Source organism: Athene noctua, chromosome 1 (genome assembly GCF_965140245.1).
Source record: "Athene noctua chromosome 1, bAthNoc1.hap1.1, whole genome shotgun sequence".
NCBI lineage: Eukaryota > Metazoa > Chordata > Aves > Strigiformes > Strigidae > Athene > Athene noctua.
The window spans coordinates 27,184,999-27,455,235 of record NC_134037.1 but is presented as its reverse complement, the minus strand read 5'-3'; the positions used below and the strand labels follow the sequence as shown (position 1 = coordinate 27,455,235).

At 37.5% G+C, this 270,237-nt stretch overlaps 2 protein-coding genes across 8 annotated transcripts; one reads left to right on the top strand and one right to left on the bottom strand.

Annotated features, from left to right (window-relative positions):
• Positions 1-29,325: 29,325 nt before the first annotated feature.
• MCPH1 (microcephalin 1) lies at positions 29,326-161,744 on the bottom strand. The gene is given in 17 exon segments (XM_074895734.1): positions 29,326-29,381; positions 31,342-31,423; positions 31,425-31,604; positions 110,884-110,961; positions 118,058-118,214; positions 119,290-119,298; positions 121,280-121,308; positions 138,047-138,068; positions 138,070-138,157; positions 143,809-144,822; positions 146,847-146,939; positions 149,166-149,297; positions 149,549-149,669; positions 151,070-151,154; positions 157,036-157,154; positions 159,370-159,461; positions 161,642-161,744. Coding segments are annotated over 17 exon segments (2,376 nt in total). The 5' UTR covers positions 161,661-161,744.
• Positions 63,334-107,277, top strand: ANGPT2 (angiopoietin 2). Of its 7 annotated transcripts, none has more exons than XM_074895739.1 (10): positions 63,334-63,915; positions 85,843-85,998; positions 88,098-88,219; positions 89,755-89,973; positions 90,524-90,551; positions 92,299-92,400; positions 101,113-101,214; positions 101,709-101,875; positions 104,854-104,984; positions 106,379-107,277. In XM_074895739.1, the coding sequence occupies exons 1-10, from the start codon at positions 63,631-63,633 to the stop codon at positions 106,537-106,539; spliced, it is 1,473 nt and encodes a 490-aa protein (XP_074751840.1). In that variant the 5' UTR covers positions 63,334-63,630; the 3' UTR covers positions 106,540-107,277. The 7 variants fall into 7 exon arrangements, with proteins under 7 accessions (XP_074751840.1, XP_074751839.1, XP_074751837.1 ...); XM_074895738.1 differs by having other exon boundaries at positions 63,335-63,915; positions 89,755-89,991; positions 90,550-90,559; XM_074895736.1 differs by having other exon boundaries at positions 63,336-63,915; positions 89,755-89,987; positions 90,537-90,539; positions 92,273-92,400.
• Positions 161,745-270,237: the final 108,493 nt, after the last annotated feature.

Sequence of the window (270,237 nt, the reverse complement as noted above, 5' to 3'; positions counted from 1 at the left end):
GATTCTGGAAAAAAGCATCAGTCTGCTATGACTAAGGAGCTCAGCCTGTTTGGTGTCAACAAAATTATTTGGTGCGAACCTGATTATTTTAGCGTTAGGTCTTCTGCTGGTGGTTGTCACCTCTAAAGTGGCCAAACTCACCAACCTCTGGAAAAATACCAGATTTTCATCTTATAGTGAAAAATACCAGTGACTATACCTCTAGAGGGAACCACAAATGGTGTCATTAAGCACCAGCCTTGAATGTTAAGGGATTTTCTTGTACTGCTAGTCACAAAATGGTGTTTCACAATTCTGTCACCCACACACTGTAATTATCAGTTAGACTAAGCAAAGCCAGATAACATTAGATACAAATCAAACTGCCTCGAGGTTTAGAATTTAAACCTTTACAGATGGTTTTATCTTCAACAATATTCTGGGAGATGATTTACCTCTGTTTATATATGTTGAGAAACGAGGCACAGATATTAAGGCCAAAGGACTAGATCCAAATAAGGATTTAAGCACCTGAATTCCTGGAGTCCGGGACTCTGCGTGGGTGCTTAGGCTTTCTGTGCAGTGCATGTCATGCAGAGAGCTAAGTAGTGCAGAACAGGATCCACAAAAATCATCAGTCTGAGCAGGAAGTTGATTAAAATTAGCAGGCTCGGTGTGTATTTGTGTAAGGTCGGGTGAAAGGAAATGATGAGGATTGCATTGTGGCCTAAGTATGGTCTCTCAGGACCTCATCCTGGATTTCAGAAACACATCTGTCAACTTGAGATCCACAACCTACAGATCTTTCTCAAAGAGTTTGGTAATTTTAAAAATGTGGCCAGAGAAGACACCAACGTCACCTTCTACTTTAGGAACTGGATTAGACATGGTTTGTTGAGAATATAAAACTCCTATCTCCATCACCAAGGTGGGTGACCTGAAGGGTAAGAATAATGAGCATCTCTCATGTTGAAGATGCATTTATTTAGCAATTATTTAATGTAACATATAAAAATAATTAGATTAGATTACTGGTAGACTAGTTTAGATTACAGTTAGACTAGACAAGTAGACTAGTTTAGATTACAGGTCCTCTAGCTGTGTGCCTTTTCTCTAACAGTGGCTATAACCTTCTGCATCTCTCCACGTTTGCTCTAGGAGATGAAGGCTTCCTTTAATCCTGCAATCCTCTCCAAACTCAGGTGAGACCTGTAGTAGTTCCTGTTCATCCCTGACTCTGCCCTTGCAGGGCTTCTTCTTGTGCCTCTATCTCATGGGACTCCTTGGCTGTCCCTCACACAGAGCATGATAAGGCTGTACAACATCTAGCTGGTCCACCTCAGACTCTGCTCATTCCATTCCTCACCCTCATGTCCTGCCCAGGGACTGTGTCTCTTACCACTGGAAAATGGTGAGAACCACAGTGGGCCAGCTTATGTTCTGAGCTAATTCCATGGCCCACAAGAGGATTTTCCATCTTCTGTCCCTGGGTGGAAGTGGGCATGGTTGTGTTCGTGGTCTGATTTACAGAGTCTTCTGCATCATGCCCTTGCAGTGAAAGGGAAGCTGAAATTCAGCTGTACATTAATTGAGGCAGGTTTCAGTTCTTCTCTGCTTCCTATGAAATGTCTTCTTGAGGATATGGCTATACTTTTAATCTCTATGAGTCAATAAGAATCGCAGATACAGAAGTGAGGATAGGGCAAACTTTTCCCGTTCTCTCCCAGCCTTTCCAAGCCTCCCATTTGTGGTTCAGCGTCTAGAGCCAGGTATGACTTCTACACATAAAGCAGTAATCACCAACAGATTTATCCTACATGTACCTATCCATTCTTCCCTTTACCCATACTGGCTTTTAGCCTCCACAACATCCTTTGGCAAGCAGTAGAATCATCTCCTTTCGTTTTGAACCTGCCACATTGTAGTTTCATTTTTTGTATTGAAAGAGACAGAAAATCCCTTTCCACTCTCTTATTTGTGTCACTCATGTTTTTTATAGATCTCTATAATATCCCCTCTGGGCTGTCTGTTTTCCAGACTGAATTTTAGTCAGTTTTGCCTTGTATGAAAGCTGTTCTACAACGTCTGTCTTGAAAACATAGCCAGCATTACCTATGTCATTTGCTAACTTTTAAAGTTTCATTTTGCAAGTGATACTTCTTTTACCAAAAATAAATCCCAAAATTTCACGCGAGGCATTACATTCACTCTCACAGAATTTATCCATGAAAATATTTTTCAAATTCTCTGCTACAGATCTAGTATAATATGTCATTTAATAAACCAAGCTAGTAAAGGAGGAGAAACACACTTTGCCAATGGTTCTAAAACATTCTTGATGACCCTAGAGAAATGGTGATTCTCAAGACTCTTTACGGATCATGGAGGAAAGAGTGTTTTAATGAATGCAGACCCTTTGGATCAAGCTGGATCCCTATCACCTTTTATCTGCCTCTAGGTTTTCTCCTTCCCCTGTTTTCAGCCTTCACCCATCTCTGTCTCCCTTCCAAATGCATCCTTTGTTCTCAGTTCTGCTCTGTCTCTACATGTTTTTTTTCCAATCTCCTTCCCAAGCAAAAGGAACTAATTCTACTCCCATGACTCCTGTGTATCCCATTCACATTTCTCACACAATGTCAGACTCTTTTTTCCTTGTGAATCCTAGTTTGCTCTTAATTTCCCTTGAGGGCTCCTAATCCTGTTATCCACTCTTCTGTATGTTGAAGTCTTCTTGCTCGAGCAATTCATATTTTTACTTCCTGCCTATTTGGTCACAGTCCAGTCTTTCCTCAACAATTCTCAACCACAGCTTCACCCTCAACTAGCAGTTTTAGGTTTGCCTTTTCACCTCCTTTGGTCAAACTCTCATTCCCTTTGTATGTAACTTGGGTGGCCTCTTCCTCCATGGCACTTGGGTGCATGCAGGGAGAGCAATGAAAGAATGGCAGAAATAAGGTACCGTGGCCCTCCAGCTGGTCCTCAGGCAGCCTGAAGGGGACAAAGTATGCTGTCTGTCAGAAGGGACAGCATCTATACAGCCTGTTCAGTGAGAACAGGATTTGTGCATTTCAGTTGGTAAACTCTGCGTTCTATATTATGCACTTGCAAACAGATTTATCAAAGGTCTGTGACTTTGCCAAATTTGAGCTGATTTTCACAGTAGCAGCAGAGGACATGTTCATAACTTAAATGCTATTCACTACCTTATGAAATTTCAAATTCCTGTTCAAAGGTCAAAAGTAGTAGAAAAGAAAAAGGTTATGAGGATACTAACACCAGCAGAATAGCATATCTTCCATAAGAGAATGCAGTTTAGGAAATTTCAACCCCAAATTTTAAAATAGGCAAAGACAAGACAACAAAGAAAAGCCCTCTGACATTTGAAATTAAAATCTGCTAACAAAAACTGAACTGACTTTAATACCAGGTGATGCTACAGTTCTTGACTACAATTAGGTCTGTGTTCAAAGTGAAATCCAGCTGAAGGATGAGCTAATATTTACATACAGAAGCCTAAGAAATCTGGGGTCATAAAAGACTTGGGAAAAGAACTTATGTGGTGTGCTTAGGTATAGCTGGAGCTGCTCATGTTTAGCAGAACCAAGAAAGACAGTTGAACTGGCTATATGAGTTGTTAGGGAAGCATTAGTTGCCTCCTTCTGTGTAAAGTTTTAGTTATGTACTACCCACAACCACATACAAGGGCTTTATTCATAGTAGACCAGAATTTTTATATGGACAGTATAGCTTCAGTATAACAAGACTGTAGCACAGAAGTATTTTGCTGTAGGAATCTATACCATTGCTGCAGTTTGTATGGTTAGGTAAGTAAAGTCACCCAAGACTGACTGTATCTTGTCTGTGTACCATGTCCACACAAGAAACAGTTAGGCTTGCTACTAAAGCTTAGCAGCTTTAGGAACATTGGGTTCAAGTCCTGGCTCAGATACAGGCTTCCTATCTGCTGTTGTACAAGTTATTTTGGTTTCCCGTTTATAAAATGAAAGTAATACTTATCTCACAAGGTCATTGTAATGGCAGATTAATTAAGTTTAGAGGAAGGATACTCTTGTGATTAAGGGACGGCATGGAATCTAAGTTTCCCTCCTGACTGAGGACTTTCTATAGTACCTGGCATAAGTTACTTCATATCTCTGTGCCTCAGTCCCTCTGGTGTAAAATAAGGACAGTGTTTCCTCCCCACACCCTTTATTTGTTTAGATTGTGAGTAGAGCTGGTTGGAAAAATTCTGACATGTTTTTAATTGAGCATTTGCTGACTCATCAAAATCTAGTGTTTCAATGAGAACCCTACCCAGCTTCCTGACAGCTTGCTGACCTGGTTCCTTGGCTGAGATCTGGGAAGTGCTGGGAGCCGTGACTCTCAGGGCTTCCAAGCTCATTCTTCCTTGGTAGCTGGAGCTCTCAGTGTCCACAGCTGCGGGGCAGCCTGCTGCGTGGGGACTCCCATTGCTCATGGCTCTGGGGCATTCCACCTCCAGTTCCCTGGAGCTGCAGTTTCACGCCTTTTTTTCTAAATACGGGACTGTTGCCAACAGAAAGAAACCCTATTCTGAAATAACACAGTCTTCCGCAAAACAAAGTTACCCTTCTCTGTTCAGCTTTTCAGAGCAGGACTGTCTTTTGCTTTAATGCTGGTATGTTGCATAAAACAAGAAGTACAGCTCTCTGTTTAAGAAGCAATAAACTATGTAGAAGGAAGACTGACACAGCAGTTACAGTTAGTCCTTTCACTGCCTCCCACAATACTTTCATCAGAGCTTCCAGTCTCAGAACACTAGACACATTGCTCAAGCCATTCGCCTACAGATGGGACGTGGTGTAAGAACAGAGCTGGAAGGAGATGGCTGATCTTCACTCTACCTACTCCCTCTTCCTGTAGAGGGCAGGTGATACTCTGACCCAGTAAAGGGAAGGTGTTGTGCTTACCTGACATTGTAACACCAAAGAACAAGGGTAATATACATAATGCTTTAGTAATACATCCAGTGTCAGCAAAACTAATCTCTGTTCATCTCCAAAGGAATAACTGGAGACATACAGTAGTCAAAGATTTCACAGAAGATGCACACACAGAGAGTCCCAATTCTATGTATCTTTACCTGTAATTTGTGAATGAATAGATGTAACAGGATAGAGGATTGCCCCCTCTGGCTATAGGCCATCTTTATCTCTGTATCCTGCAGACCTACTCGAGAAAAGAAAAATAAAACAGTTTATATACAGATATATGCATGAAAACAACCATCCCAATGCTCAAAGGCACTGATGGTGAAATCACCAGGCCCAGAATGGCTGTTGGTGACATTGGTAATGACTTTCTGTCTTGAGACAAAAGCATGGAAATGCAAAACTGATGTATCTCAAGAGATTATCAGCTTCAGGTCCCTTGCATTAAGAAAAGCTCAAACATGCCTAGTTAGTGTTTTACATCTTCTATGAGGGTTATTACCAGTCTTCTTCTCTGAAGTCTCTTCAGTCTTCTTTATCCTGGAGCAAACAAATCTAATTTCTTCAGTCTTTTGTTTCTATGCCACAATTTCTAAATCTCATGTTATTTGCTTTTTTCTTGGCTCTTCCTGTTTTGCAAACTTTTTAAAGCCCAAGTTTGAAAACCTCCTCTAAACAGAACAGAACAGAACAGAACAGAACAGAATAATTATTTCCTGTTTTACAAATGCTTTTGCTTGGAGAGATAAGAACCAAGCTGCCAAAAGGGAGAATCAAAGTGATAAACCATGTGTGAACACCCAGGACCACCGATACTCTACCTGAGAAGACATTCTGAAAGGAAGACTATATAAAAAGAAAGAAGAGAAAGAACAGTGTTGTTCTCTCAAAGGTGGCTGCAGTATAATAAAGAAGAACAATCTCTCATATATACTGTGGACTGTAAAACTCAGGACATAATATACCATAGACCTACTCTTTGTGAGGTACACCTAGCTCCTCCTCTCAGACATAATAATTTTAAGTATCTGTTCAAAGTTCTGGAGAAGTTAGAAATATAGCTGGGAATCAACATCACAGACTTCAGAAGTTATGTTCTTACTCCACAGGGGCCTGCAGGGAGCGGCCACACTGGTACAACAGGGATTGCTAATATAATCCAGAGTAAATGCAAATAAGTTATCCAATTCTACTTTGGGCAATATAAAATTTATTAATTTCTCATTAACCTACTTGAAATGCCTGATGGAGGAATTTATTGACTTTTTAAATTACTGCTCATCTACCAGCAGTGCTTTCATGGTCTACTGAGGGTAGGCAGAATGTACTGCGTGCATGGAGAAAACAGATAACATTGATTCTGCAGCTTGCAAAGATTCAATTATATCAATACATGGTGCTATATTTAGGAAGGGTATTCTGGATGGTCTTTCAGTCTGACTTCACAGGACTTCAAAATCTATTTTTAATGGAAAAAAATATTAAAGAGACTAAATTTGCTGTAAAAGAGGATAAAATGCAAATTGCATCTGGCAGCAGTAGTTCATGCCAGACAGACTTGGTTTCTTTCTTCAGTAAGGTAACTGAAAAAATGCAATTGAGTTGTCAGCTTCTGTAGAGGACCTGATACAGTCCAAATGGAAAATTATTAATTAAGGTCGAGAACTTGAAGATTAGTGTTAGAACTGTAGGCAAGGTGAGGAACTGGCTAAAGAGAAAGATCTAGTGTGAAAGTGGAGTTCCTCAAAGACTGGTCATGAGCCTGATACTGTTATATGTTTTCTGTAATGACTTCGCCGCAAGAAGTAGGTCTGTGCTATTGTTATTTCTTAATGGCAGAAAACTGAGTAACTGGATCAGGACAGAGGAGGTAAGAACATCTGCCAGCAATGGCAATGGCCCATCAGACTAGTGCCTGGGGTGTGCTGGTTCACATGCAGACACAATTAAATTATTATCAAAGCAACGACCCTACTTAAAGAGAAGTAAAGTTACCATTCCTGTTTTTCTAAATTGTTTATCTTGTTTATTTTGACATGGCTGACAGTTAAGCTAGAGGCAGGGTTTCCAGAAACATGGCTGAGGGAAAGCTGCAGAAAATTAGCTCTACTTATGTTTTTATCTGTTATCTGCTTTGCCAGTTCTTTTCCTCAGTATTTCTTAACCATTGATTCTTACATTAATATATTAGGTTATAATTATATTGGTTAATATAGTGGAATTATTTTTGGCTACATGATTACATTTGTGAAAATTACCTCAACACTTCTTTTCATAATCCTGTGGTGATGTATTATTGCAATTTAACTTTGCACTTCAATTCTAGCAGAAGATGCTGGCACACTTATTTAACAGAAAGAGGTGCATATTTTCCTTTCTGAACTAACAATCAAGGTCACTGTAACCTTGCTAGGATAGTAGAGCATTTTCTATTTATCAGCAGGATGATAATGCAGTTCTTGTGTATCAAATAAACGTCTAAATTTATGTCCTTCCTGATGCAGCTCTGTAAAAAAACACTGAAGGTTAACAGGTTAGGTGAGAACTGAAGAAATGTAAGTGGGATTAAATGTAACTGTGCAAAATGCAAGTCGATGCACTGAATGATTAATACTAGGTATTTCTGTTAGATGATATTAGAAGTTTATGTCTTAGAAATGAGCTTCCCAACAGGTGCAGAGAGGCAACAAAGTCAAGTAGTTTTGAGATGGAGCTCAATAACCTTATAAATGGATTACATGACATGGTCCTGAGATAGCAGATGACTGCGATTTGATGACCCAGGTAGTCCTTTCCTAATCTGTGTTCCTTTTCTGGTGGTGGTGCTGCTGGCGGAAGAGCCAGTTGTCTCTGGTAGGATGGAGGGGTGCATATGAGAATCTGTGAGGTACATTAGCAAATACAGGTTTCACATGTTTTTCTAAAGGACGGGACTATTCAAAACTCCAAAGAAACAAAGCTTTCAGACATATGCAGAAGAAAAGGTTTCTAGACTCATAAGTTAAGTCTATGTTGTCCTTGTGACCCATGTCAATGAGTGGGTCTTGGTCCTCAGGCCAAACTGTCTGGGAAAGAAAATAAGGGATCTCTGGTGATGAGCACCTGCCTGGTGTGATGCTGGCTACAGGAAAGCTGAGTATGTAGTGGGGGAAGGATGTTCTACATCTGTGTAGAGTGGTGGTGTGCACACTAAAAGGTTTTTTCTAAATCAAGTTTTTGCAAAATCAGGCTGTCCTTAGGTATAAGGGATAGTCAAATCAAAGAGTATATTTCCAGAGATTCACAGGTTAATGAAAAATATTTGGCTGATAACCAAGGGATCAGAATATCTGAGTCACAAGGATGGGATTTGTACATGGTGCATATATAAGCTCTCAAAACCCCAGAAACTTAATCTCCCAATTACTTGGGGCAAAAACAGGAGAAAGAAGTCACAAATCATTTTTAGAACTAGAAAATCCTTAGATTATGTAGGCAGAACAGTAGGATTAAGATTTGCTTTCTGAAGTATAACTACCATTTATCCAGATTTATCCTAGGACATTTGCTAGTGGGCTATGGTAGCCAATTACAGTATCAACAAAAATATACATACGAGATTTCCTGTTTTATAATATTTTTTTTGTTGTAAAAAGTAAGAGAGAGTATTACATTAATAGATATTTGAAGCCAGGCATTTATTCCCATATAAATCCACCTTATTTTAGTCAAGCAAACATTTAAACAACTTGTGTATTTTTTTAAAGTAAGAATCAAAATATTCTGTCCCAAAACTGAGGAATACCATTATTCTCATTACTCTTATACATTACTTTTATAGACAGACCTTTTAGGAAAATACTTTGTTGAACATTCACAAATGTAAAACATTTAAATGAAGAAAAGAATGAATGGAATTCCTTTCACGCAATTATAGTACTATAATTAAAGACAGAATATATATTAATCATTTCCTTTAAAACCAAAAAGGAACTTTGAAATCCCAGAGGTCGTTAAATTGGCAAGTCATTAAAAACAAGACATTTCCCATGCAGCAGCACAAGTGTACTCCTTAGTTTCACAGAACCCAGTCCTGTAAAACTAAAGTTAGATTCGTAAGAAAAAAGCTGACTATAAAAGTGATGAATACAGTTAAATTTCCATCCTTCTCTTGTAATAAGCATATAGGTGTATGAGCAGATAATTTCCCAAATATTTCATTGGTCAGTACCAGCACAGCAGATAGGTACCGTTCGGTACAAGTTTGCTTTCAAAATATAAAGAAACAAATATTAGGAGATCATGTAATACCATATTTCTAGGTGAAGGGACCCATTTCCAGTAATATCTTGTGATTTCTGTCACTGCAAGGAATATTTCCATCATATTCCAGCCTGAGCAATTTACCAGAGTCCTGAAACCTTACCCAGAAACCCTCTTCTCACGGGAACTTGTTTAGGGAATCTCCAAAGTTCTAATTATTTCAGTGTAGAGAGCCTCTGTGGTTACAGTACCTATGAGAAAATTACAAAGGCTATTAATGTATTGTTGGCCAAATCCCAGGTACAGTCAGGAAGACATTTCTACTTTTCATGTGATTGCAGGAATTTATGTCAGTGATGGCATTTTCTTGGATGTGTTTGGCGTTGGTCACAGACAACAATGGTGAATTGAACTAGATGTTCACTGAGTTATTCTGGAGTTTTTCTTTACAGATAGTTCTACAGAGGCAATCATTGTAAGTAGGATGTAATTAGAAGTATTGTGACATATTTTGATTGTGTTCACACCGGGTGAGGAGTATCCCTTTTCCCTTGTTGGGCTGAAGCTCTGAGTGCCTGTCTCAGAAGGGAAGGAGCTACGGGAAATGATGACATTTGCTGTAGCTCAATTATTATTAGTTCTCCCCTGCCAGTGACACTGTGAGTTGGGTGGCAAGGATGTGGCGGGCAGAGTAAACCCATGGATAAAAAGCAGAGAGAGCAGCCTTTCCATGAGGTTTGCGGAGTCAGATAGATCATCATGTCAGCCACAGCGCTGACTGACAGGGCTCACCTCGCCTCCCTGCCCAGTCTACCCAGTCTAGCAGGTTTAAAGGACTTTGCAGCTCCAGGGCAGCACACATCCCTCCTCCACAGTCTTGTGCAGAGACTTTCTCACTGCCAGGATGAGGTGGGAGGACAAATGCACTCTGAAGCAATACAAACCTCCAAGAAATTGAATTAATTTTCTCCACCCAGATTTCAGCGGCAGGCTTGCCATTTAGGAAGAGGAATGCTTAGTAATCTCATTAATTGCACCCTGCAGAAACTCTCATTGTAGTCCTTCACAGTCTAGCACTGAGGCTTCTGATCATACTCATGGGCAATTTCTTGTGGGGCAATTTCACAGTATACCTTACCTGGGTATGGAGTGGGCCCACTCCCTGCAGCCCTGTGCTCACACACTGCTTCTCTGAGGTGGGATTTAGATGTCGTGTGACCACAAGTTGAACCTGATCAAGCAGATGCCTCCACAGAAAACTAATACATCGAAACAAGAAGCAAAGGGTAATCATTCTCCATATCAGCAAACTGATCCATCTCAATGTGCCCAAGCTGGATTGGGTTCCCTTCAGAGGAGGCGGTGAGACCACCCTTTTTGGCGACAGTCAGCAATCACCAATCTAATGTAATCGCTCCTCTGGCTAATTGTTTCCTTTGAAGAGACAAGAGGTTTAGGTTCGTTTCCACCTGCTGCAGATTTTCCAGGGAGGCTGGCGTTCATGTTCCCATTTTACTGCAATCACCAGCAAAAGCCCCATTGGTGCCAATGGGAGAGCTTTTGAGTTCTCAGCATTTCTTATAACATAGACGAATGAGGAAGAAGTGACTGACCTGCCTTCTCAGAGTGGGAAACAGGAGAGAGAGATGTGACAGAAACAGTTACAAATTAAATGCAGTTTTAAACATATACTGTGAAATTGCTGGGGTTTCACTGTGACTATAAGATGAGATCTTTTGACAGTGGCCATGCTGAAATTCATGAAGATTCTCCTTGTATTGAGGGAAATTTGTATTCTGTCAGTTTGCTATCACCCAGATACATTTTCCTTGCTCCATTTTGCCAATTTGAGTTTCCTTTTTGCATTCAGACAAAGATTTCTTTCTCTCTAAACGTTGCTTTTACTGCCTTAGGAACATTGCCAAGCTTGTGCCCTTTTTTATTCTTTGCAGCTAGGCTGGAGCTTTTAATTCATGATATTTAAATAACATTTCAGCTTGATCATTTAACTCTTTCCTCACTCAATTTATTTCCACATTCAGCTTCATAATAGAGCTTACCTAGAATAGTGTTAAGGCCCAAACCTTGAACCAAGCCCTGTCAGCATATTACTTCTGTTTGGAAAAAATGCATTTGGCTTTTGGGTTCTGTAAGAACTTGCTCTATGCCAAATGGGAGCAGCATTTCGAGTTGAATCCATTAGACTGAATTGCATTATACCCTACAGAGATAGGGACATGCAAAAGAAAAACACTGCCCAGAAGGGAGATGAATGAAATTGCCAGTTCAGAGGCCATGGCTCATACTATGACTATTTAAATGAATGCTTACTAGTAAAGGAGTTCCACTTGAAAAACAAGATTGGAAGGAAAAGAAACTGGGCCAAGGAGCACAAGTGCTTACAGAGTACTTTGTGACAGTAAAACAGATGCTATAACTTTTTTTTTTTTTTGACTTTGCAGAAGTTTCTGGAATTATCCCACGTAACTGTAAATGCAAGTACTGCTTGGTGCATTCTCAGTGCTTTTTCCAAGGAGGGAGGAGTGTTGTGTATCAAAGTTGTGGCTATTTCTCTAGCTTTGTTTGGGGTTTATGTTCCTATTGTCATAAAAGCAGAATCATTTTACTGGTCTGATGGTATGGGCATCTCAAGTCTGATACAAAAATACCCTGAATGAGAAAACATACTGGTTACTACCTGCTCTCCCTGATCAAGAGATCAGGCTTGTCTTTTATCATTAGCCATGGAGCCATTGCTTCTCTTTTCTCACAATAAGCTTAATACAGAGGTAATCTGTGATGAGTAGAGTGTTTTTAAGTGGACTACAGAGCACTCACTGATTGGATGATTTCTTTTTTGGTTGATCGGCTGTGCTACAAAGGTTTGTTATGTTCCCACATTCTGTCTGCAGTGAATTCAAGCAAAAAAACCACCCAGTCCCCTCCACAGTGTGCATCTACCAAAATCTTCAATAATGTTGTGAGAGGTGGGTGTGCAGAGAGTTCTCTGTTACCATGCACAGTCAGATCATCTCTGCTATGAGGAATTTTCCATTATCTCAACAACTTTTTTATCTGGACCAACTAAAACTGAGCCACTGAAAAAAGGAGGTACTTTTGAAGTAAGCCTTACTTCGTTCAGTGTGTGAGCATTTAAGTGGGTGCAGAGTTTGCATTCCATGTAACAAATCAGCGAACAGGCTGCAGTAGCAATACTTGTGGAAGATTTGACTCTTTTTAAGGAATCAGCATCTTGGTTTTGCTTACATCAGAGACAATTTGCATTCATTTTATATACAACTCTGCCACTGCATAGATACACATTAAAAACTATTTTGATTTAAAGCATCAAAAGAGAGTTTGAATTCCTGGAGGCATCTCAGCTTGATTTTATCTATGTTAAACTATTTCACTGTGCTTTTAGTATGAGCCATCCCACACTACTCCTTACTATGGAGGTTCTCCGAGTTGCTGGAGCCCTATGGGGTTAGGACTTTCTCTTCTCATGGTCCTTGTTTACAGAAGCCATTGCCATCTAATATTAGGAACTCAACATCCCTGCCAGTTCCTGGGCCCAATTTAAAAATGTTTGTTTTGAATCTGGTCTTTCATTACTGTTCATCTAGATTTTTGTATACACATAAGCTGTGCATAAAGTGGTCTCAACAAACTACTCTGTATTTTGAGAAGATATAATGGCATAGTGGGATTTCGTGTGTTCACACCGACGTTTTTCTGGGCCACTCAATAAATGGTCTGTGTCTCTGCACTGAGCTGTTCTACTGGTCTGCGCTTCCTAATTTTTTTTGTGTATGCCATTCCCTGTAGCTGCATCTTGCAAATACCCGTTCCTTAGAAGACACATAATCTGCTCTCCCTGAGCAAAGAATTTATCATCCTTTGTAGCGATAAATTCCAGTCTTTTCTGATCATCAACTTCAAATATCTTCACATCAAGGGTAAGACTGGAGGTTTCAGAGCTTTTTAAGTGAAAGGACTGTGGGGACTTAAGGCAAGATAAAAAGGGCAACATGGAGGAAATGACGGACAGAGTGGCAGAATGACGTAATTTGACATTGGGTCAGGCTTTTTTAATCTTTTTTTTTTTTTCTTTCCTTTTTTTTCTCCTGGGGAAACCTCCGCTCCGAGCTGCGGGCAGGCGGGCGGGGGGGCACCCGCCGCGCCCCGCGGGCCAGCAGGGGGCGCAGGCAGCCGCCCCCCCCCGGCGTGACGCCGCCCGGGCCGCAGGCGCCGCGGGAAGGGCTGGGCCGAGGCGGGAGGGGGCGGTCTCAGGGGCCCTGGGCCGCTCCGCCGTGCCGCGGGGATGGCCTCGGCCGTTCCGCGGGGTCGGGCTCTGCCGTTCCGCGGGGTCGGGCGGCTCGGCCGTTCCGCGGGGTCGGGCTCGGCCGTGCCGCGGGCCTCGGGCTCGGCCGTTCCGCGCTGATAGGCCTCGCCGGGGGGCGGCTGAAGTCACGCGTAAAAATAAGTCGAAAGGACGTGCCCTGCTTGAGTGTTTAAAATACCAAACGCGGAACACACACGTACTTCAAGTAAATCCAAATAAATCCTGCCATTGCTTGTGAGGCTCGGAGAACAACGAATTCCTTGCGAAAACAAACATCCCCCCAAAATACCCTGACAGGCTGAGTGAATAGAGACATACCGCAAATGGCTGGCTTGAGTGTCCTGGGGTGAATTATGACTATGAACTTGTTGCAAAGGACGCCTGACCCTTCCCTTACGCGAAATAATTTTGGGAGCTGCTGCTAGCAACTTTGTTAGCTCTGTTTTGCTAAAATCTCCTAATATACATATTTTCAGAACTGTGATCTAGCATTATTCCCAGGGGTTCTCCAAGAAAGGAAGTGGAGAATGTTCTTTTCAAAAGCATGAAGTGGGAAAATGTTTAGAACTATTTATAGCTGCACTTAGGCTGTGGAAATCCCAGACATTATAAACTATTTATAGCTATTCTTTGGGTTAAAAGGGTGAAGTCAGAAATCTTATTGAAAAAGTTGCATATGCTTTTTATCCATCGGTTACCTTAAATGAGACTTTTGAGCACAGGATGGGACTAGTTGAGATTGGTGAAAACTGGGAGAAATCAAAGACAAGGTAAAGACACTAAAATGCAAACACCATGTTGTGAAAACAGGAAGGGGCTCCTGTGTGGGTCCCTGTGGCGGTCAAGGCTGCCCCCGAGCACCTGCCAACTTCGCCTGGTGCCAGAGGGTGGTCGGGACCTGCACGCTTGCTCTTCAGCTGTAGCTGTTGACAGCAAGTCAGCGTCTCCCACTGCCAGAAGCTTATTGGTAGCGGCTGTTAGAGGAAACCCAACTGCTGCTATGTTAGAGCCACTATCTTTACCCGTTCAGTATATTAAATCTCTTTATGCTTTACATCCTTGAAAGTCTGTGGATAAGCCCTTTTTTCAGTGAGCTCCCCTAGGCATCAGCAGGAGCTGGGTATTGCCCGGTACATTATTTTGCATGTTCCTGGCTGTGCTTTGTGTCAGGGTCCCCTCTGAAGCTCCAGCAGCCAGGATTGCCCACATGCAGATGGTGATGGGCTGGGCTGCAGGGATGGTTCCTCGGGCGCGCTGGGGACCCCCATCCTCACAGCACCTTGATGACTGACTACATTTCAAAAATAAATAATCTCTAAAGCTTTTCATGCTTTTGTCAGAGTTGTCTGGAACAAACCTGAATTTGCCACAGTAATTAAAGGTCTCTGTAGGAATATCTCTTTACCAATCTACCGACAGTTGAACACAACCAGCAGATGCAAACTGACATCTAAGCATAAATGTCCTGTACAACCTGAGAAAGACATTGAAATGCAGCTCATTAGTACAAAAATATAATGTAAAATAACACTGTTAATGCAACTAAACATTTAAGGGGAAGCTTTTCCTGCTGTAACCTGCATAATATCAAATACGAAATCAGTGATACATGCTTTCCCACTGCTGTGCCTCACTGTTGAAGTTAGTGTGCAAAATCAACTCTCTTCCTTTAAAAATTCCCAAACCAAAACCTCATGAAGCATTGCTATTAATATTAAAAAACCTTTTCCTATCTTCCAACACTTTTTACTCTGCCTGACTAGAATATCTTTCAGTTAGTATGATTGATAAATGGATTCAAGTATCGAAAAAGGCATCTTTTAGTAACTTCAGAGAAACCCACTTTTTGTTCTTTGAATAGTGGATTTAAATGTCTCATTTCAAATGACAGTTGTCTATTATTTTTGCTCTAAGTCAAGCTTCTCCTTGGTCCTGCCTAATGCTGAAATTTGTGCAAGTGTCTTTAAACCTTGTATCATTTGCAGTTTGCCATGGTTTTAGGGTCAACAAAGAGCTGCTGCATGGTGATGCCACTAATCAGGTAGGCAATAACCTCTTACTTAAAATGGATTTTTGCTTGCTAGTGCCTTTGTTGGTCCTTCCAGCCTTTGGGACAAGCATGTTTGCATTGGGTGTCTAGATTGTCTTACCTTGTGCCTGCAGTCTCTGTGAATAGAAACATGAGGTGGATATGTGCATGTAGAAACTAGCTGCCTGTTCTTCTGTTATCTTCCCCTACTTCCCCCATTTTTGGCTATATTTCTGTAGTGAACAACAGTGGAGTGGGCAAAGAGGTTTCCTGTGGTAAAAACAGTACCCTTTGAAGTAAAAACAGTACCCTTTTCCCCCCACCTCCCCCTTCAGCTATAACAGGTTTCATGGATGACAGTGCAGAATAACTAGCCCAGGTCAGACCTCAGCCTTCGTTGTTGAAAGTAAGTCATCAGAGCTTGACTTGATGCACTCGTGCTTCTACTACCCTTTATAGTATGAAGTGCTGATGACCAAAGTTGGGGTGAAGTTGGTTTGACAAAGTCAAAGCCCAATTTAGGAGTGGCTTGAGTTTAGGATCTAATTTATCACAACTGGCATTTCGATAAATTCATAAATCATTTTATTAACACTACCATGGTTCTCTTAATGATTCAGCAACTTTCTGCAGCAAGAAAAAACAGACTTAAAAGGTTGCAGATGAACCTGTGTTTTACTAGGCAGACGTACCAGATGGCAACTTTTATTGGCAGTAATGTAGCCATTTACAGCCTTATTAGCAGCCATATGTATATTGCTCAAGTATTCTCTAAGACAAGGCTGTGTGTTTTAAAAGGGTATTTTCATGTTTATTTCTCCTATTGCAGTGTGCCTCCTTTTTTCCAAACCTCAACTTCATCAAGAGTTGAGCTCATTTTCTTTCCCTGAAGGACAGAAAAATGTTTTACAGCAACATACTTAAAAAAAAAAGATGGAAAATAAATAGCATCATTTGTCCATAAACCAGACCACCAGACTGTTTTGCAGGAGCAGTGGACTGACAGAGCCTGTGCTGATCCAGTTCAAATGTCGGTCTTTCCCCTTATTAAGGAGACTTCTGGCATTGGTCAAGGATGAAGCACCTCTAACCTTCTCTGGTGCAGCAGAAATAAAGTGTGGAGGAAAATCACCTCACTAGTTTCTTTTGGAATTTTCTAATTTGCAAAATTTCACTATCAGTTTTCAGGTATTGAGTTACTTGTATCATGGACAATAATAATGGGATAGAAAACACTTGAGAAGAGGCAGATATTAGTACTTTCCTTGTGCAGGTCATCCAAAAAAGCATAACTCTTCTAGTTAAGAAGAAACATTGCTTCTAGGTACCCATATTGATATTCTGCAGAAAGAGTTTATTACATCTGTAAATATAGCTGTATTCAGTAGCTCATTGTACAGATTATCTCAATAGCAAATCCACAGTGAAGCAGTGTTTTATGTCACTGACTACCAGTAATAGCAACACAGATGCAGAGGTGTTGAGTTTAAATGTCAGCCATGGCCTGATGCTCTTAGCATTTTCCCACATGCAATTTGCACCATCCAGTTTTCTTGAGAGACCCCTCCCCTGTATTTGTACTTTCCTTGTATAACTTGGGATCATAAATTTGTAACAATTTAAGTTGAAAGTCTGCAATTGGAAGGTGGCTTAAGAATATTCTGTCTTACTAGGGAGTAAAGTAGTAATTATCTTAATGAATTGCCAGTTTTAAAGAGTCCAGATACTAAGATAGATTTGGAAAAAAGATAAGGCCACTGAGTAAATTGTATTAGTTACAACTGAGTAGAGCACTTGTTCCTGGTTTGGAAAAAGCAAAGGTTTTCTTACCTCAGTAACTGAAAGTAATTCTCCCAAAAATACAGAAGCAAAGATTTATGAAGTTGAGATTGTGACTTCAGTTATTTATTGATAAATTCAAACATTTCTGCTGCCTAAAGATACCTAGAACACTATTCTTTGATTAATGGGAAATATGTAATAGTATTAATCAGTAGTGTCATGTCCCGCTTTTCTTAGTTTCTTGCAGGCCTGGTTTATCGTTTCTCACAATTAGCTACTATTAGCTAGTAAGAAAATGGCTCCAGGGGAAAAAAAATTACTTCAAGTACTGAATGATTCCTATCCATTACTAGGAATGTATAAGTAACTAAGTAGTAATGTAGACAGGAAAACTATTCTTTCCAAAGCTTTTCATTAGGGGTGTGATATCACGATCTGTAGCACTGAATCTGAACACTTGACAGTAAAGGCTCAGGTATAACGAATACACTTCCAGTGGACAGCAACAAATTTAAAAAAAAAACCCAGTAGTGATTTCTCAGTGAGGTGCTTCTTGGTTGTATTGCAGGACTGCACTGTGCACAGCCTGTGTGCTGTGGAATGGCTTACACAACGGGTAAGTTTGGGCAGCTCCTGTGAAAAGATGTTTCTCAAATCAGCCACCACAAGGAACAGCATTGCAGAAGGTGCCATGGCACGTCACTGCTGAGACAGGCTGCTGTTTGCATCTCAGCATGGTGAGAGCAGTATGCCATTTTCAGCTTTCCCTGGAACAGCTGTAGTCACAGCAGCAGCATAGATCCCTTTCTGACTACAGACATGGAGCTGACTGACAACTGCATTGGGAATCCTTGTAAGTGAGCAAGCTTTCCTGCTCACTGCATGCCACAAAGAACAGCTCATGGCACCTGTGCCTGGAGAGTTAGAGTAGGCAGAGCTGACTGCTAGTCGTTTCCTATGGCTGTATACCATTTCACAGACTATGGTCCATGAAGAGTGTCAGGTTTGTGCTGCTGATATGGGAAGGCATGGTCCTTCAGCAGTGTAGGAAGAACTTAAAAAAAGGGAAGGCACCTCTTACTAGGTGCAGTAATGATGGGACCACAAATGTGGATTGCCAAGATTATTTGAATGCTGACTTCCACCTCCAGGGTTGGAAGAATGATGGTTAGGTAGTATGGAATTCATAAGATTCAACCCATGCTATTTCAAGATGACAGTCACAAATGAAGCTATAGCAGACTTAGCTGTCATTAGCTTCCATGAACTGTGCCATAGCCACTGATGCAACACACATTTTATCTGCTGCCCTGACCAGATGTAATGATTCATCATCAGGAAGGATGTTGTCTCTGCAGTATTGCAAACCAGTATAGATCATCATACCCATCACTTCCAACTAGTTTTGCAAAGTGCATAATATCTTGTATAATTCCTGCCTGGCAGCAAAAAGGCCAGAAAACACCTGGAACTGGTCCCATCAAGATCAAGGGAGTCACCGTGCCATTCAGCACACTTGTCCAGCCTCCAACAATTCCTAGCTCAGGAAGTTCCTGAGACAGATTATTTTGATTTGAAAGTCACCAGTTGTTTTTAAATTCGTATAAAGTTTTAACATCCATTAAATTCCATAGCTTGGTTATATTTTGTGTGAAGAGAAACATCTCCCTCTCAGCCATCTCTTTTTCAGGGAGGAGAATCCCAGTCTATGCAATCACTCCTCATACAGAGTCCACTTTGTAGGTTTGACTTTGCTGCCCTTCTCTAAGCCTTTTCAACATGTACTGTATCTGTTAGGATACAGGGAGATCAGAACTGCATACCTGCATGCTTGGAAATGCAAAGGAAGATGCTGCTAGTCTGGCAGGAAGTAAAGAGCCTTTCTTGAATTCAGTGGGCAGACACCTTTTGGGTTACTTGTACCTTTAATTCTGTAATTTAGACATGAGAGATATTCAGAGATACACAGCTTTCTTCATTAATGATATAATCTCCTGGAAAACTTCAGCTGGATATTCAGAAAAGCTTTATTAGGAGTCTTCCAGCTTCTGCTGTCTTCATGCTCACCTAGACTTCTAACTTAGATGCTCTAAACTGCATGTCAGATAGCGAAATATGTGTAACCCTCGTAAAGGAATCTAGAGAACTGAAGACTTGGGTACAAAGCCCTTGTTAGCCTGGGCAGATTCAAGCTCGTATCTCCCATGGTATTTCTGTAGCTTTGTAGTTTGTGTGTGGCGCACCACTGCTGTTCTAAGTATAAAAATGGGAAGGCAGAAGAGGGGATCTGATTCTGTAGCTGTGGCTATGATAATGTTCAGGAGAGTACTGTTTAGAAACTACACATTTCAGTCTCTCATACAACACTTTTTAAATGTAATAGGCATGAAATACCACTACTAATAACAGAGGGGAGGAAAAAAAAAAAAGACGACAACAAGAAAGCACAGAAGGAGAAAAGGATGGATAAAGTCAGGGAAAAGTGAATCTCAAGTTGGATTCCATAACTCTATATTCTTTTATTTGCATCTTCATGCCCTCTAATAGCTTTTGTATGGGTCATCAAAATATGTTCAATATCCCTGCACTTGTGAAGGACAGTCTTCTCTTCGTCAGCTAGAATACTGAATGTAGCTGGGAATACAACAACAGTGTTGATTCCCAGACTAGTGAACTCTGCTTTTAGCGTCAGTTTTTTATTCAAGCCTGTGTTGCCTGGGCAATGTCAGGGAAAATATAAATTCTCTTCTGTAGGAGGAAATGCTCTGCCTCCAAACTTCTAAAATGCTTATCTTTGTGTACAGCTGAAATATGATGAAGCATGTGTCCAAAAAAGTGTATTCCCAAGTCAGCATTTCAAGTGGGTGTGAATTTCAAGTTATTCAGAAATATTCAGTCATCAGTGGGGTGGAGGAGGAGCACCAGATTTCTTTAAGTGTACATTAAAAGTGGTAGAGGGACCAGTTAGGCTCTTCACAGAGGTCAAGTATCTGCAAGCTTGTGGTACTGTTTCCAAGTTCTTGATTTCCATATGAATTGTCACATTAGGCTATAATCAGACCAGGTCCATATCTGTTAATTTCTTGAACTAAAACCTTTACCCTCCCCACAGCCGTTAAAAACAAAACCTCTGGGTTTGCTCAACATTTAATGAGTATAATGCAGAATTTTGGATGTTGCTTTAGTTTTACACATCTTGCACAGAATATTTAAAGTCATGCTATCTTCTATACTGCATATATATAATGCATCTTGGCTTATCTCCAGATCCCAGGGACTACACTTAGCAAAACTTCTCCTGATGGAACTTCTGGTTTGTGAGTGAATGAGCTGAAATGTTTCACTCCAGAGCAGAAAATCTGGAAAGTGCTTTTCCTTTACCTCTCCCCATACTTGTAGCCAAGTCAACAACTAAATATGATCTAAATTAAAAACAGCCTTTCCTGAGTTGAAAAAAAGCCTGAAAAGTAATTTATGGCTCAAGCATATCATGTGTGTTGCATATAGTTTGAGTCTACAGAGTCTTTCTGGGACAACATGTTACAGTATTTACTGTTTGTTGAAAACAGGCACAGGGTTGTGCAAAGTATCCTGTATCTTACCTTAATATGATGGGAATTTCTTCTGTTATGATTCTTATTCCATTTTCATGGCAAGGTAGAGTGTGATGGTCTCAGGCACTTGTCCACTCACAGACACATCCGTATGCTGGAGACCTTCCTCTGAGAACATGTGAAGGAAGCAGATGAACCAGAGGGCTGGAATAGATGGAACAGAGTAACATATTCTAAACACAACAGCAAATAGACAGTTCTTGGCTCATCAGAAACTCAGAGTTTAGCTTTCTATCTGCCTAGCCCTAATGAGGTGGTTGCACTGTACTACAAGTAGTAAAGAAGTGGAGAGCTTAGAAGTAGGACATGGGGAGGATGAAGGACTGCACAATGGATTTCTACAGTAACTTGTAAAAGGGAAGGCAGAAAAGAGAAGCATGAAAATAGTTATTAACTGATACATCCCATTCCCTCCTCCCAAGATTTAGTGCTTAAGGCTGGTATCATTTAATAAAACAGAAGTGAGAATGAAAAAGTAGGTACATGTCAGATCTGATACGGAAGGTGGGACCTACAGTGATGAGAGCTCAGAAGAGAGGGAAAGATTTTGTTTGATAAACTGGAAGAGTGGAACAAGTAGTGACTAAATTAGGGAAGATTCAAAGAACTGCACAGATCTTAGGAACAGGAGTTTGGTGGATGAGAGGAACTGATACTGCAAGTGTTGACTGAGGGAAAGATAACAGCAGTCAAGATGAAAACTATAATTCTGGGCTTGGCTGGCAGTTCTGGCAGAGAAGAAGGATATGTCTTGAAGTTTCTGTTAAAACAGACTTATGTTTTATGAACTTGATTGATACAAAACTAAGGAATCTGGGCACTATACAAGAAATAGTTATATCTGAAGAATATGAAGGAGGAAAATACGATGCCCAGTCACTGTATAACATAAAAGTTGTGCTGCTTCTTGATTTGAGTGGAAGGATTTGCTTGTTTCTGTTCCTCTGCAGACAGTACTTCACTGTCTAGTAGCAAGGTTTGCAGTATCCTTATCAAGGAAGTTTTTCCATCTTTGACAACGCTATTTCATCCTTCCTTACATCATGCTCCAGGATACATTCTTTTGATTTTTATGTGTAAATAACCTGCATTGTAATTTAGACATGAGATCATCTCTGTAACAGTTCTCAATTGTAGAGCTATCTCGTCCTGCAATTTTAAAAGTATATTTCTTTAATTATCCAAAGTTTACAAAAGCAGTGTCTTAAGAGAGACCTATGTACTGCAGAAAGTAAACACAGAAGTTTCCAAGTTTCAGCTTCAGCTGCTTTGCCAGTTGTTAAAAGATCATGTCACAGCAATACTATTGCAAAATGACCTCCCTAAAGAACTAGTTTTTTCTCTCTTAAAGCCCTAACGGTACAGTTCCATAAAATCTGTCACGAAGAAGGAAAAAGCAAACCCCAAGCAAATCCCAAGCCTGCCTGTACTGGTTGTACCAATCCTTTCACCACCTCACATGTAGCTGCACCTTTTTTTTTTTTTTTTTTTTTTTAATATCTAAGAACAACATGAAAAACATTGTGGGCATTGATAAATCCCCTTGGGAAATAAACACCCCAGGGTGGTTCTGTCTCTTAAGTGATAGTTCAAGTGCTTTCCAGACAACAGAAGTCAGGAGGGAAACAACACAAGCTGGCATAGAAGAAGTCGTACAAAGGTTCAGCTAGCATGACCTCGGGATTCCCAAGGGTGAGGAAGGTGTGGTCCTTTTGGCAGGGTGGGAGGGCTCTGACTCCAGCACTGTGCCACAAATCACCCTCTGAAGGATGCTGACTCCAGCAGTTCAAAGAAACTTGTGGTTCTACATTACACCTGGCTTCTACCTATCAACACCTCAGCCCTGCTCCTGGGTGCTTAGAGGGTTGTTTCACATCTGTATCAACAGAAGAAAAACTCTGCTTTGCCAGCTTCCAGCAAGAGCTTTTAGCAGACACCTGTGCTGATAACCTCAACGCCAGCTGTTATTTATTTACTACTGGCAGTTTTAAACCACTTTATTGTCAGCTGCTGCACATGCTGTAGTAAAGGTGATGCTCTTCCAGAGCCAACTATTATTTGGTCATATCGTGCAAAGAGCTCATTCTGAAACACAGCAATAAAAGGACATCAGAAATAAAACTCTGTTTAATGCAATAGGACTACAGCCATTTGATTTTCTGTTATTAGATTTGTCATTAAAGAAGTCAGACTGCTGGCACAAGCACAGAATTTTTCATGCTTTTCAGTTCTTGGTCTGACCAAATATTTATTTATTTATTTATTTTTCCCCAGGGCTGTGGTACTGCTTTTGAGGAAAAAAAAAAAATAGTGTAATCAGGTTTCTATACATTGTTTCTGGGATACCTCCATTTTATGCTCTAGAAGTGTTAGAAACACAGCTGCACACAGCCACAGTTCCTGCTCAGAAATACTAATTTAAACCACCTTTGCCTTACAGTCCCTAAGCTGATTATAGGTTTCACCAAAAATGCATGTGTGTGCTAGCAGCTTCCTAGCGCTGAATGTGCTGATAACACTTTACCACATAATGCAGTCATGCCTAAATTACATTCTATACAGATCAATTAAGATAACACAAGTTTATTGTAGTGGAACTATAAACACAAAATCAAGTGATGCAATAGTTTTTACTAGTTAGTTTTATTTAAAAAGTAACAATCTCCAAAATGTTGCCTATAGTTGAGTCAGGAAAACATCCAGAAACATAAAACAAGCTCAATAAATCTGTAGTTTAATAAGTCAATACCAGATGGCTCATATACTAGGATCACTGTGACTAGAGGCTTTTTACTCACTAGATATACACACCCCAAATGCAGTTGCAATCTAAAACTGATTGCAAAAGCAGAGAAAGGGGAAGAAAGAGATGCATAATCCACCCACTTTATGAGTTTCTGGCAGTCTTGATTTCAAACATATCCTTAGCTAATCCCATATTATTAGTCACTGTAACTGTGAAGAAATTGTTTTAGATCTTTTTTTTTTTTTTTTTTTTAATTACTGTTTGAAGAGGACACCAATTTTCTTGCCATTCTGACACAACTTAAGCAACACATTCTTCAAGGTCATGCTATGTTTGTCCTCAGTATTTTTGCGTTTGCCACTGTCAGTCCCCATTAAATTATACAAAGTGTGGTAAAACCTCTTGTTATGTCTGGAAGAGGAAGGAGGGGAGGGGTATTAGTGGTCTGTGCATTCAAGTGATATCACCTATACCACTGATACAAGTAAAATGAGTTAAAATAGGACCTGTGCTGGGAATTAAACTACTTTTAAGAAATAATTCAGCTCAGGAAGGAATAATACTTATTTTGGCTTTTCATTTTTTTTGCTTTAAACATTCCTAATCAAATTAAGCTAACTTAGATCTTTAATTGTGCTTATGTGGTAAAGACAGCCTTTAGCAGGGGTACAGGATCTCTCAGAGAAGGAGAGACAACAGCTAACCCAAGTCATTTTCACAAATGAACCGCAGAAATAGTCATGCAGGATAAAAACCATAAGGTTAAGACAAGCTCTCCTCCACAAAAAAGACTGAGAGAAAAAAAAAGGAAATTAAAAAAAAGTAGATTTCTGATAAGGTGCACGTAGTACCTACCATTTTGTAGAGGAGAAAGTGCACGGCTGTGCTCTATTACAGTAGAATGTCCATTAAGCACTGTACATTGCAAAGATCTTGGCACTGATCAACTTGAAACTCCCCATGAATCACTGATGCTTCGTGTTACTGGGTGTTTTGCCTTTACTTTTGCATGTTACAGTCCATAGAACCTTGGTATCAAATACGAGTGTTATTTTGGTTGGTGGATTTCTTCTGACGAATTATTTGACAAGCTTTCATCATTCTCCCTCCCATGTTGTTTTACTGAGGGGATGACCAGAGTTGGTGTCTTTTCCGATTGAGGTCTTGGATAGCAATGCACCCTCCTTCCAGTGCTGAGGTGGTTGAGAACACACACCAGGATATGTAGGTCAGAAGGTGTTTGTATGAAAGACTCCTGGCTATAAACATGAAATAGTATTTCTTTTTTACTACCTGTACAACATGCTAGTCTTTGGATTTAATTCTAACCTCTCCTTTATTCACTATTGTGCTGGTTTCAGCTGGGATAGATTTAATTTTCTTCGTAGTAGCTGGTACAGTGCTGTGTTTTGGATTTCGTATGAGGATAATGTTGATAACACACTGATGTTTTAGTTGTTGCTAAGTAGTGCTTATCCTAATTCAGTTTTCCATGCTCTCTCTGCCAGCAAGCAGGTGCACAAGAAGTTGGGAGGGAGCATGGCTGGAACAGCTGACACAAGCTAGAGAAAGGGATATGCCATACCATAGGACGTCATGCTCAGTATATAAACTGGGAGGAGTTGGCTGGGAAGGGCTGATCGCTGCCTGGGCACTGGCTGGACATGGGTCAGTGGGTGGTGAGCATCACTGTCCATCACTTGTCTTTCTTGGGTTTTATTTATCTCTTTTTATTATCACCCTTTTAACTACAATTATTACGATAATATTTTATTTAAATTATTAAACTGTTCATATCTCAACCCATGAGTTTTACTTTTTTTCCTGATCCTCCGCTCCATCCCACCAGCAGGGCGGGGAGGAGTGAGTGGCTGGGTGCTTAGTTGCCAACTGGAGCTAAACCACAACAGCATCGTACTATTACAAAGCAACAGTCAATATGGATGAACGGCACTCCCATTGCCCATAATGTGAGATCAAAATTAGGCATTTAATATCCTGATGGCTGACCGGGGAGGTCCCAACTGATTGGAAATTGGCCAATGTGACACCCATCTATAAGAAGGGTCAGAAGGATGATCCGGGAAATGACAGGCCTGTCAGCTTGACTTCGGTGCCCGGGAAGCTGATGGAGCAGCTCATCCTAAACACCATCATGCAACACATGTGGGACAACCAGATGCTCTGGCCCAGTCAGCATGGGTTTATGAAAGGCAGGTCCTGCCTGACAAACCTGATCTCCTATGACAGAGCGACCTGCTTATTGGATGAGGGAAAGGCTGTGGATGTTGACTTTAGTAAGGCTTTTGACACCGTTTCCCACAGCATTCTCCTGGCAAAAATGGCTGCTCGATGTTTGGACAATGGCACACTGCGCTGGGTAAAAAACTGTCTGGATGGCCGGGCCCAGAGAGTTGTGGTGAACGGAGTTAAATCCAGTTGGCAGCCGGTCACGAGTGGTGTCCCCCAGGGCTCGGTGTTGGGTCCACTCGTGTTTAACATCTTTATTGATGATCTAGAGGAGGGGATCGAGTGCACCCTCAGTCAGTTTGCAGATGACACCCAGTTGGGTGGGAGTGTTGATCTGCTCGAGGGCAGGGAGGCTCTGCAGAGAGACCTGGACAGGCTGGAGCCATGGGCTGAGGCCAACTGGAGGAGTTTCCATAAGGCCAAATGCCGGGGGCTGCCCTTGGGCCACAACAACCCCCAGCAGCGCTACAGGCTTGGGGAGGAGTGGCTGGAGAGCTGCCAGTCAGAGAGGGACCTGGGGCTGTTGACTGACAGCCGGCTGAACAGAAGCCAGCAGTGTGCCCAGGTGGCCAAGAAGGCCAATGGCATCCTGGCTTGTGTCAGCAATAGCGTGGCCAGCAGGGACAGGGAAGGGATCTGACCCTTGTACTCGGCACTGGTGAGGCCACACCTCGATTCCTGTGTTCAGTTTTGGGCCCCTCACTCCAAAAAGGACATTGAATGACTCGAGCGTGTCCAGAGAAGGGCAACACAGCTGGTGCAGGGTCTGGAGCACAGGTCGTACGAGGAGCGGCTGAGGGAACTGGGGGTGTTTAGTCTGGAGAAGAGGAGGCTGAGGGGAGACCTCATCGCCCTCTACAGCTCCCTGAAAGGAGGTTGCAGAGAGCTGGGTTTGAGCCTCTTTAGCCTAGTAGAAACAACAGGACAAGAAGGAATGGCCTCAAGTTGCACCAGGGAAAGTTTAGACTAGATATTAGGAAGTAATTCTTTACAGAATGGGTTGTTAGGCGTTGGAATGGGCTGCCCAGGGAGGTGGTGGAGTCCCCATCCCTGGAGGTGTTCAAGAGTGGGGTCGATTTAGAGCTTAAGGATATGCTGTAGGTGGGAACTGTGCTGGGAGAACGGTTGGACTAGATGATCTCCAGGGTCGTTTCCAGCCTAGATGATTCTGTGATTCTGTATTTACTTGTGTGCTACAAATTCTGCAAGAACAGCTAATAGATAGGGATTTCTATCAAACCATATAATTTAAAGTGAAATTATCTAAATTGACAGATTGTTTTATCTGAAACATTTTAATTTAAGAAAAAGTATATTAGACTTTTCATTGTCAAGTCTGTTACATGTGTGACTAATAAAGACCAACAAGTTGATACAAGAATTTACAATTTAAATAGCTGAGATTAATCGTACGAAGATTTATGAGAAAGCTGATTTGGAATGTTATATTATATAAATTAATAGTGACAGATTTTTATGGGTAGTACACTTAGGAAATGACTACAAAATGAACTCAGAGGTTGTAATATTCAAAGTTAAGCAATATAATTCAAACAAATTATTCTGTTATTTACTGGGAACCATATGTTCACATGTCACAACTTATTTAAGTATTTATTTTTTAGTCTATACTACTTGGCAACTAGTTTCTTAATAAAGGAGCTCGCAAGGTCAAAGGTGAAGAGTGATACCATGTTACCAGTGCTCTGCAGTAGATAGGTAACTAGTTTAAATTATAAACAGTGCAATTTGTAGACAGTGCTGATTACCAATTTTTGCATCAAACATACCAATTTTTTTACTGAACATACTTTTCCTACTTAAGATGCTGGTAAAAATGTGCCTGTCAGAAAAATAAGCAAGGAAAAGACCTCAGTAAATTTTATTTTCTAGTTTATATACTAAAACCAGTTTTATAGCACTTAGATACTTGAAAATGAGATCTTAAACCTTTTGAGTTACAGGTGCTCAGTATTTCTGAAAATAAAGTCAGTTTAATTTTTCATAAAACAATCATAACTTGGAGCTTTTCCATTAAGAAGTATGTTTAACATTTTACAGAGCAACTACACAAATGCAATTTGTACGTGAAACAGCCTGCCACCCAGATACTGCTGAACTTGTTTTGAAGAAAATATTTGTATAAGTTTACAGAAATTGTACATCACAATACCTTAAAAAGACCAAGAATTTAGAACAATGCAATAGAATGACAGCATTTATAAACCACTGTACCTGGATTGTTCCATAATATGAACTTGAAATCATTATTTTTAGTACAGGGTTCCCATTGCCTTACACTGACAGTAATCTGAGGGGAGCACCGAGTTTGGAAGGTGTGAGTTATGAGCTGCCATTAAGTAATTTGATAATACATTATTCTCTGTGATAATGATATATCATTTTGATGGACCTTGCAAATATTTAAAGGAGGTTGTACATTAATAGATAAACAAGTGTTACACAAAATACTTTTCATACAAACCTTATTTTGTACCTGTTAAAAACAAAACCACAGACTGAAGAGGAATTTAACGTTTAAGACATTTGCATGTATTTTCCAAGCATGCTTAAAGGATTTAATGATCTGTTCCATTTTCAACAAATTTCATCACTTGAATGGTGTGCTGTCTTAATTCATTTGAATCAGGATTAGTAACTGTTTATGATTTCAGCCTAGATGTGAGGTAGACACAGTTTGAAATTCAATTAAAGTTACTGAAAGAAAGCAATACCTTAACTATGCATCTAAGCTTAATTACTGAGTTTGAATTACTTTTGAAAACCCAATTTAGATGTGCAAGTTTACACCGGCAGGTGTGAGTTGAGCATGATGGGCAATCTTATCCTTTTACCAAGGAAATGTAATTAGCACTCATGTAGATGTGGCAGCATGGACCTTCCGCTGTCTGCAGAGGCACTCGGACTAGAGGAGCCTACGGGATCCGTGCATCTGCAGTGGTAGCATAGCTCCTGCTGACTACACCAGATCTAGCTCAGGCACACTCACCCACACTGAATGCACATCTTTTAATTGCACTGTAACATCATCAACTTCGCTTAGATATCAGAAAATATCTTTCCACTTCCTTCCAGTGAATAATGATTCATTCAACTTTTAGATCCAAAGGATTCAACAAATAAATAAAAGCAAGATTACTTCTATTAGGGCAGTACTTTATTATAAAAAACCCTAAAGATTTCACAAGGGCAACACTTAGACAAGTAATAAAAATGTAGAAAACATTTCCCTGCATTTATAAATATGTAACTTGCATTTTCTTAGAAATTTTATTCACAGCTTAGTTTTTTGTTGAATCCAAACTACACTTGTTTCCTTACAACCATATGGAAGCTCTTGAGTTAGCTCACAGCTGAAATATGTAGTTTTCCATGGGACATATTTTATGCTGACTGACTGAATCTAAAAGAAATAAAAAAGTAGGATTATTTAAGATAAAATGCAATAAAAAACATTATAAAGCAACAATGTACTTCAGAGAAATTTCTGGTGTAAAACAATTTGGTGGAGCTGAGAACCCAGAGAGAGAAAATTAATGCAGTAAAATGATAATATTGCAAGCACTTACCATTTACTTAAGTTTAAAAAGGTGTGGCATTTTCTACCTGTATGCTTTTTATTGTGGTCAGCCTTGAGTGAATTAACTGGCAGCTGGTACTAACTGCAGAAAGCAGATAGCCACAAACCAACTGGATAGCAACAGTGGTCAAAGATCAGACAAAACTTCAGACCTTGATTTATTTCATTAAGATGGCAATCTTAAGGTGACACTGTTCATACTACTATGTAAACAGTTTCTGAGAAGGGGCTGAGCTTCGAAGGCCTGTATCCTTCCTTTAAAATATCATACTTTTTTTCCCAAACTTTGATGATTCATCATTTAAAATCCATTAGCTGGAGCTTGCATAACTGTGCCTCGTGAGCAGGACATAACAATTAGAAAAAGCACCATCAGACTGAAAAAGAGAACTGAGAAATTTGTAACGGGCACAAAGAATTCAGAGTCCTTTTTCATTAGCAGCCAGATACGCAAATCCTTCAGCCCACTGATGGGGAGTGTGGCCTGTCCAGCTGCAGGTAGCTTATGAGATATTGGGTCTGGGGTGAGGCAGAACTCCATGGGACCCGTAAAAGAGTGGGACATGCCACATGAGTTGCATGCCTCTTCAGATCATTACCTTTGTCCATCTGGAATTTATGACTGGAGTACTACTATGTGAAACTTTTGTGTTTAATGTACTACATCATATTTTTAGTCTTGCATAAACCTCTGGTATCCTCACTCTTTTCGGCCACACTTGCTCCTTAAGTCTTCTTTAAAGCCAGAGAAAGACACAATAAACAATGCCTTGTTCTTATGCCTCTCTCTTAAATCATCACAATTTTATCTTATACTTTAAGAAAGTATCGAATAACATTTGCATTTAGATTAGTATTTTTCCCGTATGGCTCACTTTTCCTTTCTTTAGTGGTATTTTCTTTCAGGTTTTAAGTCATTATGATCTGATAGCATTAACAGTCAAGAGATTAGGACTTGCTTGGCTAGTTTCATATAACATCAATTCACATAGTACATTTATTGCTAGAGTCTGAGTGAGGCACTATTTAGAGAAGTTTGACGTACTCTGTGATGAAAATTGAACTTATTTTTTCTAGTATGCAGAAGGTCCCTTTTTGGAAAATACCCTTATCTTGTCTGAAAAAGAGTCAGACTGGAAGCTATAAATCCTACATAGATTATCAAAAGCTTTTCTTTGAAGGTGAGGATATTGCAATTTTACATCTGATTCTCTCCAAACAGATAATTGTTAGAGCTGTGGTGTCCATCACGGAAAAGCAATGGACTGACGTTAGAAACTTAACAGCAGATTTTAAAAAGAAACTTTTTGCAAGTGAAATAGAGACTGCAGAAAATTGTCTTTCAGATGTACAATATATAATTCAGGACAGATTATCAGATGGTTCTACCACATTTCAGTAGTTTTATGCCACTTTATACCAGTTAAAAATCTTTTTTACTAGATCTAAAATTGAAATACATGCCATTTTAAAAAGCAATTATCCTATAGGGTTTTCCTCATAATTTAGTTTGCCCTAAGTGAAACGATCATAGAAAAGAGAAATTTGAAAATATTGAGATGAAATTTGTTCTTGGTAAAATTACAGTGGTGAGTACTAGGACCATCATAAAGCAGTCTTAGTTGTAAGAGAAAGTCCTCACCGTGGAGACAACCTTCCTGAAAACTGTAGCAGTCTGTTTGATTTTCTTCCCTTCACAACCTCAGTTTAGTGAACTATTTACAGTCAATTTTGGAATAAATAGTCAACAATATTTTATATGAGTTGAAATTTAGTGTCTTACCTAATACTCATTTTTCTGATAAACACTTTATTTCCTGGTACTTCTTTCCTGGTGTTTTTTTTTTTTTTTTTTTTTTTTTTTTCCCCTGTACAGATTTTTGCCTGATGTAAAGCTTTACATATCTTCCCTCCTGACAACTGTATAAATTCAATTAGCTTTTTGCAGGGTGGATAACTGGTAGGAGATACAAACATGACAGGCTGATTTGAAAAGAGATTCTGTTGGTATTTTCTTGTTGATAGGTGACGCTGAACTCTGCAGATCTGTATTTGAGGAAACAAGGAAATTAACCAATGTGTTGCATTTCCATTCAGAGTAAAACTAATCCTTGTCTTCTTTAATTCAGAAAAAAAGAATTAGAGTAAATGAGTATGAATTCTACTTTTTCAGCCATAACAGAAACTCTTGGGTAAACTATACAATGATTTTGATGATCAATACAATTCCCAAACCAGAGTTGAGACTATTGTGTTATAGGTCAGATGGTTTACCTATAAAACTTCTTAAAGCACTTGACAGTATTATTTTTTACTGTAATCTGGCCATCACACAGAAGTATTAAAGGATACTGTAAATAATTACAGTCTTGCAGCACAAATACAAACCATGAAAGCCTTTACTTACATAGATAATGCTCATCAGTTTGTATTGGGAAGCTTTAAAAACATATCTAATTCAGGGTTTAAACTACTTTAGGACTTCTTCCCTTCTGTGTTTCACAGATACAAACTGCATTTTCTCTCAGATATATGAACTGACACAAATGTACTAGAACTCAGAGAAAACAGTTTCATGTAAACTGGAATTTTTCATACAGATGATCAACACGAGCACACTACATAGAGGAAAGGTCACTCTGTATGTATCTGGTTTATATGAGATGTCTGAACAGTGGAAGAAATTACTTGTTGAGTGGATTCATCCCTCCAGTCCTGGCACAAACCTGCTGTAAAACCTTAGGCACTTAAGAATTGAATGCAATGATATATGTGCTTGGCAAATGTGCAGCCAAAGTCTTCAGCTGGTTTACAGGGCTTTATAAAGCCAGGCAGTTCTTTGGCATGTTCACAAATCTCTAGATAAAAGTCAAAGTGAATTGCCTTAGCACTTTGGATCAATTAGCTAGATGAAGCACCTGCAAAGTGTGAAGCCCATGCTAGGGTGAGACTTCATAGCTCAGTGGTTCTGTGCCACTGTCCTCTGCTGCTCTTGGACAAGTCAATCCAAATCTGAATTTTGAGATCTTCTCCATCAATAAATACTTCAACTTTCTCTGATTGTTAATTTCTTGGCTGCTGTCCTGAGAATAAAATTAAGTTGATTCTTTGCGTTCTGAATTCAGCAAGTTATAAAGACAGTGACTACTATGGATAAAGCAGGTCAAAAGGACTCAAGCACAATCCAAGAAATACCCTTCATTTTCTATTCTTCTGTGAATTTAGGTTTACAAATGACATGGCACCTAATCCTGTCTCATGGAAGCCAAACAGCTGCTAAATAATTCTGTTGATCACAGTATCAAAGCAGAGTTATATCTCAGATTTTGGAGGAGCCAAACTCATTGAGTGTATCTGATGGCCCTACCTATACATAAGTTGGCACCCAATACTTTACACAAGTGCAGAAGATCTGGTTTTGGACTCGGTACAGTACTGCCTACCCCCATCTGAGCAGAATACTCTTCTATGAATATCTAGGTGCAGGGCATCTTGATGTGATGAAAACCAGAAAACTAATCATTGTACATTTTTAATATATGGTGTAAGATTTGGAATTTGCTAGGAGTACCACTTGCTGGTGTGTCTTGTGAGGTTTAGAGGCCACAATTGGTGCCCATTTAGGGACTATCTCAAGAACATAAACCACTTTGCAATCTCTGATGTAGAGAACAGTGCTGTAATTTTGGTATTACTAGGACTGCAATAATTAATTTTAATTAATTAAAAAACTGCACAGTTGTGAAACTATGAAAGTGCTTGTGGTAAGCAAGGTCATCAAATTAAAGAATGCACTATAGTACAAAATAACAACCTCTTCACATCAGTCTCAGAACAACCCCATGACAGATGCAATGCCATCTTAGCTGGTCTGACACAGAGCTCTCTGGAAATGTTTATTGGCACAAATCAGATGCAACTCATAGAATAAAGACAGTTACCAAGAGACTTTAAAGCTAGTTTATCTAAAAGAAATTTAACTAAAAAAGACAGAAGTTACACTGTTTTTGTCAACCGGGAACTCTAAAATTTTGAAGATGAACATTATTAGGTTGAGAAGCTTTTATCTTAAAAATGCAATAGGACTTGTGTTAGATAAAAGATACCAAATATAAATTGTTGCAATCTGCTATTTCACATATTTTAGGGAATATAATTTAAAAGAGCTAACTGTATTCCCAATTCCTCAAACATTTATCCTAAAAGGATTTATTAGCTGACACTGTAATGAAAACTCATTCGTATGATACAGCTTCCTATGGAAAGAATTAAATTAATATTAAATTGATATTACTTTAATAATGGATTAAATTAATATTGAAAGCAAATGTGTACACAGCTAATGATCAAATCAGGAAATCCACATTTTAAGGACCCAACAACACTCACCTCAGCCGATGTCCACAAATATCGTGCTTTATTCTATGCATTTAGTACATATTAAGAGAACCCAGGAAAGAGAAATGCTGACATTCTATAGATATTTTCTTAAACTACCTTTAAAATTTCAGCTATGTCCATTACCAGTGTGTTTGAGAGGAGGACAGGGTAAGAACACAGTATATCTTAGTGATAATTGTCTAAAGAAGGCTTCAGCATGGAACATCATCTTTATGCTTCCTTTGTCTGGATCATCACCTCCACCGCTTTCCCGACAGGCTGTGCTTGGATTTGCTCAAGCACACTGGGTCCACACACAGGTCTTAGAGACAGGGAAAAAATCGGAGCATTTATGTTCAGAGCTCAGAGAGTAGTCTGAAAGATTAACTTTGCTTTCTGGCCCACTAACCTGAAAGAAACACCACTAGCCAGTTGCTGAAAAGCTCGCTGACCACACAGGGTTTGGCGGTGGGATGAGAGGGCACAATCTAGCTCTTGCCCCTGAATTGACTCAGCTGCCTTTTGCAACATCAAAGCCTTTGTGGCACTCCAGGGGTGCTCACAGTCCTTTGAAATCATACACATTTCACGTAAGCTTTTGCAAATAAATAAATAATTCCTTAGCAGAGACCAAGCCTGGGAAAATATCAGACCCCAAAAGTGACTATTTCCACAAATTGTGTATGTATCAGTCAGTAGTTACGTTTACAATTGTGTCATTCCCTATTATAACAGACAGCATTAATTTTCCTTTCTAATTATATTTGTTAGCAGATGGACAGAGAACGAAACTGTTATAAAAGCATTTATTTACTCTTTTTGGTAAAATCCTCATTCTTTCACTAGCTGGATGAACAACAGGAAGACACCTCTTCTATGTATGCATTTCTCATTAATGTACCATTAATTTAGATGGTTGTTTGAACCTAAGTTTTGAAAGGAAAAAAAAATATCATTCTTATCAGAAGTAAACTTAAGGACAATGTATGATAAAGAAATAGAGCCTTTCTTCATTATTAAAAAAACCCACAAAAAAACATTTCACCAACTGTTGTCCCTCCTGTGACTGATTTTCAATCACCACAAGCCAAGAGAGCATATATTATAAAAAAGCCAAAACTTTGCAGCTTTGCCTAGAACTTTATGAAAGTAGCTCCAGCTGCGTAGGGTGTGGGAACAAGCACAAAACTGCATAAAAGTCCAAGGGTGTGATCTTTTCATGAGGCTCAGGAGATAGCCATCAAGTCCCACAGAGGTATTATCTCTGAGCGGATACCTGAATTTATGAAATGAATAATTCTGGATGTACTTGGGAAGTTTTCATCATTGCGACTGCCAGTGTCCTATATAGAGAACACAGTTTTCAGTGTATTTCCAGAAAGTAACACATGATGTGCTGTAATTATATCTTGGTTATTGTTACTTGAAAAAATAATAAACACGTGTTATTAAATGCAAACAGCAGAAGATAAAATTGAAGACATAAGTTTGAAGAGAGAAGGTTGTATATTTTATGATTTATATCTATCCTAAGGCCAAGTATTATCGCATTTGAAGTTGATGAGAAATTGCTCATTTTCACTAAAAAGAAAAGCATCTGACTGTTGAAATCTTCTGGATTACTTCACCACTCTGCAACTATTAAATGATAGAAAAACCATGATTGATAAAACAAAAGCCCAAACTTTATGGTTTGATAATGTACAAATTTAACAAAAAGAGACACATAAAATAGCATATTCATTTAACATAGTTGGGTGATGTTGCTGGGGAAATATTAAGCCTTAAGATTTCAACATTCATTTGATTTTAGTATGGATAAATACACTGGACAAGTAACATTTATATTTTCAATTACTGTAATTCTGTACAAAATCATGAAGAACGCACTCAAAACTACAATACTGTTAGGCAACATTACACTTGCATGGTCATATGCATTTTCAGACAGTCCGTCATTTAGTAAAAATGTAAAAGAAAAACACATATGTGGAACCCCATGTACATGTAAAGATCAAGGGCTCATACACATCCACACAAGTGGAGAATCAGTCTGCTTCTGATAAAGAGGAGTGTATTGCAGTGTGCAGACTTCTGAAAGTACAGTTATCCTGCAGTGAGGAATTTGCAGAATCTGCAGGACCCTACAGGGATCAAGGAAGTTTGTGTTAACAATGCAGTGTCCTGCAGGACAAAGAAGAAATGTTCTCTTTTTCATCTTTCTAAATATCAGGTTTAATAGGAGAATAGAAGCAACTAACCAAACAGCAAATCTATTTTTGTAGGAACAATGTGTGATATATATTTTCTACTTAAATTGAAAGCTCATAATTTTAGTTTGATTTCTTATAATTTATTTTAGCAGTTAGCTGATTTTTTTAACACATTGAGAATACTAAAAGCTTTAAAAATTACACTGAAATGCTGTACTAGATAAATAAATTGGTGCTCTCCAGTATAAAAGAGCATGTTAAGAGCTGGAAACAACTTCCTTCAGCAACCTGTTTCACAAAGAAATAGATCCTCAGCCTTGAGGAATTTTACCTAGGTTAATGGAAATCACATGGATGCAGGACCCCAACTGGTTCAAGCTATACTACCATACTATTATCTTAACAACACCCAGAACTTTATTCCACTCTTTGCCATGAAATGCATTTGTTATTGCTGGCAATGTTTTTCATTCTCAGAGAAAAACTCAACTTGCAACATTAATGTAAATTATTTACAAATATTGCATTCTAATTTCTGAATATTTATTGAAACACTTTCTCAATGGTTATCAATATCACTTGGCTAAAATAGAAGCTCCCTTTCTGTCAAATTAGGGAAGCATACTTTCTGAACGCTTGGTAAGGCCACATCAGGACCTCAGCACATGCACAGAAATGGAGATTATGTCCAGGCACACTTGGTCTATGTTTGTGCAGTAGAAGACGACTGGTGCACTGAGCCAGGAGTCAGAAATGGAGGGAGATAGAGCGGAAAATTTGGTCCAGAAAAAAGAAACTTTCAATGTCTGGTCTTGAAAAATAAAAAGGAAAGTAAAAGAAGGAGAAATGGCATATAGTCAAGACCGTATTATCTGGAAAATTCTCCAAAACAAGTTTATTTCCCTCCTCTGTATAGTCCTTCAAGTAAGTGTTTCCCAGCCAAGACAAGGGTGAAGGGAAGAATGCTTCAATCCAGACAATTTAGCTGATACTATTTCTTTCCACTGCGTGTTGGCAGACAACCTTGCTTCTCTCAAATCCCATAGACTGGTAAGAAAAGTTAATTTCACCAATTTATCCTCTGAAAGACTGAGTCCCAGTGGGAATACTGTATGAAAATGTTTGGCAAATAAATCTACTGTTTGGCAGATATTCAAAATTATACTGGAAGATGTTTGAACCATTTTTTCCGGCATAGCAAATTTTTGCAGGAAAAAAGATAACAAATTCACTTATTTTTAGTTTAATTTCCTTGTTTTCCAGAGGTAGGACTATTTTTAAATACCATGTAATATCAACATTATCAACTATAGATTAATAAAAAACAAATTAGGGGAAAACAATAAGTCTTTTCCCTTTTGAGGATAAGTATGACTTCTAATCAGGGAGCTGTATTTCCAACACACGTCACTTAAAAACACTTTGCTAAGATTGTAACATGTGGTAACTTTAATTATTTGTGCATAACTTCAAAAAGATTCTGAATTCAATATATTTGCATTTGGTTTCAACACAAACTATTTATTTTTGAAATTTAAAAAAAATCCTTTCATTACAGATTAGCTAACAAAGGAAGGATTTTTCAGGATTAGAAATTTAAACCTTGCTTCACAAATACCTCAGGAATTTGTCCATTCTTGGTTTTGTCTAATTTCAAGAGAATTAAACCAAAGTGATTACCAGGCAGTGATAAGACTGCAAATTGCAATTCCAAAGTTATGTCAAAATTCTACAAATAATTATCAATTATAACTGGGAGGTGTTTTCCTCACCTGAATATCCATAAAGCAGCACAGTGCCATGCATCACTCCAAAGTGGTATCTGAGCGTGGCACATACAACTCTGAGCCCTGCATCACTGGCATCCCGCAAGGGTTACATACACTACATGCAACAAGCCCCACAAGAATCCCAGTATAATTCAGACACAAATTCTCCACTTCCATACACAGTCTAGTTCAATATTTATCTTCTCTCGCAGTTAGAAGGCTTTTCTTAATAACATAACCCAAATTGCCTCTGCTGCATTTTCAGCCCGTTTCTTCTTGTCCTAATGCCAAGGGACATGGAGAACAATTTCTTCTCTTCCCATTTGCAACAACCTTTTAAATATTTGAAGGCAGTTATCATGTCTCCCCCTCAGTCTTCTCTAGACTAAACAAACACAGTTCTTTCAGTCTTTGCTCATGGATCATATTTTGTAGATCTCTGATCATTTTGTTATTCTCCCCTGGATTCTCTCCAGTGGATCCACATCTTTCCTGAAGTGCAGTGCCCAAAGATAGACACCATATTCCAGCTCAGGCCCCACAACTGCTCTGCACACTGCAAATAATTCATGTATCGTATGCATAGCATTCCTGTCCACACATCCTAGTACGCCTGCTTCTTTTATCAGAATATGACATAGGTGACATATATTGCTTCAGATCCTCTAAAATACTCAGTTGCTTTTTTGACAGAAATATTGCATTGTAAATCTGCAGGTGATTATTTCTGCCTCCTTTGCACTTGTCCTTACTGAACTCCATCATACTTATTTCTGACTATTCCTTGTACCTCTCAAGGTTATTTTAATTCCAATCTGTTGTGGTTTAGCTCTGGTAGGCAGCTAAGCACCACTCAGCTGCTTGCTCCCCACCTCAGTGGGATGGGGAGAAATTCAGAAGGGTGAAAGTGAGGAAACTCGTGGGTTGAGATGAAGACAGTTTAGTAATTAAAAAACTGATAGAGTCAATCTATAGTTCTACAACTTCAGGAGATGATTAATCAGATTTTCCAGCCTGGTATCTTAGCAAAATCGTAGACAACAAATGCAGTATATGGATGGGATAGTTGTACATTTTATGCCGATGATTCCTACGTGTGCTGTTATGGTAGTCTTATTACATGTATAACAAAGAGCTGATCTGAGCATATATGGATGCTCTGTGCAGCAGATCTAAGTGAGCCGTGTTGAATCCACCGTTTTGTATCTGTCATTATTGATAGGGCTCTCCATCTAACTCAGTTCTTAAATGCATGCAAGTTCATAAGTCTCAAAACCACAAAGGAAATAAAGTAAAATCAGAAACTCTTTTCCCTTAACTCTAACTCAGCTGACAGTTGAACAAATGAAGTTGAGCCAACGTACAAACCAAAAAATCTCAGCCTCCAAATGATTTACTTTAGACAACCAGCCATGACTTTAAAAGTTCTGTAACACATACATGGACATGTTTTTCCTCGCAGCTGACAAAGATCTATTCTTGCTGCATATATCCTCACCTTCAGCAAAAAAAGATAGTTACGTACTTACTGGTTTAGTTTAGTGCACTTTTGAAACTAATCTTTTGGTCAGTCCTATTGAGTATACTTTCGGTTCCCACCGCGGAGCAGCCATCAAGGGCACAGGCTGTACTCTGTTTGGATGAAATACAGTCAGAAGATGTGCTCAGTTCAGGGAAGTAGACTAGAATGAGCCCAGAGCCTTGAAGCGTGTGTTGTGCGCAAGGTGCTCCCGGCACTAGCTCATCCCTTTCCATTCATCGATATCACTGGCTTACAAATACAGGCACAAGAGAGCATGGAGTCACTTCTGGCAGATGTAATGGGGTAGTGATGTAGGTATGAGATGCTTCTTTCAAAGTGAATTATTACCTGCATCAAAATAAACTAAATTTAGCCTATTTCTTTAATAACAGTTGCAACTTGCCCTTTATGTTATCTCAGAGTTCATTCTCACATGACAACAGGAAGGAGGAACATTAGTTGCATCTTGGCATTTACCCCCTCGTACTGCAACCATTTACCCGTATTTTATATATAGTGGCCTCTAGGCTTACTGAACTCTCCCAACCCACATAAGGCCAATTGTCTGTTGTGGGTTTTTTTGTTAAACAGACTAGTACCTATTGCACAAGAGCAGTATGTAATCTATGAATAGGTCATTAATTTCAGCAGAGTAGCTTAAGGAATGAAGTATTAATGAAGTAAACAGCAATGTTTAATCATATGGGACTAAACACATCTGCATTACACAGACTGAAATAATACATTTCCAGCTAAGTATATTTCACTGATGAAAGGCCACGCTGAAACAAAAATTCCATGAGCTAATGAAGTGCTGCAGTTCACAGAAAACAACATGATATTCCCCATGGATAAATACTACACATAATGAAGATACAAGGCATGGAAGCCTAGTATTTGCATAAAATGCATTAAAAAGTATAAGCTTATTTCAACTACCTTAGACTTTTCAGATATTGAATCACTTTAGACAGTCCAACTTTCTTTTAAATCAACACAGGATATTGTGCAGCGAGCTTCAAGAATGACATTTGTTTTGCTGGCTTAGGGATATGGGGAATCCTTTCATTTGCCTTTAACAGTAAATGATAAATCCAGTGCTGTCAACAGATTTGCTATACCTGGCAAAGTGAGATGAAGAATAATGCTTTGATAAATAAAAGAGTTTTCTATTCCAGTAATAACAAAGTGAGTGATCTTGTTGAAAGGAAAAGCCTGGCAAATGTGAAGGGTTACATGGATGCTCCCAAAAGGCTCATTCCCCAAACAGTTTTATTAATCCACAATAAAAGTAATCTTAACATTAATAATAATTCCTAGTTTTATCTTTAAAATATGAATATGTGTGTCCTTTTGCTCTACCTCAACAGACTGAAATGATTTAAGTGAAGGCAGAGTACATTTTTCTCTCTGCTCTTTAGTTTTAGCTGAATGCCCAGCAATAACTCAGTGTGTGCCAAACATGAATATTTTTAAGCGTCATTTGAGTTTTAAAGGCTACAGTAAGTGATGGGAACACAATCGTCTTGGGAATCTACAAATAACTTTTAAAAAGCTCATAAATCTGGCTTTCATGGCTTGGTTTTCAACAGCTTTATGAAATATGTCAAAGCTTGAACACAGCAAGTTTGTTCTCCTTCAAATTTCTTAGGACTGACTTTTCTCAATCTTTTTTTGATATGCTGCAGCGAGACAAATAAAACTGACTTGGCTTTAAAAAACCAGGCATCAGCAAATTACTTTTTAAAAAAGTTGCTTTGTTCTTGTAATTATTTTTTTTTTGGTATCAACAGAGGAAAAACATACCCTCTAAGTAGGGCAGCATAAAGTATTCCCTCATCAACAAAAATGTAAAATGCTTCTGTTCAGCACTCAATATAACAGACCACACATTAATGAAAAAGTGACTTATAATTAAAAGCTGTTTTTTTTTTTCTTAAATTGTTTAAAAAAGATGCATAATAATGACAGAGAACAGCAGCAACCCAGAGACTTACATTCAGAAGTTACATTCAAACCTCTAATTACAGTGAAACGCATGCACTACAATGATAATTAGCAGGGGATTCTGTGTTTTTAAAATATCAACTAAAGGGTCAGTTGAAATTACATCAATGTTCAACGGAGAAAAGTCTTTAGAACTATCTGAGAGCTACTGAAATAAACACACTCAAAGAGATTACCTTGCATCACACAACTGGATGCCACTGCTGTGGAATGCTGCCAACTGCAAAACTACACCAGGTTCAGGTTGCTTTCAGAAACTCCTGATAAACTACTATCACAACCACCTCTGGTCTACAATTTCCCTGATTAGTACTCCTTGGCAGCAGTACTTCTTTATGTGTAATACCATCTCTTCTTCACTTAATCTATGTCACAAATTGGAAGGAAAGAACCCCTAGGAAGTATGGAAAGCAAAGACATTTAATCCTCCAGCACTAAGAGTAGCAAGTGAAGCTGCCAGCACACACAGCAAAAAAAAAAAAAAAAAACCAACCCAAAAAACCCAGGTGTTTAAATATTTGACCAGGTGCTTTTTATCAATCATGTTTTTAAATTACAGTTACTCAATAGAAGTTTCTTTGAGAGAACCTCTTTCATCATGGGTGTTAAACAAAAGACATGATTAACATTTTCTATTTGCAGGTTCTTCTCATGAACTCTTGTACTTTTTAGAATGGCAACAATATAAGATTACAGAAGAAAGAACTTTGATTATATTGTGACAGCAAGCTGGGATGCTCTTGTGTATATCTGAGGGAGAACAATTTATGTTGTGAATACAGAGTAATTTTGAAGCTATGAAAGTTGGTAGGGTAAAGGCAGAGTACATGACACTAAATTTATTTCTTTGCTTTTTTTTTTTTTTTAGGCAGAGCATTTTTCAAGTTAATGACAAGCATTTGAAAAGGGTTTATTTTAGTAAAGTGAAAAAATAATTCACAAACACAATGATAAATTGTGCAGGGTACCAAATGATGCCATTCTAAAGATAAATGATTCCAGTATCTACTTTGAGGAGTTGACGCTTATCAGCTTGTGAGCTAATACACCAAACACATTTGCAGCATATTACCTCACTGCTTTCTTCTCAAGCATCTACAGGAGACAAAGTAGACACTGTGTCAGTAACCTTATCAAATGCTGGAGGGAAACAAAAGTGGATCTCTGTTGTTGCTGCAAGTAAGAAGAAGACAATTTAAAACATCAGTCTTATTTAGAATATAATCTTACTCCTGATTAGGATTTCAAATGCATTTTGGATTTCAACATGTGATCATTTTTCCATTTTTCTATCACTTAATTCTAATTTTTTTTTTTTTTTTTTTTTTTTTTAGTGACAAAGATAACAGAGCAATATTCATTTCATTTATCTGATATTTGCATTTGGTCTTGCAGGAACTCTCTTAATGAAGATAAAAGTGTGACTCTAGAGGGGAAGCTATTAAAGTGCAAATCTAAAGTGACAGGAAGGTTCATTGAAAAAGGAATCACCAGTTCATAGAATAGTCCACTTCTGTTTACTACAAATGTAATGATGATCTAAAAAACTTTTTTTAAACAAAGAAATACTGTTATAAATTCCATCTGGAATTTGGTTTTGTTTTACATTTGAGCTTGACAGCTATGACATGGTTAAATACAGAGTACTAGGCAGACTCATTATGGTAGTGGACTTTCAGCGACTTCTCATGCTAGCTGGGCAAAGTTTGTAGGGTCAAACTGCTGATCCTGTTCTCCTTTCAGAGTTCCTTTCCTATATTCTTACTGCTCTTCATCTAAGAATGATGCAGGACAGAGAGGCTAGTACTTTTTAGTCTATCTGGATTTTATCTGAAGTGCTTTAGTGAGAGCAGAAAGCCTTCTCAAGAGGTTGTTGTTGCGTAAGAAAGCAGTTGCAATTTAAAAACCAAAGGATACTCAGCAAGTACTGTATATAAAATAGGAGCAACTAGGTAATTGAGCTTAGGTGCAGGATAAGTACTCTGAAGCACAGAAACAGTTGTGGTCTTCAAGCAAAATTACTAGCTATTTTCTAGTCAAACTACTGGATAGCTTAGCTAAAATATAAATGCTATGTAACTATTCTCTTACACACTAGTTTTCTAGTAAAAGTCTGTAAATAAACATTTACCATCTCTGGCTCTGTCCCAATCCAGAATTCACACTAAAATTAGTGTGAATAAGATGGGTGTATAAGAAATATAGCTTTAGTCTTATAGCCATACAAACTACCATGATGGAGCAGAAGGTACTGTTTATATGCATATGTACTATATAAAAGTATAAACACTACTCAGAGGATGGGGAAAAAGAATCTAATCTAGCTAGCCCTCCATAAGGGCAAAAGTTTAAAAATGTCCTGCACACTCACTGGATCCTGTGTCTATTTTTATTTAAAAATTATATTAACTTTAAAATTCAGGAGCTGACATAATATTTCTAATACTACCCATGGAATTTTTTCTTAAAATTACATTACTGAGTAAACTGCTAATGCATTTCTCCTTATGCTATGGACCAGTACTGGGAGAGTTACAAAGCTGTCATTGCTCAGAATGTTGATGAAGGAAAGGAGAACTCACTGCACAACACTGGAGTACTCCTGGGGTTAAACAGGGGAACAGTAATAATGGGATTTGGAGGGATTTCAGTAAAATCCTTCTCATTCAAAGAAGGCCAGTGCCATACAGACCTTGAAGGAAGGGAAAAACTTAGTCTTCTAACAGAGAAGATACACACATAAACTCCCAAGTGTCTTTTAAAGATTTCACAGCTAAACAAAACTGCATGGCATCATCATGCTCTTCTCTGCTGTATAACAAACCTCTTATTATAAAAACCCATGACAATTAAGTAAATAAAAAACATACTAAATTTTAAAAAGTGGTTTTATCAATTATCACCTTATCACAAAAGATTTCTTCTATAGTTTGCAGTAAAGCTGAAATCAGGTGTAAGATGACTGTAAGAAGGAAAAGTCAGAATATTTTGATTAAGCAAGCTATACATTATTTTATAAATGAAATAAATACATCAGGCATCTTATGCTTATTAAAAGCTGAATTTATTCACTCACACATTCTGGATGTGTCAACCTGATATACTCACAAAGTATGCACATCAGGGTGACAGCTAAAAAGCAACAGAGAGCGTTGCACATAATCTAAAACTAAATCTGTATGTAATTTCCTTCCCTTTGTTAATTGAAGATTAAAACTAAATCAAGGGGAAGCCTTCTATGAGACTACTTCCAACAACAGATGACTCAACTAGCACCTGAGAATTTGTTGTGCTTGTGTGTACTGAGGTTCTGAACTTCCTGTTTCAATAAAATACCAAACAAGTTGTGTTTCCTTTACAAATAAGCTATTACATCAAGCCCTGTTCCTATAATTTCAGTTTTTGTCCACATTCCAACATTTTCTTTGGCAAATGTAGAAACATTCTAATTAAAGAGAAGAGAAAAACAAGCATCATTCATCATGGTAAGAATGAATGCTCAAGAGGACATCCTTACTGGTTACTTCGTTCATTCAGTTTAATTTAGCTTTTGAATTACACTTGATTATGGCATGCAGTTCACTGAGATGAAACACAGGTAACAGGATTTTCACTAACAGTGTCTCATGAAAGCTATTAAAGGTAAAAATCAATTCTCCTAATGCCATGCAAACATAATACCATCTGTGTGAAGTGATTCAAAAACATTTTTAGAACACCAAAATACTTGAAATACACTATCCTGTGCAGGCACATTCACCTATTATTTTCACTTGTTAGATCATTTAATATATAATTTGAAATTTTTTTTTTTAACAGAAATGATCCTGTGTTTTCCTCAGCATGATCTATGAGATCAGAGTAATAAGAATCCTTTACAATGCCTGCTTTCCTTAATTTTCACAGTTTTTCTTAATGTTTAGATTCCAGATGAAAGAACTCTGTCTACTTCATTTACAGTTACCAAGAGAAAGACAACTTCCTGTGAAAAGTCAAAACACCAGACCTGCAAACACAGTATAACATAATTGACTGGTTAAGTACAATACTGCCTATATATTACAAAACATGTGGTTTCTTTCCTAAATTTATTTAACCACAGAATTGGAAGGGATGATTCACCAAGGCAGAAGTTCAAACTTAAAATGACATTACAACAGGAGTTATAATTAGTCAGACAAATGCAATTTTGGGTAAGTAAAGTATCTATTGCTAAAAGGTGTCCATGTGCATACTGTACTGTTGTGAAGAGCACTGCTTCTTTTGTTTATAAATCAAAGGTAAGTTCTCAGGCAAATGCAGTCAAAACTCCAGTTGGCTGCTCAGTGTTGTGTTCTACACAAATCCGGAATGCGGAATGCAGTAGAAGAAACATGCACTGTAAATGGTTCAAGCCAGTAGAGGATGCTGAAGACTTCTGATAACAGACTGATAACACCTCCACATCTGTAGCAAAGACAGCATGAAAATAGAAATAGTCCAGTTAATCCTTTAAAAATCCTGAATTTGAGAAATGATCTCATCAACCTCCAGAAAAAAACAGAAAGACATAGGAGAAAATAGTCTAATTGCATGTCGGATGAACCAATGTATCTCCTTCAGGCATCCCCTACGTAAGTAAGCAGCAACCTGCCCAGTCCACACAGCACAAAGAATATAACAGGCTAACACTGTGCTAGCGCTTCAGGAAGGCACATGTGTTTTATAAGCATGTTCTGAGCCACATCAAAAACTTAATGGGAGGGACAAACAGAACTTTCAATTATTTATGCTGTTTCTTTTTTATAGTTTTTCTTCTAAGCTACAATCAACTCAACTATATAATTTCACATGACAAAGTTTTGTGCAAAACACAATCAACATCGTTGTTGTTTACCTCCTTCATGTTAGACTAAACCCAGAATTTCAGTAATACTCAATAAAACCTGTAGAGTTTGACCTCACTTTGTGTTGAAACTGCAGCTCTTTCAGGCACTTAAAACTTGTCTTGATTCAGGCAGGAATCTCTGAGGCTAGGCAAAACTTTTGGTAGACCACTGAAGTTTTAGGACAAGTTTTTCAGCTTTAAAATGTTAGCGAGGGCCCTTTTGGGCTGATTCTTAAATGTTTATTTCCTTTGATCTTAGGAAGTTAGTATCCGAATTTTTACACTTTACCCCTGAATTGTCCAAAATGTACTAGTTTAAAAGACACTAATTAACAGTTACTGTTAAAACAGCCAACGAAATTCCACCGCTTTCAGACTACCCACAAAACTCCCCTCCCTTGGGCAAACATACTCCCATTAAACTTCTCTCTCTACAGTAGCTTTAAAAATAGTCATGCCATGCCACAAAGACTATTGAAGGTCAGCAGAATCAGTCTGCCTGGAATCAGCTCCCCAGGTAAAAGTCCCTTATGTCAAATATTGCCAGAGTCTTCCCCTTGAAATGAAGTTGATAAAGCCTCCAGGCCACAAATAAATCTGATAAAACGGAATATGGGTAAAGTGTGACCTTTTAGCCAGATCGGGAAGAAAAAGTAAGGAAATATTATTCTGTAGATCAAAAGGTCTGTGGGGCAGACACTATCTTTTGTTTTGGATTTGTACAGTGCATTAACATGCAAAGTCTGTTTTTATGTTCAGTGGAAAATAATGAAGAAATACTACCTTTATATTAGTAATATTATAGCTGGCAAAGTGAGGCCCTTTTTTGATTGCAGCCTCTGTGAAACAACTTTAGGCAAATATTAAATAACAGTGTTTTTAAAAATTATTAATTTAAATGATCTTTTAAATAGTTCTGATAAATAACTTCAATACACAAGACATAAATCATTGTAAGAAAAACATGACAATGGAACTTCTGGTCTTTGAAAAAGCCTCCAAGGTCTAGAACAGAATCTCATCAACACATAATAAATCACAAAATAGTAAGAACAAGAAGAGAAGTATGTCTATATATAAATACATATGCTCAAAAGCAAAATAAATCAAAAATACTGCAAAAATAAATCAACTGAAGTTGTAATTCGGTTCTGCAACTACCTTATGATTTTTTTTTTTCTTGTGGTTGGAGCAAAGGTATGGGAGTTAGGAATCAAAGGAGACTGTTACAACTTTTATATCAGTGAAACTAAGACTAGGAGGACAGAATTTGGCACAGGTTCATGGAATATTTTTTCACATTAGCTGTGAATTACTTCAGCCTCAATGCTGGAGGACAGAATGCAGCAGTTAAGACTGTACTTAGGCACACTTTTGAAAGAGTCTGAGAAGAGGAGCTGTATCAGCTAAAATGTACATTGTAATGCTCTCAGGAGATGAATAAGACTCTGTAACTGAGAAATACATTCAGAAAAATATCTTACCAGTTCTGTAGGACACAATCCTACACTACAGAGACCTTGTCATGGACTTTAGTGTGGTATGCTTTTGCAAGAACATAAGTAGAGTTGCAGTACAACATTTTGCTTATGACTAAATGAAGAACAAGTGCAAGGAATTTGTTAAAAATAAGGGAACTTTAGTTAAATGACCAAGATTCACTTTTGCTGGAACCCCTGCATGACATTGTGTTTTGAGGGAGTCAGATTTATAACTAATTTTATTGCCTGGATATAGTGTACTACAATTAGGATAAACAAAAGCCAACAAGAGCATCTCAACAGCTGTGACCACTAAAACCACTAGACATTTTCCTTTTTCTGCATAAAGATAGCTATAAACAGGACCTATAAAGTTCCACCATATTGTGTCTTCTTCAGCTATTCCATCTAGAACTACTGTTAAATAAATGTTAGTCTTGGTATTAAAAAAAAAATTAAATGTGTCTGTGTTATATTTTAATGATGAGAGCACATAATTCAACATGTTCTTCCTCTTATAAAAAACAATATTACTTGATATACACATTTTACGGTGCTACATAGAAGTAGTTCCTCACAGTTTCACCGCTTAAATAAATGCTATGCAGTTTGGACTGACAGCATTTTAACCATTACACTGCATATAAGCTTGATTTACTGTTATGCAATAAAATATACATAAACAATTTCCTTCTACCATAACAAGTGTGCAGATCAAGTGAGGCAAAGCAGAATTTCTCAAGCTTTAGCTATATAGCCCCTGTGGGGCTCCAATGCCTTAACCATCAAAAAATCATTCATATGCAGGAGTGAGGAGGTTTTCTAGCACATAGTGGTCTCATGAAACACTTACTCTTCCACTTTGTTCATATGAGGAAGATGGAACACTAATTCTTCTGTCACTAGCATCCATACATGCAATTTAACTTTAACTCATGAAATGCTGAACATGTACAGAGAAACCTTTTTTACTGAAGGATAAAAGTATTTAGATGGTAGTGACTGAAAAAACCCATGATTTTTTAGACATTAGGATAACACACATTACTTACTCTAGGAAAAAAAATAGAAAAGCTAAAAGCTGATTATTATTAGTATCAAGCACTCTTGCAAAGTGTACGTGACCATCTGCCAGCAAGCTTGTAATGAATCATACAGGCAAACACAATCATAGTGTAACATCACAAGAGGAGAAAAAAAAGACAAAAGCACGTGAACTTAACTGGGCTTTTGCTACCGTGGAAAAAAGACCAAAATAAAACTTTGATTGTGTTTTTCTATGATAACACAGCTTCCCCAAATGCTGATTTCTTAGAAGTGTGAGGTTACAGTTCAGACAATAATGTAAAAGTGCAATGTGCTACAATTGCAGCAAGCCAGAAAACTACCAAAACTTTATCAATAGAACAATATAACCCCCTATTTCTTCCTAGCAATGAATATTGGCTGCTAAGATGACTGGGCCTGGCCCTGTTCTTCTTAATATCTATACATGAATTTCAGCTTCCTTACTCCAGGTTTTGTTTGCTCTTCTGGTGCCTTGTTATCACAATATTTCCCATATAAGTTTATGGAAACACATCCTAGTGTTTCTTTGCACTTAAGGATCATCTCCTCTCAAGAAACTTGGAACAAAACCCCCAAGCCAACAAACAAAAGCTGCAGTTTTGGCTTATGAAATGAATTCTATGTTTATATGCAGAGAAAATTCTGGGCTGGAATCAGCCATCCTGTCAATAATTAGCACCTCCGTTTAGCAAAAAATTTACATTCACTAATTTTTCATTTCCATGTTAGTCCAAACCAGTTGAATGCAGAGAGGAAACTGGTGGCATACATTAAAATTACAGTCAAAGTAACTGCTGAAAAGTTTTTGTGACTGAAATGTATTAATAGCAAGGCACCAGGATCCTGTTAGTGAGATCCATGAGTCCATTGTGCTGTAAGCAAGGACTACAAAGGGGTAAAAAGGAATTATATTCAAGATACTGATTTTTATCCTGGAGAATTATCTATGTAGCTAAAACAGAGGTCTTTTTAGCAGCTAGTTGGGGTGTAACAAGCTATTTGTAAATCATTACAGGATACAACAATCATGTGGTCAAGTGCATAAATCAAGTACATCAGCCAGAGAAGCCTCACAGGTAGGCAGGCATCCTTCTCCGAAGAGGCTCCTGAGCAATAATCAAATGCATCCATAAAGTTCAACAGGTTTCATCTTGGCTGTTTTGTCTGAATATGCTATGTGTGTCAGAGTATGCGATGTGTGTCTTAAAAAACATCTTTTGGATAAAATTGGCCTTTTGACTCAGAATGCCTTTGTAAACTAACATTTAAAGGACACAGGCCACAAAAAACTACGCTATGTCTTCCTCCTTCCAGTCTGAGCCAATTTCCCTGGTATGGAAGCAGGATGTACTTCAAGTTCTCATGTCTTCACTGGTAATAAAGGATAAAATTAGTGCCAGGCTCAACAATCTGTCTTTATTAAATAAAAATAGTTATTTGCATTCTCATCCTGAATATATAAAAGTTCTTTTCTTTCTTGTCTGTAGCAATGTATCAAATGAATATAGGGATTATTTTGAATTTCACAGATGTAACAAACTAAGAGCACTAGAATATTAGACAGAGAAGCAGCATGACTTGCAGAAAGTGATGGCCTGGTAGCACCTTCTTTGACCTAGTATTCAAAGTGAGATGATGTCAGGTAGGTGGTTTCTGCCATCTCTAGTAACATAGGTAATATGGAAAACATGATAAATAAAGGAAATATTCTTGGGATTCCTTGTTAGAATGGGAGTTGAAATGCTTAGAAAAAACTCCGTATGCATTAGCCTGCACATTATAAAACTTCTACCTGCAGTCACCACAATAAGTTTTATTAAGTGAAACCTGTATTCAACTGTGGATTGTATTGTGCTCCTGTAGGCAGCACATCCGATTCCAATTTAATTTGAAGTTTTCAACAGTATCAAAGGTACCGAGAGGACTTGCTTCTCATTAGAGAAGCACATACATGCCAATAAAGAGGGGTTGAACAGTATTACATTTATAAAGAGATACAAGAGATAAAAGGTCTCAGAAGCAAAGTCAAATCTGTAGAATATTATCAGTTTTTACTTTCACATTTTGGAAATGTGAAAGAAGGGTCTTACAATGAGACTTTCAGTGGAGAAGTCCAGGACTGCTAAGTGAACTACTCAGAAATCAGGATTCTGACTTCCAAAATCATGCCAAAAATAAAATTATGTTTTTTATTTATTTGATGCCTTCTATTGCTATTTTGCAGAGTAACATTTTTACATATCTGTAACCATGAGGAAAATAATGATTTCCCCTGAATTTAAGCTATTATTTTTTTCTTAATCAAATTAGTTCACAAGCCAGGATGTAACAGACCAAAACGGCTGAGTAACAAAAGCCCTGGCAACACTGGTATGCCCCAAAACAAGGTTAAAATTTGTTTTTTACCCCAAAACTGTGATAAAATTTGTAACAGCTGCAGTTCAGCTTTCAAATATAACCTAAAGTACTCATGCACATAACACATTAAAAGGCTCTTATGCTTTTCCATGCTTATGGATCAGAGATACATTGTTACCCAAAGATGCAAAGGGAGACACACTAGGATTTTTGAAAGACTCAAAGCCTATATTGAGTATTACCTTTGCAAACCTGTCATTCACTTACGAACACTAAACATTTTAAAGTTTTAACCATAAAGCATTAAATAGACTAGAAAGTACAGAATACCTGACTATTCCAGCTCAGAGATGCTATTCGAAGTGCTCTATAACCGCAGAGATCAGAGCAGAATATAAACATTAAAAACACAATAAGGATTTAGTAATAATTTATTCCTCTTGTTCTGTTCTCTTGCCTGTATCTTTTCTTTCTGCTGGGCTTGGCAGATATCCCACATAACAGGGGATGCCCTGCATTACACAGTCAAGTCTTGTATCTCATATGAAAAGTATATGGGGCATGGTTTTCCACATATTTTCAAAGAAACCAGGCTGTTTTTCTAATGCTTAGTAGACTGGAAAAATGACACAGTGCATACATGGATAAAACCTGCATGTACAGCAGATGCCGTACCAACTCCAGTGTATTTGATGTCCATGTGCAGAGCTGTTACACAGTCCCAAACTGTCCGGAATTTCAACATTTAGTATTTAGGACTCACAACTCTACTTCTATAAAAGAATATTAACTAGGGAAAAAAAAAACAAGACCACAAGAAACCTCTTTCCCTTATTTCTAATTCTGAATACCTTCATTACTGTTTGTCTTCTGTTCATTAAAATTAATTAATTCCCCCAGCTGTAATAGCAGGCAATACTTACTAAACCATCTGCCACTTCATTTTTTGGAAACAGATGCTTATTCTGACATGGAAGAGCCAGCAAAGAGATTGATCTGATGAATGAGCATTTAATGAATTTATGAACATTGAAAATCCAATGAGAGGGAATCAAGTTTCAGGTACTGTAAAGCCTGATTCTCATTTGCACCAGCTATGAAAGCCAATATTTTAACTAGTGGTGACACCACTTGAAAATACTTCCAATTGTTTAACTAGTTCAGTGAATGTTTGGTGAGAAATCTGTATCTTTAAAAAAAAAATCCTCATTGTGTAAAGTTAATGCAAATAACGACTGGTTGAGGATTCACACATTCTTGTTTACTTTGAAAATACACTTGTATTTCAAATAAAGACAGTTCTTGGCCACTGTTCATGTCATTAACAGCTTTAAAAGCCTTGGGCCATCCTCTGTGAGCAGACACAGAGTATCTGCAAATTATAATAATGGAGAACAGACCCACATTTTGTTTACCTCAGCAGCTTCTGACCATTGTGTGCACTAGACACATCAGAAAAAGGTTCTGACTGATACTACGAAAGCCTTCTAGATGAGAGGCCCACAGTTTGCCCCAAAGGCATCACTTTTTTCTTCGTTCTCCAGGGTATCAGTTTATTGAAACTGCTATCTTAAAAGTACATGTTATTTTTATTTATTTGGTGTACTGCAGTCTAAAATTGTTGGCCAGCAGACTTACGTAAGAGGTAGGTGAGTGCAGATTTTCCTCCACCGTGTTGCAGAACCAGAGAGGTAAAATATATGAATACAAAGGAGCCTGGTTCACATAAGATAAATTTTCCAAAATAGGGGTTTTAAAAGTCAGAAGAAAATCTGTCTCAAGGTAATAAAAACTAAGAGCACTCTGATTTTGATGAAAACTTTGTGGCTTGTTATGTTAATGATGTCTGTGAAGTGCATTTTTTACATTACTCATTGTAAATATGTTTAAATAAGTATTATTTTTTAAAAATATCTGAAAACAAAAGTAGCAGTTATGCTATTGATAGTTGAGAGTAATTTGTCGTTAAACATCTCAACCAAGCAGATTCACATGTGGGCAATAATAGTCTATGAAGCATAGTCTCACCCTGATGCTTTTAGTAATAGGGCTAACTGTATTTCGCATGTCATTGGTAGAATTAATAATATAAAATGAAGTAGTTCCACTATTGCAATGAATTCTAAAAACATCATAATTCCAGTATTAAAACCACTGCTGCATTATGTTGAAATAATTATGTTTAGTATTTTGCAGGCATTAATATTAGCTTGTGGCTGACAGTTTTAATTTCATGGCTGTGAGAAAATGCAAGAATTATTTAAAATATATTAATTATATTTTTATCGTCTGAAGAGGGATATTTTTTCTATAAGCACTTTTCACATGGAAGTCTAACATAAACATTTTTCTTTCAGCAAAGTGATGAAGTTTAATGAGAGAAAGTAAGAGATGAAAAAGCTTATTAGGTCACTTAATTCTTACTGCTGCCAGTACAGGTTTTTCCTTTACATATTTCAATGTTTTGCCCATCTATACTAAATTATTCATGCAACAGGGACTCCACCACTTCTCATGAAAGGCTTTTCTGCAGCCTCATAGATCTTAGCCTCAGAAAATATTTCTTTATACTTGATATGAAATGAAAACAAAGTTTAGGCCATGACTCCTAACTGTTTTCCTGTCTGCTGTAGTTCTGCCTGGAATACTTGACATCTGGCTGAAAACTCAGTCCATTGCTAACCCATCCTTCCTTGCTGTGGGCTGCAATGGGGTTCCAGAACAGGCACTGATTAAACATTTCAGCTGATATTTACTAAAGGTATAGCGCTCTTAACCTTGAAAAATGTGCCTACAGCATAAAAGAATTGTCTTTCCAGTGTGAATAATCTATTTAGACTCAATTTCTCGGTGGACTGCTTTTTAATAAATTCATAGTCCAAGTGAATCCATTACTGAAAGAGATGAGAGTCAAAACAATAAAGTTTGGATATAACAGTCAGAAAATCATAAGAAAATAAAAAAATACTGATAATTTACTAACAACAGCACTTTAAATTGAGACAATGAAACACATCTGAAATCTGGAATAACCATCAATTCTTTCAGTAAGTCAAATGAGAACTTTTAGCAAAAGACAAGAAATCAGGTGGTTTTATTCCAGTTCTCTTCACCTCCTGCAGAAAAGTGGTTTTGAAAAGTCTCGTGGCCTTCCCATGCAGTTTACAGCAGCAAGGTTTTTATAAGAAGAATGAAGCCAACATTTGTACTGTTTAGTAAACTTCATGACATTCATTTCAACTAACATCAGACACTTTCATCTGAGCTTGTTACTCAAGAGTCCCCTTCTGATCAACAGAGAGAAATCTCTCTGACTCTACAAGGAAGCCTTGGTTGACTTGATCTTTGTATTTAATCAGAAGGCCACCATGACACCCTATGCAAGATACAATCTTCATTAATAGAAGAGGAAAATATTCTAAGCCAAGTTAGGAGATATTCTTAATTGTCGTGGGATCATCTAGCAAATGTTTTAACTTTAATGTATGCATTTTTGTTCTTAAAAATGATACTTGAGTGGGCAAACAGGCAAAGAAGGCAGAAATTAGTAGAATAACAACTGAAAATTAATTCGATGAATTAGAAGTTATTTATGTTCAATGAAAATGCTATTCACTGGACATTGCTTTTAAAAGCATCCCACAGGCTACAGCTGAAGCAGTAACAACTGATAATGTATCATTTAACACTAAAGGTAAAACCTTATTAGTTATTTAAAATAGAATTTGATCACAGGTTTCACTGAAGATATTGACTTAAAAATCAAGTGACAACATACAACTACAAGCAAGACCTTCTATAATAAAGTTTAAACTGAAGCTAGTAAGCCAGGAGTGAACTATTTGATAGGATTTGTAGATATAATTCAATTTGGCTGTGACTAGCCTGAATGGGGATTCATGACCAAACAATATGGACATCATCAACGACAGTCTCTGAATTTCCTATACATGTATTTCTAGTGGGACAAAATAAAGATTTTCAAAGATTTGAATTTTCTCTGTGTAGTGAAACTACTCAAGTAATAATTCAGATATAGGTAAAGCGAAAGACCACTAAGAGGGCTTTCTAATTGGATTGTGCTGGGAAGAAAACACACAAATTTGATGATAGGATACTCATAAGAGATTTGATCTTCTGTACACATTCCACAGGAGATGAAGTATTATCTTTTCAGCAAATTATTTATTTGGAGAGATAAAGAACAGGCTGTTACTCAGCCAGTGAGGTACTTATGTTAATATTTACACAGCAATAGGAGTTTCACTAGATGGTCATATGGAGGCAAGCTCAAAGGAGCCCTAATCTTAGTATCAGTATGCAGGTAATCTTCTTCCTATCCCATCACATGTTCTGATGCCTCACTAGCCAGGGAAAAAAATACTTTCCTTCCTTCCTTCCTTCCTTCCTTCCTTCCTTCCTTTGGTTGTACAGCAATAAGACCAATGATAAAAAGAATGCCCAGGTTTTGTGGCAGAATCAGCAAGACGGTGGGCACCGTTTTTGGGAGCTATTACTGAACTAGGTTTAGTAGTGTTGAAAAAAGCAAAGATTTATCTTTACGGAGTACAAAAATAGTTTGAAGTTCCTCTGTCCTCTTTAAATTACACATCCATAATACAGTTCAACAAATATGAATATATGAAAATACGCTGCAAATATTTTTCTTGCACTCTCCATAAAAAGGTTAGCATATGTACTGTATTTTTTTCTTGAGGGAAACAGATGTCAGGAACTAGGTACCTTACTGTTGCCATAAATGTCCTCTCTCTCTCTGAAAACTTTGTTTATTCCTCTCACACAGTTTCTCACTTCCTTTTCATTCTCTCTTTGACATCAGTTTATCTTTGAATTCAGATTCTTAACTTGAACATGCTCTTCGGAAGTATGACATGCTGTTATTATCAAATAAGTGTGCTATTACCAGATGAGAGAACCTTCCGATAACCTGAATGACTGCTTACAAGAGGAAGGGTTTAAATCACAGGGACTGGGGTAATTTGTAAGGCTAGATCACTGTCAACTGCTTAGACATTTTAAAAATACATTCCTTTAAACAAACAGCATATGGATTTTTCTTTAAGATGTCAGTAAGGCAGATTTCTCATTTTCCAAAAGCCTTCTGGATTCTTTCACAGTCTGCTGCCTTTTCACATCAACATAATACAACATTCACATAACACAACAAAAGTCAAAACCTTACATAAAGATTTTAGGTTTAAATTGTTCAAATGCACAAAACTGTAATTAAAAAGACATTTTTCAAAGGGCATATAGACAGTATATGAGCATATAGAGAAAGAGCATGTGTTAATTTTTCAGATATAATTCAATAATGAAGAGTAAATATGCATGCACTATGGAAACAATTTTTAAAAACGGGTTTTAAAGACCTTACTAGAGCTAGTTGCTGCACACTAGCAGGTAAGTTATTTCATTCAGTTTCAAACCAATGGTAACCTGCTTAAACAAGTGCTGTTTTGCCCAGTATGGGAGATAGATGGGGCACAGTGCTTAACAGTGTCAAAGATATTCAGCAGTCAAGTAAGATCTTTAACATTACTGGTAATTTCCATGTTAATTTTGAACTCATGCTACTTGAGTTTAAGATGTAATTAGACTTGTTACCGGCTTAAGTTTGCTGTCATCACGTAACTCTGAAGTGAATGAGCACAGACTTTGGGCACTATAGCCAAACAATGTAAAAATGTTAAGGAGGAAGGATGTATAGCAACTATTCTTCATAATCCTTGGACTCACTTCCTACTTCTGTATGCAGATGATTCATCTTTCAAAGATTTAAATAATATTCATTATTAAAAAATGCTCACAGTGAAAGAAACTACCATCTGTCCTACAAATAGGAACTTTATTAATGCACTGTGAGAATCTTAGATATCTGCATACATTATTTGTATAGATTACAGTTTTATACGTATTTGTGTATTCTAGTTTAGATATCCCTTGAAAATTTGGATTGATAAAGGAAATTACTATAAAAGTAATGAAACAGTAAAAACAAAGAACATTTTGCATTTAAGAAGGTTTTGGAATGTGGAAGTGATAACGACAGGAATTTAAAAAAACATTCATTCATGTTATCATTGTTGCTCAAGATGCGATACCACAAATGCCCAGTCTAAATTAACATGACCAATTCTATTTTAGGTATGTTGGCATGAAACATAGTAAGCATATACACATGTAAGTATGTATATATTTAAGTATATAATTTATTTTAATGTTAAAACAATCTCAGTCAAAAAGCTTTGAACAGATGTTATATAACAAAAGTGGGATATCAAAATAAGTCTATAAGTGGAAAATATGGTCACGTTGTCAGATTAACTGAGAAAAGACATGCCAAGTATAAACCAAGACAGTCAAAGAAAGCCAATCAAGTCAGTGTCTGCAAAGCAAGCAATGCAGGTGACATATTTGGTAGAAGAAGTACTGAATTTAGAGCTCTCAAAAATGAAAACCAATTAGAAGCAATTAAGTAGATAGTCTACTTGTGTTCAGCTCTGACACTTGGCTAACAATTCTTTTGAAAATAAAGTTGAATGTAATTTACTAAGAGAGGCAGAACTAATATAATAAACACCATAAGCAAGTCACATTTCAAATGTTATGGAGGAGCCACACAGAATGTGTTACAAAATTCAATGTGTTGATGATGAGGATTAGCACAGGAATTCTAGAGACATTAAGAAATGCATATCATCAAAAAAAGGAGAGAATAAAATGCCAAAGGAACAAAGGGATATAAACATAACTTGCAGATTACAGATTTAAATGCATTGAGGGATGGTGGCAGTATCAACTGTGATAGAGAAAAAGCGGCTAGCATGGAAGGATTTCCAAGGGGAGATACAAAGTCTGGGTTTGGCCTCATTATGCTTCCACAAATGGCATGACAACCAGGAAAAATACCGTGTACTGAAATGATGGATTGGATGTTACAAGGCAAGATGGGAACAAACAGAATGAGTCACCAAGACAGAGTGGTAACTGAAATTTTCAGTGGATCAGATTATTGACCTCTTGTCCCTTCAACAGAAGTATAAATGAGAATTACTGGGTAAATGCCCTCCCTTGAAAGGAAGGGCACTCAAAGGAGATGTGAGGGAACGTCAGAGACAGAACATAAAGACAACTATGAATTCACAAGATGTTCCACCAGATGTTCTGAGTGATTAGAAACCAGCAGCAGCTGAGAAAGTGAGTGGGATCCTGAGATTTTGTTAAAGAAGTCATGAGGGACTGGTGAAGAAGTTCCGACTGAGTAAAAAGAATAGGCAAATGGTGGGGAAAGGAGGAACAATTGGTAGGATATTACCACTAATTTTAGAAGTGCTAAAGAACTGAACTATGGGTCTTGATGAAAACATTTTTTTTTTGTCTTATCAGAAAACATAATTATCTGACATGCCTCTCTTCCAAAGAAAGTTTAAGAGCGCAAAACAGATTAAGATTTTCAGCAGACTAAAAATCTAGTAAGATCCAAGATCCTGCTCTTTGTTTTTTAAGTTACAAGTTCATGAGTCTTGTCCTTGTTGACATCTGTTCCTGAGAAACACACTAAAATACTTCCAGTGAAAGAAAATATTTTGAAGCCACCAAACAGAACTACCATGAACTAATATTAAAGTACCAGGAACCAAAGGTGAGGACGTAACATTGAGTGTCAAAATTTGAGGAATGTAAATACCACACATATATAAAATACTTCATTAATTTATTCCAAGTTTCAGATATTTTTTCACCTCAGATTTGATTGTGAAGTTCCATATTCTCACACTACAGCATTTCCATTTATATATGTGGATCAAATAACCCTATAAGAATGCAGCACCAAAACCTACTTGTTTACATTGTTCTGCCTTTATTTTGCACACATTTTGTAACATATTTTTCCCTTGCTAAAACAAGAAAACTGCTGAAATGAGAACTTGCTTATCTACTAAATCAACATCTTGAAAGTTTTAGGTGGCAAAGGCTTCAGATAGCGGAATAAAGCCAAGTCAACATCTTCTTACATTACCTCAAACACTTTTATGCTTCCTTTTCTATCAGAGATCTCACAAGATCTCTGCATTTGCCTGTCAAACAGAAGCTGTGCAGCTGTAAGTAAAATGATAATTGGAAAGATAATGTTAGTGGTATTCAGGCATCTCTCTCAAAGCAGCTTAGTCATATGCCATATGGAATAAAACCAGGATTGGCTGAGTAAGTGAATTTACTGTTTCCCAGGAAAGGAAATTGCCTGCAACACATCTGGCAAAATGTTCTAAATGTTTAGTTTTGACAAAGTATACATTTCAGCTCTTCTTACAAGGTGAGTTCTGTAGAGTGGGTATCTTCTTTCTAAAAAGGGAAAGATCTAATTTGTACTTTAAATATACCAAGCCACTATTTGCTATTTTATGTCAAATACTATATACACTCAGCTATAAAGCAAGGAGGAAATCACAGACTAAGCAGCTATATTTCAGTTTGCAGAATAAATGTACCACTCCATACTGACAGCAGAAATAAAAGATGAAGAGAACAATGAACTTGGAAAAAAAACACCTAGAGGAGGCAACTGGTCTGAATTACTCAATTTCATACTGGCATATATAAGATTCCAGGCCAAATTATTTACATACCTTCCTATTTTAACATGTCTAACAATGAGATGTTCCTTCTCATAATTGACAAGAGACAGAGCTTCTCTGTCATTCAGCTTTTCTAGAATAAGTCCTGTCCTGCGTCTGAGGCTCAGTAAAAAGACTGTATTCAGGCATCTTTCTTCCTCCTCCTCAGTTTTCAAGGACAAAAATGTATTTAACTTGCCTTACTTTTCACACCAGTTTTCTAAATTTAGCTGTTAATACTTTCTTTCCCCTTGAACTCCGGCTGGCTTTGACTCCCTGGGGAGGCAGAGAAGGCCACTTCCTCCTCCACAGCTGGGAAAGCTGCTCCCAAAGGGATAGAAAGGGTGAAGGATCACAATCAAATGCTCCAAAAGATGCACCAAATACGGCACTATCCTGTAGGATGTATGCTTATTTTGTTGGCAAGGTGAATGCTCACTTACTTTCTTGGGCAGTGGGAAAGAGCACTTCATTAAAGCAGTATGTGTCCATTGGACCCAGATGGGTAAACAGCCAAATCCTCCCTCAGTTACGTGTGTGTGTTGGGGGTTGTATTCCAGTTATTGCCCCTACATCCTGGAATTCGCAAGGAAAATTTGGGGAGAACATTACCATGGTGAACCTCAGGGTGTTACTCCAAGAGCTAGATGAGAAAAACAGAGTAGCTAACTGGTGGTGCCTGATGTGCTGCTAAGAGTCTTCCATTAGTAATTTGTTGTCACTTCTCAGAGTAATACCTGCACTTTGCATACCTTTTCCCCAAATGGCTGACAGCTGTCATAGCAACTGGACATTCATTCATTCATTCATTCATTCATTCATTCTTTCTTTCTTTCATTCTAAAAAACCACAAAACCCCACAAAAACCCAAATCCAGCCAAGTGAAAGGTGAACTAGTTTCTCTTTCCAGTATTCATACAACCACAGTTCTCCCTAGTGGAGGTCCAAGATACAGCAAGGCTTGTTAGGCAGCCTCCAAGTTCAGTTTTCTTCCTGGCCCCATTACAGCTCAAGGGCCTCCCAGGGTCATGCATCGGCCTTTCCTAAAGGAAAACAGATTCCAGTTCAAACCTTTAGAGACACTCCAGTCTCTCCTCAAAAACCCAGCAAAACCGAGCTGCCAGATTATGTTGGTGCTCTGACTCACCAGTGTGGCATACAGATGGCAAGCTTCATAGCAATTCAAAAACTATTGATTTAATCAAGCCTCTCATGGGGATCCTGTCTAATGAATTCTCAGCATCCCTTAAATCTTGTCTTTTATATATGTACAGTCCCTTAGGTACAAGTCTAATAATTAAAAAGAAAACTTATAAAAGACTATACTGCTCAGTCTCTACCTTCAATATCTAACTAAAGGATTAAAAAAATATAATCAGAAAAATTAAGATTATCCTCCAGTTCTTCCTCATTAGGAGACAGACACTTTCAGGGCCAGAGCAATCTTATTTTCAGCACTAGTCTATTGAGGGCCCCATAGTTTTGGGGCTAGGTGTGAGAAGAAAAGCAAGCATTGAATTTAAGACCAATTTAAGGACAAGTACAAGTCATAACAGCAAATTCTCATTTAACTTAGCAAATTAATAAAAAATACTCAAATAACAGAAAATACTGAATTTGAGTGTCTGGTTAGATACCTAGAAATGCTTCACACAGTCTAGTGTACAAATCTAATCCTACATGCTGGCTTCATTGCATAATAGGTTTCTCAATTACCTTGCAAAAGACTGTTGCTCACATGGAATTAAACAAAGACTTCAATACACTGAAAAGTGGGAATCAGTATACAAAAAGCTTTTGAAACTTAACACAAGTAGCTGTCACATTAATTTGCTTTGCTACAAAGTTGAAGGGATGGAGAACACATAATTTATATGCCAAACCCTCCAAATATAGACATTTTGTAGAAAATAATCTTGACTGTATCCCAAGTTCCAAACATATTCTTCTATTTCCTCTGGCTGGAAGGATGAACATCGGCAGATGAATACTGCACAGGAAAAAGTCTGACAAGAACATTTCTGGAAGTCTCCAGAATTCAATTCTAGAGATTTTCCTTTCCAGAGGTAACTACGCAGTATGTGAAGAAATCCCAACAGCTTCCAACAATGTAAGGCATGCATTTTAGCTGCTGCAACTATTTTTGACAACCCCTGAACACAACTTCCATGATTTAAAAAGTAAAAGCCATATTAATACACTATATGAAATACAGAAAGTTGTGTAAGAAAGTCTGTCCTAAGAGATCCCAAGGCGTGCTGCGATTCTCCTCCTATAAGGGAAACTTTGGTCTGTAATTCATGTTAGTTTGACTAGCATGCCATTCCCTTTGTTTATTTTAATTAAGAAAAATCTATAGCTGCCAGATCCAGACCTAGCAAAACTCTCAGGCAGTTTGTCTTCAGGAGTCAGTATCCTATCGTGCTGGCTTCAAGAAGATGTTTTCTAAAACAGAGAAGAAAAGTCTTCCAAAATTTCAGTGGAATCAACTCTTCCCCAGGGTTTGGTAAGTCGGTTAGTAATTTTCCGTTTTTTTCAAGATCCCTGATCATTGCAGCGAACATAAGAGTGGGAAGTAGGGGGAAGCTCCTTTTTACTCTTACACACATGTTTCAAAGACTTACTTTATTAGAGCTTCCCTCACCTTTTACGGGTATTTCCCACTTCCATGGGCACAGAACTGGACTATGGAGATCTGACAGGGTAACGGCTACCCAGCCATGCCACTTCCCGGCAATGCCTTACGGCCACTGTGGCTGGGGAGTTATTCCCTCTTCAGTCCCAGCTGACTTGTGATTTGTAACTCTTGTTAACGTTTGCACTTCCAAAGTTAGTCATTTAGTACAGACAAAAAAAGCCTTAAAAAAGCAGCTTGAAAACGCTTAACTCTTGAAAGACGTGCCTAAAATGAGCATTCATCTCAGAAATTCAGTGAAGTACAGTAGAGTCCGTGTTCAACTGAAAACTTTTAATTAACCCCCCTCTCTTGCTCTCTTTACAAGGACGTGCCCAAGCCTGCTTTTGTGTGCTTAGGACAGGGTCTTTCTCTGTAATTACACAACGCATTAAACACAAACGAAATTACATCTCTCTTCAGCACATTAAAAAAAAAAAAAAAAATAAATTCTTTAAGAAGAACAAACAAGCCCAGGAACTTATCTTTTTGGACAGTGTTTGAAAATGATTACAACCACAGATAATTTACAAGCATAGTTGGAGGCTATCGGAACTGACTGCTCTGTCTAGGAAATTCTTAATTAGCGCCGTGCCGCAGGGATTCCGCGGGGGTCCTGTTGCTGCCGGCTCCTCCCGGGGGTTTCCTCCGCGCAGCCCCGCGCAGTTCAGCCCCGCGCCCGGGCGAGCGGCCCCCCCCGGCCGGCCGGCCCTGGCGGAGCCGTGCGGGAGGAGGAGCAGCTCCGCTCCGCGTGTCCGCCCGCTCTTATCAGCTTCTGGTAGAAGGGCAGGGCAGGGGCTGAGGCGGGTACCGAGCCCGGCAGAGCCCGGCAGGGGCGCGGAGGAGGGAGCCGAGCGGGGCCGGGCCCCCCGCCTCAGGGGGCCGGGTTGTGCTCTCGGCGGCTGACAGCTCCGGGCACGGCGGCGGGGAAGCGGGCGGCGCGGTTCCAGCTCGCTGGCGGCCAGTAGAAAAGCCCGGCCCTCGGCTGACGGCACATGGCAGCGGGGCGCGCCGTCCCCGCGCAGGTTCACTAGGTCCGGGCTCCGGCCGGCGCTGAGGCACTCTCGGTGTGCTGGGCTGCCGCAGGATTTAAAATGCAGCTGACTGCCTGCTTCTTCTTGGGCTGCAGCGTTCTCTTAGCTGCGGGATACAACTCCTTCAGCAAGAGCATGGAGACGATAGGCAAGAAGCAGTACCAGGTCCAGCATGGGTCGTGCAGCTATACCTTCCTTCTGCCCGAGACGGACAACTGCCGATCCTCCACCTCTTACGTGTCCAACGCGGTGCAGAGGGACGCACCTTTAGATTACGATGATTCAGTTCAAAGACTGCAACTACTTGAAAACATCATGGAAAACAACACTCAGTGGCTAATGAAGGTAGGATAATATAATTTCTACTCTAAAAATCTTGCTTGCAACATCCTGTTATCTATCTCATTGTAGGTTTTTTTCCTCTCTTTCTACGTTCACAAAATGCATTATCTGAACTAAATTTCTGAATCACCTTTCAGGCAAAAAGTTGTTTTGAAGTCTGAGAACATAATTTTCCTGACTAGAAGGGAACAGAACTGCGCCGTTCTGCAGAGCTTGTGCTTCAGAGTTTGTCATTACATTTGAGTTGCTTGGACAAATAGTAATTACACACACAGGCAGGCTGTGAACATGTCTGAAATTTCTGACATGAAAGAACCAGCTACTAATTTATAATTAACTGGCAAGGGCTATTTTACCTCTGTTTTAAAAATACAAAATGTACCTTTATCTGAGGCATGAAAAAGAAGGTTTTCAAAACTTGCATGCAGAAACTAACATATTAAGCCCCGCTGATAAAGAACTGTAATTCTAAGCAAAGATTGCAACTGTGACTTGCAGTGAAATTAGCCCAGTGAAGTGATAGAATTTCAAGAAAGTTCATTAGCGGATATCCTTTGCATCCTGTAACATTTCCACTCAAATATACACTATTAGAGGAAAAAATATTCTGGAAAAGGTGTTGCAGATGCCACATAGCTTCCTACAATGCAACTCCATTGCAACTGAGGGAAAATGACATGTTTATTGCCGAAGTGGCAACATTTGTGAAATTACACTTGAAACATCAGAAAAAAATGTATACTGCATATATTCTTAAGATTACTGGAGAATAAACCTGATCAATATTCTACATTTTTATAGAAACTCATTTAATTCTAAATGCTATACAGTTCAATAGATTTTTATTTAATAAACCTTTATTTCACCGGTACCTGAATTGCATAGTAAATGTATGTGTTTATGTTTCATACTAAGATGTCCATCTTCTAAGCAATAAATATTTTGAGGACTTAACTGAATAGTTGACACAGTATCTCCAAAGAAGTGTTCCAGTCATGTCATAAGGGTTTTTTTCATAAAGAAAGAAATACTTGTAGCAAATGGAGAGAATTCACAATTCTCTACAATGAGTAGCCACTTCTTACAGGACTATAAAACACTTTAGCATTAGGGTTCACTTACCAGTTACAAAGTTACAGAACTCGCGTGATATAACCAAAGAAACCATTCGTGTGTCTAAGAAACGGAAGTCACACTTCAGAGCAGAAAGCACAGTGTTTTCATCTACCTGAAAATGAACCTTGAAGCTTAAATCCAAAATGCATACACTTGAAGGCTGAAGTGTGGGCCTCTAAATCTGTCTTCGTGGGTTTAGGATGCTTTATTTAGACACCCAAATAATGTCAGTTCAGTAGCTTTTGTTTTTTTAATCTCACAGGCAAACATACTTCCCTCCAAATACTTAACTTACCTTTCTACTTATTTACAATGCTCACTATTGTAATGTTAAGACCAGCATTAACAGATGTGCAATGCAGGATGAAAAACACACAAAGTAAAACAGTCTAATCTACCCAGCTGCTGAGCAATTTCCTAACATAAATAGTAAAATCACACACAAGGCTCCAGTGCTAAATGCCACTTAAGTAGGCAGAACACAGTATCATAAGTGGCATCAGGTAAACAGAAACCAGTAAGCAAATTCCAGCATCCTTATTTAGGAAAACTATGCTTTTTCCTGTCAGTCCCTGGGAAATCAGTTACAAGAGGAATAGGATAAGTATATCTAACCCATTCTTTGGGGGATCAAAAGGCAGATTCTGTTTTACAAGACAGAGCAGCGTTTCTTTTATTTGAGAAAAGATTTCCAAATAAGATGCTTCAGAATAGCCTGATTTTTTTTTTTCCTAGCTATTCCACAGCTAAACATCCTGTAAAATAACTGCTGTTTGTCCTTTTCACTATTTTAACACCTGCTCTTTATGTCATCTGTTTTGTTCACAAAGACTCCAAAAAAAGTAGCTTTTCCTCAGATTTGCTTTGCTAGAGACACCTGGTCTGCAAGTGAAGATGAAAAGCAAACAATAACCTAAAGTTGCTTACAGAGTTTATTTGCATTTTTTCTTAAGGTCACTAATGCATATTCCTAGGTTCATATTTCAATTTATCAAAATCTAATGCTCCATTAGTCAAGGCAGGGTGAAAAAAAGAGTTCGCTTAGTTTTTATACTGTACTGAAAGTAAGATTGATTTTAAAAGTAACCTGATGTTAACTTCTCATCAATTGCACAAAACACTGCTTTAGGTCTTGCTTTTTAAAAAACATTATTTCTGCCTACTTAAGAGGCAGCAGCTGTTTTGTTCTGAAGTTGTGTAAAAAAAACCCCAAACAAAACATTACAAATTTTTAGTGTGAATTAACCTTTAAACATTGTTCCTGAAGTATTGCACATCCCAAAACATTTTTACACTCCTCCCCCGCTCCTGCCTTTAATCCATCAACTAAAGGAAACATTCTGTTTCTGAATGAAGACTAGGCTGTATGAATGGACCAGCATGGGAAGTGTGCACTATAGCTGGTTAATGGACAAACACAATGGGAAGAAAATGAGTTACGTAGGTCCAGATTCTTTTCTGATCTGCTCCTGCATGGAGAGCAGAAGACTTTGTTCTACAGTTGCTACAAATTGCTGCTTTAAGAAAACACATTTTTTTTTGGTCTGAACTGTATTAATGCCTTTATGTCTCTACTCTGTGTACCATACATAAAACTGGAGAATGTCTTCTCAAAAGTTGGTGATGTTTAAGTGTTCAGATGACACATAAGAACAAACCACTGTTCCACCTAATCCAGTGTTTAGCAGTAAGCCAGTAAGCGATGCTGTAGAGCAAAGGCCGAAACCCTATATCAACTGTGCAGCAACATACCTGAAATTAACTTTCTTCTTCAACTTTTCCTACCTTGGGACCAATCTGTATATTGAAGTGTAAGATTTTTTTTTAATGCGTATGCAGGCAGGGAGAACAAACCTCTCAATAATAAGTTTTTCAATTAATTTGGGAGGATAGCAGGTTGGCATACAGTTGAGATACAAGATTGGAAATTTTAAATGTAGACATGTATGTTGGCTATTATACTTTGGAATTGTTTTATATAAAAACAACATCAGGTTTTCAGATATTCCTACAAGGCAGGCAATTCTCTTAAGGTCCACAATTAAATGAATCTCTATCCGAATTAATGGCAGCTTTACTATTTGGATCACAGCATTTCTACTCAAGGAACTGCATTTTTTCAGGTATTAAAACACTGAAATAACTGAATGCTGACTTCAATTTACTTCTTAGTACATAAACTAGATCCTATGACTCAGGAGATATGACTGTCCAAAGCAACAGTATAAAAGAAATGGGTCATATTTTCTCAGTCTTTCCTGTTATAAACAGCTGAAAACAATGTATGATCAAATTAATCATAGCATACAGAATATAGGTAATTTATTTGCAGTCTACCATCACAGCAAAAGACTACAGAATAAAAGTCTGTGCCAGAAGTCAACATTTAATCAAAGACCAGAACTTCACCCTGAACCATCCCAGCAGACTAGGAGGAGGATATTTTGCTGATAGAGATACAGTATCTTTGGATACTCTGAACTGAGATTCATTTTTCCTTGCCATGATATTCTGGAAGCTAAAAACCCTTTGTCACTTTGAAACATGTTTCTTCCCTAAGCACAACAAAATCAGATGTTTTAAGATGTACAGAAATGAATGGTTACCATTTTCACTGGTGATTACCAGTGAAAGGTTATAATTATAGGTCATACTTGTATTGAACTTCATATCTCAAATACAAAAAGATATTCTGACATGCCATCATCCGAAAACATCTGCACACAATGGGCAAGGACAAATATATTGTATGGTGTTGGATTTTGAAGTACGCAACAGATGATTCTGTCTCTGAATCAAGAGCTGCATTCCTTTCTTAAGTAATGCATCTGTTTTCACTTATTGTGAAAAGTGCTTGTTTCTGTCCATCAACTATGTATTTGCTAAGCAAGAGTGCTGGCAGGACCCAAAACAAAATACTTTTTTACTTTCAGATTAGTACACGTTACCGGATAAAGTTTTTATGCTACTTTAAATGATATGACTATGCAGTTTATTATTATATCTCTTGTAGGTAAATTTCTGTGAAAGGATTTTAAATGACACTTTTGCATGCGTTTAAAGACTATGTTGTTAAGACTATTTCTGCATCATTCCACAAATACCAAATTGGTGATACAGGTATGAAATTGGACAAAATCAGCAAAGAAGACTACAGATTTTCTTGTACAGATCTACAGGACATAATTGAAGTTGAGAGATTGCCATCTCCAAAATGTAAAAAATGTGATAAACAGAGGCTTGTTTTACTGAACCAGTCTCTTACTAGCATTCAACATACATTTTCTTGTGCTTTGTTTATTATTAATATGATCATAAACTTATCATCTTCAATCCAAACAGCAAATTGGAAGACTTTCTTCATTAAATTATTGACATCAAGTGCTTTATTTTTCTTCTTTATATTCTTTCTTCATGTGCACATATAGGAGATGAGCCTGGAGATGCTTAAATTGACAGTTTCCAGTCCTTTTTGTTTGTATACCTACTTAACATATAAAACTTAACCGCATAACCTTTAGAATATCTTAGAAACTTGCAGAGAGACTGAGGTTCAGAATGGTGCTTCTTTTACAATTATCTTGCTACTGCTCCTTTTTTGTTGTTAATTATGAACAAATTCAATAACATGCATCTCCCCATAATTTACCAAGGGAAATAATTGATATAATTTGCTTGTTTCCTAATCACAAGAAACAAGCTATCATGCATGTATTGCTTAGAACAGAATTTTGCCTGGAAGACACAGATGCCCATTTCTAACCTTCAAAATTAGACATCCAGTATCTTCAGGGACTGTATTATACTGTCCTTTTCATACCATAGTATTTATGTTTTTGAAAATATACCATATTATGCATTATTTGATTTACAATACTTCTTACAGTAAACTAAGGCAGCTTAGTAAACCAGTATTTATTTAACAACCTTTTACATTAATGCAAGAATCTCTTGTTGCATCTGTTGTTTCATGGGATTTTACATAGCTTTAGCTGAAAGCCAGGATGGAGGCAAAGACTGCCTTCCTCCACCATTATCATTACCGTAGAGCTAGACATACAAAATGCTGCCAACTGATTTAGAAGACATAGTGTCAGATCTTACATTAGGGTCTACAACAGAGATATGCCACCCTCAGATCCTTCTGTGGCGCTTAGCAAACCCAGAGTTTCATCAGATGACCCAGTCTATCTTAATTAGCTCCCTAGAGCAAGTTCAGTCTGTCTCTTCAGCCTGGAAGAAAAAGAAATAGAGGAATGGAAAACTTAAAAGAAATCCTCCTTGAAGAGGCAGATTTATCATCATTGCTGAAGAAGCTGCAAAAGCTAGCAGGCTGCACAGCCCTCATCCTGGCATACTACTTTGGCACTAAAATTTGTAAGCCTCAGAATCAAGAGAAAATAGGTAGAAAGTAGAAATGTGGACTAGGCTGTAAATATGATATGAATATATAGATAAACATTATGCTTCCTACTTGTTAAAACAGCTTAGGTACAAGAGTCAAATAAGGACTGATGGCTTTTCCATAGAGTTTGATGTCTTCCCATTCCCACATCCTGACAGGATCATGGAATCACAAAATGGTTTGGGTTGGAAGGGACCTTCAAAGATCATCTAGTTCCAACCCCCCTGCCATGGGCAGGGACACCTTCCACTAGACTAGGTTGCTCAAAGCCCCGTCCAACCTGGCCTTGAATATTTCTAGTGATGGGGCATCTGCAACTTCTCCGGGCAACCTTTTCCAGTGTTTTACCACCCTTATTGTAAAAAAAAAATTATTCCTGGAACAGATGATGCAAATTGTACTTCAGAGAAAAAAGGTTCTGGTATTTAGTTAGCAATGTTAGTGATAGGAGCCTTAAGGATACCCATACAGACTGCAGAAGGAGAAATGGGAGAAGGTAGTTCTTGAATAAAAAAATACTAGTATATGAAACCAGAATGTCACCCAGAAAATAGTCCAAATGAACCCTAGGAAACCTCTCACTGGTAATAACAGCTAAACCACTGAGAAAACAATTTGTCAGTGGACCATAAATATCAATATAACCTTCAAGAATAGGAGAGTTTCTATGGCATTGCATAAGAAGTTTCAGAAATAAGCACAGCCAATTTTATCTGCCATTTTATTCTCTGAATTTCTCAGAATAGAAATTACAGGTGGACAAATAATAGGAGCATCCAATAATTTCATAGGGCAAAGCATCAGGAAAAAAAAAAGTATGGCACAGTAATTTAATACTTAGAAATGCCTTAGAGATATGGCACATTCCACAGTGGAACAAATTAAACCAAATAACCTCATACACACACAAAAAGTTAAAAAGTGCTTTACAACTGGAAATACTGTGATCATTTCATTTCCTTTAACAGACATATCTCTAGGAAATGGGGCAGAGGAAAAAAGAATTGTATTTATTCTCTAGTGAGAATAAATGAAATACTGTTTGGTGAACCTGAAGCGTATTCCAACTAATTCCAACTAAACCAAGCTCAGAGGTAATGTTAGAGAATTCTTAAGGTTACAAAATCCAGATCCATGTTTTGTATAAAAAAAATCCCACACCTAAATAGTTCTGTGAGCACTTACTATGTCTGTCTTCAAGCTGCCTAGGAAAATACATTACTACTCCTTAAAGGCCTTTTTTTTTTTTTTTTTTTTTAAATGGTTGCTATATTCCAAATAATTACTGGAAATCCTACTAGTGTTTATCTGTTTGCGAAACAGGTTAACCCTAAAATTAAGATATTGTTTACAAAGCTCAGCAAACGTATCCTGCGATTTGTATGATTGGGAGATACCTGTCCTCATTCTAACTTCCAGCACATTATGGCTTAGTCTGGACAGAGAGAGATGCTACAGGAACTTTTCTGCTGTCTATATACTGCCCATATGAAGCTTTATCAGTTTATGTAATATCTTCCAGGAGCCTACTAAGGTCATAACAAGGTCTTACTGCTAAAAAGAAAAGGCTGCTAGAATATGCAACCTTTTCTCCATTAACTTCTCTCTCTGTTAGTAAAAGTATAGATGGAAATAAAGTGTTCTTCACAGAGTTACATTATTCACAGAAGCGGTAAGGAGTGAAACATTTCCCTCTCTAGATGAGCAAATACTTCAGAATTATTAGATGGCAGCAACTTTCTTTCCAATTCAGCTGTCTCTAGAGATTGCTGTTAAACCCGAGAAGCATATAGTGTCCTAACTTTGCTCAAGCTCACTTTAACACTGTCGGGAAACATCTTTTCAGTGTTGAATTTATATTCAGGTCTCAAGCATCATGACAGTGTTAAAAAAGGAAACTATATATAGAGTTCCTTTACCCTCTGGGGAACAAAATATCAACTTTCTATCACTGATTTTGGTCAAGGATTAAAATCAGCGTGTTGTGGTAACAACAGACTCTTTTAAGTAAGAGACTATTTTATTGAATAGCTAGTTACATCTTATTATTTAAGTTTCCAGAAGGGGAAAAAAAAAAAGCCTTGCTTGATACATTACAGCTCTCTCAATGTTAGCAACTGAAATTCTTTAAGAGGCATTCAATTTTTAGGCTCTGTAGTACCTTTTAATAATGTAATTATCAAGAAATTGAAAATAGCTGTGTGCATTTCAAAAGCCATGCTAAAGCATACATGAGGACCAGAGTAAACCAGTATAAAGTCAAAACGAGCTTATTAGAGCATTCATACAGCATAATCAATCACACAACTCATCATTTCAGCTACTTCAGAAGCTATGTTTTAGTATGCTTTTTGAATAAAGTGGTTGTCAAAACCACATAAAAACACACTAGGCAAACGTTTCATCTTTAATTATCACTTCACTTAATAGAACTTTTTGACAGGGAGAACAGCTAGAAGTTCTCATCTTTGGAGAAAGAAAAATTGTATCCATTTAAAATGGTAGGATCCTCTTCAAATATGTAGTATAAAAATGACTGAGCGGTGTATTAAGCCACATCCAAACAACAGCTCTGCAGACCTGTTCACTCTCCCGCTGCAAGCATTAAGAGTCATTCACCTTGTGTACTCACAATATCAGCTTCATAACTATGCTTGCTTTTTTGGTTCAGGCCCGCACCTCACGTGCATGATCATGGAAGGAAAAAGCCTCTTTTGTTCCATTTTGTCAGGGTGTGGGAATGGGGAGACACCCAGCTCAGTGGAAAGGACATTTCCTGGGCAATAGCCATAGCCTTTACCCCACCAGCAGCAATCCTACATAAGGTATGATGTCAGGGTACCGGAGCCTGCTGTTCATCATATAACCTGATGTATAGTCTTAACACTGAGGTATTCGAGTAAGCTGAGAGGTTTAATTTTGATAGCTGACATCTAAAAATAATTTCAGTTCTGTCTTTCTCCACAGAACTTGTAGACATCATACAAAGACACTTCATATACTTCCTGTAGGTCCTTTCCTTTGAACATTATGTCCTGCATAACAATTTTACTCCCCATTTTCCATTTTCAAGGTGTTAACATCTGGGAGATACTAGTTCAAACCCATAGTTTTGAAGTGAAATATAAACCAGCCCCTTAAGGAGAATGTGCCAATCAGTCAACAAGCAGTAGCCTCATTTTTCCATGGTATCAGCTGTCAACTGACAATCTCAGATGTTCAAAAAGTCAACATTCAAACATCAAAAAATCTGCAGATCAAGACTGAAATACATGTAGCAATGCAAAACACACTTGCAATACTTCCCTATCGCACTAACAAATATCCTGTCCATTCAAACAGTTCAATATTCTAGAAAATTCCCTAGTGGAGACTTAATGAAACAATTTCCATATTTTTGCTTTTCTTTTCAGAAAGTTTTTCTATAAACAGTAATTTAACTATTTAAAGGGAACACCAACTCCCAGTTTCTTAATAAAACTTTAAAAAAAAGGATAAAGTAGGCAAAAGACAGCTTAAGTGAATGAATAAAACCAGACAAATGCTTGTGTTTTTCTGCTGCTAAGGAATTGACTTAAATAAAACTAAGCTTCCTTGCGTGAGGTCTGAACTTTGACCATATTAACTATCGTTGTGTTTTCACTTATATTAAACTTCGATACCGATGCCAGATTTTCTGTCAGATATAATGATTGCCTATAAAGTAATAATAAATCAAAAAACCTTGTTGTAACTGCTACTGGAGCCTTACTGGAATGTTTTCTGAAAACCACTCTGACATGATGAAATAAAATTCAAATAACTAGAAGGTAAACCCCAAGACTAATAACCTAACCATTAGAAAGAGTATAAACTGCAACAAATATAAACAATCTGACCCTGTTGAAATCTTACCATGTACAAGCAAGGATTCTGACAACTACAGTTCATCAGCTACAGAAGAAAGTTTAAATATAGTCAATAATACCCAAATTTTTTCCCCTGATGCATAAGTTTATTTGACTTGGATCTAAAGAAAACTTATTCATGTCTTGAGTTCAGCTGCTTTGTTATGGTAAACTTTATTATTTTAAAAAGGCTCTGAGGATAGCATACAAAAACCTAGCTCTGCTCGAAGCAAGTAGAAAAATTTCCACTGACTTCTTAGTGAAACAGATTTCACTTGATGTAGCTAAAAATTTGACTCAAAAGTTGAATCCTTTTTTTTTAAAAACTATTTGAAGTTGATAATGCAGTAAACCAGTAAATCAGACATGTGCTTTAAAGCTTACTTCTTGTGGACTACCTCTAATGAGTAAGGATGCTATTGGAATAGAAAAAAAGAGTGATAATTTTAATCACAAGGAAATACACGTTTTCCTTTTCTTGTCCCTCTCAAGTCCATGTGGAAGGAACATTGCCCAAGACTGTCATCCAGTCAAGTCCTTTGCACTCACCATTTTCTTCAGTGAATTTCCTTCCAACTTTGCAATGTTTTTTAACCTTCAGGCCAACCAGACAATTCCTTTCCTCAGCTGGCTTTAAGATCAGTCTTCCAGCCTCCTTTTGCAGCCCATTGCCTTTATGAATTACTATCCTTGACACATCCATTTGAAAAATTCTGCTCACACATATTCAGTTCCTTTTTTATTTTTTATTTTTTCCCTTCTCTTTCCCTTCATTAAGACCGTTCAGCTTCCTGGCTGTCCAGACTGAACTCTGTTTTCTCTATGTCCCTTGTCATTCAGGATTCTCAATTCTGGATTCTTTTGTCCTCAAGTTTCTTTTTAACCCTCACCTACATGCACACTCTCCTGGGTATTAAGACAGATAGCTTCTTTTTCTGGCTAGCTGCATCAATGACATTGTACTTTGATGTACAGTGACATTGCACTCTTGCTAGATGTGGTTACTCATCTTGAGAACAGAGTCTCTGGAAAGTGCATTTAAAAGTGTCCCTCATCAGTGGCTCATCCCATCAGATCTTGACAGACAGACAGTTTCCTCCCATATACCCATCCTGTAGAGCATAGCTTTGGTTGTCGCCATTTTTGCTGAGAGTTCCCCCTCTTCTAGCATTGTTTGTTTTGAGAGGATCTGGCTCCAGTTTCTGGTCTTCATGGAAGGGCACCATCTGACAGCTGCCTGGCTTCAGGCTTTCAGAAGCACTGACTGGAACCCAGCTTGAGAGGTGATTTTCCATCACGGCCTGAGGGCTCAGTGGGGCACCAAAGACAAAGAGGAACTTTTGGAAGCAATGGATGGAAAGACTTTCTTCTTGGTTCCGTTCCAACAAACTAATCTGCCTGCTTTTAGATGGATAATCACAGTTATTGAGGCAAAAATGTATTTTTTATCAAGATTACGTAATTTAAAGTTTTTTTTTTTCCTGTTTCACACTACGTTTTGTTTTTGCCTTTACATGCTGATCTTATTTCCAAATATTTGTGCTTGTCCAACCTTAACACAGTAGTGTCCTGTTTTATCTTTTGAGTATGGAATTCCTCAGAAGCTTTTGCTTCAAAGACTCTTAGTTGTACTAATGAAACAGCAAAGGAAATAAGTAAGTGGCATTCGACAAGAACATATCAAGATGGTTAGTTTTTTAACTAGGCAGAGGTGACCAACTTAGTTTCTCCTACTTAAGGCAGCCCCTAATGCTTTCTGTAGTCACAGTCCATTGTGATTCTGGGGTCCTGCTTCCCCTAACCAGTGTTTCGGAAACCACAGGGAAGTTCTCTGACAGGTCTAGTCTGGCAAGTGAGGAATTTTCAGACTGGTGATGAAAATGTAGCAGCTTTTCAGACACACCACCTCTCCTGTCCATAGCATATTAGCAATGAAAAAAGTGGAGAGAAAGATGGCAGCATGACTTAAAGAACTACAGCACTTGAGAGGAAATTATTACCTTGGGGTTTTTTTGCAAACATACAGGAAAATCAGCATCCGAGTTCTTAGTAGGGAAATTCCATCCTTCAAAACTGAAATCAACTGCTGTGTGTACTGTCTCAAAGTCTTGAGCATTCAAAAATTGGCAGGCCTTCAGCTCAAATGACTGGTTCTCTCTTGGTAGCATCATCATTGAGGCTTCTTCTTCTTCAAGAAAAAAATCTTATAAACTATATTTAGAAGCCAGTATGTTGCAAAGTGTAAGAACTACTCAAAATGTTTTCAGTTTCCTTTATCTGTGAAGTTTAAAAAAAAATTCTAATGATTTTTCATGCTGAAAGATGCTCTGTGAACACAGCTTTGAAACACGAGACACCCAGTTTTATAGCTCACAAAAGGGACTAATTGTGTTCCACAGCTTCCTAACTAGTTTGATCCTTGAACTCCGAATCATTCTTCCTTCTGGTTGGAAGTGGAATGCAAGATGACTACTTCCCTAGAAAGTAACGCTGAGAATGAACTCTGAATGCCTAGCTCTTTTTCACTTGCCCAAAAACATATTTTGAAAAGAGGAATTTGCTTCATGTTTCCTAAAAAAATTGTACTATGATTTGCTCTACCACATCATGAGCTATTCTCTAAAATAGGCTGTCCTGTTTAAAGAGCAATTAATTTAAAAATTCATTTGATATTGTAAGTTGAGATAAAAAAAAGATAAATAGTTTTATATTATGAAAAAACTGTGATAGATACAAATTTGCTAAAAAATTTTTAAAGTTTATAAGGCTACATAGCCATGTCTTTCATGAAAAATGTAAGTACCTCCACTGGCATACCAGATAGTAAGTTTATTTAAGCAGCCTATTGCTTAGTGGAATGGAAAAAATACACAAATGGGAAAGGATTACCTTAGATCTGGCATAGCAAGCGTTTATTCAAAAGTGGGCTTTTTAGGGCAGAGTCTCATCTTTATACCAGTCTGGTAAAATCCTGATTCCCTGATGGTAGCATGCAAGTACAAAAATATGACAGAAAACATGTGGGCTTGTCTCCAAAAAGTCTGAATATTCAGTCTGTGAAATTATAGCCCAATGCTATAACCTAGTATTTAAAAATTAAATATTGATTGGCAGTATTTCTTATACTGTTCATAAATAAGGAAGCCTAATTTTGAATGTTGGTGGCTTGTTGCACATTACGAGGAAAATTTATATTCATTTCAGTGAATGGCAGAAGCATCATTGACTTCTTGTCTTTCTGGCTTCAGTGCTACTGAGCTTCGGCAAAATGCCATTCATGACTCACACTATTTATTTATTTATTCTTTATTTTTAGACTAATGGGAACTTCATGAATTCCTTCCCTGATTTCTAAGAGAAATACCACTTAGCTGTGATCCTAAAAAATGGTGATTCAGAATCTTAGATTACTGCCTTAATGAATATCCTTAACTCTTAATGAGAACGGTTAATCACCAAATAATTGATTTTGGTTCTGAAGGTATTGTTAAATTTTGATTTTAAATTAATTCCTTACCCATATAGAAATTCACACTATTAAAAGGTTTGTCAAGTTGACTGTTTAGTTTCTATTAACAACATTTTCTGAAATCTCAAGAATATTTTTCATTTGCAATTTTATTTACATCTCCTAAAAAGATGCATTATAAAAAGTATATGCAACACATGTAGTATAAAGCACCTATGTCGTTCTCCAAGTGACAAACCATATGAAAACACATGTGCATTTAGGAAAGCAGTAGTTTATACCACATGTTATAGAACAAGACCAGTGTCTGGAATGGTGGGAGCTCGACTCTAAGATAGCCTTTGGAATACTTTCAGCTCTCAAAGTCTCTTCCCTTTTCCTATGCACTCTTTTGCTTTTTCTAGGTCATCATTTTGATTGCAACTTTTGTAGTTAGTTCAAAACAAACAGTAGAAAGTATGATCATGCTGTAATACCTTTTAGTATTAGCTACAAAATACTTCCAATCAAGAACACAGAGTGAAAGCCATTATTCATAAATATTTGTGCAGACAATTAAGGCATTTAATGCCTTTATTTCATGTTATATTAATGAATTATTTGGTTTTTATTCGATTATTGCCAATGAAGGAGGGAATTTTTTTCATTCTGCTAGTAAGTGTAAATTATAAAAGTATAACATCTTCCTCTAAATGAGAAGTAACCAGATATGAGAATAAGTTGGTAGCTTTAATTTAGTGCACAAGTGGCATTAACTGAACCATCTCCTGTGTATAATTTATATTAAAGTCTGTATTCACTATTTTAAGAGTTAGCATTTAAACCTTTAGTATTGTATTGCACAACTTTAGCTTGTGATTTTCCAATAAATCACAGCTCACTTTCAGCTCGTATTCATTTATGATGTTACTTTCACCTTTTGTTTGCTGACAGGAAAATGAGATAAGAGAAAAATCTTAGCTGGAGGTCTGGTCATGCAGACATGCTCAGTGGGGCATGTAAGAATCTAATAGCATAGAGACATCTCAAGCATTCCCATATACATTCCCAAAAGATTTTTTTCCCCTCCCTTGAGAAACAACACATAGTCCATTGGGACTTCCTGCCCCAGGAAAACAAAAAAAAAAAAAAGAAAAAAAAAAAAAAGAAGGAAAAAAGGCAATTTAAAATGTGTCTTTTCCAGACATGATTGCTTTTTTCTTCTGCAGTGTACTAATTTATTCCAAAAGTTACAAGCTACTAAAATTGATAACTAACTTTCAGAAGAGATAGAGAAATATATTATTTTATTAAAAGTGGATTTAAAATAGCTTAAGGTCTGACTGATGGGGATTGATGCAATGTCCTAAAAAATGTGTTCCCTTAGGTCTTTCAAGATAAATGGATCTTGGAAGGGATAGTGATTCTTCCATTTTTGTTGTAACTTATAAGCAATAGCAACATAGATAGACTGTGAAAACAAGTATGAAAAGCTATTTTAAAGAGAACAAATCTGCCTGCAAAATTTAAATTTTTATAGTATTTTGTTTTCATAACACCAGTACATTGCAGTGATGTGGAAATACAAACACACATGGAGAGCCTGGCATTATGGTGCTCCATTCATTACATACATGCACATTAAGCAGCATGTGCGGCATATATATGTAGGTAAAATACTTCATACTGCCTACATGAACTGCTTTGAGAGGGTTTTCTTCTTTTTATGAAGACTGTATTACATTTGTAATACATTTACTGTTATCTGTGTTCAATAGGATCCATCATCCCAAGAATCCCTTCCTAGTGTGCAGACTTCAATTCTACTACAAATAAACAATTTACATATTCAGTATTTTAATTGAAAGTGAAGTGTGTTAAAGTACTTTGACAAAACTCTATTTTCTGTCTTTATATACAAAAATGTATCTGCGAATCAAAAATTTAAGGATTCTGTGGCATATATGGATGACCTTCTACAATGAGACAGTTGCTCACTGGCACAGAGTTTGAAAAAAATGTTTCAAATTATGGGCAAATTTCTAATTCAGATGGGTCATGAAGAAACCAGACATGGCCACAATCCAAAGAACACTGCTACTCTGAAACAAGGGCAAGGCAAGTAAGACCAAGCATTACTGGGTTAAAGATAACTCAAGACATCTGGAGTATGAGAAGTAGGAAGGTCTTGTCTGTACTCTGAAAAAGTATTTGGAAAAAGAACTGATGAGACTCATGAGTGGTTTTCTTATTTTGCCTTGTCACTAGAACTAGGCAAAATTGAGTATGGATGCTTAAGTTAATTTTCCATCTTGCTCACTTTCGTGTATAAACTAAACATTTTAGGGAACAAAATGTCAGGATGATGACCACAGGTATTGGAAGGGCTGATTAAGTTCCTCTGGTTTAAATTCACAAAGATAATTTTTGAATAAAGCACAGTACATTCTTAGTAGGGATGCAAGAACAATAACTTGAAAAGCTTTTGACAGGTTAATATATGTCACTGTACTGCCAATGCATATTTAACAAATGGCTAGCTGTAAATGTTGTATTTTATGTTGCTACGTTTTCTAGTGGATCTGCACCACTTCTGGAAATTCAGAACAAAAATTAGAGGAAAAACACTACAGACTGTCATTACCCCTGCAATTTTCTCTGTATCTACATTAGATGACTAAATATGCAATGTGTTCTAATACAGCCTGTTCAATACTCATGCAAATTCTTTTGCACTCTGTTGTAAATTAATTACTAAGCACAGTCAAGGTCTCAATAGAAATAGCTGTTTCTCATGGAAACCTTATGCATATTCTTTGGTTTTCCCTCTTGAAAATATGAAGAAAACTAGTTTTATTTAAATTATTCTGTATTTATCAGACCACCACTGACAAGAATATGAAAGATCTAAAACTTCAAATTAATGGCAGAATAGTCAGTTGTCACTGCAATCAAAGGAAGACCCTCATATGCACTGATATTCTTAGGAGAATATTAGTCAAGGTCTGTATTTAAAACTCCAGCATATAATTTTAAATCATATTAAAATAACTTTGCTACACTATCAACAGCCACAGTTTTCTTAGTAACAGTTTTGACATCTAGGAGAGATCCACAATCCATAAACTTGACAAGAAATTGTCCCTTGTCTTTCTTTCAGGCTAGTGGCTCCAGGCTTTGTCAAAAGTGCAACAAATGTGAGAGCTGGTGCAAAGAAAGGAGCAGAAACATGTGGCTGGGGCATGGAGGCATATGACCTCTCCATTTGACCAGCAATCAGCTGTTAGACAGGATGAACAACCCAAATGCCGCTGAGCTTCATACAGTATATCACACATAGCAGTTGTAGAGTTTATGGGGCTAACGGCATTTTTCATGCAATGAAGCTGCTGATCTAAATACAGGGCTATAGAGATAGGACTGCAGATAAACTTTGACCTGTTTGTTATTTCTCCTAGCAGGTACAATTTTAGAATGGATGCTTTATTGTAAGAATAAAGATTATCTTCAGGTTTCAGTAGACAAGTTGTGAGAAAGCCTAAAAACAATGCTTCTAGAATTTTCTCAAACTTATAGACGAATTCCCTGAAAGTGGTAAATTGCTTAGTCTAGTAATCCATATTTGATTCAAGGCAAAAAGGTCTTGATAGATTCTGATAATCTTAGGGGTGGATACAAAAGATCATGCAGCTCCAACCATCTACCTGCTTTTTCTAGGGGACACAGCCCTATGTAGAAACTCATGATTAACATCACCTCTCTCTGAAAAGAAATGTTACAGTTGGCAGAATCAGATTATAAACATTAGGAAAATCACCAAACTTTATTTAGAACAACTGCTCCTATAACTGACAAATTCTGTAAAATTAAACCAGCAGCCAATACTATTTGTACCATTTATATGGGGTAGCATTTGGCAAAGAAAGGATGTATGTATTCATATAGCTATAAATGCTGCCAGGAACATGACCGTTTAATTAGCATAGACCATTTGGCAGCAAAGAACAAAAGCAAGACCTCATTTATAACTTCAAATGAAAAAATGGTAAGATAAAGTGTCTACAAAATACACAAATAAATTATTGGTTCTTTGAAAAACTGTTCTGTAATACAGACAAATTATACAATAGCAATCAAGAAGGCTCTTAATTTAAATAAGTATTGGCAACCCTTCATACAGGATTAATGCCAATGGTTAGAAATAAAATTTATTTTAATGCATACTCTGCATGTTGTGTTTTCTTTCTTGCCAATTTAAAACTTGCTTAAAAAAAGACAATCTTGGCTATAAAAGCAATGTGTTGGAATGTGTTCCAATATGATTGAGCTGTCCTCATTTTTTTGGCAACTTAGATAAAGTATTTTCATCAAATTGTATGATTTTATATGATTTGAAGTAATAAAGCATGACAGTCCCAGATTGATGACTTTAGAGAATTTTGTCTCTCCAAAAATGTATCACCATAACTATATTACAAACCTTAATTGTGAAACTATTTTTTTCAATTTTCCCAGCTGTTTTTGCAATTTAAGCATACTTTAAGAGACATGCTTTTTCCCATCTGTGATTTCATTTTTATATTTACTTTCTTTGAGAATACATGCCAGCCAAAGTCTTACACAAAAAATAGAATATTTCATGAAAAAATCCCATGAAGAATCAGTGAAATGCTATCAACTAACTGTTCCTTCTTTCAAATATGAATGTATTTATATCTCTTTCTCTCTCACTTGCAATTTCCTTAAGATAGGAATCCTATTTTATAGCAAAATTTAAATCTTAAAGCAGATTTACTGAAAGAATATGCCCCTTAATTTTCAGCTCTTAGGTTTTGACAATTACTTTGTCCAAAATAAAGATCACGTAATCAAGGTTAACATATATCAACACAAATTTTATATGCCAGCTATTAATTGAATTAAAAAGAGATTAAAAATTATCTTCCCATAACTAGTCATGCGGCAAAGGAGAAATCTAACAAATAATCCCTGCTGCACCTTCCAAGTTTGTGCAAAGTATTGGAAAAGACGGACATGCTGTTCAAAACAAACTGCCAAGCTTCTGAACTCATGCATGGGGACTGAAGCATTTAATTCCTGTGCCCTTCCTTCTTGTAAATGACCCAAGCTATTCTCCCCTCTTCAGAAATTCTGAGTGGGTTTATAAAGGAAGGAGGTTCCTTGGCAGGACCTGATGAATGTGCCACAAAGAAATGTGCCACAAAGAACTGTAGTCTTGCAAAACGGCTGCTAATCCTCAGTGTTGTTGATGAAGCTTAGCCTTGGCTGCCTTAACTGGAGTCTGTATTGAAAAAGTTCTTCCACCTCCCTCTCATGGAAAGCCAAGGGCCTCGCTTTCTGAGAGTGTGCAATGGGAACGTGTTCTGCTTTCACTAAGGTCAGTGGGAGATGATGGGCATTTTGGCTGAAAATAATTATTTTATTCATCTTTGAAGAAAGATGGAACTGAGCACCTGATACTAAAAAAAAGAAAAAAAAATTATTAAAAGTCCTACTTTCTACAATTTTGCATTGTATGATGAAGAAAGAAGGGAATATAAGCAAAGAGGGATGACTATGTATATTGATTCAGGTCAGGAAAAGAGATTTTATGATGTGTACATGGAGAGAATGCACAAAAGTGAAAGAGGATTAGTAAACATGAAGGAAAGAAGAGAAGGGGTTTATGTAATCATATTTTGTAGGATTTTTAAGGGAAAAAACCCACAAGAAACTCCAAAGCTACTTTATAGGTCAATACCATTATGATGCTTCATGTTGTTCTTAATTAGAATAAATGAACCAGATCATGAAACTGGCTTTAAATCTCAAAAGCCTTTTGGTGTTCATTTTTCATGATTCCAAGTAAGCACAAATAACATATTCCCTAAGTTACCTATTTAATATTTTTAAGTTGAAAAATGAATGTGAAGACAAACTGTTAAAACTAGAGTCAAAAGAATACTTCAATGATTTAGAATACATCACATGAGTATTATTTGAAAGAGGTTAGATACTTGGAAATAGGCTTATAGTTACAGATATTCAAATAAGATAAATTATGAAAATGCAGACCTGTGTGTCCAAACAAAACTGTTTTCTAAGGTTGCAAGCACAGTGACAAGGGGTATAAAAATCTGGCAACCAGAACCACCAGATGCCTTAAATTGTAATCACAGGTTTTGCGTACTGTAATCAGAACAACCTTACAGCTGTGTGCTTTAACTGGGCAATTGCCTAAGCCTACTGTAAAATGTTTACCTTACCTTTAAGCTCAGAATTAACTCATTTTTTAGTAGTGTGTTTTGGAATAACTCAGTGATAACATTTTCAAAGAAGTCATGCAGTTCTGTAATCCTGTTTGCAGAGATGATTTTGCTCAGATTCTCATTCAGAACTCTCTCTCGTCAACAAGGAACTAACCTTTGAAGAATGAGGTTTAATATCTACTATTATTTTATAAAAGAGTCAAAACTCTTGATCAGTCTTTGTTCATTGATTTACTGCCTTCTGTCTTTTTTTCTGTGGGCCTTTTTTCTAAATTAAAGAAGATGCAATATTTTCAGTGCTTTCTCATATGGTAGCTCTTTGATACCTGAGGTTTCTTACTCCTTTTTTTAATCTTTATGTCCCTTTTTTTCCCAATGTCCTTTCTAACTGCAGATGTACTTTGAGTCTGCCAGGCAAGGTGATATCCTTGATCTTTATAAAGGCATTACAATACTCAACTATGGTACTGAGGCAAATAAAATGCATTCTGAAGATCTCCCTTAATTTTATTTTAACAGAGGTGCATTTGAGCAAAGGTCTTTTCCAAGTTTCTACAATGATGTCCAGTTCTCCAGCTTCATTTGCTAAAATTAATTTAGACTCCTAAATTGTTTATTCCCCAGATGCCTAGCCTTTTCAGAGGGACACATATTAGTTATTGTTCTTGGTCTTCGTGGAGCAGTATCTAACTTTAGTGAATAATTTCTTATTTTTATCTGTATAAAAGCCTTCAGAATTTTGCACATCTCCTTGGACTGTGGTGCACTAAATACCATCTTGCACTGCTTTTAAAATTAAATTATCACTATACTTCAACATCTCATAGCCTAATCATCAAGGACCAAAGATGACTTACCAATACTACACAACGAAAAGCCACCGATCAGCAGAAAAGAAGGTGACCTAAAAGATGTCACCAAAGTTTTAAAAAAATTCCAACATGTTTGGTCAAATTAGATCTGCCTCTGGGTGGGGATGCTTTTGAAAATGAGGAATATCCAGGAGCAAAAGGTAACACTTAAGAACTGATCCTATGAATAGGGAACAACTCTGCCATAGTGTGATGCCGACTGAAGATACTCATGTTAAATTACCATGCCAAAACCCAGTTGATTGTATGCTTACTTCTAGTATTCACAAAGGTTGTTACGCAGAGCTTCTAAAGGCTGTCTAAAGGCTAGTTTTAAATCCTTAGGGTACACCTGAGAAGTAAGTACACTTGTTCAGCAGTGTAGTAGATGTGGGTCAAAGCTTGTGCCAGATCTGAAATCTCTGTTGTGCACTGCTGTTCACCAACTAGATGGGGAGAATGGAGCGAACAAACAAATACTTCTTTCAAAGTCACAAAAAGAAATAATGCTTACTTCAAACTAAGAATATAGATTTGGTTTTAGAGGTTTTAACTTAATACACCCTGTTTTCTTCATTTGCCACTTTTAAAAAAAACCCTGTGAAGTCAGGAAAAAAAAATAATACAGTCCTTGCTCAAGTAATATTTAAGGGGAAACATTTCAAGCTGACAGATCTGCCAATTGATCTTTAGCTGGTCAGAAATGGAATGGCTGTATCTGAACAGTGGTTTGATAGACTGGTAAATAATAAGTGGCTTTTTCCTCACTGATATGGAAAGTAGCCATGCAATAATGTTCAAAGCTCCTCCTCACTACAAGCCATTATTCATATCAAGATTGCATTATCAAAATAGTATTTAAAAAAATCAAGATATCAACCTGTTTTACCATTTTCCTTAGATTAGGATTGGGTGATGTTTTATAACTTGTGCTTAATGATACTAGCTGTTTGTTATTAGCAAGTATCCTCTTTGTATGTACAGCATGAAGCTCAAAAATGGCTATGGTTCTCTTGCTAGAACAATGTTGGAGTGATACAGGAGTTTGAGTCTAGAAATTTCCCCAGTCAACAAAAAAGAAAGAAATCATGTGGCCTTGATTTTTAAGAGTTAATCATAAGTAACATGAAAGAAATATGAAGTATTTGTAAAGTTATTGAGAAAATTATATTAAAGAAGCATGGAGAAAAATCAGACTGCTTTTGGATATTGCAGACACATTGAAGGAAAGACTTCATGAAATGTTACTTGAATTTTCTCCTTGCTACTTATTTGCTCCTTGCTTTTCTTGAAAACAGTGTACTCTGTTATAAAATGACTACCAAAAAAGCCTTATTAGTTTAGACACAGAAATCACTTCAGAATCAAGTATTTAAAACAGTTTTTGCATTCCTAAATATTAAGCATTTGAAGTATTTATAAGTTTTCCTACTGTTCAATGTCTTTATTTGAAATTCCCTCTGATAAAAATGCACACATAACAGAGTTAAATGACATCTGACCTCTTCTCTGACTTCTAGTCATGTGATGAAAAATGCTTTTGAAAATATTTAAGTCTAGATACAGGAAGATGACTAAACTCCTAAGCTTTTGTCTTCTAAAATTTCCCATCGCTGCCAAAGCTGGTGAAGCTTCTCTGATGGTTACAATGGTGGGAGCACTAAGGCAGAAAAGCTTCCAAGTGCCCACAAGCATTCTCACCACTGCACCTTCTACCTACCTCCCACAAATCTCTGTTCCTGCCTTTAGAAAATGGGTGTCCACACATTCTTTGTCACATTTGCCCTTTCTTTCACAGAGCTTAACATCGAGAAACTTCATATAAATGCATAACAGACAAGGAACAAATTTGTTTAGCAAGGCAGCCAGCAGGCTTACTGTACTACCCACCCCCCACCCCCCCCCCCAACATTTAAAGAATGCAACTATCTTCTCTCTTTCCTTTCCCATGTAGCTTGAGAATTACATCCAAGACAGTATGAAGAAAGAAATGGTAGAGATCCAGCAAACTGCAGTGCAGAACCAGACTGCAGTAATGATTGAAATAGGCACAAACTTACTAAATCAAACAGCTGAACAGACCCGCAAATTAACAGATGTTGAAGCACAAGTAAGTAATGAATTTCAACCTAAAAATGCTTCTACTTCCCAAACACCTACAACTACACATTTAACAGTTTGGTGTTACACTATTCAGTTCAGCAATTAGAAGTCAATCATAATCAACAGCTCTAACTAGTTTAAGGAAATATTAGTAATTGGTAATAACATAGCTCCATGCAAACCCACTGTTGTCACCTGAAAGACTTCCATTACACCAGGATTTGAAGTATGTCTAGCAAGACAACTGTTACATTTATCCTTAAAGATAATATACTTAAAACTACTATACTATATCCAAGCATCAGTTGGGTACTAGTGTGCTTTTATACAACCCTTGCATACCTCTGTTGATTATTCACCTCTCACCACTAGATCTTAGCTAAAAGAGAGTTCCTTCAAACTGCATTTGTTCCATTTGCGAGGCTAATTGCTTTTTGACATTTAAATTTTATTTTCTATTTTTTAAAACTTCTTATCAAGACAAATGTATCTTTTTAATGAATATTTTCACAGATGCTGTAAGTGGGGTGACAGTTCATTTCTAGCACAATGCACTATATTATTGTTATTTAACAGAGGGATAAATAAAGGAATCAGAGATTAATCCAGAATAAAGGAATTGGGAGGAGGCTACTAGAAAAGTATATTCACACAGAAGTAAACTTGCCCAGTGTACATATTATTCTCTAAATTATTTCAAACAAAAAGAAAATTAATGGGTTTATCTTTAATTATTGCTTTAATTGAAAAACATGAACTACAATAAGACATTCTGTGAAATAGAATGCAGATTTTAATACGTTATAAGGACAAGTCCAAGCAATGTAGAATGGTATGTATTCGTAGTTTTGCTAACATGGTAGGAAAATTCAGATATATAATTGCCAAAACAAATAATGAATATAGGATGCAGCACACATTTTATATAATGTAAACAGCGTGCAAAACCTAAAATACTTGTTAGACATTTTATTATCTGTAGAATTCATCCAATGAATTAAATTACATTTTTTAACCTACAACAAGCCTTTGTGAACTCTTTGATAAATTGATAGTTCATAGCTCACAGGTGTACTGAATTCAACTTTCTGGTTGCATTATTCAGGAGCCCAGTATTATGCACATGTTTAATGTATTTATTCATTCACAGGAATGTCTTTGTGGAAATTATTCATTTATTTTCTGCTTAGAGGAAGAAAATAATCACTGCAACTTTCCTTCTCTGCTTGAAATTACTGGTGACTGGGTTAAGGGCTTAATTAACCATATCAGGAAATTAACCAAACAGTTGCTCTCTCAAGGACACTTACTTTTGGCAATAGTTTTCTATTACACTTAAGTGTGAAATCATGTCCTGAATGACTGTTTAACATGAAGGACATGAGTAATCAATTCTTCCTGCCAAGGAAAGCCAAATTCTTCTGAATTAAAAAAAGCTGTTCTAAAACAATGAGAAAATATTTCTAGAAAACATGCCTCAAAGTGTCATCTGTGTTTCCCAATATCTGGGTTTCTTCATCTAGAGATGCAAATAAATTTAGACAGTAGACAAGACATATAGAAAAGGTAATGTAAAATGCAAGGAATGAACTCACAAAAGTGTTGTTCACATGATGAACACTTTAAAATATAATTGGGGATTAAGGAAAATAACTAAGAGGGAACTATCTAGTGATTTCAGGACTGGGACAAGATTTCAACCAGTGAGAGATATGCAAAGTGCTTTCTTTCTACACCAGACTAAGAAACAAATTACTCTCTGAGCAACAACCATAATCATTCCAGTAATGAAATAAGAATATCATAACAGAGGGGAAGGTATGACAGCAAAACTAAAGTATGCAGTATCTTTCAGCCATTGGTCGGAAATGTAGCATACTACTGAAATATTCCCAATGATATATGGTAGCGTAACAACAAAATTAGTACAACTCCATGTATTCTTGATTCTAATTCTATGAGCATTTGTGCCCACATTAAGTATTGAAAAAGAATTTTTAATTATAGGCTTAAGTGGAGATTTGCATGTTTTCACAACATAAAGAAATTACAATTAATTTTAAAAAAGTATCTTGATTTTCAAATATTTTAATAAATTTTACTTAGGTATTAAACCAGACAACCAGACTTGAACTTCAGCTTTTGGAACACTCTCTTTCAACAAACAAACTAGAAAGACAGATTTCAGATCAGACCAACGAGATAACTAAATTACAAGAAAAAAACAGGTAAGTTTTCCTATCAACCCAATACCCTGAAGTGCCTGTCTAAAGGTTTTAGAAACAAATGCACTCAAGTAAAAAAATAAGGCCTTGTACAGAAGCTCCCCATGCCCAGCTATGCTTTTTACAAAGGTCATATATTATTTAAGGCCTAGAGAATCATGCAGGCTTATTCTTCTTGTGTTCTGTTTATATATAATTTGATTTCTATATTTTAAACTTATCCAGATGAATTTATGGATTATGTAACCTGACTCAAAGTAATCCAGTGCAACCACATCTCAAAAATGTTATTTTCATGTATAGTACATGGCCATGCTGTGACAATCAGGTCATTGCCACATTTTTTTTCTAACCCAGTGAGAAAAGTCACATACTCCTCATATTCAATGTTCCTTACTAGTCAAAATTTTGAAATTCAGACTAATATCCAACTATGACTCCTATCTGTTTCTGTAACAGCTGTTGTCCAAAGGCTCATACCTTTTTTCAGCGAGTTTCATTTTCATATCACCAGGGTCTTATTTTACTTTTGGCAATAAATAGTTTACAGAGAAATATAAAAGCAGCAGTAACATTCAGTTTTCTCCTTCAAAGCCATGTTTTTCAATGAGAACCATATGTGCAAAGTGCTTTTTATTCTGAAAGAATTAGTTTAAAAAACCCAAGAGACATGTTTTGACATTTTTGTTCACTACTCTACTACATTTATATATGCTCCCTAAAGGTTTTATCCACCAACTTAATAAAAACAGGCATCTTTATCAAATGGAAAGTAAATACTAAATTTTAAATTGTCACTTTTTTTTTGGTGTCAAACTCAGCAGACTTTAGACGACCCTTGTAAAACCCATGTAAGCACAACAGCATTGTTTCTCACCTAACAAAAGACAATCTGACATTGAGCTAATCTGCTTGAAACATAATTATAAGGTTCAAGTTTTTTTTCAATAACAGCAGTGGATTTTAGGTGAACTTCTCCCATCTGGCTGTGCATCTTTTAACACCAACTGTCTCAAAGTCTGCATTGGAACAATTACCAATTAAATAATGTTCCAGACAGTCACCTATTCATACCAGCTCCAGAACTGGAGATGAGGAGCGCATCTTGAAGTGATTATTTGCACATTTCCCTGTCTTAATGCTGTAATATTTATTTAAGTATATATTTTATTACAATTACAGGAGATTTGAAAATTTCATAGGTTCATCTTTAAATGAGTTTCATCTTTTAATAGGGTAAAACCATGAAACCTTTCACCGCATCTTTCCTTGCATAATGTTTAATTATCAAACACCCAGTTGTTACACTTCAAAAGCCTGCAACGGAGGCTATAGTAGATGCTGTTTATTAATGTACTAATATAATGAAGTAAAGCACATGTATCAAACTCCACTTTCATTTAGCTTTCTACTGCACGCATGGCATCAGAGAATGAAGTTGCATATTTATGAAGAAAGAAACATCTGCAACAGGCTTGATTCTCTTTAGATCAGTTCAAAATTTTTTCTGAGGAGGCTAATAGTAATCTTTTATTTAGTTTTCTAGAAAAAAGAGTTCTTGAGATGGAAGACAAGCACACACTTCAGCTAAAGTCAATAAAAGATGAAAAAGATCAGCTTCAAGTCCTAGTAGCCAGACAGAATTCTATTATAGAAGAACTAGAAAAACAGTTGGTTACAGCTACAGTAAACAACTCTGTTCTGCAAAAACAGCAACATGATCTGATGGAGACTGTTCATAACTTGCTTACTATGATATCTACACCAAACTGTAAGTAAAAGCAGACATTCTTAGATCATTTGAGTGACATTCCCTAATTTGTGTTCTTTATTACCTATAAAGTCTTACAACCAGTTTTGCCATACTTCTGCTTCTCAACAAGTATGTATTTTTTTTGCCTTAAATTCTGCATATGAGTTAGCTAACCTATTTTTTTTAGGGGGGGGGGAACAACCACAACATTTATGTGGTTTCTTTTCAACACTTTGTTCATCTTCTGTGGTTTATTTGCTTTCCCACTTCCCCAGTGGTTCAAAAAATACAGAGATACCAAGTATCATTAATCTCACATGGCATTCATTCATCTGTCAAGATACACTCCCTTGACCATATATCTAGGTTAACCTGCGTGATGGAGGCCTGTAGCTTTTCTTCATGGCTCACAAAGGTTACTTCTGCTCCCTCTCATTGCTCTATGCACCTAGAGTTGATCAAAGAAAGGACAAATTATAACGGCTATTAAAGGCAAAGGAATTGGCACTGGCCCAGTTTTTAGCACCTATGTATGCCCAGACAACAGAAAGCACCAGCTCAGGGCAGCAGGTACTCCCAGAAGTCCTCTAGTCTTTCACAGAAGCTTCCCTGTTGATCCTAAAAATCCCTCAGCCTAGCAAATTTTATAGGCAATAATCTCACCCCTAAATGTCTGTCAGCCCTGCAACAAATCATAGCCACAAAGCATAGCTTCCAAATTTATGCAGATTCACATGCTCCATAAAAAAAATCCACACACACCATAAACTGAAAGTTATGACTAAACACGATTTGAACAAATTCATTACCTTGAATTTCATGACCGATATGGGACTTTGACAATTGAAGAAGGTATAGGATACAAAAGAGTAAAGAATCTGGCATTTTTGCATGTGAAGTTCTCAGGAGTGGAAATACACCACACCTCTAAAAGGTTTTTTAGAGAACCTCTAAAGAAGAGGATTTAAATACTAGGAAAATTTAAAAATAGTTGTCATTACAACTTAAAATACAGTCTAGATGGGACTATGCTACATTCCTGTAAATTGGATTACAAAAAAGGAAAATGGTGTTCGAAAATCCTCGTTTTCAGTAGTGTCCTAAATAATATGATGATGTAGGTTTTTCTAAACAAAGTAAATCCTAAATTTTTTTGTCTTAGTAACTGACACTATCCCCTTAAATACCATAACCACGGCTGTACATGTTCCTGCTGATGTTATCTGCTATGCTAGTGCACAAATAAGTAAACAAGTCAAAGTCATGTTGGCTACAACACTGTTAAACCCAGAGTGGAAAAAATAATGAAAGTTTGCCAAAAAGACAAAATTAGCAGGGAAAGCTTCTAAGACAGTATACAAACAATAGAGTGTGGAAAAGCAATTAAAACTGAACGTGTTATTTTTATATTTAAGGCAAAACAGGTAAATAATGAATAAGCAAGCTAAAAAGAACATAATAAACAACTGTAATATAACAATGTAATTATATGGCACTAAAACTTTGTACTAACTGGCTGTGCTTGTTAGATTAAATTAAAAGGGAAAATACACAGAACCAATCCAAAAGGGTCAAATATGAAATATCAGTCAGCAGGCAAAATGCCAGGAAATTCCAACCTCCATAGTTAATAAAGAACCGAAGAAAAAGATGAGCCTTAGATTGTTCTGTAAAATAAGAAGGCTTAGGCATATTAAAATGTGTATTTTACACAAATGAATTCCAGAAGGGATGTTTCCTTAGTGGGTTGGGCTGAGCTACCAAGCTTCAGCTTGGTACATCCAAAGTTGTCTCAGCACATGGGCAAAATACTAGCTAAAACTTTGTAAGCGTAGTTATTCCAGTCAGCTGTATTATAAAAGGTTTCATAAGTCTTACTTTAGATTTCACAATATTAGAGTACTGGCCAAAGGTCATTATATGATCAGTTGCTAGTTAGATATGTTTGTAATAATAGTTAATGCATGCAGAGGTTGTGATGCACATAGGAGTCCAGCAGAGGCAACGAATGGAAGCAGAAACTGTTCAACTGAATGTGATGCTATATCCTAAGTTTTCTTATTCAGCACAGTAGTGTGAGCACTTTTCAACCTATCAAGAAACTATGCCCATAGCAGAATAACGTCTCTAAATAATATAAAGTAACAACACACATAATTAACACCTTGATCTGTCATTTCTTTCAGGACCAGGCATATTTTTTGGAGCTGCAGATCTTTAATCTGATTACATCATTAATTACTTTTTAGTAACTTTTATTCATCTCCTCTTAATGCCCTCAATTTCTATTGTATTTTTAACAGCTAAGAACAACTTCATAGCTAAAGAGGAGCAAATTAGCTTCAAAGACTGTGCTGAAGCTTTCAAATCTGGACTGACAACAAGTGGAATCTACACTTTAACAGTTTCAAACACTGTACAAGAAAAGAAGGTAGGATGGCTATAAAAGTGCTACCTAGGCATACTGTGTTTTAAAAAGCTATTTGATCTGGTAAACATGCTATTTTAAAGGCTGGTTGATAGTGAAGTTTATTATTTACTGTGGGTTTTTTATGAGCATTTCATCACTTACAGATCTAAGTATCTCACAGGAAGAAGAAAGTCCTTTAGGTGAAGTCTCAGTTGAAATGGAGGAGCATTTTGTTATTCACTTCAGCATGCCAGAATTTCATTCTTTGTTTCCACATAATTAAAGCAATATAGTACTGAAATGTCTTTATAAAACCTCTGACTCCAACACAATTGCTCTGCATGATCAGCAGTCTCCTGTCCCCTCTAAGTTCTTAGTTTCTTCATATACTCAAGTCGCTTTCAGGTGGCAAAAGGAGGTAAAATCAGGGGCATGGAAGAGCAGTCATGGATGAGTATTCATGTATTCAATCTACTAGTACTGGACTCCTGTACAGGTTCCAGTTACTTGTTATGCAGAGTTTTAAGGGCATTTGTGTAACAATTAGATTAGCAATTAGATCAGCACAACTGACACTGGGGAACAGGACTTTCCAGGAAAATACTGCTCTGATTTAAATAAAAGGTGAGAGTTTGCAGCAGTTTCACTAGATCAGTTTAAATTTCTCAATGGCTATTTTTTTCCCCCCTCTGTGTTTAACTGAAATGAACTTCAGTGTCAATTTAAGTAAACACAATACAATACCTCTATAGAAGAGACCTTAAGCTAAAAATGGCACTCAGTAGATGAAACACTAAATGCCTGACAGAGATGCTCCATCTACTGAAATGAACAAAATTATAAAGCTTCAGAGAGTATAATTCAGTTGAAACAATCAATAAAAGCTGAAAGGCAGAGAAATCCCAGGTGGATTGTGAGGATAAAGAACCAAAAACTGCAGTGAGCATTCTGAGGAGTGTGGCTCAAATGATGAACATTTGTTTCCAATTTTCCAGACACAGCAGGCTGAGGAGGCACAGGGACATCTGAATATCAAAAAATACTTAATATATTTCTTAGACAAACACTAAATAATTTTCTAATGCTTTTATTTTATAGTTTCATATTGAAGACATTTTCTTACAAAAAAGGAAGTGTTTTATGCAGTTCTTCAGGCTCTACTTTATTATATCAGAAATACTTGGGGGGAAAAAAACTAACAGAAAATGTAAAAAAGCAGAGAAAAATGAGGGCTGATGTGGAAAATCAACTGGTAAAACTGACAGAAAGCATTTTTTTCCCCAAGTTTTGATAGAAAAGGCTTAGAAATTAAGTTCACCAGTGACTATGGTCTTTGAAGTGCCAGAACTTTCTATAGCCCTTGATCTTTACCCTTACAAAGCTCTCAACTAAAGGAAATAAGCAATTTGTTTGGGTAAGATCTATAAAATACAATACATAAAATGCACAATTTTTGCAGATATCATCTAGAGAAATTATGATATCTGCAGTCTGCTTCTCTTGGAAAAAAAAAAAAAAAGAGGCTGGTTTTCCTCTGAAATAGTCTTGTCTATATTCAATACATCTGTTTCACAAGAAAATTAGTTACATAAGATGCAATAAAGTGGTTTATTGCACATGAAACAGAATGGTATTTAAATAGCATAGATATCTACAATCACAATTTTAAATGGTAGAGGAGATGCAAGCTACTACATCTCTAAAGTAATAGATTGCAGCAGTCTGTTATACTTCTCAGGAAGGGTTACATTCCTTGAATCTTTTACCTTTGGTTTTAATTTTACTATCGAATATAATACAGAGAGCATGCATATTTTTTAAAAGCAGACACAAGTGCATGCCATATTACAGAATGAAAACTTCTGTCATAAACGTTAACACTGCATTTTCAAAGACATAAATGTTTAGGCAATTTATATGATCTGAGAAGCCAAAGTAACACACATTTCTACAATATTAAAACCTACCAAAATATTCTATCCCTGAGATAAAAATACAATTGTAAATTTCCTAGACTATAAAATATTAAATGCTTTACATTTTAACATGAAGGCTTAAAACACTTTAAAACACCCATTTTGGTAATTGACTAGGTTAAAAAAAATAGTTAAAATGTAATAATTAAATTAGTAATTAATGTAATAATATTAAATAATTTTAATCTTATTCTTCCCACTTCAGATAGAATGAAGAGACACTTAAGAAGAGAACAAAACTTTTCCTTACTGTATGACACAAAAAATAAGAGAGTAAAAAGTTTTAATCTGACGCAGGTTTTTTATACAAATACAAATGCGTAAGAGGAGTTGTCAAGGGAAGGGAAGATTTAGGGATAATCAACATGTTACACCATTTTCACCTGTTTACAATGTGGATGGCCACTCAGACCAGGAAACAGAATGACCTTTTTTATTTGCCAAAAGTGCTGCACTGCTGTTTATGTTTTTGTCTTTTCCTCTTGTAACACCTTCTGACCTCCCAACAGGCTTATAAACAACTTCTGTGTAATCTGTAACTGATCCCACTTTACTAATTTGTCTCCCATCATAATCCAAAACTAAAGAATTGCATACAAGACCTGAGAGGAAAACAATTATTTCATTCCATTAATATTTTCACGCTTTCAAGCTTTCCTGTTCTGCACGAGGACAAAAGCTAAATCCTTTCAAAAACACTGAGGAAAAATAGCAAAAGACTTCTGACACAGTAAAAAATGGCAGAGGGAAACCCATAAAACGTCAGTAGTTTCATGTTTACAGCAGTCACCTGAACCAATTAATCTCCTGGTCTTAACCAGGCAGAATAGTTGAGTTTGGATGATCCTAAAATATTAGCTCAGCTTCTACCACAACTATTACTAACATATTATCCCAAATCTTAAAATAGTGGCTGAAGCAGTGGCTAAGATCTTCCCCATTTCCACCCCTGCTGAGCTGAATTTTTGCCCCAGAACTGACACACGTTCCAAGCCAAGGCCTTTTTAACAAAAACTTTCTTGCACAAAGTGATTTGGGCAAGTTTGAATTTACTGACAAAATGGTTTTGCATAACTTTCCTAAAAAGTGATCATCCAGACAACTAGCTAGTAATTTCAAAAGGAGCCCATGCCATGGACCTTATGTCAAAAATACACATACAAAAATTGTTTCCAACTCCAAGCATTAAAAAAGAGCATATGTGTAGCTTCTCAGATACGGTAAGAGTTCAGATGATGGTGGGTTTTTTGTGAATTTTAGAACTCTGATCATCTGTCTTTTCACTGGTAACCGATATTAGGTTAAATTATATTATAAAACACAGGAGCAGTTGTATTTTCCAGAGCAAGGAAACTAAGATCACAATTCTTATCTAGGAGCTAAAGATAACAGAATACAAAGTCATTGAGCATCATGATTTAAAAGTGATGCAAAGGGACACTGCAGATGGGGCAACCACACTTGCTTTAGTATAAAAACTGTAGTGAATCTTCATCCTGATAAGGCCAGAGCCTCACCATTAGAAAGTAGGGTCTGAAAACGCTTATACCCCAAATATCCTGATGTACAAGAAAAAAGAAAAATTACTTGCTCTGGAAGTCAACTTCCTAGACAGTGAAGATATCAAATTGACTGCTCACAGCTTATGTGCCTGTCACCTGTGGAAAGGGGACTACTTGTGGTTACATGTTCATTACAGCATTTTCAAAAATACAGCAGTGATCTTTAGAATCATAGAACACCAGGTTGGAAGGGACCTCAAAGATCATCTGGTCCAACCTTTCTTCTTTCCAGACAAGATGGCCCAGCACCCTGTCCAGATGAATCTTAAACATGTCCAATGTTGGGGAATCCACCACTCCCCTGGGGAGATTATTCCAGTGGCAGATTGTGAAATTTTTTTCTCTTGTGTCCAATCAGAATCTCTCCAGGAGTAACTTTTACCCGTTACCCCTTGTCTTTTCCATGTGACTCCTTGTAAAAAGTGAGTCTCGATCTTCTTTGTAGCCACCTTTTAAATACTGGACCATAGTGATGAGGTCTCCCCAGAGCCTTCTCAAGGCTGAACAAACCCAATTCTCCCAGCCTTTCCTCATGTGGCAGGCTCCCCAGTCCTATGACCATCTCTGTGGCCCTCCTCTGGACCCTCTCCAGCCTGTCCACATCTTTTTTGTATAGCAGGGACCAAAACTGAACACAGTATTCCAGGTGTGGCCTGACAAGGGCTCAGTAGAGTGAGGCAGTGACTCCTTTATCTCTGCTGGTGATGCCCTTGTTGGTGCAACCCAGCATCCTTTTGGCTTTCTCTGTCGCTGATGCAGCAGCACAGTGTTCACTCATAGTGAGCTGCTTGTGAACCAGAACCCCCAGGTCCCTTTCCACAGAGCTGCTCCCCAGCTGGGTACATCCCAGTCTGTGCTGCACTCCTGGATTATGTTTTCTCAGGTATAAGGCCTTACACTTGACCTTGTTGAATTTCATAAGGTTTTTGTTAGCCCACTCTTCTGGCCTATCCAGGTCTTCCATGAGGGTGTCTCTCCCTTCCAAAGTGTCCACTTCCCCACTCAGTTTGGTAACATCAGCAAACTTCATCAGGGTACACTTGATCCCATCATCCAGATCACTTATGAAGATACTAAACAGCATTCGGCCCAATATCGATCCCTTGGGCACCAGTGACAGGTTGCCAGTTTGAAAAAGATCTATTTACTACCACCTTTAGCTGAAGGTGAAAAATATAAACATCTGACCCTAGCTCTCATAGTGCTGCAGCTGCTAAAACTGTAAGTAGTAAAACAGTTCACTAGATAAATCAAATATTCCCCCTGCCAATTTGTTGTAATTTGAGAGTCTAATCTCTTTAGTCTTTCTGGCATCTGTTTGAAGACTCCTGCTGCCTGCCTAATCTTGGTATCTATTTTTACTAGTTTTATGAAATGTTACATTTCTTCCTTTTGAATATAAAACCTAGGCTAGGCTGAAAGGCCAGAAGAGTTCTGTTCTAGTAATGAGTGTTAGAGAAAGTCTCATATGCATATCATTTAACTGGGGAATGAAGATTTTTTAAAAAAAAGAAATTATAGTCCAAATAAATGCTTCTTCTGCCCTCATCTTTCACATACATCACGAAGAAATTATTCCCTCTGCAGACTGACACAGCAAGTTACTGTGTTTATTTTAAACTAAGCAAATCCTTTCCTCAATCTTCACTTTACTGAATAGCCTATCTCTACCCTTAAAATTACTTGGGAATATATATAATTCACATAAATATTTTTTAGTAAAAAGTAATATAGATCAACTTATTTCATTAATTTTCTTTCTGTAATCTCTCCTGTCATTTTTCTTCATTGTCTTCATTTTTTCCCAAATGAAATGATCTTGAAAGTAAAGGAATGATTTCATGAGCAAAGCTGCATATGTGAGGGCTTGAAAGACAGGGTTCTGGATTGCCAGTCAAACAAATCATCAAAATCAAAACATCTCACTGTATGATGTTTACTTAATAGGTGGTAAAAAGAATTTTTACTTTTTAGCTAGTCCAAGGGAGCATGTGTGCAACTATGAAGTACAGCACTTAGAAACCAGACACTGAAATCTCAAACGGCAATAATCTTCTCATCTTTTAAAACAGTTACTATGACACTAGAAGATGATGTAACCAGTACATTACCTTTGCCTGTGTCACACGTTCCACCCAAGGAAGAAAAGATTTCCCTTTCCAAGACTATAAAATGGCATCTTTTAGAAGCACTTACAAATGACTGACATGAAATTTTTTGGTGTGGAAAAATTATCCTCCCAAATTTACATAAACTTTATAAAATCATTATTGGTAAGAAAAATTTGCATGAGATTTTTATGGACTTCTTTGATTTCTTATTATGTGTTTCAGTTCCTAGTAAATTGCTTCTCCCTTTGGGAGCAAATTTGCAGTACCCCAGCATTTATCCCAAAGAGTCTATAGTGTCTATAAAAGCTAGTTATCTTACCATTCGCATACAAAATGGATACTGGCCATAACTGCAATATTTTATGAAAGACATTCACAGTCATTCACTGTTTGAATATTTTAATTTCATTACAACTAAATGAAGTGCTATTTTAAGGCATTTATATCTTCAAAATGATAATTCCTGCTCAACTGAAATTTAGATTATAGGCATCGAGGAAATCACGTATAACATTCAAACCCACAAATTAACATCTACAATAGAGGTATCAGACTGGACCGGTGGCTCATGTAAATTAATACCTGGCCTTCCTTTGTAAGTAGTTAAAAACTGTATGTTTCAGAGAAGCATGAAACAGTTCTATTCTCAGTCTGGCTGCTTACACTGTCCTTTCAGTGGGATGAAGCTTCAGAGTCAACAACCTTCTCTACAGCCTTCTCTATACAGATATTTGATCACTAGTTATATCAGCATTTTAACTTGTAGTGATGCTTAATAAAAGTGCCAGCATCTGTTTTAGCCCATCCCTAGTACCTAGAGCTTCCCATGGAAATTAATCTTCACAATATGCATTACACATCACGTGACTTAGCTTTCTAAACCCAATCATCTCAGTTAAATTCCATTCACATGACATTCTTTAACAAGTAAACCCTAATCCAACTTTTTCCTTATTTCTTTTATCTTTCCTAAAAATCTCCAATTAATGTCTCATAATTCTCTGATGCTGAACAAAGAGTCTTGATACAATCTTAAAATACAGTATCTGCTTTGGATTCCCAGTGTGTTACAAACTGTTGAAACACTAAAATGTTTAATATTTGCAGGTCTAAGGGCTTTCTTTCCCTTCAAAAGTCTGATGGCTTTGAACAGTATATATGCCTCTGCTTGCACTGTAAATACTCTGATTTATGTAAATATGTGTGTGTGTAACACGTACAATACACATATGCAAAAATACATGCGTACCCTAAAAGAGCCAACTATATTGAAAACTTGGTAAAGAGAACACTTTACATTCTAAGATGACACACAAAACAATGCCACAGGACAGAAGGAAACTCTGGCTTCTCTGAAGTCATACTTTTAAAATTTCCAGGATGCCTAACAGTTCAAAGAACTCCAATCTGCTGACTGCTAACATTGGTTAGAAAGTCTGCTATAGAAAAGCATGAAAAAGACAGCTTCAGGGTCATTCAGTCATGATTTGGGGCATTTATAGGCACATTGTGACAAGTAGTAGTAATAAGTTAGGTAAGAAGGAAGACCACAAAGTTTTTTTAAACAAAGAAGAAAGCATCCAAATTCATAATGAAATGCTCAGGTCTAGGTGATGGGGTTTTTTAAATTAATTTGTACAGATGAAACATCCTATCAAAGTGTAAGAAGCCAAATCCTGGCTCCACTACTGTAAATGGGAAGATACAATTTCACTTAATTGATGGAAGATCTAGAATACAGATTAGAAGTTAATGTAGTTTAATACTCAAACTATAATTTTAAAACTTTTCAAAGATGTAAAGTAATTATGAAGAGGACTCAGAACTTCAGTATCTTGGCAGAAAGTGGTAAAAAAAATAATAAATCCCACATATGAGAGCCTAGAGCATTAACTTTGAACTCTGCAAACAGGAATACTTGTACAAGAAATTTATGATTTTTCTTGAAGTTAGTATCATTACTAACATTCAATTTAAATAGATACTGATTTCAGTTTGGATTTCATTATATTATTTTACACTTAGCTCCACTGACTTCACACATCTACTTTTAAGTTCTAGTTTCAGAAAAGCAGAATTAGATGCAACAATTTAAAAATCCTTTCTCAAGGAAAATGGTCTTAAATATTAACAAGATTTTCTTATTTTATCCCCTATTTCTCCAAAATTCTCTCTAAATTTTCAAAATACTTTTTTCTATCAACATGTCTCCAGTTAGCACCTTCAGTAATACCTTTTATCTCTGACACTGCAGTGAACATATACCAGAATTCTGTTTAATACAGTCACTTTCTGTTTTAATTGAGAAGGAGATTGACTGAACAAATCACCTATAAACTTGAATTTACTGTGCCAAGGATGCATTTATTGGGTATTCTAAAACTGAGTTCAGTCATCTGCTTATTACATGTCAATCCTTTCAAATGTTTAGCAATAAGTTGGTAAAATGAAAGACTTGAAGATTTGGAAACACCTTATAATTGTTATATTTTTGTTCTAGAATATAAAGTATTCATTGCAGTCTGTATAATAAAATGACTTCAAGATAATAATTGTTTTACACTTATATTTAACTCTGGGGTCAGAACATCTGCAAAAGCATTGAACAATGACAGTGGAAATAAAAACATATTTCAGTTTGCTCACTGTCTGAATTTAACCCTGAATTTAACTCTGACAAATCATGGGAAATCTGAATGGATCTCTCACAAAAGAGAAGCGAAAACATCTTTTAGGAGAAGTATTTCATCAGGAAACTCACAAAAGTATCAGTGCAAGAGGGATCTATAAAATCAGAAGCCTCAATAATTTTTTTCTTCTTTTAACACCAGCTATTAGCCATTTTTAAGGCATCATTTGTATGCTGTTAAGTGTGATATATACTGAGGAATCACATTTATTTGTGGACAACCACAACTGATTTTTATGAAAGCTATAAAACCCAGCATTTTTAGGTTAATACACCTTTTGCAATTTGTACACTTTAAGGTTTGCCACTTTATAGAATGATGCAAAGTACATACTTTGTATTTTTGTTTTCCCATGACTGCATGCACTTATGCTGTTACATGCTTACTCCGGTAGGCCTACTGTGACATGGAAACTGGTGGAGGAGGTTGGACAGTTATTCAGAGACGTGAAGATGGCAGTGTGGACTTCCACCGGACATGGAAAGAGTACAAGATGGTAAACAATGTTTTATGAAGCCTTAATATGAGTTATTATTAGCTATAATCTAATATAATAAATCAATAGCATCCTTAGAATGTAAGTTTTAAAAGTTGCCTTTGTCTTTAGATGTTCATTTAGAAAATGTCATAGTAGTGTAATTTGTTTGCCTAAGCAGACTTGCAACTGTGATGTTTGTTTTTAAAGAGAAACCTCACTTTTCTTTAATCAACTGTTCCATGATATGTCCACAGTTTTTGAGTTATTTATATTTGTGTTGCTAGTGGCAACAGTAGAAACCGCTCCAAATATACTAAGTAATATTGATTCACCATTTCAGATTCCCTAGTTTGTCTTCTGAAATTAATTTTTTGAAATATTACAGATTTATAACCCTTATACGGTAAAATTTTTAGTTGATAGACTGAGAACATTAAAACTGATAAAGTGATCATTTCAAACTCAAATCAAAACCAAAACAAAGCTATTTAAATATACAACTTGAATTACAGGGATTTGGTGATCCTGCTGGTGAGTACTGGCTGGGAAATGAGTTTGTTTCTCAACTGACTAATCAGAAGCGTTATGTTCTTAAAATACATCTGAAAGACTGGGAAGGAAATGAGGCGTATGCATTGTATGACCACTTCTCTCTAGCAAGTGAAGAACTAAAATACAGGTAAGCACAAAAATCAGATCTGAGTAAAAAAATCTGATAATAATCATTCTAGACTGTATAGATGCATGACCTTATTTCATAAAAATTAGGACAATTTTTTAGTTCACTCAGAAAATTGTTTTCTCCATTTTTCACCTATTGCCTAAAACAATCAGACTTTTTCCAATGGGGAGAATGTGTATTTTACTAGTGCACACTAGAAGCACAAAGAGATGACAAGATGTTATGGTATTAGATAAGATACAAATGGCAATATAGCAGATGGCAGTGCACAGTCTTCGGGGCAACAGGAACCCGTCTGTAGTTGCTATCAAATCCCGATTCCCTGCAATAAATACATTTCTGGAAGGTGGATGACTGAGATGAATAATACTGCAGGGAGATGTTCACTTAAGTCTGTGGCTACTAGGAGCTGTTCTGTTGTTGTGAAGAGCACACTGACATAATGCTACCTCCTCCTTCCTTGACCCACTGTCTTGGATTCTCAAGGAATAACTCTCCTACCTGTGAAAATGAAGTTAATTAATAGCAAATGTCCACTCACCCTCCAACAAACTTGTCAATTTAAACACCATATATTAATGGACCTATTATGCTCCCATTATTCTGTAAAATGTAAAGCTTCATAATTTATTCTTATGTATTTGATTAATTAATATAGGAAAGAATATACATTTTAAATACTTTGTATAAAAATAAATATTATCATAGTATTACACATTTTAAATAGTATCATAATATTACACATTTGAAATAGTATCAGTCATGGCTGGAATATATGGGCAGTTCATACTTCACTCTCCAAGCTTTCTGTAAATGCAGTAGATATTGTTTGATTTACAGAAGAAACTAGAGACTCTACAGTGTAACAGATGCTTTCCTATTACATGGTCCATGAAATGTTTCCTTATAAGAATCTTATAGATTCATGGAGACTTAGGTGACTGGACAGAAAAACTGTCTAAATTTAGATGAATTTCTCCAAGATTTCTAGCAGCTATTTGTTGTAAACAGTCAGTCTGACACCAGAGAGAACTGATGCTGTTATTTCAACTCAAGTCTTATATGCAAAGCAATCAAAACTATCGGCATCTCCCCCCCTCAAAATGTTAGATCTTAATGCCTTAGTAGTACACAGTTGTCTCAATTCCAAAGCAAATATTTTTTCATCTGGAAACAGTCTGAACCTACAGCAGAGATTTTTTAAAAAGTAATGTTTTAAAATACTTATAAAGCAACCTTTGCAAAATGGGTCATTACCCTTGTCCATTTACAATATTAAAAAATAATTACTGAAAACTAAGTTGGTTGTCTGTAAATAGATACTTTATTTTAATATGCAACCAAACATGGAATGCATCATAAAATGCAGTGGTTTAAAGAATATATTTAACATCATGAAAAAGCAAAAAGCCAAAGAGAATATTCAATTAAGAGTATCTTCTTTTACTCTAAAAGCACTAATACATTCTGAATGCTGGAAAGATTATGAGTTGGGCCATAAAACTGAAATTTCATAGATTCATAGAAAAATTGAGATCAGAGTGGACTTTGAGTCAGACTTCCTGATCTCCAAGCTATGAGGTGAGACCAGATTGCTCAGGGTTTTATCCAATTGGGTCCTGATAGCCTCCAAAGGTGGAGACTGCCCAACCTATTCCACTGCTTGTCTGTCCTCATGGTGAAAACGGCTTTCCTGACATCCAGTCAGAACCTCTCATTTCGATTTACATCTACTGCCTCTCATCTTCTGTTATACTAAGTTGTACTTTTAAGAAACAAATAATAAATGACTAATACTCTGCTTACATGAAACTTCAAATTATATTGAGAACAGGCTTGTACATCACACTTGGAACTTTTAGTACCATTTATATTAGAAACGGGCTTACAGAGTTTTGAGCTCACCTTAAGAAAAAACAGAATATTTAACTTTTTGAAAGAGATTTTTGAGAAAATCTGTAATGAGCTGATATTTTGAAACCTAAAAGAATAAAAATTCATTTTTAATATTTTCAAATTCAAATATTTTCAAATAGGGAATATAAAATTGGTTAAAATAATCTGTTAAGTCTCCAAAGACAACTTCTATCATAAGCAGAGAATTACATGCAAGATGAAGACTGATCCAGGGACAAGTTAATTCTCAGAGTCAGATCTCCTCCTTAAACAAATAGAATACCTCTGAGAAGCATGAGCTATTTGCTGCAGAAATGCAATCACCAAAGAGATACTGTGGGAGTGAAGGGTTTAAATCCTTTCAATTCAAGGTAACACAGTAATAGCTGTGTAATCACCTTCTCAGTTGGTGTCCTGTGTCTCTCCCTGCTGACACTGCATCTGCAGCCTCACTGAAAGCTTACCTTGCCAGGGAACTGAAGCAAACTTAAATACCTGTGATGATTTAACAGTAATAAATCTATGAAGGATGTGAAAAGGAAGAGTAATTAGGAAAGGGAAAAGGGAAATATTAAAAAACTATTAAAATATGAGTTACTAGTTGGTAATTAGTAGTGCAGGTAATGCAATTAATTATCTCTCACAGATGCAAAGTCGTAACGCTACATTACCATGCTGTGCTAACAGCAAAACAGGAATCAAAGTAGTCTTGGTTTGAACTTTTGAACTTGATTAAAAAAATAATGGCATACATTATATAAGTACTTACAGTATTAAGAAATGCATGATCTATATGAAAAATTCCAGGAGTTATGATCTACTTGCTCTCATTTCTTCTACATTGACACGAACAAAATAGTAATCTCTACAAATGTGGAGGCTGTTCATTAGAATATTGTGCTGGCCATTTCTGCTCATATGAAAACATTATGCTGCAAAATATCTTACAGTACATTGGCCAGAAGAGAACTCAACAATGTGAACAGGATATTTATTGCAAACTATTCCGTAATTATTTTGCAGATCAACTACCATTAACTTTCACATAATAATTGTTTTTCCACTCCCCACTTCTACAGGATCTACCTTAAAGGACTTACTGGGACAGCGGGCAAAATAAGTAGTATAAGCCAACCAGGAAATGATTTTAGCACAAAGGATGCAGACAATGACAAATGTATTTGCAAATGTTCACAAATGCTAACAGGAGGTAGGAACGTTTTTTTGTTTCTTGGTCTTCCTCTTTTTATTGGCACTAAAATTGTCTACAAGATAAATAGTGATAATTTTGACTTAGTAAATTTTGACTACTGAAGAAGTCCAAGATTCACAGATAGAAACACTAGTATGATGACTCCAAATGAAATAGTTTATAATTTGACAAAGGTTAAAGTAAAACAAGAGAAGTTAAAACCGGAGGGAAAGAAGTCTCTAAAGTTGGGGCACAAGGAAATCTGTAATTGTGGAACTAATCAGGGAGGCAGCAGATTCTTCTTCAAGGAAAGAGATAACATTCAGAGATCAAAACACTTAACTCCCCCCAAAAAATCTGTTTTAGAGATTCAGTTAGTCAGTGAAATGGCTTCTGATTCTTTAGGCACAAACCCTTTCCCTAACTATCCAGGGGGGCAGAAAACCCCCAAAAGCTACTGTATACTGTACATGCCACAGAAGGGTACAAGTATTTAATTCACATTTTAATATATAATTATGAAGTGGCAAAGACACACCACATATGAGATAGCTATGTTTTTCTAAGATTATTCACTAGTGGAGTTTTAGGTGGTATTTTTACCTTGAACTACCCAAGTCATTCTATAATTTGTCAGTCTAGAATCGCACATTCTGAAATGTAAATAACCGCTTTGTGAGTTTGACTTCTCTTCCTGTTGTCTCTTAAGCAATGGGTCGTTTCCCTATAGCTCAAGTTACAAGACAAAAGACAGCTTCAGTTTATCCAAAAGGATAACTGGATTACTGCCCTGCAAAACAGAACACACACATTATCACCATCATAACAGAAGTATAAAAATATTATCTTATTAATAAAAATAAATTTTCCTTATGACCCACTAACAGGTCAGGAACATAAAGATACAAAATAAGTTTGGGCAGCTTTTTTCTCCTTTTCCTTCTTATCAAGTTTCAGCACAGAGGTTTTGAACTGATCTGCACAAAGAACTGAAACAGATAACTGAATTAATCCTCTAAAAAGAATTAAGAAAGCAGTTCAGATCTGGAAGAGCAGGAATTTACCAAAGGGCAGATAAAAACCAAAGACAACTCAAATATCATTATAGTTCATGTTAAATTCTGCCCTCAGACTGTCAACAGTAACGTTTGATATTGATACTAAATTAAGTTTGATTGAACACCTTCCCTCCTCAATTTTAAACTCCATTGTATTACATATGCTTCAAGAATATGTAGTTAATACATAAATATATTTGTTTTCTGAGATTAAGGCCAGTATTTTATACTGACACTTCCAAATTATAAGAATGAAAAACTGGGTTTAGATTCTTTCTAATTTCAGGACAACAAAAGTACTCTTATATACTATTTTGAAAATTCTCTGCTGATGTCTCTGTTTCTGTCTTGCAGGATGGTGGTTTGATGCATGTGGTCCTTCTAACCTCAATGGAATGTATTATCCATTACGACAGAACAACAACAAGTTCAATGGTATCAAGTGGTACTACTGGAAAGGCTCGGGATACTCTCTCAAAGCCACAACTATGATGATTCGACCAGCAGATTTCTAAATGCTTTTGCATTATGTGAATTATGTATTATATAGTCTTCAAAGACTTCATTTGCTGAGCATATAAACACACATCTGCAACTTGTCTCATTTTCAAGCCCAGAAAACATGTGCTAGTGTTCTGAAGGGATCAGTTCAGTACAACTCCTGAATTACAGTAGCCTTGATCAGCTGAAGTTCGTATCGTTCAGCCACACATAAAGTCTAAAGCATCACCCTGTAACAGTGATTTGGGCAAATGACTGAATAAAAGAGCATCCAAGAAGCTGTCAGACAACTTAAAGACTCTGTTTTACTGATCATTTATGTTATGTATGTGTTAGTAAATAACTGGAACTGTGAAAAATACCTAAAATAGTTTTAGAAATATGCATTTTGCCACTGAACTTTAAACATTACTCTAATATAAACCACTTAACTAGATCTAGAACTATTTATCTCTCTGTGTCATGTTTGCCTTTTATGTACATAAAGAAATACTGTCCTGTAATTAGATCAGTACTATAGTTCTTTCCCCCCATAGTCTCCTAAACAACTTCCTACACTTATTCAGGGATTTTTTCCAATAGTCTGTATTACTTTATTTAACAGAGGAAAAATCGCATTTAAGTACTTTGCATTTATTCTGGGGAAATATCGTGTACAAAAATCACCATTTCTTTCAGTTTGTACTTTTTACAGTCACTATCTTTAAGTTACAAAAATCCCTGCAAATTACAATACAGTATGTATTTCTTTATATTTTTATGAAGATTGCACTTTTATCCTTTCCTTGTCATCTACCTGTAAAATAACTGATCAGTATTTTATAAAGCGAGACAACGGCATTAACACCAGATGTCCGGTTGTCTATGACAATCATCACCTGGTGCTGTAGTACATCTATACGTTTTGTAAAAATAACCTAACTGAAAAATATATGCATGTTCTTTGATACAATTAAATTTATGCTCATGACTCAAGATACAAATTACTACATTTTAAAAATATGAGATAAAAAAAGCTGAAAGTTATCTAAGGTCATACTGCTGGGGTTTTTTCAGTAAGGTCGGGACTTCTCCGTAGGAATTCCCCATAGGCAGGCCCTCAGTGTATGCCACAATGTGAATAAATTTTTTTTTTCTTTTAAAAAATTTTATTGCTATGTGCTTTAAAACTGTGTACTGTACACTGCAGTTCAGATTGAGAAGATATTTATTCGTAAATCACACAAAATAATTTTGTGATTTTTTCCCCACATTAGGTTCTAATTCTCATGCTTTGTCTTTGCCCTAAAGTACTATTTTTGTAAACTTTTTATTTAATCAGATGACTGAATTAGTTACAAGTCAAAAACCGCAGACAAAACATTTCCAGAGGCTTACTTAACAAAAGGTATTGTATCTTAAAAACAGCAAATGATTTTGAGAAAGATGGAAGAAAACTCATTTTATACTGACAGTCATTAAAGCTGCTGTCAGAGTACCCTCCCACTCACACCACCACCGTTATTCTTCACTGAAAACACGTCAGCATTACTAAATGGTAGCAGAGACAAAAAAATACTTCCTGATCTGATTTTAAATAAACCTAATGAACGTAAATTAAGTCATCATCTGCATAAAATAATGTCAATGTATTTAAGATTACTGTTTAATATTTTATCGTTTCTTTTAGCAAACTTGTAAGGATATACATATCCCAAACTAAAAAAAAAAACCTTCATGAAATTGCTTTCATGAATTTCTAAGAGATATCTTAAAAGCAAGTTTAGCAGACAGTCGCCAAGCTAGTAAAAGAACTAGACATACCAAGAAGCACAGGACATACCAAGAGAGGCTGAGAGCGCTGGCCTTTTTCAGCATGGAGAAGGGGAAGACACCTTACTGCTGTCTACAACTGCCTGCCTGAGGACACAGAGAAGACAGAGCCAGACCCTTCTTGGAGGTGCACTGCAGTGGGACAAGGGACAGGGAACAGAGACAGCAAACACAAGTTGGAATTGGGGAAATCAGATTTTTGTTCATTTATTCATTTATTTATTCATTTATTATTCATTTATTCATTTATTACCATGAGGGTGGACTGGACAAGTCCCTTGGAATAGAGTCTTGAACTAGACAACCTCCAGAGGTTCCTTGTAATCTAGAATATTTCATTATTCTATGAAATCTAATAGAAATCCTGAGTCTAGATTACTGTATTTCCTGCTTCACTCATTTAACAAGACAACTAAAGAAAATATTCCTAATATTTAAGATAGCAAGCGTATCAAGCCCCATAATCTAAAACCAAGCAAACAAAAAGCTTCTTAAAGCCCACGATGGAATCTAGCATAGGATGAATGCTCAACCTGGCAAAGAAAATAGTGCTGACTTCTGGTTGACATTAACCTTCATTATTTTAGTAAGAAAACACTATATGACAAGAATAATAAATATTGCATGGCTAGCGCTGATTTGCTGGAAAAAATTCTTTATAAATCTTAAGGCTTTTTGATGACTATTCTGGGAAAGTGATCGAAGATATTAATGTAGACACTGAATGGATCAATTTTTTAAGAAGACTTTAATTTTTTTGGAAAACGGAGTAGTTTATCAACACGCATGTAAAATTTTAGAGCGAATATGTTTTTAAATGACATTTTATCTAAATGAGATTGCATGGCTTAAACTGCAAACATCAAAGTGAAGTGAGAGGAGGACATTTCAGAAGGAATGCAATAATAGGGAAAAGAAAGCTGCAAAAACTGCTTTGGACTTGGTACAAACAATTAAAACATAACAGCAAGATAACCCCTTCTTTTAATTCCTTCCTGTAATCAAATAAACAGTATATAAAACTAGAATGCACTTCCATTTTCTCGAAATACTTAGGAAGCAGAAAAGAAATAAGAAAAGAACAGCAATATAAACACCATTCATGCTCAAATAATAATAGTTATCTTTAAAAATATCTGTTAGAGTAATAAACCAGAATGACTCAGGAAAGGAATGATTGCAAAGGTGATGGAAACATCACCTTGGACACTGACTGTGTTCCTCTGCAAGAGAAGCACACTGCAAACAGCAGCGATTCCGGATCTCGGCACAACCATAACCTCCCTCAAGTTTATCTTTTCACCATCTTTCAACCCTCCATATTTCTGCTTTAGGAATAAAAACTGTAAACAGAACCTCAAAAACAGCCCCAGCAGGAATCACTTCCAAAGAGTGCTATGTATGTCGTACTGATACCATACTTGGTTATTAAACAAGGTAGCCTGAGAAGAAACAGAAAACTCAAAAGAGCTTAATGTGAAGTACTGTGTTCTTTTTTTCATACAAATAGAGAAAAGGGGGGGGGGGGGGGGGGGAAAGAACATTATTCTTACTTATCTTTCACATTAAACCATTTTTAAGGTATTTGCTGTATTAAAATAAAAATCTGCTTTCTCCTTTTAGAAAAAATACTACATTATAACGGATGATTAATTTCTTTGGGCTTATTTCAGAATAACTGTTACCATTTCCCTACACTTTAAGAACATACAATTTATAATGATGAAATAGTCTTCATCTTGAACATGTAAATTTACATAAATTATAGATTTAGAAGGAATCTTAAAAATAAATTCTTAACAGTTAATAAAATTATAGTAAAGTTCAAACCCCATTAAATGTTGCTTGAGAAACAAGTAGCAGATGATAATATATTCACCTAGATGCTATAATATAAGAGAAATTGTGAAACCTTTTTTGGCAAAACTATTAGTGTGATTGACTAGTAACCTGCTAGAATTCTTGTAAAACGAAAATAAAATTACTGTTTAATCAATTACAACAGATGGAGTGCAGATAAACTTGGGTCTGTACAGACACACTATGACCCGACATACACACTTTTGCAGTAGTTCACAATTCAGTATTTGAGAATGATAATTAAAAGCAGGAAAAATACTTCATTTTACCTACTTATTAGTTTTAGAAGTGCACAGTAATTTTCCATTGCCAAAGAAATTTCTGGACTGAAAATATTGAATCTATGACCTGAATACTTTTGTTATGAAATAATATGCCTCTCCAGTTTATTGACAAGCACAGATAAAATAAAATATACCATAAATAAATTAAAAGACTTTTATACTTCAATAAGAAGCTAGTTTACATCCAGCTGTTAAGTGGTGAAACAATTTTTTGTATTTTTTATGCACACTTAAGTCTTTGCACACATTTCAAAAAGTAGTGGACAAAGGAGAAAAGAACCCCGTGCTTTAAAAAAAAATTTTTCTAGTAGGACTTCTTGTTCACAAAACCTATTTAGAGGGCCAATCATTTTCCAGATAAACAAAGCAAAGTTCACAAGCTTAAAGAGCCATTAAACTTACAGGAGCTGCAGGGAAGCTGAATGAAAGCTCATATGGTTCCTCTGAGATCCAATGGCCCAGTTCCAAAGACCACAGCACCTAAAATAAATTAAGCGGCAAGTAGAACTCGTAATTTCTAAAATAGCAAATTCTTTGAATGTGTAATTACAAGTAACTGCAGTTGCAATACTTAGTTTGATATTTCATTTACCCAGACCGAATGATTCACTGGAAAAGCAAGCAATCAGAAACACACAAATTTTAAAACCGAAAGAAGCCATTAAAATACCAAAGTCATATTTCTATGCATAGCTACATTAAATTTTGAAATTTTGTGAGGATATTAGATAAGTCAGCTTTTTGCATCATGATGCATACTATATCGGTTCCATTGTCTCACTTCAGTTAATCACTGAACTTCATGAGGTTCCTGTTTGCCCATTTCTCCAGCCTGTCAAGGTCCCTCTGAATGGGAACATCCCTCTGGTGTATCAAACACTCCTCAGAGTTTTGTAACATCGATAAAATTGCTGAGGGTACACTCGTCCCCATCATCCAGATCATAAATGAAGATGTTAAACAATATTGGACTGACCGGGATTATGCAACTATTGTATATAATCCACGTTACCTATATAAATCAGCCCACAAAGAAAAGCTCAATTTCATTCTCTACGGTATCCTCCTCTGTCAATGTCACATTCTAGAGAACTAAAGAGTGCAGAGTACTGACTGTCTGGAAAATAATGATCATTTGTGCTCAATTGAGCTCTGAAACGCTGGATCAATATGATCCTTGGAGACTAGCAATCCTAACAGTACTTTCAGACCTCTGTTCCCATCAGGGCCATCACAAAATAGTTAACATTAAAAAAACTACTTGAAATGTTTATATTTTCAATTTCTGAATTACACTTTTTTTTTTTTTAAAAAGAAAAACTCTCCCATTTTTCCTGGGTTGATTTTTCTAAACCATTCTTAAAAATAATTTATCATTATAAATTGCAGCTAGTAGACTATAATAATAAAAGCCTCACAAAGACTGTTCAGAGATTATCCCTTTCTTTATGGGAAAATGGAAAAAGACTGAAGTTCCTACCATGGCTCTGCCCTTGAGTTGTATAAAGGACATTTTCCTACTAATTTCTAGACAGTCTAAATTCTGAAGCCTACTCTGATGGAAGAGTTTATTTTCTCATTGGCTTCATCAATGTGACCTGAGCCATAAAACTTCTCATATAGGCAAAAGACCAATAATTTCTTTGCCATGTTTGTCCACTGTTACACAATTCACCAACTTTCCTCTTTTACAGATATTTGAGCTTTGCAACATCCTTCCTGTAGTAGCAGTTGCCATTTGGCACACTTAAATCTGAGTCGAAAAAAAACACTGTTACCCACTAGTGACAGACAGCACAATTCATACGTGCAACCTTAAAAACCACAGCAACCCCCTCAATACACTGCTGCTACAGCAGCAGCTAGTATTAAGGGAACAAGACATGTACCTATACCTCCAAAATGGGATATATGGAATTTATTAGAAAGTAAATCCCTGTGTTTAGGATAATTCTACCTCTGGCAGTCACAGTTTCCCTAAACAGTTCTCTAGGCATTTCAAATAGGTGAAGTCTGTTTCTTACTGTTAGCACAGCCATGCACCATTAAACTGCTGCCATTATTCACCTTAAAACAAGCTGAATTTCATCAGTGCATGAAATTATTCTCATGTTTGATTCACAATTAACTGAAATATTCTGTATTTTTTTTATTGTTTGGGAAGATGCCATACAAATCCATGTATCGTTAGTTTTAATTTAAATTATAAAACTTTACCTCATAAAATTTGGGAAGCAGTGCTATGAGATGTTCCCCTTAGACAAAAATTGGCATAATAGATACCAAGCATGATGAAGTTACATTACAGCTCACTAAACAAGATTCAAAGCTGAACACACTGATTATAAACTAGTAATGTAAATCTTATTAAATGACCTAACTGTATATAGGAAAGTAACTTTCTGTAAAGGGCTCTTTTGCCCCACATCTGTTGCTACAAAAATCAAATTGCAAATTGAATTTAGAAAGCAATTTTGATATCAAAACCAAGTTCTATAGTCTTTAGTCCAAAGTAGTTTATGCTTGATGACTTTCGGGGGAACCAGCAACCTCCAATATGAACTGCTACAAAAGCTGATGGTTTGTGTGATGTGGCAAGTGATATTTTTCTTGTGAGGGGAGGCGTCCAATTTTGCAGGCTATTGGAAGTGAACAGTGATTTTTTGTTGATAATGAAAAACAGCACATCTTCAAACCTATTGTTGAACTTTATTACAAAAATCCAAAGAATATTATGTTTACTTTCAGAAAAGGCACAACCAAATATTTGAAAATGCAACAGCTGTACAGAAAGAGAAAATAATTTTATAGTCATTATATCATGCCAAACCTAAAAATAAGACTTAAGCACATTAATAAATCAATGACCTTTAAAAAATATTCAAAACCTTAAAAGTATTGCTGTATTTAGCCAAGAAAAGTATAGTAACTGCTTAAAAACATAAAGATTGCAATTTAGGAATTTAAGTTATAAATTTTAAGGTAGTACATGTATATATTTTTTACAATTTACAATAAGAATATTGAGATCTGTTAGCTTTATACTTATAGCTGTATATATTTACTGCAAATAATAGAAACTTGTTAATCCAAGTCATTTATCTCTTAATCACAGTATAAATCAACTTTAACTGAACCAAGAAAATTGTAACTCCTAATACAATTCCTGGAGACGTGCTGCATGAAAATAATTTCTTTGTAAATAATCTTGAGCAGGAACAGATGTACCATCCTGTATGTGTACATCATGTCTTTACAGGACCAAAATGATGTTTGTACCACAAGTAACTGGCAAACAACCCAAACAGATTAAAACACAAACCCAAAAGATTAATTATGATTAAGTAATCCCATTTCATTTTCCATGCCAATTTTACAGTAACAACTTCTATTAATCCTTGCAGTATTTACAGAATTTTGTTTAGAAATGAATTTTGTTTATCTTAACAAAAGATGGATTAATGCTTGTCTATCATGGTTCTGGAATTGAGTACAAAGACATCATATCTACATTCCTAGATAAAAAGAAAATTAGATACAGAGTTCATGAACAGGTCCTGCAGTAAATAATTAGGTCACCACTCACTAAAACATTCAGTTTTCATGAACACAAAGGCAAGAGCTCTCCATTCTAAGTCACTGAAAGTTTGCTTCTGACTGGCAGAGACAAATTTCAACCAGTATCATAGCAACACTGAAAAAATGCTTGAAATTAATGTAGGACAAAATCAAGTTATGATTTGCAATATTATTCTTGAGTAAGCTAATTTTTCTTGTTAAGTTTGTAATATCTTCATATTCAACAATTTCTTAGAATGTGGAAAAGGACTAAGAAAAGCTGAAATACATAACTGTTTATATAGAGAACAAAGAGTATCTAGAACTTTTCAAATGTGCAGTTACAGGAGATTGAGCTTGAAATCTAATGATAAAGTAGTACAGTATGGATCAAGCATGAATGCTGGATATAGGAGTATCAGAAGTTAGGAAAATACAGCTGATAACACCGAGATACTAAGAATATATCAGATTCTAGTAGAATGCCATCTTGCTGGTCATGAAGGACTCAAGAAAGTAAGAAACAGGGATGGAAGAGGAGAGTGGAAAAAGCCTAGCTTTTATGTGGACTTACAACCTTAAAGAATGTTTTGCTTGGCCTTAGACTCTAGAATTAAGCTGATCAACCTTCTGTTACTTTGTCCTCAAGTATGGACCATTTTATCTAATTCAGTAGCAGGCAACCTGTATGGCACTGAGCTCCAACAAGTGTCCTCTAGGTTATGCAGCTATAAGGTAAGCCCCTTGGTGCAAAGTTTTCCTTTGCATATTCATATCAGCTATGTGCACACTATACAGGAAAATTTACATCAAACATTAAGTTCTCAAGGGTCTGAAAACACACTGTTTGACTAGTCATTATTTAAGGCCCCTTACCTGCCAGCACACTGAATGATAATAGGGTATTTGTACTTGAATAACTCATCTTGAAATAGGTAAATGGAGTGCTATGAAGATTAAATGTCTAATGGTAAAGCTGATATTTCTCTAACATTCATCTTTAAAAGATCATTTTAAGTTTTTCTCAGAAGAAGAAATTATCTCTCCATGTTACAAGTCAAGAGGCAGAGGTAAATAATATTTCAGCTCCTTAAAACATTGAGAAACATTTTCCAAAAGACAACCATCACAGTATAAAATACCTTGTTTAAAAGGTACTATTGATTTCTCCTGACCTATTTTAATTGAAGCATTTTGTCCATGAAAGTACTTATACTTGGACTGACTACAGGATAGAAAGGCATTTAAAGGATTCAGTATTGTAGCATTAATAAGAGGAAAAGGTTATTTTGGTTAAATGAAATTCTCCTGATTAATTTTCTACAGAATTCCTCATGATTGTTAAGTAAAGCTTCAGCTTTCTTTTCTCCAGTTAAAGTATTCAGTTAATGAATTTGGGTAAAAAGATGGCATAATTATGCCAGTGACACAATTAGAAGTAAGACAATAATGCTCTAACATGATAAAATGCATAGATTTAATCAGATTAAGAAATATTTTTAAAAAAAAAAAGTTCAAGGCAGTATTTTCTTTCAGTGAAATAAATTACTTAATTACTTGTAGGATTAAACATTTATGGACAAAGTTGTACCCAGCCTCAGTGAAAGATTTAAGCACAGTTCTAAAAAAATTTAAAGTAGCAATATTCACAGATAAGCAGATACTCTAAGATTGAACAAATGTGATTTGGAGAACTGAATTCTGAAGTTTTTCTCTAATTCCTTCTCATGCAGCGCTCACAGTAACTTTAAAACTTTTGTCTAAATAGCAGTTCAGTAAAATGAGTGAAGACAGCTTCAGCACTTCATCCAATAATATTTACAGGAACAAAATAATCCTTGGAACAATTCCATTTAACATATTGGTATTATATGAGGGATATAGATGATCCTGTGATGAGTCTAAATGGTAGAATGTAAAACAGCAGAAGAAAATTTGGCATTGCTACTAGTAAATACTGATCTATGAAAAGCATGTGTTGATGTTTTCAGCATGTGTTGGTTCACAGAAGTGCAATGCATAAAATAGGTAATGAAAAATTCCAGGACAGCAATTGCCAGAATACTGATTATCCAAATACTGTTGTATACTACGTACAAAGATAGGAAAGTATTTTACTGCATTTTTGTAGTACTTATCTACACCTTTAGTAGTTATTTGCAGCTTTTTCTCAAGGAAATACAGCTTTCATGTTGGACCACCCTGTTATCAGAAAGTAACATAGCAAATATGTTGTTACTTGTTTAAAACTCCATACTAAGCTAAAGGGACAGATGTTTCAATATATATTATTCATAGACGCACAGAATCATGTAATAGCTGAGGCTGGAATGGACCTGTGGAGATTGTCTTGTTCAAACCTCTTGCTCAGATGTGTTCCTCTTCATACATCCAAGGATGCTACCGGCCTTTTTTTCCACAAAGGCACATTATTGGATTGTTAAGGTGACCAGAGATGCAAACTCCCTTATTCCAATCACCAAGAACTTCTGAAAACCTCAAAGTATGCCATAACAGCTTCTTCAGATAGCTGCATGTATATCATGTAGGACAAGTTTCACATTGGTAAGTCCCAGACGTCTTGAAAACAAAAAGGCACGGGAGTTTATTTTCTTTTCAGCCCAACAGCTAGATTTTAAAGTATCTACAAGGAAAAGGAAACTAAGGAATTTAAAGTTATTCTGCAAACATTTTCTGTATAAGATGAAGAGCTATTTCCATATAAATTCCAACAGCTATGTTTTATAGCTCTGGAAACATAAGGAAAGTTAAGAACCTGTCATCTGCAATGTCAGATTGAATGGTTAATCTTTATTACAGCAGTGAGCAATTGAGGTGGTTTAACTCTGGGCTGACAGGTAAGGTCCCCACCTAGCCACTGTTCAGTCCCCACCTCAGCGAGATGGCGAAGAGAATTGGATGGGCAAAAGCAAGAAAACAACCACCTTGTGGGTTAAGATGAAGACAATAAGTGAAGGGGAAAAATGTTTAAAAAACTCCAAGTGATGTAGAAGTAATCATTCCCACCAGCAGAACAATGCTCAGCCAGTCTACAAGAAATGGCTGCTTTGGGAAAAACTCTTACCCAGTTTTATATCTGAGAGTGATGTCATATGGTGTGAAAAAATTTCTTTGATCAGCTGGGGTCAGCTGTCTTGGCTCCTTGTGTATCCCCAGCCTACTCACTGGCAGGGCAGCGTGAGAAAGAGTACACCTTGACGCTGTGTAAGCACTGCTCAGCAACAACTGAAACGCTGGTGTGTTACCAGTGCTGTTTTGGTCACCAGTCTAAAACACAGCACCATACAGCCTGCAATGAAGAAAATTAACTCCATACCACATAGACCCAGCACAGCAAGTCATGATTATCTTGTCTTTATGGTAACAGTCTGGTAACTGTACATGGTAGTCTACAAGAAATTTTGAGGACATATAGTGGTTATTTGATCTGTATGCCTGGCAACCATTTCTGTAAATTACAAAGTCTCCAAACTACTTAACTACAAATAGCTTTCCTTAATTTGTTTCCTATTTTACAGTTTTTCCACTATGCAGCAAAACATCTAATAATTCCCCTTCGTATTTACCAATGCTGAACACAATACATGTTTCAGAACACAACAGAAATTTATTAAATCAAGACATAAAGAATTCAAACTGAATAACGTGACTTAGCTAATTTTGAGCAGAAATGGTTTGTTTATCCTTTAATCTGTCCAAAAATAATGCATGTGACATGAATTTCTCATCCATGAGATAAGACTTCAGGCATTTCTAAAATACAAACTGTGGTACAATACAGGAATACCTAGGTTAGATGAAGTAGACTGTAAGTCATGATAACAGAGCTTTACAGAGACAAACTTCCTCTAATTGAACTAACTCTAGGTAAGCCTGAATATCTGAACATTGCATCATAGTAAATAGCATGGACACAAACACGGTTATATGGTTGATATTTCAGCTATACAAAATAAGTTTAATTTATTTTTTAGCAAAATTAAAAAATAGTTCTTACCCACTCATAAGAAACAATTCAACACCCATGAGCAATTCCCAGCACAACATTCAAGGTACGACGAGTACCTGTAACTACATGACTTGTTGTTTCACATATATCATCTGAGAAAAAGTCTCCAAGTTTATTCACCACCTGAATTACTGTATTTTGCTTCCTTAAAAGAAAAGGAAAAAACCCCATACAATGTTGAATGGATATGCAGAATTATAAAAGCATATACACACAACACAAACTCACCTTATTTCTTTCCTCATTAATAATTTATTACCCTTTTCTCACTGAGCCTCTACCCATTTGCTAGCAGTAAATTCATTAGCCTTCTCACTGAGTCCAAACACAGCTTTTTCTGTAATCACACAACCATATCTACTTGCACATCAAAGCTCTTTTCTCCCCCACATCTATCTTGTCTGTTTAAATAGAAGCTTTTGAGTCAGGAATTAGCTAACGTTGTTTGTGTATAATGCCTATTACAACAGAGCCTCATTCTTGGTTGCCTTTGTAGTACTATCAAAAACGTATTACCAGAAAATGTAAACATTTAGACACAGAACTCTTGAAAGATTTTTACTAGAAGCATCAGATTTTCAGCATCTGAATAAAATACTGTGTCTAAATTTAGATAAATTTAGATAAAAGTCCTAAAGTTCTGGCTTGCTCCCTATACATCTGAGCCAATGTTTCAGGTAAAAATTCACTTATCCTTAAATACAATTATAATTAAATATACGAAATTTAATATAAAATCCAGAATGGCCTCCTATAACTGGAAATCTAATTTGAGCTCTCTACACAGCTACGCTGAAGCACATAAATATACCATCATAAAAACAGTGAGATCTTGGTATCAGTAGAGAAAAGCTGCTGCATGAGAACAATTTGCTGTTCTTATTAACAATTGTTTTTACAAATAATTATCATAAATGATCATTAATGATCTTTAAATTAAAGCCCAGTTCCAGTGTCCTCCCTGCTCCCTCTGGCTGACTTTAAAATGCCCATGGCATGCTACACAAGATAAAACAATTAAAGACAACCTTGAACACGGTCACACCTATCACAGGGGTGATCCTCTCAGTTAAAACATTTAAGTTAATCACTGACATAATGCGAGCACACTCAGAACATCTCCAGAAGCCTCTGGGGTTACCTCATTCTCACTACATTTCACTCCAAAGAATATAACTCAGTTAAAACTTCCAAAACACCCCAGCTAAAACAAACACTACTTGGAGGAACTCTAACAAAATTGCAAAAACTTTTTCACAGAGAACGCAGCAATCTATTTTTAAAGAAGTTTCAAACAAATACATGAATAGTTAAAACAGTGTAGCAAATTAACTTTACAATTAACAGGTGGTATTGTATGCAGAGACATTTAAAAAAAAAAAAAAAAAAATCAAACCACCGACCCTCACTCCAGTGTGAATTCTGGCCTTGGCTACAAGGCTTTGAATGTTACTAGAATATTTACTATTCCCTTTTGATTTTATGAGTTTTACCATGACATAGCCTACAAGTGAATGTTTTTGCAACACTGCAACCCATAGGGCATGGCCCTGCCTAGCCTGTATGCTCAGGGGATGCACTTCCATGCTCTATCTGAACCTTGTCTTAGTTCTTTCTTGTGTCTACACAAAATTCCTTACAATGAGAGGAAAAAGTCCTGTTGTACAAGAATTGACTCTAAGATATCTTGTAAATTACAGTGAAAACTCACCAGTTTATACTTCAGTCAGATGCAAAAACCAACAGATCCAAGTTTACAACAAAATTTCACTGATTCACAAAACCAGGTATCTGCTGGCTGTTAATCAGTAAGTAGCATTTAAGATAACTTCAAAACCCAATGCTATGAAACAACTGAACTCACGATCTTTAGAATTTAAATTCTAATGAACCGCTTCTAAGGCTGTAGCTAGTCGGTAGTAAAATTGGCTTTTGGCCATTGGGTTGTACTTTGGAGGACTATTTTATGTTCTTTAGTTCTTTCAGATGCAGAACCTTTACCTTCACCCATTTGCAGATTGTTAAAGGCATATAAATGTAGAGAGCCAAAAGCACAATCTTGATGTAGAAGTTCTGAAGAGCAATTATTATCACCAGATATTTTTGTTTAATTAAATATTAATTGGCTAGTGGGAAAAATCAACATACAAGCAACATAAAAGAAATAATGTATTAATATCCTCTTTCAACAAAAGAACTTTTTCCCAGCTCTACCAGGATTTGATGTCTTTTAGGCAGATCATAGCCTCTGTTTTCCACTACTTCTATCTGCACTGTAGCTATTATCTTTACCTCCCCCACAGTGATCCTGTATTTCATGACTTGCAAAGTGCATTTTATAGTGTTACTAACATCCAGTCATATTAAAGACAAGAAAAGTACTAATTCCTTTTTATGTTTCGGACATATATTAGTATACTTGTTAATAGCTATTGACAGCCATTCACAAAGAACTTCTAGGATAGACACTAAGTGCTGTTTCTGAGTACTTTTATCTATGTAACTGTCAAGATTTAATTACTTCAAACCTGAAACAAATTTGTGGGTAGTAGAAATATCCTGAGTTTTCAAAAACAATTAAAAAAACCTGTAAGCAAGTGTAGTATAAAATATGAAACTGTGTTTTTGTTGGATGTTCTTTATGCTGTAAGACTTTTAAGAGAATGATAAGAGCATGCCAGAAAATTATTAACTCTTCCCCAAAACACGCAGTGGCAGCTGCTTCTAATGTTTTGAAACTAAGTGGCTAAAAAGCCTACAACTGATATTTCTTCAGCAACTATTTATGACAGAAAACATTTTGAACTGATGTGTCAGATTATGACTTTTAAAATAGAAATAATTAAAATGTATGGGGAAAAAAGCTAAGCCTTGGGCTGAAAGTCTGAACCATTTACTACATAAAATTCCTTTTTACACTTCCTTCAGAAAAATTCAAAACTTGCTTAAGATTTTAGTTTCATTGATCTGAAGACCTGTTGAGCTCACCTATGGCACTACTTCAGTTTGCACCACAGCAACACAAACATACACACACACTATAGATAGCAATGACACATACACGTATGTACGTGTTTCTAGCTACAATAAAGAATGAAGTGTTTTACCATACAGCTGAAAGACAAATTTAATTTTGTATAGGCATAAGAAGATTATCAGCTTTCAAGTTTAAACAGTGTGCTGACTAAATAGTCAAAACATTTAATAGACATACTTGTCATAACCAGTGTCCTTGTTGGCTAGAGATGTGAAAGAGACAACAAAATATCAAAAATCTGAAGAGTTTTCCCCTTTGAAAAAAACCTTAAATTAGAAACTGTTCTATTAAAAGGACTGAACTACTTCATAATTACAGTACCACCTGGGGAAGAGGCTGTACTAATTAACACATATACTAGAAATATTAAACTTTGAGTACAAGGAAGAAAGGAAAACCCTTCATCACATCTGGTATCAAAGCATCCAATATAGCAGAAAACAGGAACATAAATTTTCATTAGTAAAAATAAAAAGTAAATGACTTCCAGTCTGGGATGTCACAGAAAAAAGGATAGTATTTGTGTTCTGCCTTTTCCTTTTGATCAGGTGGAAAGGAAAAGGCAGCTTACCTTCAACAAAGAAAACCTGTAATTTAAAATTATTCCAGCTTCTTCCAAAAGAAAGGCAGAAACTGGCTGAGTGATGCATAAACAAGAGTATATTTATTGTAAAGTATAAATTTAATAATTTTATTTTGATAGTGTAGCCTTTTGTTTGTTTTTGTCTTTTTTTGGGGCATAACTTCAGTACTTTAAGTCCAGGTTTTTAAGTAAACATTCTTTTCTTGCAAATAAAAGTTGTTCGAGTAATATAACACACAAGGTATGCTCAAAGAGTGCAGCAATCCTTAAACCAGCAATTCTAAGATACCTTAAAAAGCACCCCTACCTTCCCCTGCAAAATCCCCCTATAGCTTATGTGCAAAGTAGGAGTGTTTGCCCCATGAAGACTTTAAATAACCCTTTTAAGAATTAGTATTATAGAAGTCAGAAGAGGAAGAAGTATCCTTTGTTCATCAGCAATGACCATGAAAGCTTCCAGCATACACAAAAGATAGCACAGGACATGAATTTTAGCAGTATCAGAGAAATACAGAAGTGAACATAATGGTCATCAAAAATACATGTGATGAGGTTTTGAAAACCTTAGCTAGAATTACTTGTAGCTACATAGACATGCACAAGTACATACACATAAGCATTTTAATTTTGTAGAAAAAGTAGATCACCTGACTTTTATACAATTATTTTAAACAATTCTTCCTAATTTTCAAAATCAATATATGAATTTAAAACTATTTCTCTAGATAACTACTGCTCCATAAGAAATAATAATTCCCATTTCTTGCCTCTGCCACTCCCCCCCCCCCCCCCCCCCCCCGATATTACCACAACCACAAGCGGTAAGCTCCCAAAGTCTCTGCTAAAATTAATTTTCCTTTTAGTAATGTACTGAGCTGAGACCACAAAAATATTTTGAATTGGATTACAGCTGGTAGCACAGGCCAAAAAAGACTTGAGGACAACTCATTTTACCCAGTAATGAATCACAGAACAGAAGAGATATACTCTGATGTAACTCCATCTGTCCTATTTTATCAGTACAGAGCTGTTCTCCCTTAAGTGTTCAAGCAATTTGTCACATTTAAGAATGGAGTTTCTTGGAATTATCTCTGTAGACTACAGACTAGACTAATAGTGTGCACCATGACTGTTCATTAATATAAACAATCCTTGTCTAAAACACAATTTAGATACCACTGACAAGCCAGATATTAAAGATAACATAAGCAGTAGTCTTTTCAACATAGACATGGTAATTTCATTTTGTGGTTGGGTAAATTTGAAAAACCTAATACTCAGATACTATTTAAGCCTTCAGAAGCAACATGTAGCATATTCAATAAATTTTTAAATTCATGACAAACATGCACTCAGACAACGTTATGTAACCGATACAATATTTCAGAACTGAAATTTTATACAATGATAACATGTAAACCCAATCCATAATAGAATGGAAAAACACTTCAAATGAGGAAAGGATGACACTTTTATATTGAAGTATTTATTTGAGAGAAATTCTATGCAGGACTTTTGGAAATGTAAATTTCCAAATTTTAACTGGCTGCCTGCAATTCTTACTGGTGATGCCTTAGCCTACTGCTAGCCTGGCAACTGAAGAGAATATGCACTTACCTGTAATCAAAATTTGTTGTATTCTTAGCCAAAAGACTTTGTACTGCATTACTTTCAACTCAAAAAAAACAGTCACACTTAATTGCTCTTGGAAGTTCCAAGAACTTCACAGTTACAATTCTATATTTGACACTTATACACAAAGAATTTGAGCAAAAATAACAACAATGCAATGATATATATATTAAAAAAATATATAATATAATTAATATAATCAGTATTAAATAATAGAACCTCAAAATTGTGAGTATATACACTCAAAAAGACATCTAGTAAGACATTGAGTAAGGGTTCTCATGGCAGGAGGCAATATTAGGCACTCTACTGAGCAGAGGAGTACAGGTAGGGTCAGGTGACAGAAATCCGACATGGGACCACATTATACAATTGTGAAGACGTAGCTCATATTGTCTTAATACATGTTGTTGGATTTGCATAAACTCCTGAACATTAAAGGATCCTGGGATGTTACAGCCTAGGAAGGCATCAGACATGGCTTAAAAGCAAGCTTTTACTTTTCTCTATCCAATCTTTCTGGGCTGAAAACTCATCTATGTCAAATATGTATGCTTTTGCATGGTCATGATGTTCTCCTTCAGTATCTCAAGCCAAACCTCACTGCCATCAGAATAAATCTCTTTGGGTAAAAGTCTGGAGTTAAATCCACACAAAAGAATTACACTAGGTTCTTGGGGCCCTTGTATACTACTAGCTCCAAAGTCAGATCCTGATCTGCCTGTTCAGAACGTGCAGAATAATACCCATCCTTACAATTTTTTATAAATGAAATGTCATCAAAGTACTACTAATCAGGCCACCACTTTTGCCAAAGTTGGGTTAAAAAAACCCATTACTATAAACCAAGGCCAAAGCACCTCGAGATCCTGCAGCTGGCTTCTTTAGCTTCAGAGCAAAAATGTTTGTTAACAGTTCCTTAATACCTTGAGTGAAAATACTGGATCCACACAAATTAGGAAACCTGCAGCATGCCCTGACATTACCCTGCAGTAAGCTTTTGAATTGTAGCTTTTGTGCTACAAAACGTAGCATACAAGATGGAACACTGAGTATTCTGGGCAAATGTCAGTGTACCTCAAAGTGATTCAAAGACTCAAGAACGCAGAGGATGCATACAAAAGGTAGAAATTCAAATAAATTTAATTTCTTCCAAACTATTATTTAATCTTAATTCAGAACTGTATATTTTTGCAAGTTAGAGTTCATTTCCTAAACAGACAACATTTTGTTTTATTGCTTCAGTAAGACAAGCAGTCCTCTTTAATTACAGTTACCAAGGAGAAAACTTAGCCAAACTATGTTTTAATTTTCAGTTGTACATATTTCAAGTTAATTGCTTCCTTCACTTGCTATGCAGTTTTTCTTCTATGCTCTTTGTGTCTGTTTTATTTTACATGTTGCTTTTATTGCAAAAATTCTCGAGTTAGCTTTTTTTTTTTTTTTTCTGAGCAGCAAAAAGACATCTGGTGAGCATCGTTATGAGTTCGAATGCAAATTTGTAGCAAGATTATTATTAATAAAACACTGGAAAAGGTGGTATTAACTGGCCTTTTTATTTATCATTAACCTCTGAATCTTGAAGAGCTGTATATCTATACTCTAAATCAGAACATGCTTCTTTTTTAATTATTTTTTAGGTCTGGAATACAGGTTGTATCACAAACTACAGCTTCAGCTTTCCTTTATGTATTTCTTAGGAGCACAGTTGCATTAAGCATTTCTTTACAGTGTGCCAACAAGATTTTAATAAGTCATCTGAAATATAAAACATGCCTTTCAGTAGCTCAAAGGAAACAGTATTTGTACACCTTCCCAGTACTTAAAATATGATGTGATACTTCCTGTATGTTAACTGACCTATACCACAAAAGAGGCATCCAACCTCAAAACGTATTCTTTCTTTCTTCTAAGTCTGAGCAGGTGTTTCTTGGAGCTGAAGGACAATAAGAGAATAGTCCTGTTTTGTACACCCTGCTTTTCAAGAAAGTGAACTAAAATTTTGTGTCCCTGAGAATATCATGAGTTGTTTTTCGTAAGTGACAAATGAATTGAAATGTGACCATAAAATATGTTTTTCCAGGCCAGTTCTCAAGAATAAAGTGCATTCATGCTAAGAACTGACTTGATAGAAATACTTTTACATTTGTGACTTGTTAAATTCCTGCCTCAGTACACTAGATCTTATTTTGTCTTTGGGTCAAGAACTCAGGCCTCAGATATTTTTCAAGAAAGGATTTCAATCTATAAATATCACTTTTGAATTCTGTATTACTTAGTCCAAATTCTCCTCTTATGCCTTAAAGCTGACTGAAGTTCTGAAAGAATAAAGAATTAAGATTCAGTGTACTCTCAAACTCAGACATATGTTGTGATGGAGTAAAATAAGACCTTCACCTTCAGTACTCATTACTTACCCTATGTGGTTTGGCCAATATACCAGGGATAAAGGACTTTTTGGGGAATGGGAAGGCGGCAGGGGAAAGTAATGCATGCATGTATGTGTAAATAAAGCATAAGGGAGAGCACAAGATTATTATACTACCTGTTTTGTACTCTTCCAATCCCTTTTTTCTCTGGCTTTTGCAAGTCCATCAGATGGTTCTGAAATTGGTTCAGAACTCATATACTCACTTTTGATCTTCACAGCTGTATTTCAGAAGTAACAATCTTCAGTCCTACTAGTACATGAGCCGAAAAACAGAGCCATGCGTAGCATGAGAATATTCAACAGTCAGGTTAATTGCACTCTGCTTTTATCTAGAAAGGTTGTAAATGAGGATTCAAAATTTTAAGGCTGTTTTTAGAAACAATCTATAAATTATTCTACATTAATTTATTCTACTCAAGTAATGTGGCTCATAGCTGAAAATAATTGGTAATTGTAATGAATGATTACTATTCAGTAGTTTTAAACTGCAATTATTCAAAGCTGTTACTTATTTTCTGGCTGGCCTTTCTCCTCTTATCAGTCCTTTGATACTGATACTTTTCCAGTTTCCTCTGGCTGCAAACTCAGTTTTGACTGTAATTTCCTGACCAAATATAGTACCTCTGCGTTGGTCCTAGAAGGATGTGAAAAATGCACCCATCTTATCTAAATCAATACTACTATGGGGAAAGATGAAAAAACAAAGCAGGCTGTAAGAAGAAAGAAAAACAAGATTACATGACAGGTGCCTGAACATCAGCTTTCCTTCACTGCCAAAGATGAGAAAAAAGGAGAAATCCTGTAACCACAGACACAGAAACCTCCAGAACTTCTGTTGGCAAGATTAAGGATGATGAATAGCTTCAGATTTTTCAGACTAATAATGTCACAGTTTACAACTTTCTGTCAGTTTTCCACATGCAACCACAATAGCTAAGAACTACAGTAAAAAAAAAAAAAAAAAAAAAATCAACCTAGGGGAAACAAAACTCTGTAGCAAGTGACAGCTTTCACAACGTCTGGCTGTGATCATTAGCAAAACTAGAGACTGATTTTTTCTGGTAGGACATACAAAGATTAAGGGGAGAGGAGATGCTCCTTCTCACCCCTTTGACTGCAATCAAAAATATTTGAGTTAATGTGACATGAAAAAAAAGCCAACAAACATGATTATCATTTCGGTGAGCACGGGCAGCAGAGGTTGCCATTCTGATGGGAAGCCCAAGCCTTTCCAACAGGTACAAATTAGGTGTTGGCTTCCCAGTCAGTATCACTCAGGAAGGGAAGCAGCCCAGTTCTCAACTGCCTTTTACTAGGAAAGCTTTACCTCTAGACCATACAATGTGAAACCTGAGGAGACACAGATGGAGAGACTGCCAATGTAACAGAAGTGACTCTCAAGAATTGGTATGCTAAGGGCAGGAGAAAGCTACTTTATAGTTTAGATTCCAATAATAAATGAAAGCTTGGGTGAAGGAAAAACACTCCCTCACCCCAAAGAAGTCACAAGACAGGAGAAAGAGGGAAAAGGGTGATCACGGGGCAACACTGTGTTATGGGGAAAACTCATATACGCAACCAGAAACATTTTAAAGACCAACTAGGGCATAAATTAATTCTGTCATTAGCACCAAATAACACCCAACGTATACTCACCTTTCCAAATGATCTGTGGTGAAGTCAGGCATAGTTAATTTTTTTTTCTGCTGAAATTTTAAGCAACATGAACTTCTTTCCCCCAACCCCCAGCTTCAGCAAGGTTAACAAAAATAGTTTGTGCCCTTCTGTGAAAAATTTTTAAAAAAATTAAACATGACTTAAGAGTGAATCTGTTTCATCTGTTCAGGTATTAAATACTAGTTTTGCTTTCATAATGAACCAATGAGGTGAACAATTTCTTTGGACAGCTGACATGACCAACTAAAAGCACAGCAACATAAAACTACAGCTGAGATACGCTATGCCCTGAAGTAGAGTAGCTTCAGTGAAATTAACGGTTTGATTTTTAAGCCCTCATCAGCCATCCATTCAATTTTTGGCAACAGTGGCTACCATCCATCATGGAAGGTTCATGGGAAATGACATCTGCCTTAGATACTTCACTGCAGACATCAGTGGCTCAGTTAACACTACTCACAACGGGACACACATTGGGCAGAAGCAACTGACACAGAGAGACACACTTCCATTGTGCAGGCTGTAGGGATAAAACCATTTTAAGAGGGAAAGAACCATTTTGCATCACCCCAACTGTTAAATACTGGGCTTGCACAACTATTAACACCATGAGGTTAATTTGGATAGTTGAAGTCTTCTTAAGATTGCCAACTATGCAGGAATGAGTGTAATTTCAGGTGAAGATACTACTGAACATGTTTGCAGACCAAAAAAGTCAAACCTGGATTTATGTTAAGTTTGTGTTAAGATACAAGACCATAAACTTCAGTAAATACCCTGCTGACAAGATTGCAATCCACTTGATGATAGTCAACAACCTGAGTTAAAGCTTTACTGCTCTCCAGACAATATGGTAAACAACCAAACAATACTTTTCAGGCTTTGAGCTGCAACAGCAATATTATGAAATGTAGAATAAAAAATAAACAATTAAAAAAAATTAATTTATAGTCCTTCAAGATCCTAATCATACATGCACACCAATCTTTCAAAAAAATTTTCTGTAGTGTGATCAACAGCCACTGTTTTCAGCACTTCTGATTTTTTATACTAGTAGGAAGTAATACATCTATTAAGCAATGCGGTACAAGGTTTGTTTGTAAGCTCATAATTCAATTCTAGAAAGATCACACCACTAATCCGTAAAATGTTTAATTTCAATGTAAAAAAAGAATGGTAGTATTTGTTAAATTATTTAAAAAAAAAAAGTCAAATGTTGATGAAATGGAGATTAGGAAGTCTTTTGTTTAGATTAATTTTCAACAATTTTCAAGAGCTGTGAGGCTATAATTTAGAAAGCAGTTCCATCAACTAAAAGATTTCTGGCCGGTAGAGTCATGTCAGATACCAGTAGGTTTATGTAGGGTGTTTATTCTTCCAGGAGTTAAATTTCCCCCAAAAGAGAGGATCTAACCAGCAGTTGCTTTTCCTCCTGGTAGTTTCTGATGTCAAGAGGGAAAATACTTTACACTGAGTAATCAGCTGCAGTCCAGTGGATTGTTTGGTTTTCTGGCATGAGTTATGACCTCAGTGTTAAATGTAACAGTTTAGAAAAGAATTGCTATCTACCAGTAACTGGAGTTAAGTTATAGCATACATACGTATCTTCACCAGTGAGGTATGTATGTCTCAAGCACTGACTGTATGCTTTTACTTCTTACACAGTGTTTATGTACTGTTCCCCTCATGCTCTTAAGCCAGAAAAAGTTCTATCCACCATCAAGTCTAAGAATGCAATAGACTTTTAAATAAAAAGATGGAGATGGTATAGATGTACTTCAAATAACTTGGGATTTTATTCTCTGTGCTTATCCCTATTTACTCTTCAGCATGGGTAGCTCTTGAGCATATTCCTACTTGCCTAAAAGCAAGAATAAAAAAATATGTTCTGACTTTATGTAAGACCTCCTAAATAGACTCTGGACCAAAAAAATCACCATCTTTGTGTGTCTGTGTGTGTGTAACAGTGAAGGGTTTTTTTCTTAATTCTATGCAGACAAAAATAAAAACTCTCCATATACTTAGGCCACTATTTCTTGAAGAAGGTTCTGAAAAAGAACTGATCTGTTCATCTGTTGACTGAACAGAAATTTAGTGACAATTTTATATAAAAACGTGGGTGAACTCATCTCCTGGATCTTACCTACCCTGGCTGCTAATACGACAAACTGCAAAGTCAACCACCTGCTATCACTGTCATGGCACATGTTTCCAGTATTCCAAACAGCAACCCATACAAGAGTGTGAACAGCAGCTGCTGTCCCTGGGACAACAGGAAACACCCTAAACTTGAGATGAAGTTGTACCTTTTGCCATAGAAAGGTACTGACTTGAAAAGGCACTTTTTTTAAAGTTAAGAAATAGATGACAGCACTTCAGTAGGTAGTCCAGAACAGCCAGCATGAAACCTATCATAAAGAGAACAATTTCTGGGGACACAAGGCCATGAATCACCCCACTAGGTCCATTTACAGGAGATTTTCCTGGCAGGAATGGTAGCACCCTAAGTGGTGTTAATGAAGCTGTTGCCATTAGGACATGTCCCAAAGCCTGCACTCTAAGATGTAACAGCAGATGCCAGGAATATGGCTTCTGTTCTGGAAGCTCTCACCTAGATGTGGGAGAAGTATGAGGAACAAATTCACTAGCTGGACAAAGTCCAGAACCAGAACTGCCTTGCAAAGGTTGAGTGAAAATACTCATGAGATTAAACATACAGCAGGATTTAAAAAACTGCCTCAAACCATGGGATATATAGACATCCTTTACAGTGCTATCCTCTAAAAAGCATCAGCATGACCAGTAAGTACCAAGTCACAGGCAGTATTTTGAGACTCTGTTTTTCAAATATTACTCAGAATATTTTTCAGTAATTTTAGCCATATCATATTAGCCTTGCTGATACTAATTTTAGTTTTTCTTATACATCATTCTTATTATACTCAATATTTTTTAAATCCATTAGGCCAATACGAAGTTCTTTGATTTTTTTCATTACTTTATACCAGAATAAATATTTTATCAAAGAAGTATCTGCATATTCCATTTATATGAAACTGTGGTGGTTTGACCTTGGCTAAATTCCAGGTACCCACCAAGTCACTCAATCACTTTTCCCCCCTTTCCCCTTGTTTTCTCAACAGGGCAAAGAGGGGAAAGAAAATAAGATAGACCAACCCTTTGTGGGTAAAACAAAGGCAGATTTAATATAAGCAAAGCAAAGGTCCACATGTGGAAGTCAAAAAAAGAAAACAGATTTATTCTCTATTTCCCATGAAGAGGCGATATGGGGCCTTCTCTGGAAGCAGGGCTCCAATACGTGTAGTGGTTGCCTCGGAGGACCAAGGGTGACCCCACCCCCTTCCTCCTTTCTCCCAGCTTTATACTGAGCAGACGTCATATGGTCTGGAATATCCCTTTGGTCGGTTCGGGTCAGCTGTCCTGGCTGTGTCCCCTCCCAAGATCTTGCCCACCCCATCCCACTGGGGGAAATATCAGAAAGAGCCTTGGTGCTGTGTAAGCACTGCTCAGCAGCAGCCACAACACCAGGGTGCTGCCAACACCCTGCAGCTCCCAACATAAACCACAGCACCGTGAGGGCCGCTATAGGTGAAAACCAATTCCAGATCAGCCAGATCCAGTACAGTCTCCACCCCTTATATTCCATACCATTTACGTCATGCCCAGGTCCCACATAATATTAATCTATCCATTCCATGAGCTTTCTTCACTCCTCCAGATGTTCAGTGACTTGGCTCCCATCTGTCAAGATGGATGTTCTGGACAGGAGAAGTATGTTTGATTGTTGGACTCCAGCACCAGCTAGGTTTGGGTCGTCATTGCACAGAAACAAATACTAACACTACTTATTGAGATGACATTTTGTTCTCAAATGCTAATATTATTACAAAACTTGGACATTTGGAACAAATGACCACAGGTATATTTTGAATATAGCAGTAGCATAAGCTCTGTCTTGCTAGTAAAAATAAGCTTTCTTGTTGGATTTCTATTCAGTGGCATATTTCAGACACTCCAAGGAAGCAAATTTTCTGCAGTGATGTATAATATTAGATCCTTTTACCACTAACACTTTCAGAGTTACCTGTCCCACAATGCAGTCTGCTCAGAAGCTGGTTTCCCAAAAACTTGTTTCTTCAACTTTATTTTGATTCAGCTAGATAACTACAGTTAAACTTGCATCAACTATTCAGTTGTCATCAGCTACAGTTGCTCAGACACTTTCAGGATTACTTAATGCAAAATGAGACATCTTGTTAACAAGAAACATTCTAAGATAAAATCAGATATGCGTAAAATCACACCACCAGACATTTGTCCTAGTACTTAAACGAGCTGCTTGGGATTGGATCCCTGTTCACGAGGAAGCCGTGAAGTTATTAGTGTTTGAAGCATGAGGCAGGAGTATACCAGGCCCTGCACCTGATCAACCCCACAGACCCACTTCAAATTGAACAGGGTTTTGCAATCCATGGGGTATCTATACATATATGGCAAAAGGGACCAGAGGGCCCCATTCGCCCCGCTGGGTTCCTTTCACGTAGTTTTAAGGATGCAGAAAAACGGTATTCACTCTGGGAAAAAAGTTCCATTTGTGGTAGTCCTAGCCCTACAAGAGGCTGGAAGAATCATACGGAAACAATCCATCTTATCTTGGAGAGATAAGGGACATGTGTACTTGTTGGAGTTACTGTTCTAGCAGACATAAAAATCAAGATAGACTGTGTAATAAACTTTATAATAAAACTAAAGATTGTAACAGGAGTAAATATTGTGGTATACCCTGTACACACTACCCTTTGAAGAGCTTGCCACTCACTGCAAAACCTGAAGTATATTTTATGGATTATAACAATATCCAGACTTGTAAAACTAGTAGCACATACGTAGCTTCTCTGGGACTAGCATGAGGATGTACTAGCAGAAAACATCTCTACTCCATCTGTAATCCTGATGTGACATCAATTTGTTCTAGAAAACATCACCTAGCAAGTACACCTTCTAAGTAACTAGACAAGGTATGTTTTAGAAGAACTGAATTTACAAGTCCAACAAGCATCAAAGATAACATTTCAAAATTGTTTAGCTTTAGATACCATATTGTTAAAAGAGCAAGGAATATGTGATATGTTAAATTTAACTGATGAAGAATGTTGTGTCCATTCATAATACCAGTACTTGTGCAGGGGAAACACAGGCCAAAATGAAAGAAATCTCCAAACTGCCAAAATATTCCAGTCATTCCAGCCAAATGACTGGTTCACTAGATCTTGGTTCACCTCACTCCTGCAGTCCTGGGGACTCACAGGGTGCGGGAAGTTGTTAGCACAAATTGCAATAGCTTTATTGGTTGGATTTTTGTTCTTGATAATTGGCATAGCTATCATCTGATGTATGATTGATTACCCGTCTATTCACTGCTATTCCCTCTTTTCTCCTGCTGTCCACTATGTTTGTATCACGACCCTAGAAGATGATGTTGAAAACACTCCACCAACCTAGAAGATGCCACTGAAAACACTCCACTGACCTAGATGACGACCTTGAAGACACTCCACTGACTCTCATTGTTTGACCCACTGGGTGGTGTCACGAACTGTTCATAAGCAAGAAACTGTTTGCAAAGAGGATGTCTCAAACAACTCAAGTGGGATGCCGAGCAGGGGGGGGGGAGCAAAGGAAGCTCTGCAGAGGTGGTGCAGTGGGCCATTTCTCTCCCCTTCCCTCCTGTTGTTGCCCAGAGACAGAACTTGTCTAACTGTGCAGGTACAAGCCAGAAAAAATTAGAACCTTCTGGAACAACCTCCTGCTTATGTGTAAGAAGGACAATACAAAGGCAACACCCCACATCTTCGTCAACCCACAACCTATAGACCACGCTGTCTAATCTGTGACAATGTGACAATGTGGGATCCAAGGGTGTTGATTTCCCCTTTTCCTATCCCCTCTTCCTCTCTTTTCTCTTTCTGCTCTCTCTTTCTTACATATATTCATGTGTATAAGTTTTGTAGGAGTTGAATTATGATGGGTTGATCATTGACAGGTTATTAGGAAAATATCCTCATCGCCAAAGTGCTTTTATCCATTGCCAGATGGTTATCAATTGATTTGTGCCAAATTGTCTCCATTCATTCACCAAAGTGGTCAGTTAATAAAGTAATCAGCACAATTCCACTTCTGAGTCATTGTCATGACTCAGCCCACCCTGCGGCTCTGTCAAGCAGAGATGGGCTCTTCCACTGGCACTCAGGCTCTCGGGGAATTCAAAAGATTCACCCCCTTGTAACCCACCACGTGGGATGAGACAGTCAATACCATAAAACTTTCTCGATGGTACCATGCAATCACTCTTACAATTTGTAGCTTCAGTCACTAATCTCATCAGTACACCCAGAAGAAATCAATTTGAATAATGGTCTGGTAAGATGATTCTTGTTTTATAGTTACAGATTTTCCAGGATATTAAATTTTCTTTTGCCATCAATAAAATATTTTCAAAAAGAAGGATTTTAATAACAGGATCTAACTGTGACCTGCTTCACACTAATTGTTACATACCATGAGTTTAAGATTATTTGCAAAAAAATTTCTCTTCTCTCAAAAATCTCTTAAGATCAGTGTTGATAACTTTACCTTTAACCAAATCCAAGAGCTACAGAATTACAAGCCAAGATGAATCTGTTTAAAAACAAAACTGAAGGAATTTCAGTGAAGTCCATACTGTATTCTCTGTGAAAATGTTTTAATTATTGCTCATGATGCTTAACTTTTTTTCACATGGTTGAAGTGTTTCTTCTGTTCACTGAGAAGACAGTATTTTAATGGTTTTTGAGTGTAAAATTTATTCTAATTGCATTTCTAGTGATGTAATACTGTTAGATCCTTTAAAAGATATCTATCACCTCTCATGTCCCTCTAAATTATGAAACAACTTTTTGTTTGAATAAAAATGGCAGTTAACTGGTTATTCACAAGCCTTTCTCTGATATGTTTAAAGTACAAATTGTTTACATTTGTGACATGCAACAGGTGTTGTGAGAAATGTAAACATTTTTGTGACATTAAGCAATGAAATGAGCACTCATATCAACAAATTAACACCACTGTAACTAGCTTGTTTGAGTGCATTTTTAGCTTTATGATTTTTAGTTTTTTCACTTTGCCCCCCCTATGCAAAGCAACAAAGAACTATCTATTCAATTCAATGGAATAACTGAAAACTACATCGCAATGCATAAACGTTTTATTTTATCCCTGCAATCCAGTTTCATCAATTTAGATTTCTAGACCACGGAAGCCACCTGCTGACATTCATAGGCATTAATCCACCTTGTTTATCCTTACCCACTCTGCATAAGAAGAATTTGGAGCTATCCTCAATTATGTGTTGTTGTGTCTCTAAACTAAGAGGTTCAAACCTACAGCCAGTTTTATAAATTTGTCTTCATGCGCTGCATTTGAATACGTACAACACACCAAAAGTCCTGGTTTTTTGGGGGTGGTGTTGTTTTTCAAATCTAGAAAGTTTGTTCCTGAAGCCATTAAAGATTCCTGAAAAACTTACTTATCTTTTCCCAACATGCCCTCACCTGCCATTATAACTGTGCTGTCTTCATGGTTTTTGTTACTTGACGGTACAATCTTAGATAACTTTGATTAGAACTTTTCCATGTTTAGAGTACAATAAGAATGCACATATAAATAGTGTAGATAAAGAAAATAGGAGTACTTGTAATCTTAAATTGTGATATAAAAGCACCTAAACAAAATCATTCTTGATTTTAACTTCAGCTAAGACAACATGCAAGAAACTCAATCTGCATGAGGTTTTGAAGAAAACAAATGCATGACATTATCACAACAGAGCATACATAATCTACTATATTAAAGAAACTATAAATAACAAAATGATATAAGCATGGAAGTAATAGTAACACTTGGGTCTGGTCATATTTCCTAAAGATATTTTTATATGGCTTTAATATTTACCATCACATAGTGAACTCTAAATGCCAACCAACATGCATTCACTACAGCAAATGAGTTATACAGTGTTCACTGTATATACACTGTGAATGAGTAGTGAATGAGTTATAACTAAAGAAATCTGAAAAGTTTCAGTTCAGATATTGTCTAGGCATTACATTCAGCAAACATCTAAAATGTTTTTAAGGAGATACAAGATTTCAAACTCTATTTCTATGAAAAAAAAACCCTAACTGCAATTTATATTGCCTCTCAAATTGAGACTTATAGCTAAGTAACAAATTTAACAGATTAGACTTACAGTGGATTCCCAGAACAACAGCACTATGAACTGAAGCCTCATACTGGAACTATTCAGTACAGAACTACATATCCTCTACGACAGTTTAAAGGGTTTGTTTTTTTTTTTTTTTAGATATAAAAGGTCTGGAGATTCACAATAATCACATTTCTGAAAACAGTCCATTAAAATAGCTAGGAAATGGCATTTCTTTCGCACTTGTATTTTTAACATAAAGATTTAAAGAAACATTAAGAAATTCTTCATAATGCGATGACTCAATAAAATAATTTAAAAAAATATTTGTACTATTTCTCATATACTTTTTGCTAAAATGTTCAAACTTCACTTTCACATTGTCAAACATCAGCAAAATGTTGCAATATTTAAACTGCAGCTATTGAAAAAAGTTTTTATTAAACATTTGTATAATATTTAGTTGTTTTTAAAAAGCTTCAACATCATCTTGTGACTGGCACTAGAGAAGCTTTACAACTTTATTCTTTATAAAAATTTAGACAGTCTAATTTTGTTCAAAACAATATCCTTTTAAAACTGCTTCACTAAGAATTTCCTACAGATCTCCAACATTGGCTTTATAAATTTTGCATGTATGTATGCATAAAAGCAGTGAAAAATAGATCTTAAATAGACATTCATAAACATTTAATATATAGTAACAGACAATTGCTTGAGGAGAACACGAAGTAAAACTTTCCAGTGCAACAGTCTGGTTATCAGACTGTCTTGTTAAACCACATAAGATCTTTTTGTGAAGTTCTTTGTACTTTTCAATCAAAAAAGTCCAACGTTGTCTCTATATGAACTTGCACAGTCAAAATACAACTGGATACCTTTAAAATTATTAAACAAAGCATTCATGACATGAAAAAAAGAGTTATGTGCTGCTATTTTACTGATATTTGAGGCAAATTGTGTTATCACATGGCTGAAACAGATGGATGAAAGAAGCCATCTCAAAACGCTGAAATAGGTATTTTCTCCAGCTGCTACTTAGCGCAAAGATACCACCTTTGACTGCAAGACCAGGTCTCAAAAATGGGAACAATAAAAAAGAACTTCATACAGTTTCCTGTTTCTCTTCAGCACATAATATGTTGGGATCTTAAGAGAAATGAATCAAAACTACCACTACTGTATAATGCTCTTGTAGTGTAATTACACTGGAGAAGGAATCACTACCAACAAATCTGATAAATCTCCAAGCACCATTGACTGTAGTGTGTGGATAGACATTTAGCAGCTTTAGTCAGATTTCTGTGTGAAAAAATGAAACTGTTCTGGATAAATGCTTTAGTCTAAAAAGTAGACTTTTTAGATCTTGTGTTTCTATAGGACAAGGATCTAGAGCGAAGTTGATTTATACATTCTACATAATACTTAGAGTTATTAGTTATACAAATAATATACATATATGCATTCAGGAAAACAAAGTGAAAAAATACTTAACAAGCAGTAAGACAGAGACAAGAAGTCAAATAATTTTAACTCAGAGAAGATCACTTGTTCATGGAGATTAATATCCCATTCTTCAAGATGTTTAAAAGGATGAACAGCCTAGTAATTTCACCTGCTCCGACCTTTTACATAAAAGAGGATCAAAATCTGTGATTAATCTCTTTGAAACTCCATCTATAGCTACCAATGAACACCTGTCTAATTTATTTCATATAATTACTTACCTCAGACATCTTTTACTGCTTTAGGACTTCCCATTCTCAAAACAATTCAGTGCTTGTTTTAATTGTATGACTTGCTACTTACTGATAAAAAAACACTATCAGTTTTATATTTACTTAGAAAAAACTTTTACAAGGGAAAAACACCTGAAAAAGATTCAGTGCTGACCCAGTCCTCTCACTTTTCTTACATCCAAACTGAGCTCAAATAATAAGAAATTTAGCTTTACCCAGAAGAAAATATTGTATAAATCTTTATCCTGCAGAAACATCCATGGGGTATGATCCACTATAAAACAAAAATCTCTACCCCATTTAGTAACTCCTCCAGAAAGGATAGGCATCTTTTCAGTTTACTTTAGCAGCTTTTCAACTAAACCAGTTTGAGCTGGCCTACCAACCTCCTTTATAACATCAACTTGGCATGGACTCTGCCACCACAAGTTACCAGAAAGCTGAGTTCCATGGTTATATGTATTGTCTTTGAACATATTTCCAAGAAAGTGAGATTCAGAAAAGGTTTTAAATTAATAGTGCATGGAAAATATGTTTCTTTTTTTGCACATACAAAGGCATTCAGTGATTCTTCAAGAAAAAGAAAGAGCTTAACAAATGTCCACTTAAACTCACCTTTTGAAGTCTTCTAGTTTTTAACCCCCCCATCGTGCTTATCCTTTTATTTATTAAAAACTTTGCAAGATCCATCAGTAACATGACACTCTGAAATTTCATTTTCATCACCTAGAAACCAAATTTAGAAACTTGAAATGAAAAATGCAACCTTGTGAAATAAAACTGCCACCACTTATCATAGCACATATAGCTATGTACAATTAAGATACCTAAGTGAATAATTTGTACCAGTTATTTTTTCATTGTATTTCAGTTACAGAAAAAAGCATGACACCCAAACATCTGGCTTCATCTTTCTGATCTTGCATCTGATCTTGTAAATGAATTAGCTGTAAAACTCCTGATTTCCAATATTTTTGAAAACCATATATTAATTACAAGTAGAGAATCAGCTAAATTGCTATTTATTACAAAATCTGCAATTTCTCTGAATACAGAGATATTTGAGGTTGAAGAAATGGTGGCTATCTTTCCTTTCCTCCTGAAATGTCAATGCTTTCACTACACACACAATGTTTATCTGAAATGACCTGAAGGTCTGAAATGTGTTGTCAAACACTCTGCAAACAAATCTAGCAGAGCTGTTATCAGGCAAAGATTGCATGTAGATGAAGGCATACCAGTTCTATTATTTATAAAAGGCACCATCCATAAGAATGTACTCTAATGTGGCTGCCAAAAAAGGAGTATTTTTCATCAAGTATTTTGTGAATTAACATATATTTAATTCAACACTGTCAGGATGACTTTTATAAGCACTAAATAATAAGCTTTTGAACATCTGAGAAATTAACTTGCTTGCATAAGATGAAAAACTTTGATCTATCTTTTGATCAATGAAGTCATAATTACTGAATATTTAAATAGATAATTTTTCCCAAATTTAATTCAATGGAGTCTACTTCAGGACATGAGTTAATTTTTCATTTCAGAGAAATGCATGAGACCAGTTAAAGAAAGTTTAATAGTTAGCGATTAAAGTGGCCTAAATTCAACTCCTCCCAAATAAGCTTCTGATTACTTTTGGAAAATACTGAAGGGTACTATCCATATTTACTAGTCTGACTGCATATATAACTAAGTATCATTTGTTTTTCCCCTATCAGCTACTTAAACTCTTAATCCTTGAGATGACTGAACAACAAATTACAACACAAAAAATTGTAATGTAATGTAATTTCCCATTACCAGTTATTTATTTTAAAATTATAACTTTAAAACTAGTAAAAATTTAATTACTAGTTCACACTGAAGTTTCACCTTTCATGTGAATTTATGCAGTATTACAGTAATTCTTCTGTAATGCAAGTAACCCTGGCTTTCTGGTACACTCATTAATTTAAACTCAATATTTAAAAACAAAGTGTCATTTAAAAAAGGGAGAACTAATTACCTCACTATGTCAATTTTAGTATTGCACCGAGGCCCATAATCTTCAATCACTGAGGAAGACTGATGGCAAACAGTTGAGGAGAAAAATCTTGCCACGCAATCAAAAAAAGCCATGAAATTTAAGTCATTTTGCATGGAAAACAATTTATAAACATATTTTGAATCTTAATAAAACCCCAGCACAGGACTGCAAAGGTTGTCAGGATCATTTATCCCAAGCAGATGGGGGTAAAGCTAGGTATGTCTCAATTTCCAGTAAAGTTATTTCAGTCACTGTAAAGGGAAGATCCACTGGTTTTTTTTTTTTTGAGGGGTGGCTTGGGGAGGGAGCAGTAAGAAGTGGTGTAATATTCCTTTTGCCACTCTTGGCCTGAATGCTCAAGCTCTGCAGCTCTTGGACCCACTTGCAAGGAAAGTCTCAAGACGTGTATGCTCAGAACTCATTTCAGCTAGGGTTCACTCTCATTTGTTCTTCAGAATTACAGGAAAGCAGAAACAGGGGACAACATCCATCACCTCTGATTATCAGTTTGGGGATCTATAAGGACTGTTCTTTGCAATCCAGTTCCTACCTCTTCTCTCCTATCAGGACTTCCCAAATACTTTCCAGCTTTTCCATCTTGTAGGTCTCAAGCTTCACTGTCTATTGCCTGTTTTTCCCTGACTGCTTTTTTAATGCAGTTGCTCAGTCACAAGTAAGGGGTTTTAATCTTTAGTAGCGTTTGTTAGGGTATTTCAGATAAAGTTGACATGCAGTTATCCCTAAATTTAATTCAAATATGCAGCTAACTCATGCCACTGTGGTCCATTAGACCCCCTAAATTCTCTTCTAAAACATTGCTCAATGACTAGTGTCAAAATCAACAACTCTGATAGCACTCTGAAGTATTGTAGCAAATCAGTGACTTCAATTTGCAATTTATACCTCTTATACTCATGATCGTTTATCAGTGAGAAGTTTTGAACCAGAATATTATCTTCAAATTCCACTTGATATTTCCTTTGAGTTAAAAAGCAAAGTAACGATTAGGCACAGCAAATCAATCATGTCTATCTGAAAAACTTTATCTATAGCATAGTGTTCTACTTTACAAATGATAATGAAGTATCACTGAAATTAAGCTTATCCCAGCTATGAAGAAATTAAGTCTGAATTTGTCATCATTGTATGCACAGAACATTGAATAACTTCTGCTGTGTTGTAGTTATTATTCCAGCAGGGACAAATACTAACTTTTTGCTTTTCAGAACATTATTTCTTCGTCTCCTGAAAGCTTACGTGCCAACCAAGTTCTCAAACAGAACTTGTTAATGGTTAGAACAATTGTATGTTTGTCATGCGCTCTAGGACAAGTGTCCTGAAATTACAAAGCCTGTTGACATCAAAATAATCCTCAACCTGTTCCTCTATTCAGAAATATTTGTCCATTTTTGTTTTAATAATTACAATTAAAGTTTTTGTGAGGATAAGCAAAACAAGGAATCAAGCGAGAAATAGTTTTCATCTTCATCCCTCATTTGTTTTTTAAAGACAGGGTAAAATGTCAATAGAGGACATCATACAATATTTTTAGTGAGCCTGCCTTCTTCTACAACTGAAGGAAGAAAAAAAGCATATAAAAATCTAAGGAACTTTTCACATGTGTGTTTCATAATGACATAAACAGTTTTTTAGCAGCATTAAGCACCTAGAACCTCAAACCTCAAGTAACTCATTCATCTAAATTAAACTTTTTTGCAACAAATAACAAAATGATATTCCAGATTCCCCATCTTAACACTGAACTACATTAATTACACTATAATGGGTCTTAGCTTATTGTCTTATGATCAACTAAGATACTTGCCTCCCACATTCACCATAAATATCTAAAATTAACTCAGCTAAGCCTTATGTTTACTTTTAAGAACAGAAATAATGATACATTCCAGTTCAAATTTCTAAATGATTTTAGGATGATGAAAGTTGAAAAGAGCGTACTCGTGCATTCCTTGCCCAGTATTATTCATTGTTGTGGCTTTCCAATGAGAAGTCATAGGAATTCATCAAGTCTGAGCAAGTATTGGCATTCTAAGCCATGCGGTTCAAGTGCCAACTTACCCTACCATAAGCTCTAAAAAAAGTAATAAGCAGAGGGACTGGATTTCAAAGTAAATCAAATCAATTTACAACATGAATGACAAAGAATTTCTTAGACTCTCCTAGTAACACAGATCATCAGCTTTCACAAAGGATAGAATTATTGCATTACATAATTGTATTTATGACAGAAAAGCCACCATTTTCCTCACTTTGTAACTGCTAAAAATTTAGGCACTGACAGACAAAGGCCAGTTACACAGCACTTATTGATTACAGAGCACTGAAATTTATCAGTATGGCTGGCTTAGGGCAGAAAATTAATTTAATCTCCAGAAACAAAACTGAGAAAGTGAATCTGAATAGAAAAGCATCTTTTAATATTCGTAGAAGACCTAATTAATTTCAACTCTTCTATCTGTGACAGTTCTCTACTTCTCTACTTGAACTATGACTTGAAGTAGGATGAAAATACATAGCCATGTTTATGCCTGCACTGCTCAGCAGAACATGTGGGCAGCCATGAATGTACCCTACAAAGGTATATGAAGTTTGCTACAACATTGGGACCTGAAAAATTAAGTTTCAAATTAGCCTGCACATTACATTTCTACTTTAAAATCAAATGTTTCGAGTAGTCTGTGGAAAGAAAGGTTATCAAATCTTACTCCTTGTCATTAAAGACACTGGGTAGGAGGGCCACAGACAAATTCACAGGGAAAAAATAAGCATGAAAAGTGTTTGATGTTTAAAATATATACAATTTTATACAGATATTTGATTACTCCTAACTCTGTATATATGATGAGAAAAACAATTCTTTAGCTTTTAAAAATATACTGTATTTTCCAGTTTTCAAATCACATACAACATACAGAAAAACAAAGCACTATTTATTTACTAATTGACAGGGACAAGAAATAACTTACATTCAAGAAAAAGGAAATATTAAACCTGTATTTAATAAAATCAATTATTCCATCATACAGTGTCACTGAATTTAAAAGTAGTAAAATTTTTCTCCTTCCACACTTGTTTTGATTGTTTAATGAAAACCAAACTGTTCTTTGACATTAACAAATACATAATTTAAGGATCATCTGCTAGTACATTGCCACATAGCAAAAAACAAATGGTGGGTTCATACATACATGAGTGTAGATCTATACTTGTATAACATACATTTGCATCAATTTTTTAAACTGTGTTTTAATGATACACTCCAGATATTAAAATACAGATGTAGTGAACCCAAAAGAATAGCCCACAGTTCAGCAACTTACTCAGATATAGCCAGTCACCATTCAACATTTCCACTGGATGATTTCTTAAGTCTGATACTAAGTCTGTTGATGCTTTTAAATTAATAATTAATTGTATATAATTCACTGATGCACTGCCACAGAATTTTCTAGCAAAAACAAATAATAAACAATTGTAAGTGCAAGTATTTAACCCTATGTAAGGCTTGACAAACAGAGCTCAAAATACCAACATCTGAAAGCAATTACCCCAATGCAAGTTAGGAGCATTTTTCAGAAAAGTTCCTGAGATTCAACATTCTAGTATACATTTACACTGAAATAACTTAGGGTAAACCAACCTGAAAACACTCAAATATAAAAATTATTTTGTCCTGCTTTCAGCTGGGATACAGATGATTATTATATTTTATTCTTAAAATTATTAAAAACAAAGATCAGTTCTATATAAAAAAATCCATGGTTGAAAAAGATGCTTACATTGCAACTCTTGCATATGCCCTCACAAGTTAGAAATTGCTAAATCAATTTTTTCTGAGATTTTATGTCCTTAACTGCAATTAATCTAAAGTAGCAATTTGTGAACTCGTGAAATAAATGTAATTTGAACAAGGGACCCTATGATGAGGAGTTACTTATAAACAATTTACAAGAGCAGCATAATATTTAAACCAGAAATACTGTGGTTTCTTAAATAGATTTTGAATAGCAGCAGAGTTTACAGAACACTAAGCATTAGGGAAAAAGAAGGCTCACGTACTTTTGCTGCATTTTGTGAGCACAGTTCCATTACCTCTTGGTAACTTCTTTGTGTTTGTACTGTATGGGAAAACAAATGGGTGTTCTTTTGTATTTTATACACTCCTTTATTTTTGAGTAAAATAACTCAGCACTGCAGCATTTTCTTCTTTCGGTGCAATTGTGAAGTATTTTTCCTTTGGGAACAGCAGTCCATTTTGCAATTTAGTTGCATATCTAATGCAGCATGATAACTTTTCATTTTCCAGCTCTATGTAGCTACTTACCAGTAGTGTGAGTACAGTAATTCACACTGGTTCTGCAGGATTTTTCATGAGCCTGCTGAGGCAGCCTATTCACATTCTCAGATTCAAGAGATTCTGCAGTGTCAGCTTTTTCACCATCTGACATATAATTTAATGGCACACTTCTGGCATGTTCAGCTGGTTTGAAGTTTTTCTCTACTGAAACATCAATTGCTGGAAAAGACTTTTTCCTACTTTTCTTGGAATTAGTATGTGGCATAGAGAAGCTTACATTAAGTAAGTCCATGCTTGTAAAAGAGTTTTTGCAACAAACTTCAGGAGAACTCTGTAATTCCTTTGGTACTTTTACCTGTACTTTATTTTCATTCAAATCAGATGATGAAAAGAAGTCTTCATAAGAAGACTCTTCAGTGCAAAAAGACTTGTTATATGTAGTAATTGCCTGCAAGAACTCTTCAGACCCTGATGCACCCAGTTCTGAGGCAGCCAGTTTCAAACTAGATAGCGTTGGTCCTTTCTTTCTCTTCTTGTCAAGAATACAATCCTTTCTGTCAGCAGGGAAGCTTCTATCCAAAGAACATGTATTTAAGTCTTCACTGTTCATAGGTGAACTATTGAGACTGCAAATGAAAGGAGGAACAGTATTTAACTTGACTATTTTTTTGGAATAAGTAGTATGACCCAAGCCCTTGATGTGGAGAAGAGACCTTTTGTTTGCAACTGAAGTAGTTGTGCTATTCTTATCCTTCTGATTTTTCTTTGGAAACTTTTTTAGATCTTTCCTTTCTAAAGACAATTTATCACCCAAAGTGTGAAGCAAAACCTGTTTCCTTGTTAAGCTTCTGCTATGCTGTTCTGGTGTTAAGTTCTTCTGCTCATAGCTATGTGAGGGGGAATTCACTGATGCACTCCTGGATACATGCAGGTCAGTCCAAGTATCACAGGTGTGCTTGTCTAGGTCTGTTTTCTCTCCCTTTAATTTATCAGTTCCACAAAGAGAGTAACTTGAGTTCAAGCAGTCTTCCATTTGCTCTCCTGCAAAATATGAGAAGTGGTAACTGTATTTAAAAAAAGAGAAACAGTACCAAATCTTACTAAAATACACATGAAACTACTGGAAGAAGAAAGCAAGGATTTAACCACTTCTCTGGATATTATACAGCAAGTCAAAAATTAAACAGAAAATGGATTAGAAACAAAGTCTGTTCTATGTTGACATGAAGCTACAATAGCTTTACATATATATTCTTACACAGTAATAACTATCCATAAGTCATGTTCTGCTTTCTTGAAACAAAGCATCAGAGAAACTCCCTTTCACTCTTGCATTTGTGGAGGAAAATGGCAAGATTTTACCCTGATAAAGGTAGCTACAGTAATACTGGAAACTCAATAATATTTACTACCACATCATTATCACCAGCTCAGTTTTTGCAGTTAAGATTAAATGAAATACAACATCATAGTATCATACCCCATACATAAACACAATGTATAAAAAATAATTAGAATGTGGAAAAATAGGTAATTTAATGGAGCTATTCTTATGAAATGATTTTGCAGGAGGTGTTAAGACAGAATGTATTCTTAAACTTTGCAATAAATTCCTCTGAAACAAGCTAGAATCTTTGATTATCCAGAATAATTTTTAAAAATTGTTTGTCTATAATCTGATTATTGAAATAGATTCTTTTGTTTAAATACATACCAAATGCAAAGTTTCAGCAATGCTCCTTTAAGTGCTCCTGTAGGTTTTAGAGCAAGTCGATGTTAATTGCTTACTAAACATAAATAATTTTTTAACATATGGTGTAGCTAACTAAATTCAAAAAGTGATATATAAGGAGATGAAAGGAGAAGTTTCACATGAGATGATCAGACTCCCGTATTGACAACCGAAGAAGTGTAACTTTAATCCCCAAATTAAACTGGATTTTGGAACTTTTTAAACCATTATTAATCAACATACTCTGTGTCCTGCAAGAACCAACAAAAGGACCACTGTCACAGAGCAGAGATGGCAGCTACACTGAATACTGTCATGGAATGTGGAGGTACAAATTCTTCATGTAAAATTACACTGTGCAGTTGTAATGGTAGAAGGACATACACAAGGTAAAGCTCTAGAATCATGATATTCAACCTCATGAGTACACAACTAATTTACCAAAATAAAATGACAATTTCTGTATGATGTGAACAAAATACAACACTTGAAAACAGCATGAGGTATAGCTTACTGCTGGGGTAGAACAGAGTAAGCAGACCACTAAAGTAGCACTCATTATGAATTCTAAAAGACTGTCTTCTCCTTACTTTTCTACTGAGATCAATCACCAGCATGACTGACTGAAGACACGAGGTCTGAAATACATACCCATTGCATATATGATTAAGGCTGTTAAGATGCCTACTGACACATCTCAACAGTCTTCACAACGGTCTTCCTTACATCCTGCTACTATGCCAACACACAGGAACAAACCCCTAACTTGGAGACTAAGAACCTTGGTAACAAGCAACTTGAATTCATCTGCAAGCACAAAACATTTTAAAAGCTGATTTATTTTTAGTTATTTCTCTGATCACTGAATACTTGGAGAACACATTAGGTTGCCTTTTAAATTCAAGTTTCTCAATTGAAAATTTGGAAGACATTTCAGTGCTCTGAGGTGTCTCTCTCATTCAGTTCTTTTTTCCTTCCCACACCAAACTGTTCAGTGTGTATTCCACATTCTATACAAGATCACTTTAAGAGCAAAGACTTACATCATACAAGAAGCCATTAATGGGGAATGGTGTGAGGAAAGATGTGGAACTGAGGCAAGCAACACAACAGTAAGGTGGAGCATTTACCCAATGTGATTCCTCATGCTCCATTTTCCTTGAATTCTTATTTTTACATACTTTGTCAGTTAAGATAAGCTAAAATAACTCAGTTTCAAATATAAATCATAGAGTAAATATATACAGTTCCCATTTCAGTATACAGTACTTTTCAAACATACAAGGCACATATTACTTTTAATTTCTGCAATATATGAAGTTGTGTTAGTTACCTGATAACAATGCATCTTCTGGATTAGTTAAGACACAATTAGACAGCACGGAGTCTCTTGGTGAACTACTTGGAGGTAGAGACATTTGTGAAGCTAAGAATTTGTAAATAATAAACTAGTTAGCACTATTTGCAAACATACAGATTTCCAAACCATTTATTCGTATTTCAGAACAGCTCAATTGTAAGACAAGTTACTGATTTGCTCACTATAACCATGTAAATCATTACAGACTGCTCAGCAGTATCCCAAAGTTACATACTAACAAAAACCCTACTATGTATTCTATAATTTTAAACAATTTTTTTCTAGGTAAGTCAACACCACATTTCTCTGAAACCAAAGAATGATGGCAAACCATTTAGAAAGTATTAGACACTTCTAAGTAAGTTGAGGCATTTCACTAAAGAATCCGTCAAATACTGCAATTAGCAGCAAAGCCTTGATACCACAGATAGGCTTTTCAAAACATTTGAAGGTATTACTTAAAACTCAGAGAAAATAAATACATAAATGAGATTTAATTTTTCATCCATGGATCACTGGTTCTTTACTCCCCCCTCCCCAATTATTTTTGAAATTATTATATAAACTGACAGTTTGACAGACTACTTAAAATTTCAAATACTGCAGATTCCCCCAAAAGATATTTCAACAGTTTCTCTAGTAACTGACAAAATCTAATGACTTAGAGCTCTCTAATTTCACAGTAAGGTAATGCAAACACTAAAAAATGAATTGAAAACTGCAATCTAGATTTAATTCACCAGGATCTGCATTTTGAAGTCAACTAGACTTATTCAATTAGGTAATTCAAATTTGTTTATTTTTTAAAATCCTGTTCCTCAGTATCTGGACAGATCAATTTTGGAGTCCTTATTAAATGGTTGGGCTGGAAGTAATAACATTATAACCCTTGTCAAGTACAGCATTCACATTAAAATTTGATAAGAAATAAGATTTAGAGCCTCACTGTATGAAGTTTAACCAGGTTGTGATAACAACAATTTACAAGTTTGGAAAGTCTAGCTTTAACATTAGTCTTCTTGAGCAGTCTAGTGATTAAGAAATTAATTTTGCAATCTTTGTCTTTCATGACTTCTTGTGTCCTTGTCATGGTTTGAGCCCAGAGGATGACTAAGCATCAGGCAGTTGTTCACTCACCCCTTCAGCCCCCAGTGCTGGGAAGGAGAAAAATGAATTCAAAAGGCTCAGAAACTGAGATAAGGACAGAGAGGGATGACTTATCCCATTACAACCACAGGCAAGACAGATTCATTAGGGGAAAAAACCCAAAGTACCACTTTTAATTCAAACACTAACAAAAGAAATGGTTAATAGAGTAGGGCAGTGAGAAGCATTACCACGTCTTAAAAACACCTCCTCCCACCCGTCCCCTCTTCCCAGGCTCAGTTTTATTACAGATATCTACCTCCTCCCTGCAGCAGCTAAGGGAATGGAGGTGTTTCAGTCAGTCTACCACTCCTTCCTCCTAGGGAGGGGAGTGGGAAGCACTCCTCTACATTTCTTGCCCTGCTCCCCACAGCTCCCCTCGCATGGGAGACAGTCCTCCATGAACTTTCTCTGGCATGATTTCTTCCCACAGGCCACAAACATTCCTGGGCTACTTTAGTGCACATCACCCTTATGTGCTGCAGTCCTTCCAGCACTGAACTATAACAGCAGGAGCTTCTTCCCTCTGAGTCCTGGCCTCCTTTAAGTGCAGCTGCCTGCTCCAGTGTGAGGTCCTCTACAGGCTGCAGGTTGGCATCTGCTCCACCATGGACTTCCATGGTGGCAGGGGGCAGCCCTGCAGTCTCACTACAGCATACAGGGGTGGTTTCTCTGCTTTGGCACACCTTCCCCTCTTCCTCCTTCCCTCCACTAATCTCAGTGTTCGCATAGGTGTCTTTCTCATAACTCCTCCTCACAAGTCCCAACCCCTCTCAGGCTTCCCCTTCTTAAATATGTTATTGCAGAGGCGCAGCCACCATCGCTAATTGGCTCGGCCTTGGTGCAAAGTCAGGTCCAACGTGGAGCCCCAGGAGCTTTTAAGAAGCTTCTCACAGGGGGCACCACTGTAGCTCCCTCCCTCACTACCAAACCCCCCCCCCCCCCAAACCCAGCACAGACCTTCAATAGAAACTAATAGCTAAAGCGTTCACACCTACTCAAAACCCAGGAAGAAAGGAGGACCTGCAATCAAGTAAGATGAAAAAAATTCTGAAGGCCAGAGCAAGACAAGTGTGCCCAAATTTCAGCAATAAAGATGGTAGCCATTTGTGCATGTTCATGGATAAGTAAAATTTAACTTCTTACCAGTAGGAGAAAGATCTCTTTTTTCCTTCGTCTCCCTTATTCTTCTTTCCACTACACTGCAGTGATCTTTTTTAACAGGGCTGAATACAAGTGAACCATTGTCTTCAAATAGTAAAACTGGTACATCAGTTTCTACACAAAGAAATTGCATTTGTACATTAGTATTTCCATACTATAACAGCTTCAGAAGTTATTTAAAAAAAAGAAGAAAATCAGGTTCCTTATACCCAGTATCACCATCCCTTAACACCACAAACAAGCAAAGTACTCTGAAAAGTCGTATTTATTTCTCATGGTAGATAAAAGTAAAAAAACAGAACAAAAACCGATCAAGTGTTTAAAAGAAATAAGATATTTGATTCTTAGTCCAAAGTAGTTCTTACCAGCATTAATTGCTATCTTTTGTATAGCTAATTCTTTAGCCATCTGGTCCAGTCTTCTCCGCAGCTTTCTATCATTTTCTGGAGTTTTTTCAACAAAGTCTTTTGGCTGCATACATTTGTGCTAGAAGACACACAGAGCTGTTAATTATACAGTATAAAACTCCCAGAAGTAACTACACTTCCTATTTGCCTACAGCTTTATCACAGTATTATCAGTGTTTATGCTACTTATTATCACCTTGAGAGTCACAGATAATTGTAGAAGTTAACATTTTTCAAAATGAACTTTAATATGAAATAAGAATTTAACAGATTTTTCTAGGTTAGATTTTAGTAAGAAGGAGACTAAGTAGCCATCTTTTCTTTTTCGCTTGTAGCAAAGTGTTATGGAAGTATACCAAAGCAGCTTCACATAGATAATAACTTTATTTATAACTAACTAATTTGTAACCAAATCCAAACAGCCAAAGCCAACAAGACAACTGGGGTAACCAAAACAATGCCCTGATAACATTTAACAGACTACAGGTATGGTGTACCAGTTGTGGAAGTTATTACTACACAACACCACAGAAGGGCGATGACACATAAGAATGATGAGTCTTAAGTGTGCGCACACTCACTCACTGAAGGAGAAGCTCTCACTCAAGGGTACCCAGAACATGTAATCACTCACCTAAAGGGGATGAGGGCTCACTCAAGAATATCCAGAAGTATTCACTCACCAAGGGGCAGAAGGGGAGAGGAAGGAAGGTGAGGGAACTCAATCCCAGGAAGTCTCCTTGGGTGGAAACCCAGTCCCAAGGAGACAGCTTCCAGTCACAGACCTGCTGCTCCAAGGTGAACCTCTCAAAGGGGGTCTCTGGCAGGGGGACCATGTTATAGCCTGGCTGGATCTGAACTGTGGTCATATATGGTCAGCATTCTAGAAGTTTCTCTCAACTAAGGCATTTTGTTGGCTGAGGGCCTTGTCTGTTGACCAGGGGTCCCACCTCCCTTTTCCTGACATGGAGAGGGGGATGCTGGTCTGGGGGTGCTGGTGTGCACCAGGCCAGGGTGTGTACACAACAGCAACTATGGTGTGCCACAGAAGTGTGAAAATAAGGGCATGAAAGAGCCAGTGGCTACCACCTTAAAAGCCCTAGCTCTTGCAGGGGGTATGTGTGCTCTTGCCACACAAAGCTAAGGCTTGAAAGATCTATTTTTTTTTTAAAATACCATGACTTTAAGGTTTGTCACAACTCAGTGAAACATAAGCCACACTGCAGTCGTGTTTTTTTGATTAATCATTGTCATTTTAAGTCTTCATTTCTTTATTCACCAGTATAAAGATTCACCAGATCCTTTCTTCAGATAACAAGTCACATCAGACATGTGACTTAAAACCTACTCAACTGGATAGGTAAGAGTTTACAGAACATTCTGAAAATAAACAGTTCAAATGCCTGAGGTCAGGAAGTCAAGTTCAGACTTTAAAGTTTATTACTCTAGGCCTATTTAAAAGAAAAATCACATACTCACTTTTTTGCTCAGTAGTGGCAATCCTTCATTAGTGTCTACTGCAGGAAATAAGGATTCATCAACATGTACTCCAGTTTCTCGACACCTGTGTAATAGAGAAGGTTTGGTTGGTTTTGGTTTTTAACAATGAGAACCTTTATTACAAAAAGAATCACCTGAGCCCTGTCATAATGAAACACTAACCCTTCCGGGGTGTGAATCTTTAGCATAACTACTGTAAAGCTGAAAAAAATCTATAGTTTATATTCCAGATACAGAATGATACAATTTTTTTTTTGTCCTAATGATGCCCTCTAAATTGATGGTTTGAAACTCAAAGATTCCCACTCAGATGTTATTTTCCACACACTTAAAAAAAATCACTGTATTAAGTCATCTTGGCCAGATTCTCATGAACCTTGAATCCTGCCCTGACTTTTGTGAGGACTGCAGGCTTTCATTTTCACCAGCCAGTGAATTTAACCTTAACTTGGTCACTGTGATGACAGTAGACTACCAAGTACAATCTACAGAATGTCATGGTGGGGGCAGGGAGGGCAGGAAACTTTACTGTTCAGACAAAAGAGGAAGGAAGCTTCACCTGATCCCGGCTTTTACATCTTGCCCGTTAGTCTCAGATTTCTGTCTCCTTTTTGTATATGCAATGCTAAAAACAGGTCCTTATCGAGGAGCAATTGAGATTTATGTAAACTTTTTTTAAAATAAAAAAACAAAAATCCAACTTCACCCTGAGTTTCCTGTCTCTTTATATTCAAAGACTGAACTGAGAACAGTGGGACTAATATTATCTTGGAATATTATACCATCTGCTGTATTTGTGAATGCTAAGGATGATGTTGAGACAAGAATTTGGTTATTAATACATGAAGTTCTTTTGATCAGAGCACCTAAATCAGTTTTATTTTCAAATGATAAATAATAAACCTGATTATGGGAAAGAGTATGGAACCTTAACAGACTACAGAAGAATTCCCTCAGAAGTAATTCAAAACTGTGTTTCTAGCGACACCTAGTGATCTAGCTGCTATAAAGTTTGTATCTGTAGAATTATAATCTAATGATTATTCACTCAGTTTTGATTAAAAGAGCTAAACCACTACATGTATTTGTCAAACTAACTGAGTTTAGAGTTTGCTGGAGCATCAAATAGAAATCATATTTAACATGCCAGACTTCAGTGGCTATTATTATATTCTGGATAATAATCACCAAAGATATAGACTACATTAAAATTTACATTTACATGAAATTCAGAGATTTCATTGATTCAGAAAAGCTAAACAGAAGAAAAATTGACTGAATATAAGAAATTTTTACTTTACAAATCTGAATCTAAATGATTTATCTATGTTATTTGATACGAGTGAGTTACTGCACTAAGAATACACAGGTAGTTTCCCAATTATGGGTTTGATTTGTAAGTAGTATTAAGTGTTCCCAATTTAGACACAGATTGTAGCAATTCTATCTTATGTAGCGTTCTTTTTGTAGTTGGGTTTTGATTTTTTTTTAGGTTGCTCACTGTGGTATTTAAGTTGAAAATTTTTTTTTAGTGATCCCAAAGCTGTCACTCATTTTGCATTAAACTTACAATTTATCTGCATGAATCTTATAGCAAGTCCATTATTTTGTGCACTATTGTTAGACATATCTACCATCTTTCAAAAACAAAAAAGAAAACAAAACCCTTTTTAATTAAAAATACATTTACTCTGGAGTTAGGATTTTTTTTTTTGAATTTCAATTGCCATCTTATTTTAAAGAGTCTTCCCAATCAAATTACTTCCTATTAAACTGTAGAACTGCATTGTTTAGATTCAAATAGATACTCATACTATAAAGCAGAAGCTTCCAATATAAGTTTGAGGCAGACCATTGGAGAAAGCACTGGAAATCCAGTAAAAGTTCAAAAAGGCAGTGTTCACTAAATACTGTAGAAACCCTTGTACTCTAGTAACTTGTGCTTTTTTTTAATAGAGAAAAGTGATTATTACAGTATTTTTCAAATCATAGGGCATGTTCCTCAGAGGCTCAAGCATTGCTGAGGGGAAGATAACAATAGTGTACGTGTGTAACAGTTTAGAAGTAGGTGTCCACTAGCTGTTAAGTCAGAGTATTAGGCACAAACCAGAAGTATCAGGAAATGCTGGAGTCATTGTTTCTGATTTGCTTCCTTGTTTGGTGTTTTCAGAGCCCAAATATCAACAAGTAGCATTCAGATTAAATACTGTATACTGCAGCATCCTCTTGCCAATATCAAGCTTCCCAAGAGCACGTAAAAACATGAAAACAGCCAAACACTCAGTTTACTTTGCTATGTTCCACAGATTTCTAGTTTAGAGGTTGTCAGATGCAATACTGTATTGGTTTTTGATAAAGCTAAATGTTTAATTGCTTCAGCATTTTTTAAAACCCATGTAAATCTTTGCTGACTATGATTCTGCAACAAGGAGTTCTACAGCCTAACTATCATTAGTTCTGTTCTGTAGTCTACAGCTAAAAAACATCATTTACTGTTTTCTCTGAATACAGATTCATGTGATGCTTTCCAATTCTTGTACAGGAAAAGGCAATATACATGTTTTCTATTCAGCCTCTCCATAAGAACCTTTGTGTTCACAAGAGCCTCTCCATCACTCCCACTTGTTTTCCAAGCAAAGGAAAACCTGCCTCTTCAATCACATCTTGTGAGAAAACTATTTTATAACTTCAGTCACGCTCATTGCTATCTTCTCACAACACTCCATGATAGAATGCTGTCATGCCACTACATGAGGTTTTTTGATTTGACTGAGGTGATAACACCATGAAAACATTTAATCTAAGTACCAAAAATCTTAATTTTCACCTCACATTGTGATGATCATTTTCTTTCCAATACACTTAAGAGGACTTATGCTTTAAATAATCTTCTTGACACCAGGAGGAGGTTTATTCCCTTCACTGTCTTAGCTTCTGCTTAACAGAACTTGTTTCCTTTTAAGTAGACTACTTCTTTTAAAAGAAGTTGAGCACTGTCACAGAACTTTTTGGGTTTTGCTGTTCCAGCATAAACACTGATTTTAAACTGGCCACACATACAAGAAGTTCTTTGAAATAATCTGAACAACTATCCACAAACCAAGCAATACCTGAAATATTTGTCTTTGCACCACGTGCCAACAGGAGTCACCTCATCCCCAGGCTACACTAGAAAGTTGTCCTTTACTATTACATTTCCTGAAGTGGTATTTCACAGCATTTCTGACCATTATGAGAATGTTCCACTTGCTACTGAATGGAGCAGCTGATTAATCAAGCTATCTTTTTTCAGTGATGCTAAAACTTCAACTCATGTGAACCCTGCATTATTTGCTTACATAGATACCAGGCTCAAACAGGACCACTATTTTACTGGCACAGACTATTCAGTCCTTCCTTTTACATTGTCCCAGGACTCAGCAGACTGTCTTATGCCCACGAAATTTGAGATATTTATATACTAGGAATATAATTTAGTCAGGCACTCCAGTTCCCTCATCTTATTACAAAAAAATTATCATGTATCCTAGCACAGACTCATTTTGTATTGTTTATGCCTCATTTGAATAACCCTATGACAAGTAAGACTATTCACTACGATGTCTTATTGTAAACTTCTACTGCTCCTGACCTGTAAGAATATTATATCCTTAAGCTAAGTATGAATTCTACCTAGGGTATACATCAATCTAAGGTGTATGTTTGAGTATCTTTTGGCATTAAGGGCAGAAAAAAACATTAGAGAAATTCAATCATAATTTGCAGCTTGGGTGTGTTGTCTTCCTCCCGCCTCTCCAGCCCGCAATAAAATACATCTCACTATTTCAGATTATTTTCCCCATTCCAATGAATCTCATCTTCTAAGCCATATAGCAAGACCTTGCCTTGTCCAGAGCATGACAACAGGAAGACTTAAAAATACCAGGAAGATGCTGGCCTTCTCTTTCCTAAGAAACATCTTAGGTTGTCCTTCCAGATTCTTCCTTCTGTCTTTTCCTTTGTTACTAGTATCCAGCAACAGTTAGGTTTCCTGAGGCTTTCACACCCAGATCTCAAAGCTCCAAGCTGTCCCCTACACTACCACATACCCAGCTGTCTATGAGCTTTCTACAGCATTCATCCACTCAATACCTTCTAGTATTGCAGAGGGGAGTCTTGGGGTGGAACTTCTCAGATACAGCATTGCTGTATGATACATCCTAAACTCTCTCCTGTAAAGCACTCCTTCCATTGCAGATGCTACTCACCTGGACTGTTCTGGGATCCTTTTTACTATAGCACATTTAAGTACTCAGTTTATAGTTCCTGTGACTAAGGTTTTAAATTCCATACTGTCCTTGTTTCAGCTGGGACAGAGCTATTTTTTCTTATTAGTAGTTAGAATAGTTCTGTGTTTTGGATTCAGTATGGATTTGGTATGAAAGAACGTTGCCAAGAAATCAAGGACTAACTTCCCACTTTCCTGCCAGTGCACAGGTACACAAGAAGCTGGGAGAGAGCACAGCCAGAGCAATGGACCCAAACTGGCAAATGGAATATTCCGTACCATGTAACATCATGCTCAGTGTATAGATGAGGGTTGATGGGGAAGCTCTCTCTTGCTTCCATGACTGTAGTTTCAGGATTTTTGCTTCTCTGGGATCACTAGCCAGGACCAGGCTGAGCATTGGTTGGCAGGTGGTGAGCAATCGCATTGTGCGTTTGTCATTTGTATTTTCTGTTGTTATTTGTTGCTATTATCATTATGATTATGTTATTTCAATTATTTAATTGTTTTTATCTCAAACTACAAGTCCCCTTACCTTTACCACTTCAGTTCTCCCCCTCATTTTCCTGGGTAGGGGAGGATGCAAGAGCAGCTGCATGGTGTTTGGCTGCTGACTGGGTTTAAACCACAACAGGTATTTATACACTTAGCCATCAGATCGCACCATGTCACAGAGATATATTCACATAAAGAAAATTTTGCTACACTCTTATTTCTGAGTACTTAAGGTATTTTTTCCTCAGTGTTAAAGCTGGCTGCATTGTGCAGCTATAACTTCTGTATCTGATATTCTTGAAAAAAAGAAAAATCCTACTTCTGCAGAACTGTGTGAATATTTTTGGCTAATGGACTTGCATCACAAGTTCTGCATTGTACTGGCCTACAGTTAAGTGGCTGCAGAGCTCAGTTCCACCCCCCTCTTTATTTTTGCACTTAGACTTCTATCTCTTCTTGCATATTACAACTAGTATAGGAAAGCACCTCTTGAGCTATATTCTAATTTTCATCACAGCAATTTATTGATTGGAGTGTTTGAGGAGAACACATTCTTAAACACTGTAAGATTTCAGATGAAGTCTAAGAACACTAAGTTAAGCCTTACAACCACTTTATAAACTCAGAAGCAGTTGTGGACTAGCAAATTCTCACTGACTGGCTGCAGAGCTGAAATTTGATTTTTTTTTTTTTAAATTTAATTTCTTCCATACAGTAGTTGCAAATCTTCAAGCAGTCCTGCTCTGAACCTGCCAAATGCCTTAAAAGCCAGACTACATATGGATCTTTCTTGCTAGGAGATACTCTGTTTACAGCATTTAAGTACAGGAACAGTACAATGTCCCTGATGAAACGTGCTTTTTCATATGAAAACGGAAGAATTGCATTCAACATAAATATCTGGTCTTCACTGCCTGTGTATGCCATCTGAAAACAAAGGAGTGGAACACTGAATGATTAACACATACTACAGAACTACTTCCAACATATTCATTTTTCATTACCTTTTTATGCAAGTAACATGCTTTATAATAGGAACAATCTCATAGAAAAGTTATTTACTTATAGATTTATCACTATTTCAACTACATTAAAAAACAGGTACTGTATTTAAGTTTTAAAATAAAACACTAGGATCTTATGTCTGGAATGGGTCACATTTGTTATATTCAAGAGTACTCACTTTTCCACCCAAAGTACAGAAACTATTTTTACACCCATCTTCTGTGCCTTTCTCCATGTAGCCAAATGTCCGTCCTTGAAGACTACATGGGTCACATGCTTGTTCAAAGTTTTTGAAACCTGCAGAAGTACAGAGAACTCAACGTTAAAGTCTGATAATCAGAAAATGCTAATGAAACTAGCTAGTGTAGTCTGTTTTTAATGTGTAAACTATTAGCATAAAACTTATTCTAAACATGTGAAGGACTCTTTTGATCTTTCCCATCTTCACAGGAAGCCTCAAGCAATGAAAACTCAAGTCTCATTAGTCAAGGCAATGCAATGCATGCTAGAGGGCTAGACTACCCTTTTGTTTTCAAACTTCTCTCTAGGTTACCATTTTCACCCCGCCCCCCAGCTGTATCACTAATCTTTCATTTTTATTTTTGTAGCCCAACATCATCTCATATAACAGAGAGTACAGAAAGTAGTCGCCATTATCCAAAGAAATGTCAAATTACACTTTTACTTAGCAAAGAATTCCCATGCTTAAAGAATACAGTTAACCTCATCCTTTAAACTAATTCTCATCAATAAAGATCACTTAGTTTTCAGGGAAGGCTGAAACTACTACCAAGAAAAAAATTTATATGGGAACACTTTAAAAAGTGAGAAATGCAAAAAACTTAAGTCAGTACAGCTACCATCCTACCTGACATTTTTATTTTGTCATACAACTGATCAAATCTTCAGTTATCAGCCTCTATGGGCAATTAAACAATAACCTTTTAAGCTCTAGATACCCCATTCATTACAAAGTTTCCTTTTGTGGAGACTAAACATCCTACATATAAAACTCTTTGATCAGTTGTTGCAATTGCTGACATGAGATCATTACAATTCATATTTTACAGCAGCATCTTCTCAGCACAGCCAAATGGAAATAGCTGTGTAGCTTCCTGTTGCAGTCTCAATTGCATCACTATACTTGGCTCCTATCATGATTGATCTATATTTGGCTTTAAGAAAACTATTCAGCTTTTCCAAAAAGTTCTGGTGGCAAGCTGATTTATTGCTTCTTGGAAGATAAAAACCCCATGATACTTAAGTATCTAGTTATACAAGACCAAAGAATCTCTTCTGGAGTAAGTTATGACTCCAGATATAATACCATAAGCGAATAAGCAATTGTCTGGCTCACAACCTATGCCCTAAGGAGACAAATGCTTAATGTAGCTTTGCCTCCAAATTATGGAGGAGCACCACCTTACACCTCCTTCTCACCTCTCCTGTCTCCTCTCTTACCCTGGATGTTCTCTGCTGCTCACCTGACCTTAGCTTGCTGAATCAGCTCAACCCAGTAAAAGGGAAGGGGATCTGCTAAATAGGCTCATCAGTATCGTGTGCCTATATCTTTCACTATATCCAGTTACGTTTTGATCAACTCGAATTTTGAGGTCTCATGCTGTCATATTTTCTATGCAAAAACCCTAATATCAGAATTCCATAGTTCTGATAGTACAGCACAAAAGCATCAGAAATATATTTTACTCAAGTTATTCATTGACTTGTATCTGATTTTATAATAAAACCAGTTATTCTACTGTTCTGTCATGCTCTCAGCTAAATTCGTACAGAAAGAGAGGCTTTGGGGAGATTAGCAAAATTTTCTGAATTACAGTAAAATATACCTACCCACTTAAAAAGCATGAGGAGTTCACACAACTTATTTAGAGCATGATGCGAGCTGTAAAACTCTCCATTAACTGGTTATAACACATGAGAAGGGAAGATGCCAGTTCGTCTTTGGTCTCTGAAATTTTACAGCTGGCAATTAAAAGTATTTTGCACCTACAAGTCAGCTATACTTGATACAGGAAAAAAAAAAATCAGATACATTTTTACTAGCACTTCCTGCAGTTGAATCACATTTGTAGGAGAGTGCACAGCAGAGTAAAATGTCATGGTACTTGGGGTTAGGAAATATTGTAGTAACAACAGAGCAGCTGCCTAGAAGTTAAAGAAAACAAACAACATAAGGTACATACTTGTAAACCACAGGTTTTCAACACTAAGACTTGGTTTGCCCACAGTATGTGGCAAGCCCAATACTTCACAACAAATGCATACTATCATTAATATACAGAGGCTTACAGACACAGGAAGGCTTTAAAATCACTTCCCATATGTCACTAGTAAGAATTTTACAGCACATTTGTCTGTTCTCGGGTCTGTGATTACCATTCTTCCTGCACTTCAAAAACTCGTATTACAAAGAAATAACATAATAAACAGAACATGCAAGCTCATTTGTAATTAATAGCTTTCCTACTCTATTTCAAAATAGTTTCCTTACTTTTGCTCCCATATCAAGAAGTTGCTGTTCAAAGGTTTTTGAGTAATTTTCTGTTCTGTTAGATGACCAAACATCTACAAATGCGAAAATACCTGGATCAGAAGAGAAAAAACAAACAGCTAATTAAGTATATACTATGGTAAAACAGGTAAAACTTGCCTTTCCAAGAAAATTTTGCATCTATACATATTGCATTCAGTATCAAATATAGCTTTTAATAAATTGAGTATCAGATACTAGCAGCAGAATGGTCTTTTTAGAGTATTTCTGTCCCTTAAATTAAGTTGTAATGGAACAAACTTAGAAATTTGACACTAGACACACAACTTTTCACTTTGTTTATTTAAAGCACACTACCAGCTTAACAAGCAATGCCATATCTTTATGTGACTGCTTATCCTTAGAATTATTTAATCACTACTAGTTTTCAGGGTAATAAAAAACTTTAAGACAAGCTAATGTAACACAAGTTACACACATAATGAAATAAACACAGTAGAATTATTCGTTGCCCAAACCGCCAGAAGACTGCAGAAATATTACTTCACAATTTCCAAATGATTTTAAATTCCACTTTATTTATACTGAAACACCCCAAATTAAGTACATATCACAGGGGCCAATACAATTTCATGTCAGTTGCTTTACATAGCTTTAGGTATATTGCATTTAATTAGCTTCCTTTATCAACTAGATTAATAATTTCTTCAAGGACCGCAATCAGCCCTGGTTGAGAAAGCCTTTAAACAAGTGAACACAGACATATTGACATGGGGGAATAAGCAAACAAACTCCTAACAATCCCCTCATTAATTTTACTTAGGACAGGCACTGAAGTGACCTAACGGCTCCACCGGTCATGCCCGTTTCCCATTCTGAATGGCACAACAGGGATGTTCCAGAAAACTGTCACCAAAACCAACTTTATACAAACTGCAGGCCTGACAACTCTCAGAACTCATGAATAAAACTGAAAGAGTCAATTTAAAAGGGTCATCCTTGGCAAACATTGCTTAATTATCTTGGTTACTATGTATGTTCTTCTGATCCATTTTTATGTACTGTCATGTATTCTTTCTAAATGGAAACCAGAATAATGATCAAACAGTAGAAGTATTTTATAAAGAGCAACATATTCTTTATGATTATTAGAAACACTTCTAACATACAACAGAAGTGTGGAACATAAAACACCTTGTTACCCAAATCACAGGGAAAAATATTATCAGTACTATGACTTCAGATATACATGGGAAATTAAGACGTGTACTCCAAAGCATTTTTAACTGTGTTCATTTTACTACTGGACCAGGGCCGCTTCTCCCAGAGTTGCATTTTATCTCGATTGCTCTGTGGTAAAAAAACTGCACCTGAAAAAACGACTTCCTCTTACATCAAATATTTTAGAACCTTCATAGCTACAAATTCTCCTAGAAAAACAGGCTAGAGCATTGCAGTGAGGGTCAAACAAAGGAAGATTACTTCAAAGGTACATTTATTTACCTGCAGTAGGATCAAAGGTGTATTTTACAATAATTACCCAATTTTAGCTAATCAAAGATACTCCAACAGAAGACAAGGCACTCTGTAGCTTTTGTACAGTCAATGGAAAAGAAAACAAGGAAGGGCTGGAAGCTTTGCCTGAACTAGAAGAGCTGAGTAGAGCTTGGTTCTCATAACGGCAACTTATGCTAGAATGTCTCAGAGAAGGCGACAACAGCGAGGAAAAACAGGCGTCAGAGGGCAACCTAGCGAGGCAGAAATTGAGAAAGATGCAGAAGAAACCAGACCAAGCGAGGCCATGCCTGACCAGAACAGGAAGAGCCAGTCTGGCACCGATGCGTGGCGGCAGCAGCGCGGGCCAGTGCTGTACCGGCAGCCACCCCAAGGGGCACTCGCTCCCTCCCCGGCCTGAGGGAGCCCGCCAGGCCCGCCCGCCGCAGCGGGTACGCGCCCCGGCCGGCCTTGCCACCGGGCACAGCCCGCGTCCCAGGCGGCCCCGCCGCAGGCTTCGGGCGGAGTCGCGATCAGTCAGAGCCGCGCCGGCGCCCGCGGGAGGGCGTCCCACCCGCGAGGGGAACCACGCCACGAGGTCGAGCTAAAGACTGGCTCGCCAGGCCCGGCCGCTCTCCGCCGGCAGCCCTGCCGGGAACCACCGGAGAAAGGGCCGCAAGGAGACGCCGTGCCGTGCCGGGACGGCGCGGCCCGGCAGCCCCCCTGAGCCGCACCGGGACAGGCGCGGCGCGGCCCTGCCCGGCTGCCGAGCCGGTACCTGTCAGGACGGGCTCCATTAGCGGCGCGGCGCAACACCCTCAGGCTCCGGTACCCGCCACCTTTTAAACCGCCTCCGCGCGCGGCGCCCGGCCCGCGCCGCGCCTGCGCCCGGCCGAGGCGGGGGCGGGGCGGGGGGCGGGGCCTGTCTGGCCTGGGGGGCGGCGCTCGAACGGCGCCGGCCTCGTGGGTGTGGCAGCCGGGCGCGTGCGGCCGCTGTGGCGCCCCGAAGGCGTCCGGCAGCGCGCGGGCCGTGCGGGCGGCCCCTGCCGAGCGCCGCGCCGGGCGGGCCGCGGCAGCGCCAGACGCTGCTGGAAACGCGGCTTTGAAGAGCCGAGCGACAGGTGAGGTGTTTGTGTCCGTGTTCACCGTGAGGAGTCCTCAGGAGGCTTCTCTGAAGAATTTTGCTCTGTGGGAAGGTGCATCCACCAACCGGTGTCCTCCGGTGGCTCAGACTGCAGTGTCTGAAGTGAAAAAAATAACAGAGAAGGCCAACAAAATGGGGATTAGCAAATGGACTCTGCCAGATGGTATTTACCAAAGCATCCAAAATTACTTAAATGCAACTGTACTATGAATTATAGTAAGCTCACCCATATGTGAAATGGCTTTGGTGCCAGAAGGCTGGAGTATAGCAAATGTGATACCAGGGGGAAGTAAGAGAGAGAAAACCTGATGTTTTCCCCAGGAAAAACTGATAAAAATTATAATAAAATCATGGAATTTAAGAGTATAAGAAGATTTACAAGGAGAAAGAAGCACATCTTTTTTGAAGGAAAATAGCTCACGCAGATCGGAAGCACAGACATTGCTATATAGTTGTATAAATCGGTGCTGTTCTGAAATCTTCAATGTGCAATCCTTGTTTCTTCCTCTGAGAAATAACACAGCAGCAACAGAAAAACAATAGAGGTGCAAAACAAGGATACTGCATGATTTCCGTATGAAAAGTAGCTATTTAGATAAAGATGCACCAGCCTGGAGAAGGAATCATAGAATCATAGAACGGTTTGGGTTGGAAGGGACCTTAAAGATCATCCAGTTCCAACCCCCCTGCCATGGGCAGGGACACCTTCCACTAGCCCAGGTTGCTCAAAGCCCCGTCCAACCTGGCCTTGAACACTGCCAGGGAGGGGGCAGCCACAGCTTCTCTGGGAAACCTGTGCCAGTGTCTCACCACCCTCACAGGGAAGAACTTATATCTAATCTAAATCTAACCTCTTTCAGTTTAAAGCCATCAACCCTTGTCCTATCACTACAGGCCCTTGTAAAAAGTCCCTCTGGCTTTCTTGTAGGCCCCCTTTAGGTACTGGAAGGCCACTATAAGGTCTCACTGGAGCCTTTTCTTCTCCAGGCTGAACAGCCCCAACTCTCTCATCCTGTGCTCATAGGGGAGGTGCTCCAGCCCCCTGATGATCATCATGGTCTCCTCTGCACCTGCTCAAGCAGGTCTATGTTCTTCTTATATTGGGGGCCTCAGAGCTGCACACAATACTCCGGGTGGGGTCTCATGAGAACAGGGTAGATGAGGAGAATCACCTCCCTTGACCTGCTGGCCACACTTCTCTTGATGCAGCTCAGGATACAGTTGGCTTTCTGGGCTGCAAGCGCACATCATTGTCTCATAGTCAGTTTTCCATCCACTAATACCCCCAAGTCCTTCTTTGCAGGGCTGCTCTCAATCCACCCACTGCCCAGCCTGTATTTGTGCTTGGGATTGCCCTGACCCATGTGCAGGACCTTGCACTTGGCTTTGCTGAACTTCATGAGGTTTGTGTGGGCCCATCTCTGAAGCTTGTCAAGGTCCCTCTGGATGGCATCCCTTCCCTCCAGCATGTCGACTGCATCATACAGCTTGGTGTCATCAGCAAACTTGCTGAGGGCACACTCAATCCCACTGTCCATGTCACCAACAAAGATGTTAAACAGCGCTGGGCCCAGTTCTGACCCCTGAGGAATGCCACTTGTCACTGCTGCCCACATGGACATCAAGCAGCTGACTGCAACTCTTTGAGTGCAACCATCCAGCAAATTCCTTATCTACTGAGTGGTCCATCTGTCAAATCCATGTCTCTCCAACTTAGAGACAGGAGTGTTGTGTGGGACAGTGTCAAATGCTTTGCACAAATCCAGGTAGATGACATAAGTTGCTCTTCCCTTATCCACCAACACTGTAACCCCATTGTAGAATAGCAGAAGGTGGATGTGCTCGAAGTGTTTAACATCATGAGTGCATGGAGAAGGTGAATGCAGAGTGGTGTGTTCCCAGTGAGAACTAGTGGGCACCAAATGAAACTAGCAGATGAGGTCTTCTTGGAAGACTTCCACATTGTGCCTCACCAGTCTGTGGAAATGTGTTCAGAGTACTGGCAAATGACGTGCTTTCTAAAAGCAAATTCAGCAAATTTGTGAAGTCCATCTTAGGGCCATCAAAAATGTATAAAACCAGTTCTACTTCAGTAAAGCCCTGAACTACAGATTGCTGGACTTTCAGAAGGTATAGTGAACACTCTGGGTTTTTCTTTCATTCTTTCTTTAGTCATCTCCCACTGGAGAGATAGTGCTGACCTAAAAAGGCTTTGGTGTGGTCCATTATGCTTGTTCTTACTTTCACAGACAGGCTGAAAACTTAAATCTTAGCCCCTAGGAGTCTACCAAGGAGATGGTTATATTAGTTTAATTTAAGATATCTAGTATATAGTATTTTAGCATTGACACAGTTTGTTTAATTTCTAGGGCATTAATATGACACTAGATCTATGGCATGTGTTGAGCACAAGCTCTTGGGTCCTCCGTCTTCTGAACTTGTGACAGACTTCCTTTTGCTTATGTTTTTAAATGTGAATATAATGACCGGTTAATCTACATATGTATGTATGCATTTAGTTATTCTTTATACTTCTATATTACTATGTTACACAGCTCCTTGCTAAGCAATAATGAAATATTTTTACAGAGGTTCGCAACCGTGACTCAAGGAAAAGGGAGTCTAGTCTTAATGCCGTGTCTATGAGCATTGCTCTGAAGGCAATTCCAGAAGCGGAGGTAGGGGAGACTTAAATGTATGCTGTCAGACAGATTTGGTTCTCAGCACTGTTGGAGATAGATAGCCTCCTGCTCGGTGAGAGCTTTGTCATGTATGGGGATATAGAAATGATAACATTGAAGAGGCAGCATTTAACCCCTGAAAGTCTGGCCCTGATGAAATGAATTGGAGTCTTGTCACTGAGTTAGTGCTTCCTTAGATTCGGAAGCATTTCCAAATTAGTGATTAACTTTATGATTAGAATAAGTAGCTGTGAGCTTTCAATGGAGTTTGGATGCACACGTAATGAAAGTGGAGTGTTCAGAAAATTAGCAAGCAGATCAAATGCTGTTAAGTATGTGTAAATAACATTAGTTTAAAATTAGGCACACCCACATAGTCTCTTTGGATTGGTACAGGATAGGACACTGTAATGTGAGACAGTTAAAATAGTACCAGCATAAAAAGACAGGTGGTACTATCTTCACCATATCCATGAAAACTACATGTTTTTTTGAATAGTTTCCTGCTGTGTCAATGGGATAATTCAATTCAATCCACATGAGCAACGCTGACACAAACAACAGGGTCCTACAGCCAGTGGCTCTAAGTAAAATCCAGAGAGGGAAATTTCAGCATAATTAAAATCCATCAATCTGTACATATGTGTCCAAGCATAATACTTAATCTATGATACAAGACTGAAGACCTTCAGTAAAAGAATGACAGGCTGTGTTTGAGCCTTTAACTGAAAAGTAGTAGCAGGTTTTATATAGACTAAAGGGAAATATGCTGAAATGTACAATTATACCTGTATGCTTTGCTTGTACACTGAAACAGACAATGAAGAGTAGTAGCTGCAAGAAGCTGATGCAGCCATACCGGAGTAGAGTAGGACTACTCATGAGAACATTGAACTTGGGATACCCACCTTTTTAATTACAGAGACAAATACATACAATACTGAAAGTATCTCATGGTTTTACAGTTAGATCTTAAACTGTTGAAGTTTTTGACCTCACAGTTACTTCAGGCTTTACAAGAACCTCATTCTCAGATGGTGACAAAACCTCACAACTCCACTGGTAGTTAATAGCTGTCTGTTCTTGTGCCAGTTTGGACAAAGAACAGTTTTAATCTTTTGTATTTTCTTTCATTCTTAAATTTCCAAGTGTGAGCCATGAGTCCCATATAAACTTAAAATGTTGGGGTAATGTAAGGAATTGAAAGAAGTGATGCCTCAAACATTCATCAACACAGAAAACCTCAAGGACAAGCTGTGGCGTTTGGATTAGTCTAAGGAATATCACCCAAGGAAACGGGAGTGTATCAAAGGATACACCCCCCACTCCCTTGCAGTTTCATTGACAATCCTTAGATAAGCCTCAGAGGAGGAGACATAGACTGAGAGAAACCAGGTGTTTCCCCTCAAGCACAAGTACCTAAGCCAAATACTTTATGACTCTATGGTGCAAGGCAGACATCATGCTTGCCTTGCTAATGAATTCACACTTTCGACACTGAAGTGGTAACAAGAACTGATAAGAGGTGATCCTCAACTAGAACCTATACCCATGCTCCACCTTTTTCCTCATCTCTGATGGAAATTAATTTGTCGAATACCTGCCCCTCCTCATCTAGTATGCTAATAAGATGAACTTAAAAAGGCAACAGAAACTGCTCTGTGTGCACCCACCACCCAGGATTATCAGACCTGAGACAATGCTGGACCCTTCCCTTCCCTTCCCTTCCCTTCCCTTCCCTTCCCTTCCCTTCCCTTCCCTTCCCTTCCCTTCCCTTCCCTTCCCTTCCCTTCCCTTCCCTTCCCTTCCCTTCCCTTCCCTTCCCTTCCCCTCCCATCTTTCCAATTTCATTGCATTCCCATATTTGAGCTCATCCAATTGTTTCTATATTCCAGTCTGCCTCTGTTTTAATAAAGCCTCTGTTCAAGCCATCTTCAGATTTCATTAGCACACACTTTCTTTATTTCCAAGCTCATAATTAAAATAGTGACAGGATCTTAACTGGATCTAAGACTTAACTGGAGCTACAACTGGGTATTAACTTCTCATTCAGGATCTCTGTTAGAAACTTCAATAGTTCTTCCTCTTCTGTGACTCATCCCTATCTACCTTCCCCACGTAGGACTTTGAACAATCCCCTTTCTTCTTCATATGCAGTAATAACATACATCAAATGGTTTATTAAAGCAACATAGATTTGATTTTTATTGCCTTTGTTTAGAAGACAATTTTCTTATGAAAAAGAGGATTGGTAGTGTGATCTCAGGGATCCTTATTTATGCAATTGACAACTTTTACCCCTTCCCTATGCCATGTGTTGCCCCTTAAGTGCCTTTTCCTTTCTCCTAGCCTGGTTGGCATAAAAATCAGCAGAATTGTTCCTGACCAGTTAGCCCCAGGAAATCATCTTTGGGCCCAGGAGTGTCCACCTCTAATTGGTTAAAATTGAATTTCAATGACACACATTGGAATTACAGGCCAGGAAACCAGCTGAAAGTAGTGCTAATATAGTTCAAAATTGGAACCATACTAGAGAAAGGAAACTCTGACGCTGCCATTCTTCATACGACATAGTAATCTGACACACATGCTGGCAGTAGTTTGTGGTGAACTGTTGTAAATAAGATATAGGAGTCATGCCTCAGTAGTCTCAGAGGTCTAGTCTCATTGATTCTCCACAAGCAGAATGCCTCCTGAGATTGCCAGAAGTGGCTGTTTTTCTGTTCTTCTCCTTTGACTGATGCTTAAAAAGTAAGTTTTAACTTTCCACTTCTGATCCAAAGAAGAATTAAAGCTTTTCTGTTTTGCAGAGTAATTCAATCTAAACAGACGAGGGGAAATTCTTATCTCATATTTTCCCTGTTTATTTTATTATATATTAGTAAAACAAGCAAAGAAAAAAATTAGACCTTTTTTTAATAGCCATTGTGATTAATATTTTGAAAAAAAAGTTGCATAAGCTTGTCAGATGGTATTTATCATTGTCAAAAACCTTTACTGATGGTCTCACTCCTTATTTGTGTCTGATGGAATGTAGAAAAAATTATGAGGGACATTTATTTCTTGTCACAAAGAAAGGGTAATATTATGGATCATGTAGTCCTACAAAATTGTTAAATATTCTCATCAATGAGATGACTTTGTTAATTTCCTAATGATGATGTCCATGATGCAGTAAATGACATGAAGTGTGAGACTTTCTTCGGGAAAGGAAAAAGCAGGTTTGGGTGTTTTGTTCTGTTTTTTTTTGTTGTTTGTTTGTTTGGTTTTTTTTTTTGTTTTTTTGTTATTTTTTTCTTTCAGCTGAGGCAGTGGAACCAATTTTATTTTCTCTTTCTACATTGTAGTTTAAGAAATCACCCCATTTAGATGCACAGCTAATCTGCTGACACAGCACTAGTTTTATTTTGAGTTTGTGAAACACTGATAATAGGATAGACACCTACCCTTGTTAAGTTTTAACTCACCCAGTAAGACAATGTCTTTGACATACTATGACCCCAAAGGCCTATCACGGAAGAAAAACACAGCACCATGCTGAAAAATAACAGCCCATCATGTAATTGAGATCATGACTCAACAAGATGCTAATAATCTGGTGTCTGTGTTGTTCATGCTGGTGCGGAAGGCTTACGCATCTGCCTTCTGAACAGTTTTCACTGCCTGCGGTTCAGGCTATGACTGCAGCTGTGAAAGGGTGGGAAAGCCATTTTAGCTGACCTCTGTACTAAAATTCTGTGCTGAAGGTTTGTGATTTTCCCAAGCAATCCAGGACTGGACTACTGAGCACAGGCTGATTGCTTTTCATACAACTCTTTGTGGAGATGCAGAACTATGTCGACAGCATTAAGGATGTGTATCCAAAATGCTTTATGATCCTATTCTCACTTGGTAAAGCAGCTCAAAAGATACTGTTTAAAAACACTGTCCTGTTGCATGTATTCAGGCAGGTCTTGGTGACACAAGTGAGAGCAATTTAAGACGTTTCCATCTCCTGCTGTGAGTTCCACAGTTTATATGAGTCTCAGGAAAAGTAATGGTAGGGTAAATCTGGAGTTCAGGCTGTGAACTGAGGCAGGAAGGGCACTGATTCACATTTGCTGCAACTGACTCAGCTCCTAAAGAAGTACACATAACTAAAGGAACAATGGTAAGCATGAACTTCTTATATCTCCCTCACATGAATGATCAAAGCTCATCTGAAGGTATCTAAAGTGCTTCACTTGCCAACTAAACCTTCTGACATGTATTAAGGATGAGATGGTACACACTGGAAAAGAGCCCCCTGTTACTGTCTCTTCAGGAACAGACAGCAAAACAAGGAATGCTACTAGTAACTACAGTTTCCCCATATCCTGTCAGCAAATCTTGTCTCCCAAGTAGGGTATAATAGAGTTCAGGTTCAGAGAAGTGTGACTGGTGTGATCAAAGGTATGCCATAGATTCTGTATATTTAAGTGGGCTTCAAAATGGACTGGAAAACAGTCAACTGGGGGCAGGGGGGAGGATATAAAAAGGGGTGTTTGGAATGATGAGTGGCCTGGAGTGGATGACTGGGAAGAGAGGTTATTCACTCTCTCTTTCCAATAAACAAGTAGGAGCATCAAAAGAATTCAGCAGAAGGCAGATTCATAACAAAAAGTGTTTTTTTTCCACACAAGCAGAACTTAAACTGGAGAACTCCTGGCAGCTGGGTGCTATGGATGATAGGAGTGGTCACAGAATTCAGATGGAGGCTGGAAGGAAAATATACTGGGGGCTACTAGATATATCACAGCTGTGCCTAGCTCAGGAAATCCTGGAGCCATAAATAGGTTGAGACTCTATCTATCTGAGACAGGTTACTGGGTTTGGTAAACTCTGACCCAGAATACATATTTTTATGTTTCTTAAGTTCCAATTTCTGAAAGCCTTGATGCTGTAAGAAAGAAATCCATTAAGTCAGTGACTCCAACTGGGGGTGGAGTCAGTATTCTTGAATGTAAGACAGCCATTCATAGGGACCTGAATGGGCCAATGGGAACCTCATTAAATTCAACAAAGATATATCCGAAGTCCTACACCTGGGCAGGAAGAACCTCTGGCAGTAATACAGTCCAGTTTGGGTTCCTCCTTTACAAGAAAGACATGGGTAAACTGGAGCAAATTCAGTGAAGGGCCATCAGGATGGCTGGAGCATGCGTCCTTTGAGGAGAAACTGAGGGAGCTGGACAGACAAGCAGTGGAGCAGGTTGCCCAGAGAGCTTATGGAATATCAGTTTTTGGAGGTTTTCGAGAGCCAAGTGCACAAAGACCCAAGCAAACATTGCCTCAGTTCAGTATTGCACCTGCCGAGACAAACCTTCAAGATTCTTTCCAACCAGATTTATTATTCAATTATATGGATTTTCGGCTAGATCACCTCCCACGACTTCTGAGCAACAGTGCCTGTATGAAGCAGGGGACAGGGCCACACAGTTGAGGGAGGGGCTGAGGCACATCTGACCTGGCCCAGTGTAAGGTGCTGTGGAACTTCACCCTCACAGCAGTCCGTGACATCTTTCACCTTATGCTGTGGATCTGGCCAGTGTTCTGAAGGTGGAACAAATCCACCTGGAAAAAACCCACCAGTAACCTGATCCTTTAGAGAAGCGCAGATCTGCTGTCTCTTGGAGCCTGTGTTAAAGATGTGACAAGAAAACTTCCTACCCTGGTATGGCCCTTGGATTATTATCCATTATTGATTTTTCATGTAGGCAGTGATGAAGTTGCAATAGGAAGTCCAAGGGCAAATCAGAAGAGACTTTAGGGCCTTGGGATGACTGGTAAAGAGATCAGAAGCACAGGCTGTGTTCTCTGTCCTACTAGTTGCAGGGAATGAAGGAAATAAGAAGACCCAGCAGATCAATCCCTGGCCCTGAGCCTGGTGTCACTGGCAGAATTGTGGGGTTTTTTGATCATGGATTGGTCTACATGACACCAGGCCTGTTGGCAACAGATGGAGTACACCACTCTCAAAGGGAGAAAGGGATCTTTGTTCAGGAGTTTGCAGGGCTCACTGAAAGAGCTTTAAACTAGATTTGAAGGGAAAAAGGGATAAAACCAGGCTCACTAGAGATAAGCCTGGGGGCGGCACACCAATGTTTGAGGGGTGGTGTGCTAGTGAGGTCCACTATGTGCTCAGTACACTGGAGTGCATTGGAAGTGTCTTTATACAGCATGAGGAATTAGCAACAGGAGCTAGAGGCTTTGGCTCTGCCCCAGAGCTATGACATCATTGTCATAAGCAAAACCTGCTGGGATGAGTCTTGTGATTGGGGTGCTGTGATGGATGGTTTTAGGCTCTTCAGGAGGGGTAGGCAGGGCAGGGAAGGTGGGGGGAGTGGTGCTGTAAGGGAAGGGTTGGATTGTATGGTGCTTACAGTTGGTGATGACATGGCTGAGAGCCTTTGGGTAAGGATGAAGGGGAAAGCAAATAAAGTGGATGTTGTTGTGGGAATCTACTATAGATCACTCAACTTGGAAGACAACATTGATTAATTATTCTAAAAGAAATTAAGGAATATCTCTAGATCAACTGCCCTTGTTCTCATAGGTGATTTTAACTTCCCAGACATTGACTGGTAATATCATATGGCAGACACAAAGAGGTCCAGGAAATTTCTGAACCACACTGAAGATAACTTCTAAGGGAGCTGAGTAGGAAAGGTGCCCTCCTAGATTTGTTTGTAAAAAGAGAGGGACTCGTGGATGAAGTGGTAATTGGTGGCTGTCTTGATGACAATAACTATGAAGTAATTGAGTTTCCAATTGTTGGTGATAGGAGAAAAACTTCCAGCAAAACTATCATCCTGGGTATGGGGAGAACAGACTTTGGGCTGCTGAAGGAGCTAGTTAGTAAGGTCACCTGTGAATCTGCTTTTGAAGGCATTGGGGTCCATCTTCTTCTGGAACTTAGGCAGAAAAGGAAAGCATACAGACATTGGAAGCAAGGACAGGTGTCATGGGAGAACTACAGAGATGCCATTTATCTGAAAGAGCTGGCTGATATCATTGTGGGACCTCTTTCTATTATTTTTCAATGGTCTTGGGAGTCTGAAGAGGTCCCAGTCAACTGGAAGCTGGCAAATGTCACAGTTTCCAAGAAAGAAAAGAAGGAAGACCCTGGTAATTACATGCCTGTCGGTCTCACTTCAGTGCCCAGTGAAATTATGGAGAAGTTTATTCTGGGAGTTACTGAAAAACACTTGAGAGACAATGCAGTCATTGGTCATAGCCAGCATGAGTTCATGAGGGGAAAGGCCTGTTTAATCAACTTAATTTCCTTTTATGACAAGGCTGATCAAAGGAAGCCAATAGATGTGGTGGTTTTGGATTTTAGCAAAGCTTTTGATACTCTCACAGTAACCTTCTGGATTAAATGTTCAGCACACAGATAGACAAGTCCATAATACCTTGGGTGTGCAATTAGCTGACAGGTCAGGCTCAAAGAGTTAATCGTGTTACATCAGGCTGATGGCTAGTCACCAGTGGGCTTCCCCGGGGCTCAATTTTAATAATGTTTTTATAAAGGATCTGGATGCAGGAATCAAATGTACATTAAGTAAGATTGCTGATGATACTTAACTAGGAGGCACTGTGGACTCCCTCGAGGGTAGAGAGGCCTTACAGAGAGATCTAGATAGACTAGAGAGCTGGGTAATCACCATCTGTATAAAATGTAACAAGAGCAAGTGCTAGATTCTGTACTTGGGATGGGGTAATCCTGGTTATATGGAGAAACTGGGGAACAAGAGGATGGAGGGCAGCCCTGCAGAGAGACCTCTGGGAGTTTGGGCTGATGGCAAATTAAATATGAGTCAACAGTGTGCCCTGGCAGCCAAAAGGGCCAACTGTGTCCTGGGGTGTGTCAAGCACAGCGTAGCCGGCTGGTCGAGGGAGGTGATTGTCCCACTCTACACTGCACTGGTGTGGCCCCACCTCAAGTACAGTGTGCAGTTTTGGGTGCCTCATTATAAGGACATCAAACTAGTAGAGTGTGTCCAGAGGAGGGTGACCAGAATGCTGAAAGGTCTCAAGGGCAAGACTTACCAGGAGCATCTGACGTCACTTGGTTTGTTCAACTTGGAGAAGGGTGAACGGTGACCTCATCACAGTCTCCAGCTTCCTCAAGATGGGCAGCATAAGGGGAGGTACTGATCTCTCTGGTGACCAGCAACAGGACATGTAGAAATGGAATGAAGCTGCGTCAGGGGAAGTTCAGACTGGACATTAGTAAAATGTTCTTCACTGAGAAGGTGTTTGGTCACTGGAACAGGGTCCCCAAGGAAGTGGTCACAGCACAAAGCCTGTCAGAGTTCAAGGAGCATCTGGCTGATGCTCTTAGTCATATGGTTTAGTTTTAGGTAGTCCTGCGAGGAGCAAGGAGTTGGACTTGATTGTCTTTATGGGTCCCTTCCAACTTGAGATATTCTATGATTCTATGAACAGATTACCATTGGGAATGCTGTCTTCCAGGATGTTACAGAGCACTTAGTTTTTAGTGCAGGGTTTATAAAAATTATTGATAGAATCAACTGGAGTTCTCATTATCTAATGCCTTTTGTAATAAAATGATTGATCTGGTAAGTTGGGGTTGTTTTTTATTCTGCTTGTCCATTTCCCCCCTCCTCTTCAAGTATGTTTAAACAGTATCTAGGATAAGAGTTGCAACATTTTTTTGCATGCCCCTAGCTCTGCTTAGTTAATCTGTTATCACAGTAATTGAGTGGAAGAAGTGCAACAGAACTAAGTATAACTCTCTGTACTGTTACATGAGCAAACATACTGTAGACAAACAGCAAAAGAACAAATGACAAATGTTACCTAAATGTCCATTTGTGTTCATGGAAAACAAACACATTTTGGTTGTTTCTACTGCTCATCACATGTTTGTAGTTAGCAGGGATCAAACTAATCTTTTATGAAACTCAAGTAAAGCCAGTAATAAATACAGCCTGTCTAATATTAAATGGAATAAAATTCAGAAATGGATTAAAAGGAAGAAGGTAAATGGCAAATGGGATACTTGGGGTGCTAAAGATTAACCCATTTGCTTTTCAGCTTTTTGAAGTTGGATTCAGATTTCTCTTTCAGCAAGGCAGAGATAGATAGAATATATTTGGATCATCAGAATACAACAAAACATATCAAGAGAGTAAGCAACACTGTCAGACTGATCAAAACATAATGAAACAAGGTAAAAGGATGCTCCCCAGTTAAGAGTGATCAGTGTTATTATGTACTGCTTGCAGAACACTTGCATGAGTGATATTTATTATGAGAGTGTTTCTACCCTGTGAGCTACAGATACACAGATCACTTTTTAGGGATTTGCAATATGAACAGTATTTGTTATGCAATAATCCAATGGATGTGAAATTTAAAGTGACATACAGATCTGCTGGAAATGCTGTAGCGATACACAGACTGGAAAATACTGAAAGCCGCAGACTGGTAACAGGACTGTTTGACTTTTATAAGGCATCCCAAAGTTTTAGAGCAAAGATTGTTTTGGACCAAGTCGAAGAGTGAAATAATTTTGAGCTGGTTATGTAGCTACTTTAGTTTCTGTATTCTGTCACATGATGCAATTCTGATATATGGCGTAACACAAAGCTAGACACTATGTGAACTAAAAGATTACTTTGTTCTTGCTGATTCATGTTAATTTGCCACACATGTGTTACATTTCCATATGCCCATTGGTAAGGTTAAAAAGTTATTCTGTCATGCATCCCAGCAGCGCTACATAACATTTTTGAAACTGATTTCTATTCATCTAGTTGAAGTTTTCACATTGTTTTTTGTTGACTAGAAATTAAAACCTGAGAGTCACAAGAATATGGCTAGCAGTAGAAGTACTTTGGGCATGAGTAGTAGGCTCCAGACCTGTGATTAGATTGATGATAATTTTGGGTGCCTGAATTTCAGTCTGGCTACTGTATAGAATATTTTTGTTCTTAAGGTACAGTCCTACAGAGAAGTCACTAGGGAATTCATCTGTTAATTTACATCACAGCAGCTTGTCCAGTAACTGCCAAAAAGTAACTGCTCTTACCTAGAAGCAAGTGAATGATTGATTACCCTTTCTCACTGAGTAGCAAGAAAATGTTTGCAAGAGGCAAAGTATGTACATGGATCATTACACTGGAATGACAAATTCATTGCATGTTCATGGGTTATGTTACCTTCTTTTATCTTGGTAAATTGCTGATAGTCTCCAAAAATATCATCTGCCTTCCTCTGAAACAAGACATGTAGAGAAGTTTGGACTGAGCCATTTAAAACTATTAATTGGTTTGGAAAAACTAGGCCTAAACCTAACATTCTCAAAAATGACAGAATGTTGGGACAAAATAGTTCATTGTACACTCATGTAGGACTTGCAGAGAGCAGCAAAACTGTGTTGGACAAAAAGGAATTCAATATATTATTAGGAAAAAAGTTGCATCATTTTACTTGCTTGAATAAAAAGTAGTATATAAAGTCTCAAATGGGATTGTAAAACGGTTCATGTTCTAGGAATATACTCAGTGATATGGAATTCATCTGCTTTGCCTTCCTGTTGGAACAAAGAGTCCTTGCTGGCAATATATTGGGTTATAAAAAGGATTTGGATGTCTCTTGAAGCTGAGGAAGAGACAAAGCATTCTTCAGAGAGAAACGTCAGGAGCAGAAAAGCTCAGGAGAAACAATAGGATGAGTATGGTCTATGTCTTTCTGAGTGAGGTCCATGTCTTTTTCTCTCTCCATAAGGGGAAAACTTTGGATCCAGTATGTATATGTCTTATTAGAAGCATGGAGAAAATATTACTGGGATGATGTATGCTTTCCAACAGTTTAATGTCTAGTACAAACTAGGCTCATTGGAATTCTCAGTATGATGTATGTCTGGGGCATTTTGAACTTCACAACACCACCAAAGATAACATTTGGCTCCTCTTATTTTAAATACAGAGATCTTAAGTAGTTGGGCACACAATTTTCATGCAGTACATCCATGGTAAAATATCTTTGAAGGTGACACAGGCTTAAGAAATTATCCTTTCCATACACACATGGTAATACCATTGTTGTTTGCTGTCCCCTCTTAGTGGCAGTAAGCTGTTAGATGTTCATGATGCATTGTTGGCTGTGTTGAGGTTAAAGGTAATGTCTTTCCCTCCAAGATCCAGATTTTTGAACAACGTTTTTTTCATTTTAGTGCTCTGATTCAGAGCAAGCAGGAGGGGCTAGAAGGCACTCTTGAGGATGAGAAACTTAAGTATGCTTCATTGTTAAAGACTGCATATTATGAACTACAGCTTCATTTTTGACAGCTGGGTTATACATGGCCTCTCTTCTTTGCATTATTCAGTGGTGATCCTTGCTTTTTCTAGACTGTGACCCTATGTTGTACAAGAAAAAAAATTCAGGACGTTATTCATATCTGGCCTTAAACAGTAAAAGGAAAATCATGTCCTTGTCCCAGACCTGTCTGTGATCATAACATCATGATCACTACATCCAGATTATGAAGCCAGAATATGGCATGTCTTGCTGCCAAAGTTATGTTTGCTTGGTGAAGACAGGTAACATACATAATGGGGGTGGGGGGGTGGAGGGGTGGGGGGGAGCAGGCCGAAAGCGAGAATCAAGAAGAAACCTTCAGCTAGTAAAACAAGCATATTCAAGTTTTACAAAATTAGATTATATCCATCACATCACAAGAAAGAAGCACACCAGAAGATGGTCTTTACATGAATCAAAGCTGATCAATGCTTCTGGTTAAAAAGAGAAAATCGGAAGAAGCATCAATCTGAAATGCTGCAGGGAAAGCAGTGTCTTCATTTTTTAAAACTATTCTTACATAACTTTTCAATCTCAGTTGAATTTCACAAGTCACCTAGAAACTAAAAAGGAAATACAGCTAGCAATTTTTGCAATAGTTTTATTTTACATTAGAGGAACATTGCTCTTGCTCTCCTGCTCTGAAAGTAGGCTATCTGACCAACAGAGATAAAGACATTATTTACTAAATTCAAGGGTAACCAAAGTGATTCATAGATAATGACCAAAGGGTTTAATTTCTGAATATAAACAGGTACCAACAAGGTAGTGTGTGGGGAGTTCATGTAAACATTTTTACTTTTTAAGGTGAGAAACCTGCAATTATTTATTTTCAAGATGCATCTGTTTTCACAGTCTGATTTAATCATTCCTACTTCCCTGCAGCATAGGAATGGTATAAGGATTAATTAGTTAATATTTGTTCATTGCTTTTTTTTCCTAGGTGCCCTTATATCCTGTTATACTTGGCAGAAACATTTCAACTCGAGTTTCATTGTTTCAAGAGGCTGTAATTTATTGTGGTAATATGGTGCAGCTCTGCTGTTTTGACCAGGAGGTCAGTCTGAACATGGAGTAAACAGGATGTACATATTCTTTAAGGAGAGAGCACTTTCCTCTCTCATCAACAGTATTTGCAACAGAGAAAGAGGAAGCAGAGAGAGCAAGACCATTTCAGAGGAATGAGAGAGTAGCAGGGAAGGAATATGGCTGAGGTCCAGGTAAGATTCTTAGTATGGAAACAAGTCTTTGGCAGTGACTGTTAGCTACTACACTTGTTCCCAAACATTAAAAAAGAAAAATATTTAGGGGAATAAAAAAGTTGCTAGAATCATCAGCTATATAATACACTTACCAAATTTGTCAACTGCATTTAGAAAGCAAAACCACTACCTACTGACTGCATGTATTCTCATCTAAATTCTTATTACACAAAGGAGTGAAAAAAAGACTTTCCTCAGTACTGGAAATGAAAAGTGTTCAGTTGCATGGGCTAATATTGCCTGGCACCAGCAATGATGCCCTTGATGCTTCCTGCCCACCAGCAACACCACCTCTCTGTCATCTGAGAGGTTAGTCTCTGCTCACTGTAGCGGCTACTTTAGGTCTAAACGGAATCTTTTCTTAAACAAACATTGTAGCAGCAATTTGTACAGACCATAAGAAACCCTCACCCAAACTCAGAAATCAACCACAAATTTTAGCATTACTCCCTAACAGAGTAGAGCTGACTATCCTGCACTGCCAGAATGCTGAGTGTACTTTCCTTTAACATAGTTATAACACTTCCCTTGCTGCTCTTTTGACCTCACCATTGTCCTGCCTCTTCCCTCTTGAAAAACAAATGAAAAAAAAAAGGCCAGAAACTTAATTTTGGACCAGGAACAGCAGCTACAGCAATGCCAGTTCCTCTTCAGATTCCTGCTGTTTGGGTCTTGGCCAGCAGCTCACTAGGGTGCTGGAAGAGGAAGGTGTGGGAGGAAAGAGGTCAGTTCCAGAGCATTCATTCTCCTTGCCTAGTTTGCTTCTGTAGACCCAAGAGTAAATAGCAGCATGCAACAGTCCATGTCATGTGAACAAAAAGTGAGACACTTGTGGTAACTGTACCCCTATCTTAGAAAATTGGAGCCCTAGGCACAGCTCGGCACTAGGCTCTCTCATAGCTCTTCTGGAGTGACAGCACTGCTCCTCAAAACAAGTACAACCCTGGTGCCATGGTATGAACCTGCTGCCCACAGAGTGGGCTTGAATATTTTTTCTAGTGTTTGTGGCATTTCTGAGTGCTTGAGATGTCTGTACTGTAGTCTTCTCTTGCTTGCAACAGGGTTGATATTCATTCCTCAACTCAGCATTAGATGTGGAATTAATGGCCCGTTGAAAATGCATGGGACAATTCTTACCTTTACTGTGAGTAAAGACTGGGAGTGGGATAAAATGGGACATTACCATGCTGATATGCTCTAGATAGAGCTCTCTTGGGACTTAGACTCTTTCTCTACTCTCCTGTTTCCCACAACTAACCTCTTTTTTTTCACGTACTGACAGAATGTGGTCAGTGCAGTTGGTGAAAGGCAGCAGCACCTGGGACACTGAAATGCATTGACTAAGTATGTGTACTATAGGCAAAAAGGGGTTGACAAAGCAATAGGAAGGCCTTGCTGCATCTTAGAAATATCTGTGGAAGAGTTTGCTTGTACAAGGACACCCCACTCCTAGGGTTTAAGTCAGGTGTTCAAAGGACTTGCTGCATGGTTGCAAAAAGCACATAGTGATCTGGGGCACCATGGCTAGGCTGATAATCATGAGCAACCTAGCAAAGTGTTGGCTAACATTCTAGATTTTCCCAAGAAGCAGAGAATAGAAACATTTTTGGTTTTATTTAGATGGCCTCTGTTCCTACAGAGATTGTTATGAAGTATGACTTTGCTGTGTATGGTACAGTTATTATGTTGGATATTTGCCAGTGACTCTGTTTTAATATTCTGACACACTCTTCTACTTCTAGTGGGGGTAGCTGACATAGATATTGAAGTATTTCCTTTGTTTATTTTCCTGGCTCTTAACTAATTCAAGGTTACCAGGCTTTGATTTAGGAAGCATAGTAGGTATTGGCACAGTGGTCCTAATACCATTCTACAAAATGTAGGGGTATTTTAACTTTCCTCAGTGTGAAATTACTAGCTCTTCTATATTTGTGTTTATTATTTGGTTTGTTTATTTATTTATCTGACAAGTCAGGATGATTTTCAAGATTCAGATTATGAAAGTTCAACAGAGTTCTAAGATCCAAGTAGAAAATGAGGTGCCATCTGCTGTTTTAAAGGATTTTTCTCTTTCAGTCTCTGTAGTCTCTCTAGCTTAGTGATTCCTAGAAAAGCAAAGCTAAAGAAGGGCAACATTCCCACCATTAGCACTAGTTCCTGAAAATACATTTTGCTGATTTTAACTTTAAATGTTATTTTCCAATGTTAGAATGTTTTAGCTCATTTCATATTAAACCTTGACCTTATTAGAAGTCATGGAAAACTGCTTCTAACAGTTCCTTCAAAGAATTGAATTTGTAGCATCCATCTGTTTCTCAGGGTGCCTACTTTTATAAAATGAACTGTGTAACAGGTTAAGACAAACTTCTACCTGAATGACTTAGACTGTTGTTTCTCAAGCTCTCTAGGCCCTTTTTCTCTTTAGTCAATTAATAATTCCTCAAGCTCTCCAGGCTCTTTTTTTCTTCAGTCAATTAATAATTCTTTACAACTTTACCATAACACTGAAGAAATATATAAATGTGCTTTGTGCTTTTCCTTGCTGTCCCATAGAAACTCCCTTATTAAGTCTGTAGACCTCTGCACAATACTCCACCTTTGGTTTACTTGTATTCTGTTATCTCTGAGAAAAGGTCAATACATAGCTGATTTTATTCATCCTAGTCCAACAATTGAGCCTGTTTGGTTTGTATCTTGGAGATGGTTGGGGGTTTATTTGTTTGGGGTTTTTTTTACAACCAAGGGCAAAGAAATATGCCTATGACAAGATAGTTTTTCTTCTGTGTATTAGTCTTTTTGGTTTCCTTAACATCTAGAATATAGTGTCAGTCTCCAGGTGCCTTCAGATATGCAGCCTGAGAAAGTTTTTCAGGATGAAGGTATTTTTCACTTGGGAAACTCTAAGAATGATACAATGACCTTAGTTGTCCTGCTAGACCTCTTATAGGGAGACATATAGGTCTCTTTAGGTATTATGTTTTTGCGAAGTACTTTTTTTCTTCTGATACTAATAAATATACTGCATGGAAACATGCTGACAAACTATAGAATTCACAGGTAAAATTATCCATTTTAATTTTTTAGTGGGTAGTCTGCAGTATTAGTCTGAAGGTTTGCTGATCACAACAAAGATCCTGACTTCGCACTTTTCTGCAGTCTGCATAAAATACTCAGGCTGTATTCAGTAAGGAGAATGATGCTAAAGTTAGGACTAAAAATCATGATTGTGTTGCCCCAAACACTGTAAAAAAACCCCCAGTTAAATTTAAAAGTGAAAAAGCTAAACCCACCTGAGTGGGTAGAAAAGGCTGAAGAGCCATGGGGGTGTATCCCACAGTAGCAAGCTGTACCTCATATATCTGCTCCTTTCCACTTTGCTGAGGACTGACAGAGGCTGACTGTGCTAGCAGGACTTGATCACATCTCTGAGAACAGAACAAAGGAATTCCTGACATCATTCCTGCTCTTGAGTGATGCTGAGGTGTCCTCTGTCCAGCCACCAAATCGTGCATACACACAATAGAGCCAAGCAAATCGAATATGCTAAGTTCTTCAGTGTTTGAATATCTTCTTGCATTCATGTACAAATAAATATTAAAGAGTACAAAGGAAGTTCATTTTTAAATACACCTGAAGCAATTATGATTGTTTAAGATTCTACTGTTAATGCCAACATCTGAAAAGAATACTACTGAAAACAGTAAATACTTTTAAAGAAACGGGCAGCAGCTTTGGTATATAGAAACAACTAGATGGTGCTCCTCTGCTTTGGAATCTGTCAGGGCTGCAAGACAGGTGAACTAGAGAAGGAAGATAAAATCTCTAGAAAAAAAAAATGTGTAATGAGAATCATCCTATTCACAACGTTTGCTAGAGATGTCCAGAAACATTTGCTGAGTTACAGTTAAGGTTGTAATTTATCAAAGACAGAACGACTGTTTTGCGAATTACAACCTTTTCTTATTGTAAATTGACTGCTTAGCAGAGTAATTATCCCCACATATATGTATTGCAATGTAAGTATGATACTTTGTAGCATTCCTTTTAAAAATACATTAAAAACATTTTTTAAAGGAGGTAAAAACTCTGAGAGGTTTTAGCAAATTAATTATGTGACTTTCTTAAAAGCAATCCTTGTTGCAATGACAGCCACAAAGAGGGGAAAAATACTTCAATAGTTACAGTATCTGAATGAAGCCCAAAACTTAAACTATCTTTCAGCGAAATAGCAGATTCAAGAGGATGCCATTAACTTGACAGTCACAACTCCAATTTAAAATTATGTAACTCTAAGTATCTCCTAAAATTCTAGGTCACTGTAAGATGAGAGAACAGATTTTTTTCTGATAATTTACTATGTGCTCCTGATTATATGTTATATGAAATTCATGTTATGACTTGGGAGGTTGTGCTTACTTACTGAGATTTTGCTCGGTATGGTATTTAGTGGAAACATTAACAGCGAAGGTGAAAACCTCTAGGCAGAGATATTCAAACAGACTGATGGAAGGCGATAGAAAGGGCCAGAGGTTTGTGTTATTGTTCTAGTAATGCACAAACCCCATATTTTTGCATAGCAGAAAAATAAGAAAGTCTTTAGGAGGGATAGAAAGGAAATCTTAAAGAGAATTTGAAATGCATTTTTCAGCTTTTTTTTCAGAAAGCTGAAACGTTTTGAACAAGTGAAAGTTATTGTGTCAGGAGCGGTATCTTAGGGCATGTAAAAAATTATTATAATGTGTTTGACCTGTGAGGCATTGCCTCTTTCTCCTCTCACTCACATATATGTGAAAATAATTTGTACAAATTTTATAGCACTGAAAACTGCCTTATCTTTGTTGTGTTTTACCACTTCTTTAAAGATCAATAAGAAAATTTAAAGTTCCTGAAAATACTTTGAAGTATCGTACATTTTATCTATTTATCTTCTTGTAATATGAAGCAGCATTGCCACTTTTACACTCTGACATCTTTTAACATGCAGAGTTGTTACAATTTGTTATTTATTATATTGAAAGATAAATACATCCCAAATATTAAACAGGAAAATGAGAAAATGCTACTGTATTGCTGCATGTGCTTGAGAAGTGTGTTATTTTCCAAAGGCAAAATGTAGCTCTGTATGATTTTACTAAAGGCAGAAGATAAAGAATTTTTCAAGCTGCTACTAAGGCCACTTTCTGTTTTTACCAATGACCATGCCAAGTAATCATGTTCATAAACTAATCAAACTCAGACTTGTATCATCTTTTCCTTAGTGACCCCACAGTAATGGTTTATAGTAATTTGTGGTTAAGTGGTAAATTAAGTTTTTCTAGCCATACTGGTCATTTGTCACTGACAGATACGGAGAATGAAGTGGATTTCAATCTTACAGACCCCTATCTTGGCACTGGGGTCCAGCATTTTTTTACAAGTTGAGAATCTGAGAGACTACGCTTAGAGCTTTGAAATTAGCACATAAAGAACAGGCATTCCTCCATGGCCACTTGACTACATTATCTGGTGATCAAATGAATTTTTATTATGTAATTTATTGAATAACTAGGAGACAGTTCAACTGACCAGGTAGGCTTTACCCAGAACTCTTCCCCTGCCTTTTCCATGGTGACAGGATTGCAGCAGGGCATTATCCAACTACTCTCCTCACTCCGGACTTCTGCTGTACTCTCTACCTGGCTCTTAATCTTCTGGTGCAGTCAGACCCTATCTATTCCCTGGTCTGTCTGTCTTTGCTTCTCAGTTAGTCTTCCTGTTCCTCCTGTGCCTCCATGCCTAAAGCCATGGCAAGGTATGTGCCTTGCACTTGTTCTCTCCAGTACACCAGCTCTTCCTGAGATCTGTCCCACTGCCTCACACTTGCCTCTTCCAGTTCCCTTCCCAATCTCAGCCCCAATGCCTTGCCAGCTAAATTTGCTCACTAACCCCTCTGATTCTTTCTTTGTACCTATGTGCACCCTGTTCCCCAGCTCTTGTTCTCTCTGTCTTTGCAAATTCAGTTGTGGTTACACTTTCTAGTTTCTACCATTGCGTGGTTGGTGTTACCCACAGCATTTCTAGTTCCAATTTTGTTCTGCCTTCCCTCAGACTTTGTGTGTGTGTGTGTGTGTGTGTGTGTGTGTGTGTGTGTGTGTCCTAATTCACTCCCTTATACCCCTTTAGGCTCAGCTTGTTTCTTTTCCAGTTTTGAGTGTCCACAGTCCCTCAGTGCTCAGTGAACACAGAGGAAAGCACTCCTGCTATATGTACAGATGTGCAGAATTCGCTCCTGGATTCCTCAAGGCCCACAGCCATCCAAACTATCAGCTGCATAGGAAATACTGCTCTGCACTGGCTGAAGCAGGCCCAGCAAAGAAAGGATCTACACCAAGCCAAAGCTGTGAAGATGAAAAGTTTTTACAGAGTATGTGTAAATGGCAACATCCTGAGTTTTCCAACCGGGACAATTTTATATATATTTGCACATTTTAGTAATATGCCTTAAGTCAAAGCATTCAAGTACCAGATCTTTACAGGGCAAATAGCCCTCAGAATACTTTTTCCTTGAGTTTACAATATAACTTACCTTGTATTTACCCTCAGGAGAAGCTGAATCAGCTTGACAAAGATTTTCCCAGAGAGTTTACAATTAAAAAGTGATTTAAAAAGTTTCAGTTGAAACCAATAAGATTTTGTAAGGTTATATGCAGCTAAGTGCAGAATACTATAATGGGAAACGTCAACCAACCTGAATAACAAGCAGTCCCACCATCCTATCTATAAAATGCAAGGAATTGTCAGATGTAGATAAGCAATTTAGCATATATGTATAAGACTTTAGTCTTCTACCCCCCTCTCTGATGTTACATGTCTGTCTTGTTTTTGAACTGCTGAAGATGTTGAACACTATCTGTTGAACAGTCTGACAGTGGCCTCAGGGTTCAGTGGTTAATACTAATATTGGAGAAGAATGATAAATCTGTAAATCACTTAGGACATTCCAGGAAATGCATTCCCTAGTCATTATTTTGAAGTTCAGGGCTAGAAGGTGAGTAACCATTTATTGTTCATTATACTTTAATCCATTTGGATATAATTTTAGGGTTTTTTTTCGTCTCTTTTTCAGACCTAATGATAATTTAAGAGTTTGCACCCTAAGCTGTAATAAAGATACAGCAGCCATGGTTCAAATTTTATACTGACGGAAGAGAGTGTTGATAACACATATCTTGCCCTGGTTTCCCTAGGCTTTCATTATAGCTAATTGAAAGGCTCCTTCTATGCATGGTTCAGAGTTGAACCCTAATTAAACTGCTCTGTTTTTTCACTTGAGAACTTTATTTTCTCCATTGATTTTAGAAAGAATCCATAGAGATTTTTCTCACAAAGCTTTTAATTTCACTTCTTATGTGAGAAAATCATCCCCTATTTGATGGTGAGTGAATTCCATGCCATATCGTGATTGTCTAGGGCATGCGAGAGATTATTTAAAATAGTGAGTAAATACTGGACAGTGGGTTTGTTACCTCATGTTGATTTACTTGATTACTGGTCTACCCCTGTGATAAATTACTGAATATTTACAGCATTGTAGTTCCCATACAGAATGCATAATAAGAAAAATAAACTTTTCTATCCTGTAAATTCCATGGAATTCTGTACAGCTACTCACTAAAAAAGTATCCCTAAATCTTTACAGGTTTGAAATCTATTTCCTGAAGACAAAGGCAGAGCCTTTGAAACAATATTCAATATTGAATCAGTTGCTGAGTTTAAGCACTTACCAATATTTTAATTTCAATGTTTTTATACCAAATGTTGCACTATGGATAGTACCATTTCAACATTTCTTTTTTTTCCCTTTCTTTTTTGAAACCAAGGACATTCCTATTACATAGATGCTGGTTATTCTGGTGATTTTCCTTTGTAAAAATAGTTCTACATATAAAGCTCTAATAGATATGCAGTAGTCCATGCAAAATTGAAGAAACAAGATATCTTTACTAAATATCTTTTCAATTCCAAGCAGAAAATTTTATTTCACATAGAAAGAGTAAAAATACTATTTGCTGCCAATTTTGTCTTTGTAGATTCTTTGTACTGCATGAGAGGTCTTATGCAGTCATAAGTTTATTGTTATTTATTTATGATCTTTATTTCCCATCTGTCTGTTGAGTCTTAATCTGACTTGCATTTATTTATTTATTTATGCTCAAATGAATTATTATGGGATTGTTTTTAAATTTCTTTTGATCATGGCTTATCCAGGTCTTTTTCTCTTTTGATCATGAAGTATAAAACAATCTATTTGTGAAATCCTTTCAAATAAAGATAAAACAGATTCATATCCAAAATACCTTTCCCAATATGGAAAGCACAGAGGGAATGCATCACCTCCTTCAAAGTTAACCTTGTACATATTCAAGGCATGTAAATAGGGAAAAGAACCAGAGTAAGCAAAAAATTGGCTTCAAACTGTTGTCTGAAGGACCTTCAGGATGATATAAAATATTTTAGACTGGTGATGTGACGTGCTTAGGATGCACATACATAACAACTATATTTTTATTATAGTGCTGTGTAAACAAGTTTCAGTAGAATTTTTTTTTCCTGCTTTAAATTCTGACTTACAAAGAACCCAATCCTGCAGTTTGTACCAAAGAAAATTTTAAACGTGTATGTTTTGTCTTCATAGATATCCTAGAATGAGGGTCTAACACAAATGGAATGATTAAATGGTAAATAAAGGTAAGAAAAAAAAATTTTTAAAAAGATATTTAAATATTAACATTCAGTTTTTTTCTCTACTCACTGGTTAGGATTCCAACTAATGGTCAAAGAGAGAGAAATGGAGGCAGAATAAATCCATACTCTGCTTTTATCTTTATCTTACTAACCACAGGGATTCTTTCTGACTTAGTTTAATATCATCAGGCATCTCCTAAAGTTCAAAATTCAAATTTACATCAAAGAAGCCTTCCATATGTGCACAAGTACCTTTGCCATATTTTTATGACAGTCCAATTATTTGATCTACTTTTCTATAAAGACATAGTATAAAGCAGGACATCAGGGAGTATTTACAATGACTAACTTCAGGCATAGGAGGCTAATTTCTCTAGACTTCCTCATGATAGAGATCCCTGTATGAAATACTTCAGAGTAGCAGTGTAGTTCATTTTGTTCTGAGTGTCTTCTAGAGAAAATGTTCTCTCTCTACAGTATAAAACAAACCTAGATAGATAACATTCCTAGTTTAAAGTCTTGTGACTCCTGTATAGCCTGTCTCACCCTCTGTCCATACGTGTTTATTTGAGGCTGTTTCCTAATCTAACAGGGACTAGACTGTAAAAAAAAATATCCTGAAAACTCAGAATTCACTCTGATGAATATTTACAGGTGTTATATCTTCTTAACAGTCCTCCCCCCCCCCCCCCCGGTATACATGATGGTATATATATTTAGGGCTCAACTATGACACATGGATTTTAAAAAATTATTCTATATACATCTTGGATGTTCATTATAATAACTATATGCATTACATAACCCATATAGTCTATATTACATATCTTAGGGAAATGCTAGCCACCACTTAGTCTTCATATGTAAACTCTAGCATAGTCTTCCAATTTCAGCTCACATTTTTGAAGAGCTGAGTAGATGATTAATAATGTTTCTATCTCTATACTATTATCAATACAGTGAGAGTACAGGCATCACATAGCAGAAGTTGCATAAATGTGTATTTCAAAAAGTAAGTAGCTGCTTCACCAAGTTTTCAGTTTTTATTTGAAAATGTCTCACATGGGATCCTGCCAAGCAGATTCCTGACAAGCTGAAACTGGCGATCCTTAGGTGTAGAGTTGTGATTCTATTTGTCTTGCTCAGAAGTTTAAACTCCACGATCTTAAGGTCACTGCAGTCAAGGCTGTCCTTGACCTTCACATCCTTGGCCAATCCTTAGTTATGTGAGAGTAAGAGGTTCAGCAAAGCAGTCAGCTGATTCTCTTCATCAACTTGTCAACACACTCCAGAAATTTCCCATATTGTTTGCACCCAGCTCTACGTCCTCACAGCAGACACCAGAATGGCTGAAGTCCCCATGAATACCAGAGCATGTGAAAGTGACTTGTCTAAATAAGCTTTCATATTCTTGTGTTCCTGACCAGGTGGTATCTAACAGATACATATCATAATGTCACCTCTTTTGGTCTGTCCTCTGATGTAAAAAAAAAGGAACAAAAAGCCATTGCAGTACTTAGTCATGTGAGCTGTCCCACCATGTTTATCCCAGTGATATTACTTTACAGATAGGCAAGAACTTGTAATTTCTCTTGACATTTCCCACACTGCATCCATTTGTGTAGAGGCACTTAATGCAGGCCCCCACTTATGCTGCACTTAGCAGCAGAATGCAAGAACCTCCTCCTTAATGTTTTTCCCTGGACACATCCTCATCTTCCCCCTGCCTTTCACTTCTCTTCAGGTTATAGTAATTCTAGTTGCTCATTTAGTCATGGACCAGAAAGGGAAAATGTTGTTCTTTAGATGAAAGTAGTAAAGAGAGAATTAAAATAGCACATTCATGCTCCCATGCAGTAAAGAAAGCATATGGGCCCTGATGCAGCAACAGTTACATAAGCACACATATTCCTGTAAAGAGTTTGACTGTATGGTGCAGAGTATTCTAAAGATACTTAAAACACTGGAAAATCCATAGTAAGGAATAGAATCTCTGCTTTGCAGAGGGATTTGTAAACTGTGCTATCACCATTCATGTCATCACCCACAAAGATATGTATCTATCCATGGAAAGTTGAAGGTTTTGAATAAGGCAATAGTTGATGAGGGATTTACCCCCTTCAAAGTATTAAATTGTGAAAATATATACACTTCAGTATTAAATTTCTGAATCATGAGAAGTATTTGGATCAATGCTTGATACACTGAGGCACTACAAATGCTCGTTCAATTCAGTGTTTATTTGTGACATGTCTCCTGACATGGTATTATTACCTGGCAGTCTTTGGAAGCTGTTACTGCATTTGTACTCTGAGCAGATCTAGAGTAACTCTGCTTTTAGAGTAGATCTCAGGAGAAGGTACACATCAAATTTAAATGCCAGCTCAAATCCCACCTCATGTATCGAAACATTCTCTAAATGAGTGTAAAGGTCAGACAGGGTGGGGTTTTGTTTTGGCTTCTATGTTCAGGGATTGTTTTCATTCTGTTCATGTTTACAGGTAAATTGCTGTCTTCTGTATATCCGGCATGTCTCTATGTAACCTTCTTTTTCATTTACATCAACAGAAAAAAAAATGCTTCTTTGCTTTACAGACTTTGGTTTAAAATGCTAGACCAGTTCTCACTTATCTCACTCTTGTCCAGATCAGCAAGTCAGAAAAAGGACTCATCCATCATAATTCTGAAGGCAGATTCCTGTTTGGTATGAAACCATTAAAGCTGCAGAAAATAATATGACCTAAGGACCTCAACCTTTCCCTTTTATAAAGTCAGAATACCCTTCTCCAAGCACCTGTCCCAAATGCCCACATAGGAATAGTAGAGCATGGAAGAGGCAAGGGTAGGCTCTGACAGATTGTTGGCTGCCATGACATTTGGCAGAAGCCAGAATAAATCACTCAATCTCCAGTCAGGAGAAATTAGGTTAGTTTGGGAAAAGGACAGCAGAAAACAGCAAGGCACTTCTGCCTTCAGCTACACAAAGCAAAACTTCAGAATATCCTTCCCCTTTTTTTTTGATTTACAAACAAAACTAGGAATACTTTTTCAGTATAGCATATTGGAAGGGATTGTCTTCCACAAGCTTGTTGCACTTGGCTGTGGGCACCGTATGAGAAAAAGACTTGTGAACATGGGTAAATGCTCAAATGAATCTTCAGTTTCAGTGTCATCTCTTCAACTGTATTTTCTTTCTTTCCTTGGTTTTCCTGAGGCATGTCTTTTTTTCTTTGTTTATGTACAGTGACTCCTTCTGTCCTCTTCCACACTCTGCCTACACAACAGCATTTTCCCTCTTATGTTTTGTGTTTTGACCTCTCAAGCCCCTCACCTCGTCCAAATGTGTTGTTTCTACATCAAGAGAGAGGAGCACAACCACTGGGAAAAAACCCAGTTCTTCAAAGAACTAGACTGCAGCCTCAGTCCCAAATCTGGATACATATTTCTGGGTATGAAAGAAAATCAGATGAAAGGCTGGTGAGGTTTTTTTGACTGTTGTGTTGTTAAGGTAGAAGACTCAGAGGAGAAAGAGAGGAGCTACCAAGGAAATACCTGCCAGGCATAAACTGAATCAGTCTTGGGAATGTGGTCCTGAGAGAGGCAGCTTTTGTGACCGAAACCTCCAGGGCAGAGCTGTAAACTAAGACACTTTTTTCTTTCTGTGTTCACAGAAAAAGGATTTTGTATTTTTTTAATGTTAATGTAAATAAACAAGATTGCATTATAAGCATATCCTCACACAAAAAATCTGCCAGCCCCAAAGTCTGGCTAACAGCTTAGGTCAAAAAGGGGTAACTATATATTTATGTAGAGTCAATAATACATGAATCCCTTGCTCTCCAAGTGTGATATGGTGTTCTTTAGAATGTCATTCATTAATCTATATGGCACAAACAGTGGGAGTAGGTCAATACAGTTAAAGATAATTAAGAATTGATTAGCAATTGAGAAGCCAAATGAAAAGATAAATTTTTCCCCAATGACTGGAATTGTTGAATTAATTGAAAATTGAAAATGGAAATTGAAGACCAAGGATCTTTCTTTGAGTTCAAATTCTGTTGCTCCTTACAGTTATAGAGTTTTTTTTTTTTTCTATTATTTAATGTTGGCATGCATCGGTGACATAGAACAGTGCCATAGGTCCATTAGCCTTTGTAGTTCTAAGGGTCTTCTCTTTCCATTTCTATAGTCTGTTTTTAGCCTGCAGCTTTGTAAACTTTGAACCAAAGTTTGCTGGCCTAGGGGAGGACACTTGCATGGAAACTCCCATCACTTCTCTTAGATGACCACTGGGGAGTCTTCCCTTCCCTTCCCTTCCCTTCCCTTCCCTTCCCTTCCCTTCCCTTCCCTTCCCTTCCCTTCCCTTCCCTTCCCTTCCCTTCCCTTCCCTTCCCTTCCCTTCCCTTCCCTTCCCTTCCCTTCCCTTCCCTTCCCTTCCCTTCCCTTCCCTTCCCTTCCCTTCCCTTCCCTTCCCTTCCCTTCCCTTCCCTTCCCTTCCCCTTTTCTCTCTCTCTTTCTCCCTCCCCACACCCTTTTATATTTATTTTTCCCCAAAAGTAACTTTTGCTATTACATTTACTATATGCCTTTGATACAGACCCTGCTAATCTTTGCTCATGTGAACCTGTCGAAAAAAACACAAACATTAACTTAAGAAAAAGAAACAAAAGTAGTCTTTCATTTACCCATTATAAAGCATTTAAGAGGAATTTGCATGAGAAATATAAGTACATTTATACATTTTTACAGTGTCTTATTGACTTTTAATCCATTCCAACACAAGCTTGACACACATACTCCACTTTTTTGTGGAGTATTAATATTTCATGTAAAGTATTCCTCGAACATGAGTCCTGAAGACCTGTAACCAGTGGCAAGTGCTTTCCGCAATTAGTTCTAGCTTCCTAGAGTGACTGTATTCAGCACTGATGCAACCTCACTTTGAGTACTGTGTGCAGTTCAGGGCTCCACAATTTAAGAAGGATGTTAAAGTACTCTAATGCATCCAGAGGAGGACAACAAATCTGGTGAAAGGGTTGGAAGGCATGTCCTATGAGGAGCAGCTCAGGACTTCTGTCTTGTCTAGTTTGGAGAAAAGGGGGCTGAGGGGTGACCTCATTGGTCTCCACAGCTTCCTGAGAAGGGGACGTGGAGAGGAAGGTGCTGAGTATCCAAAAATAGGACATGTGGGAATGGTTCAAAGCTGCACCAGGGGAGGTTTAGACTGGACATTAGGAAGCATTTCTTTGCCAAGAGGGTGGTCAGACATTGGAACAGGCTTCCTAGAGAGGTGGTTGATGCCCCAAGCCCGTTAGTGTCTAAGAGGAATTTGGACAGTGCCATTAGTACCAGTTTTTCACTTTGATCAGCCCTGAAGTGGTGGCAGTTGGACGGGATGATCATTGTAGGTCCATTCCAATTGAAACCTATTCTAATTCTATTCTATTCTATTCTATTCTATTCTATTCTATTCTATTCTATTCTATTCTATTCTGTTCTGTTCTGTTCTGTTCTATATACTATTAATAATAATTCTGTACTTCATTAGCACTTCAGATGTTTCCACTGACTTTCTTTTAAGGTCTAAACACATACTTTCATACGTCTGTCATATACCACTGATGATGATGTGGTTGTAATATCCACCTGATACCTCTTTCTGTTACTTTACTTTGGGCATAAAGTTCTGCTGGGTTTTCTTCTAACATTCTAAACTACTGATTAGTTTAAAGATGCACTTTCTCTTTTGAAAAGCAGGGTAAAAAATATCTTGCTAGAGAAATATTTCATTCTTTCTGCTTCCACCACAAATGCTGAATTTCTTTCAATATGGCCTGAAGCCCAGGACAGGCAGTATTCTGTAATGTACCAGTGACAGGATTAAGATCCAGTATTTCATGATCCATCAGTGAAGAAATGGAAGCTGTATACCATTGGCAGGGCAGATCATTGGAAAGGAAATGGATTGTGTGCAATACTTTCTATCAATCATGTCATTGCTGAAATATCAGACCTTGCACTTCTCATATTATGTGTGAAAAGGCAATTTATATGTAATTATTAAATTACTACAATGTGTTAGTAATAGTTTCACTCTTCTTTAGATGTCTGCACAGTTATAGTCCTGATATTACAGGATATAGTTTACTGCTGGAGAAAGATGAAAGTGACACTAATAATATTTCTTGAATACAAAAAATATTTGCATAGTCTTTTTTGGTAAAGTCTAAGAAATGCAAAGAATATCTGACAGACGATAGAGAGATTATGTTGTCATTTGTTTGGCATGCATAAACTCAAGGCCAAATTTGCTAGATCGTGTAGTTGCTTATAACAGGTCATTGCATTCCACATTGTTTTTCTAAGGCACATCTTTTGAAAATAGAACAAATCTGTAATTGAAGCTTTTTGTCAGTAATGGGAAAATTCAATGGTTGCACATTGTCATCACTGAAATTTTGTGCCTTAGCTTTCACATGAGTTTCTGTGGATTCAACTTCAAGCCACTGGTTCCTGCTTTGCTGTTCCCTGCTAAACTGCCTTAGCACCTGGTGTTTTCTCCCTGCAAATGCACTTATATTCTGTAATCATCTCATAGCTTCGTCTTTTAGATAAAACTGGATGGATGTATTTTGTCCCTCACTGAAAGGCATTTTCTACAGCTCTCAAATTATTCTGTATTCTCTTCTATACTGCTGAATTTTCAGTAACTTTTTCTAGATGTAACTCATAGAGCTTAGATGCAATCTTCTTGGATTGCTCTCAGCATTACTGTAGACAGCAGAGTGATAGCAGTGTACCACAAGTTCGTGTTTAATTGCTAGTCTCTATGATTCTTAGATGCTTTAGTCACTGATTTTCACGACATAGTCTGTCATACCTGTAGGTTTTACATCTGTTCTTGGTTTCTGCAAATATAATTGCATTTTGCATTAATAAATTATATTCTGTTTAAATAGAGGCCAAACTTAGCTAGTGAGACAGATTGTTCTGCATGATTCCTTTTCCTCATCATTATTTATCACTCTGCTAACTGCATGGTCATGGTAATAATTTTTAACCAGCTCACTGATGAAATGTTGAACAGAATCAGGATTCCAACCAGTTTCTTTGGGACTGCCTTAAAACCACTCTCAGTCAATGGAAAACTTTTCAGCCATAACAGTTCTTGAAGGTATTTCATTAAGAAAGCATCTTATTCTGTGTCTTAACCAGATTGCCCTTGGGTTCAAGATCTCAACCTTTCTTGTCTGTCAGTGTTTTAGCTTGTCACAGGAATGGTCCAGCCCCATTTCAGAGACTGTCTTGAATTTCCAGGATTAATCTGACTTTGCTTGCTTAATAAGAAAATGCCTTTTCAAAAGGTATTTCAAGCTCACTTGCATATTTAAGCTTTGAGTATTAAAAGTTTCCAAATAACAATGATTTCTGACATTTTTGCACCCTACTTCATCTCTCTTCACCCCTCTGATTCCACTCCATGAAAAATTAAAAATAAATAAATAACTAAATGCTGCCTCATAACCTGGGTGTCTTTGCTGGGTGGTACGATGTATAATACAGATCAGAGAGGGCAGTGCACATCCTTTTGGGTGACTTCAAGGTCAGCCTAAGATTCAGTGTATATACTATCCATGGTAGCTTTTAACCTATTTATCATGTGCTTTACTGATATTGTATGATGCTCATTTATTAATCACAGTGTAATGCAGTGCACATCAAATGCTTTCCAAGTCTATATATTAAGTGTGTGTAATTCCATTCTTCAGTTTTATGAAAGAATGAAATCACTTTTGTTTGATGAGATCTGTTTTCCATAAAATCAAAATTCCTTACATTTATTATATTCCTGTCTTAAGTTTTTGGAGAAAACCTTTATCAGCATTTCTGTGTTTCTCCACAATCTTGCTTGGTTTTGATGACAACCTTGTTATTCAGATGTCTAAACCATTTATTTTTCTGAAGATATTACCTGAGAAGATCACATATCTATTATTCTGAAATTTCCCTACTGTCTTGGTGTTTGTTATATCAACATAAATCATACTAGTTTTGCCAACTAACCAGTTTAAAACTCCTGACTATAAGCCATGCCAATATAAAGCTCTTTATCACTCTTGGATGATTTGGAAAGTAATGGAAATTCAATACTTTCTATCTGATCTTCATCTGAGCATTCAGTTCACCATCATTTGAGAAGATATTAGTTAAAATGAAGAATAGCAAAAATGGATAGAAATACAGGAGCTGAGAAGAGAACTGGCTAAACACAATGACAACACGTTGGTTGAAAGAAGAATTGCGATTGAAAGAGATTGCCTGTAGAGGTCCTTAAGGTTTCATTTTGGAGGCTGATCTCATATAATAGTTTAATTAATGATCTTGGCAGAAATAGTAGGAATGTGGTAATGAAATTTGCTGATGACAAAATTTAGGAAGTATTATCAATACAAAGAAGAAATTGGATGACCCCAAGGACTGCAGTAATAGAATAGGATTACCTTTAATAATGAAAATGCCAGGTCATGCATTTAGGGACTAATAACAAGAATTTCTTCCAGAAGCTGGAGGCTGATCAGTTGGAAATGATAACAAAAGGATATGATCTGGGTCAGGCAGGGTGTGACAATAGGACAAGTCTGTGAAGAGGGCAGATAACCCAAGGATGTATCTGGTAAATTATTTCCAGTGGATAAAGGTGAGCTTTAGTACCACTGGACCATGAACTGGTGAGACCCTCCTTTGGAATCTTTTTAAACAGCTCTATCTCTGTTCAAATCTTCCTGAGCTTTGTAAAATTTACCTTTCTGAAGCGCTGAATATAATATACCAATTTAGTCTATTTTGTGTTTGCCTGTTGCTAAGCAACCTGTTGTTCACAGTGTAAGACTTAATTTATCTGTATCTATCATAAGGTGGTACCTTGCTGAACGAGAAGTTTTACTTTCTTCAGGGCCTATATACACTTTTATATGCAATTGTGCTGCATGAAATTCAGCAGATTATTTATATTTAGATAGGGTCCAGCCTGGAAAATCTTTATCCTTGCACAATCATGACCAATAGTTACTAACCATATCCCTAGAAGAGTATAGAAGGCTATATTTAAGATACTTAATACTATCTTGACTTTATGTCTCTTGAGTCCCTTTGGCTTGTGTGAATAGAGTGAGGACAACTTTTAGTGCTTTTAAAAATCCAGAAGCTCATTAGGGTCTCACATGAAGTCCACTGAAATCACTAAATGGCCATATATTGTAAATAACCATTTTCCAGGAACTTACCAACATCTAAAATCTTCAGGAACTGATCAAAGCATAATAGACAATACAAAACTGCAAGAGTCTCAGAAGAATAGTGGTTTGGCATATGGTCCATAGACTCTGTGAACATTGTCCCTGGCTTGAGGGAGCACACTGTCGATCCCCTGAGTTTAAGCCCTCTAACAAAATGATTCTGGTACTGTGAACAATTATTTTTCTAGTAGTTTTGGGGGAGGACCCTCTCAAACTAAGAACTCCTGTTCTGACTATTGGGAGTCTATGAACACTGAAAAGTTTGGCTTAAGCTGTTGGTCCAAGTGTCTCTAGGCTCACAAATTCACACCAGGAGGTGTGGAAGCCCTGAGTCCTTGCTTAGCCTGCCTTCTCCAGGCCCCCAAGTTGCGTGCTGTGAATTGGCTCTCAACAGCTTCAGGAGTCCAGTTGCGATAGAAATTCATTGTCACAATCTCTGACCCCAGTCTTGTATACATAGTGGGGTCTTCTTCAGATCCAGGCCTGGAAACCTTACAGTCTCCAGTTTTCATACACATATCGCTAAGCACTTAAAATCATTAAACTTGTGATCCAAGGTCCAAGCTGCCTTCCAGATTACCTAGGAAGAGATCATATATCAGAACCAGATTTTTTTTTGCTTAAAAGCCTGCCTATGTTTGTGCTATACATTGCTGAAACCAAGATACTTATACAAAATATTTTTATTTAAGTGAAGCAGCATTTTTTGTCAAAACCCTTGTTTTGGATTCAGAATTTTTCACATGAAGCTTTTGCAGGACTGGGCTTTTGGTTTAAAAGGAGGGAGGGAACTAACATGGTGTCAGGCTTCCTGACATCATCGTATTTCAGAGGAAGGTTGCCATGCAGTTTTGAACTGTCATTACATATCCAATAAAGAGTGATGAGACACTGATGAAATGTTGCAACACAACATGGGTATTTTGTTTTATGTGGTAAAACTCCACAGGTAACAATCACAACCCTATTCACATTGTTCCAGAGGGAGGAAAAAACCCCTCCTACATGCCTTTACAGCTGAGCTGGAGGGTAGCTTTATCGCTTGCTCACAGCTGTACATTGGGTTTTTTAGCCATGGGATTTACTCCATCATTGGACTAGAATACATTTTTTGTGTGTGTGTGATTGTATATGGGAGGATGGATTGAGCAGTGTATCTTTAGGAGGAACAGAATAAAATAAAGTACTAGTGAGGGCTGCATGGTCTGATTTCTGACACCCATTCAAAGGCTTCACAACCCCAGCTGAAATTTTTGATTTTCTGCTTTCAAGAATAATGTTTCAGATGCAGTACTTCTAATGCTTATCACTGAGTTCCTGGCTCTCCACTCCTAACATGAGCCAAAGAGAAATAGATATGCCAGATATATGCCTTTGTCTGCTCCTAATAAATCTTACTTCGTAGATTCATGAAGTACAGGGAAATGAAGGGCAAATGAAAGCAATAACTAATGCAGGTTTTGTGTAAATGGTCACAATAGATATTTGATACGTGACACTGAAGGGATCTTACAGGAAAAGGAACAAGGAAAGAGAAACTGGTAGTACTGAGTTTAAAATATCTTTGCAATACTTAAAACTCCACAAAGTTATTTTGGTTAGCAGCTACAAAAGATGTAAATCAGAGACATAATCCAAAAGTGGAAGCAATACTTTCACAAGAGGTTTAAGAAGACTATTCAACAAAATTATTTTATATTGATCAGTCAGTTGAGGAATACACATTTCAGTGAAACCTCAGTTAGCTAACCAATGTATTCACTGGATTCAGCTGGTATTCAGCCTGCATTCAGCTTGCATTCACTGAGCAGCTTATAGAGAAAACTTAGCTTTGATTAATTCAAAAGGTTAACATATCCACTGTTGTCCACACAGTTCTTAGAGGCTTTTTTTCAACTTCATTGTATGATAATTTTGTCAAAGTATGCAACTATAGGGGGTTCAGTCATTCTGCCTCTTGTTATTGCTGTGCAAAGGGTTAGCCATCGGAGATGGCTTTCTGGGTGAGAAGAGGGTCCTGCTTGCTTGCATCTGCCTTCTCCCCCTGCCTTGGACCATGGCACCTAAGGGAGCACAGTGCATAGACATGGGAGGCATTCTCAACTAAAGAACTCAATTTGGAAATGTTGCCATAGTGCATACATAGGACAAAAATTGCCTTTTCAGGTACCCCAGAGAAGGACCTTGCTAAGAAGCACTGCTACTACAGCTCCACTTGGGTTTTGTACTAGGAAGAAAGGTGTGTGACAGAAACTCCCATTTGTTAGTGGAATCAAGCCAGTAGAGAGTGTGTTGCAGCCTTTTTGCTCATTTCTTAGGAGCCATCCCAGCTGATGTTTGGAATGTATCAGTGTCATTACCAGCTTCAAGAGTCTTGACCAAAACAACCAAATGGGTATCTTAACCTTCTGTATGTCCAATCAGTCCTACATAGTGCAAAGAAAGAAATTGGTTTGTCTTGAATACTGTGTATCAGAACTAATCACACTATTAGCACTTGGTTCCTTTTCAGTTATTCTCCCATCTTGCTTAAAATGTTTATTACACATTTGCAAATTAACTTGCTTGATGAGCAAAAGAAGAATGAGAAACACCTTTGGAAAAGTTTAAAGGAAGCCTTATTGGCATTTGCAATAGCCTACTATTCATATAGCTGCTGGCTAGAAAGGGAAAGGGAAATGTGCCAAGATAGGGTGACAAAGAAGACCAGCAGCAAGAAAGAAAGATTTGCTGTTTGCAGACTTGGCTGGCTGATTTGACCAGAAAAATAAATACCAATCTCCTAACCCTTAAGAAGACAGTATTGCAGCATCATGCATCACAAATGCTACTTTGGAAACCAATATCTCAGAAGCAATAACATTTGACTATTGGAGCTTCCACTATTCTGAAGTAGCCTTACATTCTCCTTTTATCTGTGATACTTTTCACCACATTTACTTCAATCTTTTTCCCCTAATTAGCGAGTGGGCAAGTGGACAAATTGTATTGAGTTAAATAATGTCCTAATCATAACTCTGTTAACATGATCATTAAAATGATGTATAATATTACAAGTTTAGGTTTATAGTTTTGCCTGATCACATACAAGAGGGGAACTTAACAACTGTGCATGGTTTACTATGCTGAGCATGTGAATAAAATGATAAATGTGCCATAAATTTAGTGTGGATGTTTACATCTGTACAGTGATTATTCTGATTCAGGTTATGACCACTGAAGAGGATTATGGTTTCAATGTTTTGCTCTGCCAAATTTCAGAAAGAAACTATTTTATTGGTGGTAAGTTATTTACTGAAGTTAATGTCAGTTCCTATTTGTGGCCAGACTGAAAATAATATTTATACAGACGAGAGAAAGAATACATTTTGTACATAAGATAGAGCAGTATTTACCATCAGAGTATTGCGAACATGAAGAAAACCTCAAAAAAATTGAGTATTAATTTTTATTGAGTGGCAAGTAAAATAACTTTTTTGCATGCTTTCTGCTTTCTGAGATAGTTAAGCAGAGAATCTTGTTTTCCAGCAGTCATTCAGGCATGGAGTAAACAAAGTTCCAGGGAGATGAAAACTCTCATTTTGGCACATGTTTTAGCAAACAACATTCCTGATGAAACTTCCAGAGGGCTTTTTCCGTGTAATACAATGACTAGCTTACCTTGTGTATTTACATTCTTCTTTTCTTAAATATTTCTGCCATCATGCAAATCCCAGGCTTAGTTGTATTTAACAAGTTTGATGTCCATAGACAATAATACATTGAGATTGGTGCCATACCATTATTTTTTCAATATTTTTGCTTTATCATCCCAAAATTAAAGGTCTGCCACAGCTGAAATTTCTTGTAATGATGTGTTCCAAATAAATAGTGTTGTTGTACCCTGATGCTTTGAATATATCAGAGATTTTCAAGATTTTCATGACTTTTAATATTGAAAAATTGTTTAGGTTGCATATAGAAGCAAATCTATGTGCTTTCTTGATGTTATGCCCCAATTTTAGGAAACAAACTTCTTTCATCTTCATCTTGTTGTGTAAAAAGTATGATGAATTACCTAAGAGAGATGCTTTTATCTAAACCTTTTGGAAGTGCTTGTACAAATAAGCAGACCTTTCCTATTATAGCCTGAATAAAGCAAAAAAATTGCACTTGACTACAAAGCATATCTGTGCTTTGCATTCTGAATGGAGTACAAAGCTCAATATATCTATGTGCTGTAAAATCAAAATCAAGTCATGATGAAGTTGGGGTTGCAGGATCAGCAATATTTTCTTTTTTTTAAAAATATTCTTGCAGAGTTCCAAGTATAATGGTTTTCTGGTCCAAGTGTGGGGTCCCCAAATGCTACCATAGTAAATAAAAGAGAGAAAGGGTTATTCTTCCCATTGATCATTCCTCTCTAATGCTGGCCTCAAATATTATTTTAACTTCATGCTTTCTATAAAGAATGCTTAATATTTAGTGTTACATTTAGAAAAAACCCAAACAATCTATTCCATTATTTCTGTAGAACAATCTGTATAACATACATGCAAACTGGGACTCATGGGAAGTATGCATTGTGGCACATCCTGCTTCTTGTTATGTACCACCATGTGTCTGATATACATTAATGTAATAAAATAAATTCTGTCATAAGCTCCATAGTTTCTTAATTATAATATTTTCTTCAGTGCAAGTTGAGACAGGTAAATATTGTACAGAAATAGTTCTGCACATCATTTTTTGCACCTTTTTTTCACAATTTATACCCAATTTTCTTTTATGCAGGTGTGGTACTGTTTTCAGGGAAGAATATTTAATATGAATCTCAGCAAGTGAGCTTATACAGTGAATTCATGAATTTTTAAACACTGTAAACAACAATGACTGTATTAAATGAGCTCTTTATGTTCCAAGTCATTCGGTATGAATATGGAATAACCATTGTGGAAAAATTCAGATTCTTATGCTGTAGCTCTATGTTAGATTAAAAAAAAAAAAAAAAAAAAAAGTTCTTTTTAAAAACCACTCTCCACCCCTTTGTTTCTTCTGCCTTGCTATCTTGATTTTTTTTCCCCCTCATATTATGTAGGTTTCCCTGATTTAAGTCACATGATTACTGTAAAAAGACTCTGGGATGCTTTTAATGACTCCTCTGTATTACCAGTTTAGTGGATGATGGTTTTTTTTTTTCAGTAGATACTGATTAAAAACCTCAGTGGGGCATTATGAAGTACTGTTCTTCTACAAATGCCTCTCTTCCTGATGTTCCTCACAAAAATTACTAATTTTTATCATATATTATCTTCCTATCTGCACATAAGAATGCGAGTCATAATCTGTGTGTCGGGTAGTATACAAACCCAGAGGAAAAAGATAAATCCTAAGCAGTTTACAGTCTATGCGCAGTTCAGGAGAAAGGATGATTAAAATGGGTGAGCATAAAGACATGGTAAGATGTTGGTTAGCATGGATGACAGTGATTCTAGCTGTAAACCAAAGTTTCAACAAGTGACTTGAAGGTGGAGAAAGTAAGTCTTTGTAAATGCATAGAGAAAACTCTACATGAATTTGGCATGGGACAAGGTGAAAATGTTGTTTGAAAATGAAGTGGATGGTGGAGGCTGACTTCATGGAACAAATGGAGCTGAGAGTTGTTATTTCCAAACTGGATGAGAGCTGTTAGGTCAGGAATGGACTGAGCTTGAAAGGGAAACATATCCTATGCTTGAAGTTTTAGAAATACAAGAACAAAGAAGGGTTGTCAGTTATCAGTGTGACGCTGGTAGTGTTCAAACCATAATTGGTCTGACTTTTACTTTTGTTTGTAGGCAGTACTACAAACTGGTGTAGGGTGAGACAACATGCAGTTTCAGTTGTATTCTCAATGGACTGTATGCCTGTAGAGTTTGCAAACAGTAGAGAAACCATTTTAAGCAAAGATCTTGCTTCCAGAAACAGACTGCAGATAATATTTCCAGGGAAAAAAAAAGCCTGTTCTGTGAGTAACTACTTTAAATAAATGTTTGTATTTATTTGAAAACATTTCTATGGGACTTGGTTCTGCCATCTGGAGAATAATGTATGAAAGCTTGGACCAGAGCTATACTAACTTTCTGATGTAGCTGCTGTTATGTTAAGCATAAAAATGGGTATAGAACATGTATTTAATTTGCTGCAAATGGATAAAAAAAAAAAAAAAAATCACAGTGCCAGTTACTGTTGTAGATTTGTGGCTTGCTACTGGAGAAATATTTTAAAACAGAAAAAATGTCATTTTGGTTTATTGTGTAACTTTGACATTACAAATGGAGATAAGATGTAACATATTCTGACTCTAGTATTATGAGACATTTTAGCCATCAAAGATTGAGGAGATGATGTTAGGACACATATCCCTGAACAGGTTCAAAAAACCATTGCCAGTATCTGTGCTGACACAATACAGGGGCCATGGATGTTTTCAAGTCTAGGCTTGAGGTATACTGGCAAGGTCATTAGCTGTCTTTCTGAGTGCTCAGGAGAGTGCTAAAGCAATGCTTGTGCCTGCTCTCTTTCTTTCCCCTGTTCCCTCCGTGTTCATTTTTGACAAACCAGGGTTTTGTCTTACATTTAGAATTCTTAGCAGTTCTTCAATAAAGGCTGCTACTGCAGTCAGTGAGACCAAGCACCATCATAATTCTTAGAGATAACTAGACGTGATTGTGTCGATAGGTACTTTTGTTTTCTCAGCACTGATGATTTCTCTGGGCTTCACAGACTGTGAAGCAAATATGCTTCCTGCCCTGAACAAAGGAGTGTATCTGTATATGTATTTTGAACAATAGTCTGAAATCTATTCTGAAAGCAGCTAATTCATAACTTTTTATTTCTGAAAATTTGAATGTTCAGAAAATAAACTCCTGATTATCTTTGATACTTTGCAGTTCACCTCATGCACTCTCTTCCTTTCTGTGATCTTCTGAATCCTGTGCATGTTTTTGATTTCCTTCTTGCTGCTCCTCCCTGCCTCCAATATTTGTAAATCCCATGTTCATCACCTGCCCTGCAGCCCTTGGGAAAGAAGGAATCAGAACTTCAGTTACTTAAGGAAGAGCAGAGGCAGGCATGAGGAAAATCAGAGACAGACACTAGCTTCAAGGGAAATGTGGATGGGAGAGGGGGAGTGAATGGGATAACCAGTTGGAGACAGCTGTGGCAAGAAAACATATATATGTATTGTGCCAGTGGAAGAAAGATTGTATTTATTGAAACTGAGTGTTCAGTGAATGACGAATGAATTACACTGAATAAATACATAGAATGAATTCAGGCAGGATAAGCAAGAGCTTCATATGCAAATTTGTGTAAGTAAGTATTCATATATAAGAATATACTGAGGTTAATTGTAATATTTGTCACATCCCTCACAGTATTGTAGGTAGACAATTTACAAACACTTAAATATTTTCACCAAACTTTGGCCTGTGTACTGCTACACTCGGATGGTGTTACATCCCCTCATCTGAGTGGAACATGACAGGTGTCTGAAGTGGGTAATTTATGTTTATAAAGTGCTCTGGATAGGAAGAGCTGTGTGATACAACTGGCCATTGGCCGTTTCTTTTTGTACTTTCATGGGGCCTCAGGATGTCAGGTATGGGAGAAAAGTAATCCAAAGTCATCCTTATTCTAAAAATACATATCCAGGGTTCTTCTGCAGCATAATGTTCTAGACAAAACACCGTGGCAGAGAATGAATTCTGTATTATTATTGGGAGGGCACAGTTCGCCTATTCATGACTTAGCCATTGTACATGACAATGGTTTTAACATAATTCTTAATATTTCAGAGTGGTCAAAGAGCGTGTGATCAGAACAGCTTGTGTAGGACTAGAATAGTGTTTTCTTCCTTCAGGAATTTATAGACATAGTTTCATATGCAGGCTATGACTGCTCAGCCAAAACCTATGTTACTGTTTCTGTTTCACTCTGAAGCATATAACCAGTCTCCACTTCTACTTCCACTCAAGACAATTATTTTTTTGGCACCAAACTAAAATAGATGGATTTTATGGATTCAGAAATGGCCTTCTGTGGGCCTTGCCCAAATGTTCGGAAAAGGCAGTTGTAAATGCAATGTGAACTTCTGTGAAGCAGAATTTCATTTCTATATAGCACCATTTTTCTGTATTTTGAGCTAAAACTCTACAGTTTTACATACATAAGAGGGAGGCAGAGTATTCAGTACCTGCCTGGAACAAGTCCTTCTGCTGGGAGCAAGAACCCTGTATGAACAATAGACCCCTGGAGAGAGCTTCCTCTTAGCTGGTGTAGTTGGATGACTTTATAGCAAAATGAACTACTTGCTGATGCACTGAAATGACAAGATATATTAATGATTTTATATCAGCAATATAAAATCCATTGTGTTAATTGATTATGAAAGGTAATGTTATTACTGCCATGATTAAGTTATGACTTTGCATCATATCTGTGATTTCACAACAATGTATTAAAAAGGTAGCTATACTCATGGTCTCATTGGTAGTTTTTTATATTCATGTGTTATGTTACTTAAAATCTACTGACTAAAAGTAGCATTATTTTCTTTTCCATTAAGAATAAATGAACTTTCCATGCATCTTGAACCCTTACACAGTGAAGAGTATCACAAGACCAGATGAAGACCCAGCAGGGCTAAATCTCATTGTAACAGTGAGAACACTTGTTACTGAAAAACAGACTTTTGAGTCATGTCTCCAGATCATAATCAGAGCTTTAAATGTCTCTGCTCCTTGAATTGTCTAGCCATTAGAGAGCAAGCCTAGCCTGGCCCACCTTCTATCTATTTTCTGTTTTCATCAGATCAGTTTTGAAGGCAGATGGCGTATCTTCCACCTCATGATAACTGAAAGCCAGATGGTTAATCCCACATCTCCTGGGATGAGCTCAGGCTGCTCTATTTTATAACCATTAGGTGAGTTCTCTAACAGCTAGTAATTATACAAATGGTGTACAACCTACCATCACAGCAGATTAAATTAGTTGTATTGTTGACTGCAACTAATTTTTAAGGCTTCCTATAGCATGGGCAGAGATTAGGTTCCTGTGTGCTAAACCTGGTCAGCAGTGGCCCATTAGGGAAGAGAGGTGTATTGTCATGTCCCACTCAGATGAGGGAGACAAATGACTCAGATTCATAAATCCCCAATGGAGTGGACAATGGTGAGACAAGTCTCAAAGTCCAGACATTTATTAATTTCTCACAATGTACTAATTGGATACATGATAATTGGCTAAGTATGTAACAAGTTGTGGCAAGCAACACAGTATGCCTTGCATTGCTTAATGGTAGTGAAGGAAAAGGGGAAAAAGGAAAGGAGGGGGATGGGGGGAATAGAGGAATAGCAATCACTGGTCTGGGTTCCTGGTCAATCCCACCAGCAAGGGTTCAAGGAGGCATCTGTCTTCTTCGCTTCACTTCACTCTTCGGCCCTCCACCCCTGCTTTGCCCCCTCCTACCTGCTTTCCTTGGGTCTGTCCCCTAGGTCAACCCACATACCCATGTATCCCATGGTTGGGGAGGGGTAAGGTGCTTCACGGGATGATGTAATTAGCACGATCTTGTTAGTCTTCATTAGCATATTCAGGGTTGTTAACTTTAATATGCATTTTGTGGATAATGAAGCAAAGGTCATCCAATGCACAGATGGCCCTTGAAATTTGCCCAGGTGCACCAGAGCAGAGCTGTCCTGTCTCCACAGGGCTCCCCCCTCCATCTGCATCCAGCTGTGTTATTCAGGCAGCCTTATCAGCTTTGACCTCCACACTATCCACCCTGTGACTATAGTTTCATTACTTGTGAATGTTTGAGACATTCCTTAGCTCAGGGGGCATCCATTCCCCCCACTATCCTTTATCTCTTTCTCAGGCTGTTTTTCTCAGTCTTTGTTTTTTGCAGGCCTGTTTCTTTCAGGACCTGTTTTTACAAGTCATCTCTCACACATATGTCTCTGGAAAAGGCACCCTGCGCATGTATTAGTGCACACTGAATGATGCATCTAGGAAATTAGGCATCCAGTAAAGAAAGTCTTGTATGCTTCTGAGGACTTTCTGTTGGGATTTAGAAATAGGTATTAAGCAGTTATGTCTGAGCTTAACCAAGACTGAATAAATTCTCTTGTGCACAACTCTAAGAACAATTATGTTTGAGAGTTATTTGAGTATGTATAAAAGGTGGCTGGGTAATAAGAATAATTTGAGAATAAGAATGATGCTCTTACAGAAGTACAGACAGATAACTTTTTGAGTCATTCTGTTAGATAATGGCAGTTTTACTGAATATAGGCATATTGTTACTACTTCATACTGAAAATCTAGTGAGTTGTCTTGCAAATGATCAAGACCCATGATAGCTGAAATAACAATGCATGTTCCTTCTAGTGGTGTGAGAGAAAAATTTGGATAAAAAGAATGTGGTACTACCATCTTAAATGTCATAGCAAAGTCAAGACTCCTTGGAAGAAGATTCTGTGGGAAACCAAGTCCCCGCTTTTTTAGATTCAATGAGGGAGTTGGACTCATGTCTTCAAGGTGGGTACTCTAGTTCAGTGGTCTTCAAAACAGGGTGTGCACACACCTCATTTGTGCTCAAGACAAACCATTGGGGTGCAAGAATAAAATATTTTTGGTACCATTAATAAATAAATTTAAAAAATAAAATACTGTTTATTTTACTTTTATCTCATCCTTTTCCATTTCTGTATTTGTGTATGTTTTATACATAATATATTAGTACAGGAGTAAAAGTATATAAAGTATAAATAAATAAATAAACATATATTGAGTATATGTGCTCAGAAATTTTTTACTGATAGGGTTGGGCAATCAAAACAGTTTGGAGACCATTCCTTTAGTATATGTGTGATAGTCTTTCTTTCTCTCTGGACTAATAAATAGTTAATTGCAGACATGAGAAAATTACCACCCGCAGAAAAATATGTCATGAGAAAGAAGGGCTCCTAAAAGTCCTGCAAAGGCATATTGCCCACATTTCTTTCTGTATTTCTAGCATGTCCATATTACATATCAGAAGCCTTTCTCAGTAAATGTCATTCATGCTAATCCAACAAAAACCTTTGATAAATGGGCTCTCCCAAATAATAAAGGTTTCACTGAAATATTCCAACAAGCTTTTGCCTGAAGTTCTCTGATTTATTTTATTTTAAAGTATTTATTTGCTTAGAAGTCATTACAATGCATTGCATTACATAAAAATGATGGGCACTGCATTGGTGAATATAAATAATATCTGTGAGGCAGAGGAATACATTTATCATTCTCGTGTACATGGGAGCTTACTTTTATACTCTCAAAGCTTTGTGGAAAAATATGAATGGATGACTTTAAAATTAATGATGGTTGCTGTACAAACCGTAGTCTAAAGGATTATGTACATACACATACCTATAAAGGCTTTGTGTTCTATATTCATTTTTTCTCCTGAATGTCCAACAAATAAAAATTTTATGCATTGAATGGTTGATACTGCATTTTACATAATGTTACTAAATTCAGAAAATACAGAAATGGCATTAAGTGTCAGCAGCTCTGCTTGTCTATGGCATGATGAATATATCATTTTTACAGGAGCAATATACATGCAGGAATCTTTGTCTCATGTTTAGAAATACTTTGTGCTGATTTGCCTTTGATGTTACTTGTATACCATGTTTATGAAATAGACTTTTACCAGTACAAGCAAGTTGGCTTTCAATATGAGCATGAAAAATCTCATCTCTTGTATGAGCAGAAAAGAACATAATGGACTTTATGTCATTCAAAGAGGAAGTAAATTTACACTAGCAGGAAAACTTTTGTTTTTATAGGCAGTATGGACATAGTGGTTTAATTCAGATCAAGAGAGGAATTTTTAAGTGGATCTCCTGACATCCCCCAATTCCTTTCTTCAGTTCACGCTGTAGGTTGGTCTTAGTACACATGAATTGGATTTTAGATGAAATAAAAACTAGAAGATGAGGTCCATCTGTAAATGAGCATTTGGGCAGTGGGACCAGATTAAGGCAAATCCAATATAAAAAAGCCATGGATATCCAGTTCCTACCACTAACTGTTTCACTCTGCAGATGTCCTATATGTCTTTAAGACTTGCAAATGTGGACGTAGTTTTTGTATCTCCTTTAGAAGGCGATTGGTTTCCAGTGCTGTTGTGCCAGTATCGCTATGATGGTACAGGGTCTGTAAAACAGAGAAGCCTTCAGCAAGAAAAATATCCTAAAACATAAGCTGGAGGCGATGCTGCTGTAAAAAGAACCTGCTTATTGCACATTACAGGTCAAGCAGCGAGCCACATAACAGGCCCTTCAGTAGTATCATCAGCCATATGAGAACTGATCTTCTGTTTTCTCTTTTCTTAGTGAAACAATGATCGAAAATCTCTTGGAAAGTTCAGGTCATATTTATAGTAAATACAGGGAAGCCAGTGGACACTTCAATGCTTAAATGAACATAGTCGGTTTCTCACTGCTTGTGGGCAAGCTAATGGCAGTTCCAGCCAATTCTGAAAGCAGTCCGATTTCTGGTAAGATTGATCCTGCTGAAGGAGTCTAATAATTAAGATATTTATCAGAATGTGTCATAGGGTTCCAATTCATTATATTTTCTCTTCCCTGTACTATAGGGAACATTAGCTTTCTGAATGAGTCATTTTGAAAGTGCTTTTTGTGATAGCACTAGGACAATATAGATTGCTTTCAGTGACTTTGGTTACTTTGCGGGCTCAGTTTAGAAAAAAAGCACATTTCTTAGCCTCATATCTGATTTGTAGCATTCCCGATAGGGGCAGAACCTGTGTGTAGTACATGCTACTAAATGCTAGGAGCAGTTCCTTTAAGCACACCATTTTTGAGTTGCTTATAGATTGAACAGTTACTTATAGCAGCGTAAGATCTGACAATAGCAAGCTTTTCTCTTGCTGTCACTAGGACCTTTGGGGGAATAAATCACTATTAATTATATTACATAAAGTGTGTGCATTATATTTGAGGGGAGTAACAACCAACATGGATTTCGTCTTTCAACTTTTCCTCTTGCCTAATGTTTCACAGGTCATTAAACTTTGTATGGTTCCAGGGACTGAGAAAAACTAATAAGTGCTTATAAATTCTGGCTTAATTTTTGTAGATAAAATGTTGTGGGGTTTTTTGTTGTTTTCAAAAAAATGGATTATTTGGAAGGAACATATCAGTGAAAAGATCATTTTTCTGTTCTTTATTATTAACTTTTATTGCTAGCACATCAAAGTGATTTCTTGATACTGGGTAATGACTGTCATCTTCAGGGCACATGTGATCTCTACTCTGCTTTAATTACAAGGTACAGAACCTTAGGCTGTGGTCCAGTAGTCCACTTCAAAGTACAAGTAACTTTGCATGTAAAAGCATGGTTAACTAACCAGTGTGTTAGTCAAATGTAGCAATTAACCACACACGTAAGCATGTAAATACACCATTAGTACAAAGAAAATAACCAGCCTGCAGACCTTTGTTCTTCCCTTGGTTAGATCTTGCACACCCCAGAGAGATGTGATGTCATCCATTCTGTCACTGCCTCTCTCACTGATTTTACAGAGCATCAGAAAAGAGTCAGGAGCGCAAGTGTTTTGATTTCTAGTGCTTTTAATTATTTTTAAAAAGTAAAAATTCTATTTATTTTAAAAAAATAATAATTAAAAAAAGATGGAAAAGCACTGACCATCAAACACCAGTGATTGATGGAAACTGTTTCTGAACCTCTGAATATTTTATGTCACGGTCACACTTCTCTATAAGGAGCTACATTTAAAAAAAAAACCCAAAAACCAAAAACCAAAAAAACCACATTTATTTCAGACCTGCTTTGTAAAACTACCTGGGCCAAACTATTGGACTTACTCTAATGGTCATGGAGTTTTATGTCAGTATTGCAAGAACAGTGGTAGGGGCAGGGGGTCTGTCTCACAAGTCAGAGTCTTATCTCTGCCTGCAGAGTCCTACCTGGAACAGCTGTATATCAAGGGCTAATAGTCTGCTACCAGTGAAGGTCCAGAGTAGATCTAATTTTCTTTCTCCCATGAACTAGGAGAGAAGGAAAGAGAACAACCTGAGACATGGTGTTTATGCTCTTCTGCACACTCAGTCAAGTGCTTAGAGCTTTAGTGTCTGTGCTGTGCATCTCTGACTAGTTATTAATAGCAAAAATGATACCATGGTAAGCTCCAGAAAATCTGAAAATTTGTTTTACTTTAGATCTTTTCTCTCACCCTGTCTTATATCAAAAGAATGCCTATTTTAGCAGACACTTTTAAATTCAACTTTTAAACTTCTGGAGTGAACTAGAGAGTTATCCTAGGTAGAAAACTCATGTTAGTTTTTATTTGAAACTTCTTGCATCTTCTTTTTTTTTGGTCTATTTTTTCACCATAATATAAATAGAGCTGTTAATAATGCTTTACACCTCTGTCACTGAAGAGGGGTAGTTGTTTTTCATCATAAGCCTACCTTCCATGTCTTACCCTAAGAAATCCTTAGAAATTTTTCTTTCTGCTTCAAAATTTACATGCAAGATCTGTGGCCAGAGGTTAGCTTTTGACCGAATTTGATAACATTCAAGTCAATCTTCTAATTTAGGTTTTAATAAAAGGTGAAAGTGAAAGATGACATAATGATGGATGCTTGTACTAGAGTGTGTCAGGGCTTTTCAGTTGCCTGTCTTTCTGCCAGCAATTGGGCATGCTGCGATTGTAAGTGCCAAGAAGCTAAAACAAAATGACATTTCTATTTCCTTGTGCTGGCAAAACTGAAATTTGGATACTCAGAAAACACTGATGACCACTGTCTTCCTTGTAACCTCAATTGCCAAGAGCTCCAAAAGGCTGTTTTAGTAACTCTTAAGTTTGTACTGTATTTTGTAACTAGGACATATCAATAAGTGTTAAAATTACCTCTTGTCTTGTGATCAGGCTTTTATCCTATTAATTTTATTTTAAAATCTTTCAGGTGTATTCTGCCCTAATTTTCCCTATAATGTGTTTTGTGTTCATCTTTTTCCATTCATCTAAACAGCACTGAACTTCTGCTGTGCCTGCCTAGGATGTGCTTGCAGTACTATGCCTATGTCAAGACATGGATTCAAAATGTCAAAACTTTTTTATGCTTACACAGGAAGCATGTTCTGCATGATCTGCTTATAGCTATACAGGTTTCTGGTCAGCTTTAATTTATCTCTTTTTTCTGTCTTCTAGGTTTGGAAGACAGTGAGTCTTCTGTTTTGAGTGAGTGCTACTGTGATGATTTACACACCATTTTTGCATGATATTTTTATGCTTTATATTTACATTAAGCTTGAATTCAGTCTTCTACAGATGTCTCCTGGGAATGCTAAATTTGAGTTCTAGTACAAATGAACTAAATAAAGCAGAGAGTCAGAATTAGAAGGGGTTACCTAAAACCTACCTTGAGTTTTGCTTTGTGTCTCAGAGTGTGCTTTCCAACACATCCAGGTGAAGGGGAAATTCTAATTGTAACTGCTCAGCAGTGGTAATTTGTGACTGAGAAATGATCTGGCATGGAGGGCAAGAAGGCCCAAATGCAAGAAGGTGTTAAACTGGCTGGAAGCAGGAATGCCAGAGACAGAAGTTTCCCTTGGTAAGATCAGAAACAGCCTCAACATAGTCTTTCAGCCATCCTGGAATGGGAACACTCAGGGGCCCAAGCTCAGGGTCCACCTCTGGGCAGCAGAGCTGGGTAGGGGATAGACCCACAGCTGGCTCAGATGACCCATGCAACTGCTTTTGGGGTTGGTGCTGGTGCAAATGTATATAAGCAATCTGCTTCTGATGCATCTTTGCAGAATCCATGTAGAACTGCATATCGTGGCAAGACTCTGCCCAATGCATTGTTCATTATTTTTTGCTTTATATTTAAGCATAAACATGTTTTTAGATTGCCTGAGGGATACCACAAAAATTGCTCAACACAGGCAATTCCTGTTTGGAAGTGAGTTGTGCTGTGTTTCATCTACCTCGGATCACTCCTCAGTATGGTTTAGGTTCTTGCCATTGGACTACTTCTTTTTATTACATTTATCAGTGCCAATCCTAATGCAAATGTGTCTAGGCAAACAAAATGCCCATGATGACTTTCTCCTGTAGGTTTGGGGTCATCTGTGACGTCACAGCATGATAATTACACCGGACCTATCCTTAATAACAGATGTTTTCCTACCCCCAAAAAAGCAACAATAATTTTGCCAGTTTATACGTGATATTCACAAGTGAAAGATACCCATGTGTTATGACTCAGAGCTTGTGTGAAAAGTTGCCTATGACTCTGCATTATGTCGCCTCTCATGCATCACCCTCTGATGACACCTACACTTGCTCTGGAATTTATGTCTAGAATTCCTGTAGCTGAATCACAGCAGCACACAGAATTGAAAGCTTTTAGGAATTTGTCTGTTATGCATTGCTGGAGCACTAGCTTTTCTTCAGTGACTCCATTACTGCTTTTTTGCTCCAGAAGTTCCTCAAAGAATTTGTGCTATATGGCCAAAGTAAGGACTCATTAGGTGGTCTACTTAGTTGATGTCCAAGGATGGCATTATAATTATGTGTCAGACAGGGGTTTTTTTGACTATTCCCTTCCCTACATGATAGTAGGTGAGTGTGGTGGTCTTAAAAGCTGTATTTGGGGCCATATCCTCAGCTGTGCAGAATTAGGACTGTCTGGTGGTCTGCAGAGCTAAATAGAACTGGGATCAGAACACAACAATATGAAGTGCCTGTCAGTTTCAGGGGAATAGAAGGCAAAAGTTTACACAGGACTGAAAGACAGGGGAACAAGAAGCTGTAGGGAATATAAGTAAGAACCTCTTGGCTGGGGTGGACTCAGCTAGCATAGTTATAGGCATCAAAATTTCTTAAAGGAAGGGAGTCATCCAGGGATGCTAAAGTTAACCTCATTCACTCTCAAACACCTTGGAAGCTGTAACTTCTACCGAAAGAGACACCAAGAAAAAAATGACAAATGTTTCCTTTGTTACATATATCGATGTGGGTTTTGATTTCCAATGATCATCAGTGATGATGCTCAGATACAGAGGAAGGTACTTATATCTGAGCTATAGCCTACTAATCTCTAAACTCTACTTATATTTGATCACCTTGTCTATCAATAACAAATATCCCAAAATATTATTTCTATAGTTTATTTTGTCAATAACATTTAAAATTTGAAACAGTTTCCTTATATTTTAGTTGCTCATGAGCCTCTATAGAACATGTAGTTACGTCCATATCAAGCATGAGTAGAAAACATAAAATATTCCACTGGAGTCAGTGAAGCATTTTCCAGTGACTCACATATGGAGAGCACTTCATACTTAAAGTCCGTAAAGTCCTCTTCTTCAGTATTTAAGTTTGTTGAATACCTGTTTAGTTATCTGTTTAGACAATTGTTACACTTAGCAAAGTTCCTGTTATTTCTTCTGGCCTGCCAGGAGCATTTTCATGTTCCTCTAAACTTCAGACTTGTCTTTACTGCAAGCATGAATTACCTGAGGTTACCTAAGACAAATCCTCTGTCTTTGAAAGTCTCCAGTGAAGGTGGCGCTCAGGCAGCAACAAGGTTTTGCTTTAGTGGCCAAGGGTCTCTGTGCCTTTACCATTTCTAGCAACAACGGTACTTGAATTTCATTCACATTCTCTAACAGATCACTCATCTGAGGTGAAATGTAATGTAGAGGGGTTTGATTTATGGGGATTGATAGAGTAAGGTTACACTTGAAATTATTCCTTGGATTAAGAGTGTAGTATCTACAAGTCTTGAAACATATGTAGTTATAGTTATTGTAGGAAAATTATCTTTCAGCAACAACAAAGAAAATAAAAACATTGCTAAATCTGAGTGTTAGAGAGTAAAGAAGTAGAGATGAAAATCATAATCCATTTGTAGCCCTCTGCTCTAATATCACGAGTCCCGGTGCCATCATGGAGATACTGAGAATTTCAGCAGAGGGATGATGGAAACATGCTTTGAAACACATTCAGACTCAGGGGTTTGAAAATGCTAGTGCCTCAGCTGGAAATTTCCCTAGAGAAAAACACAGTGTGTCTATGAACATGCATTTTTCAGGTTCACAGAAAATGTTGGTATCAAAATCTTGCCGGATATTTAACAGCTGTCCATAAGTATTTACCAGCTTATGGCACTAGTGTGATCCCCATTCCACTGTCAGACCTTCAGGGATCTAGGAAGTCCAGGACGATATGTAATGTCAGAAGTATTTTATCAGTTCCTTTCAATCATTCCGATCAAAAAATCCCAGATTAAGAGAGGGTGATGACCTATATATACTTGGAGGAAGAAGCACACATAGACATAACATATTTCTAGGTATATTTATTGCTGCATAGAAGGTATGAAGGGAATGCTTCCTTTGTATCTCAGCTAAGCTCTCAAAATAGCACCTGTGTTGACTTACATAATACACAAATCTTCTGCTGGGCAGGTGGTTTTGCTGAATGTAATCCAGAAATGAAACACAGAAGTGGTGCAGATGCAACTCAAAACAAATTTCTTTTAAAGTTTGAACAAATAGTCGTGGAATTTGTTCAAAATATTTAGTTTTTTATAGTCGTTATTCCTTCTATTGAAGTTTACAAATATTTCAAATCACGAATAGTAAGAAAATAATGTTGCTAATGTTGTGAAGTTTTGTTTTGTACATTAACCAGGGAGGGATTTCATTTTCTCTTGGTGCACATACAATACTGAATTCAGCTTCAGTTATTGTTAAACAAGCAGAAAATACGCAGTTTAGTTATAATATCCCAGTTGTACCTGTTAATTGATAAACATCTGCCCAGAAAGTTTTCAGACAAAAATTGCATAGTTTCTTGACACCCTCGTATTGAATTTCAATGTGACTGAACTAATGGCATAAATATATGGAAAGCATGTGAAATGACAATGTTACATCTTCAAAATGTGACTCATGTTCTGCTTCACAGTGAAGTACGTTGTGTTTTTTTAACATTTGTTTAAAGCTTGAGTGATCAAGGGTAAGGCACTGTCAGGAACACACCAGTGGAGCATCTTGTAAGTACAAATGCAGAGCTCATCCCAAAGAAGGCTAGTTATAGATGCCTAACTTTCCTTTGGCTGAAAAGGATTTTCACTGTAGTGTGTACACAGTACAAAGCATAAATATATGGTAGGGTAAAACAGAGCCTTGCTTTTCTGTAAATGGAGAATGGTTAGTTTTGCCAGTCCCCTATCTACAGGACTTTCGGGCTATACCAGCGTTCTGCCCCCTTCTGGGAAGCTGTGCACTAACAGTTCACACAGTGCCTTGACACTGGAATCGACGCATGGTGAAGAACATGTCTATGACTTGTAAGCACTAAGTGACCTATTCCTGAGAAGGTCACTTGTCTTTAATGCATTCTTTCTAGTAACCCATATGATGATGTGTTATACGATAAGGCTTCTAACACAATTATGGCATGGTGTCTTCTGGGTAAACCATGTTAAACTGTCTGTCATTTGGAAGCTTATAGGAATAATACATTTGCCAGGCTTGGAGACTACATTTCTTCAATCAAATGTCAGTGAAATTCTTCCAATTTATCACTTAGAAGCAGATGTACTGATGTTGATGCTTTTAGATTTAATTTTTTTACTGGTGCATAATTTAAACCGTACTTTTGCCTCAGGTCCAGTCAAGGTTAATTTGTATTTGTAAATCTTAATGAAAGAAACAAAGTGTGTCTGTCCATCTGTGAAATGCCCATGATGTTTTTTTCTACTCAAGTCCAGCAGTAGAAATACTTAGCTTTCTGGATAGTGACTTATTACAAATGAAACAGAATATCTTTGTGATAATATTGCACATCACAGCTGTAGGTTACCTAAATAGGCATTATATAATTACTGTTCTGTTACAATGTTCAATACGGCTATTATGTTCCAACAAAAATGGGAAAACATGTATATTATGAGTAGCAAGGAAACCAGCAGGTTGATAATTGCTCTATGCTCACTAATGTGAATTAGTAGCTGGCTCATCTATAATTGTAATTAACACCTCCTGCCTCAGCTATGCAATTAGCTGATGTTGCTACAGTTTTTTGTTATATATTTAATCTTTATCTTGTTTCTCTGGTCTGCTCTTGTATTAAATTTATAAGTAAATCCACAAACCATACATGGAGCTGCCACAGCAGTTACTCATTAGTCATGTAAGGCCCATATACATAGGCTGGCTGCATCTCCAGGGAATTCACAGCTGATACACTCCATTCTGGTTTACTGAATGTGCCTGCTGTGTAGCCTTTCACATTTGCTATATCTGTTCTAGCTTAATTTGAATTCATGTTGTGAGCTTCTGTGCCTACAGTCAGTTTATGAACTTTTCTTCTAGATACCATGTTTTGGAAAGTCCCAAACAAAGCAGGCAGGAAATTCTGGGGCAAAACCTGTTTCCACTAGAAAGGTTTTGAGGAGAGAGATCCAAAAAGCCCTGGTTAGGTTGGGTGAAGTGCAACCTGCCACCTTGTCTGTCTGTCTGGTTCCTAGCTGCCAGGCTTAGGAGATGCCCAACTCCCTGGCAGCCCCCAGAATGGGTGGCCACCAGGTCCAGCTCCCTCTGCTTCCCACTCCTCCAGCTCCAGTGGGTCCAGGGACATGGGGCTGCCCTGCTCCTGCAGTCTGCCACCTGCCTGGGAGCCCCCTGCCCCAGGGGCACTGCCAGGCGCCCAGCTTGGCTTGGCAGGCAGGCAGGCACTTTGGCTCCCGGGCTGCCCAGCTCGCCTGCTCCTGCGCTGCACAGGCTTCCCTGCCACATGGCCAGGACGGAGGCAGGTTCCCTGGGTGGCAACCTCCCTGAGCAATCTGGGAATCTGGGAGAACATTTTGGTTTTGAAAGGAAATGTACACAGACAAATGAACATGTGGAGAGCAGGAGGGTGAATTTTCAGTGTGTTACTGGCTCTGTTTTGTTGTGCACGAGGACTCCCTTGGCGTGCAGGCTTCCTTGCGTGCCTCTCCTTGCGAGTTCTCTGATTCCACTTTGGGGTTTGCCTGCAAATGCAAAACAGCCTGTGGACTGTGTCACCACAGCCTAGCTCACTGTAGGGTTTCTCTCACTTCCAGTGCAGAGAAGCCCTACAGCATCTCTGCAGAGTTATACTGTGAAAAAAATTAACCATACTTAGAATTGTGCATAATACTGGGGGAATTTTTGTCTGATGTGCCAAAAATGCCAACTCTTTTTCTGCCTAAAATCCTGTTTCCATAAAGCAAGTAAAAGCATGAAAGACCTCCTTGGACTCACCATCATGAAAGAGGCCCTCTGGGCACCCTTACTGCATAGTTTGGTATTGTTTTGGACGGAGGAAATACAGGAGAAGGCGTTCAATCCAATTCTTCTCAGCTTGTAAGAGTTTTTGACACTAGGTGGTACTACAGACAAAGGCCAATATTTGCAATCTTTGATGGTTAGGGATTGGCAGCTCTAGCCCTGGCATCTAATTTGGTGGCCTGATTATCAGCTTCCACAGCTCATATTATGCCTGAGATAAATATATTCTATTAGACCAGTTTTCGGAGTGTTGTGCTATACGACTTCTAGCACCCTGAAAAATTTGTCATTGTTATCGGTTAGGTTTTTATCATGTAATCCTTCAAAAATCTGTGAAATTATTTGACATAGTTTAGGGGTAAATCTAATACCAGATATCACTTGCTAATACAAAAGGCATGTATAACATTTTGAGCCTTCTGCGTTCAATTCTGAAAATATATTTCTCATGAGAAACACTGGGAATATTTTGCTGCTTTAGCTGCCCCTTCAACACTTTTCACTGTATAAAATGTTTTATGGCTTTATTTAAAGCATGGGGATTCATCTATCAAGGGCATTTCTGAAGATATTATCCTTTCATTTAACACCAGCCTCCACTCTCAGATGGATGAGCATGTTATTTCCTTGATTTTTCACTTGTGTTTCTCAGTTTCTGCTTTTTTGCCTTTCTGTTTCTCTGCAGCTACCTCAGCCTCAGTCACTGCTAGATCAACGCTTTCTAATCCTTCTTGTAATGTGACATGCTTGTTTAGGAATGCAGTCTTACATTTGTTACCTGAGTCTGTGGAAGCAATTAGACATGATTTTTGTTAACAGTTAAAGTAGGAGTGAAACTTCTTTGGATGGTGGAATGTGTTTGATGCCAGAAGCAAGGAACTCTAGCCTTGAAAAATCTATAACCAGTATTTAAACTTTATTTTTTTCTGTAGTGTCCTGGCTTTTAACAATCAAGATCTTTACTGTGTTTGTTACTGCAGAATCAATGTGTACTAGCTATCACAGGCATCACAGTGAACAGACTGCTGATCCCATGTGACTCAAACCACTCTTAAAATATGCTTTATTAAAAATACTTTATGTAGAAGATGACACTAAAGTGGTTACAACAATAGAAGATGGCTGTTTTTTTCCTGAAAAAATATAAGCAACACTAAAACTACACTATTACATGTACAAAATCTGTCATCAACACTAGATTTAATGGTGAAAAGATCAATTTTTAAATAAATAAATATATTGGCAAGCAACTGAAGAGCAGATAGCACACCTTTGGGCACTCTATAAATAAATACCAACCAGAGAACGGCTTTGCTCTAAACATTTCAAAAAATAAGAGAGAACAATAAAAATCGTTCTGTGTTTTCCCCAAACCAGTAAGCTTTTCAGATTTGGCTTTATTTAGCTGTATATACACAAGTATATATATACACTTCTTTAAAGATTATCTTCTAAACAAGCTAAACTGGAAATGTTTGCAGTTGGATTTTAACTGTCTTTGTATTACATAAATATTTGCAACTGTACCTGTGAAAAAGGGATAAATAAAAGTGGACATATTAAAAATATTACTTCAGTACACAAGTATGTGCTCCATCATTGTTAATACTAGAGAACAGAAATCCTCAATAGTATCTCTAAATTAATTAGAAAAGATTTTTTCCTGCTTTTAAAAGTGAAAGGGAAGTGGAACTAGTTGAGGTGAAAGTTCAGACAATTATCCTGAAGTTTTGAGTTCTTTCCTATCCTAATTTCTAGTCCTGTGAGGCTGCAAGATGAGACATGAGTTAAGCTGGTGAGGTTTGTGTGGTGAATCCCAAGCGTATGTAGCTGACTTAGATATCACTGGTGGTAGGCTGGAATTGTTAAGTGATGAGATTCACTCATTAGCGTTCATTTGACTCATATTCAGATGAGACCTAAGCTCACAAATACTTAGCAATAAATTGTAACTTTATAACTTTTCCAGGTTGCTATGCATAGTGTGAAGAGCTCCTCTTGTGGCAGCTGATGGAAGCATGATCTGAAATCAAATGCAATGTCCCTGAAGGAAAGAACAGAGCAGTGACAGCTGCCACAGCCCTTCACAGTGAGCACCATGCTCTGTGGGCTGATAAGGTAGGGCAGGTGGAACCACAGCTTCACTCTGCTTGGGGTGTCCAAGCATTTCTGCTGGTTTTGGCGCTCTGGGTTTTATTTGCTGAGACCACTGGCTATGTTCATTGTTGTCCAGATACTAAGATTTGAAACAAACACTAAACTAAACAAACTAAGATCAGAAACAAACCACATGTAACCACAAGGGGGACAACCCTTGATATGTTCCTAATATAGCTATTGAGGTAATCTTGACTGTACCTTGATTAGTTTTACTGCATAAATGGTTAATGTCTGCTTTTATATGTATTGCCCTCACTTTCTCTTTTATTTTTATTTAAAATGGGATTAAATGTCTCCTAAAATATATGTGGTAATAAAAAGTAGTATTTGGAGAAAGAGTCGAGAGAGATCATATTAAACCAATTTGACTTAAGCAGCAGATTATAAATAAAATCAATATTGCAAGAGGACAGTGGTCTAATTGCATTTTAATTGCATGACAAAACACCTACCCCAAATTAATACAAACTTGTAGTGCTAAACTCTGGTTTTGTAAAAAGAAAAAACATCGCAAACTCATAACTTCAGCTGGCTTCTCGGTGTGCTTCTTGCTCCTGAAGAGGTTCCCCATAAGGACGCAGCTGAAGGAGGACGGCCCTGCCAGGCTGGGCCTCCAGCAAGGCCAGTGCTCTTGGTGCCTCCATGTGGGGCACGTCAGCTAATTGGAGACAGTCAGACTAACACACAGACTTTCTCTAAGGCCTGGCACATGTACAACATGGATTGTTAGTACATCCTAACAAAGGTTTTGTAAAATATTGTGAGTAATAATCACCCTACTAGGGACAATACTGCTGAAGTTACCAGTACTTGGATTGTGATTGTTCCTCTTCCCCTGTTTGAGAGATGTGGGGGAGAGCCTATGCTGTTGGGAGTATAAGTACAGGAGGCAGTTATTGAGGACGTTTCTGGGCAAAGCTTGGTCTATCTACCAAGCAGAATGTCAGTGACTGTATCTTGGAGACACTTTGAATTTCTCCATGTGTTGGCTACTGTGCTGATGGTAGCCTCCTTTTTCCCTCTAATTGCTTTGCAAAGGACTGAAGAGGGGAGTCATGGAAGATGAAGGACTCAGAGCTGGGACCATCAGTGAATGCCTTATCAGGCTCTTCAAACACGACAGTGGTGTATTTCTGGTTAGTTTTGTCTACGTCCTAATAGTACGTGGATTTCATATCCTTAGTCTTTTTGGGGCATCTGTATTGCTTTTATAAGGAGCACAAAACACACCTAGATGGCTAAACCAGGTTTTCTTTGTCATCTTCCAATGTCAACTTTATTTTCTTTCCTGCATTCTGCTTTCCTTTAACACAGCAAAATTGTGATATCTCTTCTACAAATGGCCCACATAAAAGATTAATTATCTGGGATTATTACAAAGGGCCTTTTTCACCCCTCCTAATTTGCTGTCTTCTTGGCAGTTATAAATATGTTGCAGAAGATGGCAGACATGCAAATCCATCAGTATACCCTTCAGATATTATAGACACTTATGCTGGAGCCAGGCATCATAGCACTGCACTCTGCAAAGTGAAAACTCTGAGCTTCAGAGGCACTTAAGGAGCTGACTCCATTGATTTCAAGTACTGAAATATCTTGGAGACACTGAGTTTTAGGAAACTAACTCTCATTGACTTTTAATTAGGGTCTTCAGAGTTAAATCTTACAAAATGCTGAGTATTCCTAAAATTAAGTGAGTAGCCACAGGTCTCCCTAAAAACGATTGGGTTTGAGGCTGCCCAATACCTCAGAAAACTGCTCAGAACTTTACTGGGTCAAGCTTTTAAAAATGTTTCTGTCAGGTTGCTATAATCAGTTTGAAAATTCATGGGCACTTTTGGAAATGCTTGCAAATCCTGAGTGTGCAGCTTCAGTATAGGATATTAGAAGTGGTTCAGTAACGGGAAGGTTTTTATAATAGACAACCAGATATAATCACTTTATTATGAGGCTTAGAGAAAGCTTTGTTTTTCTCTAACCATTTATTCACATTTAAAAAGTGATCATTCTTTCTCTTAAAGCACCACAGCCTTCCACTATATAAATAGTGCTTTGAGTGTTACAGAGTATTGACTCTACATATCATAATACAGCATTATGTCAATCCAGCTGCCAACTGCAGTGTTTGTCCACATTTTTGGTATGATAAATAACTTTTCTGTCTGGATGTGAAAAAACCTTGTGATTCAAATGACAAAGTTATCTAGTCCTACAAGGAACATTTTCTCTTTTCTCAGGCAAATGATTTCATTTAAAAACAAAAAGAACTGACTCAGTGAGTTTTGAAGAACCTGACTTTTAGCCTGCTCCCTGAAGCGGACCCCAGAGGTGTGTGTCAGGCATGAAGGCAGGGCAGGCGTTAGGCATCGCAGGACAGGATTCCAGGAAACCGTGTGCTTAGTAGGCTAATGCTTCCAGCTCCTCTGAAGGAGCACAAGTAGTATGTGAAATCAAGAGGGTTTTAAGTGTTTGATTCGCATCCTCTTCTGGGGACCATTTTATTCTTCAGGATTTTGAGAAAGAAAGAAAAAAGTGCACTGCATATAGATAGATACTCTATTCCTAAACTACATTTAGGAACAGCTGAGAACACTTGGTTAATGAATACAAGCAAAGGAATGCTTCATTGTCATGCATGAGCTTTGTACCAGGCTGCTTATAAGACTGAATGAAATGCTAGAGATCATGGCCAGAAAAATAATTTGGAAACTTTTAATTAAAAGTGAGATGCATTAACAATTTATTTAGGATTTTGCAATTTTATCATTGTGTGTCATCCACACAGTTTTCAGGACTGCAACTTCCAGATATCTCTATGTTCGACACTCTGGCTTTTCTCAAAACATGCCAACAGGCACCAGACTGTATTAAAGAATCATGGCAAGGAATATTTAAGTTAAAGGGGTAAACTTTGTTTAACCAATGATAAATTAAAAAAGTAAAATTAAGATATTTTAATTATTAAATATTTAAAAATTTATTTTAAATTAATGGTCTAAACATAAACATTTTTCAAAAAAATTGAAAATGGAGCTCATATAGACTTCCAGGTTGCTATATTGTTCTTGTTGATTAATTTTTATTGATTAAAAAACGTTTAAAGGTGCTTTTATTCCAAAATAATGCCCGCATGTAGATTTACACAGATGAAACAGGTGCAACTAAATGGAAACTGCTATTTTAATGCAAACATATAAATAAACCTATCTTTGTAGTGTTTTGTTGTGTTTTCAAACTTCCTAAAGGAATTCCTAAAGGAATTCCTAAAGGAATAAAGAATATATTTCCAGATGTTTTCAGATTCAGCCTAGAGCTTTTATTTACTGTTGGTTTTCATAGTCCAGAAAAATTCTTAACTACCTTCAATATAATTCATACTAGTTCAACTTTCTGGTTTCCTATGACAGCAATTTTTAAATTGCCAGTGAGAGTAATTTTTAAAGTATTTGATTATTTCTTGAATTACTTTGCAAGTGCTCTTTAATTCCTGATGAATTAATTCATGACAGATTTCTATATGGTAATCAGTCATCTAAAATAAGTATTAAAGAAATCCTAACAGGCAGATGTAGCTTTTGGCCATGAATAACTGGAACAAGTTCAGATAATTTTTGTGCTCTAAAGGTTATTCTAAATGTCATAGTTAAGGAAAGTTTGGCTTGGCAATGAACAGTAATTGCATAGTAATACAATACTAATATTTATAGAGAAGTCAAGGATATTTCAGATGATCTTACTAATATAATTTAAAAATTGCATTACTTTGGGAGGTACTGTCTTAATATGAGGTGCATTTTAATAACAGTGTAAATTCAGCTTCTCCATCCCTGCTGGGAATTAAACAAGCCCCTTTCTGGTGAATTAGTGTTAATAAGTCTTCAATAGATTCAGCTGTGGGATAATTAATGACTCACTTGTTCTTGCCAGAACAGTTCAAGTGGGCTTCATGCAGCATGCTGAGCTATTATCCTCTGGTGAGGTCATGCATCATGTCAGTCAGCAATGGCTGCACAACAGATTTGGAAATGATATAATCAGAATAGCCCAAACTTTTAGATCCTGCTTGTGAAGGTTTCCTTCTGCAGAGGAACAACGGAAAGACGTGGCACAATGTAGTTACAGTGACAAACATACATGAAAATTGGCTCCTAAGTTATTTGAGTTCACTTCCTTTTCTGCGAAGTACAATGATTTATGACATAATCAAGCTGTTTATGTTTTTATCTTATGAGCACTTACAAACGTGGCACATCACTGTGCTAATTCCTACCTAACAGGTGGAGCAGGTGGGAAAATCCCTTCTGCTATTGCAATAACAGTTGCTGTTATTTAAGTGTGGCTGTCCTGGACCAGGAAGGAGCTGTAAGGGGAGACAGTAAAACTCCTCCCCTTTAGTCCTTTTTTGTTATAGGGTGCTTGAATGGAGGATGTCTGCATGGGCATCTAGGCCCCCCCTTTCTCCTGCCGTTCAGTTGCTGACTGTATTTGATCCTGTTAGTTATCACTGGTATCACGTTAACACCGAGAGGATCTACCTAGTGAACAGGGCCTCTGTGTGGGATGTTATATATACACAAAATAAAAACATGGTCTCTTCTCAGATAACAATGTAGACTGTGTTAACAAATGTACCTACATCTTCAAAGGGAGTTCTTTGTAAGGGCAGTAGTGTTATGCCCAGGAGATTAATTTGGCACTACCTGCATTTGTCTGTCAATGGATTCCTTCTCTACCCATTAAGCTCTTCCTGCAAGAAAATCTCTTATAAACAGTTGAAGTATGCCTCCATTACAGAGTTTGTACAAGTGCTGTTCCTCCTCCTGGCTGGGGTCCCATTCCTTTTTCTAAGAGCTAGTTTTGTCTTTTGGGCTTTTCCTTCTCAGAGGCTACTCCTAACTGCTACTTTCCTTCTGAGCCTCTTCACTCTCTCTGTCTCTCCTTGGACAACTACCTTTTCTGCATAGCGCTTGTATTTCTCCTCTCTCAGCTTTCCCTCGGACCTCATTCTTCAGACCTCATCTGGTAATTCTTCTAGGGAATAATGGGATCATTTCATACAAGCCCATGCTCTGATTTCTTTACACATACTATATTAACAACATGTGAAGCAGGAATGTTTTAGTAAGTAACAGGTACAAACAGATGCCCAGAAGTATCTTTAAGCTTTAGATTTACTTCTTTCATAATACTTTTCTGGCAATATTTTATGTTTCTGCACTTTTAGGAAAAGCTTTCTTGTCTCTGTTTTCTTCCCTTTCTTCCTAATTTCCTTGAGTAATGAGAAAAAGAAAGAAAGAAGACTGCATCTTTCATAGAATCATAGAACAGTTTGGGTTGCAAAGGACCTTAAAGATCATCCAGTTCCAAACCCCTGCCATGGGCAGGGACACCTTCCACTAGACCAGGTTGCTCAAAGCCCCGTCCAAACTGGCCTTGAACACTGCCAGGGAGGGGGCAGCCACAACTTCTAAAGTCAGCCTGGTCCAGTGCTTCACTATCACAGAATCACAGAATCATCTAGGTTGGAAAGGACCCTGGAGATCATCTAGTCCAACCGTTCTCCTAGCACAGTTCCCACCTACAGCATATCCTTAAGCTCTAAATCGACCCCACTCTTAAACACCTCCAGGGATGGGGACTCCCCCACCTCCCTGGGCAGCCCATTCCAACGCCTAACAACCCGTTCTGTAAAGAAATGCTTCCTAATATCTAGTCTGAACTTTCCCTGGCGCAACTTGAGGCCATTCCCTCTTGTCCTGTCGCTTTCTACTAGGCTAAAGAGGCTCAAACCCAGTTCTCTGCAACCTCCTTTCAGGGGGCTGTAGAGGGCGATGAGGTCTCCCCTCAGCCTCCTCTTCTCCAGACTAAACACCCCCAGTTCCCTCAGCCGCTCCTCGTACGACCTGTGCTCCAGACCCTGCACCAGCTGCGTTGCCCTTCTCTGGACACGCTCGAGTCATTCAATGTCCTTTTTGGAGTGAGGGGCCCAAAACTGAACACAGGAATCGAGGGGCGGCCTCAGCAGTGCCGAGTACAGGGGTAAGATCCCTTCCCTGTCCCTGCTGGCCATGCTATTGCTGACACAAGCCAGGATGTCATGGGCCTTCTTGGCCCCCTGGGCACACTGCTGGCTCCTGTTCATCGGGCTGTCAATCAACACCCCCAGGTCCCTCTCTGACTGGCAGCTCTCCAGCCACTCCTCCCCAAGCCTGTAGCGCTGCTGGGGGTTGTTGTGGCCCAAGGGCAGCCCCCGGCATTTGGCCTTATGGAAACTCCTCCAGTTGGCCTCAGCCCATGGCTCCAGCCTGTCCAGGTCTCTCTGCAGAGCCTCCCTACCCTCGAGCAGATCAACACTCCCGCCCAACTTGGGGTCACCTGCAAACTGACTGAAGGTGCACTCGATCCCCTCGTCTAGATCATCAATAAAGATGTTAAACAGGAGTGGCCCCAACACCGAGCCCTGGGGGACACCACTGGTGACTGGCCGCCAACTGGATTTAACTTCGTTCACCACAACTCTCTGGGCCCGGCCATACAGACAGTTTTTTACCCAGCAAAGTGTGTGAGTGTCCAAACCTCGAGCAGCCAGTTTTGCCAAGAGAATGCTGTGGGAAACAGTGTCAAAGGCCTTACTAAAGTCAAGGTAAATTCCATCCACATCCTTTCCCTCATCCAATAAGCAGGTCGCTCTGTCATAGAAGGAGATCAGGTTTGTCAGGCAGGACCTGCCTTTCATAAACCCATGCTGACTGGGCCTGAGCATCTGGTTGTCCCACATGTGTTGTGTGATGGTACTCAGGATGAGCTGCTCCACCAGCTTTCCAGACACCGAAGTCAAGCTGACAGGCCTGTAATTTCCCCGATCATCCTTCCAACCCTTCTTGTAGATGGGCATCACATTGGCCAATTTCCAATCAGTCGGTACCTCCCCGGTCAGCCAGGACTGCTGGTAAATGATAGAAAGTGGCCTGGAGAGCACCCCAGCCAGCTCCTTCAGCACCCTCGGGTGTATCGCGTCTAGTCCCATAGACTTGTGTGTGTCTGTGTGATGCAGCGGGTCACTGACTGTCTCCTGGATTTCAGGGTGGTCATTCTGCCAGTCTCTGTATTCCGGCTGTGGAGGCTGGATTTCATCAATACAACTAACCTTGTTACTAAAGACTGAGGCAAAGAAGACATTAAGCACCTCAGCCTTCTCCTCATCCCTTGTTACCAAATTTCCTCCTGCATCTAGCAGGGGATGGAGACTCTCCCTGGACTTTCTTTTGCTACACATACTTATAGAAACTTTTCTTGTTATCCTCGATTGCAGAGGCCAAATTAATTTCCAGTTGGGCTTTAGACCTCCTGTTTTCCACCCTGCATAGCCTCACAGTGCATCTTTGTAATCTCTCTGAGCGGCTAGCCCCTTCTTCCAAAGGCTGTAAACTCTCCTTTTCTCCCTGAGTTGCAGCCAAAGCTCCCTGTTCAGCCAGGGTGGTCTTCTCTGCCGCTGGCTTCTCTTACAGCACCTGGGGACCGCCTGCTCCTGTGCCATTAACACTTCCTTCTTAAAGAGCGTCCAGCCTTCCTGGGCCCCTATACCCTTCAAGACCATCTCCCAGGGTATCCTTTCAAGTAGGTGCCTAAACAAGACAAATTGAGCCCTTCTGAAGTCCAGGATGTCAGTCCTGCTTAGCCCTCTCCTGACCTCTCTAAGAATAGAGAACTCTATTATTTCATGATTGCTGTGCCCTAGTCAGCCTCCAACCTCCACGTCGTCCACCAGCCCTTCTCTGTTCACAAACAGGAGTTCCATCAGGGCACCTTCTGTGGTCGGTTTACTCACCAGTTGTATCAGGAAGTTGTCTCCCACACATTCTAGGAATCTCCAGGACTGGTCTCGTTCTGCTATGTTGTATTTCCAGCAGATGTCTGGGAAGTTAAAGTCGCCCACAAGAACAAGCGCAAGCGATCGTGAGATTTTACCTAAGTGCCTATAAAATATCTCATCCATCTCTCTGTCCTGGTTGGGTGGCTACCCTCATGGTAAAAAATTTCTTCCTTATATCTAATCTAAACCCACCCTCTTTCAGTTTAAATCCATTAGCCCTCATCTTACCACTATCATCCCTGAAAAAGAGCCCCTCTCCATCTTTCCTGTAGCCCCCTTTAAGTACTGGAAGGCTACTATAAGGTCTCACTGGAACCTTCTCCAGGCTGAACATCTCCAACTCTCTCAGCCTGTCCTCACAGGGGAGGTGCTCCAGTCCCCTGATCATCTTTGTGGCCTCCTCCGGACCCGCTTGAGCAGGTCCTTGTCCTTCTTATGTTGGGGTCCCCAGAGTTGGACACAATACTGTAGGTGGGGTCTCATGAGAGCAGAGTAGAGGAGGAGAATCATCTCCCTTGACCTGCTGGTCACAATTCTCTGGATACCACCCAGGATACGGTTGGCTTTCTGGGCTTTGAGCACACATTGCTGGCTCATAGTCAGTTTTCTATCTACTACTACTCCCAAGTTCTTCCCCTCAGGGCTGCTCTCAATCCACTCATCCCCCAGCCTGTATTTGTGCTTGGGATTGCCCTGACATATGTGCAGGACCTTGCACTTGGCCTTGCTGAACTTCATGAGGTTCACATGGGCCCACCTCTCAAGCCTGTCAAGGTCCCTCTGGATCACATCCCTTCAGTGTGTTGTCTGCACCCACACAGCTTGGTGGGTCAATCCCACTGTCCATGTTTCCAGCAAAGATGTTAAACAGTGCTGGGCCCAGTACTGACCCCTGAGGAATGCCACTTGTCACCGCTGCCCGCCTGGACAGGAAGCTGCTTACTGCAACTCTTTGAGTGTGACCATTCAGCCAATTCCTTATCTACGGAGTGGTCCACCCATCAAATCCACGTCTCTCCATCTTTCACAGTGAAATCTATTTATGAACCTTCTGGGCCAAAGTATTTCACATATCAACAATATTCCATCCCCAAAGACTTTTCCCAAAAACTTTAGGCCTGAATCTGTGATGGATTCAGTGATTTTCTGTATAGCATGTTCTCTGACATATCTTGTTGGGCTGAATGGAAGACTACACTCGGTGTGGTGAATTCTTCCTGAGCAGTTGTTGTCAAGCAGCAAGATCCACACACAGAGGCTCCATTTACAGCTGTTTAAGCTAGTGACTGAAAATGTTTAAATAGTTGTTCAGATTACTCACTGTCTTAGCTACTGTGACAAATACAGAAAATGTGTGCATTTACTGATCTGCTCTGTAACAAAGCTCACAGAACAGTCTGCCAGCTGAAGAGCAATTTAACTGGAAGGCTGCTGCCAGCTACATCAAATACATACTCTTCTTTTAAACTGCTGAGATCAATAATGTACATCTGATGGCAGAATGGAATCAGTGTCCTGAGCTGAGCCTGTACTGTTCATTTTATCTCACCAAACCTCATCCCTGACTCATCAGCAGAGCTTGGCTTCCCTTGTTGAATTGCCAGTGGTGGCAATTTTCTAGCATCAGTGATGTAGTCAGTGTCCACAGAGGATTAGGTTGACATTCCAAACACAATTTATTTAAACCAAGATTTGAATTAAGGTCTCTAATGGAAAAAGAGTCTTGTATTAAAACGCTAATCTACAAATCTCTCAATGTATACCATTTACAAACCAGCATGTGATCACAAATGGTTAAATACTGTTAAAAGCTGCAGAAGCAGAATATCTTAAATAACTTCTTTTGAGAGGTATACCTGAGCCTATCAGTTGTCTCATGTATCTCACTCTTACATTTACTCTGCACCTAGAGATACTGCACATTTGTTGGTGTATTTTATTTTGGTAATATCATTGAGATTATGCTTCTGTGTAACATAACACATGGTGAGGCAGAATAAATACATCCTTCACCCTTGTTATGAATCTTCTCTTTGTCTCTTCAAGTGTCCTATCAGGGTAAACCAGACATCTTTTAATTACCTCTCTACTCTTTTCCTCTGTGTTCATCATAGCTAATAACTAATGTCCAGTCCATTTAGATTAGATAGAAGAAAGGAAGTTACTTGAATCTTATGATATCATAAATGCTTTTAGTTGTTATATGTTCAATAGAAGTAAAAGTGATTGAAAGCACAGAGGGACAGGCAATTACTGGGATTTCCTTTATATTAATTGTGAAGAAATGACTACTTCTGATACGTCATTTGACCTAGGTGTAGATATGCAAAATAATGAGAATTATATCCTAAAGTGTTTACTTCCTGTTGACTATAAAGGGGCACTAACGAAACTAGGTCAGACTTAAATAATACCAATGCTAATGCTAATTCTGATACTAATAAATATTTTTCAAAATGGAATTCTGTTGCCTATACTTATGTGTTGAATGCTATTTTAAGGGTCCTAGACATCCCCATCTCCAGTTGCTAGTAAAGAAAGATATCGGTCTCTAGTGGGTTCTGTGTCATTCCTGATAACTCCATTTAGGTGGCTTAGATATCACAATAGAAGATCTCAAATGGCTATAGACATCTATGTTTAGATACCTGGATTATTTCTCAGACATCCAAAATGACATTGATGAATTCTATCCACAATGATCAAAATTATATTTAGGGGTTAAACCAGTTGCCTCAGAAAGACTTTTACCTTTGAAATAAATGGTCAGTGGAATCTGGCTCTCAGATTTAACTAAGAGACCACTGTTACATAACGAATGCAACGGTTTAGGGGTTGATTCTGTTAGCACACTGAAAAATATCAATTGCAATACCATTGAAGTTAGTTTAACTACAGTGATAGTGGCTGGTACGAAGTCAAAATCAGATCCCACAGAAAATATTCACAGCACCAATGACAAAATTCAAATTCCCTTCTATGAGTTTACAGAAGTTTACTATTTGTTACTATAGAGCAATGGTCCATGAAATGATAGAAGTTTTTTAAAAAACAAAAACTCACTACTGTTACCACAGTTCTCATAAAAATCCTTAATTGATCAAGCATGTTTAAAGAGGTACTTTGATTTCATTGCTGTCATTCCACATTGTTATTTACACTGCATATCTAAGTTTTCAAATTGAGAAAAGCATTATATGTTTCATTAATCCTAGACTGCCAAGTTAAATGTAGACAAGTGTGTTGGAGATTGTCTGTTTAAGCTATAACCTATATAAAACAAAATGTTGTTCCTCTAGAATGAAGTTACTGGCAGATTTTTAGTGTACTTACAAGATTTGTGTTTTAGATCCTTTTTTTAAAGTCTTCAGATGACTAATTAGCCTGAGATCAAGATTTTTACCTTTTGAGTAAGTTGCGTTTGTTTATAGGAATGTAAACTGGATATAGATTTTTCTTTGCATTTTTATGATCTGTCCTTTTGGAAAAATAGCAAGAAAGATAACCTAAAAGAGGTAAGTAGAAAAGATGTAAATTCTTACAAAATTTTGGCAATTGCAATAAAAATAGTTATGATTAAATGCTGGCTTAAGGACCATCTCTCTATGTGCATGAAGAACCAAAATGAAGATTACTCACAGCTTTAAGTAGTTGAAATAATTCTTATATTTTGACTTTGTGTGTGGACATGCAACAAAAGCATGGCTGTGTGATTTTTTTAGTCCTTTTTGGCAATATAACTTTTAGTGTTAGACAAAAGGAAAGGTACAGTGTCAGAGAGTTTTGATATTCATTTGCCCTTAGCTGATTACATTTTTGTCCCTATTTAATTTAGAAGATCTGTACTATGCATTGTTCCTTGAGAATCAGAAATTTATGTTAGCACAATTTATAAATCAGAATAGTTTTATATATGTGTGTGTGTATTTGAGAGACTCACATGCACACACAATCATACAAATTGGAAGGGACTGTGGAAATATACTTGGTCCCACCATGTCTTAAAAACCTCCAAAGCCAGAGATAGCACAACTCCTCTGGGCAACTTTCTCCACTGCTTGGCTGTCCTCAGAGCTCCTCCATCCTTACCAGCTAGTTGAACGTCCCACCCACAACAGATGAATAGGTCCTAACCAACAGTCATTCATGCACTGCCTATCTTTTACCAACCAAGTATGTGTGTACCATTTGATTTAAGAAACAAGGCGAACAAATTTATCTAAATACTGAAGTATTTCAGTAAAATTTATGTTTATATTATTGAAAGTTTCAGGATTTGTTTATGCTGACCTAACAGCACAAGGGAAAGTCAAAGGAATGCATTTGATATCTTCAGCAGTGTAAAAGCCTTTCTTTACACAGTCTTCAAATAGAAATCAAGAGCAACTGTCCCTACCCTTTCTGGTATGTGGTCTTTATTTCTCATACCTGGATGTACAATGGTTACTCCATTTGCTTCTTATGGATTCTGTCTCACCATTCCAGGTTGTGTCCAGTCATTTTACCACGTTGTGGCTCATTCTTAAAGGTGATTTTTGATAATATAATGAGACAGTTCAGAACTTAAAGGAGGTTTGATTATGGTAACTTTTTAGCAACTGATCATAGAAATTTAAATTCTTCCTCTAACCTACTTCCTCAATATGTTCATTTTCTACATAATTCTCTTTGCCTTAAGATACAACACGTTCCTCTTCAAGAACACATATAGGGTGGGTATCATCTGAATGAATGTAGATACCTACTTCATGAACTAGTCACCTGAAGCTCCCTTTGTAATCATTGCAGAGAAATAGGCCTCCCAAGGGTGTAATATATGTTATCCTACAGTACACATTAGAAACAGATCAGGTGAATGACTCCTTGAATGTGTTTGTTTCTCTACATCGATTATATGGGAAGGTCAGAGTGAGAATGTAAATGTCCACATTGTAGCTATTTAAACTTATGGAAAAAAAATTCTACCCTAAAAATCAGCTGCCCAGTTTCTTATTAGAGTTCGTTTTCACAAAAGACATTTTAAATACAATTTCCTTTTTACTTAACTTTGATTTGTGCTCCTGAATGTAGTAAAATGAAATTTTTACATTTGGATAATTCCTTTTCTAACTCTGAAGTATCCTTTTTTAACATTATTACTTTGAGTCAGACTGAACACCCTGCTGGCAAAATATGGTCTCAACATCTGCATGTACTAGCCCTGTTTCTCCAAGCATGGATTTAGGACAGAATTGTATGAATATTTTGAGGAGAAATTTTCCAGTGCATTTTCAGAATAAGTGATACTAACGATAAGAATAACAACCACAATGATAGTATTAATCAATAATGATTATTACTATTATTAATAATATAAATGAGCTATGAACTTTAACTCTGTACAACAAACATTGACTAGTCTAATACTTTAAATTTTTATTTTAAATTTTTATTTTATTTTAATCTTTAGTTAAAGATATGGTTCTGGAATCTGTTCTCACTTATACATGCTGAAAAAAACAGAATAAATTTTAGTTAGGTCACCTTCAAGATCTTCTGACAAGATATATATACATTTGACAGCTCATGAAATCCTACACTTCTATTTCTAATAGTAACCATATCTGTAGGAACATGCAAGTAATTTATTTCAAGAGACAACTGATTCCATTTGAGTTCTGATGCTTGTTGCTCTGGATGTTAAAGTGCAGACATTTTTTGACCCAGGTAAAATTGTTTTCATTATGTTTCTTCACCTGAACTGGAGAACACATTCCCTCTAAATTCTATCTTGGTTTGTGTGCCCTGCAATGTATGACTTATAAAAACAAGTCTCACTCTTTGGGATCAGTCTTTTGTGCAGCCATCAACTTTGTTTTATATATACTTATATAATTTATATTTTTTTAAATGTTGTTTTAGAGAAGACACACATTTGCTTGGTGACTTAATTTCACTGCAATCCGTGCTCAAAATTTGCTTTATATGCCTATTTTTTTTGAAGTGCTGATGTTAAAAGTTTAAAGGGGCAATTTATAACAAAACAAAGAAAATGGTCTGATGACTTATTTAATTCTGTAGTAAACCAGCCTGTGTCACTATCCATTTGCAATATGTTCTTGCTGTAAGACATCGTGCCTACTAAGTTTTAAATGCACTGTGGAGATTGTTAGCTCCTCATACCTGTAGGTCTTCAGGCACTGACTGTTCATCTGAGCGTGTGTGGAACTACACTGTGATGAGCAGATCAGCATGTACTTTAGGACTAAGAGTGATTAGGATCCAGAAATGTGTTGAACAGATTGCAAAGTCCTCAAAGGACCTGGTTTGATAGGCATTTGCAAAGCTTTTATACAATTCACTATCAGCATATTGCTAACAGTGCTCACCTCCTGTGATAACTTCATTATTAGAGTGCCACCCAACTAACTCAACTCTTAATATTCTCTTGCTTTGAAGATGGCACTAACTACACATGTCCTATATCCTGGCAGAAGTTTTTATTATTGGGTTTTCATCACTGGATGTTTATCATTAACAATTGGGAAAAAAAACATGAAAAGCCCAAACTAAAACCCACAAAAAATTGCTAAATGAAAGGAAAAAGACCACATCTTCCAGTTCATTCCCTAGCGTACAGAGTTTCTCTCTCCCTCCTACCATTCCCTACAGTGATACTATGCACAGCTGTTTTGCTTTAACTTCTTTTTGATGGGACTGCCCTCGCAGATGGAAGAAGTGTATGCTCAATGATTAATTTTGGTAAGACAGTAGGACAGCCAGATAAGGAAGATGAGCACCACATCATTTGGACTGTTATACTGTGTGAAATGTGGAGCCACTAAGTGCCCCTGTGAACAATGAAGAGAAGAGTGAGTCCTGCTCAGCGTAGGCTACATGGGGGAGACGGTGTGTCATTCACTAGCTCTGGACTCTGTTCTCAGGAAAAATGGGTGTGATATTTAACTGGCCTTCCTGGAAATCCTTTGCTAGATCTGAATATAAAATCCTTCAAGGATCTCGCAGCTAGTAGGATCCTAGTAGGATTCATCAAGAATAACTTGTCCTTCAGTTTCTTGCTGATAAGATGATTTTGGTGTTGGTAGCTGATATTTGTTAATCTTCCTACCAGTTTTTTACTATCAAGTGCTTTGCAACCCTTTTACAATGTTTTACAATAGAAATGCAGTATTTTGTAGGCTGCTTGCCTGACCATCCATGCTGCATTATGCACAAGTGTGAATCTTGCAGTCAACAGGAGTGCTGGATTTCTCTTAGTGCTTTTGTCCACGTACTGCATTCTTCATTCACACATAACTGCCTGCAAGAATGAAAGGGCTGCTGAATTTTCCATGTGCATTTAGTCTTCATTCTTTTCTGACCCTGACTACAAGCATAAAGAACTATGAGTACAAATCGGCACAGTTGACTTTGGGATGTTGTCTTGTGGCTGTTAGGAATTTGTTTGCGTAAACATAGCTTGTGTTGGGTACTGAGTGGTAACAAGCTTTACCTACCACCACCTTAGGCTAACTTTTCTGATGTTATATGCTGTCGTCTTCCATGATTTGTTTTCCATTCTGTATCTATGATATAAATGGGACGAATCCTTTCCATGTCAATAAGGAAAGAGAAACCCACCATTTTTCTTATTTTCAGATCATTGCTGAGACATTGTTTATATTTTTCTGGAGGTCCTACTTCTTTCTCATTGTACTTACTTATTTCTCATGGCATATGCGTCTCTACTTTAAACCAGACCTTTCAGTCAGTGCCATGTTTAATATTCTGTGCTGCTGAACAGTATTTTGCTGCCACTTTGGCAACTGTTTGTAACCTTAGCAAGGTTATGTTAAAATCTTTGAGACCATCATTAAATTATTGACAAAATTCTTCCCTCCTCTTTTTCGTTTTTATTCTGCTTGATGTGGAATGGCTCCATCCCAGGGCTCTGCATAACAACCATTATATTTTCTTATTTTTATATGCTGTCTCCTACTTCAATTTTTCACCATCACAGTATAATGTTCTTTTGCTTTGCTGATGAGTCCCAGCTCCCTCTCTCTCTTTCCTCATGCTTCAGCTGCAGCCTATGTTTTGTCGCAGTGTTTGGCAGAAATTCAGAACCAAACACCTTACTTTTAATGGGAATTTGAACAAGATGGAAGTAAAATTAATTATCTCATGGCACAGGCTTGTAACAACCCCTTCTGCAACCATGTAATTTAACAGTCCGGTGTTCATTGTGCACTTAAAGATCTCAATATTATTTTTGGATCAATGTCTTTATTTTAAAGGTTAAGCAATGTATATATTCTGATGAGAGATGGGTTTATCACTTAAAGAATCCTTCTGGAAAGAAACCATTTATATTCCATTGCCAAAGTGATGATGTTTTAGTCACTGACAATGTTAAGCTTAGTTTACTCAAAGAATGTATGCTGATGTTAGAAGTTCACTTACTCCAGATGTTTCTTCACAATTTATTAATTCATTCTATATTACTACACCACAGTACTGCTTTTCTCTAGATCCCTCAGTATTTTAATTTTAAATTTATTACTAAATTTTAAAGTTATTGACTACTTATTTCTTGAGCTACTTAGAGATACTCTTAGTGACCTTGCCAATGCAGTTATTCTCTCAAGGAGAGCAGGATATCACATATTTTCCTCATGAAATCTGTCAGCCTTCAATGTTTGTCTTAATGATTTTGGTTGTAAGTTTATTTTTTTTTTTTTGGTGAACTAATATTTGACTGCGCCCCCCCCCCCCCCCCCCCCCCCCTTTATGACAGTCAGTGACATTAAAATTACAACTGAACATTTGCATCATTTATTGTGTTAAAAGGAAATATTGGTGATATAGCACATGCACAATTGCAAAGGAAAGATTCGATGAGGAAAATATGGATTCCTCACTATTTACTGCAGTACAAACTTTCCTTTCAAAAATTCAAACGGTTGCTGAAGCCCTGCTGTTCTTGACTGTGGCTAGTGCTTTCTGGCATCTTGTTGCAACAACAGCTCTTATGCTGTGTACATTTCACTTAATAATTGTGAATAATCGTTTTGGTCACAGCTGGCTTATTCAAACTGATGGGGCTCAAATGCATACAATGCTTTACGCTGTGTTTGCTTTAGAAAGAACCCAGAACATTTGCAAAGGTTATGTTTCTCCCACTTCCTCTTTTCTTCCCTCTTTTCTCTTCCTTTCATGTACCTTTAGCTTAGATTCCTAACTTTTTTCTCTATTCCCTAATGGTCAAAGAAACCTTCTCTTTGTTAAAGATGAATCCTTTACCTCTTTATTCGTCAGATTTTGAAATTTAGCTGGGGATTTAGTTTCTGTCATACCAGATTAAGCAGTTTCTATTGTTTAAACACAGAAAAACTGTGCTTAAGTTATTAGTCCTTGAACATTTAATAAGTAAAAAATGCTAGCATTTTGCTAAAGAGAGGATGGAAAGCCCTGAAGAGCTAAGTGAGCCTGTTGACACAATGAGAGAAGCTGCCTAGATAATGTTGGTAGTCTTTGAAGAAAAGAAAGTGCAGGAAGTGAGAGAAAGCAACCTGGCAACTCTCCCTAAGTAGAATCTGCTGCTTGTTTGCCTGCTGCTGTAATTGCTCCCATTCATGTTCTTTGCCTGCCTTTATTTCCCAAGTTTAAATGAATTTAAATTGTGAAGAGCATCATGACTATATTTGCATTGTTTCTTATCAACCAGTAAATCCCTAAAGGTGTTTAAATGTGTTGTGTCCATTGTAAATTACACATAAAGTGGCAGGGTAAAACTACTGTTTCAGATTTTGAATTAATAAAATACAATTAAGTAGGATGATAATCCTCTTTTTCACATAAACAAGGACAACATAGAGGTTATTTGTCTTTTTGATTTGAAGAACTTTCATGATAATATCTACAGGTGTGGGAATTGATCATGTAAAAGATCTAAGTATGTAGGAAATCAGAGGCTGTTGTGGCTTCCTGAAAGGAATCTGTGCCCCATACTTAGGCTTCTGTCTTCAATTAAGTGCCCAGAAAATACTAGGCAATTGTCAAAAACCACCAACGTCCTACCCAAAGGTGTCAGTGTCTCCCTAAAGCACAGTTCTTGCTGACATCCTTTTCCAGAATTCACAAAAAAGCCAAGTAGTTCTCTCTGCTCTGATTTTCAACTGCAATACCTTGTCAATAAATATCTGCCATTATACTTTCAAAGAGAATTTTTTTTTTATTTATTTGTTTTTTAATGACAGTGGTGTCACCTAACATGGTATCTACAGTAATTACTGAAGCCAGACACCTGAACTGAAGAGCCTCTTCACGCGGTTCCAGGGATGATCCCAGAACCTGTATTCTGTCTGGATGGAGTTTTTACCTGAAGCCCTGACTTTCCAGTCTAATGTTGGGAGAGATGCCTGCCCACCTGTGTTTCTTATGGCTCAGGACTAAACAGTACCTAGGGCTCTGGGAGAAGAATTTTGGTTATCATACAGAGAGCATGGAAACCCAAACAAACCCCTGGGAGTAGGGGAAGGGGAAAGAGGAAGATTGGAAGACAACAAATTAATGCAGAGCAACTTATGAGGAGTAGTTATCAGTGAATAAATCAGTAATTGTCAGTGAATAAATCAGTAAGTCATACTTACTGAAAAGGTTTAAGTATGATACTGAACTCGAAGCAAAGACTTGGTCTCCTTCAATAAAACACATGCTTATCAATGTTCACTCAAAAACTTCATGGGGCTGTGTGACAGAAACAGTATCCCGAGACATCCTTGTCTAACCTAATGAAAACCAATTGGAATCCCCTGGGCATTTAGAGAAAAGGGGAATGGGACATAAGGAGGCTGAACAATGCAACACTTCTCATGCCCGCTAAAGAAACTTGTAGCATGAGCAACCCATACAAAAAGTAGGCTAAAGCTAAATGTGAAACAAGTCCTCTGTCCGAAGAACCCTTTGCATTTGGCCCTCAGAAAACAGCAGGAGGGTGTCAGCTATAAGGAGATAAAGGACTACTCTGTGTCCAATGCAGTAGAGTCATTAGGTGCACTGATAATTCCATTGGATTCAATAGTACTAGTGTCATATTTAAGGCAATAAAGTGCATATTTATATATATATACTCTATATATATTTCTATGCACTGTAGTACATATAAATATTCACTATATCTACATGCATGGTCAGACTGGGATCAAATACTCAATCTACCCTGAACACATGTCCTATTTAGATCCTATACAGCATTACTAAATAACGGCATTCCTGGAATGTTGCTGTGTCCTCTAGTCAATGTCCTCACACTTGCCCCCACTCTGTGCTGGCATTCAAGAGTCTGAAATTAGTTCAAGAAATAGAAGCTATGTTTGAAGTATAACCTGCAAGTCAACAGGGGCATCACATTAAGCTGACCTAATGGAAATTATTCCCTTTGTGAGAAAATTGCAGACAATTTATTTTCTAGGTATATTTAACTGCAGGCAACTTCAGTTTAAGAAACACCTTCCATGTATTTTGTCAGCCGCAAAAGGATATTGTTGCTTAGGTAAAGCATGATCTATGTTTTTCTATTTTATACTTTAGTCTTTTGAAAAGAAAATTAAGCAAGTGTGCTTATCCTGTTGTTATGGTTCCAGGCAACCTGTAACAAGGTACCATTTACCAAAGCGTACCTCAAGGTACCTTTAAAAACAGCAGTAAAATCTTGCTTGGAGTTCAATACATTGCATATTGATTAATTTTGCCATAGTGCTGTGACTGCTTAGTACTTTACTGTGATGACATACATAAATGGGTTTGTTACTGGACGATACTGAGATGCCATTAATGCCTCTTTCAACACAGTATGGGGTGACCTTGCTCAATATTTTGATATAGAAACAACTACTTATTCTGTATGTGTGTCAGGCTTCCTCAGGAGAAATCATACAGGACAAAGTAAAAACCAAAGTTAATGCAGGTCAGCACAATATGCAGTATAGAAAACTACTGAAATACTGCGTGACAGTCTCAGCTGAACCTTTTAGGTATGCTTTGCTCAGTCAGGTGTCTCCCTTTGAGTTTTAAATTACCTGATTCATATGCTTTCAAATAATTCTGCTTTTGCAGTCAAAGTCCCTCTTAGTGCTGAGACCCTACTCTCATGCAGTTATCATCAGTGTGAGATTCCTACTATTTGTTTGCTTGGGAAACCAGCACTAATTTTGACAGAGATCAGAATACTGCAGTCTTCTGTAAAATCCCAAAGGACTTTTGGATACATCTTTTCTGTACCCAGTTTTGTCTCAGGCTTACAAAGTGTTTAATTAATGTACATATTTTGACACCTCATGACCTATCTGCTGCTTTCTTGTAGGTTGCTTTCACAGAGCTTTGATTTCTGCTCTCTGGCCAGAACGGCTTCCTTACTGAGCAGTACTCTGAGGTTTGGGACTTTTTTTGCCTTTCTGTTCTTCCTTTACAGAGGGTTGTGCTTACCTCCTGAGACAGTGCTACACAACACTTCAGAAAGTCACTGTAGAGTATTAGGTCTTTTAATTTCCTTTGTTTTGACTGTACAATGTACTGAACCTGGTTTTCTATCCCTATGCGCTTAGCAGATACTCCTTTTGATTTGAAGTGTATCCACGCTAACTGTGCTGCGCTTTATTTCCAGAATTTGCATGCTTGTTTGATCTTGTTGCCACTGGAACATCAGTGCAGCTCCAGGAAGTGATTGCAAGTTTTCTTTAACTTTCTGCACTTTTCTAGTCAACTTGCTACTATCCACACAAGCAAATATAAGGGTATGCAAAAGTGTGTGGATTGTTTTGTCGGTCTAAAGGACTGGAGCTTTCAAAACATTCTTTTTGTTACCTGAATATTCCCTATTGTGATGCTGATTACTTGTCGCTGAAGCCACTTGTTTTTACTATTTCATGCTTGCTTGCCTCTGATTCCTTTGACATTACCTGTTTACACAGATGATGTGGCTGCTAATTACAGGATTTTGAGTGGCTCCTATCCCTGTATACTAACTGTGGTCCAGGCATTTGTTAGAACTTCTGTGTGTTGAGAGAAAATCTTATGAACACTAGCTCAATAAAATTCAGTTCCATTGTATGAAAGTTTGAGGGCAGTAATGTTGTTTGGCAATCTACTTTAGAAAGGGGGAAGTCTGAGCATGGAAAGACATTAAATGCATGACAGCAATTTTCATTTTTAAGCTTTGGAGAGTGTACTACACACAGCAGGGAGGAAAAAAAGGAACAATGAAAAACCAGAAAAAATGTGTCTCCTTCATATTGCAGTGCAATTTGTTTTTACTGGCCATCAGTCTTAGTGATCACTTAAGTTAAAAAGAGCAAAATACTTTCCAAAAGCCATTGTCTGCATGTACTGATGTGTTTGACCTTCATTTAAAAATGGCTTTGATTTGTAAAGGGGAGTTTAGCAGTGATATTTTTTCTTCAGTGCCTGTATCACATAAGGTCAGGATTCAGCACCTTTCACAGTGTTAATTTAACGATGAAAAAGCTAATTATGATCAGCTACATCCTCACTGGAGCTAAAATGCATAGTAGAAAGTTTTTGTCTAGAGATTTTGCCTCTTGTCACTGTCAGAACCTCGAAGTTTAATCTTGCATTATAAAGCTTCCACCCTCCTTCTAGAATGACTGTTTTTCCGTGTTATAGTTCTTCTAATCTTGTTGTTCTTAGTTTTAGCAAATGAAATGACCTGACTGGTCCCTACAATAGCTTAATAATTCAGGTATTGTTTCATAGTGCCTTTGAAATGTTTACCAGTAGGATACTTATTGAGAATCTTTATTTTGCCTTCTTGGCAGTTTTCTAACTACTCTCTTATAAAAGTAAATCAACATAAGCATATAGTAAACATTCTAGCAAACTAATATAGCCATACCATCCCACAACTAGGCAATATAGAGTATTAACAAATCATTGCAGATGAGCCACATGTTCTTCATACTGTATCTCAGATGCTTCTGGTACCCGATACATAATATTCCGTCCTCTTCCCCAGAGCATCTATTTATATAAAGCATATTATTAATTTGTACTTCATTATTTTTGAAGTATGTGTCTCCATCAGGGTGTGTATTATATTGCCAGACTTGATATAATGAGAGGAATGAAGTCATTTGTATGAAATAAGAATCAATCTTAACCTTCAATCAAATCCAGACAAAACTTTCCCAAGGTTCAGGAAAATTTCTTCTTGGTTATTTCATCTACCACTGTACTTTGAGATCTATGGGAAGCAAAAAAAAAAAAAAAAAAGACATACAGGTTACAGGTAAGACTTTCTCCAGAAGTCTATTTTTAATAATACTCCCTTGTTGGAGAACGGCTTGCAGAGAGCAAGGCCATGGGTCTCTGCAGGAGCTGATTGCAGCCATCTGAGGTAAACAAAGGAATAAACCCAGGGTACAGTTATGCCAAACAACAGACTGTTATGTTAACAAAGAGAGAAACTGAGGTACACAATGGCCTTGATGGTAAAAAACAACCTTGGGAAAGGAGGCAGGCCAGAAGAGGGAAGATGTTGTGACATGTCTGAGATGCCACAGGGGGCTGGGATATTATAATGTAGCTTTTTACATGTATCCAATAGATTTGTGAGTAGTATGCATGATTATTGTAGAGTGCTTATATAAGGGGTGATTTCTGTCAATAAAGTTGAAGCTTGCTCTATCATTCACATTGAATTGGCTGCTTGCTTCCTCCGCCCGTCGCAAGTGGCGCACCGAACAGGGTTACCCGAACCCTGCTTTTCCACTGAACGGAACCCGGGAAGCGACGGAACGGATTTTCGGAGCAGGAAGGCGAGAAGGTCACTGCCTGGTGCAGGAGATGTGTGCCGTCTCCTGAAGCGCCGGGATTTGTAAGTCTGACATTGGAGCAGCGGATCCACAATATTGCTTCAGGAGATATTGCGGACCGAGAGGGCTACTGAGGAAAACGAAGGCTGAATTTGGGGAAACCTAGGAAAAGCCAGCACTGGTCGTTAGCTACTGATCGGATACTGCTGAAGGTCGTCAAGCTGCGATACAGGAAAGGAATCAAAACAAGTCTGCCCGGGCAGGACAATGGAACAAGAGGTAGCCCTCAAGCTTTTTGCTTTTTAGAAAAGCGGGGAGTAAGTCCGATAAAAAACTTAGCCGCGCTGATTGGTCTGGGCAAGGCTAAGGGACACTTTAAAGAGCCAAATTTATTGTTTGAAGAAGCAGAATGGTGTGATAATCTTTTAGACTCTGATGCTGTAAATCCTGAAAAAGAATCTGAACTGTCTGGTCTGTATCCTCCCTTAATTGGGGATGATCTGTAGATAAAAGTGAGGCGAAAAAAAAAAAAAAAAAAAAAACACGTAAAACTGAGGCGAAATAACTTTGGTGCAAGGGAATATGGACATGGCAAGAAAAATTCTTACTCCTGTAAGCTATGAGCCGAGTCATCAGCCACGTTGGGAAGAACGGCATTTTTCTGTTATTAAAGATTTAGAGAAAAGCATTAATAAGAACAGGCTGCAAAACCTCAGACTACACCAGCTGTACTGGAGGCGATGGCTCAGGGATATCGATTGGCCCCATAAAAATTGGCTAACACTTTTAAGAAGAAAAAACGGCATTCACGCCGGGACAGTATTCTATCTGAAACAACGAGCGTGTGGATCTCTGGGCTCGGCGTTCGGAGCTGGCGGCGGCGGCCCGGGGCCTCCCCGACCCCTCCGCCGCGGAGCAGCCGCCTGCGGCTGAGCCCGGCACTGCGCGCTCGCCCCCCCCCCCCGCCAAAAGCGGCAGGGTTATGCAGCACAGGCCTTAGATGTTCTTAATGGAATCTTCGTATTTGTAATATTTGTCATTTTATGTTGTGAATGATGAGTGTCAGGAGCTCCTTTCTGTGTGTGAGTGTGTGTGTGTGTGAGACGCGGCCCGCTGCAGCCACGGAGTTCTCTGGCCAGGGAAGCGGCCGGCCAGGAACTGCAGGGTCCTAGTGCCCGCCCGCTGGGGCATCGGCGCTGCGGTTTGTTTGGGCTCAGTGTTCTAACTGTTACAGGTAAAATACCTCCTCTAACGGGAGGCAGTAATTCTGTGTTGATTGTTGTTTTGAATTTAGGTGCATACTCTGCGGGGAGAGTGCACCTCTGTACCATCTGCCTAATGAAAATATTGTCAAAAGGTCATCTGCAACCTTACAGAGAAAAAAAAAAAAAAAAAAAAAAAAAAAAAAAAAAAAATTAAAAAATTGTTCAGCTTGTTAAAGAAGCTGCAATTACTCAGGATTTGGATCAGCAGGTACCCCTTAAATATTTTTGGACTAAAACAGTAACACAAGGTTAACTTCTGGTAAAATGTACTCTCGTTAAAGCTAAAAAATCTGTCGAGCTGACATGCATTTTAGATACTGCTGCAAATGTGACCATAATATCTGTGAGCAGATTGGCTGTTAGCCCTGGTACCTCAAATGCTTTTCAGGGTTGGTGTCATGCTATAACAATTTAAAGCAAGGATCTCATTCATGTAAGAGGCCCGGAAAATTGGGTAGCAAATATTCATCCATTTATATCGGAAAACCCCTATTGCATTTTGGGGTCAGAACTGTATAGCTCAATGAAGAACTCAAATTGGATCAAATTTGTCTTAATCACCACTGTAGCACAACCCACCCTGAAACCCACCCTGACACTAACCTTGTGAACCGAATCACCTGTGTGTATTGTCCTGCAACAACTTAAAACTGTTATTAAGACTTTAAAAGATTTACAGACACTGTTAGGAACCATAAATTAGATACAGCCGCCGTGGGCCTAACTCATGATCATCTGCATAGCCTTTTTGATATTTTGTGAAAAGATCCTTCACTGACATCACCCAAAGTACTTACAGAGAAAGCAAAACAAGATCTTCACCATATAGCTAATAAGCATCGCAAGTACACTGCATTCCCCCACAGGACAAACCATCGTAGAAAGAGCGCACCAGACCTTGAAAGCGCTTTTGCAAAAACAAAAGGGGGGAGAGAGTTTGGCTCCAGGTCAACCATTTGCTCTGCTGTAAAACGCATGCATTTTTCCACCAGAATGTCAGAGCAATACAAAATCAGTTTTCTTTATCAAGGTATCAAGCTAAAAACATCACTGCAACTTGCCCTGAATACCAGAAAGACTCCATCTCTTCAAACCTTTTAAACATATCCCCTGTGTTACAGGTGTCACCAGTATTGTGTCATTTTTCATCATAGATACCAGATCAACAAGAAGTCCAGAGCAAAGCTCAAGTGTTAACAAAAACCTAGAAAGGGGTAACTGGGAAGGACCATTTTCTTTAATAACCTGGGGAAGAGGTTATGCTTGTGTCTCCACAGGTCTCAGTCTCCAATGGTCACCAGCAAGGTGTGTGCAACCACACCTGAGGGTGAGAGGCAGCCAGCACTCAGGATCCAGCTGTGGGTGCTGTGAGTGCCCCTGTGCCGACAGTTTGCGGTCTCTTCGACTGATCTTTTAAGCAGAATGTCTGAGTAATGTTTGCTACTTCAACAGGACAAGCTACACTACAGTTGCCAATTCTTCTGGGAGAAAATGCTAACAGTAATTGTAACTCCTTTATGAAATATATAGGCTTACTAGTCACTTGTGCAAAATGTAGTTTAGATAAAATATAGTTAATAATAAGATGCGGTAAGAATGTATGTATTCCACCTTCTTTGTTTAGTAATATTAAGAATTAAGAGCTCAAGTGTTTAACCTTATTTAGAAACTCCCTTGGTTTTCCCCCTGGAGTACTGGCCAAGCTCCAGGTGGAACCCAACAGGAGGATGAAATCAGATGTTTCCGCTCAAAGAAAGTTGCCAGTTATTTTGGCCTGTTACTTTAAAGGCCGGACCTGCTTGCAGCGACTTTGGATGTCTCACCTACGGATGGACGCATCGCGTAGGGTTTCCAGTTTGTGAGGAAGGGCACTCTGAATTCTCGCTGCATCCAGGGTTCCCTAGCAATTGCGGATCTGAATGTTAGTACCGTATTTTCCTTACTGTTTATTTGTGTACTATTTAGTCATATCCCTTAAATATGGATAGTGAAATTAGTCTACTCTTTTTAATTAGAACTATTCTAAGTATGCTGTGTTTTGAAGTTTGTCTAACCCTTAATTGATACAGCTCTCAAACAAGCCTTGCAGGTGCCGCAGCAAAACAAAGAAAAGGGAGGGCTGGAAGGCATCGGCCTCACACAGCTCCTGACAAACAGCTAAGCTTTGATGAAGAACAGGCCTCATAAGATAGATAAGAAACTGCAGAGTGTGCCAAGGTGGCAGGGAAAGATCAATCAGGACAGTAGGCATTTTGCCTGGGCTTAGCAACTGCTGCCGACCCATCTCAGGTTTGGTATGCCATTTGTACTGGTCATTATGGTTGGTATAATCAGACAATCTGGTTGAGATGGCAAGATGTGACTCCTTCAGCAGTACCAGTGAATAGCACTAGGTTTTGTAGTGATGTTTATACAATGAATTTACATCTTGAAGAAGGAAGAAGGTTTAATAATGATTTGACTAAAAGATTACCAATTATTAGATGGTTAAAAATTCTTTTGTTTTTACATTGAATAACAGTTCAAATTGTCATTGTAATCCTTTTAATGATATTAACCTGTGTGTGGAAGTGTTTTATGAGAACGATGGACTGAACAATAAAAGGGATCTGGATCACTCAAAAACAAAAAGGGGGATCTGTGGAATGCCTGGGAAACAACGGACATGTTATGAGTGATCCAGACTGAGTGGCATCACTGTAATCAGGCTGTAGCTGTTGGGAAGAACACCGGCAAGGCCGAGAGGATGAGAAACTGCGTGAGTAGCAAAGAAATAAGGATGCCGGACTGTGGGAAATAAGATGTTTGCCTAACAGAAGAACTACGTGTGAACACCATAACGGGACCAACCACAGAGGGCGTGAAGGCTTGTGGACAGTAGTATAGAACCAATCATAGTTTGTTTGCTTTCATGTGATTGCTCTTCGATAGTATGTGGGATGCTTTGTACTTGATAAGGTACCTTCGACAGTTTAAGGTGTGCTGTATTACAGAGTCGAGCTGCCATACACTTTCTTTTGCTTGCCCAGGGGCATGGATGTAAAGATTTTGATGGGATGTGTTGTTTTAATCTATCCGACCACAGTCAATTAATTCAAAACCAATTACAATGGATGAAGCAACGTTTACAAAAAACACAAGTGGTTGTCAATCCTTGAGACAAATGGTTACAATCTGTGTTTGGTCTGTCCCTATGGCTACAAGGTCTGTTACAAGAAGGATTGCGGTGATTAGGAATAGTACTATTGATTGTAGTAATTATTAAAATAGCATATATTTGTATAATGACAAATATTAGTAAATTTATGCTTGTGCAGCCTGCATAAAAAGAAAAAGGGGGAATTGTTGGAGAACGGCTTGCAGAGAGCAAGGCCATGGGTCTCTGCAGGAGCTGATTGCAGCCATCTGAGGTAAACAAAGGAATAAACCCAGGGTACAGTTATGCCAAACAACAGACTGTTATGTTAACAAAGAGAGAAACTGAGGTACACAATGGCCTTGATGGTAAAAAACAACCTTGGGAAAGGAGGCAGGCCAGAAGAGGGAAGATGTTGTGACATGTCTGAGATGCCACAGGGGGCTGGGATATTATAATGTAGCTTTTTACATGTATCCAATAGATTTGTGAGTAGTATGCATGATTATTGTAGAGTGCTTATATAAGGGGTGATTTCTGTCAATAAAGTTGAAGCTTGCTCTATCATTCACATTGAATTGGCTGCTTGCTTCCTCCGCCCGTCGCACTCCCTTACTAGTCCAATTTGAAAAACTTAAGAAATTATGAATAAACACTATAAATGATGATTCTAAAATGGAGATTCAATGCAATGGCTTTTGGATATCTATCCTTCATCAATACCAGCCACAAGGATTCCTGTACTGAATCAATCTGTGCCAGGTTTAAAAAGAAATAGATGCTTGTTTTATTTTGCTCAAATACTATGATGTGTTTGGTGTTTCTATTTAACTTTGAAAAGTATCTAGGACATTTTTTGAAAATTCTCAAGCTTCCCAAAATGACTAGCTTAACTCATTCCATACCAAAATATCTTTAGCTGGGGCAATTTATATTCCTGTGCTAATATTATGTATATATAACATTTTATTCAGAGCTCAAAGATATGTTACTTTCAATAAACAGAATATATAATTATGCAGTGGGAATTAGCTAATGCTAGTTTGATTATTTTTTAACTAGTCTTTATCAGCGTTATCTTTGCATGAAAGGGGAGAAGTTCAATTGCCGGTTATCTGGAACTGTTAAGCATTTAAAATTTAGCGAAGATGTCCTCAGATTGAATTAGAAATTTTAACGGTGATATTTTTCTTATGATATTAAGTACCACAGTAATGGCTGTAAGCAGAAATGTGTATTTTGCAGTCCTTCTATTGATAAGCAGGACATCAACAGTGGATCCTTGAAATCTGGACTGTATTTTGAAAGATACTTTAAAATCTCTAAGTAGATGGGCTTCGACTACTTCATACTGATACACAGTTTGGAACACAAGGTAAGAGGTAGCAACTCTGGAAACACAGTGCATGGATCTCACCACTTATGAGATCTTTTTTTCCTCACACAATGAGGAGACTTATTTCAGGCTGATTAACTTGTTATAATGTTCTTCCTGAAGCATGAAGAACCTAACTAAAAGCATTAGCAAAAATCATTTTTTAATTAGAATTTTTGGAACGCATTCTCACATTTTCCTTAATTAACCAGTTAAATCACGGCTGTTTTTGTGAAGTCAGATCTTATTTTAAAGTAGCCCTGTTTCCATTACTTATAAAAATGACACTTTCGTAGCTGCTGAACTATGACTGTATTCCACATTGTAGCAATGACCTGTCAAAAGCTGAATGTAGGATGATCTGTGAGCAGAGAGAAACTGGAGATCAGAGGAGCATATATAATGTAGTATCGTAATGATAGGGGTGAAAAAAAAAGATGAGCAAACAGGCTTAAAAATGTCAGTACTCTGTAGTGACAGGGTTTTCCCTCTTTGGTCTGAGAATAGAAAGGTTTTGGTGAAATTCTGTTGACAGTGACTCCTCCAGACGATGATCGAAAAAACCTTCATCTTTCCCCTTTATGCTAATATTTGTAATGGGCATCAGAGAGCAGAAAAACCCAAGAAGATGTAAGGAAACCAATGCAAATCTGAGCTGCTGACTCTCTGCAGCTGCCCTGGGCTGACATTTGGTAATAAAAGTTGTCTAGGTCAAGGGAAACACAAAATGTAAATAGCATGACTGTCAGAAGAAAATAATGATTGTAAAATCAGCTTGGTTTTACTAATCTGTCTGCAAGTTATTTTTCATAGCAGGAGCAATGAATTTTTAACCTGGAAATAATTTAAGTATACTAATTCACAGCATTATTACAAGATATTTACAGACAGGATGCAGTTTCCCATTTATGACAAGTTCTATACTTATGAATTTTAATTCTGTGCTGGATATCATTCATTCTTTCATTATCCAGCTATGAGATCAGTGCAGAGAGTATAGGGTAGCTGTAATGCTTCTACAGTGTAACTTATGCAAGCTGAAAAATTTGTTGTAAATAAGAAATTAGTGACATTCTGAAGACTTGCAGAAGAGACAAAATGATCAATTTCTACACACAACTAAAGAGCATCTGTGGAGCGAGGCGGGGGGGAAAGTGTAAGTGTTCCACTTAAAATAGCAGCTGGTTTCACATCACTAACTGACAAATCTGAAATTGTGATTCACTGGCTAGAAAACTTTGGCATTCTAAACCTACTATTAACCTTCTACAGAGGGCAATTGAGAAAAAAAAAAAACCACAGGCAGAAACAATTCAAGCGCTCGCTGCACCACCATCTTCAGAAGAAATCAAAAAGCTGTACATCAGCTCAAGTCACCACTCACCAGACCATAAAGGCATTGCCTCTTGCTCCTCTTAATTATGGTGCTGCAGCATTTATTCATGGGCATAAACTGTGATTTGTATCCATTTGGGAATATGAGACCACACCAATAGATTATAGTGGTACAATTACTATTCTCCTACACAAGAAAAAGGGTGACATGTCAGACTGAATATTGTCAATGCTATCTTTTATCTATTCCTAATAAAATCCTAGCAAAGCCCTTGTCATTCATATTATAGAATACATATTAGGTCTATTTCTACTCAAAGGTCAGTGCATTTTGAGAGCAGGCTGTAGTACCCAGATAAGATCTTTATTTTGTAAAATAATTCCATGCAGAGGAACAGAAACAGTATCAGCTGAAATACAGAACTCTTATAGTCTTAAAGAAGAAACTTTCAAAAATTTGTCAGAAAACATGGGAGATCATGCAGAAGTCATCATTATCTATTTATTAGTTCAGCTATATCTCTAAGATACATCTGCTCCAGTATTCTTGCTGAAATTAGGGAGCAACTATTGCCTTTCACAAATTTAATAAACATTTATGGATTTTTAAAAGATACTAAGCAAATCACAGGGTCATGTTACTCATCTTGCTGAGTGATTCAGAAGTCGGTATTTCACCTAGAGGAAAACCAGAGGGTTTTATGAAGTAGTCCTTTGCAAGATCAAGTTTCTTATCACCAATAAAATCTTCACATTAGTCAAGGTCAAAGCTACTTTTTGTCCAGGAAACCTCATACCAGACATTTTCTTGACATGACCTCCAGGAATGTGAGTTAGCTTGAGACATCTGTGTTTCAGTGTCTGCAATGTTGGTGTCTACATACATGCGTGAGGTTCACCTAAGTTCCCTCGGGAGTCAGCGGAGAGCTCGTCAGTGCAGGCAGGGACGGGCAGTCAGGCCCATCCCACCCCAGCCAGGAGCGGGGCAGTGAGGGGCACCGCGGCAGCCCCAGCCCTTGGGCATCGGGCACCTCCCTGGGGCTGGAGTTGGGCAGGGCACGGGTGGGCCTGCCTCAACAGGGCCGTGGCCAGGCAGGGCAGGGCTGTGGGGAGCTGGAGACTGGCTCTGCTGTGGCGTTGCTGGGGCAGGGGCTGATGGCCCCGGGGGGCTGAAATGGGGTCCCGAACCATGGGCAGGGTGTGTGTGGGATCCCCAGGGAACTGGGCAGGGACAGTCAGGCCAGCTACTGACCTCAGGGCCTGGAGAGCATTTCTAATTCATGAGCATTTGAACTACATTTTGCTTTTTCCAGCCCAGCTCAAAGCAGTCACAAAGAAATGATGCAGAACTGCTAACTCAAAATCACTCACACCCCCTTTACTAAAGGCAGAGTGAACCTGTGAACTACCTGCACAGGTGCAAGGCAACCTTCTTTTAGTGCAAATTAGTTATGAGCTGTCATGTTGTTGCGTTCACCTCTTTTTCCCCTCCCTGTTTTCCCAGGTCTCCCCGCTGCCCCCACTGAGAGAAAATGCCAGCACAAAATGGCAGAGCAGCGCTCTCCTGCTAACAAAGTCATGGGGGGTTTGGTGCTCATGGCAGGGAGCCGGGAGGTTTCTGGGGTCTGTGAGCACCTCGTTCTGTAGCTCCCTTCATTTAGCTTCCTATGCCCTCAGAGACAGGGCACCCCCAGTGATGTCACCTGGGCAGCAAGAGGTTTTGAGGCAGAGAAGAGTGAGAGACCTATCAACAGGTCTCCAAAGCCCCAATGACCTTCCGGTGAGAATATTTAATACTATTATAATACTCGACACTATTATGGTAATCACCAGCTTGATAAATACTTCTGATCAATCAAATTTCTGCTTTTCCTTCAATTTGTTTTGTTGTTTTCTTCATTAAAGAGGCAAGAATAACTCTTCATTCTGCTTCCATCTATGCAAAGCATTAGTACAAAGGTAATTATTGATCTAGCCCTAACAGTTTCCAGCAGAATAGCTTGTTGCAGAGTTGCCAACAATAGTCAAAGAAGCATTGAACTATCTTCTGTGACTGAGCATGCTTTTTGTATTTGGCATTGCTGAAGTTGCTTTTCCTGTACTTCGAAGTTAAAGATACAGAAATGGGAACTGGAGACTGAACTATTGAAATATACTTTGCACTTTGTAGTAAAATGGGAGATGTGATTCAGTATTTTCCTCTTTCTCTTCCTTAGGGAATCTCATAAGACTTTCTTTTCTTCTCTTCTTTTTTTCCACATTCATTTTTTTTCCCCTCACAAAAGAGGGTGCAAATTTCCCAGAATTTAAGTTGAACATAACTGTGCTCTGCTGAAGTGGGATGCTGAGATGAGTAGAAAAGTAATTCCATTATGGCATGTTGTCTTTTAAAATTATCCAAAAGTTGGGAGTATGGAATTTCTTTTTCTTTAGCAGAGTATGTAAGAGGAAAAGATAGTAAGAGCTCATTTCAGCTAATAACCAGAGAGGTTTGCAATTGATTTGAACAGTCTCCCTCATGCTAAGAGATATAATAAAGACTAACTGGTAAAGCTAGGCATCCATTTACTTATGAATTCTGACATATTTTATGCGAAAGCCTTGTTTATCACCTCAGAAGAAGTGGTTAACGATGATGTAGAAAGCTGAATTCCAATTTATGGTGAAAATTCATAGAATATAGTGGGTGTATGGCACTATCTTAAAATTTTAGAAAATTTTATAATTTTTGTATGATCCATAGAGGACATTTCCAAGGTGAGCATTAGTAGAATTTTATTTTGTTTTTTCAAGATTGAGGAAAGAAAATAGAAAGCAGTTAAAGATGATAAAAACTAGAGTTCTATACTCCTGAGACTTCACAGTATATTCATTCCATACATCTGGAGTATTGCACAAATTGATGATTTTTTTTTTTTTTTTTTTTTTGGTGTGTTATGTAAACACTAAAAGTTTGAAATCAGTTCTATATGCTTAGGAAATGAATTCAGAAGATAGGCAAGATTCAGTCAAATATTTAATGTGATAAACTGAAGTTGGTCATTTGTTACTAGAGATACATTGCTGGTTCTTGCATACACCAGGAAAATACAAAGTTACTTAATATCTATCCAAAAGTGCAAAGAGAGGAAAAATTGCTATTAGCTGTAAAAAAAAAAAAAAAAAAAAAAAAGGTAAAAATGCCAAGGGTTACTGATGAATGAATTAGTTCATTTGAAAAGAGCTGGGTCAAAGTCGAAGTTGTTGTTCTGCAAATCTGTTAATCTTTGTGAGGTAAGGATGTTTAAACGAACAAATTTGGGAAACTATGTTTACTTTTCACCCTACAATGCAAAACTTTGGATCTTAGCAAAGGTAAATTAAAATGTGAAATTAGAACCAGGACTACTAGAAACCCGGTCCTAGAATTACTACATGCAAACTGACATAAAATACTGATGTATTAAATTATTGTTTTATATGTATTTTCTGCTTATTCTATAGCAAAGTATCAGATAGACTTCAATAGACTCTATTAAGACTTATTTATGATGCATAATAATGTGTTCCACATGTAGACGGTTCTGAAAGGACAGGCTTTTTACAGTGATGAGTCTCTGAAAGAGCAAATCCAACATTTAAAATGAATATTCTTCGAGGATTGGAGGAAATCATAGGTATTTTCTATGTTTACAGTGGCTTAAATAATTCTTTCAGGTAAAATCAGAAATGAATAAGGGTTTTTTAAATGTTTGAATCTAAAACTGTAATGTTCTCTTAAAAAAAGAAGGAATTTCTTTGGGTTAACTAAGAAGGTTAACAATAGCTTTGCAGGCCAGAACAAGCATCATTTACTGCACTCTCCACACTCTTACTGTTGAGATGGCATGGTAATCATGTGAGATAAATGTATGTCACATCATTAGTTTAAACATTTTTCAGTCTCTTCATTATGAAGTATGAAAAGATTGTATTTTAGTCTTAGGCATACCTTAATTTCCATGTACTATTAAAACAGTGTCATTTGAAGGGAGTATCTTCTGTAGCTTGCAACCATTTCATTTTCACTTCAGAATAATTGCTAACTTGTATGTGATCTTTATGTGAATCAAACCAGTTTTTACAGTATGCGTAAGGGGATGACAGGATTGCTGTTCTCAAGACTCAAAACTTCTCCTTCAAGCCTTCGCTGCCACATCTCATCCCTAGGATGCCCTATAGCATTCTTGTAGAATCATACAATCATTGAATAGTTTTGGTTAGAAGGGACATTTAAAGGTCATCTATTCCAACACCTCCCCCCCCTCCCCCTCCCCTGCACTAAACAGATGATCCCAAAACATTTTAAAATTATAAAATATATGCTTAGAAGGAACCTGAGAAACTTGAAATAGGATCCAGCACACCAAAACTGTAAGATGTTAATCCAGACCCAACCCCATCAATGCTAGGAGATCTTCAGTCCTTTCAAAGACTCTTATCTTCACTGCACCCCTCTGGACTCCTTGCACACCAACTACCCCGTCTTAGATGGCTGTACTGTGCTATCCTGAACTCCAGAGGAGGGCTGGAGAATAGGTGCTCACCAGTGGGACTTACTGTCTCTGTTATCCTACATCCAGTGTTCCTCTCAGGACATCCCACATCAGTATTTAGAAAAAGTGTCACATTAACACATCATCTGACCTCAGTGCTGTGGAAGGTTATGGAGCAGATCATCTTGAGTGCCATCATATGGCAAGTACAGGACAATCAGGTGATCAGGCCCAGTCAGCATGGGTTTATGAAAGGCAGGTGAAAGACACTGAGGTGTTGGAGCGTGTCCAAAGAGCAATGAGGCTGGTGAAGGGTCTAGAGCACAAGTCTAATGAGGAACAGCTGAGAGAACGGGGGTTTCTTAGCCTGAAGAAAAGGAGGCTGAGGGGAGACCTTATCACTCTCCTCTGATCTGCAAACTAATCTGCCAGAAAAAAGTTATGTCTCCTGCATTGTTCTTTGATATAGTTTACAGGATAGCTTTATCAATGTTTTTCCATCGCAAAAGGGAGGAGGATTTGGCAGTAGAAGAGCAAGACTCTTCCTTCAAATAACGTGACTGTTTTACATTGTTTAAATATTTATTGAACTACTTTTAGCTTCCTATTATATTTACAACCCTTTATTAGCCCAAACCTTTTTTTCTAGAACTCCTTCCTAGCCAAATTAGTTCCCATTTTGCTTTTTTTTGGTTTCCTTTTACTTTTATCAGATTGTTTTGTCAGTTGAGCAAAATAATTCTGAAGATAGTTGGCTTTCTTAAAGTGCTTCCTACTCACCCAGCTTGCTATTAGTGCAGATTTTTTTTCTCTTCCAGCATTCAAGCTATTAGTGAAAACTTAGAACAGGCCTATAAAAGAATTTGATAGGTACAGCCTCAAAAGATGGCTGGAAACTACTGAACACTACACTTTGATCAGGTTTTTTGTCCATATTTTTCACCATTGTAACATAATTTTAGCTGCAGTGCATTTCAATAGTAAAGATGTTAAATATATTTTGCTTTCCCTATTGACTCTACACTGTCAAAGAAGATAAGATCCTTTTGAAAGGGTATGCTTTTGAGATATTTTCTATCATATTTCCTTCAGGGGCTAATTAAATGTTTATTTAATACTTTTCCACAATATCTTTCTGGGTTCATTATGTACAGTTCTACTTTTTCCTCATTCTGGAGAAAAAATACTATATTTACTGTTCTTCAGCCTTCTGGTGTTTACGGTCACCTCTGTCTCCTCAAGTTCTCTTAGATAATTAATTGCAAATGATTCCAGGGATCATTTTCTACTTCATTTAAAACTGTGGACTGAAATCCATCCCATTCATTGTCTTGAATACATTTCACTGTTGTAAGTATTCTGTAACCTGTTCTTTCCTCTGCTGGCCTGAGCTAGCCCATTATAAAGTTTGTGTTACATGCATGGTTGCTATTAATATTTTTGTCCAAAGGCTCATATGAAAAAGGCAGTAAATATTTTTACTTTATTAGTATTATTCACTATTTATTCACACTTCCTCTTAAATAATTGATCTATATTTTCTCTCAAATTTTTCCTAGTGAAATATAATGTGCTTTCTTTTCATATTGCTTTCTTTGAGTCTTGGTAAGTAGATCTTAAACCATATCTTTTCTGCATTTTTTGCCTACATTATTTTGTTGTTTATTTAGAATCCCCTTCATGTTCATGCTTCTGCTTTTTGTGCAATTCTCTGTTACTAGTTTATTCAAGACCTCTGAATGCTGCTATGGGATCTTCTGCTTATTATATCCTCTTCATCTCACATCACCACTGCCTGTGATACTGCCTATTTAGAAGCTGCAAGCTCTATTTCCTTTCTTTTTTTTTCTGTATTCACTTGACTCACCTCATTATTTCTCTGTGTTCTATTGATGAGTCACTGTGGAGTCCCACCTCTCTCCTGGGCATTTGCTCATTATACTGGGCCCTCAAAAAATTCTATAGCAGAAAGATCCATAGCTATGTTTGTCCCTCATAAAGAAGAAAGAAAATGTAGAGATGTTAGTTTTTAATTAATGCAAATATATACGAACAGATATATACAAACTAGACTGGTGTAAGTAAGTATTTTTCTGTGTGGATGAATTTTGATTTTGATCACTAATTGGTATTTTTTTATTGTAATATTGCTTATGGGCTACTCATGAGTAATTTGCTCAGAGTATAGGGTTATATATCTTCTTGTAATCTACTTGCTGGTGTAAGCCTTCAGTTACATACTTGCTTAATTCTCAAATGCTTTTCAGGGCAGTCCTCAGAAATTTCTGATGCACACACATATTCAGATTAGTTGCGGACCCATCATTTTCATTCCTGGCATTTTTGGGAATTGGAAAGTAGTATGTTTTGCAATTGGAAAAAGTAGTATTTTTTCCCTGAATAATAAAAAGGATAATGGTTAAGTTAATTATTAAATAAAATCTTGATGTTTAAGATTCACAACAAATAAAATATATGCCTTTATTATCTGCTTGAAGGCAATACTCTAGCTTCCCTGGCATATATGAGAATTACAATTTAACTGCAAAGTGAACTCTGCCAAAGAATTTGAATTATGTGTTACACTAGATTGCTTGTAAAAATATCCCTACATTCTTCATTACTACATGGACCTGTTGGGGTCCCACATTTCAGCCATTCTTGCCTTTTAAAATCCAGTCTCTGAAACGCTGCCATCACCTTTGATGTTGAATCCTTTGATACATTCCTCTGCGTTCCCAACTGAGTTAATTTTCTCCTATTCCAGTCTCTGACTTTCCCCTGCTTTCATGCATTCTCAGTTGCCTTAATCCAGCACCATTTGAATGTTCTCTTCAGTTTTTGGTATTTATATTTTCCTCCTGGAGCTCACTTGCATCTTGGTAAGCCAACTTCCACCCTTCTCTTTGAAATAGTTTTTGCACCAGTGATAACATATCTGTCAAACAAAGAAATGAAATGAAAAAAAAGTTATAATCCTCTTTCTTGACAAACATGTCTTCCTAGTAAATGAAGTATCATGTCAACAGGAATTTCATTTAAATGCTTTATTTATCACATGAGCTTTTAAGACCTCAAATAAATGCAAAGAATAAAAGGCTGCTGCAGTTCTCAACAGAGCACAAATACTATTTTACAGTTCAAAGTTTCAAGAGGATCTTCGTATAAATTCATTTTCTTCTTTTTTCCTATCAAATGAACCAGATGTTTTCCCTTACAGCACTTGTGTATATCCAACTTGCTGGTGCCAGAAGTCCACTGAGGAAAAGATTTTACTGGAGGAGGCAAGAGTAGGCTCCTGCACTGCATGGAATGAGTAAATGGCAGGCTTAAAATTGTAGCAAAATGCTGTGATGTCGGGCCAACCACCCAACAGCATGGCAATCTAGAGGGACTTGCAGACAAGTCACATTATTAATTATTTTCCTGCCAGAATTTAGGATTTATTAATTTTAGGGACGAAAAGCAGTATAGAGTTACTTTTAAGTTTCCACTCTAAAGTGGAATCTTGTGCTTCACAGCATTTCCTCAAGGCAAATGGTCAACAGTTCTGGGGAGAAATTTTTGCTTTTTTTTTTACCTGTAAGACAACAGTAAATGGCTATTAGAGGTGACTCTATGATGAGGACAAGGAGTTATGTATTTGTTGTTATTTGATAATACCTAATTTTGTTTGGAATTATGTGAGGAAATTGTATTTGCTAACAATAAAATATTCTCTTCTGTGCAGAAGCTTTTTGTTATATAACTTGTACTCTGATCCAGGTTGCAGGGAAGTAGATAACAATACTTCCACAGAGGGCAGTAACAGCAGGATACACCCGGTAATTCATACAACACTCTGAGTACAGACCCAGAGGGGAAAAGATTTGGAGAAAAGCATTTGTTTAAAAACTTCTATTGGTTGAGCCTGACTCTTGTGCTCTTAGTAAAACCAGTGCAGAAGTTGACACACGTAATAGAATCTATGAAAAAGGTTCTGAATAGGCCATGCACATTCTCAAGTCCAGAGGGAGTTCAAGGCTGTCACTAATCGAATTAATATGAGAATCCGAGATCTTTAGTAAGTAACAGAGTCTTCTGTGAGATCTGTGAGAGACAAGCATAAGCAAGACAAGAAAGTAGAAATGTAACAGGAATGCTCTTATGAGACTCAGAGCTGATGTATGCAGATTCAGTACAGGGGTGTGTAAATTCAACAGTTAATAATCACAAAGGTATCATAAGAAATGATCCTAATTAGGCTGGATTTGGAACCGGGTGCTTGATTTTAGATTACTTTTTCAGATCCCACAACAGAATTTGTATTTTGGGGTTTTGGAATACATATTAGGAAAAAGTTTCAGGACATAATGTCTTGTCCATTTACAGCTAAGTCCCTCAGTTACTCAAAGCTAGCAACTGACTTTTCAGTAGTGCTGTCTGCCCTTAGTCACATTTGAAAGATTCCTCTCACCGGCCACCAGTTTTGCCAGCAAAAGACTGGCAAACATGAGAATAATTCTTCTTGTCATTTCCTTCTTTGTCTAGTACTGGACTAAAACCCATACAAAATGCTAAACTATGTGCATTTAAATTTAGGTGCTATTCTAAGAATAACATGTGTTCCAGCTGTAGAAAAAATAATCTCAATTAAGTTACAGCAGAGATGGATGAGACTGAAAGTGATTCAGTAGAGATTTAAACATTGCTGAAGATGCTGTTCTACTCTGACCTGACCAAACATAATTGATTTAAGTAACAGATTTTAGGGCCTGTGGTGGGTTGATCTTGTCTGGATGTCAGGTGTCCACCAAGCCATGCTATCACTCTCCTCCTCAGCAGAACAGGAGGTGGAGAAAATAAGATGGAAAAAACTCAAGGGTCAAGAAAAAGACAGTTTAATAAAGCATAAACAAGGGCTGTGCACTGAAAAAAACATGAAGATTTATTCTCTAGTTCCCATCAGCAGGCAATGTCCAGCCACTTCCCAGGAGGTAGGGCCTCAGTACATGTAGTGGCTGCTCTGGAAGACAGACATCGTAATAACGAATGCCCCACCTCCGCCTCCTTTCTCTTAGCTTGTATTGCTGAGCAGATGTTATATGGTATGGAATATCCCTTTGGTCAGTTTGGGTCAGCTGTCCTGGCTACATCCCCTCCCAAGACCTTGCCCACCCCCAGCCTGCTGGTGAGGGGGGAATGTTGGAGCGACAGCCTCGATGCTGTGCCAGCTCTGCTCAGCAGTGGCCAGAACACCGGTGTGTTACCAACACCTTTCCAGCTACACAGACAGAGCACAACACTATGAGGGCTGCTATGGAGAAAATTAACTCTATCTCAGCCAGACACAATCCAATGGTTTGATAGTGCTAAATATCTTGAGGTTCTTGTCACATTTCAGCAAATATATGGTATTCAAATTCATGAGGAAGCCTGTACAAGCATGTCCAAGAAATGAATAGATGTTTCCTTTGGCTATGATCCTGTATGACAATGATCACAGAATTACAGAAAATTATTTACCTGATCAACTTCCCTCAAGTTTTAGGACACCATCAGGATAGGTATTTGTTCCTGGAAATACTTAGAAATGAACTAGTGACCAATGTATAATAATTACCCAGCACTACAGTTATACAGGAAGTCTGAATGCTTCTCTAATGGATTTTGCTCGAGTCAGAAGAAGTGTTTTTTTGGTTATTCATGAGAAGTCCTCTGATTCAGCTTGTTGTTAAGGTTCCAGGCAGAGCTGTGCCTCAGAGAAACTCTCCAAAAAGATTGTCTGTTCCCATTCTGACAATAAAAAATTACCAGGATCTCTTTTGAAAAACTCAGTTGCAATTTTATTTGATTTATTTTACTCCTGATAACAAGAAATGTTTCCCTGATACAACCTCTAAGTAACTGCTAATAGTATTTAATGTGACAGGCTTTGTTTAAATTTCTAGAAATATAAATTTGCCATTTATTTAGCATCGTGCTTATAGAAACTTTAGCTGCACTTCAGTTTTCAAAACTGTCCATTCTGGAAATATTTACAATTTTGTTGAGTGCAAAACATGTAATCTGGTCTTCCTCTTCAAAGCTTCTCTGCCTTGCACGAGAAGATGCTTAGATGGATCGTGATTCAACTAGCTGTAGAAACCATTCTAAGAAAAAAAAATCCCAGGTAGGAGCAAATATTGTTTTAAAATCAGATGGGTTTATCTTCAGTGTTTGAATTAAAATCTGCTTATGCTGTTTTAAAACATTACTATTATTAGTATTAGGAAGGCTGAAATTTTGGAGTTCTTCCTCATGTATTGCATGAGGTCATAGCAAAATGTATCTTTATGAGAATTTCCCCCTGCCTGCAGATGCTGCCTTACTATGTTTTTTGTTGAGTAAAGCTGTGATAGTTAATCAATTTCAATATCTGTTTTCTGTCTTTTACCTTGATACTCAGGTGCATTTACAATCATATTAATGCTAAGACGTCTGGAGAAAGTGCAGGTATTTTAGTTACATGGGCAATGTTGAAACTGAAGGTCTAAGACAAAGTTTCCTATATAGCTTCATATGTACAAGTAGTTTTTGAAAAACATTTCAGCTTTACTGCAGATACTGCAACAGGAAGATTTGTAAGAACTTTCTGTGCATAACCCATGAGTAAATTTCTGGTAGATGTTGTCTTCAGTGAAGGCATAGCAATGAAGGAAAAAGCTGGTCATTTGCTGTGTCAGAGAAGAAAGTTGGTCTTTCTCATATTCTGGTTCCAAACGCACAGGTCCTGGGATATCACTGAACTACTGAAATCAGCCTTGCTTTTCTCTTCAAAACTTACTTCCTCTCTCATTATGGCCTTAGCTTTAAAGCAATGGGTTTGTAAAAAATACTTGTAGTTATTTTGAAGGACATGTAAGATTTGAGCATTTTAGGGATATATTTTCAATCATTTTTACAGAAATAGGAAGTTAGCAAAACAAATGTTCCTTCTTTTTATTTATTTATTTTTTTTTTAATTTAAAGAAAAATAGGAAACCTAGGATTTTCATATAACCAAGGTATTATGGTTAAATCTCAACTATCTAATATAATGAGTTTCACTGTAAATTCAGAAACACTGCCAAGTACTGTTTGACTTACTTTTCTTTTCCTCTTCAGTTGTCTTATTTTTCCATCTGCTACAGAAGTCTTTGATGGGGTCATTAACTTGCAGGGTGAAAAGATTTCTCTAGCTATGGAAACAGTTAAAACAAATCTATTGCTGGAATTTCCAAATTGTATGAAACATAATTGTGACACATGAAAGAAGAGGTAAAAGACAAAATCTAAAAATGGCACTTTTGGTGATTTGGAGAACTCTAGCTACATTTACACAGAGAATACTTGCAGTAAAGCCAATTTTAAATAATGTTTGAATCTTGATTTTTAGTTTTCATAGATAAGATGGTAGTAAATTTACAGAATCATCTAGGTTGGAAAAGACCTTGAAGATCACCTAGTCCAACCGTTAACCTAACACTGACAGTTCCCAACTACACCATATCCCTCAGCGCTATGTCAACCCAACTCTTAAACACCTCCAGGGATGGGGACTCCACCACTGCCCTGGGCAGCCCATTCCAACACCTAACAGCCCCTTCTGTAAAGAAATGCTTCCTAATATCCAGTCTAAACCTTCCAACTTGAGCAATTTGAGGCCATTCCCTCTTGTCTTATCGCTTATTACTTTGTTAAAGAGACTCATCCCCAGCTCTCTGCACCCTCCTTTCAGGTAGCTGTAGAGGGCGATGAGGTCTCCCCTCAGCCTCCTCTTCTCCAGACTAAACACCCCCAGTTCCCTCAGCCGCTCCTCGTACGACCTGTGCTCCAGACCCTGCACCAGCTTTGTTGCCCTTCTCTGGACACGCTCGAGTCATTCCATGTCCTTTTTGGAGTGAGGGGCCCAAAACTGAACACAGTAATCAAGATGTGGCCTCAAGAAGATCACACTTAGAAGTGTTTATAGGAGTGGGTTTGTCAAAGCCTGCAAAATTTGAACCAGTTCAAGTTTATACTGGTAAATTGGTGCCTGGATTAAAGATGGAGGTTTACTCTATTGATTTAATGTGCTAACTTCAGAAATTATGTTCTGGATCTAAATATTATTTTCAAACACATTTAATACTTCAGCAATTTTACATATGGGGATTTAGGCTAAACTCCTTTAACCGTCTTAAAACATAGCTGAAAATATAGTCAAAGAGCATTATTAATTCTAATAAATAAAATTCTCAAGTTTAAAAATTTTTCCTCATGCTGATATGATGCCAAATGCAAGGTTCCACTCTTTCCATGCTTCTAGTCCTTATTACTTACAATTTTGTTACAGAAGCATGCTGTTGTTTCACTTGAAAGATATCCTCTTTGCTTTGCCCTGTATTGAGAGCAAATGCCTAACTTTCAAGATCACGTTGAACAAAATAATGATCAGCTGTTACTAAAGCATTTTTCAGTTCAAGACTAAATGTCTTTTTGTTCAGCATCTATTTTCTTATTAAACACAAACAGGAAATAGATGCCCGTTTCATATATGTTGTTTGGTATTTATTTCTCTCAATAATCTAATGTTACTTTATTTTCAAAACTGTTATGTGCACTATGATAATAAATCAAGGAAAATTATAGTGCCACATAGAAAAATTAATTTAGGTGACTATGATTCATTCTCTCTGTGATATATATCTCATATATGTGTCTATGACATATCACAAGCTGTTAAAACCAAAATGAGTTTAGAAAAAAACCCTTCATAAAAACATGATAGGTGTGCAGAAAGGTGAAAGAAATCTTAGAAATTACGTGCACTTTGCTTAAACAAGAATGCTTGCAATCTTCTGTTGTGTAGATATGGCTCCTTCCTTTCTGTCTAATACAGAACCCTGTTTTGAAATATGCTTTGGATGACTGTAACTTTACACACAGAAACAATGAGTATGACTTCAGCAGACTTCCCTGCTCAATTTGCTCATTTGTAATGTCATCCTTCCCAATCATGCCTGTCTTTTCTGATATACGGTCTCTCATGAAAACTGTGAGCTCTGTAAATGTCTGTATAATAACTAGCTCACTGAAGCCCTGGTCCTTGATGGCAGCTACCATAATGCAACTAATAAATAATAAGAGTCTGTACATAGCTACAGCAAAGTCAGTGAAGAAATACATGTTCCTGGATATACAGGGATTCTAATAATATATCAGAAAGGGGTCAAATCTTTCCCCTGTATCACATGGCACTGTGTCAAAGCAGGAACTGGAGCTCAAATTCTGCAATCAGATTTATATTTGAATCTTTACTGAGTTCAGTAAATCTCTGTGAGCATGCTGATGCACTCCTCCAGATTTATTGAGTGAAATAGCTTTAACCTTTGTAGTTTGTATACTTCAGTGATGTTACATGCAAATTAACTGATTTCTTTTCTATAAATTAATGATTAAGCAACATTGGGAGGCATCTTCTAAATAATGTATTCTGAACTTTCAACAGTATATGCTTAACTCCTATTCTTAATTCCATTTTATTTAAATACCATAACCTGAAATTCCTCTGCCAGAATAAATATTGAAAAGGTTTGAACAAAATTTCAAGCAACGCCTGTCAACTGTACTTAAAGGTTTGACCCTGCAGATTCTGAACCCTTAATACCCTCCTTAGAATAATTGTAATGACATTTTCAAGATGCAGTGGTTGAAGGATCTGTGGTCTTAACTGTTTTGAATATGTGCTTCATAAGGCTAAAAGTCTGAACTGTTAGCATTGAAATGCCTCAACAGTAGTCATGTTCCATGTATTTTTATTTAGTAGTACTGTGCCATAATAAGAGACTGTAGCCACACCTCTCAGACATTTTTAATGTTTATGTTTCTATAGAAAGTTGCAATATTTAACAGAAACTGCTACCCTAGATTTAAAGTCACAGAAAGAAGTAATTAAATTTAATAGAAACTGCAACCTCTAAACAAAGATATATGACATGTGTGTGCCCATGTGCTGCATTGTTAAAAGAAACACTAATATAACACCAGGATTAGAAAAGAAGTTCTTTAATTTCAAAGGTTTGATTGCCAGCAGTGAACTAGAAAAGAAAATGTTTTCGATACAAGACTTTTTATATGCACTGGATCCCTACATCAGACACCCTAATTTACATTTTGGAATCACTTTCTGTTCTGATTACTTGCTCTTGCTGAGCAGTGAAAAAAATGTCGGATTAGAAAGTACAATAATAGAGTTATCTTGCCAAACTCATTGCATTCAGACAACTGCAAGTCTTCCTCCCCTCACAGTAATTTGACTGGGAATATATACCCACTGTGTTGAGATTTATGCACTGGGAATGGAACACAGAATTATTCCAACAACTTGCCAGAATTTTGAAAGCAAAAGCCTTTCAAGTCTAAAGTGGTATTACTGATGCTTAGATGCCATTTGTAGGCAATAAGAAAACTATTGCTAATGTATTCAGGTTCAGTACTTTCACTCTACAGCAACTGTGTTAACATATAAAACAACAGTAACTGGTCCTCTGGGAAATTCAGTAGTCCAATACAGCAGAGTAGTTATTTCTGGAAAGCTATTTTTATATATGGAACACTACTGGGCTGTGTAGGCTGCTGTAATATTTTGCTATTAGGTGATCACATTGAAAGAATTTAATTAGTGTGCGATTTCAGCTGTCTTCCCAGAGGAATAGTGGTAACTTTATGTACTGATTCAGTTCATTGTACCTGTAGAACTGCTGTTAAAGGAAAACCAGTGGCTTGGATCTTTTGAGGATAATATGACTAATTTTCCAACACACAGAAAAAGAGAGAAGCCTGTGAGTACCCTTTAAACAGTGTGTCTTCTATTAACGTATTTATATATTTCACTTAAGGAATTTTAAAAAATATTTTATTTTCCCCTATGTTGTATGCTGGCAATGGCCAGAATTGCCTTGACACAAAAACTTTCCCCTTCTGAAATGAAGTGGTTCTTGCGGACCACTGGGTAGACCTGTATGGTAGCTGCGCCAAGGGATTCCTTTTCTTATGGTGAAACGCTCTTTGGACAGAAGAGGATTTACTCTTTCCATCTTGGTGTAAGGATGGAGCTAGGTGGTGTGAAAGCAATACAGTTAATTTATTATCTGTCCTACAAGTGCTTGTGCAGTTAAACCTGCAACTGAGCAAAAAACCCATTGAAAGCCCTTAAATTACATCAAGCTTGGTTTGACTTGCAAGATTAGTACTTTGCTTGTTTTTTTGGGCAAGATACTTTTTCCTTTTTAGTGTTGAATACAAAGGACAGGCAAGACACTTATGATGCTTGGTTCTGCCACTCAAATGAACCAGTTCTGGGATTCAGGTGGCTGGTGATTCTGACAGTTTTCAGGATGAAAAAAATATTCCACATAGCTAAAATGCTCCTTTAGATCAGATAACTTTTCTCTGCAGTCATTACATTAGGTGAACTGTTATGATTCAGTGAAATCTAAAGCTATTTTTCATGTATCATGCCAGGCAGCAGTGCTATTTGTCTCTATTAGGAATCTCCGCACAGCCTAAGTATGATGGCTGTTTACTTACTGTAGTGCTTATTGTACTCAGTTGTGATAGTTAGTTCTCCCTTGCCTCCATTTTCTTCTTTTTCTTCACCCAAAATGCAAATTTATCCCATAGTGAAATGTTCCTATAAATTGAGGTATGTGCACTTTTTTTTTTTTTTTTCAAGATCTAGGCAAATAAAAAAAATGCTACTCTGGAGCTCAACCACCTCTTCTTAAGGGATTCCTGCTGCTAAGTTGTCTGCAGCATTTTAAACTCACTACCTTTAAACTGTGCCTGCTTGTGCTGTGCCTCTTCTTATGGCAGTGTCTTGCTGACCTGTATTATTTCATTGCTTCCCTGTGCTTATTCTGTCCACCTGTCACCTTTCCTTTGCCCTGTTAAATATACTTCACAAGTTTTTCAGGGCTTTCTGTAAGTATTTACACTGTGGAAACTGGAATATGTACATACAGCTCCCACACACTTCCAGAACAGATAGACACTATTTTAACGCAGGAATTTTAATCTAGTGATGGAGGTTACTCCGAGCATGTTAATCCTTAAAAGACTCAGGGGAAGCCAAGCTGTACACGACTGGCAAAAGTTCTGGGCAAGAGCTCTCAGCTGGACAGAGAGACTAGCTTCCAAAGCAGTGTTTTAATTATTGCTAATAACAGCCAGTGTTCAGTGGTGGAAACATGGATTTCTTTCTGTAACTTATTACTGCCATCTAGTCATTATCATGACAACTGATCAAGCTGAGATCTTAGAGGCAGTGATCAAATCAAACTATAAGCCTTTGTCCTTGGCCAAAGTGCTAGAGGTGACAGTAAAACAGCGATGGGACAGAAACAGAAGAGCTACTGGCGACAATCTGAGATCATTTCCTTCGTGTGAATGCCAAGGCTGTTATGTGCTGTTGTATGGCTTGGAATAGAAAGGAAACTGTGTCCTGCTGCCTCATAGCTGTAAAGCATCTAGGAGACAGCTAAGTTCCCAGTAGTGCCTTCAATTGTGATCTGGTCCTGTTGATTATTACTGACATACAGGGTCATCATAGGGACCACTGCCCCTGACCCTTAGCACTGCCTGTCTGTCTTTTTGTGTGAACAGGGCAGGCACTAGGGGTATAATAAGGAAACTTGGGCAGTGAATAGGACTCCAGGAGTCCTCCTGAATTTGAGTGTGGTTTTTGTATTACTTAGGGGAATCAATACATGAAAGACGTATCCACTGAGTATTGGAAAAAGAGCGAGCTCCATTTCATGTGTTAGTTGCCTAAAGAAGAGGGTGTCTGGTGTACACTTTCTAGATTCCCTTGGGAAGAGATGGAGAGTCATCTGATAGTCACTGATATCTGATAGTCACTGATACACTCCTGATAGTCACTGTTGGAGTCCCTGAGGGACCTTGATGACCCAGGGGATTCATCCTGCATGTCTTAAGCACCTGTTTGTGACAGGAACTATCATACCGGGAAATGCAGGTGTCCTTCCAGTAACTAAAGAACAGCATAAGTGACTAGCTAAACTAGGCAACTAACTTCAATATGGAAAAATAGAGATGAATCCCTACATTAATATTTGTGATAGAGGAATTGTTAGCATTATAGTAGCATATACCAGGAACTGCCACTGTGAAATGATTCTAAGTGTATCTGGATTTGATTTTTCCTGGTTCTGTTTTTTTCCAAATTGATCTTTTCAGAAAGGAGAGAGGTAAACCCAGGAGTACCACAGTTACATCTGTTGAAACCTACCCCTTCTCTGCCACTCTGTGACCACTTGAGAAAGATCAAATCTTCCAGTTTCTATACCACTGGAGAGAAAATTTAGAGATTAATTAACATGAAAGAAATTAAAATCTATCTTCCCCCATGTCTTTTTTCCTTATCACCTTTCTTTTTAGAAAAGTAGAGATCTTTGAGAGAACACCCCATCTACTCAGGGACTGACTGTTTTGAGCAGGAAGGGAAAAAGCCCAAGGTTACTACTGGGAGCAGACTTGGCATGTTATGCTTTCAAAAATTTGGGAGTTTCCACAGCCTGTCTTCCACCTCATTTGTCCTAAAATGTAGTGGAAATATTAAATATTAGGCTGTGAAATTTCCCAGAAAAACCTGGGATGCTCTCTGAATGAAGTGTTACTAAAAATGTCAAGTAGCTTTATGCATATAGAACTCAACTTACAGTGCTCTGGATGTGTATTAATGCTATACTGAAGCAAAAGTTGTCAACACAAAATTGTAAACACAATGCCTCAGTGTTTACAAGGGCTCATGTTTAAAATGGAAGTTTTTGTAGTTAGGAAAAGTCTTTTTTCCATGGCACATTAATTTTGTTTTCTCAAAAGTTTGCTTTTGCAATATAAATATGGCAAATGTTTTTCATTTATTGAGCTATGTTTTGTTTAACAGTTTGATTACTGAATTTGAAACTATAAACATGCAATATCAAAAAAAGTATAGAGATAAAAATAAAATAAAGTTTAAGTAATAAACAAGTTTAAATAATAATTAAAAATATTAATTAAAATGAGATCCTCTCTAAGGATGTATTTTTTGCATTGTTACTCCAGAGAATGCAAACTCTTCCTTTCCTGAGAAGGTATTATGACTAGACTTTTCGTGAATGTCAGAAATAATTTGAATTTCAGCTCATTTTCTCTTTATTTCTGTACGTAATAATATTCCTGGATTTAGTAGCTGATCAATAGAAATTTCAGGTTCTGTTCTGTTTTGATGAGTTAATGCCACCAATCCAGCTTTTGCCAGTCAGAGCTAAAAGTTTTCTTCTCTGGTTGATACCTTTGCTTATCTTTTATTAACTCCTATTAGTCTCATTATTAAGTCTTAAATTTTATTAACTCCTATTAGTCTCATTATTAAGTCTTAAAGTCTTAAAACTTTAAAGTCTTAAGTCTAAAATTAGTCTCAAAATTAAGTCTTAATAATCTAAATATTTAAAGTTATATGAAAAAAATACCTTAAGACCTGAATAAAGGTTTGGATCTGAGTTGTGCAGATGAGAACTATGTTGAACTCTGGGTCAGACTTACTGTCATGGATCTCTGTACAGAAGGATGTTAAAAAAAAAAGGCATAGGCAGTAGATCCAAACCAATGGGGTACCTTTCCCTCTGGCCTCTCTATTGTAGAGAGATTTTACAGCAAATTCTTCTGGCATATGGAACTCATAAAATTTAATTTTTAGGAGGCTGTGGGTCAAAGTACTGACTAAAATTAAGTTAGCACCTTAGGTCATATCTATGCACAAAGTTGTACCCTTTTATGTCTGAAACAAGTGAGTGCTTTGAGTGACTGGATACCATTCCCGTCTGGAGTTCAAATTCAAATTAGAACCTGTTGCTTTGGTTAAATTTGTAAACTGACAAGTAAAAAGTATAAACTGTGTTTGAACCACTGCAAGAGCACCCACCAAGAAGTTTCCATCAGATTACATAAATTAGTTTTCCAACTATTTTTAATTAAATAGAAACAACTGTTTTTTATAAGACAAAACTTCATTTTTAGCACATGCACTAGACCTCAGCAGTTGTGTTAATTGTTTGGAAAAAAATGTCTGAATAACAGTTCCTTTATATATTTTAAAGTTTATGTCTGGCGGTTTTTGTCTTAAATTTTGAAGAAAATTTCACAGAACTAGCCTGAAAATATTACATTTTTTCCACAGTTGCTTAGATTCACACTAAACAATTTATTAGACCATTCCCAGCACACACCAGCTTTAGGTTTACACAGTATGATATTAGGAATATAGAAAAAACCTCAAGCTTGATTTAGTTCTATAGATCATATGATGTTGGAGGGGGGGTAGAACTAAGTAAATATGAATTACAGTTGCAAACATTTTAAAGAACTCTCCTACAAGGGATATGTCTGGGCCAAGATTCACTCCTGTGGGCAAAGAGGAATATGAACTATTGTATAGTATTTATGTTATGCTTGGACTCAATGATCTTAAAGGTCTTTTCTAACTTAAACAATTCTGTTTCTATGAGTACCATAGCACTCAGCTGGCTTGAGCATGCTCAGGACCTGGAAGGTGCCTTATAACAAAACTTAGCCCTTGCTAATAAGAAGGCTAGACTCAAAGGAAAAAACAAACAAGTACCTAGGATTTTTTTAGCTGCCTTTATTTTTGGCTGCATATTGCTGTAGAGAGCCCTGAGACAGGATTAGGAAGAGAATGGTGACCTTGTAGGACAGCTCGGGGTGGCAGCACTGGCCATGATAGGGGCTCTGGGAGAAGGTACTGCTTATTGAGCACCTGCCGACCTTACACAGGCAGATAACACTACAGGGACAAACAGACTGATCCCAGAGCCTTGTGTCCAGGTTAGAAGCCTAAAACTGGAAAATATTTTAAGTGACATCTGGCATTTTGCTAATGTTTGTTTTATGAGGAGATAGGAGTTTTGCCTTGAGAAAAAAGAATCTGTTCTATGCTCAGAAATGACCTTACAGTTACCATTACATCCCGATTTATTAACCTCACCCCCCAGAATGCAGCCCACCTCTAGCAGATTAAAGAGATGGGATTTTCTCTTACTGAAACTCTTTTAGTTTGATCTTGTAAGGTTGTATTTTTCAAGGAGTAACCAAGTTCTATGTTTAAAGTGGCTTTCAATCAATATCTCTGAGGGCAAGAGTCTCTAAGGCATCCATTTTTGTAAAAATGAGCTGTAGGGTCTGCCTCTAAAATATTCAGTTTTTCTCTGTAGGCTTCAGGTGGATCTCTCAGAAGAGATGTGCATTTGCCTTTGTAGAGTGGAGTAAAAGTCAAACAAATGTCTGGCTTTCCAGAACTTTAGAGTTATACTATATCCATATCAGCACCTTTGTTATGTCACACTTTATATTCAGTTAGAAATAAGTTATATGATTGCATTCCTGGATTTACTGCTCCTAAATTTCCTCATAATGGAAAGTTAGAGATATCTGTCTATGAAAACCATGTTTTGATTCCTTATAGAAATACATATTTGAAATAAGAACTTCTCCAGAATCTTCTAGAGCAAAGCAATAATGGTATTATAGTAAAGAAGACACTTCATCAGTGTGTTATTTCTTAGGGTTTTTTCCTATAATAGTAGATTTTTCATGCCTGTAAAAAATTTTCTTTGGTTGTAGATTCATGAAAAAAAGAGGGAATAATTGTGGTATAAAACTGGAGCAGATTATATGACAGGTGCTTTTAAAGAAGCAGAAACTGCAAAATGAAAAGCAGATGTTTTGAAGAATAGCATACAAACCTCTGATTCATGAAGAGGTATATTTGTCAGAGTTCAGATGGGGCTAAACTGCATCCAGGGGATTGCCTGAGGTGTTGGCATTTTAGAAATATTGGCAATACACCACAGGTTTCCTCATTCCTGTGTCCATGACCTGAAGGAGTTCAGATACAGCAAATACATATATTGCACTTGCTGCATGATGAATAAACAAATAAATAAGACCTTCTTTAAAACCTGTGTAATTTACACCTTCCATGGATTATTTTCACAGATGAC

What these genes read in the sequence shown, in the direction of transcription:
- ANGPT2 (XM_074895736.1), top strand. Translation starts at nt 63,631, where the DNA reads ATGCAGCTGACTGCCTGCTTCTTCTTGGGCTGCAGCGTTCTCTTAGCT. An exon ending in CATGGAAAGAGTACAAGATG is followed by an intron (nt 101,215 to 101,708) that starts GTAAACAATGTT and finishes CTTGAATTACAG; the next exon opens with GGATTTGGTGATCCTGCTGG. An exon ending in TTCACAAATGCTAACAGGAG is followed by an intron (nt 104,985 to 106,378) that starts GTAGGAACGTTT and finishes TCTGTCTTGCAG; the next exon opens with GATGGTGGTTTGATGCATGT.